We start from the raw sequence: 288,358 nt of genomic DNA, 5'->3' as shown, positions 1-288,358 counted from the left end.
GATCTTAAGACACTGAACAACTTGTGGTAGAGATTAAACCATGTGGTTCCCAATATATTTACCTTCTGCCTGCCACATGAAGAGAAGTGTCTGCATGGTCTGATGCATGCTTAGTTGTGTTGTTTCAGTTGTGAGCAGTTCAACCAAACAGTCATTCAAGGAAAGAAAATCTAGAAAGTCCAAATGTGAATACAAATGTATGTAGCTGAACTTTTTCTTCTTTCCTCTTCCATCAATCATCTCATGATCCCTCAGATTGACCTGTTGACCCTTGTGAGAGGCCGAAACTCATGTTGAGAAACACTGGTGAATGGTTCTTACTCAAACCTTCATGTGTGGAGTTTGCATGTTCTCCCCGTGTCCTACGGGTCAGGTTGATCAGAGACTCTGCGATACACTGCGTCCTGTCCAGGGCTAATGTCAGCGGGTACATCCTCGACCCTCAGAGGATGAATGATAGATAATGCTATACAATAAAATATCAGTCACAGTAACCCCTTCACTGCACGGTGCATATTATTGTATGATATTTGAAGTGCATTTTGCTGAAATACCTCTTTTCTCTTACTTTTGCTTTTACTGGAGCAGTTTTTTTTACACAGATTTATTTTCAAGTATATCTTACCTCATCTAAACTGCAGTATTGTACAATCCCTTCTCTGGTATTTATAATGTTTTTATTTTAAATTTAAATTTTCTATATTTATACTTGCACAAAACACACCACAGCAAATTCCTTGTATGTGTAAACCTAGTTGGCAATAAACCCAGATTCTGATTCTGAAGTAAGGAAGCAGCCCTGGCCCATTGAGTACCACTCGTGACCAGAGGGGGGCAGTGACTCTATGACTGAGTTGAGGTTGATTCTCCAGCACTCACTCACCAGATGTCTTTCAAAGAACCAAACATCTGAAACTAAACCTGACAAGGAAGCCAAACTCTGACCCTTTGTCAGCAGCAGATCTGAGACTCTGCGGGATCTTTCTCTTTGCTCTGGTGTCATAGTTTCAGTGACAGGGAAGCCCTGCCCTGTAGGCAGACAGATACAGGGGGAGGAAGAGACATCACCCTTTGTCTAGCCCCTCCACTTGTCCTCAAGCCGAGCTCAAACATTCAGCTTTGTGTGAGTGTGGGTGTTAATGTACTCGGGGACAATGGTATCAGATGTGCGCTCCACGGGGACAAGTGTTCACAGATCTATATTTAACACTGTATATCCCTGAGTTGTGTTTCAGAGAGGGGGGGGGGGGGGGTGTAGAGTTTGCTGTATTGTTGTGTGTTACGGTTACATCCTCTCGGTGAAGTGAAACAGGTGCTGCAGGGACAGAGCTTCCCCGAGGACCAATCACACAGAGCCCTCGCTGTTCGGTGCAAGGTTGTGAGAACAGAAAGGAGAGAGGGAGGATGCTTCATGACAATATAGCGTAGCAGCAAAGAGTAGACAGAAAACCTGATGTGCTGTACGTGAACTCTGTGCTGAGGAGAAATCACACGTCTATATTGTTATAACATTGTTCAATCGTTCTTGCACACCATGGAGTAATATTGATGCACTGATGAAAGCAATGTGCACACGTTCTTACTACAATATTCCAATCGAATAATAGCACATCGTTATTTGGCTCTTTCATTTTCAAGCAAACATGAAAAAAAAAAAAGTACAAATCACTGCTTGTTAAATATGAGACTTTGCTGCTTTTCTCTGTTTTATATCACTGGAAACAAAATTTAAGTTTTGGACTGGGCAGCGGAAATGTGGTTAGAAGTGTTCATAGCTCGAATCCCGGTTCTGTGTGGGTTGGCTTCCTCCCACAGGCCAAAGACATGCAGACTGGGGTGAGGTTTAGTCGGCTCGGTAAATGATTTTTCACACTTCTTGTAAACCGCTGAACAATCAACGGAATAATGAAAATAACTAACCATATTACAAAACATGATGTTGAATATTTGAGTTTAATTTGTTTTGGTATATGGTCCTTTCTTAGCCACTCATCTATAAACATAAAACGAAGCTCGGGAACAAACGTAAGAATCAACACATCACGGATCATCTTTTCCTCCTGGACTCCCAGCGTTAATCATTCATTGTTTTCTGCTTGATGACTAATACGTCTGAACACTGACACAAAATCCTTTCAACAGGGATTTGATGGGTAACGAGCACTTGAATGATTTTTAATTTGAGCCCGACCGTTCATTTGGGAGAAAAGTTTGTTCTTATACTTCTGTATATGTTTCATTTTCAATTGTGAAAACCAATAAATAAAGTGAAAAAAAAGAGAGAGCTATTGAGCCCAATTCTCTATCGCTGTCTAAGTCCCTAATCTTTGTCTTCGGCCTTTATTATTATAAAACACGTGTAAATTCATCATGTTTGTGCGTTTTGATGCTAAAAAGCAAAACAAAACTGAGTTTGTGCTCATGTCAGCTCATCCAAGGTTTCATTTTTTCTTATTGATTTAATTGTTTGCAGGGAAATAGGGTAAAAAACATTTTGAAAAAAACGCTTCCATGTCCGAGAGGGAGAAGGTCCTTAAGGATCAGAAAGTTTCCGTTTTACAGTAACTCCTCTGACATTTTTCACAGAGGATCTGAGGTCATTTCCTGTTTGTTATTCCTGATGCGATCATCCTGAACGGCCCAGCCGTTGTTTTCCAACCATCCAGGAAGTCCACCCTTAATTTGTTATGCCCCCCATCACCTCCTCTCCTTTTTTTCTATCTCCCAGTTAAAACGGTGCACAAAGGGAGCGGGTACTTATCAGCCAGAGACTTTAAACATGTTTATTTACAGATCATCAGGCAGCTTGGGAAGAGGCCTGGAAGAAAAGCTGGCTGCTGGTCCTCAAACCCGGGGATTCGGTCCCCCGGCGCATTGTCGGAGGCCGTGCTCCTGTTGCCATGTTTGATGGGTGTCGACAGCCACTCGCAGGGCTTCAAAGAGAAATGTGGCGGCTGTAGATGTGTGACTGCTCACAGGGTCCTAATCTGTTCAGAGGAGGGGGGATCCAATCCGGATCTTTTTCATCCAGCCGCACAGAGACGGGGCTTTTTCCAAGAGGCCCGCTGTAATACTGTGCATTACTGAGATAAAGGCCTCTGCTCACAGCTGTCTCATGCTGACAGACTCTTGGAAAAACTGGCTCTGGGTGGATCTGGGAGGATCCCTTCCTTCTGCTGTATCTCTGCCACAGGTTTCTTCCTCTGCAGCCTCACACTTCCTTTCAAACCCTTGAGTTTGTCTTTTTTTCACCCACAAATCTCTGTTATCATTGTTTTGATAAGGTCTCATCACGGTTCTGGTTCATTGTGCTTCACTGCAAAGCCACAGCCATTTGTTTCCGTCACAGTTTTTCTGAGACACGTTTATTACTTAATGCTGCGAGACAAGAATCACATAATAAATACAGAGCACCTTGTTCTAAATGAGGGTGATTGGTTTGGCAGCCACAGTGTAAACCATCATACAGGAATTTGATGGAATGAACTAATCTTTCTCATTAATTAACAAATATTTAATAATTTTATGTATTTAATTCTCTCCTCTCATGTGAGCCATGAAGGTTAGAACCAAATTCCATCTCCGCCACCTTGAATTTATAATTTAAAAAAGTAGGAGCAGCGATTGTCTTTTTAAGTGGCTCAATATTTTTACATTAACAATGAGTCGACAAACATTTAAACTGCTGAGACACAGAGACGAGCTCTCTTCTGATTGGGTCATAAAAATGAGGTTTATATCGGCTGCTGTCCAATAAGAGTCAGCGATGTGTCTGTTTTTATTTATAAAAGTGATGGATTGTAGTCTTTCCTCCTCGCAGCAGATAAACCAGGACGTAGAGAAGAGGACGTCCAGCTACCAGGCCAGGGAGGAAGGGAGGCAGGAGTGGGAGGGAGGCTGCGGGCCCCAGACGTCACATCTGCTACCACTGCTCCCCAGGGGCCTCCAGGGCATGGGAACGTCGCTCACCTCCAACCAGGCCCCAGCCCCCCCAATGCTCTGACCGGCCTGAGACCTGAATTCATTTAAAAATAACGCAGGTTTATTTTAAGGTTTCACATTCAATTAATTACATATTAATCATCCTCAAGGGTCAGAGGGGCTTTAGGTCCTTCACTGTTCAGTTACTGAGGATGTGAAGACTTGAAAACACTCCCTCTCTTTAATAATTTCCTACAAATACACAGAAAAAACAAGAATATATTATTCTGCAAGTAAAAACTGCAATATGTTTTCCAGAAACTATAAAAGAATTAAAAAATCACAATGCCAAACATCATGTTTTTCAGCTTGAAATCTTTTTGCCTGTGTCCAGAAAGAACTTAGAAGTTAGAAAATGTCCACTTTGAGTTTCTTTAAATTGAACTATGCAGAAACAGGCGAACAACAAATACTTTGACCCGCTTGTTCATAGACATGTGCATTGTGTCATTGTCATGCATGTTGAATTATGCTTCCAATAACTTTTTCCAAAGACGGACATGGACACGGCTTCAGTCCAAGTCGACCCGAACTAAATTTATGTCACACTGTTGCATTTACTTTCCAGTTTTGACAGTTCATGTTACCATTGTCACATTATCTCCTCCCCCTTTGCGTGTCTGGGGTAATACAGCAGTTAAACCCCTGCCAGCTGTTAACAATGGCGAGCTGTGTGTGAGTGTGTGTGCACATGCATGTGCAGCAGCTGTCGGCAGCATGTAGGCCTCCACCTTCCAGTGGCCAAAACACAGCGGCCGGCTGCTCCCAGCACTCACAGCACGGCGGCCTTCACACGTTTATTGCTAACTGCCGCCGTCCTTTTGCACCGTGTCAGTGTTATTACAACACTTCACAACACTTGAACCAATAATGTCTTTGAGCCTAATGGGCCTGAATTAGCATTTTCAAACTATTTCGTCTTTAGTCACAGATGCAAGATGTTAAGTATTTTACTCACGCAAAGTTAGAACAAAATGGAATTCAAGGCGATCTGAAGCTATTTGGCTTAAATTCTGTCTTTAGTTCTGGATTTGAACGAAATATGTCAGTTTTGAATTTTAGATTGTTCGACAACAGTAAAGACACAGGCTGTACTCGCAGCTCAGCAGTGCTATGAGCTAAATGCTCATGTTATCAGGCTGTAAAGGGTAAAATGTTTACACTCTTCTTCTTCATTGCTAATTAGCACTAAACTCACAGTTCAGGCTGGAATGAGAAGCTGTGACGCTGTCCATCTATTTATACAGGCTATGGTATTTTCTTATCATTTTCTGAGGGCTGTTAATGTTGTAACCAAATCTTCCAATAGTTGTTGAGATATTAAAATCTGGACCAGAGTGGTGGATCTGACATTTCCATCCCGAGGAAATCTAAAAGAATCTTGACTAATGAAGAATAACATTGTAATTCTTGCTGTTTTTAAGCCGTGGATCTCGTGTCTGTTTTTTGTCTGAGTCGTGTAAACGAGCTAAGATTAAAAAAACACACAAACCCCCCCCTCCACTAGCTTAGCAGCGGTTGATTCTTCATAAAAGTATAATGTTTCATCTTGGACCCACAACAAATCAACATCAAACAGACGACACATTCTTTCCTCGGCTTAGGTTTCACAAAGCTCGTCTGTGTCGCAGTCGGGGGAATAAACAACCCGTGCTCCACATGCCAAAGTGTGGTTTGTCACAGTCCGTCAACACATGTGCTGCAGTCTCATATGTGACTAACTGCAGAAAATAAAACGGTTCTGACCTGCATGTAAACAGAACAGATTTGGCACAAGCTTGTTTCACCCAGGTGCAACGCTTCAGGCTTGTGTGCACTTTGCCCTGACAAACCAGTCACAGAGGTTTTCTTCCATAGTTTCCTGCAGAATGTCTCGTCTTCATCAACAATCTCTCTCTAAAAGCTATGTGGGAATCTTCATGCTCCCTGTTTGAGGGGTCTGGTCTGCAGAGAACGGCCTGTTCTTATAGATTCTTGCCTCCAGCTCTGTAGAAAAAGTTGGGAGTTGTTTGCGACCGTCTGAAAGGACACAGAGCACCAGAGGAAATGACATCATTTCTGAAGTGTGCCGCCGCACCAAAGACAGGAGCGGTGAGAATGACTGAAGCTTGATTCATGTAAAACAATTAGAATTGACTGGGGAGTGTTTATAGAGTTATACTCCTCTGGTTAAGACTAGATATTTAGGTGGAAAGCAAAAGCAGTGATGATTTTACAGATACATTCAACATGAATATTCCTCAGCAATACATTAAGGTAATATAAATACTTCAGCCCGAGCTGTTGGCCCTCAGTGTTATTTCTTTGTCATCCATTATTTTGCGGTGAAGTCAACTCTGGCTTCCTCCTGACAGACTGGAGCCGAATTCAGGGAACAAACTCTACACTTTCCGGAGATTCTTGCTCTCGAACACAATCAGGCCTGAATTTCACCTTATCACTGCAGGAGCAATGTTCTTGTTCGCGTCCTGGAACTAAAGTATAAGGAACTGGTCCAGAAATAATAAACTGGCACACACACACACACACACACACACACACACACACACACACACACACACACACACACACACACACACACACACACAAGCAAACCTATATTTATGTACTTATGAGGACATTCTGTTGACTTTGAAAACATTAAAACCAGTTGTGATACATATCCACATGACTGTTATCCTGAAGTTTGACCATGACAAAATAAATGGGGAACCTTGTCACTGTTTGTCTACATGAGGTGACAGTTTATTTTGTTAGTGACACTTGATAGAAAACATAGTTGCTGTTTTGAATTTGGTGGTAACATGTCATGATCTAGAATATTTCTGTACTTAGAAAACATTTATTATATACATTTCATTATGTAATGTATAATTCAGGAGGTATTTCTCTCAATATCTCTCTGTAGCCTACATGTAATTTGCAACAGGGTTAAATCGCAAGATACAAGAACCACAGATTTGCCTGTATGTGTGGGATTTGATAGACGTTCAGCACAAATGTAGAAGTTTCTGTGTTTCATTTGGTGTTGACAAATGAAACACAGAAGATACACAGATATGCATGACCGAAATTATAAAATAAAGAAATTAGCCACGGTTTTATTAGAAACAATCATAAAAGCATTTGTAAGCACAAAACTCTATTTCTATATGAAGTTCAGTAAAAGCGAGATGAAATAAGAAAGAAAGTTGAGGAAGGTTTTGTATTTACATGAGATAATTACATTGAGTAGACTGAGACATAAGACTCCAAACCTCCTTTAAACCCTGTTTGTCTCCATCTGTCACTTCACGTCCTCTGGGAATTTGTGGCGTTTACCAACTCGCCGCATAAACAGTAATAAACCTCTCATTGAAGAGTATCCAACACCTTGTTAAAATCTTCGATGCATTAATGGGCGACGCAGCAGCTGAACAACATTTCCCATGGTGCCCCTGCGACCACTGGGAGGTGAAAATTGACTAAATGCCCCTTTAAAGATGCGGCCTGCTTAATTGGCGTGGTGCCGCAGATGGACCTCCTGCTGATATCGGAGATGAGTGATGCAGGAGGCATCGTGCTCACATGTTCTCCTCTGCTCTCTGCCCACACACAGAAGCAGGAGTGATGCTTACTGATAAAAAAAGGGATGAAAAAACACAACAGGGGGCATCAGAGGCTGGAAAATCTAGTGGGACAGCGAAAAGGAAAAGAAAAAGAGTTTCTAAGAAAGACATACAAGGCAAAGAATATTTAAAAAAAAGTTTGGAAAGGCTAGAAAGGTAGAGAAAGCAAAATGTTGCACATTCTCCTCCTCAGTAATCCTCGTGTTGAGCAGCGGCGCCCGGGAGATTGGCAGCTCTTCAGTCCCTAATGAGCAACCGTCTCCCTGACCCTGCCTCGTCCCTCTCTACCTCCCTTCATCCTCTGTTCAATAAAACCCTCAGACCAAACCTCCAGCCTCTGCCTGCCTCGCTCCAGCCAGCTCTCCGCAATTAGGAAAAGGACCAAATATAATTGCAAAGAAAGGAAGGGAGCCTGTGTGGCCCACGTCGCCATCGGGCTCGACTGTGTCAGAGCCAGACGCCTCGCCGCTCTCAACGTTGTCCATGTGCACACAGTGAGCGCCTTTGTTCCCGGAGGAGAGCAGATAGAGAAAGGCGATGACCGGTGCACCCGGGCCAAGAGGAGGCCTGTCCTGCAGGACTCTGCACCGTTAATAAGACTTGTGTCTGAAACTGGGAACATGGAGTTCTTTATGAGAGCAGAACAGATGAAACACTGCTGAAGACTTGAGCTCAAACGGACAAAGCTCTCTGTCCGTGCTCTGCGTTCATTTCATAAATATTTGTGCACGTCTTCTCAAAGCTCATGGATGCAAGGGACACGACCATACGAGACAAAATTTCAGCAATGACAGAGACTTGCTGGAAATGCGATGCTACCAAGTGGACCAATCACAGCTCTGTGATACACGTAGTTACATTTTTGAGGTGGTGCACGTCGTCAGCGTAGCTTCAACGCAGAAGCATGAATTGCGCTTTAATGTAAATCTGACAAGTAGTGTCTAGTGTGTGTGTGGGTGTGTCTGTGTGTGGGTGTGTGTGTGTGTGTGTGTGTGTGTGTGTGTGTGTGTGTGTGTGTGTGTGTGTGTGTGTGTGTGTGTGTGTGTGTGTGTAGCTATACTAACATGAAATAACCAAAACATTGACACAGCTAGTTTGATGAAATTCTGTTATGCAAAACCTGTCACACAGTGAGTCTGTTGGCATTTTAGAGGATAAACATGTTTATGCAAAATGATTCCAGCCGCTCAGTGAACATCTCCTGTTTTTTTCTCACCACCATCAAACACAACCAGTCGTGAACCGCATCAAAACCGCGCGAGGTTTTTTTCAGTCCCTGCTCGAGTCACATCACCGCTAAATATCTTTTTTTTGTGTCATGCACGATATAAAAAAAAACTTGTGTGTTTGTTGCAGAGAGCAGTGAAACCTGAACCTCTTTCAGGTAGCAGACAAACCAGTGTGTGAACATTAATAGTAGTTCCTCAGTTTGTTCCCAGGCTCTGAAGGAATTTGGTTCCTGCCTGAAAAAAAAAATGATTGCAGCGCCAGAGAAAGAGATACAGGAGTTGGTTGGTAAACAATAGCCAGTAACCCTGAGGCTTTTTCCCTTTGTGATGCTGCAGGAATGGGGGGGGGGGCAAACCGGAGAGTGAGATGAAACAGGATGACAGGTGTCAGATGAACAAAATAAGAGTCAGATGGTCTCAGAGATACTAGATGGCAGCATGAGATATATATACCTACACTTTCAAAAAACTTGTGCGGCGTCAGCATTTACAAAACAATCCCAAACAGAGAGGGAACGTCATGAGCAGCGGACTCTGTGGGAAACTGATGAGAAGTTTGATTAGGAGTTTCTCACAATCGCCTTTTCTGGCACCTGGAAGTTGAGGCGTTTTAATAATTAGCAACATTATCATTCTTTAAGGACAATTTAAACAGCTTTTTGCACGTTTTTCTCACAGTACATTTAATTTGCCAATTTCTGATGCATATATCCTGAAAAATATGTGGTTTCTAGTTTGTGGAGCATTAAAAAAAAACAACAACAGGCCATTTCCTGTCGTGCAGCTTTGCTCCAGACGTATGATTTCCACATGCAGCCTCCTGCAGATGTTGGCCAGCGGTGTGAGCTGAACCAGAGGGGAATCGTGTTTATTCATGCCATCATAATTACAACCATTTCATAAAAACCAGCTGGTGCAGAAATTGAGCAAGATCTGCTTTCATCAAGAAAAAGAATAAGGACGCTGGTAGTTTAAGTGATTAATGGATTGTTTGAATCTCTCAGTAGCAACGCGGGACATATGTTTTCAGTCAATATCTAAGTTTTCTTTTCTTTTTTGGTCCCATGAGAACATTGTAAACCGGAGAAGACAATGACAGAATTTTTTTATTAATTCAATTAAATCAAAAAAATTACTAATAAAAACAACAGAGTTAACTGGAGCAACATGTGTCTCAGTCCGAGTGGTTCTTCTGGAATTCACAAAGTCCAAAATTCTCAGAGTGGGTTTATCTCTGGAAATGTAAATACAGAGCATAAGGGAAACAATCTGTCCAACTTCTCCAGCAGTCTACCATCAGAACATTTTTAATAAGTACAATATCATGTGTATAAAATGTCACTAAATTATTATTACTTCTAGTATTCCCACCAAGGAGGTTTTGATCTCATTGCTGTTTATCTGCCTGTGAGATGAGCTCCGAACATCAGAAAGTTCAAGAAGAGTTACATTCTTTAAAAAAAAATTATTTCTTGCGCCTCAAAGAGAAATCTGATGTTTCTGAGTATCTGCATCACATGACAGGGAAACAAGACAACAAACATCTCAAGGAACTGTACGACAGGGAGGTTATGTTCCCCCCCCCCAGTTTGTTTGTTGGTTTTATGTTTGAGCAAGATGACATAGTGAACTTCCACAAATCTCAGTGGAAGGATGCAGTGTGAGTCAGGGGAGAACAGAGTTAATCAGTGGATGGATCGATTGTTTTTCATTTTCTTTAATATTGCAAGATGTCGTGTATTTCAACCCAGGGAATATTTAAATCTACGGGCTCCAAACACCAGAGAGTCAAAGTTCAAGACTGAGTCGTACGTTTCTTTAAAACCTGCCTTTGCATTTTGTGCTATGACTTTAAAATCATATTTTTTTGCACCTGGAACTCTGGACTGAAATCTGAAATGTGAAATGACTGCATCACAGTCTGAAAACAAAGGAACAAACATGTCAGTGATTAATTCCTGCTGACGTGTCAGCTCAAATTCAAGAAGTTCAATCTGAACACCTGTCAGTCAAGTCTTTGAATGAGGCGTCGGGAAAACACTAAATCAATTGTTCTGTTTTTCACTTGTTTGTTTGGAAGTGAAAAGCATTTCACAGTTAATGGCGGTGAAAAGGTGCAATAAACCTTTTATTTCCCCAGAATTTTCTCACAGCTGCTTCTTAAGGATTAATACATTTCCCACCGTTGTGAGATTGTCTGGTCATGAGAGCCAGCCAGGGACAAACAGGTCTATAAATGCAGACTACTGTATTTGTCTGTGTGTAGACAGAGGGGATATTCAAGTACCCTGTGAACTGCGCTGGAGCTGGAGCCTCAAATAGCTGTTTTCTTTTAAGAGCAGGATTAAGTACATAAGCAAACAGTTACCGGCTCTATAATTCATGTAAGTTCTTGGAGATATTTGGAGGTGAAAGTGGAAATGGGAACAAAAGTCAGATCTTTACGTGGGACCTGGAAGAGAGAGGCTTTTTTTTTTTTTTTTTCAAACCAGAAGCTAAGGAGCTTAATTGCAGAAAACAAAACAGTGACTTCCTGTGAACTGTGTACGTGCTGCTGGGAAAAGCGGCGCAGTGGGTGATTCTGTCGGCTCGGTACCGCTGAGGAGGAAACATGCACTCCGTGTTCGTGCACGTTGTTGCTGCTTATCACCCATTTTGTCACTGGAGCCATTGTTGTGTTTTATGTTCTCATGCTGCGTCCAGGCTTCCATCAGTCCTCTGCGACCGCAGCACTCTGTCGGGAATGCTCTTTTAAACTATCTGTGTTGTGTGTGTTTTTTAATTGATTTGTATTTTATTTGTTTCAAATGGTTGTTGGTGCTTTTTGAAATACAAACCTGCAGAGCAAATTATGATTTTTCAGTTATTCCCATGGATTTCTGTGACATTTGAACAGTAAACAGCCTTTATCATTGTTTTTACAAACACCTATAATAAGTTGTATATAATCTAATCAAATTCATTCTGCACTGCCAAACTGTGCAAAGATCTCTTTATTTAAAATCTCCAAGTTTCAGGCTGAACTCAAAGGAAAAAAGACATTCAATAAAATTGTGCAGCCGTCTTGGGTTTGAGTTTTTGTAAATTTGTACAAAAGTAAACAAAGAATCGGGACCTGAGGACAGGCCAATACAGAACATGTATATGTTGGATATCTGATATTGGCTGACTGTGTGAAATTTTACAGAAACTATAATGAATTATCACCGGTCTCTGCAGCTCCCCTCAGTTCTCTGGAGCTCTATGGCGACTTTCAGTTCATTGTTTGCATGTCTTGTGTGGAGATGTCAAACTTACTCAAACACAGAAACTTGATCTTTAATCTAACCACACAGAAGTCAATAAATCAAAAAGATGGAAATAGTAAATTCTAATTCTAATTCAAAAGTAAAATGTCAATATCATAAATATCATGAATACCCTTAAACCTGTTTGTTTTTTCATCGAGATCCATTAACTCATCTTATCTGGATCCGCCACAAAATTTAAGAGGTTCTTCTCTGACTTATATCACATCCTGCACTAAGTGTCACGATAAGCCATTTGTAGATTTTAGGTAATTATAGTGTTGAAGTAAATATGAATGAATGTTTAATCACTTTTGAATGAATGAATCATGATTGGTTCAGACACATGTTAGATTTAAGGTTAAGTCATTAATGGGCCGCCTCTCGTACATATCAATTAAATGAGATCCAATATAATTATACGGTAAAATATGTTTTTACGACCCCCCACCTAACTGAGAAAGTCAATCTCATTGTGGCGAATAAACGAGATGTGTGTGAAATTCCTCTTTCCGTCACTTCCTCAGGCTGTAACCCTCAGGTGCTCCATTGTCCCACAATGCTCCTGGTTTCCTCGCTCTTTGTGTGGCACTGTGTCACAGGCTCCCACACTGTTCTCATTACACAGCAACACACAGAGGAGCGCTAATCCTCACCCTTCCTTCCCCTGCCCAAACGACAATTATGAGATTACTCTCACAAACAAACAGCACACACACACACACACTGAGGCTCGCAGTTATATTGTACAAACTCTGAGGACTTGAGGAGACATCAAATCTTAGAAAAATAAACCGGAGAGCATCAAAGTCTCAGGGTAAACAGTTATTTTCCAGCAAATATTTTTCTTCTAAAGATATTCAGTGGGAAAACGAGTCCAAGAAAGACGCTGAGGGTATTTGTGTATATTTTGCAGAGACCGAAAAAGAAGTAGGAGGGGAAATAGTTACACGAGAGACAAAGTCTCTAATGAGAGAGAGACAAAAAGTCCCTCTCGGTCCGAGCGGTGACCTTGCCCCGGTTAAATCCATATCAGTAACCTCCGTGCAATCACAGGCTTGACATGGAGCTATTTCATTCCCATGACTGGGCTGCAGATATTTACCCACAATCCCACATGGTCAGAGACTGTGTGTCCCGGCTTCACGGTGATGCTTCCCACATCTCCCTTATCAGTGCACCATCAGAGGAGAGCAGCTATCGGGGCACACATCTTTCAGTGAGTAGATGACAGGTGCAAACGTTCACCGTGGAGACAAGATGTTGAGATGCAGGGTGAAGAAAATATTTCATGAAACTATGGAAACTTTAGTTTAACTTAAATTCATTAAAGTTTGGGTTTTAATTTCAACCTTGTTCTGCCACAAGGGGTTCTCGAGAACGTGAGCACAATTCCTCTTCTGTGCACTTTCTATTGTTTCCCATCATGTCGACATGTGCAGCTGTGGTCCAGGAGCTAGAGTGGGTTGTCCACTGAGCAGATGGTCAGTGGTTTGAACCCTAGCTCCTCCAGTCTGTAAGAACCCTGTACGAAGATGGACGGGGCATCTCCACTTCTTCCCTTTGTACAAACATTTTGCTCAAATATACAGGTGTCGTCATCTTACTAACTTTTAAAATGAACACTTGAACAAACATCAAGCACAATCTCAAATGACAGAAACCATTTCTAAGAAAAATATGACGACGTGTTCTTTAACATTTTAGTTTGGTCCCATCTGCTAACATGGATGAGGCAAGATTTATGACCTGTAAAGCCGCCAGCCACCAGGAGGCAATAAAGATGTTTTGGCTTAGTTTTTGCTGAGCTGTCTTGTCTGAAGGTGCTCTGAAGAACTGTCACACCAAATGTTGATTTAATTTAGGTTTTTCCAGTTTACTGCACTTTGTATAAAGTTCATTAATCGATAAAAACTTTTCATGGCAGTATTTTCTTTCACAGTTCTGTCTCAGGATTTTTAAACCAAGGTTTTCACATTCAGTGCAGCCTCAAGTTACAGTAAAGAACCACACCCTCACTTTTCAAGCAGACAGGTTTCACTGGCAGCTCGACTTGTACTTTTACCTCTTTCCCCTCCATTTCCTGTCAAATGTCTAATGTCTCAGAAATGTGTACGAACGAGGGGCTGGGCTCTCAAACGACATTAAGAAGAATAGTAGGAATGCCAAAAGTGGAGCAAAATGGGCCGTGACGGGGGAAAAGGTGACGCACCTCGCCATAATGTGAGGTGGTGGCTCTCACTCCGCACATCGGAGAATATGGTGCCCTGTGGTGACATCATCGGGTGAAATTTGGCTTCAATGAATGAGTTTTTGTTTTGTTGGCAGATTTAGACGATTTTAGACTCTTTTGTTTTGGCGAACGATCAAAGCTACAACCACAGTGATTATCAAGATTATCTCATTAAGCACGGATGCATAAAGTCAATATATGACGAACACATTCCTGCTTTTGATTGAGATTTTTAAGCAACAAAACAAACCTTTAACGGCTTGTGAATTAAGCTTGTGAGTTATTTTTATGTTTCACTGCAAGTTCCAATTTAGGACTGTGGTGGAAAAAAAGGGGGAATTAAAGTTCCTTAAGTTGCCTCTGGGAATTAAACAAGCCCGGACCTCTGACACATGGCAGCACCACTGTGTGTGTGGGAGTGAAGCATTACTGTCTGGCAGCTGAAATGTAAGAAAGAGCAAACAGAGAGGGAAAGACTAATAAAAGAGGAGTGAATGGCATCATCAGGACGGTAGCGGCAGAAACAAAGAAAAAAGTGTATTGAAGTGAAATGAGAGCTGAAGTTTGAAAGATGGAGCCAGTGATGGACGGGTGAACAAGTGGAATCACAGAGTCTCTCGGGGAATCCCAATAAGGGAAAGGCCGCATGTTTCCCAAACTTACTGAAACCCAGAGTTTTTCCTGGCTGCACCTCCGGCAAACAGCCTCAACACTGGGAAGCTAACATTTAAAGTAATATGTAATCCCCTGGCATGCTCAAAACAGAGAAAACTTTTTCCATTAAACTACTTGTTTTTGTGGAACAAGTAGTTTCGGCGGAGACGGAGCACATGAAGGTAACATGTGGCGGTGTGCAGAGGGGGCGGGTGAGGAGGGGGGGCACTCTCTGTTGTAATTATCAGATATTTGAGGAACAAAGGAACGCGGTTCTCATGGGAACAGTGGCTCAGAGGTGTGTCCCACTACGTCCACAGCCACAACAAGCGGAATGCATTTCTCTGAGAGCTTCATAGTGTCATGTCATTATGTCACTGCAGGTTCTTAAGACATCTTTTTGTCATTCAGTGTAAAAAACTGTTTTATTTAACTCATCAAAGTCCATTCAGTGCACGTCTGAGAGCCTCTTGAGATTAGGTGAAGCAAACATCGTCATCAAGGTCAAAGCAACCACTCAGTTGAGACAATGCTCATTGTCGGGTTCAACAAAAAGTACTTTTTTAAGTTTGGGGAAATATTTTTTGTTAGTATATAACAAATATATAAATACAGTTTTCTATAAGTCAAAGTGAATATTTTTTTCGCAGATCACAATCTTTCCCTAAACTAAATGACCATATGTAAGTGTAATAATGGTGTTAGATGGTGTCAAAAATGTGATTGCTGAATGAGTTGGGGTTTATTTTAATTGTTAATTGATTAAATGAGATTGTATATTTACAGCTTTATCTGGACAATCTTAAGAGATAGAAAAAATAGAGTCAAAGAGCTAAAATCGATTTTTAAAAAGTGAAACAAAGTTCTTGCTACAGATCTTAAAAACATTAGTGACCACTAACTTCCCTTTTTATTGATTTGATCGTAGAAGGAAGAAAAAAAAGAAACGGCTAATTTTCAGATTCACTTTTTGTTTGAAACCAGGAGATGAAATGTGTCGATGAAACATCCTGAGAGAAGAACGAAACATCTTGAGAGAAGCTGCACTGATGCAGACTGAGAAACAGAAAGAGCTGGACTGACGGTGGCATTAACATTGCAACAGCTTTGTCTTTGGGAGTTTAATTCACCCCCCCCTGTAAACAAAAGGAGGAAGTGGCCCTGTGCGACTGGCTTGCAGGGACTTCCTGTTTGTGATTTTATGTCCAAAAACAGAACCAGGGTCTGTGGACCTCCCACGACACTGCTTCACTCAGAGCTGGAGAACCACTGACCTGCTGCGTCTGGCTGTCCGCACATTGTGCTTACGTAGCCGGGGCGCCACAATACTGGGAAGCAGCTGCAGCAGACATAAAAGTGACAAATGTATGTTGTTAATGGCGTGCAACACTCCAGCCATCATTAGTGTAATTATCTCAATAAGTAGTAGCACGGGAAACAGTCCCGATGATATTTGAACTCTCTGGGTCCATTTTTAAAGATGAACTTTGTTCCCATACAGGGGGGATGTTTGTGAGAGTGTGATTACATTTCTTCTTAATGGTGGCTGAATAAATTTGAGCCCCTTTTCTTACCCCAGTTGACTGATCATTTACTCTTACCGTTCCACGTGTTAAGTCATTTTTAGATGTGACCTGCGTGTAAAGTCTGGAGAATCGGGTCCGCAGATAATCCGGAGGCTCTCACTCGGACACTTGCGTTCACACATGCACCTCCTCCGAAGAAAGTGCGTCGATTCTCCAGAGTTCAGTGCACGTCTGAATGTAGCTTAAGTCTCTTCTTTGGAGCAAAGTTTTCCGAATCCCAAAGATTCTCAGCAGCCGGCTCCTTCCCTCGACCTTGCTCCTGCAGGAAAGCAGGAGCCAACGACCCTCGCCTTCACTTCCTCACTTGGGGCGACATAATCAATGATTCAACAATAAAGTGGTAAAGCCTCCTCTCTGATAAGAACAATACCGCAACACCAGGATACATTAATCTGTGCTTGAAACACTCAGGAAATAATACGACTGCAATACAATGGTCTATTTCCCTCCCCTCAGGTACGCTTTGTATGGCGGTGGACATCTTGCTTTTAAGAACCATGGCAGTGGCGCATGCGATACATAAATTGACAGTAAATTCAATGTCTGGTGTTAAAGGTAGGACCCTGAGGAAACCAGGTTTGTTTACAGGGAAAAGGAAACACAGACAAAAGAGCCGATAGATCTTTTGTTCAAGTCTTATAAAGTCCTCCTTCTTAGAAATTACAAACAGGAGGAAGAGAATGGATGAACTGATTCATCACTTCACACACTGTAGCCTCATGGGAAAATTAAAGATCCAGTAATTCACAGTTTAAGGTTTAAAGCAACACTACGTCGTTGTTATACCTTAAAATAACGGATTCAAAATAATTTTGGTGGTAAACAAACCTATGATTGGGAGAATGTCATGTCTGGCGTTGGCACAGCACAAACCTGAACGAGTGGAACTGCACTTAACTGCGTCTCAATTCAGGAGCTGCACCCTTCGGAGGGCACGGCCCAGCTGGCCGGAGAAGATCGCCTCCTTTGCGGGCTGCGCCGACTGCAAAGGCCAAACCGAAATCAGACACTCAACAGAGACTTTCCATGAGTGGTGTCACCAGCTCATTCCGCCCTTCATGCTGTTGCCAACAAAGTTGGACACGACGAGAAAGTTTAAATGCCCCTTGGCTTTTTCGACATGTTAACCGTTTGCCGTTCGGTTGAGTTGAAGCCATCTCGTCTCGCCAGCGCCATTACTTCTCTGAAGCGCAGTGAATTGAGACGCAGCTTATGTGACTCTGGTGGATTGAGCTGAAACTTTACGACCTGTTTCTACGGCATACATCACACACCAACCAGCTCGCCACTCTTAGTGTGGACATGTCGGAAGAGTCACCAAAGAAAACGAAGTGGACGTTGTCAGAGGAAAGGAAGCAGATGGAAGAAAGGGTGATCGAGTATGAAGCATATTTCATTTGTTAGCCAGAACTAAAAGAGGCCAAAGGATGCAGGACAGTTGCTTACCTAGCGCTGTTGTTATTGGACAAGTCATAACTTTAGCTTTGTCTTTGTCTTTGTGATGTTCCGCCTGATTGATGTTGGAATCTGCCCTATTTTTGTAAAATCTTTTCCTATAGGCCGTAGTTCTTTGCAATGGAACATTTAATCCTGCTGCTTTATCAGTAAAGGGAATTTAGAAAAATATTAAAAACTAATGAAAGAAGGATACGAAGGCAAAAATCTAAGAACGGAGACATAATAATAAGTAATCTGATTACATGATGCAGCCCACTCTGTTCCTTGTCTTTAAAGACCTTAAGCTCAACTGGACCTGAACGATCTTGTCTAAAACTAATGAGAGTCCCTCTGGGACGTGGGGGTCAGGGTTGATTCTTTCCACTCACACAGCTTGTTACAGGCCTGTGAATGTGTAAGTAGTAAACAACATGGTATAATTAGAAATGGTCTGGTTAAGGACATTTTATGGAAAGAAGCAAGACCACAGAGTGGAGAGAAGCTTCCGATGATATTGTTTGGAGCAGCTCTCATCCTTCAGGAGGGATATTTTGATTTGTGGGAGATTTTTATATTTCTAGACATCTGGGAGTCATCAATTTGAGGCCGTGACCACGTCATCATCTATATATTCAGATAACAAAACAAAAAAAGCAAAAAATCATTTAGGCCCAGCCAACAGTCCCAGAGAAGCGTGGTGACGATGAGGGAAGCTGTCATCACAACAGTTGCGGTGAAGTCGTCACCAGACTGAGGCCAAACACAGGAAGCTGGTGTGTTGATGGGTCATCGGATTAAAGGAGCTCAGTTTTCAGGGGTCATTTACTGTAAGTGTCACAACTTAACTTTCGAGATGAAGAGTTAAGATAACTACTTACTCTGTGTGACGAGTATGTCGGAAGTATGTCACTTGTAAACACATAAATAAACTTCCTAGGAGAATTAATTGTTTGTTATTCCTGTAAAAAACAGTTTATCATGTGTTAGGAAAGTTATTGTTTGTCAGCAGGATTTTTTTATTACTTTCTTTAGGGGCATTTTTTTTGACATTTTCAAATTATTTCCAAGGGGACTGATATGAGTTTGTGCAATCTGGTATGGGTCCAAATAAAAATCTGTATGAAGCAGATATGGTTTCATCGGGACACTGTTGGGCCTCGGTGGAGGTATGAGCCTCTACTGAGTGCCACTCTAGTTCTTCTTGGTTAAGTAAAAGTTATTCTGGGAGTTATTAAGTCAGTAGATGTTTTCAAAGATGAAAGACATTCAATAAACTGTCATACAATTCAAGTGGTTGTAGAAAATTCACAGCAACTCTTTCTGTTCTGGGAACTGTTTCAACAAATGCAAAGTCAATCCCACTGACAGAAAGACGCTATGCCAGAATTATATATATGTTCTAATTTATTATTACATGAAACATTACAAGCGGTTTGAGTTTCTACCTGAGGGAATATTTCAGTTTCCTTACAGCGGCAGATGCAAAGAAAGGAGCAAAACTGACTTGTAGTTTACATGACATCGAGCTCCATCAGCACGCCCTGACTTGTCCCCCATACACGCCACATCTGCCGCTCGGCGCCCACCCACACACTTTCTCAAAGGGCCAAACAGTGGATCTATTATGCAAAGTGATATTAACTTTGTATGTACTTGGCAGAAAACTGGTTCATGAAATAAAGTGAGTTGAACAAGGTTGTATTACGTCACAGAAGTAACAAGTGACAGCTGAACTAAAGTAAATACAAACATATATTAATACCAACATTGCACCTTGAACAGCTTAAATACAGATTTGACTAAGAACAGCTAACTATTATTTTCTCATTTAATTGATCAGATGTTTGGTTGATAAAATGTCAAAAAAATTCAGGACTACAACATATTCAGTTTGCAATGAAATAAAACACAACACCTTTGGCACTTGACTCCAACTATTAATTGATTTTTAAAAACGCTGTCCATTACTCCGTCAATCAGCGATTGATGGAGTAATCATTCGGATTCCGCAGCTCTCCGGAATTATTTGAAGGATGAATACACAAACAAAAATAATCATTGATGGTCACTTTTAAGATATTCATTGTCATAAAGATCTACAGAAAATAAGATTCCTTTAAAGATCCAATCAATTCATGTATTTGATACTGTAATTTAGAAATTAAAAATCTGTGAGCTCAACATTCATATATTGTGATCCGTCATCAGATGGCTGGAATTAAAAAATCAGGATCATACAATAATACCTTCTGAATAAACCTATATCCATGCATTGCTGGGGGCCACTGAAGCAAACAGATTGTGTCTCTCTGATTTGGTCCAGCTGTCTCTGGTTTATGAGGCTGATAAAGTAGAACAGGTCTCTCCATCTGTGCCGCACCAGTCGTGGGGACAGACCCAGACCACAACCCCCAGGTCAACACAATGAGAAGGAAATCAACACAAATCCTGTTTACTCTCCACCTCACAATGTCATGCAATAAACACATTTCACCATTGAGCAAAAGCACAATGGGGAGAGATTTCAATGACACGCAGCTTTTATAGGTAGATGTTTGGAAATATGCTGCAGGAGGGATGAAGAGTTGTTGACCACAGTGTGACACTGCTGTGAAATGGTCAATAAATGTAAAGCAACACAAAACGGAATAACCACGATCAAACTTTTGTATGTGTTTGATTTAATTGACCAGGACTCTGTGGGACCCTCCTGCTTAAAATAAAGGATACATTAACCATCGCATCCAAATTAATTGATTAATTGAATCTAATTTGGATTCTCATGTTTTCGGTTCACATGCAGATTCACTAAACAAAATCAGGTTATCTTTTAAGTGCTTAGATTAATTGAATGATTGAGCTTAAATCTCGGTGGGTTAATAACCAAACACGTGATTATGAGCTTAACGTGGTGAAGATAACCAGACTGAAACATTTGCATGACAATACCCATATAGTAGTATTGCTTTAATCTGATTACCGTGATGAAAATGTGGGTTACGCACAGTTAGACCAGCTTCTCCTCGTGCCCTCTTTGTTTTTATTTGATTCTGTCTGCCCTCAGGGTTACAACTGTCTCCGTCTGCCTGATGTTTTTTTTGGCAGCTGTGTTACCTGTAACCTCCAGACAAAGTCTCTGTGTGTCTCTGTGGTTTCTTAAACAAATGAGGGCCCGACGGTGTTGACGCTGACAGTTACCAGCTCCTAACAGTCCTGGGTGATTGCGTCAGAAAGGTTTGTCTGTTTGTCTGATCCACCTCCACTGGGTTCGCATCAACGAGAATATTTCTGGAACTTCTGGAAGTATGCACGAGGCAGGACGTTATGTCTCCTGCTGCACAAATCATGTGGTTTTGTTTACAGGTCCATTTCTCCCAGTTTCTCTCTCATGTGCTTCGTGTTGTCTCAGTAGAATGGTCAAGTTAGCATTATTATTTCTTCGTTATTCCCAAGTCGAGGGGAGGGGGGCCACTTCTGACAGTAAAATGACACAAGCTCAGTGAGTCCTGTCGACCAGCAGCCGTTACCTGTGTGAAACTTCTCAGACTCCGTTCACAAACTCACTCTATGGGAATCTACCTCTGCTTCTGCTGAGTCTGCAGTCGGGCTCAGTGAAAATTAATGGTAGTCGCTGTCAGCAGTTATTTATCAGTGTGGAAGATCCTAACTGCTAACAGGCCGGTTCCCATGCTGTGTCAGGTTGTGTTGCCCTGATGCAGGAACGATGTGGGCTTCAGACACAAGCTGTCAGACTTTTGAGATTTTCTTTGTGGAACTGTGATTGTTTTCACGCAAAAAAAAACGTCAACTAACAGCAATTAAATGTCTGGGTTTTCAAAAATAAAAAAAAGGTTATCTTCAAGTAGTTGCTGCTCATCTGAGTGATTTTACAGAAAGGTCAAACAGGTGGATATTAGTTACATGATAGAGCCATGAAATCAAAAAGCTGAGTCTATTGACTGATAGGCCTCTGGTTAGAGTTTAATTGATCAATTAAAAATGCAATAATGGGGATTCAAATAAGAAGAAATTGAAGCAGTCAGAGTGGGATCCATTACAAAGTGATGTATTTATATATATTTACTCAGATATTATGGGAATGATAGGAACTTACAGTTCTGATTTCTTGCTTACTTCAAAAATGCTTAATTTTCTTTTCAAACACCCACTTCCTCATTATCTCTTCACCAGTTTGTTCAGTCTGTGTCTGACTGTGCAAGTGTGTGTGTGTGTGTGTGTGTGTGTGTGTGTGTGTGTGTGTGTGTGTGTGCGCGTGTGTGTTTGTGCATGAGAGAAGAAGAACGCCCCTCGGCGCCGCGCACGGAGAGGCGCGAGTCCCTCCAGTCATTCCCAGCTCGGGAACTGAAGTGACAACATCTCGTGCGTCACAGAGACGCTTCACTTCCCTCTCTCTCTGCGGATCCAGCGGAGGATGAACTGAAACTTCACCGACTCCTTGTTATTATTTTTTTACCGGAGCTGGGAGACACTCTATCGGATCTATGAAAAAACCCACGTGGATTAGTGAAACCGTTTTAAACCAGAAGGAATGTATATGTTCTTGGTCAAACTAACTCTCCTGCTGTCGCTGATCGGACAAACACGAGGTGAGTGTGTGTCTCTGCGTTCATGCAACTTTTCATTAGTTTCAAACAGGAGAAAATGTAACTCTGTGAAGTTTTAGTAACTACATGCAACTTTTCTTTGTAAACTTATGCGCTGAAACTCACTTTACCCACATTTCTATTACTTATCCTGCACGTTTTCTTCACTTTACTCATAGTTCCAGCTCAACAACTAACTCTTAACTTCTACTACATACAAGTTTTAATACTTTTCTTTACTTCTAACACACTCAGACTTAATGTACTTGTATCTGCAGCGTGGTTTGGTAGATAACATGAGTTTCTTACAAGATCTCATGCACCTGTTTGCATCCCAAACATCATGTTTTCTCCAGACCTCTTCTTCTTCTTCTTCCTCCTGCATCTCTTCTCACCTCCAACACCCAACTTCTTCTCAGCAGTATGTAAACGCATGCCTTTGCATTTTGCATACAGAGCATCTATTTATTATTGCAAAGCTGTGTTACTCCCACAAATGGTTCATTCTCTGTTGGGGCAGCTGCAGGGAGAAGCACTCTGCTGCCAAACCAGAGTCGAAACTCCTGTTCACCGCAAAAAACTGCACTTCCCAGGTGGCAAGAGTCACACCTACGCTTCACTTTTATGGAGTCATACCTGTGCCACTTATCTGCCCTCTGGGAGAAACAGAAACTTGGATGTTCTTCGCTGCACCACCTTCACGTGTTGCAATAACTGCCAACTGTAAATAAGTAGTGATTTCAGATGTTTAAGGAAATTGCAGGTGTATTAAAACTGTCCCTCCGCAGGCCTGAGATGCTCCACGCTCACAGAGCCGTGTTTGAACCAGGGGAAATGTGAAACAACTCCAGATGGGAACGGAGAGTGCAAGTAAGTCTAACATCTGCATTTTTAAAATGTAAAACCAATGACTCAAGGAGGGGGGAGGGGGCACATGAGATTTTGAAATGTGGGATTTGTGGAATCAGAGATGACTCAGATTTTTGGTCGACATGTGAGGGCTCTAAAGGTGGAGTTCTCATACCAGTGCTGCTATTTCTGGGAGGCAAATGGTCAGAGAGCACAGACAGAGATGAGTGGACATTGATGAGGACTGGGGTCACTGTGTGTGTGTGTTTCTGTGTGTGTGTGTGTGTGTGTGACTGCCACCACACTCTCCCCTCTGCAGCCAAAACTCTCGCAGCCCTAAATCTTGTTTTTCTTTTCTTTCACGGAGCGACAGCTGGGGTTGCCAGAAGCTCGGCGACCATTGTTCTCCGCTGCGATTAATTCTGTGTGACTAATCTGGGTGAGGCTTCCCAGAGAGACCCTCAGACCCTGTCCTCCTACCCTCCGTCTCCGCCGCCCCCCCTCCCTCCCCGCTCTCTCCTGGGATTTTGTCCCCTTCCTCAATGGCCTTCAGTGCTCGGTCTCTCCCTCTCTCCCTCTCATTCCTCTGGACAGATGGCAGATGTTAGATGTTTTCTAACCTGAGACAAGTTCTTCACTTTGTCTCTTGAGGTTGGTTTTCATTTGGATTGATGTTTTGAGTTCACATGTAAACCTGATCTGCCCTGGACTCTTTATTTTTCGGACATCTTTGTGTTCTGTGCTGTGGTTGTGTGTCTGACTTGGCGTGAGCAGCATCAGCCAGAGTCCAGTGTCGTCTCACTGTCGCTGACCGCCGGACGATTGGGCCGAGTCGGGGTCACGCACAGCTTCAGGGCCTCGTGAACCAGGCAGCTCTCTTGCCCCCCCCCATCGCCACGTCTTAATTTGGTCTGGTGGTGTTATTCACTCGTCAATTACACCCCCCCACCACCCACTCACCCTCACCCTCACCTCCTCACTGTGCCACAAAGCCAGCATTGTGCTGCTGCACTGTCCTCCTCCTCAGACTTCTCCAATTAAACATGGAGATGGGCATCATTGTAAAGAAGGAAAAAGAGGTTTGTGTGTGTGTGTGTGTGTGTGTGTGCGCGTGTGTGTGTGTGTGTGTGTGTGTGTGTGTGTGTGTGTGTGTGTGTGTGTGTGTGTGTGTGTAATACATTAAATTCTTATTGTTAGTTGTCATTATGCAACCAGAGAAACTCCTGAGAAAAAAGTTTAGGGTCATTAAGTTCACGCAGGGAAACTTTCGCTGCAGAAACTTGCAGATATGATTTACTGGAACATTTAAAAATGTGTCTTGCTTCACTTTTCCGTAGTATTGTAATCTGATTACCTTTCGGATTGTACATTTTGGATTTGACTAGACTTGACTTGTCGCCCTGGGGTGTGTGATGGGTATTTATTTTTTTTGGCCACTGTTTTATATTTTACAGATTAGGTGAGTAATTGATTAACCAGAAGAATAAGTGTTGATTGATTAACAGTAAAAACAGATATTCAGCATCATTTGAATGATTTTTGGCTCAGCTGAACTGTTACATGTTTCATTGTCTGTTTTCCTTTCGTGTTGCTGCAAACCGTCTGTGTGCATGAACCCAAAACATACAGACAACATACCCCAAATAAAACAGTTACTGTTCCTCCTCACTCATTTTGAACCTGATCTCTATGTCTCCAGTCAAATTATCCCAGATATGAATGATGCCATCTTGTGAATTTGTAGCCAGAGTCTGTTCCGACCTACAACGAATCTTTGGCCGATACCCCATCTGTTAACATGGAGGAGGCGAGGTTTATGTCTTATGCTGTTGCTAGCCACCAGGGGGCGATCAAGACTCTTTGGCTTCACTTTTGGGGGCTGTCATGTTGTTCATCTTTATATAAAGTTGTGATATGACACATTCAATCATTATTTAGTTGCTGTGAGGTCAGCCTCAATTTTAGCAGTTGCAGATGGATTTTAGGATTAAACGACCAAAGGCTCAATTTAGTATCACTCTTGCTTAAAGTTGTGGAATTGGAAATAGACAGATACAAAAAAGAGAGAGATAGATCCAGGAGAGGCTGAGATACCCTGGCTAGTTCCCAGTATTAGCTAAGCTGAATCACTGGTCTCAAACCTAAGCCAAGCTAACCCTGATGACAGTCAGAGTCATTTTCTCACACTGGACAAAGCTCCGTCCTCCAGAGCCATAAAATACATTATACAACAGTTTTACAGAGTCGAACTCAAACACGATGATTCACCTGTAAACTGAGCTGCGAAGTGGTCCTCACTTCTTTTCCGTGAACGGGATCCGACCCAGGAAATGTGTTTTCCACTTTCTTTAATTGTGTGTTCATGTGGTTTTATGATGTTTCACGTGAACTTCATCTCAAGTCACAAAAACAACAACTCAGGGTTGCTGACGTCATCATAAACCAATAAGGATAATTTTATAATCAGCTCGAAATAGTAGCTTAAGATGCCACTTTACTTAATGTCCTTTTTCTGTTTGTTGTCATGCAAATATTGGAGCGATGTTTCAAGGTGTTGTTTCGAATGCTCTAAACACATAAATACATTTCGTCTACAGCGTCCTTCATCCGGTTTTTTACATTGTCAGCAATTTTATCAAATCATTATTGGATCTTGGTGATTTAGGGAACTGATGCATGAGTTGTGTGCAGTTTGGTGCAGCTCCAAATGGAAATCTGAACTTAAATGTGGTTTCGTAAGGGCACTGTTGGGCCTTGGCTGCAAAATGAGTGTCATTCCAGTTCATTCACCTCTTTGCGATTTCCTGTTTGATCTTGTGATGGAAAAAGTGTTTTTGTGTTTCCGAAAAGCTTAATTTTATTTGTTCTGCCGCCTCACTCCATTCACGACAGAATTATGAGCTGCTTCTGCCTCCATCTAAAACCACTCAAGTGTTATTTGGAGGTCAAGTAAGTGGTGTTTCAGTTTTATTTCGCCTGACAGAGTTGCCTCCTCAACATGCCATAACATAAATACCATCCACTCCCTGTATCTGGCCCAGCGAGATCCCGACTGACTGAAGTTTATCTCCACAAGAGCTTTGAGGAGGCCTCTCATTCACTGCAGAGGCTTGGCAGCAGCGAGAGCCGAGAGCAGCGACGGGGCTGAGCCAATCCAGATCGGGGGAAAATAACTCTCCAGAAATTCCAGCGGCACGATGGTCCAGAGTGGAACCCGCTGTAGGCTGAGATTCTCTCCACCGGCGGGGATGAGAGATGTGAGATGGGCCGGTTCAGGAGCGAGGACGGACGCCGCGGAGAGATCACATGCACTCACCATCAGTTAATCAGGACGATGAATGAGTACAACAGGTTTCTGACAGACGTTGATAGTAGAGTCACATGATTCGACGAGAAGTGCACAACAGATAAACACAGAGTGAAAGTTTAGTTCTGAGCTGCTGTTCAAATCTGGACACTGTAGCTCTGATGAATTCAATAGAAATAAAACAATCCTGTCTTTCTCTCTGGAGCTTTCAGTTACATCTCATGGGCTTCAGCAGCAAACTTGATCACTTGTTGCGGAGCTACATCTGTATGTTAGCAGAGTTGGGGTTTGATGTTTTTGAAAACTGCTAAAGCCAATGTCAAGAATTAAGTTTCATCGAAGAATTCCTGCAAGTGCAAGGAATAAAATCACAAGAGCTACGGGAGCAGATCCAATAACTTTTCAAATTTGAAACCTTTCCTTCTCTTCTGACGTTTTGACATATTCTGGGAGCACTTAGGTGAAAGTGCTTCAGGTTTCAGCGGGACTGACAAACACTTAGGGTTTGAAAATGTGAGAAGTTAAATCCTGTTGTCAGTGTCTGTGTTTGAGTGAGAGCAGCCTCAGGTAACGAGCAGTCGATAATTCCTCGCTGGTATGTGCAGCGACGGCTACAGTATACATCCACTACGCTGAAAGTGAGCCCTTGTCTCTCCGGTTCTTGGGATTCTTCAATGGCACCTCTGTTTTCTCTGGTCAGATGAGTCCATCGTAACCCCCACCACCACCACTCCCACTTCACCCAAGATCCCCCCCTTACATCTCCATTCAGAGTCAGGAAACGGCCTCGGAGCGGCCCGGGGGGGAAGAAAAGGTGCTGTATCTGATCATATCATCACACAACGAGAAACACACAGCGCTCTGCTTTTATATGGCCGCTGCCGCCCGTGTCGGGTTCCCTTTGGCATGAGTCCTGCCTGGTGAGAGGGCCGATCGGCACAGAGTTCTGGGCATATGAAGCGACTCAGAGGTGGGGAACCTCATAGCGCCGGGGAAACGGTGATACTTGAGCTGCTCGGGTTGTTATGTATATGCCAAGACAAATCACGTATACTTTGATCGGATTGAAAAACTGTGTGTGTGTGTGTGTGTGTGTGTGTGTGTGTGTTTAATACATTGCTTTCTTTTCTTTTTCTTCCTCCAGTCAGACCTCCTGTCTTTGGGTTTTTAGTGTAACAGCGAAACAGGGACGTGCACACAGAGTGCTTCATAATACCCATGATTACTTGTGGTTTCTGCCCATTCAGCTCCGCACTGCAAAGCATCGACTCTGTCTGCCAGGTGTGCTCTCAGCCTTTAGTCACTCTCGCTGCCCGACAGTCACTCACATATTAAGGAGAATGGAGCGTGATGCCTCCGCAGTGAAATGGAGCAGCTTGTTCAGGATATCTGTTACACAGGGAGGAAGAAATGACCTTTAAGGATCATAAAGTCTTATCCACACATGACAACTTACTGTGTTTTGAGCCAAAGGTCAAAAGGAACCATTTATACTTTTCCACTTTGACACATCCAGAGATTCAGGTGAGAAAAAGATGCTGTGTGAGAAAACTGAGTCAAATTGAAAGACATGGCTGTAACACATAAATATTTATATTTAAGACTCGTTGATGCTCAATGTATGATTTGTATTCGTGGTGTCTTCTTAAGGCTTATTGATGAAACAAACAGAAAAGAGCGGTACGCTAGGAAATTGGGGGGGGGGGCACGAGGAAGAAATTCAAACAATGGTGGAGAGTCTTAAAGAGTTGGTAAGAAACAACAGGAATTTGCCAGAGCGAAGGGACAAACATCCACTTTCCCCTTTTTTCTAAGAGGAACATTATCACAACCTCCTCCGCTGTCACCATGTTTGCTGTCGTCAGACTCCTGGGGAAGTATTGCTGAACAGCCATGCTAACATACATGATTCATGGGAGTATGCAGGCAGCGTCGGTTACATCGTTGGAAACAGACGGGTCTCTTTCTATACATAAAGGCGGCATAAGTGAGACTTATCAGGGATACAAATCCATCCATAAATCAGCTCATAAACCAAAGAAAGTAGATGCTTCTGTATCTACAAATCATATCAAATCTAAAACTAGCCTGATCCCGGTCTTGATTTATGGACGACCAGGCGCATGCAGGATGAGGTGACGGGACAGTTTTTGCCTCGCTCTGGCTCAAGCCCTGAAGTTTTTTTGCATACATGAACAACCCGAGGGTCCGGCTGCACTGTCAGCTCCACCTTCAGACACCCGTAAAGCGTTTAAATGGTTCCCAGCCTCGTAAAGCAGGCAGTGACTCTCAGGACACACACTCACACGCACAAACCCACTCTCTTGAGTGTTGATCCCTGGGGGAGCTGGCTCTTTCCCATGGGCTGTGTCCATAATACACCCAAATATACAGGGTCTCTAATGAAGGCTGCCAGATGTGGGCTGGCCAGGTCAGCTCTCCTGTGCTATTAGAGAGGAAGGAAAAGAGGGATGGCTGTAAGAAGAGAGAAAGAGGGGCAGAGCTTCCCCTGTAATTTCTGCGGCCAGTGAGGATTTGGTGGTAACTTTGGTTTCGGTTCCACAACAAACAACAGCCCTGTTTTTGTGCCAGCTTTGGTTTTAACCAAAGAGCTATTTTTATTCCAGCGGAGTCACTCTGTGTGATGTGCAGCTGAATCCCAGCGCGCATTTATAACTTTGACTTTTCTGCACAAGTGGTGGAGTTGTCAGTGTCCATATGCTGCTGAGAGGAAAACACAGGGAGGACAAAAGGAAGAGAGGGAAGTGCAGAGGGAAGGAGATGAGAGAGCCCCCCTGGGCAATGCTTGTAAAACAGATCAGACGAGACTAAAGGGGACTTAGCGAACCAAACAGCCAGGAAATGAGAATAGGTTGTGGGGAGACAGGAGGCACGAGGGGAGGGTGAGAAATATGCTCCGCTAAAACAGTTTGACTCCTGGTTAAAGGTCTTCATCACTGATGAAGACACCACGAGAGAGACATAGTAAAAACACTTTATTCAGTCATAGTCTTCAGGAATAATTGTCTTTTATTGCTTTTTAATTTTTCTCTCTGAGATCTGGGAGCTTGGTAACATTAAGACAAAAAGTTGTTTTCAAACATGAACTCTGGAAAATGTCTGGGAAATGAGGTCCCGACCTTTCCCCCCCGAGTTTGCCTACAGTTCACGATTGTCCAGGTTAGATCCGTTCATAACAACAGGAAAAGAGTCCAGGCGTATAAATACACTGCAGAAAATCCTGTGTTGTTGACATCTTCGCCTGTGTCTTCTTTGTGCATGCCACCTTTTTTTTTTCATCCTGAGATATTTTTATGCCTTTTGTTTTTGCGGTTTTGCATCCATCACAGAAACGTCATGGACAAGCCCACTCGCCCGCCATGAGAAGAATTTTTCCTGTTGTATTCTCACAGGGGCTCATGGACATTTTACGAGGTGGCTGAGAATAGAAAAATTAAGGCATGACTCTGAAAGCAGCTAAAGTAGCCAAACTATCAGACAAGTTTTTAAGCAAAACTCCAGGTTAGTCAAACTTCCATTAAACTGGAATTATCCTTTAACTCGCAGATTAAACATGGGTCGTCTTCTGCGATGTTTTTCTGCAGCTAAAAAAATTGTAAACAAAGTATTATCCTAAAATATTCCTAATTATGTCACGTACAGAAATGAAACCTGACACTGATTCTGTCTCCCACACAGCTTTATCTGGCTGAACAATTGAATAAATGCACAATCTAATTCAATAAGCTTCTTAAACACGGAGTGAAGCCTGTGCAGCTCCGAGTCGAGGTTTTTATTTGTATACAGTGCACGTGTAGCCCACATATTACGTTCAAAGCCTCTGTCCCCATCTGTGAGTGACCTCAGAGAGATGGCAGATGGCAGATTGGCCCGACACTGAGGAAAGCCCCTTTTTAGAGTGACGCCTGGCTCAGGGTCAGATGTCACCACAACATCTGCTGGAGGCTCGAGCCGCCGCCCCGGCCCTGTTATGCATCCCATCAGTGTTGCAGACCTGTTGCCACGGGCTACTGTGGCAGCAATCGAAGAAGAGACGGGGCACAGAAGTGAGCGTGGAGGGGAACAATGAGGGCTTTTGGTGCAGGGATGACGGAGGAGATAATAACAGTATCGGCCTTACCGCGGATATAATTCCGCTGCTGTCCTGCAGTTATATGACACCTTCCAAACACCTGATATTTGCTCAGCTTCTGATTTGTGCCCATCTTTTCATGTCTTCTTTATTTACCTTTCCAGCAGCTCAGTTCACCTGCTGCTGTCGAGATTATCCCGCTCGCTGGGCCGGCAGATTTCTCTTGTTGAAGCAGCTGCGTTGCTCTGTTTGTTTTGAACACAAGCAAGACTCCATAAAAGAGTCGTTGAGCATCTTTTGTCTCATCGCTCCCTTATTTTGTACGATCGAGCTCCCATTCAGGCAGTTGAGCCTGGCGCCTGTAAAAAAACACTTTGTGCTGAGCGTGTATTTGACGTGCTCTCGCCAAGTTAAAGAGCAAACTGTTAGCATTCTTTGCCTAGCATGTGCTACAGTCGACTTGCCGCCTGCACCTCAGCCAGGGCGTGTTTGAATAGTGCGTCCACGTGCACCGAGGTAGGGTCGAGAGGGCTGTTTGTCTTTCAGGTCTCGGTGTGAGACGCTGGGCTGTTTTTTTTGCGGGGGAAGGTGCCGGTTTCAAAGCCGGTGTGAGTTTTTTCAGGGAGCCATAAAGTGAGGCTGCCAGCAAGCCTCTATTGAGGCTTCTCGGGTTAGGAATCAGGACAGGAGACTCTTTAGAGTAAACACCAAGATTCCTTACGAGCTGGCAGCCCCTGTCCTTCTCCCCCTCGAAAAAACCCAACCAAACCAGTTCCCTTTCTTCCAGACTCCTTTGTTTGCCCCACCACTTGTGTGTGTTTTGGATTTTAAGCTTTTCTTTTGCCGTACGCTTTTTTGGCTCCAAACTTTGCAGACCACTTAACAGTTGCAGAGCAGCTTGGAGGAAAGTTTTTTTTTTTTTTTTTGGGAGGGGGAGTGAGCGGTAGTCAGTTGAGACTTGTAAATCCTAATGTCTTGCAAATGAAAAGAAGTTGGAGAATTTTTTTTGGATTGAGAGAAGGTGCGCGGAGCGGACGGATGCCAGCGACCATGCGGCTTTGAACGGAGGAAGTGAAACCAATAATGAAGGGGGGGGGGGGGGGGGGGAATTCAGGGATGAGCCACATGTAATGAAAGGAGATTTAGAGAAAGATTTTTTTGGGATATGGATAGAGGAAGAGAGAAAAGGGAGGGGAAGGAGAGGAAAGAGGAGGTGTAACAGCTGAATACACCCGGCCTATGGTCAGCTCTGAATGGGGAGGAGAAACAATGGGCCCACTCATCCTTCGCTCTCTCTCTCTCTCTCTCTCTCTCTCTCTCTCTCCCTGGCTTTTCTGTTCCTGCCTCGCTCCTCATTTCTTTGCCATCAGAGGAAGCAGCCATTCACATGCCAATGCTGGAAGAAATGAACAACTCATTTAAGTATTTTAAAGTGAAAAGATATAACTTTTTTCTTATCACATTTTAATCAACTTCAATTTTAAGCAGGGGAAAAATATTTTTTCTGCTCTTTTTTCATTCAGACTTTTAAATCTTTTCTCCACCACTGTCGACTCAATGTCTCAAAATAAAATAACCACTATGACTAATTCTCATCCAGTCCTTAATTAAAAAGCGTATTTTGGGGAGTATGTAGGTTTTCGGACAGTAGCAGGATGGGGTGCCATGGAGAGGAAGGAGGCAGAATGGTGGGATAGGGGATGAAGGAGGAGGGGAGGGGGGGGTGAATGGCTGGAGCAGCAGCTGCCGTCTCCTCATTAACATGCACACCTGCTCCCTGCGACCTTTTTCCAGCGAGTTCGTGTGGCGCCTCACGACCTCAGCACCCGCCACTGCTGGGGCTTAACTGGACTGGCCTTCTAGCAGCCAGAGGCCCCCCCCCCCCCCCAACACACACACACACACACACACACACACGCCTCTAATGTCCTCCAAGGGTCTGGATGCAGATTGTGGTGCATTACAAGTTTTAATTTAAAGTGACGTGAACGCGTAACAGAGATGATGTCCGTCGCCCCATGTTTAAAAAAACATGTCGAAGAATCTGAATTCAAGTAGAAATCGAATCCTCTGCAATTTGTTCAAATTAATTTAAATGCTGACTTTTCCCCCTCTGGCTGGAATGAATGTGTGACAGCTCTACTTTACATCCACAGGAAGAGTTGGATCAGATCATAGATTTCATTCTTTAATTCATGGACACCAATAGAACACAATTTCAGTACCTCAGCTTGTGGTACATATATATATATATATATATATATTTATACATGGGTATAATAGTGATTGATGTGATAAATCATAATCAAAGCATGTTACAACTTGTTTCATACAATTCAAAGGCCTTTATTTCTTTGTAGGTTTCCTCTTAGAGCATTTACTGTATTAATAACTCCTGCAGCTGTCTTTTGTGATGGAGAGATTACATGTTGAACATTTGTGATCTTACAATTCATTTTGGATGCAACTGATTGGACTTTGCCTGTTTGTGCCTCAGTGACACCGACTCTCTGGTCTGGACGTGGTGACATGCCACCACCACTCACTACTACTGTTTATGCAGCGGGCAGCCTAGCATGTGATGTTTTCTTTTCGTTGCCACAGTCCCAAGGCCGTCTAATCCCCTGAGAGGGCGACCCTGTCTAAACACACGCCTGTCCCTACAGAGGGGCCACGGCTTGGCCCCCACTCACTCACACACACACACACACACTGGCTGGCACCCCTGGGAATGTTTGGGGACAGGGTCCTGCCAGCCCCTCAGGCCTAACAGACTTGTTGGCTCTGCTCAGGTATTTGAGAGCGACGGCTTGTTTTTATGTCGTGGGAATCCCGCTTTGATGTCGGCAGAATGTTTTATGCACAATATTGTTTCTGCATGAGAGTAAAAGCACAACAATATTCAAACAGAGCAGTTCATCAATTGGAGAAAAAAAAGAAGACGTTTGGATATCGAGACATTCAGAGGTTGTTCCCCCGGTCTCTTCTGTTTCATCTCCTTCCCATCTCTTGTCCGATGCTGCAGAAAATCCTCTCTGGGGGAGGGAAGAATAACAAGCATTGAGGCTGTGGCATGGTGCTTCATAAGTTGCCATAATGTTGGCTTGCAGCTCAAACGCTGTGGTATAGATGGGGCCTTGTCCTCAGGATGAATGAGTGCTGACAAAAGAGTTGAAGCGAGCACATTTCTGCTGAGAGCTGCTGCCGTGATGGCTGCTTTTCTCGTGTCTCTACTTTTACCGAGAGCAGATTAGGAAGAAGGATTCCAAATACCAGAGATATTTTGTGTTCTCGTCTCCAGTGGTGTTGAGAAGATTCTTTGTTTTTGTAATGCCCGTGCCTGCTTGGCCACCCGGCAGTACTGGATCTCTGAAGGTGATGAAAACAGGAATGTGGTGGTAGAGAGGGTTGACCTCAATGTATTTATGGTAGTGCCCCAAAATTATATTTATACAAAAAAATGTGAAATAAGCATTTCTAATGTTTGGTTAGATTGTCAATTCATTTAACAATTAATGTTTTTATCAGCGTCTGTTAGTTTGTTCGTCTGTTGGTGGGTGATCAGTATTTCATTTTCACTATTTTCATCACCGTCATGAACCTAGAGGAAAAATGTAGGGGAGGGGGGGATAATGAAATGATATATTGCTTAATCGTGTGTGTGTGTAAAAAAAACTGCACACTGTAGGTATATGTGTATGCGTGCTGTGTGTGTGGCCCCTTTGGTGAGCCGTGCGTATCCTCGGGGGACGCTCTTCAGCTCCTCTCATTGTAATTGTAAATGTGCGACTGTGTCCCTGTGATCTGCAGCCGCTGTGTGTGTGTGTGTGTGTGTGTGCGTGTGTGTGTGTCTCTGGGAACTTGTCCAGTGGACGTTTATGACACACACAACCTGTGAGAAACCTCTCAGTAGTTTGAGCCCCCTCCTCCCTCTGTCTCAGACCACCGTTTTACAGCCTCACACACATTGTTCGTGGGGGGGGGGGGTCAGCGTAGGAAGATGAATGTCTCGTTCAGAGCATATTTTCTCGTGTCCATGTTGCCGTGTTGTAAAAACAGCAGGGCAGAGCAGGGCCGTCTTTTAAAGGGAAACAGATAGTTAGTCCTATTGGTCAAAGCTATTACCCAGGCAGCTGATTTATGAGGACAGTAAGTGGACAAAGGGACTGAAGTGTTGTCTTAACCCCTCTGAACTCTGCTGTCACTGCCGAGCTGAGAAAGGTTGTTAAAATACAGGACTTGACTATTTGTAATGCTAATTCCAAATGAGAAAAATAAATCAAAGACGGACGTGTATTATTCAACCGATATATATTTTTTGCAGAAGATATGTTTTTTTTATGAACTTGTAAAATGTTCCTGTTTGTGATAAAATGGTGGTTGTTTGTCGTTTTTTGTTTGAAGATTAAGTTTTCAAAGGCGTAACGAGATTTTCTGAGAATTCAAATATGTCTAGACCCCAGAATAGTGCTGGACAATAAATTGAGTTTAGCAGATTACAGACAATGTGATTGTCCTTCTGATCTCAGTTTACTTCCATCAAAACATATGATCAACACAGAATCCAGTGCACGAGTCCGGTACTTTTAAACAGTTATTCTGAAATGAATCTGGTGAAAATAGGTAAAAGGAAATGTCATGTACTGGAGTATTTGGAAAATATACAGTTTAAAAGAAATTTTCTTTTGCTGAGTAAAGTTTTTACAGATATGTAACTGTGTATGTCATCACTAAAAGTATCAAGGTATTGAGTAAGTGACTCGAATATGGCTGCACAGTATTTCTTTCTCTTTTTTCACTGTTAAACTTCTCAAAAACATTTTCTGAATACTTCAAATCACAGATATACAACTATACATTAGTAAATGAAGGTGAGATGGAGACTTCAGACTTATCTTCTTCAAGATCAACCAAAAACATTCCTGACTCACCGTGTTTGTCTTTTCCCAGGTGCTGGGATGGATACGTAGGAAGCCATTGCCAGTTTCGTGACCCGTGCACCTCCTCGCCATGCATGAACAGTGGCGCGTGTCATGCCGTCACCAGGGGGAACACGGTGGACTTCAGCTGCACCTGCAAACTGGGCTACATCGACCGTCACTGCCAGACACCCGTCAGCGATGTCTGCATCAGCTCGCCGTGTCGCAACGGAGGGACCTGCGAGCTCGAGACCCTCCAGACGTACAAGTGTCGCTGCCCACCTGGATGGTCAGGTAACTGGCTGATGTTCGAGGGGTCTCTACAATCGACATGGATCTATTTGACTTTTTATCACATTTACATCTCGGCACATCGTTTGAATCCTGCAGAGATTTAACCAAAATCCAAAAAGTTAACAACTTTGATAAACTTAAGATTTGTTTTGTGATTAACGACAATATTAACCTCGACAAAGAAGTACTTGAGTTGTGTAGAATTTAAAGCCTGAGATTTTAGCGTAACATAATTCCTCTGTGTCCTCAGGTAAACTGTGCACACAAGCCGACCCCTGCGCCTCGAACCCCTGTGCCAACAACGGCCAGTGCTCTGCCATCGAGTCCCACTACATCTGCACCTGCACGTCGTTCTTCTCCGGAAAGATCTGCAATCAGGACGTCAACGAGTGCGATGCAACCCCATCGCCCTGCAAGAACGGCGGCCTGTGCGTCAATGAGGTCGGCGGCTACAGATGCCAGTGTCCGCAGGAGTACATGGGCAAGCACTGCGAGAGCCGCTACCTGCCGTGCAGCCCGTCGCCCTGCCACAACGGAGGCACCTGCATCCAGAAGGGAGAGACCAGCTACGAATGCTCCTGCGTGCCAGGTAGAGATATCGTCTAAATTCATGCTGTGGGGAGCCGAATGAAAGGAGAAGTCTCTAATCCTGCACACACGACCTCTTAGATTTGTTTTTGAACAACCACGTGATCCTCTGGAGTTAACGTGAGGTCGTTCAGCTCTGAGTATTCTGACGTCTCTGGAGTTGAATTTAAATGTCAGTGTCTAGTAATTGCTGGTTTAAGAGATGATGTCATCGAAGGCTGGGCTGTTCCGGCTCGTGTTGCGTCCTGTGCTTCTGTGTGTGTACGCGTACGTTTGTGAACAAGGCAGAGCAGGAAGGCATCTGGGTTTATCATAAGGAAATGGACAGCATCCTTTTCACATAGTGGAGTGAAGCAAACTTCTCTGGAGCTTTAGCTCTGCTCATTTTGCTTTATGTAATGTGTCTTAGTTTCCATCCCATCTCACCAATAAACCCCACGATTAAACAATTGGCCGATGGTTTTATACGGTTGCAGTCATGGATGTAAACAATAATTTCATTTGAGGCCTATTAGCACATATAGTTAAGCTGGTCATCAAGAAGGCTTTCTTAATTGTTCCAGAATAGTTATAAATTGTTATTGACAGTAATCATTTTGCTTATTTACCTATAATGTAAATTTAAGACAAAGAAAGCTTAATTTGGGGATGCACATAAATGCAACCTTCTTTTCCATGTCACCCTATATCTACATCATGATACTGGCCTTTTAAGAGCATTACATGGTTTAAAATACATGGATAAAAACAAATACTGTCGGTGAAGCAATAATAATGGAGAATTATTGCATTAATTCAAAGCTACAAGTGCAGTTTATATATTTTATCTTTAAATTCACTTGAAATATGTGCAACACTTACATTTGCAATGTTGGTTAGCTTTATTAGCTGCTCTATCTTGAAGCCTTGAATCTTGAAGTAAACAAGCAATTATTGAGAAAAACACCATTAATCTCCGCATTAAGTCTCCTGGCAGCATGTTTTATATTTCCCAACAGGCCACTCGTGCAGTCCAGTGGTTTCCTCTTGTGTAGCTGTATAACACAGTGGATGTTATTACACGGCACGGTTGCCACAGACCTCAAGAGGGTACAGCTGCCTTCTGTCTGCTGGCAGGAACAAGACAGTTGACCACATTTAACTGTAGAGAAGTTTCACTCCCTTTGTTGCGATGGGACAATGTAGTTTTCAGGGCAGGAGAGACGAATAACTGAACATCTGCAGCTCCCGCTAGTAGAGGTTACTCAGGGAAAGTGAAGAAAATACGTTGCAATAAATTAAATGGAGTCTTTTATTTGTTTAATTCAGGTTTTACTGGGAAAAACTGCAACTACAACATCGACGACTGTCCCAATCACAGGTGCGACAATGGAGGGACGTGTGTGGACGGAGTCAACACCTACAACTGCCAGTGTAAACCAGAATTTACAGGTTTGTATAGAGGAGTTTCAGTACCACACTGGATTCTTACATATGGACATTTGTCAGGAAACAAGTGGCATCATGGGACATTAATCAACTGTAATCCTCTGACCCGCGGTTCCACCTCAGGTCAGCTCTGCGCAGACGACGTTGACGAGTGCCAACTCATGCCCAACGCCTGCCAAAATGGTGGCACGTGCCACAACATCCACGGCAGCTACCAGTGTGTGTGTGTAAACGGCTGGACCGGGGACGACTGCAGCGAGAACATCGACGACTGTGCCAGCGCCGCATGCTACAGCGGCTCCACCTGTCACGACCGCGTGGCGTCTTTCTACTGCGAATGCCCCCATGGCCGCACAGGTACATCAGGGTTTATTCACCTCTGAGTGTCTTGCACAAGCTTGAATTTGCTCTCGTTCACTAGAGGATATTTTAATTATGCCGTGTGAAGGACGAGGAAGTCACAAATTGAAACAAGCTCAAATTAAAGGCTGTAAAGTCGACACCAGAGAAAGTGACATTCATAAATGCTGATCTTTGGTTTCTCCTGTGGTTTCAGAGTCTTAAACTAAACTAAACTCCTGTTGGTTGACATGAGTGTGTTTTCTGCAGTCTGCAGATGTATAATTTCTTCACTCACTCACACTAATTTGATGACATCCATTATTTAGTTTGACTTGACGTCTTTAAATCTTTGACATGAGTTTGCCTTAAGCACCAGCTGTCGGTCATTAAAACATTTCAGATCACTTTCCTTCTGTCACAGCAGCTTCTTTGTTTGCAGCCTTACAGCCCTGTGGTTGTAATCGTTAACCAGAGGACTAGTTAGAGTCGTCGGACGTCTGGATCTTAAGTTATCAGAGAAACAAGCTGAGCAAACAGCCTCTCCTGACGTCCTGTGTCCACAGAAAAGCTTTGCAGATGATGATGATGTATATACACTGCTGATAAACAGGAGGGCTTAAAGTAACATTGTCAGCTTACCTGAGCTGTCACACCTACCTTGTTTGGTCTGGACCAAAATAGCAGATGTGAAAGGAGCCTAGGACCCTGGTTTGACGGCATTGAACAAGAGACGTAGTTAATCCTCGCCCCTGATGATAGTGAATTAATGTTTATATAATCACATAACAGTGGCTACAACGTTAAAGAAACAAACAGTTCTCTAATTTTCTCTATTCAAATGAAAAGACAACTTTTTCTCTGCATGCTCTAAAATGCCCGAAGCTGTGTTGGACTCGCGTCAGATTTTCCGTGAGTGGAAAAAAAGAAATTTAAAAGTGACTGAGTCACTGATTCATGGGATTCGGGATAATTGCAGTTCATAAAACAGGGAATCATGGGCTGACAGTCATGGGTTCAGTGGAATAAAAATAAAATCTACCGTATGTACCAGGTCTGCTGTGCCAGCTGGACGACGCCTGCATCAGTAACCCATGTCAGAAGGGCTCCAACTGTGACACCAACCCTGTCACTGGAAATCATTTCTGTACCTGCCCCTCGGGATACTACGGTGCTTCCTGTGACCAGGATGACGATGAGTGTGCACTGGGTGAGACTCACACTCCTTCCCCTGCCACATGTCTGCCTGTTTCAACTGTACTGATGAGACACTAAACCACCCATATCATCTTATTTTCATAATCTCAAATTCTAATAGTTTTTGCGACGAGCTGTTACAGTGAAAGTTTGAATTTCTCTTGAACCAGGCTCCAACCCGTGTGAGCACGCAGGGAAGTGCATCAACACCAAGGGCTCGTTCGAGTGCAAGTGCCAGCACGGTTACACGGGGCCACGGTGCGAGCTGGACATCAACGAGTGCATGTCCAACCCGTGCATGAATGAGGCCACATGCCTGGACCAGATAGGAGACTTCCACTGCATCTGCATGCCAGGTGAGATACTCATGAGGTTTGGTTCGACCGGAAAAAGTTTAATATTCAGCTGTGGAACCAGGCAAATCTGTGATTTCTGGCCAAAGTATTATTAATTCAGATTTAGTTTCCATGTCACCAAATTGCAGAGGATCAGAAAAAACACGTCTTATAGATCAAAAGCAGTTTTCAAAGACTCCTTCTAGGTGAATCTGTTCATTTTCAGTCTTTGAGGCTTCAGCGAGGTTCTCTATACTTTCCCTGTAATTTACGTTTGGGTTATATACTCTGACCACATGGCACCACACATGACGCTGTAGACATGAACCTCGTCCCTTTTAGGTCATTTACAATTTAGTCAATATTTCATGAATCTCTAAGTTAAGTTAAATTGCTTGTTCTTGTTGTTCCCTCCAAGTTTTTAAGGATGTTGCTTCTTCTCTTTGTCATGTGTGATTGTAAACTGATGATCTTTTAGATTTTTAAGGAATTTGTTCATGTAGATAAGTTGATTAACTAAGAGAATAATTGGTAATTGCAGTAATATAATTTAAATCCAGTGCAGCGGTATGTTACAGTGTGAAAATGCCTCTTACTGTGTATCTCTGTCTCACCGATCCATCTCCCCCCTGGTCCTCCCTTGCTAATTGGCCAGGCTACGAGGGGGGCTTCTGCGAGATCGATTCAGACGAGTGCGCCAGCGGCCCCTGCCTGAACAACGGCAAGTGTATCGACAAGATCAACTCTTTCCACTGCCAGTGCCCCACAGGTGAGGCTGCCGTACGGCTGCAGAGGAGGGAGGAGGGGGAGAAGACTTTCTCTCTCTCTCTCTCTCTCTCTCTCTCTCTCTCTCTCTCTCTCTCTCTCACTCAAACACACACACACTTTACACAAACACACAAACACCTCTCTGGACGGGCACTAATCCCAGCCCTGAGGCAGGCTTACGCAGGCCCGGGTAGCCCAGAACCAACGCAGCAGTCGAGGTGGAGAGAAAAAAAGAAGCGATCTATAGGGAAAGACGTGAGGAAGTCTGAACTTTTTAAACAAGTTTCTCATCCCTGTTTCCAAACTCTGATGACTGAGCAGAAACTTGTGGTTTCAAACGAGACTAAAATTAGCAGGCAGAGCTGCTGCAAGGCTTCATTAAATAACGTTTTCTGTGTCGTGGTGGTGAGCGAGGTTGTCGTTTGGTTTATTTTGAGGGGAGGAAGTTGTTTTCGGCGTTACAGTATTTGGACAAGTTGGACTCGTGTTTTGTTCTGGGGTGAAGGAATGCAACTATTGAGAGCAAAAAGAAAAGGAAGAAAAGAAAGGAACGTTCTTCACATGTTTTTTTTTTGTTGTTTTGAATTCTTTCAGTGGAATCATTGACGTGGAAGTACATTTTTTTTTTTTCGTTCTTTCTTTTCTGGGAGGAAAATAGCAAAGCTCTGAGTCGGGTGGATCAAAGACGGCCTGGGTGGAAAGAGGCAGGATTCCTCCTGTTGAGAGAGAAAGAGAGGAAAGAGGAAAAATGGAAAGAAAGAAAGAAAGAAAGAAAGACATCCCAACGAGGAAGCTTTAGAATTAATAGAGAGAAGGGGGGTACAAGAGTGAACACAAGAGCTTAACGCCTACGAGAACCCTGTGTGACATTGTGAGAGGGTTATGTGAGGAAGCAGCACTAAGTGGTGGCGGTGAAAGTGTTTTTTTGGGTGGGGGGGGGGGTTGAGACTCACGGACCGTTATGCCGAAGCAGGAAGGGGGTGGCTAAAGGAAGGGGGAGGGTCTTTAACTGCTCTGCTTGAGATGTAAATTTGTCCCCGAGGCGAAAAGGGTCCCCTCTTTTCATTTCTGTACATGGAATAGCCATGGAAACCACAGAGAGCCATTGAAATGTCTGATTCCAACAGTCTGCGGAAAAAATCCCTCTTTGGCTGCTGAGGTGCACGATGCATGTGCGCGCCCCCTCTGTGCACGGTCACATTTCTGCAACAACTTTTGTATGTTTATGCGTATGTGTGCATCTGGGTAAGAAGTCCCACCCTAGAGCTTCTTTTGATTTCAGCTGGGGGGATTGCGTTTTGGTGCATTCCAACATAACTGTGAAGAAACGTATTATTTGCATCACGTTGCTTGGTCCTGTCCCCTGATCCGGATCTGCACCAAAGTTTAATGGCTCCACCCCTCCGCAAAATGTTATAAAAATTGGTTGTGTAGTTTTGGCGTAATCCAAAACCATGCTGAAGGCAGTTATTTATTAAAGGTTGAGAATCCTTTCTGAGCCATTAATCGATTTGTCATGAGCAGGCAATCAAAAGATGTCCTCATTAAACATGATCTTAAAGCATTATTAAATTATCTATCAATCTATAATAAAGCAGGTGGTCATGACATTTAAACACTTCAGCATTCTTTAATGAACTTTTTAAATTTTTCGGAGCCCTTGATATTTTCTTCAGTCCTCGCGTCAGACTGTTTCTTGCAAAGTCCACTGGGAAAAATCAGCTCGCCGCCAGCCACACAAATACTTCCTCGCTGGATTAGCCGCTGTCTGTCTTTTTTTTTTTTTAAGTGTAAACCACCTGCGTCTTCCTGCCGGAGGGCCAGTGGAACTTTATTGCTTCATCAGGCGACAACATCCTGCTCGTCTCTTGGACTGTACCATCGTTTGAAAATATCCGAGATGAGCTCCAAAAAAACCAGAGAGGAGAAAGCCTGCTCGTGGATTTTGAATGACGAGGAGCTTGAATAGTGGAGGGTCACAGGTCAAGCTGGCTCTTTGTAGAGACGGGCTGTGAGTGGAGGGGGTAGACGAGTGGGGCTGAAAGTAAGACGGGAGAATGCACATTGTGATGGAAAAGTTTTCGAGGACAAAGGCAACAGGCTCAGTTTGGCTCAGATGAGGCGTTGGGCGCACAGGCCCGCCTTTGTCTCTCACCCCTCGGTCAGGAGGCCTCGCAACTTTCATTCTTTCCTTATTTCTCCCCCCCTTTCTCCCGCTCTAAACGAGCCCCCCCCCCCCCCAACTTCTCTTTCTGGAGTCGCGCTGAAAAGAAGCGACGTGGAAAATAGAGAGTGTATAGTTTTTTGCTTTCGTTAATTAACATGCAGATTTCTGATTCGTCGAGAGCTCTTAAGCATGGGCTCTGGATTATGAGCGGGACTGGTTTGAAGTGCTGAGAACACAGTAGCCATGTCTGTACACACACACACACACACACACACACACACATTGGCACAATAAAACACTCTTGTGGTTTTTCCAGGCTTCACCGGGATCCTCTGCCAAATCAACATCGATGAGTGTGCCAGCACTCCGTGCAAAAATGGCGCCAAATGCACAGACGGGGCCAACAAGTACACCTGCGAGTGCACTGAAGGTACACGAGTTTTAACAAAAGGTTTAAAGGTTTAACAAATCCTGGAGTTACAGAGTAAAAAACTTTTAGGAGTGGAAAAGTGTAAAGTTTTGGCACAGGAGGTCAAGATTCAAGCCTGTGAAATATACAGAATTTCAATTAGAACCTCCTCTTTTGTCAGGTTACTCGGGGAGACACTGTGAGACGGACATCGACGAGTGTTACTCTAACCCCTGCCACCACGGCACCTGCGTCGACGGCCTGGCCTCCTTCAGCTGCAACTGCAAACCTGGATACACGGGCCGGCTGTGTGAAACCAACATCAACGAGTGCCTGAGCCAGCCGTGCAGGAACGGGGGAACCTGCCAGGACCAGGAGAACGCCTACATATGCAGCTGCCACAAGGGAACCACAGGTAAACGCCACACAAACACACACACATGGAAAATAAAAGAAACTCAAGTGTGACTTCTCTCTAAAAATCTGAGGTAACCGAGAGCAATTTTCTCCCAGGAATCAACTGTGAAATGAACATAGACGACTGCAAGAGTAACCCCTGTGACTACGGGACCTGCATCGACAAGATCAATGGCTACGAGTGTGCATGTGAACCGGGCTACACCGGTAAGCAACTCCAACACGCACGATTACATCACAGGCATTAAACATGACGGAGGATTTAGCTCAACACTTTCGGCAAAAGCTAATATCACAACAATAGAAATGAAGATTAAATTTAAAGAATTAGATGGGAGCATGTTCCTGCGACACTGTAATCCAGGTTAAACACGGCTCCTGTCTCAGATGACCGATGGACACAAAGAGCGTTTAAGGTGCAGGGATTGGAGGAGATCGGAGGTATGGACGGAGGAGTGCGGTCCTGATGGGGTGGGAGGGTGACAGATGGCGAGCGAGTGAGCACGCTCCTCTGAGGCTCGACCGGTGTCGCCTTCCCGCTCCACCCTGTCCCCGACCTGCTGCTGTTAGGACACGCAAGATGCACACAAAGCGCGGACACTCACACACACACTGTGGCGAACACAGTCACCGGAGATCTGAGCCGGAGAAAAGATTGCCTGAAAGATTCCTGAAAGTTGAGCTTTTAAAAGCTTGGAAGCCGGGCCCCTGCTTTAAAGCCAAATGGGCCGCCTTTATGTAATGCGTGGCACCGGGTTGAATGGCGTCAGTGCCTCAAGTGGCCGACAAAGAGGGGCTTAAAACCCCTCATGTTTCTGGAAATCGATACATTACCTGCCCTGGGATATAGACTTCATTGTGTGGCGACTTTGTCTGTTGTGTTGTGTATTTAAAAAAAGGTATCACCATAATTTCAAAGCCACTTCACAGTCTTCACAGCAATAAAGTGAGAATGTCAAGCACCGTCCTCTCGTTTCCTTCAGGCACCATGTGTAGCATCAACATCGACGAGTGCGCCACCAACCCCTGCCACAACGGCGGCACCTGCAACGACGGCATCAACGGCTTCACCTGCAAGTGTCCAGAGGGTTACACTGACGCCACCTGCTTCTCCCAGGTCAACGAGTGTCTCAGCAACCCCTGCATCCACGGTCACTGTGATGATAAGATCAACGGGTGAGGACGTCTATGAGCTGGTGCACTGAACGGGTCGAGTGTTTAGGCTACTCTCTACCGAGAAATAATGAAGCTGCTGCCGGCAGCTGGTTTTCATAGTTGTCTTCAGATGTGGGACACTGGGTGAATCAGACACTTTATTTATTGGTGGCTGTCAGGACATGAAGAGTATTTAAGCAAATAAGATAAAGTGTGTTTCACAAACAAATGACCAACTTTACCTTTAAGGGCTTGTGCCAGAAATCTTACTTTGGAGGTAATTAAAAAGTTTGTAGCAGCATAAACTGGAGTGTGGACATTTCTGGTTTTTAATGGTATCGATCTTCAACAAGCAAATATCCCTAAAGAACAATTCTACTTTGACAGTCTCATATGTTAAAATCAGTTTGAACGTAAATCAATTTCCGACCTTTTCTCCCCGTCAGCTACAAATGTCTGTGTGATTCTGGCTGGAGCGGCAAAAACTGTGACATCAACAACAACGAGTGTGAATCCAACCCGTGCATGAATGGAGGCACCTGCAAGGACATGACCAGCGGATACGTGTGCACCTGTCGTATGGGCTTCACCGGTCAGTGTGTGTGTGTGTGTGTGTGTCTGTGTCGGAGTTTTGGCCTGTGTCATATGTTCATCATTCAAACCACACTTCCCTCCGCCACACCACTTGACTGTTGACCTTCATCTTAAATTGAAGTGTGTGTAATAAATTCTCTCCCGGCTCCGACCACAGGACCAAACTGCCAGACCAACATCAACGAATGTGCCTCCAACCCCTGCCTCAACCAGGGGATGTGCATCGACGACGTTGCAGGCTACAAGTGCATCTGTGTCCTGCCTTACACGGGTATGAAAATATTATTGCAAATTGTTGATATACTTATGTGCTGACCTGGAGTTCAGGCATTTCCTCACGGGGCGGCGGGGGCAGTTTCCACAGCATGTGTACTTTAAGTTAAAGAGCAGAAGCAGGAGTTGGAGTAAATAACTGTCGAGTAAAGTTCAGTGGCAAGACTTCCTCGGGGCTCGGACTCCAAACCTCTGTGGTGCACGAGCATCCTCGATGAGTGATCTGGAAAATATTTTCATGTCATCTCATTTGAAAAAACAGATAATAATGGAAAGGATCAGGGCAAAAAATTTCTTGTATTTGTTGAGTCGTCTTTTCGGAAAAAATCTGCAGGCCCTTGCTTGTGCCGGGGTGGGAACGGGGTGCTTGACACATTTCCTGTTTGCCTGCTTCCTGTCTCACAGAAAAGCAAATGGCTTCACAATGGGCGGAAACTGGAGCCGGCTTCCTGTACGAGCCGTGTGTTGTGGAAACAGATAGGGAAACGTCTCCGCAGGCCTCTAATACTAACAGAACCTGGCTAAAATCTTCTGATAGCACTGACTGAAAGATGATTCTGTGTCCATTTGGGTTGGGTTATCTCCAAGTTCATGACTCCTACATGATATCACACAGTGGACGTTAAGTTGGTTATTTATTTCAAATCAGGCTCTGCTGTAATATGAGTGGTTTTCTGTGGCTGTGTTGCAGGAGATAACTGTGAAACCCTGATGGCCCCCTGCAGCTCCAAACCCTGCAAACATGGAGGAATGTGTCAGGAGTCTGAGGACTATCAGAGCTTCTCTTGTGTCTGTCCTGAAGGATGGCAAGGTAAACATTACTGCTGGCGTACCTGTCAGTAAATATCAGTCCCCGAACAAACCAGTGATTAGCTTCACACCAAAACTGAACTTTAATATCCTGTTATCTCCACAAATCTTGTGATCTGAACATGCTATCGTTCCTTCTCCTGCGTTCCTCTCCTCTCAGGACAAACCTGTGAGGTGGACATCAAGGAGTGTGTGAAGAATCCCTGTCTCAATGGAGCGACCTGCCAGAACACTCTGGGCAGTTACCGCTGTGGCTGCAAACCGGGCTTCACCGGACGCAACTGTGAAACCAACATTGACGACTGCCAGCCCAGTGAGTTTTACAATTCTTCCTCCTTCATTGAACCCCTGAACTCCCCCTCGTGCTAAGTCAAACCCTCCTCCTCCTCCTCCACAGACCCCTGCAGCAATGGAGGCTTCTGCAAGGACGAGGTGAACGGCTTCCTGTGCACCTGCCTGCCCGGCTTCAGGGGCACAAAGTGCGACGAGGACATCAACGAGTGCGAGAGCAACCCGTGCAAGAATGGAGCCAACTGCACCGACTGCGTGAACAGCTACACGTGCACCTGCCCGGCCGGCTTCAGCGGGATCCACTGTGAAAATAACACTCCGGACTGCACGGAGAGGTACGACGCTCACAGAGAACAAAGAGCAGGGGAACAGTGGTGGTTTTATTTTAATTTACACAGACTTGTGGGTCAGGTTCAGATCAACAGGTTCATTTTCCTCCTGATAAAGTAGAGCCCATTTTCTTGTCCACTACTGCCCTCTCTGGTGGAGCTTTGAATAACTCATCATCTCCTGCAGCTGTCCCACAGAGCAACATCATAAGAACATAAGTTTTCTGTGCATTAAATTAGTGTCTGACTGTAGAGTTGGTGCTAAAATGATTAAAAGTTTAAATATAAAAGAATAAAAAAAGGACTTTGTGGATGAATCAGATCTGAATTAGCTTGTTAATGTGAGTTTTACTCAGCTCTCCTCCTTCTCTCTCTTCTTACTAAAAAGCTGCAGAATAATCTACATCTCATTTTGGTCTATTTCAACCATCCATTCCTCTTTTTTTATCCTGCAGCTCCTGCTTCAACGGCGGCACCTGCATGGACGGCATCAACACCTTCACATGTTTGTGCCCGCCCGGCTTCACCGGGAGTTACTGCCAGCACGACATCAACGAGTGCGACTCCAAACCCTGTCTGAACGGAGGCACCTGCCATGACAGCTACGGCACCTACAAGTGCACCTGCCCTCACGGTTACACCGGACTCAACTGTCAGGTAGGAGTTCTTGTATCATTGTGTGTTTTTGAGATGTGGTGGAGACTTTTTACTGTAAAGCTGTTGTTTCTGTAGACTCATATTCCATTTTAGGATTCACTTTCAAACTCTTACACATCGCTTTCTCAGAAAATCACCAAATCAGAGCTTAATTTAATCGTTAAAAATGCGTGAACCAGTATCAGTGGTTTAATATCAAATGTTTCTCCTGCCCCTTTCAGAACTTGGTTCGTTGGTGTGACTCTTCGCCCTGTAAGAACAGAGGAACCTGCTGGCAGCGGGGAACCACCTACAGCTGTGAGTGTGAGACCGGCTGGACGGGTCTTTACTGTGACGTCCCCAGTGTCTCCTGCGAGGTGGCAGCCAAACAGAGAGGTACGCAGGTTATAAACATGTGTGCACAGGTGTTTTACCTGTTAAAGTCATTCAAATCCTGAAACATAACCTCTATCTCATCCTCTTTACGTAGGAGTCGATGTCGCCCATCTGTGTCGTAACTCGGGCAAGTGTCTGGACGCAGGAAACGTTCACTACTGCCACTGTCAGGTCGGATATACCGGGAGCTACTGTGAGGAGCAGGTGGATGAGTGCACCCCGAACCCCTGCCAGAACGGAGCCGTCTGCACCGACTTTTTGGGCGGATACACCTGCAAGGTAACAAACCCAAAGAAACCTGAACCCCAGTGGTTTGAATTTACATGAAAACTGAGAAATCGAATCCAGTTTGATGTGTTCATTTACCCTTTGTGACTGTTTCTTACTGGTTTACAGTGTTCTGGAAGAAATCAGTCTAATCTTGCCAATGTTTATTCTGATTTAAAGCTAATTTTAATTGCAAATTGAGTCGTAAATGCATTTCAAAGGCCTTCTTAACCTTATTTTATGAGATTTGATTAGTTAATTTGTTAAAGTACAATAGACGTGTGTGTCTTTTCTGCTGCAGCAACACTGTGCAGTCTTAATGAAGAGGCCTGTTTATAAATAGGAGGCTTTGTGTATGTTAATCTCCCCTGGAATAAAGGATCTGCTGGCCTTGGCAGGATGGAGGCCAGAAACAGCCAGGTAAACAAAAACCATCTTTGTTTCATGTCAGACATTGATTAAACTTTCCCCTCTCTTCTCCCACTTCCTTTTCTTCTTCTCCTTCTTCTCTCCATCTCTCAGTGCATGCCAGGCTACGTGGGGACCAACTGCTCCGACGAGATCAATGAGTGCTTCTCCCAGCCGTGCCAGAACGGGGGCACCTGCATTGACCTGATCAATACCTACAAATGCTCCTGTCCCCGCGGAACCCAAGGTCAGCAGACCCCACGCACACGCCTCCGCACCTCTCCGTCCTCTCCTCCTCGTCTCCACGCTTCATTAATTAGGGCTTAGCGGGGGCCCAGAGCGAGTCTGCAAACTCCTCCTCCCTGTCTTGCCTCCATCCCTCCCTCCACTCGTCAAATACGCAATCGATTTTTCTCGCAGACATGAAGGGAGTGAGTGTTGTAGGTCAGACTAAAGTGCGTTGTGAAGAGTTGGGTGGATCCCAAAAACGCCAACATGTTTTTATTTAATCAAGACTCTAAACTATGTCTGAGCCTTTGACATAAAATTCACCATTAAATTGTTCTTTTTCTTCTTTTATTTTAAAATTTATTTTAAAAACACATCTGAACTTTTCAACCCTAATACCATGTAATCCCCCTCCTCTCTTATCCTTCTTTTTTAACGCTAAAGCGTGTTGCACTACAGAAGCAGGGCACACAATATTCAGTTTCATTTTATTTTGTATTTCTGTGTTTTACAATTCAGCCTTTCCATCCTCTTCAAACTTTATCTAACAAGCAATTCAATACAGTGGATGTGTTGTTGATCAAAACACATGAATTTTAATTAAAATATACATATTTTGACAGTTTAAACAAACATTTCACAGAGAAACTGAAAAAATATAGATAAACCTTTGATTCCTTTAATTTAATTATGCAGCGTTTTTACCGCAAATTACGCTTTTTTTCGGCAGGATTATTGTTTTATAGGTTAATTAAAATCATACATACAATTATGTTATTTTTAAAATTAAGAACAAAAATAATCTAATGAAAAAATAAAAGCCTGCAGTAAAACGGACAAATTTATCGCAGAGGCAAATGTATGAATGTAGAATTAAAAATAAATCTACTTTAACTTGGGCTTCTGATTGTCGATCATGTAGGAAATGATTTAGTGAAGCAGGTCAAGAGAAAATGTTTATTTATTTACGGTAAAACCTTTGAACCAACTAAAGAAACGTCCCTTCTCCTTCTTCCTGTCGTTCCACCTCAGGGGTGCACTGTGAGAACAACATGGACGACTGCAACCCGTTCACCGACCCCGTCACCAAGGAGCCCAAGTGCTTCAACAAAGGCAAGTGTGTGGATCGGGTCGGAGGCTACCACTGCATCTGCCCCTTGGGGTACGTAGGGGAGCGCTGCGAGGGGGACGTCAACGAGTGCCTGTCCAACCCGTGCGACCCGCGGGGCACGCACAGCTGCATCCAGCTCACCAACAACTACCGCTGCGACTGTCGCACCGGATACACGGGTAAGACGGAGGTCAGAGGAGGAGGACGTATGTGAACATGTGCTCCACCTGAACTTTCAGTCCATTTTAACAGCTCATATTTAACAGTATCATATAGTAAAGTATCTAAAAGACATTTTATGTGCTTTTAAAATCAGGTAAATATGAATTGTTATTAATAACAGGAAATATGAAGATGATTTTTAGATCTTAGAAACATTTTCTTTTTGCATGTGTGACTCCTCTGTAGGTCAGCGCTGCGACACGGTGTTCGATGGCTGTAAGGGGAAACCTTGTCGTAACGGAGGGACCTGTGCTGTCGCCAGTAACACGCCACACGGCTTCATCTGCAAATGTCCTCCTGTGAGCAAACACACACACACACACACACACACAGATCTTTGTCACTTGTTAAGACATTGTAGGGTCTTATCCAAACTAGTGTGAGCAGATTTGAGCTGCGATACTTGTATCCTTCAATTTTCACTTATTTATATTTATATTATGATTAAAACTGAGGCTCAAATTGGAGACAGATGACTTATTATTGTTGTTAGATTTTTTTTATTAAGGAGCCCTGAACGGTTTTTGTGAAATTAATCCTAATTCAAATGTGTTTTTCTTTTTTTTCCCTGTCAGGGCTTCACTGGCTCCACATGTGAGTACGACGCCCAGGCCTGCGGCAGCCTTCACTGTCGCAATGGAGGCACCTGCATCTCTGGCCAGAAGAGCCCCAAGTGTCTGTGCACCCCATCGTTCACCGGGCCCGAGTGCCAGTATCCCACCGACAGCCCCTGTAACTCAAACCCCTGCTACAACGGTGGCACGTGCGAGTACACCTCCGAGGCGCCGTACTACAACTGCGTCTGCCCCAAGAACTTCAACGGCCTCCGCTGCCACATCCTGGATCACAGCTTCGAGGGAGGGTTCGGCCACGACATCCCGCCGCCGTCGGAGGTGGAGGTCACCTGCGGGATCCCGAAGTGCAAGGAGCACAACAATTTGTGCGACATGGTCTGCAACAACCACGAGTGCGGCTGGGACAACGGCGATTGTTCGCTCAACTTCAACGACCCGTGGAAGAACTGCTCGGCCTCGCTGCAGTGCTGGCGGTACTTCAACAACGGGAAGTGCGACTCGCAGTGTGATAACGCCGGATGCCTCTACGACGGGTTTGACTGCCAGAATCTGGAAGGTCAATGCAAGTAAGTAATTTAAGGTTCACTTTCATTGAATTTCTTGAAATGTATTGATGTTGTGTTTTAAGCTGCTGTAGCAGATAATAGCCGATCTTAAAAACCTCTTTTGTTTCATTTGGCAGATTTAGGTTCTAACCTCTTGGCACATTTTTCTCAAAATTTCAGGATTGCATTTTCTTAATTAAGGGTTTTAGAACTAACTAATACATTTCAGTTTTTCGGACAATTCTTTTGTCTCTGCGCCCGTCCGCCCGTCCCATACTAGTAAACACAGTATCTCAAGAACACATTGAGGGACTAACATTCAGTTGGACTAGGAGATGGACTGATACGATTTGTGTGGTCAAAGATTAAAGCTCAAAGTCTGGCTGTGGGGAATTTCTTCACATTTTGACCAAAGATGAAGTGATTAGATTTTAAAAGGTCAAAGGTCTCAGTGAAAAATAATGTGTGTAGACTAAACCTGCACTGACGGCGAACGCTGACGATTACAAAAGCAGTTGTAATTGAGTTTTTCTGACATTGAATGTGTATTTTTATGTCTATTTCCATCTCACATAATGATCCTCATGTCCTCATTACAGCGCCGCTAACCTGTGCTTTTTTCCGCCAGTCCTCTGTATGACCAGTACTGTAAGGACCACTATGCCGACGGCCACTGTGACCAGGGCTGCAACAACGCTGAGTGTGAGTGGGACGGCCTGGACTGCGCCAACAACATGCCGGAGAAGCTAGCGGTGGGCCAGCTGGTCGTGGTGGTCCACATCACGCCCGAGCAGCTCCTCAGCAACTCCTCTGCCTTCCTACGCGAACTGAGCCGCGTGCTCCGGACCAACGTGGTACTCAGGAGGGACAGCAAGGGCGAGACGATGGTATATCCGTACTACGGGAACGAACACGAGCTGAGGAAGTACAACGTGAAGCGCTCGGTGGACTCGTGGTCGGAGGTTCCTGCCAAGGTGCTGGACGTGGTGAAGAGGAGCCTGTCCGATGCTGCAGGAGGGAGCGGGAGGATGAGGAGGGAGCTGGATCACTTACAGATTAAAGGGTGAGGAAGAGTATTCAACATGTTCCCTTCACTGACATATTTTGATTATTTTCCTCGGTTGTTGGCTTAATATGACGCGCCGTCTCTTTGCTGCACTTTAGTTCAGTCGTGCATTTGGAGGTGGATAACCGTCAGTGCTTCCAGCAGTCCACCGAGTGTTTCCAGAGCACCAACGATGCTGCAGCCTTCCTCGGGGCTCTGGCCTCCAGCGGCAAACTGGACGTTCCCTACACCATCAAAGCTGTTTTCAGTGAGTGTACTTTATAAAATGATTTAAAGAAAAACTCTTTTCAATTCCGCAGAACTGTTTTTTTCTGCTCATCTCTGAAAGTCAATCAACGGACTCCTGAAACTTGCTTCGGTTCATTCATTACATGCTAACGGAGTGCAGACTTTTTTTAAATTAATTTGCACTCAAGTCTGATGAACCTTCTTCCATTGTGCAGTTGACTGTTCAGTCAATTTAAAGTGCACTTGTTTGTCAGAATTCTGGTTTTATTCCCGCAGCATAAAATCTGAAGGATCAGGTCATCAGCATGTCCGTGTGATTAAGTTAATCAGGAAGTGAAGTCTTTTGATATTTTGCGTTTCATGAGAGAAACATCACGAGGGTAACCGAGGACACCAATTTTGGTTTTGCGGCTGTCGCAGGAATATGTCCTCACCTTTTTAAAACTAAATCCTGTTTTCAAGGATAAAGTCTTCAGTGGTGCCACAGACAAGGAAGTGATGTCACACACACGTTTGAGAGATGGATTAAAAAATAAATGTATTGTTGGTTTTGACCAGAACAAAAGCAGAGAACATCACTATCCCCATCCTTTAAACAGCATTTGCACAACCAAAATAATTTCAACCTTAATGCACATTTGATGTTCGCAACTCAAACTAGTTCAAAGAGTCTGGTCATTGATTTTCATTTGAGAATAAACCAAAGGCGTCTTGTGTTGGTAGGAGAAAAAAAACAAAACTGAATGTTTTGCAGTCTGATTAGTTGTGATGTAAAATACATGTGATTTTCTATGCACGGTTCTTTAAAGGCCTGGTTTTCATGGTGACACGTAAATGCTCAGACACGAGTGGATAAGACACGTGCTCTTTTCACGCTCGAACTCAAAGAATCAGCTGCGCCCTCTGGTCGGGTCCTAACCCTGCTGCTCTTTGATTGTGTATTTGTTATGCAGCAGTGAACAAATGCAATTGTGAATCTCATGGCCTAAACAATCAATCCTTCCCTGGTTGTGTAAATCCACTGGCTTCGGGCTCCAAAATGGTTAATTGCTGCAAATCAACTCCACCAATCCCCTCCTCACACAGAATAACGCTCTATCTCCGTCTTTCTCAGACATGTACACGTTTACGTCCACAGATAACACACTCATGCACATGCACACGCTCGCACACTTCATCCCACAGTGTGAGGGGCTGCTGCAACCTTCACCTCGCTGAATGTAATACCAGGACTTAATGCATCTCTGAGGGTTTAGGTTGGGGGAGTTTATCATTTCAAAATCGTTAGTGGAATAAAAAAAAGAGAAAGGGAAAAATTGATCGGGAGTGTGCTAGAAGTTGGGAGTCTTTGTTATCTCGAAAATCCTAATAAATCCTTCGTCTTTACAGCTTAAAGCGCGTGCAGTAATTTGAAGTTCATTAATCCCCCTCCTTTTTTTCTCTTAAAGAAGAAATGGTAAAGTTGTCTCCTGGTACCCTAGGTTGAAAAGGGAGAGAGGAGGTGGTGGTGGTGGTGTTCTCCTTTTCCCCTTTTTCTTTTTTTTATCACGCCCCATCCCTGTTTTTTTTTTTTTTTTTCTGAAAAGTGGTTAGCAATTCTGATTATTACTGAATAGGTAGTGGAAGCTAGCTTTACAAACGGTGAGGATCACCAGTCAGTTTGTGGAGCTTGCTGTCGGTTGCGGTGTGTTTTTGGGAGCGGGAGCCGTCGGGCGAAGAAGAGCCGGACTCGCTCTGCTCCGGCACTCGGGCTGATCCTGGGCATCCGCGTCTTTTCCCTCGTGACCATGTTGTCCCTGTTCCTTCCAGGCGATGTGGACCCAAAGATTTCAACGAACCTCTACCCGATCTACCTGGTCCTGGGCGGCGTCGGGATACTGGCCTTCCTCGGAGTCGGGATGGTGGCTGCCCGAAAGCGGCGCCATGAGCACGGGCGCCTCTGGCTCCCCGAGGGCTTCAAGACCACAGAGACCAGCAAGAAGAAGAGACGTGAGCCTGTCGGAGAGGATTCAGTGGGATTAAAGTAAGTTTCGGTTTATTCAACAGCGGGTTCCTGTTTCTGTGCGGGTCGGGTGAAGGGCTGGTTCTGAAGGACAAGATGGGTCCAACTGGTGGTCCGTCAAATTTGGAAAAGGAGGCTTTTGCCTGGATCATTAATGATAATGATATAGCAGGTTCTCATTAATTGACCTGTTGGGGCAGAGGGGTGGGGTGTGGATTCAATCAATGCTTTTGTTTTTCGGCACTGCTGCACCAGTAGCGGTGAGGGGCTCGGATGAGATGGAGTACGAGGATTTTTACTGGGTTTGCTGCTTCTTCACAGGCCACTGAAAAACACTTCGGACATTTCACTCATGGATGACGCCCAGACTGATTGGGGCGAGGACGAGCCTTCGGATGCAAAACGCTTCAGGGTGAGGAAACAGAAACTGAGATTTTAAAGATTTATTTATACTTCATTATAATTTTATGCAACTTAAAACTTATTCCTTAAAAAAAATACTACCCAGGAAATGTTTGAATTTCCTATATGGGATTTAAATTTTTTTTTTGAATTTTCCAGATTTTTTTATAACATCATCAAACTAAATTGAATTATACTATTTGATTTTTGAGATTTTTGAGATGTCTAACCTCTTGCTGTCCCTGTTCCAGCAGTTTGATGAGCAGGCGATACTGGAGGTGGACGACCAGACGGACCACCGCCAGTGGACCCAGCAGCACCTGGACGCCGCTGACCTGCGCATCCCCTCCATCGCTCCCACACCCCCTCAGGGCGAGATTGAGAATGACTGCATGGACGTCAATGTCCGGGGACCAGGTGGGATGAACTGTTAACACATATTAAGGAAATTAAAGGGAGTTCTGTGCTTCTGTGCTGTGAATCTAATTTAGATCAAATGTTCCTATTTTTTACAAATAACAATATCATTTCCACACAAACATAATTGTGTTGGAAAATATGTAAATAAATCAGACATAAAATGAGCTTTATTTTTTTTCTTTCTTGCTTGTTTTGTAAAACATTCAATTATTTCTTCTCTTCAAACCTCTAAAAACAATTCAGCTGAAATGATGTGAAAAGTTAAACTCACTCGTTAGTGGAACTTGTGATATTGATCAAGGGGTGAAGTTTTTCGGTAAACATTTCTAGTTTTGTGAGTGTGTGTGTGTGTAGATTGATTCACACCTTTTTCTAAGCCTTGTTTCTTGTGTGTGCGTGCGTGCGTGCGTGCATGTGTGTGTGCGTGCGTGCATGTGTGTGTGTGTGTGTGTGTGTAACCGCGCATGTAGGAGTTGCTAAAGCCCCATGTCCTCAGGGTAAAGGATCTTCTTCAAAGCAGCCGAGTGGAAGCCAGGCGCCTGAGGGAAAACACTCATTCCTGATCAGATTAATCATTTGACCATTAATGGGCCTCTGTTTTTTTTTCTGTTCCACATTACAAAACCCAATGAAGGCATCAAATGCAAAAACCTAATTTTGTAGTAAGTGCCAAATTCCCTGAGCAAAAGCTACGAACAATCAAAGTAACAGGGTTAAGAACTTGAGAGCACACTTTTTCCCCCCGCCGGGGATCGATGCACTTGAATCGACCAAATCTGTGAGATCTGGGGCTTGCGATCCTTTTGAAGAGGAGAAAACCTATCCAAGGCGACTGACAGTTCTGCCTCTCACAGTTAGATATGAATGTTTGGGTTTTGCGGCAGCCTAGCTTTAACAAGCCCCGGCCTCTATCCCCCCAGCTTCGCTTTCCCTCAGAAGCTTCTCCTGTGCTGAGGCCTTGATCAGAATCCATTATCGAAAAGAAAGCTGTGATGATTCAACCCAGGCAAAAGTGTCAAATCCGCATTCGATTTGTTTGTTGCCTTGTTTTGATCTGGCGGATGCTTTGAAGTGCAGGCTCTTCTCTCTCTGCTCGCTGGCTCTGTGCTGACCACGCAGTCCGTTACCTGCAAAGCGCCTCTTCTCATATCCCTCTCCTCCCTCTCCCCTCCTCGTCCAGATGGATTCACGCCCCTGATGATTGCGTCCTGCAGCGGGGGAGGTGTAGAAACCGGCAACAGCGAGGAAGAGGAGGACGCCTCCGCCAACGTGATCAACGACTTCATCTACCAAGGTGCTAACCTCCACAATCAGACGGACCGTACGGGTGAAACCGCTCTTCACCTGGCTGCCCGCTACGCTCGGTCTGACGCCGCGAAGCGCCTGCTGGAGGCCAGCGCTGACGCCAACATCCAGGACAACATGGGCAGGACGCCTCTGCACGCTGCTGTGGCAGCTGATGCCCAGGGGGTTTTCCAGGTGAGCTCTCATGTGCCACATTATTCACATACATTATTTATCCTCTAATTCTGTGGCATGTTAACTTTTCCATTTCTATACAGAATTGTTTTCCTCTCCTCAGGCTTCCTTCAGATAACTGTTTGATTTATAATTTCATACATAAACAGACAACTCTTTATCATCCATATTCTCAGATGTGATGATTTGCCAATGAATTTGTTTTCTGTTTCTGTTAATTGTGTTTAAGATTGTTTGTTAGAGTAGAGATTTCTGAAGTTGTGATTCTCGTGTTTTTAATATTTTCTTTGTGGGCTAAACAGTAAATTTGTTAATCCACAGGAAGTTGGTAGTTAAATCCCCAATAAAGGTTAAACTTAATTCAAATGAATCTCAGTGTACATTGTTTATTTAATATTTCAATGGAATGATATTAAGATTAAATCTAATTATTGTGTGTCTATAGATTCTGATAAGGAACCGCGCCACAGACTTGGATTCCCGCATGCATGACGGCACTACGCCCCTAATCTTGGCTGCCAGGCTGGCAGTGGAGGGGATGGTGGAGGAGCTCATCAACTGTCACGCTGACGTCAATGCAATCGATGATTTCGGTACAGGACCTAAAACTTCTTAGAAAACGTCTTAGTCCTGAAAAAAGCCTCAAATGAAGATTCGATAACCTTGTTTTTTTTTTTGTTCTTCTCAGGTAAATCAGCTCTACATTGGGCTGCAGCTGTAAATAATGTGGAGGCTGCTATTGTGCTTCTAAAAAACGGTGCCAACAAGGACATGCAAAACAACAAGGTATGAAAACAATCAGTTTCTTCTTCCTCTTTGTTCTGTAAAACGACAGAGAAACATTTTTCTGAATCTACCTTGTGCATGTGAGAATCCTTTAACATTTGATTCCTCTCTCTCTCTGCCTCAGGAGGAAACACCTCTGTTCTTGGCTGCCAGGGAGGGAAGCTACGAGACCGCCAAGGTCTTACTGGACCACTTTGCCAACAGAGAAATAACTGACCACATGGACCGGCTGCCCAGAGACATTGCACAGGAGAGAATGCATCACGACATCGTGCGTCTGATGGACGAGTACAACCTGGTACGAAGTCCTCCCATGCATGTAGGGTCTCTCAGCACAACGTTGTCGCCCCCTCTTTGCTCGCCCAACGGTTACCTGGGCAGCATGAAGCAGCCACAGGGTCAAGGCCAGGGCAAGAAGTCACGCAAGCCCAGCACCAAGGGCATCGGCTGCAAGGACGGCAAAGACATGAAGGTGAAGAAGAAGATTTCCCAGGATGGGAAGTCTGGGAACCTCCTGGACAGCTCGTCTGTTCTGTCACCCGTTGACTCGTTGGAGTCTCCTCACGGCTATGTTTCTGACGTGGCCTCGCCGCCCATGATGACCTCACCTTTCCAGCAGTCGCCATCTGTATCCCTGAACCATCTGCAGGGTATGTCTGACCCACACCACATGGTGATGCCAAACAAGCAGGAGCTGGCTCGCATGCAGTTTGACCCTCTTCCTCCCCGTCTCACCCATCTGCCTGTGTCTGGCTCCGGTGGCCAGGGCGCCATGAATGGCCAGTGTGATTGGCTGTCCAGGATGCACGGCAACATGAGCCAGCCAGGCCAGTTCAACCCTATGAGGGGAGGTCCTGGCGGTCAGGGAGCTCTGCACCAGGGAGGCCAACATGGGATGATGACCGCCCTCCACAACGGCCACCCCAACACCAGCCTATCTCAGATGATGACCTACCAGGGGATCCAGGGCACCAGACTGGCTCCGCAGCCCCTCATTATGCAGCAGCAGGCTCAACAGATGCAGCAGATGCAGAACCTGCAGCAGCTCCAGCAGCAGCAGCAACAGCAGCAGAGCATCCAGCTGCAGCATCAAAACTCAAACAGCGCCAACAGCCAGAGCTTCATCAGTGGTGAGCTGAGTTCTCCGGAGCTCCAGCAGGGCACAGGCAGCTCCAGCATGCCCATCCACACCATCCTGCCACAGGAAACCCAGATCATGCCCTCCGCCATCAACCAGTCAATGGCCACCACCCAGTTCCTCACCCCACCCTCCCAACACAGTTATTCAGGCCCCATGGACAACACCCCAAACCATCAGGTCCAGGTGCCTGACCACCCCTTTCTAACGCCCTCCCCCGGCTCCCCCGATCAGTGGTCCAGTTCATCACCTCATTCCAACCTGTCCGACTGGTCAGAGGGCATCTCGAGTCCACCGACGAGCATGCAGTCTCAGATTGGACATATACCTGAACAGTTCAAATGAAGTGCATGCGTCTTTCTGCCCAGATGAGCTGCTCTCTATTTTTTATACAAAAAAGGCACTCTGTGAAAAAATTTAGAAAAAAGGGCAAAGTTGTAAACAAGATTTAATAGGACTTTTTTTTATATTCTTTCATACTAACAGCAACACCTGCTTTTTATCCATTCTTTTTATTTATTAATGTCTTATTTTATTTATACACATTGCCTGCTTACAGAAATTTCGGGGATCCATGGTGTTGGGTTTGTACGCAGGAGAGAGACGGTCTTTTAGAGACTCTTTTCTTTTAGAGCTTTTTTTCTGCAGTGAAGTCGCAGCATACACACTGGGTATTTATTTCCTCAAGGACTTTAAGTCTTTGCCTTTTTTTCATATGATTTCTCAGTCTTTGTTTATATTGATATTTTTTTGTATAATCTTGTTTATAAGGAAAATTGTGATTAAGGGGCATTTTATAGAGCACATTTCATGTTTCAGTGTTATTTCAACTTGTTGTTAAATGTGGGAAATCTTCTAGTCAGCAAGTGAAGAAAGTTAGCGGAGGATATGTCCTGTGTTTCATGCACAAGTCCTTTTCCCCTTTTAAATACTTTGTGATTCTTAGTTACACTGTAGAGTTGTGTACATTTGCTGAATCGTTGGAACAGCGTTATGTTGTGCCTCTAGATTTGATTGCATTCATACGTAGAGATGTGGTGGAGACGTGATAAGGTGTACAGTATGCAGCCATCTTGGAGATTGGCGGTTAAGACAGGCTTGAGTATCTGCTGGTCCTGTGGTGTTTGAGAATTGGCCGGTCGGCCACAGTGTATGTTGTTGTCCAGAGGGAGAAGGAAACTTCATTTTCCCCCGTTCCCTCCTATTCGTTTGAGCCTATGGCTGTGTTCATCCTTTTGTAAATATGTTCCCGTGTAAGCAAGATTTTGTTTAAGAAATCTGATGTCTTAAGCATGCAATTTTGATCGGTCTAGCACCAGTCAACAGCCTCTAAAATATCAAACAGAACAGAATATATATATTTTGTATTTTACTGTCCCTTATGCATAAATAAATTTGAACTATATACAAATAGATACAATATATTGGTAGACGACATTTTTCTCAAAAAAAAAGAAAAAACATAATAAATATTGAGGTTTTATAAATTGATATTTATTTACTGTTCTGTAACACAAAAATCCACTGAGGCATCCATCTGTGTATGTTATGAAATGTTTTTGTTACAGTTCAGTAAAATTGGGAAAAGATGTCTTCATGTCCACATCAGTGATTTGTAAGAAGCTCTCCAGTATGATTTGGAAATTTTTCTGATTTAAAAAAAAACAACATATGGTTGTAGTGAAATTGTAATATCTGCAATATGTTTCCTTCCTCTCAAAGTTATGATTTGCAAGAAATGTATTTTATCTTTTCATTTTCTATCTGTAAAAATGTTCCTTGTTATAATAAAGGGCACATGTGTGTCTTAAACGCAAGATAACTGTCTTTTTTTTTCTTTAAATTATGATAAAAGATCTGTAAAGAGTAATATCTTATGTTTAATTGTTTTATATTTGAAGAAAACTAAGGATTACTAACACAATCATGGATCCGGTGCAATAGTCACGGTATTATCTTCTGTTATACTTTCTCCTCAAAATACAGTAGCCCTCATTATGGGCAGACTATCATTTTACTGAGTGTGCCTCCATCTAGTGGTGCAAATACCCAGCTGCAACATCTTTACAAAATGTGGTCTCAACTATTTTACCTTTTATAGGGGGAAAATAATGCACCACATCCAAGTTACTGTTTTCAACGGGTAAAATCTTTCTATGATTATGTTTGAACACCATCTGGCCCCAAGTTAGTTGTGCCATCATTTAAATACACATTTTACAACCTGGGACAAGATTGAGACTATTCCTTGTATGTTTGAAGGTCTACTGCACTTATTAGGATGCCAACCACCAGTTGAAGTTCGCACATGTTAGCGACCACCAGCAGGTGTTTGGGACAAATCTAAAGTCAGGTGATAAAGTAGAACCCACCTTAAATCACTTATTCTGCCAGTTTTCCTCAATAATCCAAATAATATTCACCATCATTTGCTTTTCTCTTTTTTATATAATTTTAAACTGAATATTTGTTGGTCTTGAATTGTTCATCGGACCAAACAAGACATTTATCTTGCCTTGTGCTTCATGACATTATGACTTACAAAAAAAGAATGTAACTCATTCATTAAATTATGTGATCATTTATCCCACATGTCAATGTCTCATGCAATCAAAACCTCAAAATACTGAGTTTGCCAATGTAAGTAAGAAAAATAGAAAATGTCAGAGGAATAAGAAAATGGGACATTCTTTTGGTATTTTTGGTTTAGAAATCGCTCCAATTCACATTATTCAATTATGTAAATTAATTTTCTCAGCACTGCAGCTGTAGTTTCAAACTAAAAAGTTTTTAACACAAAATCTTATACATGGCTTTTGAAAAAACTGGTATTTACATACTTACAACTGTACATACAACACAATAGAAAACAATAGGTTTCCAATGAAAAGGTTAAAAGAATGAGGTGTAGAATCAGTTTTTATGTATAATTGTACTATTGATTGTGTATTTTGGATTTTATTTCATAAACTAATATATATTTCCTCACGACTGTGTGCTGTTGTAATATTTTGTGGAATAATTACTGATTACATTTTAATGTTGACAGCAACAACAACAACAAAGACTCCAACTCCCATGATGCACCGGTGTAAGTTGAAGTTCAAAGTTCAGACGCTACAGTGGAAACAGGCTGCTCGCTGGCTGCCCGCTTGTGTGTCAACACCGGGGAATAAACTCACTTGCCGGGCCAGAGGACACAGCAATCGGCGGCCACCGCACCGAAGCCCCGCAGAGGAGCCCGGACATGCCCCCCCGCTGACCGGCGGCCGCTCTCGCTCTGTTGTCGGCGGACCGACACAACGACGGGCTAGCTAGCTGGGTGCTAACGCTAGCACGCTAGCTTGCCAGGACGAGCACATAGCAACTGCTGCCCGCTAACGTCACCGCCGCCGGACCGGGTCGGTGTTCGCCGCCGCTATGTTCGTCCAGGAGGAGAAGATATTCGCCGGGAAGGTGCTGAAAATTCACATCTGCACCATGGACGGCACGGAGTGGCTGGAGGAGGTGACGGAGGACACCACCGTGGACAAACTGAAGGAGAAGTGCTTGAAACATGTAGGTGCATCAGGGTTGTTTGTGTCCCCCCCCCACCCCCTCTTCGGCAGCCCATCGTAGCCTCTGTGTACACTGCCAGTGTCAGTGGGTTTGTATTTATAGTAACTGGGTAGACTCTGCTATTTATAATTTAGCAGGTTGGCCGCCACCTCTCAGGCTAGCTGCAGCTAACACTGCACACTTTACCCCCTTTACTGTCCAGAGAGCCTGTCTATTATTACACAGCCCGTCTCTCCTCTCCTTCTATGGCCTAAAGCATCATCTCCGAGTGCTGCTCTCATGTGTTTCGCATGACAACATGGGGACAACACACAGATCCAATAACACGTTGTGTGACACCGACACATGTGGATGTAAGTCAAAGATGAAGATCAGATTCCAGACTTTTGTTAACAGAGTGTAACTCAAACAACTTGCTGGTTAATTGGCTTTTGACTGTAACGCAGGGCGAATAACACGATATCTATTGTTATCGTGATGTCATTTTTCGTCCATAGCAATATATCGCAAGTTATGTCGCTTTTTCTGCTTTCCTTTTATTAAAGTATTTTTTTATTCTCTCGTCTGCCTCATGAAAACCACAACCTTCACGCGGGAGCAGGACATTTCAAAAAGAAATCATAATGTGACATTTATCTTGATAATTATCGATATTGGCTCATATGAATATTTTTTATCTTGATAATACATTTGGCCACATCGCCCAGTCAAATTGGAAAGTTCTTTAATATTCTTTAAATAATTTTACAAAACATCAGATAACAATAAATACTACTTATCTAAATTCCCCAGGGTCTCAGATGAAGCATCCGACTGTATTGTCTTTTCATATAAAATGTCACCTTGTCGTGCAATGAGTTTTCAATTAACTGATGAATAATCATTCAATCAATCATCACGTGGAATATCAAAATAAAAAAACATGTGTAACTTGTAGATTTATTTTATTTACAATTATATAACTAAGAGAAAAGGATCAAATTCTCACTTTGGGATACTTTTTTTATGTGACTAAAAGATTGAATGATTATCAAAATTCTTACAGATTAAATGTCTAAGCTGATTTATGTTGTGCTTGTTTTGTAGTATGTACATGGAAGTCTAGAAGACCCCAAAACACTTACCCACCACAAACTTATTCATGCTGCTACAGAGAGAGTTCTCACAGACACAAAAACAGTCGCTGATGAAAATCTCAAAGATAAAGGTATGTAAATCCCAGTTTGATAAATTCTGCAATTATGTCGTCAGAATCCTACACTGATTCCTATGAACTGAGCATGTTAAACATTTATTTTTCAGACGTTTTGCTGCTCATAAAGAAAAGACCACCACCGACTGCTCCAAAGATGGCAGAAGTTAGTTCAGATGAAAAGGTACGCTTATTCAACTTTCTATGAAGAAGATACAAAGCGTTTCATCATCATGTTTCAAATTCTGCAAAGCCGCCATCAGAAAAGAGGACTCTTATTTAACCTGTTTCTTATCAACTCTTTTTTTCACAGAAGAAACAAGATAACAAAGCTCCAGACAAAGATGCTATTCTTAAAGCCACCGGCAACCTCTCCACACGCCACACTGACCGCACTGTTACCCAGCACAATATCAGAGATGTGAGAAGCTCAATATCATTCATTTATCAATTTAAAAAAGTGAAGTTAATGTAATTCTCTGAATGAAACTTTTACTTACAGTTTAAAATTGGCAGATGATATTGATTTCTGACGTGTTTGTGTTTTTGTATTGTTCCAGTTTCAGACAGAGCTCAGAAAAATCTTGGTTTCTCTTATTGAAGTTGCCCAGAAGCTTCTTGCCTTGAACCCTGATGCTGTTGAACTCTTCAAAAAGGCCAATGGTAAGCCACACAATCCCATAAATCTATTTCAAGGCTTATGTGTTTTTGTACTTTTTAAAATATTAAACATAAAGGAAAGTGCAGGTAAGCTCATATAGAGTGTTTTTCCAGATCCCGATAGTTCACATGTATTTCTCAGCATGAGTAGCTGTCCTCTAATGTGTCTGTGTTTGTGTGACTTGTAGCGATGTTGGATGAAGATGAAGAGGATCGCGTGGATGAAACGGCACTTCAGCAGCTCACAGAGATGGGCTTCCCTGAGAGCAGGGCCATCAAAGCTCTCAGACTAAATCAGTAAGGCTGTACTTGTTTACTTAATCTACATACATACAGCCATGTTCTAGTTTTAAAATGCATCACTGTCATCGACACTACTCTGGAGTTTTCCATGTTTTGAAACGCTGTTCCATTTCAATTTGAAAACGCTGCAACTACATTGTAGTATGCACGGGCAAAATGGAAAAAACGATGCAGTCACCTGCATTTGCTTCCGTCTTGGTTCTTATCAGTCACTCGGCTGGCGTGAAGACAAAACACTGTGAATAACAGCTCCACCTCGTAATTACAAAAGTACAAGAAAAGAAATCCCTCGTCTTACTTTTCACCAATCTTAGTATTTTCTGTAAGTAAGCAACCGGCTGCAGAATAGACAAATCTGCACCCTGTTTACACAGGCACACGTCCATTGTACGTGAATGATCACTAATAATCACTTTATGATCAGTAACGCTTGTGTGGACGGAAATTGTTTTATTTTAAAACAAAAACATATTAGTATGGATCTAGCTTAAATCCTCACAACTCAAAACACACAGTCATACTGGACTCTCACTAAAAAGTACCTACTTACTCCAGTCATCTGTCCTGGAGACATTTAAATTTTACATGTTTTTTTTCCTCTTACCTCAATCTTGCAGCATGTCAGTGACCCAGGCCATGGAGTGGCTTATTGAACATGTGGACGACCCCTCTGTAGACACGCCTCTACCAGGCCACGACTCTTCTGGATCAGCAGGAGCCTCGGCAGCTGCCACACCAGGCCCTTCTGCCTCTGCCTCCGCCTCCGCCTCCGCCTCTGCCTCAGCCTCTGCCTCTGCCTCTGCCTCTGCCTCTGCCTCCGCCTCCGCCTCTGCCTCTGCCTCTGCCTCTGCCTCTGCTTCCGCTTCCGCCTCAGCCTCTGGTCCCAACCTTCTCCGCAGCCTCTCCAGCCAGTCGAGCACAGAGGAGAGTGGCAGGCAGGATGAGCTCACTGAGATCTTCAAGAGGATCCGCAGGAAACGGGAGTTCAGACCGGACTCAAGAGTGAGTGGCTCTATCCAGTCAGAGCTTTCAGACAGCAATTTGATTATGACTTACTTTTCTAAAACTTATCTCAGCACTCAGACTTGCTATGTTGAAGACAGGGTTATATTCACACACATTATACAGACTGTTTGCCTGATGTGGCGTAAAAACAGTTTTTCTTTCCTTCACTCTTTATTATGTAGGGACATGATATTTATCTTTACAAATCAAGTGTGATGACATTATATTCAAACCTGCATTGATCAGTATTAAATGTTGGTGATTCCAAAGTTTTCATATATAACTTTGTGTGTGTTCATAGTCTTCTCTCTATAATTTATAGTTTCCCCAGGAACGCAGCTACAGATAATCTCCAAAAATAGAAAAGGGATTAAAACCCCATCTTCCACAGTGGTTGATTTATCTTACAGAGTTGCTATCTGCAAGGTTGTAACTCTTCTTTGGATTCTTCTTCTGTGCACAAATAAGCTTTTTGTACCCAAGACACATGCTGGGCTCCATAGGACTTTGACTTTGTTTGTTAATTAGATGGAACATTCAAACCTTTTATTTGTTTCTGCAGGCTGTCATTGCATTGATGGAGATGGGCTTTGATGAGAAGGAGGTGGTTGATGCTCTGAGAGTCAATAACAACCAACAGGATGCCGCGGTATGTTCACCCATTCCCGACTGTAGTCTTTTAATGCAAAATAGAATTGACTTGATTTCACATTTCACATTCTCCTGTTTATTTAATAAGCTCTAATGCTTGCTTACTGTGGTTATTTTAACAGTAACGAATGAACTGCCATGTTATGCTATTAAAATAAAAACTAAAGATATCATTGTATTTTCAAAAACAGACAGATAATTTGGCTTCTTGCTGTTTTCCGTCCTGCAGTGTGAATGGCTACTGGGAGACAGGAAACCTTCTCCAGAAGATCTAGACAAAGGCATCGACACCAACAGCCCGCTGTTCCAAGCCATCCTGGAGAATCCAGTGGTCCAGTTGGGTCTAACCAACCCCAAGACTCTGCTAGGTACAGTCGAATTTAACTTAAAGGTTCAGTGTGTAGAATTTAGTGACATCTACTGGTGAAGTTACATGTTGCAGCTGAATACCCCTCACATCACCCTCCCCTTCCAAACATGAAACAACCTGTGGAAACCTTCAGTTGTCATTAAAACTCGTGTAAACATGAAATCATGGACTGACAATTAAGTTTAGTGGCTGTTTTCATTCAGGCTGTCATGGACTCGCGTAAGACTTTAGAGGTTTGCTACGTGTACTTTCACAGGCTGCTGGTATTTGAGAAATATATTTGTCACTAATGTGTCTTGCGTGTGTGTGCAGCGTTTGAAGACATGCTGGAGAATCCTCTCAACAGCACCCAGTGGATGAACGACCCTGAGACTGGTCCCGTCATGCTCCAAATATCCAGAATCTTCCAGACACTCAATCGCACATAGAGCCTGCTGGTGACCCCCTTGTATGACTGTGGCAGCTTGTGTGTGTGTTTGACCATATTGGGATATATATGTGTGTGTGTCTGTGTGTGTGTGGAAGTGCGTGTATCTCACTAGAGACACATGTATTGTTTTTGCCTTGATAAACACAAAGCTGGAGGAGTAAGAGTATGAATAAAAATGTTATATATATATATATAAATATAACTATTTATAACAGTACAGTAAAAACGTACACAAAACAAATGTTAACATAAACATAATTATTACTGTAATAATAAAAGAATTGAGATTTACTATGTTGTTTTTACATTTTAATGAGAACAATTTATAGTTGAGACAGACATGATTTATTTTATATAATTTCTCCTTGTGCAAAATGACATCAGAAATCAATTTGTTTACAGTTCAAAGAAAACTGTTTTTTTGTATGTTCTGCAATATTTAAATATCAACTACAGTTTTGTCTGTCAGTTTAAATTGTTATGTTTCATCAGACGTGAATGTTTGGAACAATTCTGTCATGTTTAGTTTTTTCCTCCCCCTCTATTTTGTCTTGTTCTCATCAAAAGAACTGCTTCTAGTAGAGAAGCTGATTGTCAGAGTTGCAGCGTTGCCTCGCTCCGTTCACGCCTGCGAGGTCACTGTAAGTCGACTGTGGAGAGAACATCTGTCCCGGAGCTTCTTTTGAATATTTATTTGACTTTCTTGCCTTTTAGAGGAAAGCTGTTCACTAAACTGTTTGTGTCTTAGTCATGTTTTTACAAGAAAACAATATATATAATAGGCTTGTGTGTTTTATTGTCAATGTGCTCTTGAATGTCATGTTATCATGTTGCGTTCACTTAGCACCTGTTGACGTCTGTGAATATCGCTCACTACAGCACTGAGAAGTTACAGAAGCATTTTTTTTGTGTTATGTCTCAAAAGGCTGTAGTTGGATGTTGAATGAAACTAAACCTTATCAAAGGGGGTTTGTCTTTATAATCTTTAACCCGAATTTCGAAGATGCACGCTCACACTGGAGACGCAAGCGTCTTCATACAAGCAACCAATGTCGGTCTCATGGTTTACTGGTTTTTTTGTTGTTTTTTTTTTCTCTTTTGAGAGCAATGAACATTTATGCTGTCAAACCAAACCGTCACTATGTAACCTGCCTTGGCATTATTAGATGTATCCTTTGAAAATACCCTAATATTTCTGTGCAATAGCGAGGACTTCTGTTGACCTGTAAAGAAATATATTTGATTTGAAGAGTGTGCACTGCAATGGGCCGTGTGTTATACAATATTAGCCTTTGCATTGAGCACTTAAAAATCTCCAGCGACATCAAGGTGAACTTGGCTTCTCCTCGCTGTACAGGGGAGTTAAAAACAAAATGGACGTGTGTTTTGCCAAGGTTCTGTTTTTATTCTATATTTAAAATGTGGTGTTGATGTGACTTTCTGCTCAGGGAGGCTGAGATTGTTTTTCTAAACCTGTCATTACAGCTAACCTCTGCTCACCCCCCTTCTAGTTTGACATCTGACAATGGCTTTAACTAATCCGCCTAGAACTTGCTTATGAATGAGAGCACCACAAGAGACGGTTTTGTAAATGCAATATTTGAAAACTATTTAAATGTTTTAGAGAGAAGTGTTTGTTCGAACTATGTATTATTACATTGTTTATATCAGAGCCAAACTAGTGACTTGTTTTTGTGTTTATTTATAATATTTTTAGCAAAACCTTGAAGCAAATCTACAAATGTGAACAAATTAAATGATTCAAATGTTGTTTTTACAAAACATTATAAAACGTACTTATAGACTCACAGGTCACAGTGTGATTTCAAGTTGTGCAGCGTGTTTGAATGGAGGGTGATGTCCACACAAGTCTCTGGAGTGGACCTCTTATCTAGTCCACAGTGATAAACTGTCACCACCTCCATTCTTATCACTGGAATGCATTCAAATAATAATGGAGGGTTTTTTTTTTACCCACTGACGAGCGCAGTCTTTCAGTCTTAGAGCAAAAACCATGGCACATTCAGATTTTGTGATACTTTCAATCCAAACCCTGGGCTTGCACTCAAATAGCCCCTAGCTGCTTGTGCTTAGATTTGCTTTTGTTCCGCCCTTGTGTTTGGTGTGTTAGCATTACTACTTTCAAAGTCCCGTACAGGGCGTTTATATAACTGCAACAAGGGTGGGATTATTTCAAGTGCAGGAAATCCATCAAAGCCAAAAAATATCTGAGTGCAAGCACAGCAAATCTAGGCCCAAGCAGGGGTTATTTGAGTGAACAAGAAATCAATTAGTCCAGCTCTCAAACTGAAAGACCACGCTCTTGAATAAAGGGGATAAAAACCCCATAATAATGTCTCTCTTGAAATAAACACTGGGAGATTGCACGAGTTAGGAACAATGCAGGCGTCAACAGGAACGGGAAAGAACAAAATTGATTGAAATGCTTATTGGATCAGTGAAGAAGAGTCAGGTTATTGTTTTCACTCAGCTTTCATGCAGGACTGTCCCAGATCAACAACCTATGCAATATACTCTCACAGTCTGTTTTCATTCAAACAGCCTCGTGGCTACTGGCGTCCGAAACACTTATCGCATTAAAGTTATTTTTTGTGGCTGTATTATTTGGATTCTGTGTTTTTTTTTTGTTGACAAAGGCTCAGTTTGTGGCAAGATAACCACAGTTATACTGGTTACAGATGAGAGTTTAATTCAACTGATATTTTATTTGTTTGTGAGGTGGTAAGTCCACACACACACACACATATATATATTTTTATATATATATATATTATCCAACAGTCCAGTACAGAAGAGTATCCAACCACTCTTCAATCTACATTTTTTTTTTTTTTTAATTCTATTCCAATGACCAACAATTTGTGTTTTGGCTGCGTACAAATTAAAACCTCACTATTTAAGTTTTTTAAAACAGGACACACTCAACCATTGAAATGTTGTACCACGTTTCACCACTAGATGGACGCATTGGTCAAAGTCACAAGTACAACTCTTTAATCAACTTCACAAACAAAACTATAAAAAAGAATCTGCTTTATCTTTGAAAATATGAGTGAGTGTCATCTGGTATATTATTAAAAACTGTTTCAGGACTTTAGTTCATGATATGACATGAGATAGTTTGTGTGTGTGTGTGTGTGCACTTGTTTTCTTTATGTGATCCTAAATGATCAGAAACGTGTTTTATTCATTCATAAGTTTACATCGTTCATCGACCAAAACAATTTAAATGCAAACACAGAAATCTCAGATCTTGAATGAAAAGGAGCAGAAAGAAGAAAACATCTCGTCTGTGAACATTTTAATCAACTACTCGAGCAAACAATCTACTGTGTAATAATAATAATGATAATAATAATGATATTATCCTGTTTGTGTCGAACAGACGCGGTGAGTTCATCTCTGACAGTCAGGACCAGTCTTACTTGTAATAGTCTGGAAGCTCATCACGCATGCGCAGTCGCAGCGGAGACTGGGATGATAATTGCGGGCAGAGCGCGAACACACCGCCGCCTCCCTGGTCCCCGTGTGCGTCTCTTCTCCGAACATGAGGCTTCTCGTGCACATTTCTACCCGGAGGAGCCGCTGAACGTCGCTGGGAAGCCCGCCCGTCTCGTCTCGCCCCCCTCTCTCTCTCTCCTTCCTTCCTTCCTTCCCTCCCCGCGGAGGTGTCGCCGTGGAGCGGTCGCCACGCAGGCCGCGGATCGGGGTCTCATCGCTGGGTGGAGACCGCTCTGACTCCCGGTTAGCACCGTTAGCTCGCTACGATGCGCCGCTGTTGCCGCCGCTGCCGCTGCCGCTGCTACTGCGGGCGTCTCCCCTGCACAGCGAGGCGGGTCCTTTGTTAGTGGTTCACCCCGACTGATCTGAAGGGGGACACGGGAATCTACGCCGCACCTTTCGAGGTAATGTCTCGCCTGCTAGCCAACGTCTTCCACGGGGGAGGGAGGGGGGACGATGAACGAAGCGCTGCTTTGAGCTAACAGTTAGCTAGCCAGTTAGCTAGCTGCTTCACATTTGCATGTACGGCCACTGGAGCTAACGTCACCGCTAAGCAAATGTGTGTGAACCAGGTGACCGCAAAAAAACCAAGTCCCCCACGTTGAACCGGGTGATAATCTGTTGAATTAGCCGTTTTCTACCTTGTCCAACAAGCTAACATTGGGCCGTCAATGGCAACACACGGGCAAGGTGGCGTTGAGTTAATGCTACAGGTAACACAACACATGCTAACCACAACACATGCTAACTTTTCAGGTAAACTGTACGTAACACGCCACGGGACCCTCGTGTGTGTGTGTGTGTGTGTGTTCACGTCTTCATCCCATCGTTGTTAATGTCGTTACTGATTATGATCCGGACGTGTTACTATCATTCATACGCACCAAACAAAGCCAAGGGTGCAGCAGTGTTCAAGAAAGTACAAGTACTCTTGAGTTACATGTAGGTACTGAGAAGAAACACAGGTCTGCCTGACACACTGCAGTTTTTTTTTTTCAAACATTAGATTTAGTTATTTAAGGATTCATGTCAACAATTCACTTGACAGTAAGAAGTAAAACCAATAAAATGAAGGTCGACTTACATTAGAGAGAAAGCAGAGATCTACCGTTCCATGTTTTGTTGTTGAGTCTGAACTGGAACACCACCATCACAGTTTCATAGAGATTATCTACCAGATGATGCTCAGAGTTATCAGCAACCAGAAACTTTCCCCAGACCTGAGTGGCTCCAAGTACAACACAAATTGTTTGTTCTCCAGTTGTACACCAACACAGTACATGATGTGTTTGGCCGGAACATTTCCTCCTTGTGTTTTGGGCGACTCTGCTCTCCCTACCACTCTGTTTGCCATAATGAATGTGATCTTGCCTGTCAGGGTGCTACTTTAGAACTAGTGTCTCACCCACTAAGTGCTAGTCCTAATTGACCAATGTAAAGAGGAATAAGAGCAGACCCCAAATCAGTAGTTTCCTCAATAATCAACAAACACCGGAAGATAGATTTGATTTAATTATTAATTAAAAAATACTCTTAATGGAACATCCAGCCACTCAGAGTCATATTATGAATAGCTGTTATGTGGCTGTGCAGTGTAACTGTAATGTGACTGTAACTGTAGTGTCTTTTTTATTTCTTTTAAGATGGATGTTGATTATTGTGCTGGCGGGGACAGTACCAGGAGAAAAGTGGATCTGACTGTTGCAGAAGGCACAATGGATGTTACACCACTGGAAATGTATGACTCCGCCAGAGCAAAAATAGCTGCCAACCTCCGGTGGCTGTTTGCAAAAGCCTATGGCATTGGTAAGTAATGTAAATTTATGTTTAACCTTCGCTAATGCTAAGACGTATGTTGTAATTTTTAGATTTACAGTCATCTGTATGTCTTGTTTAGAAAAAATATCTATCACTATTCACCCAAAAAATGTACTTCCCAAAAATTCAGAGCGTATTTTCCTCCAGTGTGTTTATTCTTCTCAAAATACTGATGGTCAGCAGATTGTTTGGATCTTCTGTGCTGAAACATTGACAGCAAGAGCCCAAGAGAAAGAAATATTTGTGTATGTGTGCACTCAAGCCAACACTAATTCCCTCATGACACTTGGCAACAGAATCCTCCCTCACTGACTCACAACATCCTTCCATTCTTTCAGAGTGGCCAGTGAGATTGAACCCAAATCAGGCAGAGTGACAGACACTGAGGTATCAGGCTATATTTGTTAGACTGCACTCAGAGCATGGAAAATACTGATCTGCACTGTCAGCCACTCACACTCTATGTTAAGATGATATCAGCATTAGCAACGGGGCCTCTAGGGCAGATATAGGTTTTCTGTCGATGTAACTGGTGAGAATTGAATAAATATCAGTGATGAGTTGCCTTTTATGGATGTGTTTTGTGGCTGGATGACGAGCACCCTTAAAAGCTCCATACTCCACGCACACATGCAGCACTGGACGTCAAATTTCTTTTTAACATCCCCGGCTGGTAAAACTTAGCATATTAGTTTCTGCTTTATCCGTGTGTGTTCCTGTGATGGGCATGCAGTTGAGTGGGAAGGCCCTGTCTGTGCACCTGTCATCCGAGTGCATATGGTTCTGATTCTGTGCGAAACGCTGTGTACGTAAAAGAAAATGTGTGATGGTGTTGGTATCACTTTCCTTTTGAGAACCTTCACCCACATTTTTCATTTCAACCTCTGGACTCAGACTTGGCATCAGAAAACATCTTCACTCTTTGGCAAGAGTTAAAGCATCCATGCTTGAAAATGTTGCAGGGTCATGAATTGATGACCATGAATTTTGGTTGGAGATGATGTTGAGTTACAATAGAACAAATACAGTAGCTGCAAAGCGTTGGTGGCCCAGAGGGCGGCAACATTATATCCCTCTCATGGGAACTGAATATATTAGGCCCATTTGATTTTCTCCCCATGGCTCATGTGGTTTCTGTTGTGATGCTAATGCTGCACAGTTGTTGACTTTGCTTGTGCAACGACGCAGACAGTGACGTAGTTACATTATAGATAATTGCAGCAGGCTCGTAATGTGGGGGTTGTCAGGGATTCAGGTGCATCTGGTGAGTACTCATTACCCTGTTAAGTCTTTGAACCAGCATGTGTATGTTTGTGTACATGCTCTCCAGTCCTGCTGCCCTTTGCATGTGTCACAGCTGCTGCCAGCTCAGTGACAGACAGCCAGACACATCACCAGTGAGAGTGACCGCCTGTCATGGTTGCAGGAACATTGCTCGTCGTTGCCCTGCGCTCTCCCCGGTTTGTGCTGATGATGATGATGTTGTCGTGCTGATCACGGATGGCTGACCGTGCTGTAGCACATCCTGGCTCTTGTTGCCAGACCCCATCCTCCACCCCATCCCAGTCAGTACAGCTTTCAGCCTTGCACTTGGTGGCAGGAGGGTGGGGGGGACAGCTGCCAGATGAAATCAGTGTCTGTGGAATGAATTCAAACGTGAAGACTCGCCCCAGCTAGACCCCTTTGTTTTCATACACAAATAGTCCCACTGTTCTAATATGTTTATAAACTCAGACTCAGCTCTCCAGGAATGACCCACACCACTCTGTGTTATACCTAATGAGCTAATAACGTTGTACGACAGCATCCTTATTTGTAGTTGCCTTCCTGTTGTTGTGAGCAGGAGATTGCTGATGAGTAGCTCTCTTGATCCTGTCAGTCAGAGCAGATGCTAAGAACACATCACGTACACACACACACACACAGAGAGCTCATACTGTGTTGCTGGCACTAGAGTTCAGAACCAGGTTATTTCCATCAACTAAAAATTTAGTAGGGAAGTGTGATTTTTGGACTGGTTTTGTGCTTAGACCCATTTTACCTTGCAGAGTAAATTTATGTTGTGTGCGTGCCTCAAGTCCAGTGCTCCTTCATCTCATGCCCTTAAATGGCTGGTTTTGAGAATGACTTCACGTCTAAAGCAACAACTTCAGTATTGTTAAGTTAACCCTAGCCAAACTCACCATGTCCCCTGAGAAGCTTGCTTTCACTGCACACTTGGCTGAGTAAGGATCTGTTTCCTAATGTACTCCTGAAGCAACAAGCTGTGACTTACACTTACAAATGGCCATGTTTGCCCAAAGCAAACTGACGCTGGCATAGAGCAAATAGGAGACAGAAAGCACTTTGCTTTGTGACATTCCTGTAGTCTGTTGACGTTGTAGGAGTTAGATAGATGCAGGGCGATAAAATGTGTTTACCTTCATTTTCCTGCTTCATCATATAATATCTTACTATACTGTTGTCTCGCCAGCAATCCCGTTTATCTTGTCTTCAATGTAGGTCACGGTTTGAAAGCTAAACTGCAAATACTACATTAGGAACCAGTCCTATAACCATTCTCTCCATTGCAGACCATATTCCAGAGGACTTAAGGGACCCATTCTACACAGATCAATATGACCAGGAACATATAAAGCCGCCTGTCATCCACCTACTCCTGTCCTGTGAGCTCTACTGCCGGGTCTGCACCCTCATCCTCAAGACGGAGCAGGCAGCGTCTCTTCAATCCCACATGTCCGTCATCCAGGCCCTGTCCAGAAAAGGGATTTATGTCGTGGAGAGTGATGATACGCCCGTCACAGATGGGGACCTGGCCTGTGTGCCCATCAAAATGGTGAGTAGATGCACTGAACAAATAAACAAACAAGCAGGCGTCCTCATCAATGCCTGAGCTGTAAATCATAATAACTTACAATGAGAATAACATTGGTTAATCCCTAAAAAAAAAAAAAAAACTTGGACATTGGTACCATTTGAGCAGGTATTCTCTGCTGTGGGTCTCACAACAGACTGTGCACCAGACTCACACCACAGCATGTGGACATGTTGTGATTTCTGAATAAGAAAAGCTGTCTGCTGAGGACTGGGTTGCCTGGCCTGTTAATGAGGGTTGATTATTGTGGTTGCTCACTGAACGTGTACACAGTTTACCCTCATGCGCATCGAAGTGAAGTGCATGTCCATCAAATTATGCCAACGTCTGCCTGTCTAAGATGCTAAAGACTTGGAAGTATGGATGTTTTTAACAGTTCACTGGGCCTCTGGAGTGACTAATGACTGAATTCTCATTTTCTACTGTTGACGTTGCTGTTTGCACATATGTAAAAATAAACCCTACTTTTCACTGTATTTTCTAATGCGTCAGTCGTCCATGATATAACATTTTAATCTCATCAGTTAATAGTTACTAATCGCTAAACAAGCGTCAGTTATTGTTGGTGGAAACCCCTGTGAAAGTAGTCAGTGCTTTTATATTCACTCAGCAGTACAATCAGCCTCAGGCACAGTTTTTAACACACTTCTTTAAAACCTCATTTGCAATTGTTTCACATTATACGCTGCGTATAGATGAGTGTCGGACATGTTTGGCTGTTTGAAGTAGAGGAACAGTGTGTGGGTGATTTGGATGCGCCCTTATCATTTTCATTCAAACTAGTTGAAGGAGGATATCCTGATAGAATTGCTGAGATTTAGATAAAGAGGTATGTGCCATGGCAGTATATTTTGCACCTTAAATTGAATCCATTAAACACATTGATACTCTACCTTGAGCGAACGGTTCAGATTTAAAGAAAGCGTCTCACTGATGCAGCAGTGTTTCTGCATTTAGCACAAAGTTTGGGTGGAGTACAATTCTTAATTACTTATAATTACATTTCATTTAGGGCTGCAGACAATGAGCTCATCTGCAGTGTGATTAAAAAGCCAAGTTGACTCAGTGTTTTAAAGTCAAAACCACAAAGAGATTTCGTTTACAGACGTAGACGACAATAACCCAGAATATACATTGATGTCAATTTTGCCCGTGACATACAGCTGTATTATTCTGGTTCAAAAAGATCTAGGTTTTAATCAGAATACATTGGTTCAATACGCTGCTGTTTTCTTCATATTGAAGTAAATGATACTTTATCACTTTCTATCTTGCTCATGAGAACAAAATCTACAAATCCTCATAAAAACAAAGCCTGTTCCCTCTTAAAACAGGAACAGTAATCAGGACCATAAGAGGGTTACTCTTTCGATAATACCTCTAAGAATGGATTTTATTGTCTGTGATATTTTTCTACATTTTTTTCAGTCTGTTAAGAGCATTTGCTGAATGTTGGCACTTGAAACTTTGAAAACCCTCCAGGGAATGCTTCTCGCACAACTGTGCTCCACGTCTTGTTTTATTAGGTCGATTTAGGAGAAAATATGAATCTATGCACAGAGAGGTCATATGTTTTTATAATCTGGTGGTTTGACTCTCCTGACCCTTTCTGTAGTCGTCATCATCATAACATGTTCACAGATCAGGTCGTAAACAGGTTTAATGTTCTTGGTGTGTGTGTGTGTGTGTGTCGATCATCACCTGAAACAACAGCACAGTGGCAATGAGATCTGATGTCCTGCGATTTCAACAAGAGCACTTCACGCGGGATACAATGAACACCAACCAGCTCGCTTGATCTCAGCCATCTTCTTACCCTTTGGTTACCATGGAAACCTGCTTGGGTGCCCCTCTGCAGGCTGACTAGTCTGGGATGTGGTGTCTGCGTTTCCTGCGAGCGGCCTGACGAAATAATCCACACAGGCCTGTGTGTAAGCATCCAGACACAAAGCCTGGTGAGGGGATGGAAAATCCTGAGCAGGACACAGCTTATCTCTAATAGACTGTTGGAACCCCCCCCCCCCCCCTCCCAGTTTGCTGACTTGACAAGAGGTTTCCATAGCAACCTGCATATTCCTAGAGGGAATGTCAGTGAGAGAGAATGAAAGATCCCATACTTGCAGACGGTTCCTCTGCATCTTGTTTGAGGCTAAAATAGAGATTTTTAGTTGCTAGCCCTGTTTTTGTTTGAAAACTCTTTGGTTGTGTTTTAGTCTGGATGGACAGAAACTGAGACTTTTTGAAACGGTTCACACCCCTCTGTCTGTCTGTCTGTCTGTTTGTTTGTCTGTTTGTTGGTTGGAATGTTTGTTTGTTTGTAGATTACACAAAAACAACTGAGTGGATTTCAATTAAACTTGCCTGAACTCATTACGTCTTGGTGCAGATCTGGGTCAGAGAATACATGATGGATCTTGATGGGGGGAAAAAACCAGGCATGTTTAGAGAACTGATATCTATGGGTGTGAGAAACTTGATTGATTTGAAGTGGCCTGTATGTGCTCGTCTGAATGGACAAATGTTTGAATGTAGCATCACTTTTGTTGGGGCAACAGCAAGTCATACTCTTGAATCCACTTTGGTGTATTTATGTGCGTGTGCCTGCATGTTTCCCGTCTCTCAGCGTGCACAACCACAGCTCGGGGCAAAAGCAGCCCTCGCCTCCTCAAGGGGATTTCACTGCACAGATGAAGGGCGGAATGAGAACAAAAGATACGAACAGCACATCATGCTGTCAGATTTGCTCTTTTGTGTATTTGTTGAGCACCACTTGTTAACACTTGTTGGGGTGTTAAATGCAGTTCATCTTTTTTCTAATGCTGATTCGTTTCATTAGGATGTTACTGCTTTCATTGGTTGTGATAATACTGTACTCGGAAGTTTCTAAGATCTGTGAATGTTGCAACATCACTGGATTGTCAGGACAGCACAAAAACATAAGCAGTCAGATGAGGACACAGGTTTTACACACACCTCCACTAGAGAAGAGAAAGTGCTATGTGTGCTATGCAGTATTGTCAGCCATTATTGGTAATTTAGCTTCTCACTGTCATCTTGATTGTCTTACCGAACAGGTTTTTTTGACCTTATAGGATAAACAGTGTCAGTGTGTTCAAACGTGAACTTTGGAGAGTTCATCATAACTGATGGGAAAGAGTCTTAGTAAGATCAATGTTTCAATAAACCATAGTTATCTGTTAAATGACGGCATATAAACAGTGGTAGTGAACAATGGTCCGGCAGTCTAAAAGCAACAAACACTGGCCTGACGTGGCTTTAATGCTTAATTTGTCTTTGAAAACAGACCAGTTGAACGGACTATTTCTTCATGTATAAGCTGTCCCCGGTCTTCTGCATTATAACCCGAGGTTTGTCTGGAAGTAGATTTTCACTGTTGTTCTCTGTGTCCATGGAACTTGTGCTGTGGAGAAAGCTCATTAAAGCTCTCATTCGTTACGTCAACCATCATAATCTCTGTGCACTGCCATCACCAATTGGATTATGCTCGCAGCCTGTTAAACAAAGCACTGACTGAAACAATGGCATGTACTGTAAATATTTGTTCTGTAATGGGCTGGCTGTGATGTTGTGGACTAAAATCCTTAGTAACAGACTTTTACACAGAATTAGGTTAAGATACCAAGGTGAGGCTTTGCCAGCTGAGAAATAAGTATTTTGTCCGTGTGAATTCCCACTGTGGTTATCAAGGGATCAATATTTGAACTGGTTGGCACCAGGTGTTAAGACACTTGCAGTAAGGACGCTCCTGCTGCTCCTCTTCATTGCATTAGGATGTAGAGAGCGGTGTCGGACACCCATTGTGCGAGAGAGAAGATTTTAACTTTGATTAAGCCATGTTGATTATTTAAAGCTCCCCAATTTGTTGAGGGACCTCAGAATTGTCCCCCTGGGGTTCTGAATTAGATAATACCATTATCCCTTAATCTCATCCATTTATCCACACCCCATAGTGGCTGTGAAGTCCCAGTATCCACTGGGATCAGGACAGGACCTTCAAAGATGGACAATGAGTAATGGCCATGAAAATATCAAACAAACTACTGGTTTGTTTACTGGTTTCCACTGGTGACACTGATTTATACATGAAACTGCTCAATAAAGGGAACACACAGAAAATGATAAAATAATTGAAGCATTGTCTAATGAGCTCAGTGTTATGTTGTTTTTGTACATCTGCATTAGACTTGGATGTAATTTTGTGGAAAGCTGGAGATAACCTAAATGTAATCTAATGAAATTGTATTGTCCTCTGTTTCTCTTTCTCTCTCTCCCAGAGTGCTCACATGCCCATGATCGATGCCCTGATGATGGCCTACACAGTGGAGATGATAAGCATCGAGAAAGTGGTTGCTTCCGTCAAGCGCTTCTCTACCTTCAGTGCCTCCAAGGAGCTGCCCTTTGACCTGGAGGACGCAATGGTCTTCTGGATCAACAAGGTTAGGACACACGGACAAAACAGCATCCCATACATCTTTCACTGACTTTTAATTCTCTCATATCTCACTGGTCCTCGTCATAGGCTCCTTCTCGTTTATCCCCTAGCACCGTGTTGGATGAATAATCTTTTTCCTATTAACATCATAAGTGACAGTGGTTCACTTGTGCTCTTGAGGCCTGTTTGTCACTGGTGAGCAGAGACGGGCCAGCAGATAGCAACGCACACAAAAGAGGCTCAGTCTCATGTTGCAGTCATATTTCAAAGTGTTAACGGCCTGAGGCAGCGAAAACCATGACGTAGTGCTTCCATGAATCATCATAATGTTCCACACCATTATTGTCTGGGAAAAGGAAAGTGTCAGTTCTTAATGGATGGTTTAAAATCCCATTTATTGAAATTTTTCCTGGTTAATATGTCGATAAATTGATAGTTAATAATCATGTTGATTAATATATGAATTATTTAGCCTGCTAAATGTCAGAAAACATTTTTGAGAGCCCAATGGTAATTTTTTGCTTGATAAATGATTTAGATAAATCAAATAGCTCCATTGTTTTGTAAACTTTCTGTCACTAATCAAAAAAGAAAAGATAAAAGTTTAACTGGATCATTAGAGAGGAAATAAATCTCTACAAAGGTCATTTCTTAAATGTCTTGTTCAGGAGATTAGAGTAGGAGATTAAACCTGGATTTCCCCTGGGCTCTCTCTGTCTTGTACGTAACTGGATTTTTTTATTAACTTTATATGTGAAGAAAAACCAGATTAGTTAATCAAATATTATCAATAATTATCCCAATATAACAGAGTTGTAAGCACAGTGAAAAGGTACAACACAACATTGATCAATGTTTTGCTGTTAAATAATTTTCATTCTGTTTATTAAAAAGGGTTTGAAACCACAATCTTTACTCTGGAGCAAAAATCAATCTGTAAATTTAAAAATAATCAATCTGCAAATCTAGAAAACGTGAGTCTTGTGTATAAATAAGAGTGTAGCAGTGAAATCTGATACCAGAGCAGCTGAATATGTGAACAGATTTATAGTAACCACGATACTGCTAAACATGTAAATGCATTGTTTGATTATCTGCGTAACCTGGTTTCCCTGTGTAAACGTGTTACTTCATCACATGTGAATGCACTGAACATGTCACGACTTCCTCTGCAGGTGAACATGAAGATGAGAGAAATATCGGAAAGGGAACACAAAGTCAAGCAGCACCATTTGGAGTCCCCCAGCCACCAAAAGGTAAAATAAAACTCTAAAAACCTAAAACACAAGAATCAAAATCGCCAACAAGTTTGACTTAATTTGAACAAATGGTTTCAAGAACCGACTCTTTTTCCAAACATTTTCCTTGCTAAGTCTTTATCCAGGTGGATATCTGAAAGACAACAGCATGATCTCTAGTTTTCATAAGAAATGTTTCTCCTCAAGGGCAGTTTTTCTGACCCGGCTCCTTTTCTCTGTTTTAACCGGAAGCACAACCAATCCTTTTTGTCTCTGACCTGTTAATCTTTCTGCTCCTGTTCCTCATCTGTACCTCCCTCCCCTCTTTTATCCCTGCAAACTGGATAGTCTCCCTCCAAATGGTATTGGAAGCTAGTCCCTGTAAGTTGGATGCCAGCCCCCCCCTCCCATAACCCCATTATCTCCCCTCTCTCCCCCTCGCACTCATAATTCTGTGCTGATGTGCACACGCAGTCCACCACGGCTCATTCAAGCTCTTTCTGTGCTGCTTATAGCCAGTGTGTCTGCAAGGGGGAGAAAGCTGACGGTTATTTTCTTTTTTTTTTTTCTCCTTCTGATAAATATGTCACACAGGTGTAAGGCTGTTCTGACCTTTTGTCAAAATATTATTTTGGCTGTGCAATGCTTGCTATCTCATTTCAAGCTCAAGTAGGCCATGTGGATTTGCTATGCGTGTGTGTTGTGTGTCTGTGTCTGTGTGTGTACTTGTTAGGCTATATATTTTGAGGACAGATGTGACTTTTGGGACCATTGGAGTGAGGACATTTTATTAAAGTGAGGCAATTTTGACAAGCTGCAACTCTAAAATTAGCCGATATGAGCCTTTAACAGACAGGTGTTTGTTTGCCAATACAACAAATATGTATTAAGGATAATTATTAAAATGTACATAGGAAGGTTTTGATTTTCTGTTCTATTTGAATTAAAGTTTATGGTTTAACTGTAAAACATTAAGCCTCATTACATTTCTTTGTCATAAGAGTTTCGTGATGACATTTGAGGAGTAATTTTTATGAATGGCTGTTTGAGGATTAGGACGTAGGTTTAGGCATCTGATTAAATTTAGCTAAGGGTAAAGAAGCTGGGCAATGCATTATTTCCTCACAGAGATACAAGTAATGATGTTTGTGTGTGTGGGTTTATTTTCTTTCCCAGTGAGAATAAGAGCAAATCCATGGCTACACTACTCCTTTGCTTTGCAGTCCCATCCCCGGCCACCTCCTCTCACTGATCTGCTTTGTCACTTCTCCTCCAGTCTCCCTGTTCTGCTCTCACAAACTGTTTCCAGTGTGCCCACTGTCTCCTCTGACTATCTCTGCTCTGTGTATATTTATGTGTGTGTGTGTTACTCTGATGTCGTGCACAAGCTGGCCCACTGCATGCTGGAGCCAAAGGATCTCACTGAAGCGGTACAGTGTTCCCTTTCAGTCAGGAGGGGATTCCCTCATGCTCGTGTTGTAATAGAACCTCTGGTTGGGTTAGTTTCACCTGTGACATGTGACCACACCTGCATCTCTTCAGTTGGTGTAGTTTTGTAGAATAGCCTTTACTGAAGTAAATATTAAATAATGTGATGTTTTTAGATCAATGTATTCTTGCTGTTAGGGCATTGGTGCCGCACATAGTCTGTTTAAATAGTGAATATTTAGCACTTGTTTTATTTGCTGCATTACAAGGTACACAAATAAGATCTGATGTCCAGTGCGACAACTTTGCCACATGTTCTACCTTCGACAAAAAGAAACTACAACAGTTAGTAGGTTAAGTTGATACCTCTCAATCCAAATTAAACACAATTATTTCCGTAAAGGGAGAATTTATTGCTTAACTGCTGAATTGGATTATTCCGGATTTTACTGGTGTACCTAATAAAGTAGCCAGTAGTTGCATGTTGATCTCTTGATTTAGTTGTGACGTGTGAGTAAGTATAAGGTAAATATTTGTAAGTCATGCAGAAGGGTTTGCCTTCACAAGCAGGAGTACCAGTCAGTACAGACTCTGGCATCCTGTACGATCTATATTTGTGTTGCTCCAAATCATATGTATGTTTGAAAATGTTTTTTATTTGACCCATACAGGTGTAGGTGCTGTGTGTAACAATTATTGATCTTTGTTATTTGAGTCTGTTAAACAAATTTGTGCTTCTCATTCTCAACTTGATTTATCAATGGTGGGGAAAAAAGTAGAGCATACCTTAAATGCTGCACAGAGCTTGTGTCCAAAATACATCTGCTGTGAATGAGTTTCTGTAACAACCACACACTCATATCCCATAAGTGGGCCAGCGATTACCCCAGTTTCTGTCCCAGTCAGCTGCCACACGCTGCCTGGGCTCCACCACTGGCTGACTTCTTATTGAAGCCATAGGAAGGCCGACCATCAACTGTTTTGTTTTCTGTCACTACTCTTACACCTTCACCTCCATCCTCTCACTGGTCCTCAGGGTTCTCCCTTGAACTGGTCGACCACGGGGCCACTTAAACCTCATTTATTACATCACACCTGCTCTTGGATCAGTTCAGGAGGAGTTTTGAATACCTTTAACTTTGAAATTCCTGAGGAGAACCTTGAACTGATGCTTATAGTATTTGGCTATAGCATGACCGGTCATACCATGGTGGGGTGTGTTGTTGCTGTGGTTTTTATTCCTCTCAATAAACTGTGATACCCTCCCCCTGGTGGTTAGGTGCGGTATCGTCGAGAGCATGCTTCAGGCCGACAGCCGGCCTTCTTCCCACTCCTGGAGGAACTGATGAGGGATGTTTGTGACGGAGCTGCACTGCTCACTGTGGTTCACTACTACTGCCCGGACCTCATGAAGCTAGACGGTATGCTGTGTTTTCATGCTTGTGCTATCTCACACACACACACACACACACACACACACACACACACACACACACACACACACACTTCAGCTTCATCACATTAATTATAAGTTGCTCTCGAAGCAGCTACAGATCATCAATCTTTCTTTGCAGGCACTAATTTAATATCCAGCCTCTCTATCCATGTGTGATACTGTTCTGGTAACTTCACACGGCCTGTTGGCCCGATGTCACCATGTGACATTTATAGACCTCAGGTCAATGAGCTGTGTCCTAATCTGAACTGCTCTCTGCCTTGTCTGATCAGATATTTGCCTGAAGGAAGTGCCCTCCATCGCTGATAGCCTGTACAACATCCAGCTGCTCAGAGAGTTTGCCAACGAGTATCTGAATAAAAGTTTCTATCTGACAACGGAGGACATGCTCTACTCGCCACCTGTGCTCAAGGTAACTGACATGAAATGTTTTCATAAACATTTACATCAAAAAATGAACCAGCTAATAAAAGTCAAGAGTCAGTATTCAAGTCTTTCCTTGTGCTCTCCATGCAGCACAATGTGATGGTGTTCATCGCTGAGCTCTACTGGTGGTTTGAAACTGTCAAACCAGAGTTTGTCCAGCCCAGAGATCTCCAAGAGTTTAAAGATGGTAAGCATCACAGTGTGACTTCTACACATACGAGATGAAAATGTCACATGGGTGACAGACTGACTGGCTTTTTAAAGGTTACGCAGGTTCAAGTAATGAAAGCGTCACTGTAGTTTAACATTTATAAAGTTAAACCTGTTATTTTAATCAAGAAATTAAACTTCATATAAGTACAAAAGTACATATGTGTTTATTTAACAGCCTCCACGTAATCACAGCATAGCCGACATGTTTGTGGCCTTATTGTCTTTATTAAGCATCTCATTAATTAAGAAGTTGCTATATTTTCTTCCTGGTTTTCCCCAAATACTTTCATAATCAATTTGTCCGTTCTCAAACAACAAAACCAAACATTCTGTTATTCAGCTTCTCTAAAATTTAAGGATCAACTTCATTGTCTTCCTTTCCTCAGCTCGAGCCATAGCTCAGCCCAAGAGTGCCCGTCCATCAGTGCCCATTTCCAACGCCACCAAGCGCAGCTTCCTGGCCAGTCCCGGTGTGGCTGATAACCAGAGCACCCCTGAAGTCTGTAACAGGTACTTCCTGCACCCTGAAGACTCTGACCCCCTGTAAGTCTTCTCTTGCTTTCCTTCACATTCCCCCCGTCATGATCCCGTCTGCTAACCAGTTACAGTAACCCTACGAGGTAGTTATGCAGTGTCTGACCATCATTTGCACATGTCCTTCACCTCAAACCCTTTGTCTTGACCTGCTCTAAACTGAATAATAACATGCACGAAGTAAAGCTGGTATCTGTGTCGTCTGTGCCAATGTGTTCTTATCAGTGCCCGTGTGGGAGCTGTGTTAAATGATCACGTTGAATCATCAGTTTAGATTTTTGTCATGTCTGTTGGTTTGGTCAGGGTTTTACTGTAGCTGTGCGCTTTGTGGAATATTTGTCTCACTAATCTTCTTGTTTTTGGTGTGATCTGTGTACTGGGCTGTTCCATAGACTATATATAGTGATGGATGATATATGACTGCTGCCCAATAGAGAAGCCAGAGTGTCCTGACCGCCACCTGGTGGCTGGCTGCAGTTTAGGTCATACACCTCCTGCCTCCTGTTAGTTAAAACTGATATATGTTCATGTGGACTTTTTCTGGTAATTTTGGTTTTAAATCGTTACCTGAAGATATAAAACAGTGTGGCACTTGGCATGTGCACTGGCTAGGACCTACAGCAGCTCCATCCCACAATCGCTACTGCACAGACTGTGCAAGATTTTAGCTCTAGCTTCTTTTCTGGATAGTGGCAGGAAGTGGAGACACATCGTCCATCTTTATATGAAGCCACATGAAGTCCATCTTAATATGGTTTTGGCAAATCTCTTTCTGCTAATGTGACCCTGAGGACAATGCATAACTGAACAAAGTTTTGATTTCTGTTGTTTTTGGTTTTTAGTAAAGGGGGTCCAACCTTCAGTCCTTCCCACCCACTACTGCCCCTGCGACAGAGACAGCAGAAGCAGCAGGGAGAGGATGGAGCAGGTAAGACGGTGGATAGTGGAGCTGCCTAAGTTTGATCAGGGTTAATATTTAAATTGTCATGTTTTGTGGCCTTGAAGAGCTTGTTTTATACATTTACATAATTTTGCTTTTTGTTAGGTCTGAGAAACCGCTCAAATTCTCTGACTCAGATGGACGGACAACCCAGAGGCTCAGTTGCTGCATGGCCAGACAAGAGGCAAAGGTAACGCAAAGCAGAAAAAAATGTCACAAATGCATTTTTAAATCTAAAAGAAATGTGCTCATCCGACCAAAACCCTTATTTTACATGTGCAGTTATCAGTATGAACATGTCAAAAAGTTATTAAAACCTTTTATTTTTTTTTCATCCTCTCTGCAGACCACTGTCCACTTTGAGCCCCTACATGTTGCATTCAGCCACAGACAGTGATGCAGATATTGCCTCTGGTGACAGCGTGAGTCTGGCTCGCTCAATAAGTAAAGACAGCCTGGCGTCCAACGTCATCAATGTCACACCCAAACACCAGACTTTTGTCCACCAGCCCTCACAGGGTGCAATGCGCAGAGTCAACGGCCACAGTCTGCTGGCCAAAGTCAACATTGAAGATGACGACGAAACTCTCGTGGCAGTCGCACGGACTGATTCTCCCGCCATCCCCAAACAGGCTGATGGGACACAAGCGACTGCCACGGTGTTGTCTAAACCTTCCACTGAGTCCAAACCTGCACCAGATAGCTTTTACCTAGAACCACTGATGCCTGCTGTTCTCAAAACGGCTAAAGAAAAGTCTGTATGCCTAAACAAGGAGGAGGAGAGTGGTGAGGTGCCCCGCTCCTCAGGGCGGGGTTCTTTACACAGAGGAGATGGACCTGCATCAGCAGTTCGTAGGAAAACATCCTGCAACCTAAACCAAACTTTTCCCCCTCCAAGTGAGGCGGCGGACTTGTCAGAGGAGCCATGCCAGAGTCAGTCAGGTTTCAGGCTCACTGCCACAAGCAGTGTGGACCCCTCGACCAGAGAGCCAGCTGGGGGTTTCTACCTGCATTCAGATGCTGAAGAACCAAAGTCTGGCCCGGGCCTGGATGCTGAGCTTGAAGACCTGGATGAGGAAGAAGAGGATTTGGATGAAGCTATTACCACTAAAGACCCCAATTGGCCCAGGAAAGCTTTCAATGAGGACTATGAAGAAGAAGAATCAGCCAAACTTCAAGAGGATATGAATGTGAAAGAGCATGATGACAAAGACATGAACGGAGGCAGCGGTCGTTCCAGCCCCTGCCTCAGCGCTCACTCCCAGGCCAGCAGCATCGCCAGTGGCAGTGTTCGTATGACCTCCTTCGCAGAGCGCAAAGCTCAGCAGCAGCGTTTCGGCAGCAACCACGACCTCCGCTCCAGTGCCTCCAGCTCCCAAAGGACCACCCCAGATGGGTCAGAGAGCAGCGGGCCCCTGTCATCCTCCTGGAGGCTTAAAAGAGACCAGAGCCCCTCCTCGCCCATGGGAGGATACTCTCGTACCGGGGATGGTAGCGGTGGTGTCCTGGCTTCTGAACTTGTCCAGCTACGTATGCAGCTGGAGGAGAAGCGACGTGCCATTGAGCACCAGAAGAAGAAGATGGAAGTGCTGTCGTCGAGACAGAGACAGAAGCTGGGAAAGGCAGCTTTCCTGCACATCGTAAAGAAAGGTGGAGGCAAGAGTGACACTTTACCCAACCCGCTGAAGGCCGACATCTCTAAAGAAGAGCTCAATGGAGAAAAAGGACCATCAAATAAAGATGGCTTATGTGTAGATGCCCTGAGGGGGGACAAAGAGGTGGTGGGAACCACCCCCCCTGGTGCCTTAGAAGCAGATAAGAAGGGAAGCAGCGGCAGCTTTTATCTTGAAGAAGAGTTGGACCTAAACGAGTGCAGCCGCTCCATTGAGCTGCTGAACGAAGCCATCGGCAGCATCCAGCAGCAGATGATGCAGATGTCGCTGCAGCAGGAGATGTTGATGAAACAGAATGTACAGTCGCCCCCTGCTGGAGCAGCTCTGTCTCCTCCTCCTCCCCCTCACACAAGTGACAAAAACAGTGACTCCAAGTCTGGGGCCAGCTTTCATTATGTGGAGCACATCTCTGGCAGTAACACCGCCCCCACGAGGAAACCCCCCAAGCTGAGCTCAGGCCGGAGCTCCAGGTCCAAACCATCAGAGCTAAAAATATCCAAGGAGCAAGCCCGGCAGGCGTCCAGGACCCTCACCCCCACCCAGAGTGGGTCAGAGACATTACCACATCTGAGGCATTTAGCCGGGGGCAGGTCCCCCAGGGCCGAGCTGCCCGACAGCCCCAGAAACCCCACAGCAGCAGAGACAATCGACAGGCCAGGCTCTGGACACATCCGGAGCGCCAACTTCAGGCTTCACGACGAGGCGAACATACGTCTGCCAACCCGAGTGGACCTAACGGCAGTGACGGCCTCGGAAGTGTCCTTTGACGACTGCCTGTCCAGCACCTTGAGAGAGTCTGAGCTCAATTCTTCAGACGGTTCGGGGAAAGAGAACATACCATCAGAGGAGCGCAGCAAGTCCCACCTGATCGAGGTCGATCTGTCTGAGCTGAAACATCCCGAGGAAGAGGAGGATTCAACAACAGAAGGAGGGAGTGGAGAGCAGAAGTCGGTCATGGGCTTCTTCTTCAAGGTAATAAAAATTTCAATATTTGTTTATTCGTTTATATGTTTTTTTGTAATTCACTAAGTCTTAATTTCAATAATTGGTACTTCATGGCTGATTCCATTTCAGTTTGCCAGTGTCTGAAACATAAAATCACAAAATACAAACTGTTGTCTACTTCACAACAAAATAAAAGGTTGATCATAACTTTTCAAACGATAAAGAATTGTTCTTCGCCTCACGTTGTAGGACGAGCAGAAGGCAGAGGATGAGCTTGCAAAGAAAAGAGCAGCGTTCTTGCTGAAGCAGCAGAAAAAAGCTGAGGAGGCTCGACTCCGTAAACAACAGCTAGAAGCAGAATCTGAGCTGAAACGAGATGAAGCAAGGTAACTCGTTCTCACCGGCATTCACATCAGGATTCAAATGTTGCTCCACCAAAAAAGCTAACCAGCAGATGTTTGATTTCTACACCAGACGGAAGGCCGAGGAGGATCGCCTGCGTAAAGAAGAGGAGAAGACGAGGCGGGAGCTGATAAAGCAGGAGTATCTGCAGAGGAAGCAGCAGGAGATGTTTGAGGAGCAGGGACTTCTGAAGCCAAAAACACCGAAACCGAAGCAGAAACATCGACACAAGCCGGTGCTCAGAGAGGAATCCTCCAGCGAAAACTTCTCCAAGTGCTCTTCCACACGTAAGACACGACACATCATCAGTTTGACTTTCAGCTGAAGCTCCATTGTTCTGTGGGAAACATTGACCGACTCGGCTGCAATGATTTTCTATTTTACTACAAGAATTCATATATTAAATAATTGCTTCAGACATTAAGTTGTAGTGAAGGTTGTTGAGGATGTTCAGGGTTTTCTGAAGTGTTTTATATAGTGAAAGTTGTTGTTGTCGCCTGGTTACAACATTACAATTAAATTGCCTCTTCTGTTCGTTACAGCTGACAACCTGAGCTCTGCCCAATCAGGATCCAGTCTGTCTCTGGCCTCCGGCGCGACCAACGAGGCCGACAGCGTCAACTCTGGAGGAGCCGGCTCGCAGCGGTGAGCTGCTGCTCACAGAGGATTTTTTATTCACTTGTGCTGAAAAATACTCTGTGTTGTTTGCTTTTTACAGTTTCTTGTGTTTAATTGGATTTCTGTTTTCAATAAATCTCAAAATGTCTTTGTGATTGTTCTTTTCATTTCAGCTGTGACTCCGTGGAGTCGTTTCCAGGAAGTCGTAACAGTCGGACTGCAGAACGAGACTGGGACAACGGCTCCACCGCGTCCTCCATCACTTCCATGGCTGAATACACTGGTCAGTGCACTGTTAACAGCAGTAACCTGACCGGTCGTGTGATGTTGCAGTTAATTTATAATCAGAAACTATTCTGACTGATTATTTTCTCTCTGGTTACGTGTTCGTGTTCCTCCTCCAGGTCCCAAACTGTTCAAGGAGCCCAGCGCCAAGTCAAACAAGCCAATCATCCACAACGCAATCTCTCACTGCTGCCTGGCCGGCAAAGTCAACGAGCCCCAGAAGAACCAGATCCTAGAGGTACTGACCTACTTATGTTCATTTCATGAATTACGAGGAGATTTTTTGGACGACACTGATTTTACATGAACCGGTAAAATAAACATCTTTGAAAACGTATAAACTCAGCAGCTTTATGAACTTGATACGAGAAGGTAGAGCTGAGAAATGCTTCAGTCGATTAGTCCGTCAGAAAAAAGTAGTGCTGGATAAAACAACATTAAAATGTGATAAAAATGTAAATAAAGAAAATGAATTTCAAGTTAATCAATCAATGATCAAAGCTTCCTTGTTTGGAAAATGTAAGTTATATTATTAAAGTTACAGCAACTTTTCTAGATGAAGTTGATGTCGCTCAGGATTTCTTTGCAGAAGCTTTGACAACATACAAAATAAATCTACTTTGTGGTCAAGTTGATGTCAAGTCTAAAAAAGACGTGTGTGTTTGTCTGCCAAGTTATCAACTCTCAGGAGAAGGTCTTGTTTTCTGGCCAGGAACTTTATTTCTTGTCCACTTTTAAGATTTTACTCTAAACTCCTGCTCTTAAAAAAATATTTCATTGTGTTTCATTGAATTTCTGTGTCACAACAATAACTGTCTTCTTTCTCCTCGTTTACCAGGAGCTGGAGAAGTGCGAGTCCAACCACCTGATGATCCTGTTTCGCGACGGCGGCTGTCAGTTCAGGGCGCTGTACTCGTACTTCCCCGACACCGAGGAGATCCAGAAGTTGACCGGCACGGGACCGAAGTGCATCAGCAAGAAGATGATCGACAAGCTGTACAAGTACAGCTCCGACCGCAAGCAGTTCACTGTCATTCCTGCCAAGACTGTGTCAGTGAGCGTGGACGCCCTGACCATCCACAACCACCTGTGGCAGGCCAAGAGAGGGGCTGTGCCAAAGAAAAGTGTAAAATAGCAGGAGGCTGGACTCGGAACCCTCTATCTTACAAATCATCATTTCCCTCATCTCGCTCGTGTCCTGAATCGACTGCATCGACGCTCACAGCCAAGCTCGCCGCAACGCTCGGTCTCGAAGCCTCCTCAGGAGAGGCCACAGCCGTGAACAAGGGAAAGGGAATACGTGCTCGTGTGTGTGTGTGTGTGTTACAGTTGGTCTGAGGGACTGGTGCTTGCAACATAAAGAGGAATGATGCTGAATCTGCTTCTCCTGCCTGTGATCTCAGTGCGATCTGTTCAGGTTCCGTTTTTTTTTTTTTTTTTTCTACGACGACCACAACTCTCAAGCATGTGGCATTATTTTTCCTCTGTCTCTCTCATGTGTGGTGGATGTCCGTTTTTACATCAAGTATTTATTAGTTCAGCACTGTCATGATGGAGCTCAGCTGCAGCACTCAAATCCTTCCTTCCCTCCGAGACGACTCTCCTTTGGACTCTTTTGGACACAAGGAGAGGACATCGGGGGGGATTTCTGTCACAAAAGGGACCTTTGTACGACCCCTTCAGGTCTGTGGGACTCCTCCGCGGTCCCATCAGAAACACTTTCTTCCCTCGTGGACTTTCGAATCTGTCGAATCAGGCTGGCATTGCCGATTTTTGCCTCACCAGGGATCTCCATAAAACCTGCTGCTCTGAACTGTCTTCTCTTTTTTTTGTTGTTGTTGTCACGGGGGGGAGAGCTCCTCAGGTCTCCCTCAGACATCTGTCGGCCTTTCACGCATCGTGGTACTATCGTCTCTTTAACTCAACCGCTTTTTAAACTAGACGCTGATCGTGTAGCACTGGATATGTGTATAGCAAGAAAAAAAAAAACTAACAGGATATGGTGATGACGGTCATTTTAAAAACCTTTTATTTGAAACATCCTTTTTTCACGAGGGTGTCAGAAGACGGCCGATCATGGGCTTTGTTACAGAAATTATGCTGGTTTTTGTTTTAGCGTTTTCGTTTTATTTGAATGAATTCCTCTTGAAGCGATGTGGTTCTAACGTGATGTTTATGCATTTTCATCATGACAGGAATTCTCTGTTGTTTAGGGCTTTAGTCGTGTTTTCTCTCCACTGGGCACTCTTGGATTGTCCTGTATAAAAGGTGCACTCATGAACACTCGTCAACGGCTTCTTTCATACAGTGTAACTCCCCCACTCCTCCCCCACGTGTCTCCCTGTCCCACCACGACAGAAACACACACACACACACACTCCCGTTGTGAAGCGTGTGTGTGCTGCTGCCGTGTCACCAGTTCGACTGTGGTTCAGTTCTGTACCGACATTAAAGAACATTCCTCCAAGGTTTTGACGAACACTGCCACGTCGTCTCTTCTCCTCCTTCTTCTCCTCCTTTAAAAAAAAAACAAAACAAAAACACAATCAAAGTGCTTCTTTGCAAACCGTTCGTTGGCCTCGAGATCAACCACAAGTGTCGCACACGCACTTTACTTTCCGTTTGTCGTTGGGGGAATTTTTACGTTACCTGTTTAAAAATGGGCATAAAAGCGAAAGAACTAATTAAAAACACTGCGCTCCGAAAAGAGTGGAAACCAAACGCTAAGATTGAATTCTGATGTGAAGCTGATATGATACTACTGCTGTCTGAGAACAACAGAATACTTGATTTCTCATCTGCTGCATTGTGGTGTTTTGGGGGGCGGGGGGGTGGTACATCTTTAATAGTATGTGAGTGTATTTTTATGTTAAAACTAAAAGATTGTATTGGCATTTGGTCACCATTTTTGTTACACCAGTGTATTTTTTCATCCCTGTTGATTTTAATCGTTGGTCCCATGCCATCTATTTATTTTAAAATGGAAGCACTGAAACGGAATAAATTTTCAAGTGATTAAAAGTCACATTTTTGTTCTTTCCTCATGACTTGATTTGTTTTTCTTTCTTATTCATTTGTGAAACTCACTCTTTTCTTTTCTCTGCTAGTTTTTAGGCACCGCACAGATTTTAACATTTAACACATTCACTATTTCCGTCCTCTCACTGAAACTTTTATTTTCATCCATCAGTAAAAACTAATCTCACTGGGTTGTGTAAGTCTTAAAGCAAAGAAGAAAACTATCAGTGTTTCTGCTGCATCTTAAAACGTCTCAGATTCACTCATTGGCCTTAAATATGTTAAAATCTTATCTTACAAAATATTAATGTGTTTATAAGATTAATTAATCCAGACGTTAGCTCACTAATAAAACTACAAACAAGAACACTCAGTGTCTCTGTTTGTAGTTTGAGAGGTAACTTTTCTCTACTTCACCTTCTCTTCAGTTATGAGTAAATAATTCTCAGACTCTTCCTTCTTATCTTTCATATGTGACATGAAGATTTAAATTTATTAAAGTCTTAAATTGATATTGTTGACAATGTTAACCAAATATATTCACGAGATTGAAAGATATTGAAATCGCACCGTTCAGTGAAATGACTCCTGAGAGGTCGAGGACACATTTCTCTTGACTTTATTCACGAATGATCAGATTTATTTTCCCCAACAATTCTTTTTTAACACAACACAAGAATAATAAGAACTCGTGATAAAAGTATGTTTCCATTGCTCTTATAATAATAATAATAGCCCAGTATTTAACAGGTTAATTACATATTTTTAAAGTTCCCAGTAAATTCGTGTCTCACTCTTATTCTCTCGTCATGGCTTGATTTCATTTTTTCATCCGTGAAGCTCATGTTTTATAAACACCACACTGATGTTGGTATTTTTTACACATCGCTTTATCCTGAGGTTTATTTTCTTCTTTGTTGTCTGAATCTTCTTTAAGCAGAAAAAAAGAAAAATATATTTAAAGTTAAATGTGTGAAACTGTCCCGTGGTCTCCTCTGGCCCCTCTCACTCCATCGACCAACTGGAACAGCGTCTCCTCTAACACATCAACGCCGGTGCTCGTAACCGTGGCGATCTGCGGTCTGTCATAGCGACGGTGTTCCTCTGTCACACCTGGTGAGCTCAGGTCATCACAAGACCACCAGTCAGAGATCTGTCCCTGCAGGAAGACACAGACCTTCATCTCCATCCTGCACTGAAGAGACCGATCACCATGACAGGTGAGAGTTTCTGATTTCATCCTCATGAACAGAACAGAACACGTTGACGTCCACACTCATTGTGATCTCTCTCCTCAGCTCTCGTTGTTCTGCTTTTGTTGCTGCTGAACGTGGAGTTCAGCTTCTCGTGTGACGCAGAAGGACGAGTTCTGATCTGCAGGAACGTCCCTGCACGTGAGGGAACTTTAACTCGAGCACTTTACTTTTAGAGAAACTTAAATATCGGTGTTTCAACTGAATGTTGGATTTTTAGATTCCTTCCTTAAAACACTTTTAAAATGTTGACACTCCAGTTTCAGTGTGAGTGAGAGCTGGAGCATGAATCCTCTAAAAACATTAAACATCGATCAAAGTAACAGACACAAGACGAATTAGAAATTAGGCTTTTTTTTTTTTTTACATTTTTCTCATTTTCATGATATTAGTGTTAAACTAAGTGTTGGACCTTGATATGATTTGATTGCGTGTAGTGTGACACTGAACATCCTTACCACTAGATGGCATCAAAAGCATGTTTTTTTTAATTTTTATTGTCTGCTCCAAATACGGACCTCAACCTTTGGCAGGAAACTGTGAATCTTCCTAAGCTAAAGAAAGTTTGTCCAGATCCAACAGTTTCTTTCTTTGCTCATGTTCCATCTTTCCACCAAGTTTAGTCTCAGTCTGTTCAGTAATGGAGGTGATAAACGTGTAAATGGTAAATAAATAAAGAGTAAAAACTGAACTTGTAGTTTATTTCAATAAAAACGTGTTCATCATCAGACCACGCTGCTGCAACAGAGAAATCATTGTTTCCTTGTTGAATCTCTCAGATTTCAGTCCGGGTTATTCGACCCTGGCGATGTACGTGAGTGACGTTGGGGAGATCAACTCCACCGTGTTCCACAGTGACAACCTGACCTCTGTAACCAGGCTCAGGATGGACAACGCCGGCGTCACAGCCGTCGCTGAAGGGGCCTTCGGTTCCTTCCTGAACCTGACGAGCGTCAGTCTGACGAGGAACATGTTGACCCATGTGACCTGGAGGTGGTTCGGCCGCCCTGATGTCCTCACAGAGCTCAGCCTGACAGAAAACCACATCCGAGCCCTGAACGAGTCCCAGCTGAGCGGCCTCGTCAGCCTCACGGAGCTCAGACTGAACAAGAACAGAATCACAACCCTGGGTCCGAACAGTTTCCTCTCGCAGGTCGACCTGACGGAGTTGGACCTGTCGGAGAACAGGATGACTCGGCTCTCGCCGCAGCTGCTCAGGTCGCTCAGGTCCACCAGGGTCGGCCTGGACAGGAACCCCTGGGACTGTTCCTGTGGAGCTGAGGACTTTGTGGTTCTCCTCAAAGGTTTGAGAAATATAAAGACAAACAACAACGAGACCTTGTGTGTTTCAAAGTAGAATAAATGTGTTTCTGTTGTCAGATCTTCAGAGCAGATCTCAGCTGGACAGACACATGGAGGTCACCTGCCAGACGCCTCCCGCCCTGAGGGGTCAGCCGGTGTGGAACGTGACGGTGTGCATGACGTCACCGGAGCCAGGATCAACGTCAGAGTCACAATCTGTTCACACAAAACCCACTGACGGGCCGACATCCTCAAAACCCACTGACGGGCCGACTTCCTCAAAACCCACTGACGGGCCGACATCCTCCGGTACATCTGCTTCTCCAGAGATGATGATGAAACAAACACTTTCTCCAATTCCATAATGATGAGAACTAAAAGTTTTGCAGGCATTTGTCAGAAATATCACTTATAAGGAAATTACTACTAACCCTAAATCTTTATTGCGAAATTATCATCAGTCTCTTGTTTTGTTCCCTCAAGCAAAACCTTTGACAACTGCATCACAGTCAACATCAGAGACGGAGACGTCCACTGATGCCTCCGCTTTGAAAACGTCTCAGTCTGGTACACGAGCTTCTTCATGTTTCAGATTTCAGAGTCGAGTTATATTCAGTTTGTGTTCAGACTCTTTTAATGTCTTCGTCAGTAAAATAACAGGAGCAATATACTTTTTGAAGAATTATGAATTCATTCATCAAAAATATCAATTAAAAAAGACACACGCACCTTCTCTCACCCTTAATTGTTTATGGTTTTTCACCAACAGATGGCGCCACAGCTGCGTGATAAATATGATCTATAACTCTGTCATGAGTCTGTCAAAAAACATTTTGTGTTTTGATACAGATTCAAATATTCAAATTTTAAATATCACATTCAGACGACTGCATGGACTTACGTGTGTGTCTCTAGTTAAGCGTCTCTGTTCCCACAGCAACACATGTGACGTCACCATCATCAGAGACGGAGACGTCTGTCACGTCACACTCTGGAGGAACTGGTGAGTTTGTGTCTTTCTTCAGACATCGCTCATCCATTGCAGGAATAATTCATGTTTCATGTTTCTGTGGTTTCTTCTAGAAAAATGTGCGACTTCAGAATCATCATCCAACACAAATACAGTGTGTTCGCTCATCTTTGTGATAGGTAAGTATTTTTAAGATTTGACATCTTTGCCTGTTTATTAAAAAACTAAACAACTTTCTTTCTGCTGACTCTCCTCTGCAGCGTTCCTGTGTGTGCCGCTGTGTGTGCTGTGTTTCCTGACGGTGCAGCTCCGGAGGAAACGCAGCAACAAAGCTGTGACGCCCGATCGTCCGAGAGAAGAGAGAAGCGAGTTGGAAGCAGAGAGAAGATCGAGTCACAATGGATCTGCAGGACGCTCTGAGAACACAGACCCAGAGGAGGCCTGGAGGAGGCCGCGCACTGGAGTCAGAGCTAAGTCGGCTAATGCTATTCTCTTCATCGCTCCTTTTGGTGTGTGCGGGAAAAATCAAGTGACTGCACAAAATGACTCGGAGGCTCAGTCACAAGACGCAAAGAAGAAAGTGGAAAATGAAGCGGAAGCAACGAGAGGAAATCAGGCAGAAAACACAAGTGAGAAAAATGAGAAACAACCTGATGACGGCAACGAGATGGAGGAAAACTCTCAGTGTGTTTCTGTCGGCGCTGACGCTCTTCCTTATCTGAGCATCAGCACCGATCAGAACCAAGCCAGTCCTGAGAATCTCAACCAAAGGTCCACCGACAGGTCAGGTCAAAGGTCACAGATGGGAAAAGTGATGGGGAGGGTTTCCACCTGGCCTCCGACTGCAGTTCAGTGGCAGGAAAGATGTCAAATGAAGGAGGAGGGAAATGAGACTGAGACGTTCCCTGGTGAAGTAAAGAAGACTGGAAACAAAGTGGAGCATCCCTCTATTTCTGACAAGAAGGAAGAAGAAATGGAGCAAAATGAAATGAAAGATTTTAGAACTCAGGTCCACACGGACTTCAAGAGAGAGGACCCGGCCTCAGCGAGACGGACGAGTCATAAAACCCCAAGTCAAGACGCTAAATCTGCAGGAAATCCTGCGCTCAAGGTCTCCAGCCAATCAGAGCAGAGGAAAGAATCAAAACAAGCTGCGGGGGCGGAAAACAGAAGCACCGGCTCAAAGGCTCCCCCTGGTGGAGCCTCGCCAGATGACGAAACGCTGCTGCATGGCAACGAGTACGCCTTCATGGACCTGCTGCACGAGGTCGCCCAGAACAACGGCCGCTGGACGCGAGAGAGGTGGAGACAGATACATGTCAACAAGCAGCGGCGTTAGAAAAGAGTTTTTTTGTGAATTATATAGTTTTGGAGTTTTAACCCCAGAATTCTTTAAATGAAATGAAATTAATCAGCACTGAAATTCAGTCATTCACTTTCTTGGTAAGAATTGAATGAACACATGAATATGATTTTAATGAGAGTCCATTAAATCCACAGATTAACAACAGATCAAATGAATATTTACCATCGACTTCAGATAAATTCAAGTTACAAGAATAATAATTAAACAAAACAGTAGAATCTGACTGATACTGGATTTTAGCCCGATACTGATGTTGATATGAGCTCAAACTAATCGATAACGACATATTTCACAATTATTAGGTTTAATTCTCAACAGTATTTCTGTTAAGTTTGTTGAATTGCTGTGTGTGTGTTGGGCCACACTCGTGTCTGTAAACTACACAAGAGCCGACAGCCAGGAGACTGTAAGCTTAGCTTAGAAGGAAAACAGCTAGCTTGATTTCAGAATCTTCCGACCAGCACTGATTAAAGTTTATTTTCCCTGAGTTCTGTAATTATAATGAAGTAGATATAGATCAGTCTTTATGTGAATCCTAATAAAGGTAAATTCAAAAACAACAAATGAACATGTTATGTGTTGTTTGGTCGACACAAGACACACGAGGAAAATGTCAAAAACGAGAATTAAATGCTGATTATAGTCGTAAACAACTAACATTACTTGCTAGCTGTTTACGACTATAATCAGCATTTAATTCCCTCTGCTACATTAGCATAAGCTAAGCTACCGTCCTGCTCCTCTAGTTTTATATTTAGCATGAAGATATGAGAGTACGTCAAGCTACTAATATAATTCTTTAAATTATACTTTAAACATTATTCTCCCCAACTTTGGTCACGAACGTAATGAGCAGGATATTTTACAGCTGGCAAATAAGATGACAGCTTCAAATAACAAATATGAAACCACCTGGTTCTTAAGTTTTACTTCCTCTTCTTCTTTGTTGGGTTTATTGTTGGGTAGTTCACCGAAAAATGAAAATTCAAGACCCTAAATCTGCAGGAAGTCCTGCGCTTGAGGCCTCCAGCCAATCAGAGCAGAGGAATGAATCAAAGCAGACAAGATTATTAGATCCAATAAAGACACCGTGTTGTTGGTTGGGTCTGGCTGCATGCAGCATTTATTCGTTCATGTTGTACATGTGGAGAAGTGCACTCGCTTCTCATAAGAAATAGTACAAAATGGATCAAACTCCTCTTTTCACGACGACTCGAAATCATAAACTGGAGGTAACACCGAGACGACATGCACGTTCCATCCATATAAATACACAGTATCAAATAATGGCTCCAACTTGCAAGCAGTTGACTCGATTATGGGTTTCTCTAGCAACGGGACCTCACGTGAAGTGTCCTGCTAAATGTACAAAACGTTTCATTCTTGGCAAGCTCGTATATCAAAACATGCTTTTTAATGTTTACATGCCCCTTGTGGTTGTTTGCGAGTATGACAGCAGGAGGTCTGAAGTGATTTCTTTGTGGAGTGAGGACCCGGGGAAGACGCTAAATGATTTGTACGCTGATCGTATATATCTTCCATCGCTGGTTGCTCACGCTTCCACTCCTCAGCTCTCCTGCCCTGTAAACCGACTCTCCTGGAGGGGGGGCTACCGAGCAAAGAGTTCATTTTAACTGGAATCTTCGCAAAATACATCGTAAAAACATGAAAATAGCTTAAGCCCATCCCAGATTACTTCACCGTGACCATCGCTCGATATTTCTTGGACATACAAAAAATAAAAATGGCACATAACACAGCACGTTTGCAAAGAATTGCAAGATAATTAAAATCGACAGGAGTCCATGGTCTTAGCCTCACTGGAATGGTTGAATACTGTCGGCTGTGTTGTACAGATTCAGATTAAAGGGTCATGCTCTTATGCTCTTGACTCCTCCGCAGAGCTTAGTGCAAAAATAGTTCAAGTCCTGTTTCACTTTTTAATCACAGAATCACAGAAGCGATGAAAGTATAAAGTTACTATTTACCAGTGATCGAAGTAAACCCGCAGCTGATAAATGATAAAGGAAAAATAAATACTGCACAGAGAGTGTGACCTGAACAATCTGGAAAAGGAGAGCACTTCATTTTCAGCTCGAGTACGTTCCAAATACATTTCTGGAAATAGAGTGGGTCAAGTGGAGTCAGACTTCTGGACCTGTCTGTAGATTACAAGATAAAAATAGACGTTAACTGTGCCGGTGTCAGTATTTGTGCAAAGCTGTTCCACTACCGCTCCAACATGATGAGAGTTATGAGCCCGAAAGATCAAAAGGATATTTACCATCGACTTCGAAGGAATTCAAGTTACAAGAATAATATTTCAACAAAACACTAGAACCTGACAGATACTGGATTTTAGCCCGATACTGACGTCGATATGAGCTCAAACTAATCGATGACGACATATTTCACCATTGATGAAAATGTCCCATTGCAGTTGACGTATGTTGGAACTCTCAGATGTACGACACTGATCGCATGTGTACGATCTCATTACGATCAATAATCCGCGATGTACGATCATTTGATCATTTCTGGACAGTAAATATCGATCACGTGTGTATTTACGTGATGATTAAAGTGACCGTGACTCGCAATATTAACACGATTCCTTCCTGTCTGAGGTTTCAAAATAAGAGCCTAGGCCCTATGAGAATATGTCAAACTGCTTAAAAAAAAAGAGCAAGAAAGAAAATTACAAAACACTGATCACTTCTTTAAGTTTGGATATTTAAGGGGTTTGTAATGTTACGATCAAGACATTTTACAGCTGAAAAAAAAAAATAAAAAAAAATAAAAAGCTTAAATAACAAATATTAACAACCTAATTTCTAAGAAAATAAGACTCATGTATATATGAAAGCGGCTTTTAACACTTCAGAGCTACAATAACCGGTGCTGAACTATGATAAACAGTAAATTCAATATTTTTAGATATAATTATTTCTTATTTACTGAAATTATTTTGGGATTTCTCTCCTGCAGATGCATGTATCATGTATCGGTCAGACTCCAAAATAAACACTGACATCACAAAATAGATGCACAGTGGCACATACTGGTAATGTGCAATTTCTTTTAAATACATAATATAAAAAATACGAGAAATAAAGTGAACAAAAATGGCACATACAGTAGAGTAGATATGATTCAAATAAATAGTAAAATAAATGAACAATAATCACTTTTCAACAATTACAACAAGAAAAAGTTCAGTTTCCAAAAACACAGCAGAGAAGGATGACGCAGTGGGTTGATCAAAGTGTGAATGTAGCGTAAATAATTATAGATGATCATTACGACAATGAAAGTCCCGTCAGATAAAGAGAATAAAAACTAAATTAAAGTTCACGTGTGCTATAATTTCATGGTGAATGTATGAATGGATGATGTTTCTCTTCATAAAACATGACTGACGACGGACAGGGATTAAAGCAAAAAGGAAAAAAGGGAATAAAAAGAAACGAAACAGCTGATTTACTGTCATTTAACCGTAAACCTTGAATTTTACGTTCCTGTGTAAATGTCATGTTCTGTTTTTTCACTTGATCATATTTTATCTTCAATGCTCAGGAAACTAATTGTCAGAAGTAAAAAAGAGTGGCATGAGTGAAGTGAGAAGAAGAAAAATAACAGAAAACCGTTGACACCTCTCACAACAGCGATCACATCCCTCAGACTTTTGGTTTGGGAGTCGTTAGCAGTGCCTGCTTCTCAGGTTGTTTGGCGAGGGCGACGTGTGCTCGTTCCGTGGGCGTGTGAGGGGGAGTAGGGGGCGATGACGAGGCACTCTTCATGCATCCTTCTGTAGCAGCTCAGTGGGAAACAGCAGGTCTCTCAGCACAGTCCCTTCATATATTCATTGCTTCTGGTCTGAGGCTGAGAGACAACTAATGCACATTCACTGTGGACGCTTGTTCTTGGCCCCGGGACAAACCTTCATCATTGTGAGACAAACAAGCTCTGAGCTGAGAGGGTTAAGGGTCAGAGTGTGAAGCACTGGGGGGGTTTCAGAGGTGGGTCTCGTCTCTCGTCTCTGTGCCAAACTCCTGTTGATTCCTGGTGCCTCGAGCCTGCCCCACCTGCGAGTCCTCCGGCATGTGAGCCAGCGGGTCGGACCGGATAATGTACCTGAAGACATGAAAATCAACATTATCTGGCAGCACGGAGCAGGAACTGTGCACCAGGGTGAAGATTTACTCCAAAGTTGGATAAAACTTGAGCTGCAAAATAAACCGAAAAGTTAGAATTCACAGTCCAGACTGGGGAAGAGTGAGAAGCCGTGAGACGCGATAATTAACAGGACCACATTTACAGTGTACTTGTTTGTACACAACACAAATGATGCAAGTAAATGTGTAAAAAATGAAACAGAAAACTTAAGGGAGAAGTTCAAGTCTTTTTTTCTTTCTCAGCATCACACTCCTGGCCATCCTGACGTCAGTTTTTGAAAAAAGTTACAGACATTTTTCTAACGCAGACTGACACATTTAAATCTAAAGTTTACTGGATGAATGGAAGCAAAGCGAGAGCAGTGAAACACAAGCTGTGAGTCTTACACAATGTCGTTGAGCTCCAGCATGGTGTCGGGAGGAGGATTGATGAGGACGTACGACAGCGTGTTCTGGTGGTCGTTCATCTCGTCTGTAAAAGAGACAGAAAAGACCGTCAGAGGCGCTCCCTCCCCCTCCTCCATGTCACACTACATCAGCCAGGAAATGAGCCCTCCAACCCTCTTTCAACCTTCCACTGGGGACAAAGGCAGAGAAACCCACCGTCAACTGTTTGAGGCCGAGTGGGAGGAAATTTACAGGGAAAGAGTTTTGGGGATGTTCTTTCCCTCAACTCACTAACGATATCGGAGCTTTAAATATCAGTTAACTGTCAGAGCAAATTAATTTACGAATCAAATTGACAAATACGGTTTCAAAGGGAAAATAAGCAGCAGGTTTTTTTTTTTAGTAATGTAATGAAATAAAGTGATAAACTGTTTCACTATTCACAAAACAAAATATTCAGATGAATTAAATTGGCCATGCAAATTGTTTCTGTATTAAATATTTATTAAACCTTAAAATTAATTTACAGTTGTAACTTTCTTTTTTAACTTTTATGTCACTAAACCAACCATGGAATCCATTTTAAAATTTTTAAAATTACTGTTTTTTATAGTTGATAGAATAAGAGGAAACCTTTAGCACTGATTCTTCAGATGAGTCATATTACTGTGTGTGTGTGTGTGTGTGTGTGATTTGTGTCTGTATGTATGAGTGTTGATTGCTCTCTGGCAGCGGCTCCTACTGGTGTTGCGTGATGGACAGAGGAAGGGAGAGGAGAGCACGTATGTCTCCATGGCAACCCACCTGCGTGTGGCCCTTTATAAAGCCAGGCGGGGTGGAAGAGAGAGAAGGGCTAACCGTTACTGACGGGGCACGTTGTGGAGGAAGAGGAGGCCCATGCTGCCCGCTGACTCAAACAGGACCCCATGCGCAGCTTCAGAACGGAGCCAACATGCAGACAGCGTCCGCGGCTACGCAACATATTGATCTCCATCGCATTCCACCAACAGGCGGCAGGCTGCCATGCCAACGGACGACACTCGGCCCGACCCCACACAACCCGCCCCGGGTGACACACCCACAGACACAGAGGACATGCTCCAGCATCCGTCAGACTGGACCAAACGCAGCGTGACTCAAACCAAACGCAGAGTGAAGCAGAACACATTGGGAGTGTGAGAGTGGAAGAGGTCAACCTGCCGGAGGTTACTTTTGTTCAGGAGCGATGAGGAAGTGGAGAGAAATGGCGCAGGCAGGATTTGTGAGTGATGGTGGACTGACAGCAGCTTTCCTCGCTAATCCACACTTGACTACTCTGCATTAAATATGGATTATACCATGGCCACAGGAAACACTCATTTTCAATTAGTCGGTAGAAGTCTGGTGCAATTAGAGGAAGAAAAAGAAACCTCACAAATATATCTGATAAGTGTTGAGTGCATGATTTCACTGGGGCTCTGTTATCCAGGACATTAGATTAACGGTTTACTTGAATATCACTGCAGGTAGTGAATGTACTCCTGGATTCTCAATGAACTGTGCTGTTGTTTGGAGACGGCAGAACGACCGGAGAAAGTTTTGAAGGAGGCCTGAGTTAATATTGTCTGTCTCAGTCAGAGGCTCCACTGAAGGAGCTGCACAGGCACAGGCAGACATTTTGAACTGTGAATCATGCAAAGAGACTTTAGTGGAGTCCCAGAATAAAAATAAAGAGCTGGAAATGAGCAGCACAGGTCCCCTTTAACCCAGCAGAGAAACTCACACCAGACATCCTAAAAATATGTCTGAGCTGGAGCAGCTGTGTGGGAGGAACAGTCCAAAATTTCATCCTCAACATTGTGGAGGTCTGATCTGCAGCTGCCGGAAGAGGCTCTACTTTTTAAATCCGGACCAAAGACTGAATATAAAGATGGACAACAAGTCTTCGCTTCCTCCAGGTGTCCAACAATGAAGCTGAAATAGAAGCCTAGAGTCTGTGCAGCAGTGATCGTGGTGCGGAGCTGTGGAATCGAGGTTCGGTCGATTCGTGCACTTGACCGATCGTGAGTCAGTCTCAGCTGTCGAGTGGCCATCGTATATATAAAATGATAAAAAGTTGCGATATAACAAAATAACGAGGTGAAGAACTCTCCTCTCCTCCTCTCGGTTCTTTAACTTCGACATCAGAACATGTCTGATTCACATACTTCTCTATATTTACACATCTAACCTTCCATCCACAGACATAATGTGTTCCGCTCCACTCTGTAAGCCATACTCTTATGCCCTGCCGTACTCTTTTTGCCATTTGGGACGTCACCTCACAGGAACACAATGCAGAGAGAAGACCACATAGAGAGACAGATAGTAGAGCGAGATAGATTGGCTGCTGAGCTACCGCTAACTCTGGCAGGACACACACGCGCACACACGCAGACACACACACACGCGCAGACACACACTCATACTGCACACACACACACACACACACACTCATGCAGTAAAAGTTGCAGAAACTGTGATCAACGAGCTAACCTGACGGCCTGGTCCCCTCTGTATACGGGTGCTCTGAAATGTCCTGCAACTCTAAGCAACGGCATTCACTGTTAATTTCCTGATCGGTTGATTAATAATTTAATGTAAATAATCTGTAACAAAACAAGGAGAAGTGAGAAGAAGACAAACATCTTCTAATTCGGAGGATAAATTCCGTGCAATAGTCTTTAATGGATGCTGGTGAAAGGAAAGAAACTCTTTCTCCCCAGGACGGGAACGTAACCACCACACATGTTGTAGATAAGAGTTATAAACAGCACATAAATTACCTTGCAAATATCCTAGATTTACTCGATTCATGACATCGCTCGCAGTGAGATTAGAAACATCCTCTACAAGCCGAAAGGAGGGAAGATAGAAGAGTCAGAGAGAGAAAGGAGGGAGAGGAACAGAGAAAGGGAAGGGACAACAAGAAAAAAAAACAAAATAAAAGATCAGGCAGGCAGCGAATGCATTTGCAGTTTCATAACAAAAAGAACTCCTGGAGAAGGTGAGAGCGATGCAAAGAAGCCATGCGTTAGAGTGTGTGCGCACAGAATCACTTCCAAATTATTCATCTGTCACACGTTGCAATAATCCTCACTGACATTCATGGTTGTTAAGAAGATCTTGAGCTTTTGAGGTTCTTCCTGAAACGTATTCAATTGACACGTTACATAATATTTGGCAAGTGCAACACATCTGGAGCATGATTCTGCCTTTTCTTTTTTGAAAGCATGAAGCTGGGAGGACAGAAAATGAAGAAGAACAAAAAAAAAAAAGTGAGCAGCTGAGAATGCAGGCAATTGCAGTCTGTGATGAAAATGCAATTGAGAAAAGGTTTAGTGCTCCTGCATCTTCATGCATGATGTGCTCACATGATGTTCGTATGATCATGAGCACGTGGCGGTGTGTGTGTGTGTGTGTGTGTGTGTGTGGTGTGTGTGTGTGTGTGTGTGTGGAACATGGAGCAGGAGTTTGATGTGAAAATGATGTTTTCTGATGGTTAATGATAATGAAGTGTGATGTTAATGATCTGCTCAATTAAGATCCGCAGCACCGCATCTTAATTCTGAAGATGAGATAAAATGACTGGAGCACAGATTGGAGTTTTAAGTGCGTTTCTCGAACACAGCGATGATCTTGTGGCAGAAATAATCTAATTGGCCGAGAGAAGTGGGTGGAGCAAGAGAATCAGCTTTTTCTATCACATTAAAAAAGACAGTTCAGTTTTTTCGGTGAGTAGTTATGACTCTTATATTCTGCTTATCCTAAGAGATCTTTTATTTTCTTTCCTTTTAATTTATCCTTCTTGGTGAAGCACATTTAATGGATATTATATAATGTACATAATGTGTGTCTGTGTGTCATTAATAAAAGTGTATTTGTTAAAGACTTAACAAACCTTGCTGCTAAATGACAGAACGGTCACAGTAAGGTGCAAAGGTTAGCAAATGAAATGTGTGAAGTGTATAAACTGAGATTCTTTGTCGTTAACCACTGAAGTTAAACTCAACCAATGATATTATTTCTTCCACCAGAGCTGATGTGACCTTAATGAAATATTCACACTCCAATCTGCAGCACACATTATAATTATTATTACTATTAATTTGCAGGCATATAACGATTAATCATAACTGAAAAACAAATGATATTATTATCGTTAATTATTACCTATACGATATTTAATCTTATTTGTTTGTAATATATTGTAAATACTACAAATTACCTTTCATTCGTCAGTTTATGAAACACTTTGACATCTACTGACCGTATCCGACGGTGGGCAGGCCCAGGTGCTTCATGCGATTCTTGACCAGCTCGGACAGCTCCTGCCGCTCAGAGCGTCTGTACAGGTTGAGTCTCTGCTGCGAGATGCGCTCTGCTCGACTTGATGGCTTAGCGTTCTTCCTGCTCAGACGCCGCGCCCACTGCATGCTCTTCTTCCTGAGCAGCGGGTGTTCCGATTGGTCGCTGGTGGTGGAGTTTCTGTGGGCCACCTTCTCCTTCCAGGTATCTCTGCGCTCTCGATGCTCATCACCATGCTCCACGTTGACGGACACCTGAGACTGAGGGAGGACAGCGTTCATGCTAAATACAACCTCTCTGTATGACATTAAAATCAAATCAACATCTTCAAGAAATCTCTATTTCGAACTTTTGATATCGATAAATACCAGAAAAATTCCATTAAGGTATTTTTCATCTTTGCGTACTTTAAGCAGAAGATGTTGAAAGTGAAATCAAAAACAAGCGTGTTTGCCTCTTACCTGTGCATAACTGTCCTTGCACTGAAACAAGAGAGGGACAAACAGACAGCCAAACAAAAAGAGATGCAATGAAAGATGGGGGCATCCAAAGCAAACGGAATAATTTAAGGCCTCAAAATTCAGCACATGAAATAGTTAATATGGTGGATTAACTATTTTATCACCAGTTAACAGTGGGAAATTAACACCAGCCAGTAGGTATATTTCTGTTTGTCTATATATCTCTTATAGAAGCTACTTACCTAACCTGCCAAATTAGTTAATCATTTAGTGGATGGTTTCTATTTCAAAAACAAACTACCAAAACTGTGGTGTCCAAAAATGTTAATTTCCTTCCCTGTTGTCTTGAGAAAAATGAAAACAAACCTGGAGAACACAAAGAAAAATGGAGACAAAAAGAAAGAGAGGCATAAAGAATGGACACTTAAACTTAATAAAGGCAAAAATGAAAAAATAATTAAAGGAAAACAGAAAGAAAGAAAGAAAACAAAAGAAAGAGAAGAGAATAACAGAAATAAAGAAAGGAAATGACATGGCAGTAAAAATGGAGGTAAATGGCTTCAGGTAAGAGTAAAAATAAAAGAGAAGATATAAAGGGAGGAAATAAGAAAGATAAAAAAGGCGAGGTAAAAGCCAAAGGTGCAACAGGGACAAGGCCAAACCAGAAGCCACAGCAGAGGCCAAAGAGAGGTTTCTGGAATGAAGCATCTGAAACTGAGCTTGCCTCTGAGGTCGAGAACATGTGCGACTCTGTGCGGTAAATCCCGATGGGGATCTCGGCGCTGGAGGAGCAGAGTTTCTGAAAGAGTCGGCCGTAAGTCCTGATCCACAGATCCTCCTCTGTGATCTTCATCTGAGGAGAGAGAACAACGATCCAGTGGATTCACATCCCGCTCTCATCTGTACGAGTCACATGATTAGACACATGAGCTCTTCTATACTTACTACACACAGGTACCCAGAGCCAGGCGTGGTGTCCAGACCGAGCAGAAGCCTCGCGATGGCGATCATGTAGTCCTTAACAAATGACTGTCAGAACAGAGAGAATGACTCTGATGTAAGAAGCAAAAGGAGCCCAGTTGCAAACAACCTGGACAGACAACTACATATTTTATTTTCATAAAATAATATATAATAATATCTTTATAACACTTTTCAAAGCATAAAATGCAGCGGAAAGTGCTTTATATGATAAAAAGTAGTTCATGGAGTAACAGAAATAAAACCTTGAAAGGGTTTGAACATTTCAACGTATATATGCCTGAGCAAATCAGGTCTATTCAATTATTTCAAAAGCAAATCACATGATCCCACATGTTTTCATCTGGAATCAGTGACAATCATTTTTATTTTATTTGTAAAAATGTCTAGAAAATACCGACAAACCTTTCAGCCCTTTGCTTAACTTGCTTTGTGCTACTTTAGTGTAGCTGCTCAACATTCAAAGACTCGACATTCAGTCAGACATGAATTCTTCCATGCTACCTGGTAAAGCAGCGTGTCCAACATGCTGATACTGAAAACCCTGCCTGCAGCAAACGGCAGCCGGAACATGAAGGCCAGGTTGGAGCCCTTATCTCGCTCTATCTGGAAATCAAAAAACAGATAAATACATTTGAGAAACAGAGCAACAAGATGTTAAAATCTCACTTTATCATTTTTGCATGCTGAGCTTTTGCTCTTGTGCTACATCTTCTGAGAGGCTGATGCAGGAAAATGAAAAGGCCTGTTTTGTGAGGCTTGTGAAAGTTGAAGCTACAACTGTAGAATTTACTGTGATGAAACTTTGATTAAGACTCAGGAGAACTTAAGGAAATCTTTCTTTATATACTGTCACTTTCTGGACTTCTTCCTTAAATCCAAGTACAACTGATCATCTTCATCGGTTCATGGAGTTTTATTCTCTTCATTTACAGAACTGAAAATCACAGACACAACTTCTACGTCTTGATTTTTGGGGAAAGTGAAAGAAATGCAGCTCAGTTTTTGCTGGAACAGATTCAATATGATTACTTCTAAAAAATACCAAATATAATAATCAATATTTAACAAGAGTGTTTTTGAGAAATAACAAAAAAATGAACAGGAGTGAGGATGAAAAATATTCCATCAATGTGCACAGAAGCACCTGGTGAACACAAATCATAAGAGTTATACGAGCGCTCCCTCCTAGAAGCACCAACCTTCTCCAGTTTGGAGAGAGCGAGCGAGTAGCAGTCCTTGGCTCTGAACTGCATGAACCTCATGTTGGACGGGTGTGTGAGCTCGGTGATGATGCTGAGGCTGGGGAACAACCTGAGAGTGGTGGAGACAAAGAGGGAGGGAGAGATGTCACTGGAGAGATGAGATGCTTTGTGCTAAGGGCAGAGCTGGTGGTGTGGCAGTGATTCATGTTTTTAATTCTGAGCTGTTAAATAATAGAGTAGCTTCAGAACTTTGGAAAAGAGACAAACTCATTCTCTGTTTTAGCAAAGTTCAGAAAAACAAACATTTACTCTGAGACGTCTCTGAGAAAAGTCTATTAAATGGAATCTGGTGCATATTTGATCCAAAACATCATAATTCCAGCTCGTGCACAAACATCCACAGAAAGGATTAATGTTCATGGAGCGTTTCTATCCTGCACATCTGTCTCTCTGTACCTGAACATAGTCTGGACGTTGACAATGGTCTTGGCGTCGGCCATGTAGTCCTCCTCAGCGCTCATGGTGCTCTCTTTATCCACAACCACCAAGTTGTCAGCGTAGATGATCCCACACTGCAGCAGGTTGTCCAGGCTAAACACAGTGAGCATTAATTCATGACACGTCACGAAACACAGCGTCTCCTCTTGGTAACAACGGTACAACATCAATCTGTAATGGTCAACACATTCTGGCAGGTTAAACTGTCACGGAGAACTGACGACACTATTATTTAATAACAATGTATGACCTCATTCTTGATTTTCACTGGAAAGATTTAAAAACAGTAGAAAACAGAAAATACTCCAGTTAATAAAACATTGTTCTAATCCTGATTGATTAATTCACCAAACAACATCAGAAGGTTTTTGCATAATCTGGATAACTGCGGATACATTTATTGCTGAAGAGAAATCAACAATCTTCTGCAGCTGCATTAAAAATTCAGAAACTACTGAGATAGATATCATTAAATTATTTTATCAAATGAGCAGGTTTTTATAGTCCACATACTTATCGATGGTGCCAGCCATGAAGTAAACCATCGGAAAGCAGCAAATGGCCTCTAAGAAATGGTTGTCAGGCCTGCGGGAAACAGGAAACATCATGAAGGAGCAGCACAGACTAATTAGCTTTGTGAGACACCCAGTGAAAGATTATGACATTGTTTTTGTAATTTCCTGAAAGCTTTCCTGGCTCTCTGCAGAGCTCGTGAGTTAATGAAGCCCACAGTGATTTAGAAGAAACAAAGGTGCGGACACATACGTGGACTTTCTTCTGCACAGAGAACTTTTGCTCATGAATAATGCAAAAAAAAAAAAAAACCGTCTTCATCTTAAAAGCAAAGTTTCTAATAAAAGCAATTTGGTAGTTTTACCACTGCAGCTTTTTCTAATCAATTTCAAAACCACAAGGAACCAATACATTTTTTTTTACTCTTACACAAAATCACACACACAGATTCCCTTTTCCACTGCTACTAATAATAATGGGAAATCGTCAATCATTTAGGAGTCATCATTTCATGAATCTTTGTACTCAGTCTGTGGTTGTAAGGGAGGTTCAACAGTCTTACGGGTAATCCAGCAGCAGCACTATGGGGTTGAGCTCCTTCCTGGGCCGATAGTACGCACGCAGGGGGACAATGAAGTTGTAGAGGCCGTTTCCCGCCGTCTCAGCAGACACTATAATCAGCTTGTTCTTGAAGCCGTACGCTTTAGCGTCCTCAAAGCTGCTATGTGTGCAGCCCTGGATGGACAGAGACAATTCAACCAGGTCAGTCAGATTTTAACTGGACAAGATCTTAGCAGACACATCAAATTTCACAGTTTTAATAAAAACTACAGTCCAACTAATATAAAATAATGTATATTGTGAATTTGAATAAAAGGTATTAAGTGTATGTTGTCAAGGTTACTGTTTGAATTCTTGAGTTAGTCAGATTTCCAGGAAATATTAGTCATTCATTTCTGGGATGTTTCAAAGAGAGGTATAATTAATCTATCTGACATTTGTGCTGCATCTTTACTTGTAGTTTTCAGCCGCATTTGGAAAATGACTTAGACTCTGTCATGCTGTAAAATATCTCCTACTCAGCAGTTTATGCTTTAATAAACACAAGACGTGTCTACCTCACTTTCACAGATGAGAAAATAATGGAATAATAATAATGATGATTAAAAAACTCCAGGTGGGATAATTTTCAATCTAATCATGAAATAAGAAACTCAGTTGGATACTAACATCTGTTCATGTAATGAAGTATTTTTCACCTCCAGTATATAATTTGTTTTTGTTCAAAACTCAGCTATAATCAGTGAGTACCTAAATCTGCAGCTTTTTCATTTTATTTGTACCAACATCAGTGTTTCTTATAACGTATGACTCAGAGCTAAACACCAGCCAATGTTCAGGGAATTATTATGAGACAGTTTAAATATGGGACTCATTTTACTGTGTTTTTAGTGATATTAGTGTTTTCCTGCAGGTGGACTCACCTTGTCGAGGCGAAGGCAGCAGAACGGAGCCTTCTGCGGCAGGAGGTGGCACAGAGTTGGAGAGCTGCCGATGTAGGGCGAGTTAGGAGGGTAGCCCTTCACAAAACTGATGGAAAGAATCAAACATTTGTCAATGAGAAGTGTGATTGCAGATATTGTAATTTTACTGGTTGTTATCAAACAATAAAACTATCTTCCCTCTAAATGAGTTTCCAAGCTCTTGCGATTTAAGAAAAAGTACAGATACATAGTGATAGAAGTGTTTACACATCATAAAAAAATCCCTGAGCCCCTTATTTTATCAAACCATTGAACACCACAAACGACTGCCATTACACTGTTTCTACTTTTCAGTTCCTGTTTAAAATTCTGAAGGACTCCTTCCCGTTCAATACCGACTACCTCAACTATTACAATGTTTTTTTGCAGTGTTTACTTTTTTGATTGTGACTTATGTTGAGTCTTAATTGGGTCGTATGTCCCCTGATTTGTTATATGTCGCTGTAATTACCCTCATCAGTTTCATGCTTCCCTCTATAGTTTGTGAATAAAAGCGATTGTGAGTTTGTTTAGAGAAAAGTCATCCCCATCACCACATGGTGGCACTGTTGGACTTTGCGTTTTATTTGATTTCCGTCCACAGCTTCTGAAAACTCCTAAAAACTACTCAAGCTCAATGGATCGCAGCAATAAGAGGCTGAGAGGTGGGGAGGATTGGTTCTGTCTTTTAGTTTATGAGACCCAGAGATGTCTTGGTTCAACAAACGCAGACTCCGTCCTGAACTTCTTATATAGTCTGATGAAAACCACATAAAGAGGCAGAGGATGGGAACAATCTGCTGAGATAAAGTGATTCCTTGGACTCGCTGGACTCTCGTGGTGACAATATGTCTGGCAGGCTGACAGCCGAGAGTTGAAGGATCAGGATTTATGCAAGGACGCAACATAAGCCTCACTCAGGAGGAAAGTGAGGACAACCCAGTCATGACTTGCACATTCATCACTCTGCACCTCACAGCATCATGACACACAGATTACACACTTATTCACAAACACCTCTTACCGCCACCGAGGCAGCGAGAGGACGACGGGACGAGTGGAGATCAATCAAACGCACTGAGGACATTTCACTTTTTTACTGCTGCAATACAAGATATACTGTTCTCGACAAAGCCACCAAATCTCTTCTGCTCCGAGCCCCCTTTTGTGTGACACCCTCACCACATCACTTACTCTGACCCCACAGAACCCTCTTCGTCCGACTGGTTGGTCTCATCCTCCGATTGGTCGCTGAGGAGGTCGCAGGGCAGAATGGCGGAGGAGTCGGCGATCTCGAGGACCGGTGCGATGCTCGGCCTGCGGCTTCCGTTCTCCGTAGGCAAGGTCAGTTTAGTGCTTTCCTCGGGCGGATCGGGGTTCTGGAGATCTATGGCTACGGTTCCTGAAAGTCACATGACACGCTATTACGGTGTTTACCACTGAGCATGAAATGACAAGGCTATTAAAAAACAGCATGTGCAGCACTTTCACTGCCAAGTGCTGTGAAGTCAACGGTGAATGTTTGCACATGATGACACCATGACCATTTTATCTCAGCCAACATTCCCCTGCTGGAAAAAGCCCTTTTCATATTGGATATAATAGAGCTCAGCTGCTTGACCTTGTGGAGAAGATGTATTGCTTTCTGAATCACGTCCTTGTACTTGACGAATGGCATGCAAACAGCGCTGATATTTTGTTTTTCAAAAGTTACGCCACTAGCCTACATCATATTATTGTAATAGAGCCAGAACAATATGGATTTTTGGAGGAAGACGCTGATATTAGAGGAGTTCAAATAGATATAACGAATACCTAAGATGTTGTTATCAAACCTTTATGACAAAGAAATGTAACTGAGGCTGGAAAATTTTACGATCTGGCATTAATTACGAATAACTATAAATTTGGAACTTGAATTTAGGAATTCAAAATAATTCTTGCATGCAAAATGTAAACAGACATATTTTCTGAATTGTTTATTCTTTTAACAACTATTTTCTTATCAGAGCATTTCCAGCAAACAAAAAATGATAACGATACGTCTGTGAAAGGTTCATATCATCCGATGGGGCTCTAGTTTGTAATATGATGCGTATGGTCCAAACATATATCATGAATATTAGATAAAAGATAAAAACTGAAAACAAATTAGTTGAACAAGTGTTAGTTTGAACAAAGATGAAAACATAAAAACCCTATGCTACAACAATAAACTATAAATTGTGAGAATTTAAAAAGTAGTAAATAAGAGAAAGTGATGCGTCATGCACAAACTTACCATATGAAGTGGCCTGATCAACTTTCACAGGTCAAAGAAAAAGCACAACACAGTATTTTCAGCCAACAAAGTAAAAAAGCATGTACGGAAAAGATTCATGCATAACAGTCAGTGAGAGCAACGACATCACCCAGGCAGCCACCGTTCAGAAGCGTTCGCTGTGAGTGCGGCTTTGAGTAAATAAACAACAAAGCATCCATTTTCTCCTCTTACACGAAAACCCTCTCAGCCAATCAAACACAAGCATCTGCCACCTGAGTCATTTCTTGTGACACTATAAACACGATCTTCCATCTTCCAGTCTGCTTTCGTCCTCACTAGCTCATCTACTAAAATCGTATATTGTTTCTGCGTCCGGGTTTTCACTCTCACCCATGCTGGCGATGATGCTGTGCACAGGCAGCCTGGAGGGGGCGTCGTAGAGGCCGGAGACGGACAGACCTTTGCTGTGCTTCTCCTCCTGTTTGAAGATGAAGGCCGAGTTCTCCTCCTTGGTGATGTTGATGTAGTAGCATGTGTCAGTGGCAGACATGATGTGGCGGGGGCCGGGGTTGAGGAGGATGCTCTTGTTGTCCTCCCTCTTTGCTCCGATCAAACATACACCGTACCTGGGAAGTTTTTACTTTAAAATACAGCAACTTCTGGAATAAGATAAATTATTATGAGAGTGTGAGAGTTTTACTAACTTCTTATGTGCATGGAAGGAGGCGTAGGTGAAGCTTTTTCCATCATACTCCCCAAAGAACTTGCTGTCACACAAACGGATGTGGTAGACCTCGTTTCCCGAGCAGCGTCCGTACATCTTCTGCCAATGCTCAGGTGACAGCTGCCCCTCCCTGGAAAAGCATTATCAGAATATGTATGTATGTATGACTTGAATTAAAGGACCATGAGTCGTTTCCAGTATTAAAAAAGCAACTTTACATTGAATTAGACTTCATTTAAAACTCAGAATGTCACATCTCCCGATGAAACTATGAACATGACCTTTCCTGACCTTGTACTCCTGAGCTTCCTCCATTTTACTCACAATGACTCTTCACAGCAAGTCTTATTTTAACCCAATGAAGACAATGGTCTGAATGAGACACTGCCTGATAACTTTGACCCTGATAAGGTCATACTCCGAATTATCAAATTAAGATGTGGAGTATTCAGACCTTAGTAGTATAATGTAGATGTGTACATGTCGGGTATAAAAGCTTTCGCAGCATGTGCAGCAGTTACAACGTGCTTGACGACAAATGCTCTGGGTTTGAGTGTAAACAAGAGGCTCTAAGAAGAAATCACTTTACTGGTGTGAGTTCCAAACCATGTGTTTTATGAAGTTTCTGGATGGACGCAAACATCGCAATGGGGATATTCTCTAAAATAGAATATTCTAAAAAATATTCTATGTAGATGTGACACACAATCAAACTATGCTGTGACACATGTAAACAGGAATTGTAATCTTTTAGCAACACATATAAGCATCATAATTGAAATAATGTCTTCTTCAGGATAAGGTCAATAGCCAGATTGTTGGTGTCGATGAAGACAGTCACAATATTTAACTAAAGCAATGAAAAAACTATAAGGTCATTTTATTGTGGCCGTATATCCTCATGCTTTTAATCATTTCAAAATAAAATTGTGCCACAGAGCCACCTATTAACATTCCTGTCACATTCACAGCCACAAGGCAGAACAGGTTCCCATAATGGAAGTTAAAATGGATGTTTTTTGTCTCTGCTGTGGAGAGCGGTGAAGAAACAATGGTCCCTCTGCAGAGAAAGTGAAAGGCACAATGTAATGTTTACAGACTTGACAGAGACAAGTTTCTGCAGCTGTGTGGGGACAAACTGTAAACCATCTAAACTAAACTGCAGGAGTATCAGTCATTTTACTCTGATATCATGAATCAACTGGAACTGAATCTGTCCACATGACTAACAGCACAGAAGGATATTACGCATTCACACTGCTGTCAGAGCTGTGTTGATATCAGCATGTAAGAGGGTTTGAGCAGCTCTGGAGGCAGAAATGATATCAATAAGTTATGTCAGGGTGAGATCCACTGAATTCTTTAGTTAAATTTCAAAAACATATCAGAGAAAAGTTTTTCTGGGGTCAGTTCGTAACAGCACTCTATGGTAGATTTAGGTGGTGCTGCTTGTTTCCAGCAACAAAGCACTCTCTGTAGCTCTTAACGAGACCTCGATGCTTCTCAGCTAGTAGTTAGTTTAATACTTTCTCACCTGTGAAAGTAATTGAAGACAATAGTCTGCTTGAAATATCCCCACGTGTTTATCACCACTTCTATCGGGTACAAATCATTTTCTCCTGACCATAAGATCTTTGTAGAATAAGCAAGAATTCAGCTCTTTGTGTGGCTTCTTTGTTTTCTTTCTGTGTGCAAATCGAAGGTGTGCAGGTATGCATGACAAAAGAGCTTTTCAAAAAGAAAGGAGCATTGTTTCAGTGAGCTGGAAGCAAACAGGCAAATTGTGGATGTACATGAATATGATTTAGTGCGAAAGAGGAGGACAACTCACAAGGTAATAAAATGGGCAGCATTATATTCTCTAATCTTCATGAGCACTCAAAGTGATTCACATCACAGATCACAAACACATTCATACAGCGCTCACTATAGTATGAAGCACATTGCACATCAATCAGAAAATCTCAGTGTCTTGCCCAAGGACACTTCAACATGCAGACTGGAGGAGGCAGGAATCAAAAGACAGATTGGCTGCTCTAGCTCAGCTCTACCAAACGGATGCTTCTGGATGTCCTGAGATCTAGACTCGAAAACAGAGGTGACCAGGTCTTTGCAGTGGCTCTAATCACTAGACCAGCTTACTTATTCATATCAGAACTGCTTAGACCTTTGAATCATTGCTATAGACCCACTTTTTCTCACTGGCTTTCAATTTAAGTTGAGTTTTGAGATTTCATCGGTTATTGTGGAATATCTTAAAGGTTCAGTGTGTACAATTTAGTGACATCTAGTGGTGTGAATGATTGTTGCAGCTGAATACCCCTGCCCTCACCCTCCCCTTCCCAACATGAAAGAGAACCTGTGGTAGCTTCGGTTTTCATCAAAAACTCAAAAAGGTTTCTAGTTTGTCCAGTTTGGGCTTCTGTAATAAAACATGGCAGCCTCCGTAGAGAGGACCCACTCCTGATGTAATGTAAAGGGCCTAAACAACAATTTGTACAAAGTAGATGATCACACACTATAAAAACAACTAGGATTATTTTATATTCAATTTCTGCTAATAAATCACTTTGACCTAAATCTTACACACAATTCTCAAAGTATATTAATATTGAGTATAAAAGTAAATCAAAGTACATACTGACAGTAAATAAATACATCAAATAAATATAATCATTGTAAAGAAATACTCACTGTCCTCTGGAGGTGTGAACCAAGAGAGTGACTAAGGTGGACGTGGCTGGACACACACAGTTGAGCGCCAACATTGCATATTTGAACTCCTCTTCACAGACTACATGATCTGAATGACATAGATACATTTGAATGATAAGTCGGTTTAGGAAATCTAATAGACGGACACAATGACTGTATTTGAGAAGTTATGTGATCTCCCTGCACCTACCAGCAAACTTGACATGAAATTTATTTTCTGGTTTGAGAATCTGGACGTAGAGGGGACAGTTTGGAGCAAAGTCCTTTGCAGCCCAGGCCCTCAAAATAGTCTGGTGATCCTGTGGGATGAGAAAAGGATCTATTTTACTCATCCAGAGACTCGATACTATGAAGTTTGCCTCAGAGACTCAGTGTGCTCTCAATACTTAGAAGAATCGCAATGAGAATCTCTAACGTTTAAAGAGGTTTTATGCTGGATATGAAAACAGAGTTTACAACTGCTTCGACAAATTCCCGTGGATGTGACTCACGGCAGCCGTTCGGTCGACTTCGTTCCTGCTGCTCAGGATGAAGCAGGCCTCAGCATCATCCATCCTGAGGATCGACAGAGAGAGTGATAAGAAAAAAGGGACAGAAAACTCATTATTTAAAGAGATCAATGCTTTAAAGAAAAACAAGCCAAGGTCTCATGATAATGAAAGAAAAGTTTAACAGACCAAGTCCTGTATGACAACTTAGCTGTTGGTTGAAATGAGACTGCAGAACACGCAATCACTCATTTGTGACAGAAAACTCAATGGGATCCAGAGTATGAGATGATGAAACTCAAATCTTTCAGAAAAGCAACAGTGATTTGTCTATTAAGCTCACCTGGCTGGGTGATTACGTATTATTGCGAGAAATTGCAATAGCATGTAATCCCCCTGCTGCAAAACAGCATCTGCCAATAAGCTGAACGATCCCCCAAAGCAAACCATAAATCAGGGAACAGCATGCCGGTGATGCTGTAGCAACAATATGCGGCATTAACTGAGCCAGAGCTGGAAGATCAAACATGTCTCATTGAGTACTATCACAGTTTGTATTGTGGTGTGTGAATGTGGCCTGGGATGAGAGCAGATGATAAACGCAGGATGAAATCCTATTACGCTGATGTGTAAACAGAGGTCAACCAAATAGACTTCACAATCTAACTACGCTCTAGACGGCTCTGCGAAGGTGGAGGGTTTATACTTCATATTACCTCTGCCAAGGAGGTTATGTTTTCATTGCTGTTTGTTTTGCTTTTAGCAGGATTACGCAAACACTACAGAACAGATTTTATCAAAACTGGGGAATGGTGGGGTATGGGCCAAAGACACACATTAACTCAAAGTGCCCTTCTAGCTATATAAAAAATATCCTTATAGAGAGATTCTAACACAGACTATAAATTGCCCTAGAATAACCTCACAACATTTTACGTCAATATGTGTCCAGACTATAGACTGTTTCATTTCATCCTCTGGTCCAAACTGACGTGTGAGCCTAATTTAAAACAGTTCCCGGAAGGCGTTAGTGACAGCCAGTGTTCGTGAGAATGGAACGGATATACAGACAGACAGATGCATGTATGGACAATGCTATACAGTGCATCCACAGTTGCGTAATGTTACTGATGCATAATGAGCTAAACAGAAACCCAAACCTTTAAAGAATAAGATGTGAATGTTTAAGAACTTGGTATTAATACCTAGTAGATATCGATCAATGACAAACAGATAATTATACTGAATTAGTCAGAGAGGTCAGTGGCACTCACAACTGCTAAAAACATATAGGACATAACTACATAGGTTATTCAATCTGTTTTTCATATGTGCTTGTGTTTGCTTAAATGTGAGAATCCATGCCACTGATTTCACTCACTTGGCCCTCATCAGGTCCTGGTCTTTGAGGGCAGACCCCTGCAGGTAGATGACCCTCTGGGACCACAGAGGGATTTGGAGGATGCGGCGAACCTGAATGTCTATCTCTGTCGGACAGAGAATCACCACGTAATAGTCCTGCACAACAAAGAGACACGGGTGCTTTTATTTCAAATCCCCGAGGAATATTAAATATGCCTGGCTGAATACGCAGCACTCAAAAGTTACAGTTTGGCTGAGAGATGCCCGCTTCAAAAACCAGAGAGACGAGATCAGACAAACCTGCTCAAACTGAAATGTCTCTGATGGCACAAAACCAAAGTGTTTCTAACTTTGGCAGAAAACTGTGTGGAATGGACTCGTGTGGGAGCTGATCCATCAGCATAAAAAGTAGCCTGAGAAAATTGATACAGAGCCTTTAAACTGCCTTTTTTCTGCAGTTACTTTATATATTAAATATTTCCTTATATAATCTTAATGGAACAGCGTTATACTCGCGGAAGCTCAGACATGTCTCTGCCTTCCCTGTATGACGTGGTCACCAGACACATTCACGGTCTGATCAATACCAATGTAAGTGACATTAGTTTTATCACATCGTTGGCATCCCTTCATGCACAGGAGTGCTCTGGATCACATACAGTGACAGCGTTTAGGTTACATGTTTGTCTTTTTTAAATGTGAGATCATCAGTTATCGATATCCTCTACAAGAAGCAGGTAATTACCACTTATTGGTAGTGGTTGAAAATGTCTATATCGTGCATTCTTATTATTATAACTTATACAAATGCATTTTCTTAATGTAAAATATTTAACTGCAGGATTCTTGCAGAAAGTAAATCATATTATTAAATTGAACCAAATTGGTACATTGAAACCTATAATCTGTCACTTATCTTATCACAACCATTTCAAAGCTGATGGTTGAAACAAGAAGTAAAAAGTGGGAGGTCACGATCCCAGTTAAAGAAACATGGCCATTTCTTATTTCCACTATACCTGTAGTCTGGGATGAGCGTAGAACTCGTTAAGGAAATCCATCAGCAGGTCGATCTTCAGCGAGCTGACACACAACACCACATGCTTCTCCGTCTGCGCCCGGTGGCGGCTGTAGTTCCCTCCTAACTTCTGTTTCTCCATCCACAGGTATGCTAGTTCTTCAAACTGACACAATGACAACAGCATTGCTGTGATGTCAACAGCAGCAAGAATTGACAAAGTAATAGAAGAAAGACAGATTTGCAGCCTGAACACAGATGGTGAAGCACTGGAGGATAAAACTGGTGACGCATTCATCTGCCAGCAGCAGTAGTTAATTTTGGTTTCTCACCCAATTAAACACTTCAGATTCTTCTTTTCAAATGAATAACACAGTGAGCAGACGGTTTTGGAAAGTGTGACCCAGGATGACTTGGCCAGAATTTTGAGTGAGATTTGTAAACTTCTTCAGCAAACTATAAATTATCAGAAGTAAGAACCTTAGTAAATTTTGTGTTTGCTCTCAGTGAGTAAGAGACAGTAACAACTTTCTTCACGAGCTAGTGATGTCGTCCATAAATGCAGCAACGGAGCAGAGCATCAAGTTACAGATTTCTTGTGTAAACATTTTTTGGTTCATGAAGCTGTGGTGGGACAAAGCAGAAAATGGCGAGCCACCACAGTCTAGATAACCAATGGGAAACACTGCTGTGATATGAAGAGATAAGACATTAGCCTTGGTAGAGGCATGTGTTCTAAGAGCACCCTTGTAGCTGATTTTGGTTTATACCTGCAGTGGGAGGACCACCAGGGCAACACAGATGAGAATTACCACCAGCAGCTTGGACGGCAAGATCTGTGGCGTGACGTCCCCGTAGCCCACAGTGGAGAAGGTGACGATGCAGAAATAGAACGAGTCAAACAAGGTCAGTTTCTTCCCAGCTCTCTCGAGGTGCTGGATACCACAAGCTCTGCAGGAAAACCGATTGGATCAGCAACATCATCAGATACGTCTCCCACAGGTAAAGACAATTAAAATAAAACACATGCAGATTTATTTTAATAAGGAAATGTGCTTTGGTTTTACGATTTTGTCTGGTGGGCTGGGTATCAGAATTCAATCTGCCCAAGACCAAAGTTCACGAAAAGTCAATACAGCCTCCTCCTCTGTATTTCTCAGTCTTTTATATAGACACCACTGATTGCTCTGGCAGTTCCACTTCACTGCTTGTGCTTATTTATTGATAAGAAAACCATGAGGGGGGAGGGAGAGTGAGAATGTCTAACTGGGTGGTTGCCAATGCTCGTAAGGTTGACAAAGAGATAAGGTCCAGGAAGTGGCAGCTTTTAATAAGATAAACTGGTGTTGTTAGAGTGGAAAGCACCTACATCAGAAAAGAAGGGATTAACAATGGCTATTTATGCCGAAATCCTTTACACAGTTTATTCACTTAACACTTTTTTTCTTGTTCTCTTGTACTCATTACCTGCATTTTAGAGCATCTGCTAAATGACCAAGTGTTCCTTCAATTTCCGTTGCTGATCGTCACAAACTAGTTTCTAGAAAGTTTTATATTTTACAATTTGCTTTTGCCAGTAACTATTGCTACATTACTTAAAAATATAAAAACTCCTACTTTTAACAATTGCCGCTCTTCATTTTGCTTCAAGCTGTTCACATCTGACTCCACCACTGAGCTGAGAGCAGACCATGCCTGCTTTCAAGTGCCAACATTTCAATCTCTAATTTAGATTCAATTTGCTACCAACTGTTCATTTTTGATTTCTGGCAAACTACACATTTAAACAACAAAGCAATTCAAAGCTTTTAATGCAGAAGGTTGAGGGACTAGATTTTGTACTGATGCGTTTCACCATGTTCACTCACCCTGTGAAAACCAGACACATCAAGGTGCAGACGAGGATGATCACCTGGTTGAACACGGCAGAGTGGGTCCTCTGGATGGCTCGATGGAAATCATTCTGGACAGATGAACACAGACAGGTTTTAAAGTCATATACAGTGATTCAAAAATATTTTTTGTATTTTCTGGATTTGAAATAATAACATCTTTCAGGTCTCAAAAACCACATCAAGAATATTTATAAAATGCCGCTAGAAATTCACTCGATGTGCTCTTATTTATTCAAGTTTCAGTGTGCAGCATTTAGTGTCATCTAGTGGAGGAGTTGCAATTTGCAATTAAATGAAAATCCCTGCCCTTCACCCTCCGCGTCCAAAGAGAACCTACGAAGTCCACCTCTCGAGTAGAAGTTATTGAGGAATACCTTGATCTCCAATGTGTATTCATCCCTAACCCTAATCACAACCCAAAAACCAAACACTAATCACAACCCTAACCCTACCCCTTCAAAAAGTTGTAGAAGCTCGGGGGTGGTACCAATGGATCGGGCATACCCACATTAGTGGAGATGGAACCAACTTCCAAGTCTCTATGACCTTCAGAAAAAAAGTTATTGAAGAATATCTTGATCTCCAATGTGTATTCATCCCTAACCCTAATCACAACCCTAACCCTAACCCTAATCACAACCCTAACCCTAATTGCAACCCTAACCCATATTCACCATAGGGTGAATAACTCCGCGCTGCTTGCTCGAAACGTGCTGAAATTCGGAGTGGTTGCGTGGCAGGCTACCCTTTATTAATCATGAAATGCCCAAGTCTCTATGACTTTCAGAAAAAAAGTTATTCAAAAATATCTTGTACTTTTTTTTTTAGATTTGGTGGTTTCACCATTTCTGGAGGTCGTAGAAGCTCGGGGGTGGTTTCAATGGATCGGGAATAGTCATATTAGTGGAGATGGAACCAACTTCCAAGTCTCTATGACCTTCAGAAAAGAAGTTATTGAAGAATATCTTGATCTCCAATGTGTATTCATTCCTAACCCTAACCCTAATCACAACCCAAAAACCAAACACTAATCACAACCCTAACCCTACCCCTTCCAAAAGTCGTAGAAGCTCGGGGGAGGTAACAATGGATCGGGCACACCCACATTAGTGGAGATGGAACAAACTTCCAAGTCTCTATGACCTTCAGAAAAAAAGTTATTGAAGAATATCTTGATCTCCAATGGGTTTTCATTCGTAACCCTAACCCTAAACAGAACCCAAAAATGAAACACTGATCACAACCCTAACCCTTCCAAAGGTTGTAGGAGCTCGGGGGTGGTACCAATGGATCGGGCATAACCACATTAGTGGAGATGGAACCAACTTCCAAGTCTCTATGACCTTCAGAAAGAAAGTTATTGAAGAATATCTTGATCTCCAGTGGGCATTCATCCCTAACCCTAATCACAACCCTAACCCTAACCCTAACCCTAATCACAACCCTAACCCTAACCCTAACCACAACCCTAACCCTCATTGCAAGCCTAACCCTTATTCACCCTAGGGTGAATAACTTCGCGCTGCTTGCTCGAAACGTGCTGAAATTCGGTGTGGTCGCGTGGCAGGCTACCCTTCATTAATGCCGAAATGCCCAAGTCTCTATGACTTTCAGAAAAAAAGTTATTTACAAATATCTCATATTTTTTTGGGGAGATTTGGTGGTTTCACCATTTCTGAAGGTCGTAGAAGCTCGGGGGTGGTACCAATGGATCGGGCATAGGCACATTAGTGGAGATGGAACAAACTTCCAAGTCTCTATGACCTTCAGAAAACAAGTTATTGAAGAATATCTTGATCTCCAATGGGTTTTTATTCCTAACCCTAACCCTAAACAGAACCCAAAAATGAAACACTGATCACAACCCTAACCCTAACCCTTCCAAAGGTCGTAGGAGCTCGGGGGTGGTACCAATGGATCGGGCATACCCACATTAGTGGAGATGGAAATAACTTCCAAGTCTCTATGACCTTCAGAAAGAAAGTTATTGAAGAATATCTTGATCTCCAGTGGGCATTCATCCCTAACCCTAATCACAACCCTAACCCTAACCCTAACCCTAACCCTAACCACAACCCTAACCCTCATTGCAAGCCTAACCCTTATTCACCAAAGGGTGAATAACTTCGCGCTGCTTGCTCGAAACGTGCTGAAATTCGGTGTGGTCGCGTGGCAGGCTACCCTTCATTAATGCCGAAATGCCCAAGTCTCTATGACTTTCAGAAAAAAAGTTATTGAAGAATATCTTGATCTCCAGTGGGCATTCATCCCTAACCCTAATCACAACCCTAACCCTAACCCTAACCACAACCCTAACCCTAACCCTCATTGCAAGCCTAACCCTTATTCACCATAGGGTGAATAACTTCGCGCTGCTTGCTCGAAACGTGCTGAAATTCGGTGTGGTCGCGTGGCAGGCTACCCTTCATTAATGCCGAAATGCCCAAGTCTCTATGACTTTCAGAAAAAAAGTTATTTACAAATATCTCGTACTTTTTTGGGGAGATTTGGTGGTTTCACCATTTCTGAAGGTCGTAGAAGCTCGGGGATGGTCCCAATGGATCGGGCATAGGCACATTAGTGGAGATGGAACCAACTTCCAAGTCTCTATGACCTTCAGAAAAAAAGTTATTGAAGAATATCTTGATCTCCAATGGGTTTTCATTCCTAACCCTAACCCTAAACAGAACCCAAAAATGAAACACTGATCACAACCCTAACCCTAACCCTTCCAAAGGTCGTAGGAGCTCGGGGGTGGTACCAATGGATCGGGCATACCCACATTAGTGGAGATGGAAATAACTTCCAAGTCTCTATGACCTTCAGAAAGAAAGTTATTGAAGAATATCTTGATCTCCAGTGGGCATTCATCCCTAACCCTAATCACAACCCTAACCACAACCCTAACCCTAACCCTCATTGCAAGCCTAACCCTTATTCACCATAGGGTGAATAACTTCGCGCTGCTTGCTCGAAACGTGCTGAAATTCGGTGTGGTCGCGTGGCAGGCTACCCTTCATTAATGCCGAAATGCCCAAGTCTCTATGACTTTCAGAAAAAAAGTTATTTACAAATATCTCGTACTTTTTTGGGGAGATTTGGTGGTTTCACCATTTCTGAAGGTCGTAGAAGCTCGGGGGTGGTCCCAATGGATCGGGCATAGGCACATTAGTGGAGATGGAACCAACTTCCAAGTCTCTATGACCTTCAGAAAAAAAGTTATTGAAGAATATCTTGATCTCCAATGGGTTTTCATTCCTAACCCTAACCCTAAACAGAACCCAAAAATGAAACACTGATCACAACCCTAACCCTAACCCTTCCAAAGGTCGTAGGAGCTCGGGGGTGGTACCAATGGATCGGGCATACCCACATTAGTGGAGATGGAAATAACTTCCAAGTCTCTATGACCTTCAGAAAGAAAGTTATTGAAGAATATCTTGATCTCCAGTGGGCATTCATCCCTAACCCTAATCACAACCCTAACCCTAACCCTAACCCTAACCACAACCCTAACCCTCATTGCAAGCCTAACCCTTATTCACCATAGGGTGAATAACTTTGCGCTGCTTGCTCGAAACGTGCTGAAATTCGGTGTGGTCGCGTGGCAGGCTACCCTTCATTAATGCCGAAATGCCCAAGTCTCTATGACTTTCAGAAAAAAAGTTATTTACAAATATCTCGTACTTTTTTGGGGAGATTTGGTGGTTTCACCATTTCTGAAGGTCGTAGAAGCTCAGGGATGGTCCCAATGGATCGGGCATAGGCACATTAGTGGAGATGGAACAAACTTCCAAGTCTCTATGACCTTCAGAAAAAAAGTTATTGAAGAATATCTTGATCTCCAATGGGTTTTCATTCCTAACCCTAACCCTAAACAGAACCCAAAAATGAAACACTGATCACAACCCTAACCCTAACCCTTCCAAAGGTCGTAGGAGCTCGGGGGTGGTACCAATGGATCGGGCATACCCACATTAGTGGAGATGGAAATAACTTCCAAGTCTCTATGACCTTCAGAAAGAAAGTTATTGAAGAATATCTTGATCTCCAGTGGGCATTCATCCCTAACCCTAATCACAACCCTAACCCTAACCCTAACCACAACCCTAACCCTAACCCTCATTGCAAGCCTAACCCTTATTCACCATAGGGTGAATAACTTCGCGCTGCTTGCTCGAAACGTGCTGAAATTCGGTGTGGTCGCGTGGCAGGCTACCCTTCATTAATGCCGAAATGCCCAAGTCTCTATGACTTTCAGAAAAAAAGTTATTTACAAATATCTCGTACTTTTTTGGGGAGATTTGGTGGTTTCACCATTTCTGAAGGTCGTAGAAGCTCGGGGATGGTCCCAATGGATCGGGCATAGGCACATTAGTGGAGATGGAACCAACTTCCAAGTCTCTATGACCTTCAGAAAAAAAGTTATTGAAGAATATCTTGATCTCCAATGGGTTTTCATTCCTAACCCTAACCCTAAACAGAACCCAAAAATGAAACACTGATCACAACCCTAACCCTAACCCTTCCAAAGGTCGTAGGAGCTCGGGGGTGGTACCAATGGATCGGGCATACCCACATTAGTGGAGATGGAAATAACTTCCAAGTCTCTATGACCTTCAGAAAGAAAGTTATTGAAGAATATCTTGATCTCCAGTGGGCATTCATCCCTAACCCTAATCACAACCCTAACCCTAACCCTAACCACAACCCTAACCCTCATTGCAAGCCTAACCCTTATTCACCATAGGGTGAATAACTTCGCGCTGCTTGCTCGAAACGTGCTGAAATTCGGTGTGGTCGCGTGGCAGGCTACCCTTCATTAATGCCGAAATGCCCAAGTCTCTATGACTTTCAGAAAAAAAGTTATTTACAAATATCTCGTACTTTTTTGGGGAGATTTGGTGGTTTCACCATTTCTGAAGGTCGTAGAAGCTCGGGGATGGTCCCAATGGATCGGGCATAGGCACATTAGTAGAGATGGAAATAACTTCCAAGTCTCTATGACCTTCAGAAAGAAAGTTATTGAAGAATATCTTGATCTCCAGTGGGCATTCATCCCTAACCCTAATCACAACCCTAACCCTAACCCTAACCACAACCCTAACCCTAACCCTCATTGCAAGCCTAACCCTTATTCACCATAGGGTGAATAACTTCGCGCTGCTTGCTCGAAACGTGCTGAAATTCGGTGTGGTCGCGTGGCAGGCTACCCTTCATTAATGCTGAAATGCCCAAGTCTCTATGACTTTCAGAAAAAAAGTTATTTACAAATATCTCGTACTTTTTTGGGGAGATTTGGTGGTTTCACCATTTCTGAAGGTCGTAGAAGCTCGGGGATGGTCCCAATGTATCGGGCATAGGCACATTAGTAGAGATGGAACCAACTTCCAAGTCTCTATGACCTTCAGAAAAAAAGTTATTGAAGAATATCTTGATCTCCAATGGGTTTTCATTCCTAACCCTAACCCTAAACAGAACCCAAAAATGAAACACTGATCACAACCCTAACCCTAACCCTTCCAAAGGTCGTAGGAGCTCGGGGGTGGTACCAATGGATCGGGCATACCCACATTAGTGGAGATGGAAATAACTTCCAAGTCTCTATGACCTTCAGAAAGAAAGTTATTGAAGAATATCTTGATCTCCAGTGGGCATTCATCCCTAACCCTAATCACAACCCTAACCCTAACCCTAACCCTAACCACAACCCTAACCCTCATTGCAAGCCTAACCCTTATTCACCATAGGGTGAATAACTTCGCGCTGCTTGCTCGAAACGTGCTGAAATTCGGTGTGGTCGCGTGGCAGGCTACCCTTCATTAATGCCGAAATGCCCAAGTCTCTATGACTTTCAGAAAAAAAGTTATTTACAAATATCTCGTACTTTTTTGGGGAGATTTGGTGGTTTCACCATTTCTGAAGGTCGTAGAAGCTCGGGGATGGTCCCAATGGATCGGGCATAGGCACATTAGTAGAGATGGAAATAACTTCCAAGTCTCTATGACCTTCAGAAAGAAAGTTATTGAAGAATATCTTGATCTCCAGTGGGCATTCATCCCTAACCCTAATCACAACCCTAACCCTAACCCTAACCCTAACCACAACCCTAACCCTAACCCTCATTGCAAGCCTAACCCTTATTCACCATAGGGTGAATAACTTCGTGCTGCTTGCTCGAAACGTGCTGAAATTCGGTGTGGTCGCGTGGCAGGCTACCCTTCATTAATGCCGAAATGCCCAAGTCTCTATGACTTTCAGAAAAAAAGTTATTTACAAATATCTCGTACTTTTTTGGGGAGATTTGGTGGTTTCACCATTTCTGAAGGTCGTAGAAGCTCGGGGATGGTCCCAATGTATCGGGCATAGGCACATTAGTAGAGATGGAACCAACTTCCAAGTCTCTATGACCTTCAGAAAAAAAGTTATTGAAGAATATCTTGATCTCCAATGGGTTTTCATTCCTAACCCTAACCCTAAACAGAACCCAAAAATGAAACACTGATCACAACCCTAACCCTAACCCTTCCAAAGGTCGTAGGAGCTCGGGGGTGGTACCAATGGATCGGGCATACCCACATTAGTGGAGATGGAAATAACTTCCAAGTCTCTATGACCTTCAGAAAGAAAGTTATTGAAGAATATCTTGATCTCCAGTGGGCATTCATCCCTAACCCTAATCACAACCCTAACCCTAACCCTAACCACAACCCTAACCCTCATTGCAAGCCTAACCCTTATTCACCATAGGGTGAATAACTTCGCGCTGCTTGCTCGAAACGTGCTGAAATTCGGTGTGGTCGCGTGGCAGGCTACCCTTCATTAATGCCGAAATGCCCAAGTCTCTATGACTTTCAGAAAAAAAGTTATTTACAAATATCTCGTACTTTTTTGGGGAGATTTGGTGGTTTCACCATTTCTGAAGGTCGTAGAAGCTCGGGGATGGTCCCAATGGATCGGGCATAGGCACATTAGTAGAGATGGAAATAACTTCCAAGTCTCTATGACCTTCAGAAAGAAAGTTATTGAAGAATATCTTGATCTCCAGTGGGCATTCATCCCTAACCCTAATCACAACCCTAACCCTAACCCTAACCCTAACCACAACCCTAACCCTAACCTTCATTGCAAGCCTAACCCTTATTCACCATAGGGTGAATAACTTCGCGCTGCTTGCTCGAAACGTGCTGAAATTCGGTGTGGTCGCGTGGCAGGCTACCCTTCATTAATGCCGAAATGCCCAAGTCTCTATGACTTTCAGAAAAAAAGTTATTTACAAATATCTCGTACTTTTTTGGGGAGATTTGGTGGTTTCACCATTTCTGAAGGTCGTAGAAGCTCGGGGATGGTCCCAATGTATCGGGCATAGGCACATTAGTAGAGATGGAACCAACTTCCAAGTCTCTATGACCTTCAGAAAAAAAGTTATTGAAGAATATCTTGATCTCCAATGGGTTTTCATTCCTAACCCTAACCCTAAACAGAACCCAAAAATGAAACACTGATCACAACCCTAACCCTAACCCTTCCAAAGGTCGTAGGAGCTCGGGGGTGGTACCAATGGATCGGGCATACCCACATTAGTGGAGATGGAAATAACTTCCAAGTCTCTATGACCTTCAGAAAGAAAGTTATTGAAGAATATCTTGATCTCCAGTGGGCATTCATCCCTAACCCTAATCACAACCCTAACCCTAACCCTAACCACAACCCTAACCCTAACCCTCATTGCAAGCCTAACCCTTATTCACCATAGGGTGAATAACTTCGCGCTGCTTGCTCGAAACGTGCTGAAATTCGGTGTGGTCGCGTGGCAGGCTACCCTTCATTAATGCTGAAATGCCCAAGTCTCTATGACTTTCAGAAAAAAAGTTATTTACAAATATCTCGTACTTTTTTGGGGAGATTTGGTGGTTTCACCATTTCTGAAGGTCGTAGAAGCTCGGGGATGGTCCCAATGGATCGGGCATAGGCACATTAGTGGAGATGGAACCAACTTCCAAGTCTCTATGACCTTCAGAAAAAAAGTTATTGAAGAATATCTTGATCTCCAATGGGTTTTCATTCCTAACCCTAACCCTAAACAGAACCCAAAAATGAAACACTGATCACAACCCTAACCCTAACCCTTCCAAAGGTCGTAGGAGCTCGGGGGTGGTACCAATGGATCGGGCATACCCACATTAGTGGAGATGGAAATAACTTCCAAGTCTCTATGACCTTCAGAAAGAAAGTTATTGAAGAATATCTTGATCTCCAGTGGGCATTCATCCCTAACCCTAATCACAACCCTAACCCTAACCCTAACCACAACCCTAACCCTAACCCTCATTGCAAGCCTAACCCTTATTCACCATAGGGTGAATAACTTCGCGCTGCTTGCTCGAAACGTGCTGAAATTCGGTGTGGTCGCGTGGCAGGCTACCCTTCATTAATGCCGAAATGCCCAAGTCTCTATGACTTTCAGAAAAAAAGTTATTTACAAATATCTCGTACTTTTTTGGGGAGATTTGGTGGTTTCACCATTTCTGAAGGTCGTAGAAGCTCGGGGATGGTCCCAATGGATCGGGCATAGGCACATTAGTGGAGATGGAACCAACTTCCAAGTCTCTATGACCTTCAGAAAAAAAGTTATTGAAGAATATCTTGATCTCCAATGGGTTTTCATTCCTAACCCTAACCCTAAACAGAACCCAAAAATGAAACACTGATCACAACCCTAACCCTAACCCTTCCAAAGGTCGTAGGAGCTCGGGGGTGGTACCAATGGATCGGGCATACCCACATTAGTGGAGATGGAAATAACTTCCAAGTCTCTATGACCTTCAGAAAGAAAGTTATTGAAGAATATCTTGATCTCCAGTGGGCATTCATCCCTAACCCTAATCACAACCCTAACCCTAACCCTAACCACAACCCTAACCCTAACCCTCATTGCAAGCCTAACCCTTATTCACCATAGGGTGAATAACTTTGCGCTGCTTGCTCGAAACGTGCTGAAATTCGGTGTGGTCGCGTGGCAGGCTACCCTTCATTAATGCTGAAATGCCCAAGTCTCTATGACTTTCAGAAAAAAAGTTATTTACAAATATCTCGTACTTTTTTGGGGAGATTTGGTGGTTTCACCATTTCTGAAGGTCGTAGAAGCTCGGGGATGGTCCCAATGGATCGGGCATAGGCACATTAGTGGAGATGGAACCAACTTCCAAGTCTCTATGACCTTCAGAAAAAAAGTTATTGAAGAATATCTTGATCTCCAATGGGTTTTCATTCCTAACCCTAACCCTAAACAGAACCCAAAAATGAAACACTGATCACAACCCTAACCCTAACCCTTCCAAAGGTCGTAGGAGCTCGGGGGTGGTACCAATGGATCGGGCATACCCACATTAGTGGAGATGGAAATAACTTCCAAGTCTCTATGACCTTCAGAAAGAAAGTTATTGAAGAATATCTTGATCTCCAGTGGGCATTCATCCCTAACCCTAATCACAACCCTAACCCTAACCCTAACCACAACCCTAACCCTCATTGCAAGCCTAACCCTTATTCACCATAGGGTGAATAACTTCGCGCTGCTTGCTCGAAACGTGCTGAAATTCGGTGTGGTCGCGTGGCAGGCTACCCTTCATTAATGCCGAAATGCCCAAGTCTCTATGACTTTCAGAAAAAAAGTTATTTACAAATATCTCGTACTTTTTTGGGGAGATTTGGTGGTTTCACCATTTCTGAAGGTCGTAGAAGCTCGGGGATGGTCCCAATGGATCGGGCATAGGCACATTAGTAGAGATGGAAATAACTTCCAAGTCTCTATGACCTTCAGAAAGAAAGTTATTGAAGAATATCTTGATCTCCAGTGGGCATTCATCCCTAACCCTAATCACAACCCTAACCCTAACCCTAACCCTAACCACAACCCTAACCCTAACCCTCATTGCAAGCCTAACCCTTATTCACCATAGGGTGAATAACTTCGCGCTGCTTGCTCGAAACGTGCTGAAATTCGGTGTGGTCGCGTGGCAGGCTACCCTTCATTAATGCCGAAATGCCCAAGTCTCTATGACTTTCAGAAAAAAAGTTATTTACAAATATCTCGTACTTTTTTGGGGAGATTTGGTGGTTTCACCATTTCTGAAGGTCGTAGAAGCTCGGGGATGGTCCCAATGTATCGGGCATAGGCACATTAGTAGAGATGGAACCAACTTCCAAGTCTCTATGACCTTCAGAAAAAAAGTTATTGAAGAATATCTTGATCTCCAATGGGTTTTCATTCCTAACCCTAACCCTAAACAGAACCCAAAAATGAAACACTGATCACAACCCTAACCCTAACCCTTCCAAAGGTCGTAGGAGCTCGGGGGTGGTACCAATGGATCGGGCATACCCACATTAGTGGAGATGGAAATAACTTCCAAGTCTCTATGACCTTCAGAAAGAAAGTTATTGAAGAATATCTTGATCTCCAGTGGGCATTCATCCCTAACCCTAATCACAACCCTAACCCTAACCCTAACCACAACCCTAACCCTAACCCTCATTGCAAGCCTAACCCTTATTCACCATAGGGTGAATAACTTCGCGCTGCTTGCTCGAAACGTGCTGAAATTCGGTGTGGTCGCGTGGCAGGCTACCCTTCATTAATGCTGAAATGCCCAAGTCTCTATGACTTTCAGAAAAAAAGTTATTTACAAATATCTCGTACTTTTTTGGGGAGATTTGGTGGTTTCACCATTTCTGAAGGTCGTAGAAGCTCGGGGATGGTCCCAATGGATCGGGCATAGGCACATTAGTGGAGATGGAACCAACTTCCAAGTCTCTATGACCTTCAGAAAAAAAGTTATTGAAGAATATCTTGATCTCCAATGGGTTTTCATTCCTAACCCTAACCCTAAACAGAACCCAAAAATGAAACACTGATCACAACCCTAACCCTAACCCTTCCAAAGGTCGTAGGAGCTCGGGGGTGGTACCAATGGATCGGGCATACCCACATTAGTGGAGATGGAAATAACTTCCAAGTCTCTATGACCTTCAGAAAGAAAGTTATTGAAGAATATCTTGATCTCCAGTGGGCATTCATCCCTAACCCTAATCACAACCCTAACCCTAACCCTAACCACAACCCTAACCCTAACCCTCATTGCAAGCCTAACCCTTATTCACCATAGGGTGAATAACTTCGCGCTGCTTGCTCGAAACGTGCTGAAATTCGGTGTGGTCGCGTGGCAGGCTACCCTTCATTAATGCCGAAATGCCCAAGTCTCTATGACTTTCAGAAAAAAAGTTATTTACAAATATCTCGTACTTTTTTGGGGAGATTTGGTGGTTTCACCATTTCTGAAGGTCGTAGAAGCTCGGGGATGGTCCCAATGTATCGGGCATAGGCACATTAGTAGAGATGGAACCAACTTCCAAGTCTCTATGACCTTCAGAAAAAAAGTTATTGAAGAATATCTTGATCTCCAATGGGTTTTCATTCCTAACCCTAACCCTAAACAGAACCCAAAAATGAAACACTGATCACAACCCTAACCCTAACCCTTCCAAAGGTCGTAGGAGCTCGGGGGTGGTACCAATGGATCGGGCATACCCACATTAGTGGAGATGGAAATAACTTCCAAGTCTCTATGACCTTCAGAAAGAAAGTTATTGAAGAATATCTTGATCTCCAGTGGGCATTCATCCCTAACCCTAATCACAACCCTAACCCTAACCCTAACCCTAACCACAACCCTAACCCTAACCCTCATTGCAAGCCTAACCCTTATTCACCATAGGGTGAATAACTTCGCGCTGCTTGCTCGAAACGTGCTGAAATTCGGTGTGGTCGCGTGGCAGGCTACCCTTCATTAATGCTGAAATGCCCAAGTCTCTATGACTTTCAGAAAAAAAGTTATTTACAAATATCTCGTACTTTTTTGGGGAGATTTGGTGGTTTCACCATTTCTGAAGGTCGTAGAAGCTCGGGGATGGTCCCAATGGATCGGGCATAGGCACATTAGTGGAGATGGAACCAACTTCCAAGTCTCTATGACCTTCAGAAAAAAAGTTATTGAAGAATATCTTGATCTCCAATGGGTTTTCATTCCTAACCCTAACCCTAAACAGAACCCAAAAATGAAACACTGATCACAACCCTAACCCTAACCCTTCCAAAGGTCGTAGGAGCTCGGGGGTGGTACCAATGGATCGGGCATACCCACATTAGTGGAGATGGAAATAACTTCCAAGTCTCTATGACCTTCAGAAAGAAAGTTATTGAAGAATATCTTGATCTCCAGTGGGCATTCATCCCTAACCCTAATCACAACCCTAACCCTAACCCTAACCACAACCCTAACCCTAACCCTCATTGCAAGCCTAACCCTTATTCACCATAGGGTGAATAACTTCGCGCTGCTTGCTCGAAACGTGCTGAAATTCGGTGTGGTCGCGTGGCAGGCTACCCTTCATTAATGCCGAAATGCCCAAGTCTCTATGACTTTCAGAAAAAAAGTTATTTACAAATATCTCGTACTTTTTTGGGGAGATTTGGTGGTTTCACCATTTCTGAAGGTCGTAGAAGCTCGGGGATGGTCCCAATGTATCGGGCATAGGCACATTAGTAGAGATGGAACCAACTTCCAAGTCTCTATGACCTTCAGAAAAAAAGTTATTGAAGAATATCTTGATCTCCAATGGGTTTTCATTCCTAACCCTAACCCTAAACAGAACCCAAAAATGAAACACTGATCACAACCCTAACCCTAACCCTTCCAAAGGTCGTAGGAGCTCGGGGGTGGTACCAATGGATCGGGCATACCCACATTAGTGGAGATGGAAATAACTTCCAAGTCTCTATGACCTTCAGAAAGAAAGTTATTGAAGAATATCTTGATCTCCAGTGGGCATTCATCCCTAACCCTAATCACAACCCTAACCCTAACCCTAACCACAACCCTAACCCTAACCCTCATTGCAAGCCTAACCCTTATTCACCATAGGGTGAATAACTTCGCGCTGCTTGCTCGAAACGTGCTGAAATTCGGTGTGGTCGCGTGGCAGGCTACCCTTCATTAATGCCGAAATGCCCAAGTCTCTATGACTTTCAGAAAAAAAGTTATTTACAAATATCTCGTACTTTTTTGGGGAGATTTGGTGGTTTCACCATTTCTGAAGGTCGTAGAAGCTCGGGGATGGTCCCAATGTATCGGGCATAGGCACATTAGTAGAGATGGAACCAACTTCCAAGTCTCTATGACCTTCAGAAAAAAAGTTATTGAAGAATATCTTGATCTCCAATGGGTTTTCATTCCTAACCCTAACCCTAAACAGAACCCAAAAATGAAACACTGATCACAACCCTAACCCTAACCCTTCCAAAGGTCGTAGGAGCTCGGGGGTGGTACCAATGGATCGGGCATACCCACATTAGTGGAGATGGAAATAACTTCCAAGTCTCTATGACCTTCAGAAAGAAAGTTATTGAAGAATATCTTGATCTCCAGTGGGCATTCATCCCTAACCCTAATCACAACCCTAACCCTAACCCTAACCACAACCCTAACCCTAACCCTCATTGCAAGCCTAACCCTTATTCACCATAGGGTGAATAACTTCGCGCTGCTTGCTCGAAACGTGCTGAAATTCGGTGTGGTCGCGTGGCAGGCTACCCTTCATTAATCCCGAAATGCCCAAGTCTCTATGACTTTCAGAAAAAAAGTTATTTACAAATATCTCGTACTTTTTTGGGGAGATTTGGTGGTTTCACCATTTCTGAAGGTCGTAGAAGCTCGGGGATGGTCCCAATGGATCGGGCATAGGCACATTAGTAGAGATGGAACCAACTTCCAAGTCTCTATGACCTTCAGAAAAAAAGTTATTGAAGAATATCTTGATCTCCAATGGGTTTTCATTCCTAACCCTAACCCTAAACAGAACCCAAAAATGAAACACTGATCACAACCCTAACCCTAACCCTTCCAAAGGTCGTAGGAGCTCGGGGGTGGTACCAATGGATCGGTCATACCCACATTAGTGGAAATGGAAATAACTTCCAAGTCTCTATGACCTTCAGAAAGAAAGTTATTGAAGAATATCTTGATCTCCAGTGGGCATCATCCCTAACCCTAATCACAACCCTAACCCTAACCCTAACCACAACCCTAACCCTAACCCTCATTGCAAGCCTAACCCTTATTCACCATAGGGTGAATAACTTTGCGCTGCTTGCTCGAAACGTGCTGAAATTCGGTGTGGTCGCGTGGCAGGCTACCCTTCATTAATGCCGAAATGCCCAAGTCTCTATGACTTTCAGAAAAAAAGTTATTTACAAATATCTCGTACTTTTTTGGGGAGATTTGGTGGTTTCACCATTTCTGAAGGTCGTAGAAGCTCGGGGATGGTCCCAATGGATCGGGCATAGGCACATTAGTGGAGATGGAACCAACTTCCAAGTCTCTATGACCTTCAGAAAAAAAGTTATTGAAGAATATCTTGATCTCCAATGGGTTTTCATTCCTAACCCTAACCCTAAACAGAACCCAAAAATGAAACACTGATCACAACCCTAACCCTAACCCTTCCAAAGGTCGTAGGAGCTCGGGGGTGGTACCAATGGATCGGGCATAGCCACATTAGTGGAGATGGAAATAACTTCCAAGTCTCTATGACCTTCAGAAAGAAAGTTATTGAAGAATATCTTGATCTCCAGTGGGCATCATCCCTAACCCTAATCACAACCCTAACCCTAACCCTAACCCTCATTGCAAGCCTAACCCTTATTCACCATAGGGTGAATAACTTCGCGCTGCTTGCTCGAAACGTGCTGAAATTCGGTGTGGTCGCGTGGCAGGCTACCCTTCATTAATGCCGAAATGCCCAAGTCTCTATGACTTTCAGAAAAAAAGTTATTTACAAATATCTCGTACTTTTTTGGGGAGATTTGGTGGTTTCACCATTTCTGAAGGTCGTAGAAGCTCGGGGATGGTCCCAATGGATCGGGCATAGGCACATTAGTGGAGATGGAACCAACTTCCAAGTCTCTATGACCTTCAGAAAAAAAGTTATTGAAGAATATCTTGATCTCCAATGGGTTTTCATTCCTAACCCTAACCCTAAACAGAACCCAAAAATGAAACACTGATCACAACCCTAACCCTAACCCTTCCAAAGGTCGTAGGAGCTCGGGGGTGGTACCAATGGATCGGGCATAGCCACATTAGTGGAGATGGAAATAACTTCCAAGTCTCTATGACCTTCAGAAAGAAAGTTATTGAAGAATATCTTGATCTCCAGTGGGCATCATCCCTAACCCTAATCACAACCCTAACCCTAACCCTAACCCTAACCACAACCCTAACCCTCATTGCAAGCCTAACCCTTATTCACCATAGGGTGAATAACTTTGCGCTGCTTGCTCGAAACGTGCTGAAATTCGGTGTGGTCGCGTGGCAGGCTACCCTTCATTAATGCTGAAATGCCCAAGTCTCTATGACTTTCAGAAAAAAAGTTATTTACAAATATCTCGTACTTTTTTGGGGAGATTTGGTGGTTTCACCATTTCTGAAGGTCGTAGAAGCTCGGGGATGGTCCCAATGTATCGGGCATAGGCACATTAGTAGAGATGGAACCAACTTCCAAGTCTCTATGACCTTCAGAAAAAAAGTTATTGAAGAATATCTTGATCTCCAATGGGTTTTCATTCCTAACCCTAACCCTAAACAGAACCCAAAAATGAAACACTGATCACAACCCTAACCCTAACCCTTCCAAAGGTCGTAGGAGCTCGGGGGTGGTACCAATGGATCGGGCATACCCACATTAGTGGAGATGGAAATAACTTCCAAGTCTCTATGACCTTCAGAAAGAAAGTTATTGAAGAATATCTTGATCTCCAGTGGGCATTCATCCCTAACCCTAATCACAACCCTAACCCTAACCCTAACCACAACCCTAACCCTAACCCTCATTGCAAGCCTAACCCTTATTCACCATAGGGTGAATAACTTCGCGCTGCTTGCTCGAAACGTGCTGAAATTCGGTGTGGTCGCGTGGCAGGCTACCCTTCATTAATCCCGAAATGCCCAAGTCTCTATGACTTTCAGAAAAAAAGTTATTTACAAATATCTCGTACTTTTTTGGGGAGATTTGGTGGTTTCACCATTTCTGAAGGTCGTAGAAGCTCGGGGATGGTCCCAATGGATCGGGCATAGGCACATTAGTAGAGATGGAACCAACTTCCAAGTCTCTATGACCTTCAGAAAAAAAGTTATTGAAGAATATCTTGATCTCCAATGGGTTTTCATTCCTAACCCTAACCCTAAACAGAACCCAAAAATGAAACACTGATCACAACCCTAACCCTAACCCTTCCAAAGGTCGTAGGAGCTCGGGGGTGGTACCAATGGATCGGTCATACCCACATTAGTGGAAATGGAAATAACTTCCAAGTCTCTATGACCTTCAGAAAGAAAGTTATTGAAGAATATCTTGATCTCCAGTGGGCATCATCCCTAACCCTAATCACAACCCTAACCCTAACCCTAACCCTAACCACAACCCTAACCCTAACCCTCATTGCAAGCCTAACCCTTATTCACCATAGGGTGAATAACTTTGCGCTGCTTGCTCGAAACGTGCTGAAATTCGGTGTGGTCGCGTGGCAGGCTACCCTTCATTAATGCCGAAATGCCCAAGTCTCTATGACTTTCAGAAAAAAAGTTATTTACAAATATCTCGTACTTTTTTGGGGAGATTTGGTGGTTTCACCATTTCTGAAGGTCGTAGAAGCTCGGGGATGGTCCCAATGGATCGGGCATAGGCACATTAGTGGAGATGGAACCAACTTCCAAGTCTCTATGACCTTCAGAAAAAAAGTTATTGAAGAATATCTTGATCTCCAATGGGTTTTCATTCCTAACCCTAACCCTAAACAGAACCCAAAAATGAAACACTGATCACAACCCTAACCCTAACCCTTCCAAAGGTCGTAGGAGCTCGGGGGTGGTACCAATGGATCGGGCATAGCCACATTAGTGGAGATGGAAATAACTTCCAAGTCTCTATGACCTTCAGAAAGAAAGTTATTGAAGAATATCTTGATCTCCAGTGGGCATCATCCCTAACCCTAATCACAACCCTAACCCTAACCCTAACCCTCATTGCAAGCCTAACCCTTATTCACCATAGGGTGAATAACTTCGCGCTGCTTGCTCGAAACGTGCTGAAATTCGGTGTGGTCGCGTGGCAGGCTACCCTTCATTAATGCCGAAATGCCCAAGTCTCTATGACTTTCAGAAAAAAAGTTATTTACAAATATCTCGTACTTTTTTGGGGAGATTTGGTGGTTTCACCATTTCTGAAGGTCGTAGAAGCTCGGGGATGGTCCCAATGGATCGGGCATAGGCACATTAGTGGAGATGGAACCAACTTCCAAGTCTCTATGACCTTCAGAAAAAAAGTTATTGAAGAATATCTTGATCTCCAATGGGTTTTCATTCCTAACCCTAACCCTAAACAGAACCCAAAAATGAAACACTGATCACAACCCTAACCCTAACCCTTCCAAAGGTCGTAGGAGCTCGGGGGTGGTACCAATGGATCGGGCATAGCCACATTAGTGGAGATGGAAATAACTTCCAAGTCTCTATGACCTTCAGAAAGAAAGTTATTGAAGAATATCTTGATCTCCAGTGGGCATCATCCCTAACCCTAATCACAACCCTAACCCTAACCCTAACCCTAACCACAACCCTAACCCTCATTGCAAGCCTAACCCTTATTCACCATAGGGTGAATAACTTTGCGCTGCTTGCTCGAAACGTGCTGAAATTCGGTGTGGTCGCGTGGCAGGCTACCCTTCATTAATGCTGAAATGCCCAAGTCTCTATGACTTTCAGAAAAAAAGTTATTTACAAATATCTCGTACTTTTTTGGGGAGATTTGGTGGTTTCACCATTTCTGAAGGTCGTAGAAGCTCGGGGATGGTCCCAATGGATCGGGCATAGGCACATTAGTGGAGATGGAACCAACTTCCAAGTCTCTATGACCTTCAGAAAAAAAGTTATTGAAGAATATCTTGATCTCCAATGGGTTTTCATTCCTAACCCTAACCCTAAACAGAACCCAAAAATGAAACACTGATCACAACCCTAACCCTAACCCTTCCAAAGGTCGTAGGAGCTCGGGGGTGGTACCAATGGATCGGGCATACCCACATTAGTGGAGATGGAAATAACTTCCAAGTCTCTATGACCTTCAGAAAGAAAGTTATTGAAGAATATCTTGATCTCCAGTGGGCATTCATCCCTAACCCTAATCACAACCCTAACCCTAACCCTAACCACAACCCTAACCCTCATTGCAAGCCTAACCCTTATTCACCATAGGGTGAATAACTTCGCGCTGCTTGCTCGAAACGTGCTGAAATTCGGTGTGGTCGCGTGGCAGGCTACCCTTCATTAATGCCGAAATGCCCAAGTCTCTATGACTTTCAGAAAAAAAGTTATTTACAAATATCTCGTACTTTTTTGGGGAGATTTGGTGGTTTCACCATTTCTGAAGGTCGTAGAAGCTCGGGGATGGTCCCAATGTATCGGGCATAGGCACATTAGTAGAGATGGAACCAACTTCCAAGTCTCTATGACCTTCAGAAAAAAAGTTATTGAAGAATATCTTGATCTCCAATGGGTTTTCATTCCTAACCCTAACCCTAAACAGAACCCAAAAATGAAACACTGATCACAACCCTAACCCTAACCCTTCCAAAGGTCGTAGGAGCTCGGGGGTGGTACCAATGGATCGGGCATACCCACATTAGTGGAGATGGAAATAACTTCCAAGTCTCTATGACCTTCAGAAAGAAAGTTATTGAAGAATATCTTGATCTCCAGTGGGCATTCATCCCTAACCCTAATCACAACCCTAACCCTAACCTTAACCACAACCCTAACCCTAACCCTCATTGCAAGCCTAACCCTTATTCACCATAGGGTGAATAACTTCGCGCTGCTTGCTCGAAACGTGCTGAAATTCGGTGTGGTCGCGTGGCAGGCTACCCTTCATTAATGCTGAAATGCCCAAGTCTCTATGACTTTCAGAAAAAAAGTTATTTACAAATATCTCGTACTTTTTTGGGGAGATTTGGTGGTTTCACCATTTCTGAAGGTCGTAGAAGCTCGGGGATGGTCCCAATGGATCGGGCATAGGCACATTAGTGGAGATGGAACCAACTTCCAAGTCTCTATGACCTTCAGAAAAAAAGTTATTGAAGAATATCTTGATCTCCAATGGGTTTTCATTCCTAACCCTAACCCTAAACAGAACCCAAAAATGAAACACTGATCACAACCCTAACCCTAACCCTTCCAAAGGTCGTAGGAGCTCGGGGGTGGTACCAATGGATCGGGCATACCCACATTAGTGGAGATGGAAATAACTTCCAAGTCTCTATGACCTTCAGAAAGAAAGTTATTGAAGAATATCTTGATCTCCAGTGGGCATTCATCCCTAACCCTAATCACAACCCTAACCCTAACCCTAACCACAACCCTAACCCTAACCCTCATTGCAAGCCTAACCCTTATTCACCATAGGGTGAATAACTTCGCGCTGCTTGCTCGAAACGTGCTGAAATTCGGTGTGGTCGCGTGGCAGGCTACCCTTCATTAATGCCGAAATGCCCAAGTCTCTATGACTTTCAGAAAAAAAGTTATTTACAAATATCTCGTACTTTTTTGGGGAGATTTGGTGGTTTCACCATTTCTGAAGGTCGTAGAAGCTCGGGGATGGTCCCAATGTATCGGGCATAGGCACATTAGTAGAGATGGAACCAACTTCCAAGTCTCTATGACCTTCAGAAAAAAAGTTATTGAAGAATATCTTGATCTCCAATGGGTTTTCATTCCTAACCCTAACCCTAAACAGAACCCAAAAATGAAACACTGATCACAACCCTAACCCTAACCCTTCCAAAGGTCGTAGGAGCTCGGGGGTGGTACCAATGGATCGGGCATACCCACATTAGTGGAGATGGAAATAACTTCCAAGTCTCTATGACCTTCAGAAAGAAAGTTATTGAAGAATATCTTGATCTCCAGTGGGCATTCATCCCTAACCCTAATCACAACCCTAACCCTAACCTTAACCACAACCCTAACCCTAACCCTCATTGCAAGCCTAACCCTTATTCACCATAGGGTGAATAACTTCGCGCTGCTTGCTCGAAACGTGCTGAAATTCGGTGTGGTCGCGTGGCAGGCTACCCTTCATTAATGCTGAAATGCCCAAGTCTCTATGACTTTCAGAAAAAAAGTTATTTACAAATATCTCGTACTTTTTTGGGGAGATTTGGTGGTTTCACCATTTCTGAAGGTCGTAGAAGCTCGGGGATGGTCCCAATGGATCGGGCATAGGCACATTAGTGGAGATGGAACCAACTTCCAAGTCTCTATGACCTTCAGAAAAAAAGTTATTGAAGAATATCTTGATCTCCAATGGGTTTTCATTCCTAACCCTAACCCTAAACAGAACCCAAAAATGAAACACTGATCACAACCCTAACCCTAACCCTTCCAAAGGTCGTAGGAGCTCGGGGGTGGTACCAATGGATCGGGCATACCCACATTAGTGGAGATGGAAATAACTTCCAAGTCTCTATGACCTTCAGAAAGAAAGTTATTGAAGAATATCTTGATCTCCAGTGGGCATTCATCCCTAACCCTAATCACAACCCTAACCCTAACCCTAACCACAACCCTAACCCTAACCCTCATTGCAAGCCTAACCCTTATTCACCATAGGGTGAATAACTTCGCGCTGCTTGCTCGAAACGTGCTGAAATTCGGTGTGGTCGCGTGGCAGGCTACCCTTCATTAATGCCGAAATGCCCAAGTCTCTATGACTTTCAGAAAAAAAGTTATTTACAAATATCTCGTACTTTTTTGGGGAGATTTGGTGGTTTCACCATTTCTGAAGGTCGTAGAAGCTCGGGGATGGTCCCAATGTATCGGGCATAGGCACATTAGTAGAGATGGAACCAACTTCCAAGTCTCTATGACCTTCAGAAAAAAAGTTATTGAAGAATATCTTGATCTCCAATGGGTTTTCATTCCTAACCCTAACCCTAAACAGAACCCAAAAATGAAACACTGATCACAACCCTAACCCTAACCCTTCCAAAGGTCGTAGGAGCTCGGGGGTGGTACCAATGGATCGGGCATACCCACATTAGTGGAGATGGAAATAACTTCCAAGTCTCTATGACCTTCAGAAAGAAAGTTATTGAAGAATATCTTGATCTCCAGTGGGCATTCATCCCTAACCCTAATCACAACCCTAACCCTAACCCTAACCACAACCCTAACCCTAACCCTCATTGCAAGCCTAACCCTTATTCACCATAGGGTGAATAACTTCGCGCTGCTTGCTCGAAACGTGCTGAAATTCGGTGTGGTCGCGTGGCAGGCTACCCTTCATTAATGCTGAAATGCCCAAGTCTCTATGACTTTCAGAAAAAAAGTTATTTACAAATATCTCGTACTTTTTTGGGGAGATTTGGTGGTTTCACCATTTCTGAAGGTCGTAGAAGCTCGGGGATGGTCCCAATGGATCGGGCATAGGCACATTAGTGGAGATGGAACCAACTTCCAAGTCTCTATGACCTTCAGAAAAAAAGTTATTGAAGAATATCTTGATCTCCAATGGGTTTTCATTCCTAACCCTAACCCTAAACAGAACCCAAAAATGAAACACTGATCACAACCCTAACCCTAACCCTTCCAAAGGTCGTAGGAGCTCGGGGGTGGTACCAATGGATCGGGCATACCCACATTAGTGGAGATGGAAATAACTTCCAAGTCTCTATGACCTTCAGAAAGAAAGTTATTGAAGAATATCTTGATCTCCAGTGGGCATTCATCCCTAACCCTAATCACAACCCTAACCCTAACCCTAACCACAACCCTAACCCTCATTGCAAGCCTAACCCTTATTCACCATAGGGTGAATAACTTCGCGCTGCTTGCTCGAAACGTGCTGAAATTCGGTGTGGTCGCGTGGCAGGCTACCCTTCATTAATGCCGAAATGCCCAAGTCTCTATGACTTTCAGAAAAAAAGTTATTTACAAATATCTCGTACTTTTTTGGGGAGATTTGGTGGTTTCACCATTTCTGAAGGTCGTAGAAGCTCGGGGATGGTCCCAATGGATCGGGCATAGGCACATTAGTAGAGATGGAAATAACTTCCAAGTCTCTATGACCTTCAGAAAGAAAGTTATTGAAGAATATCTTGATCTCCAGTGGGCATTCATCCCTAACCCTAATCACAACCCTAACCCTAACCCTAACCCTAACCACAACCCTAACCCTAACCCTCATTGCAAGCCTAACCCTTATTCACCATAGGGTGAATAACTTCGCGCTGCTTGCTCGAAACGTGCTGAAATTCGGTGTGGTCGCGTGGCAGGCTACCCTTCATTAATGCCGAAATGCCCAAGTCTCTATGACTTTCAGAAAAAAAGTTATTTACAAATATCTCGTACTTTTTTGGGGAGATTTGGTGGTTTCACCATTTCTGAAGGTCGTAGAAGCTCGGGGATGGTCCCAATGTATCGGGCATAGGCACATTAGTAGAGATGGAACCAACTTCCAAGTCTCTATGACCTTCAGAAAAAAAGTTATTGAAGAATATCTTGATCTCCAATGGGTTTTCATTCCTAACCCTAACCCTAAACAGAACCCAAAAATGAAACACTGATCACAACCCTAACCCTAACCCTTCCAAAGGTCGTAGGAGCTCGGGGGTGGTACCAATGGATCGGGCATACCCACATTAGTGGAGATGGAAATAACTTCCAAGTCTCTATGACCTTCAGAAAGAAAGTTATTGAAGAATATCTTGATCTCCAGTGGGCATTCATCCCTAACCCTAATCACAACCCTAACCCTAACCCTAACCACAACCCTAACCCTAACCCTCATTGCAAGCCTAACCCTTATTCACCATAGGGTGAATAACTTCGCGCTGCTTGCTCGAAACGTGCTGAAATTCGGTGTGGTCGCGTGGCAGGCTACCCTTCATTAATGCTGAAATGCCCAAGTCTCTATGACTTTCAGAAAAAAAGTTATTTACAAATATCTCGTACTTTTTTGGGGAGATTTGGTGGTTTCACCATTTCTGAAGGTCGTAGAAGCTCGGGGATGGTCCCAATGGATCGGGCATAGGCACATTAGTGGAGATGGAACCAACTTCCAAGTCTCTATGACCTTCAGAAAAAAAGTTATTGAAGAATATCTTGATCTCCAATGGGTTTTCATTCCTAACCCTAACCCTAAACAGAACCCAAAAATGAAACACTGATCACAACCCTAACCCTAACCCTTCCAAAGGTCGTAGGAGCTCGGGGGTGGTACCAATGGATCGGGCATACCCACATTAGTGGAGATGGAAATAACTTCCAAGTCTCTATGACCTTCAGAAAGAAAGTTATTGAAGAATATCTTGATCTCCAGTGGGCATTCATCCCTAACCCTAATCACAACCCTAACCCTAACCCTAACCACAACCCTAACCCTAACCCTCATTGCAAGCCTAACCCTTATTCACCATAGGGTGAATAACTTCGCGCTGCTTGCTCGAAACGTGCTGAAATTCGGTGTGGTCGCGTGGCAGGCTACCCTTCATTAATGCCGAAATGCCCAAGTCTCTATGACTTTCAGAAAAAAAGTTATTTACAAATATCTCGTACTTTTTTGGGGAGATTTGGTGGTTTCACCATTTCTGAAGGTCGTAGAAGCTCGGGGATGGTCCCAATGTATCGGGCATAGGCACATTAGTAGAGATGGAACCAACTTCCAAGTCTCTATGACCTTCAGAAAAAAAGTTATTGAAGAATATCTTGATCTCCAATGGGTTTTCATTCCTAACCCTAACCAGAACCCAAAAATGAAACACTGATCACAACCCTAACCCTAACCCTTCCAAAGGTCGTAGGAGCTCGGGGGTGGTACCAATGGATCGGGCATACCCACATTAGTGGAGATGGAAATAACTTCCAAGTCTCTATGACCTTCAGAAAGAAAGTTATTGAAGAATATCTTGATCTCCAGTGGGCATTCATCCCTAACCCTAATCACAACCCTAACCCTAACCCTAACCACAACCCTAACCCTCATTGCAAGCCTAACCCTTATTCACCATAGGGTGAATAACTTCGCGCTGCTTGCTCGAAACGTGCTGAAATTCGGTGTGGTCGCGTGGCAGGCTACCCTTCATTAATGCCGAAATGCCCAAGTCTCTATGACTTTCAGAAAAAAAGTTATTTACAAATATCTCGTACTTTTTTGGGGAGATTTGGTGGTTTCACCATTTCTGAAGGTCGTAGAAGCTCGGGGATGGTCCCAATGGATCGGGCATAGGCACATTAGTGGAGATGGAACCAACTTCCAAGTCTCTATGACCTTCAGAAAAAAAGTTATTGAAGAATATCTTGATCTCCAATGGGTTTTCATTCCTAACCCTAACCCTAAACAGAACCCAAAAATGAAACACTGATCACAACCCTAACCCTAACCCTTCCAAAGGTCGTAGGAGCTCGGGGGTGGTACCAATGGATCGGGCATACCCACATTAGTGGAGATGGAAATAACTTCCAAGTCTCTATGACCTTCAGAAAGAAAGTTATTGAAGAATATCTTGATCTCCAGTGGGCATTCATCCCTAACCCTAATCACAACCCTAACCCTAACCCTAACCACAACCCTAACCCTAACCCTCATTGCAAGCCTAACCCTTATTCACCATAGGGTGAATAACTTCGCGCTGCTTGCTCGAAACGTGCTGAAATTCGGTGTGGTCGCGTGGCAGGCTACCCTTCATTAATGCCGAAATGCCCAAGTCTCTATGACTTTCAGAAAAAAAGTTATTTACAAATATCTCGTACTTTTTTGGGGAGATTTGGTGGTTTCACCATTTCTGAAGGTCGTAGAAGCTCGGGGATGGTCCCAATGTATCGGGCATAGGCACATTAGTAGAGATGGAACCAACTTCCAAGTCTCTATGACCTTCAGAAAAAAAGTTATTGAAGAATATCTTGATCTCCAATGGGTTTTCATTCCTAACCCTAACCCTAAACAGAACCCAAAAATGAAACACTGATCACAACCCTAACCCTAACCCTTCCAAAGGTCGTAGGAGCTCGGGGGTGGTACCAATGGATCGGGCATACCCACATTAGTGGAGATGGAAATAACTTCCAAGTCTCTATGACCTTCAGAAAGAAAGTTATTGAAGAATATCTTGATCTCCAGTGGGCATTCATCCCTAACCCTAATCACAACCCTAACCCTAACCACAACCCTAACCCTAACCCTCATTGCAAGCCTAACCCTTATTCACCATAGGGTGAATAACTTCGCGCTGCTTGCTCGAAACGTGCTGAAATTCGGTGTGGTCGCGTGGCAGGCTACCCTTCATTAATGCCGAAATGCCCAAGTCTCTATGACTTTCAGAAAAAAAGTTATTTACAAATATCTCGTACTTTTTTGGGGAGATTTGGTGGTTTCACCATTTCTGAAGGTCGTAGAAGCTCTGGGATGGTCCCAATGTATCGGGCATAGGCACATTAGTAGAGATGGAACCAACTTCCAAGTCTCTATGACCTTCAGAAAAAAAGTTATTGAAGAATATCTTGATCTCCAATGGGTTTTCATTCCTAACCCTAACCCTAAACAGAACCCAAAAATGAAACACTGATCACAACCCTAACCCTAACCCTTCCAAAGGTCGTAGGAGCTCGGGGGTGGTACCAATGGATCGGGCATACCCACATTAGTGGAGATGGAAATAACTTCCAAGTCTCTATGACCTTCAGAAAGAAAGTTATTGAAGAATATCTTGATCTCCAGTGGGCATTCATCCCTAACCCTAATCACAACCCTAACCCTAACCCTAACCACAACCCTAACCCTAACCCTCATTGCAAGCCTAACCCTTATTCACCATAGGGTGAATAACTTCGCGCTGCTTGCTCGAAACGTGCTGAAATTCGGTGTGGTCGCGTGGCAGGCTACCCTTCATTAATGCTGAAATGCCCAAGTCTCTATGACTTTCAGAAAAAAAGTTATTTACAAATATCTCGTACTTTTTTGGGGAGATTTGGTGGTTTCACCATTTCTGAAGGTCGTAGAAGCTCGGGGATGGTCCCAATGTATCGGGCATAGGCACATTAGTAGAGATGGAACCAACTTCCAAGTCTCTATGACCTTCAGAAAAAAAGTTATTGAAGAATAGCTTGATCTCCAATGGGTTTTCATTCCTAACCCTAACCAGAACCCAAAAATGAAACACTGATCACAACCCTAACCCTAACCCTTCCAAAGGTCGTAGGAGCTCGGGGGTGGTACCAATGGATCGGGCATACCCACATTAGTGGAGATGGAAATAACTTCCAAGTCTCTATGACCTTCAGAAAGAAAGTTATTGAAGAATATCTTGATCTCCAGTGGGCATTCATCCCTAACCCTAATCACAACCCTAACCCTAACCCTAACCACAACCCTAACCCTCATTGCAAGCCTAACCCTTATTCACCATAGGGTGAATAACTTCGCGCTGCTTGCTCGAAACGTGCTGAAATTCGGTGTGGTCGCGTGGCAGGCTACCCTTCATTAATGCCGAAATGCCCAAGTCTCTATGACTTTCAGAAAAAAAGTTATTTACAAATATCTCGTACTTTTTTGGGGAGATTTGGTGGTTTCACCATTTCTGAAGGTCGTAGAAGCTCGGGGATGGTCCCAATGGATCGGGCATAGGCACATTAGTGGAGATGGAACCAACTTCCAAGTCTCTATGACCTTCAGAAAAAAAGTTATTGAAGAATATCTTGATCTCCAATGGGTTTTCATTCCTAACCCTAACCCTAAACAGAACCCAAAAATGAAACACTGATCACAACCCTAACCCTAACCCTTCCAAAGGTCGTAGGAGCTCGGGGGTGGTACCAATGGATCGGGCATACCCACATTAGTGGAGATGGAAATAACTTCCAAGTCTCTATGACCTTCAGAAAGAAAGTTATTGAAGAATATCTTGATCTCCAGTGGGCATTCATCCCTAACCCTAATCACAACCCTAACCCTAACCCTAACCACAACCCTAACCCTCATTGCAAGCCTAACCCTTATTCACCATAGGGTGAATAACTTCGCGCTGCTTGCTCGAAACGTGCTGAAATTCGGTGTGGTCGCGTGGCAGGCTACCCTTCATTAATGCCGAAATGCCCAAGTCTCTATGACTTTCAGAAAAAAAGTTATTTACAAATATCTCGTACTTTTATGGGGAGATTTGGTGGTTTCACCATTTCTGAAGGTCGTAGAAGCTCAGGGATGGTCCCAATGGATCGGGCATAGGCACATTAGTGGAGATGGAACCAACTTCCAAGTCTCTATGACCTTCAGAAAAAAAGTTATTGAAGAATATCTTGATCTCCAATGGGTTTTCATTCCTAACCCTAACCAGAACCCAAAAATGAAACACTGATCACAACCCTAACCCTAACCCTTCCAAAGGTCGTAGGAGCTCGGGGGTGGTACCAATGGATCGGGCATACCCACATTAGTGGAGATGGAAATAACTTCCAAGTCTCTATGACCTTCAGAAAGAAAGTTATTGAAGAATATCTTGATCTCCAGTGGGCATTCATCCCTAACCCTAATCACAACCCTAACCCTAACCCTAACCACAACCCTAACCCTAACCCTCATTGCAAGCCTAACCCTTATTCACCATAGGGTGAATAACTTCGCGCTGCTTGCTCGAAACGTGCTGAAATTCGGTGTGGTCGCGTGGCAGGCTACCCTTCATTAATGCCGAAATGCCCAAGTCTCTATGACTTTCAGAAAAAAAGTTATTTACAAATATCTCGTACTTTTTTGGGGAGATTTGGTGGTTTCACCATTTCTGAAGGTCGTAGAAGCTCGGGGATGGTCCCAATGGATCGGGCATAGGCACATTAGTGGAGATGGAACCAACTTCCAAGTCTCTATGACCTTCAGAAAAAAAGTTATTGAAGAATATCTTGATCTCCAATGGGTTTTCATTCCTAACCCTAACCCTAAACAGAACCCAAAAATGAAACACTGATCACAACCCTAACCCTTCCAAAGGTCGTAGGAGCTCGGGGGTGGTACCAATGGATCGGGCATACCCACATTAGTGGAGATGGAAATAACTTCCAAGTCTCTATGACCTTCAGAAAGAAAGTTATTGAAGAATATCTTGATCTCCAGTGGGCATTCATCCCTAACCCTAATCACAACCCTAACCCTAACCCTAACCACAACCCTAACCCTCATTGCAAGCCTAACCCTTATTCACCATAGGGTGAATAACTTCGCGCTGCTTGCTCGAAACGTGCTGAAATTCGGTGTGGTCGCGTGGCAGGCTACCCTTCATTAATGCCGAAATGCCCAAGTCTCTATGACTTTCAGAAAAAAAGTTATTTACAAATATCTCGTACTTTTTTGGGGAGATTTGGTGGTTTCACCATTTCTGAAGGTCGTAGAAGCTCGGGGATGGTCCCAATGGATCGGGCATAGGCACATTAGTGGAGATGGAACCAACTTCCAATTCTCTATGACCTTCAGAAAAAAAGTTATTGAAGAATATCTTGATCTCCAATGGGTTTTCATTCCTAACCCTAACCCTAAACAGAACCCAAAAATGAAACACTGATCACAACCCTAACCCTTCCAAAGGTCGTAGGAGCTCGGGGGTGGTACCAATGGATCGGGCATACCCACATTAGTGGAGATGGAAATAACTTCCAAGTCTCTATGACCTTCAGAAAGAAAGTTATTGAAGAATATCTTGATCTCCAGTGGGCATTCATCCCTAACCCTAATCACAACCCTAACCCTAACCCTAACCACAACCCTAACCCTAACCCTCATTGCAAGCCTAACCCTTATTCACCATAGGGTGAATAACTTCGCGCTGCTTGCTCGAAACGTGCTGAAATTCGGTGTGGTCGCGTGGCAGGCTACCCTTCATTAATGCCGAAATGCCCAAGTCTCTATGACTTTCAGAAAAAAAGTTATTTACAAATATCTCGTACTTTTTTGGGGAGATTTGGTGGTTTCACCATTTCTGAAGGTCGTAGAAGCTCGGGGATGGTCCCAATGGATCGGGCATAGGCACATTAGTAGAGATGGAACCAACTTCCAAGTCTCTATGACCTTCAGAAAAAAGTTATTGAAGAATATCTTGATCTCCAATGGGTTTTCATTCCTAACCCTAACCCTAAACAGAACCCAAAAATGAAACACTGATCACAACCCTAACCCTAACCCTTCCAAAGGTCGTAGGAGCTCGGGGGTGGTACCAATGGATCGGGCATAGCCACATTAGTGGAGATGGAAATAACTTCCAAGTCTCTATGACCTTCAGAAAGAAAGTTATTGAAGAATATCTTGATCTCCAGTGGGCATCATCCCTAACCCTAATCACAACCCTAACCCTAACCCTAACCACAACCCTAACCCTAACCCTCATTGCAAGCCTAACCCTTATTCACCATAGGGTGAATAACTTTGCGCTGCTTGCTCGAAACGTGCTGAAATTCGGTGTGGTCGCGTGGCAGGCTACCCTTCATTAATGCCGAAATGCCCAAGTCTCTATGACTTTCAGAAAAAAAGTTATTTACAAATATCTCGTACTTTTTTGGGGAGATTTGGTGGTTTCACCATTTCTGAAGGTCGTAGAAGCTCGGGGATGGTCCCAATAGATCGGGCATAGGCACATTAGTGGAGATGGAACCAACTTCCAAGTCTCTATGACCTTCAGAAAAAAAGTTATTGAAGAATATCTTGATCTCCAATGGGTTTTCATTCCTAACCCTAACCCTAAACAGAACCCAAAAATGAAACACTGATCACAACCCTAACCCTAACCCTTCCAAAGGTCGTAGGAGCTCGGGGGTGGTACCAATGGATCGGGCATAGCCACATTAGTGGAGATGGAAATAACTTCCAAGTCTCTATGACCTTCAGAAAGAAAGTTATTGAAGAATATCTTGATCTCCAGTGGGCATCATCCCTAACCCTAATCACAACCCTAACCCTAACCCTAACCCTAACCACAACCCTAACCCTAACCCTCATTGCAAGCCTTACCCTTATTCACCATAGGGTGAATAACTTCGCGCTGCTTGCTCGAAACGTGCTGAAATTCGGTGTGGTCGCGTGGCAGGCTACCCTTCATTAATGCCGAAATGCCCAAGTCTCTATGACTTTCAGAAAAAAAGTTATTTACAAATATCTCGTACTTTTTTGGGGAGATTTGGTGGTTTCACCATTTCTGAAGGTCGTAGAAGCTCGGGGATGGTCCCAATGGATCGGGCATAGGCACATTAGTGGAGATGGAAATAACTTCCAAGTCTCTATGACCTTCAGAAAGAAAGTTATTGAAGAATATCTTGATCTCCAGTGGGCATTCATCCCTAACCCTAATCACAACCCTAACCCTAACCCTAACCACAACCCTAACCCTCATTGCAAGCCTAACCCTTATTCACCATAGGGTGAATAACTTCGCGCTGCTTGCTCGAAACGTGCTGAAATTCGGTGTGGTCGCGTGGCAGGCTACCCTTCATTAATGCCGAAATGCCCAAGTCTCTATGACTTTCAGAAAAAAAGTTATTTACAAATATCTCGTACTTTTTTGGGGAGATTTGGTGGTTTCACCATTTCTGAAGGTCGTAGAAGCTCGGGGATGGTCCCAATGGATCGGGCATAGGCACATTAGTGGAGATGGAAATAACTTCCAAGTCTCTATGACCTTCAGAAAAAAAGTTATTGAAGAATATCTTGATCTCCAATGGGTTTTCATTCCTAACCCTAACCCTAAACAGAACCCAAAAATGAAACACTGATCACAACCCTAACCCTAACCGCTCCAAAGGTCGTAGGAGCTCGGGGGTGGTACCAATGGATCGGGCATACCCACATTAGTGGAGATGGAAATAACTTCCAAGTCTCTATGACCTTCAGAAAGAAAGTTATTGAAGAATATCTTGATCTCCAGTGGGCATTCATCCCTAACCCTAATCACAACCCTAACCCTAACCCTAACCACAACCCTAACCCTAACCCTCATTGCAAGCCTAACCCTTATTCACCATAGGGTGAATAACTTCGCGCTGCTTGCTCGAAACGTGCTGAAATTCGGTGTGGTCGCGTGGCAGGCTACCCTTCATTAATGCCGAAATGCCCAAGTCTCTATGACTTTCAGAAAAAAAGTTATTTACAAATATCTCGTACTTTTTTGGGGAGATTTGGTGGTTTCACCATTTCTGAAGGTCGTAGAAGCTCGGGGATGGTCCCAATGGATCGGGCATAGGCACATTAGTGGAGATGGAACCAACTTCCAAGTCTCTATGACCTTCAGAAAAAAAGTTATTGAAGAATATCTTGATCTCCAATGGGTTTTCATTCCTAACCCTAACCCTAAACAGAACTCAAAAATGAAACACTGATCACAACCCTAACCCTAACCCTTCCAAAGGTCGTAGGAGCTCGGGGGTGGTACCAATGGATCGGGCATACCCACATTAGTGGAGATGGAAATAACTTCCAAGTCTCTATGACCTTCAGAAAGAAAGTTATTGAAGAATATCTTGATCTCCAGTGGGCATTCATCCCTAACCCTAATCACAACCCTAACCCTAACCCTAACCACAACCCTAACCCTAACCCTCATTGCAAGCCTAACCCTTATTCACCATAGGGTGAATAACTTCGCGCTGCTTGCTCGAAACGTGCTGAAATTCGGTGTGGTCGCGTGGCAGGCTACCCTTCATTAATGCCGAAATGCCCAAGTCTCTATGACTTTCAGAAAAAAAGTTATTTACAAATATCTCGTACTTTTTTGGGGAGATTTGGTGGTTTCACCATTTCTGAAGGTCGTAGAAGCTCGGGGATGGTCCCAATGTATCGGGCATAGGCACATTAGTAGAGATGGAACCAACTTCCAAGTCTCTATGACCTTCAGAAAAAAAGTTATTGAAGAATATCTTGATCTCCAATGGGTTTTCATTCCTAACCCTAACCCTAAACAGAACCCAAAAATGAAACACTGATCACAACCCTAACCCTAACCCTTCCAAAGGTCGTAGGAGCTCGGGGGTGGTACCAATGGATCGGGCATACCCACATTAGTGGAGATGGAAATAACTTCCAAGTCTCTATGACCTTCAGAAAGAAAGTTATTGAAGAATATCTTGATCTCCAGTGGGCATTCATCCCTAACCCTAATCACAACCCTAACCCTAACCCTAACCACAACCCTAACCCTAACCCTCATTGCAAGCCTAACCCTTATTCACCATAGGGTGAATAACTTCGCGCTGCTTGCTCGAAACGTGCTGAAATTCGGTGTGGTCGCGTGGCAGGCTACCCTTCATTAATGCTGAAATGCCCAAGTCTCTATGACTTTCAGAAAAAAAGTTATTTACAAATATCTCGTACTTTTTTGGGGAGATTTGGTGGTTTCACCATTTCTGAAGGTCGTAGAAGCTCGGGGATGGTCCCAATGGATCGGGCATAGGCACATTAGTGGAGATGGAACCAACTTCCAAGTCTCTATGACCTTCAGAAAAAAAGTTATTGAAGAATATCTTGATCTCCAATGGGTTTTCATTCCTAACCCTAACCCTAAACAGAACCCAAAAATGAAACACTGATCACAACCCTAACCCTAACCCTTCCAAAGGTCGTAGGAGCTCGGGGGTGGTACCAATGGATCGGGCATACCCACATTAGTGGAGATGGAAATAACTTCCAAGTCTCTATGACCTTCAGAAAGAAAGTTATTGAAGAATATCTTGATCTCCAGTGGGCATTCATCCCTAACCCTAATCACAACCCTAACCCTAACCCTAACCACAACCCTAACCCTCATTGCAAGCCTAACCCTTATTCACCATAGGGTGAATAACTTCGCGCTGCTTGCTCGAAACGTGCTGAAATTCGGTGTGGTCGCGTGGCAGGCTACCCTTCATTAATGCCGAAATGCCCAAGTCTCTATGACTTTCAGAAAAAAAGTTATTTACAAATATCTCGTACTTTTTTGGGGAGATTTGGTGGTTTCACCATTTCTGAAGGTCGTAGAAGCTCGGGGATGGTCCCAATGGATCGGGCATAGGCACATTAGTAGAGATGGAAATAACTTCCAAGTCTCTATGACCTTCAGAAAGAAAGTTATTGAAGAATATCTTGATCTCCAGTGGGCATTCATCCCTAACCCTAATCACAACCCTAACCCTAACCCTAACCCTAACCACAACCCTAACCCTAACCCTCATTGCAAGCCTAACCCTTATTCACCATAGGGTGAATAACTTCGCGCTGCTTGCTCGAAACGTGCTGAAATTCGGTGTGGTCGCGTGGCAGGCTACCCTTCATTAATGCCGAAATGCCCAAGTCTCTATGACTTTCAGAAAAAAAGTTATTTACAAATATCTCGTACTTTTTTGGGGAGATTTGGTGGTTTCACCATTTCTGAAGGTCGTAGAAGCTCGGGGATGGTCCCAATGTATCGGGCATAGGCACATTAGTAGAGATGGAACCAACTTCCAAGTCTCTATGACCTTCAGAAAAAAAGTTATTGAAGAATATCTTGATCTCCAATGGGTTTTCATTCCTAACCCTAACCCTAAACAGAACCCAAAAATGAAACACTGATCACAACCCTAACCCTAACCCTTCCAAAGGTCGTAGGAGCTCGGGGGTGGTACCAATGGATCGGGCATACCCACATTAGTGGAGATGGAAATAACTTCCAAGTCTCTATGACCTTCAGAAAGAAAGTTATTGAAGAATATCTTGATCTCCAGTGGGCATTCATCCCTAACCCTAATCACAACCCTAACCCTAACCCTAACCACAACCCTAACCCTAACCCTCATTGCAAGCCTAACCCTTATTCACCATAGGGTGAATAACTTCGCGCTGCTTGCTCGAAACGTGCTGAAATTCGGTGTGGTCGCGTGGCAGGCTACCCTTCATTAATGCTGAAATGCCCAAGTCTCTATGACTTTCAGAAAAAAAGTTATTTACAAATATCTCGTACTTTTTTGGGGAGATTTGGTGGTTTCACCATTTCTGAAGGTCGTAGAAGCTCGGGGATGGTCCCAATGGATCGGGCATAGGCACATTAGTGGAGATGGAACCAACTTCCAAGTCTCTATGACCTTCAGAAAAAAAGTTATTGAAGAATATCTTGATCTCCAATGGGTTTTCATTCCTAACCCTAACCCTAAACAGAACCCAAAAATGAAACACTGATCACAACCCTAACCCTAACCCTTCCAAAGGTCGTAGGAGCTCGGGGGTGGTACCAATGGATCGGGCATACCCACATTAGTGGAGATGGAAATAACTTCCAAGTCTCTATGACCTTCAGAAAGAAAGTTATTGAAGAATATCTTGATCTCCAGTGGGCATTCATCCCTAACCCTAATCACAACCCTAACCCTAACCCTAACCACAACCCTAACCCTAACCCTCATTGCAAGCCTAACCCTTATTCACCATAGGGTGAATAACTTCGCGCTGCTTGCTCGAAACGTGCTGAAATTCGGTGTGGTCGCGTGGCAGGCTACCCTTCATTAATGCCGAAATGCCCAAGTCTCTATGACTTTCAGAAAAAAAGTTATTTACAAATATCTCGTACTTTTTTGGGGAGATTTGGTGGTTTCACCATTTCTGAAGGTCGTAGAAGCTCGGGGATGGTCCCAATGTATCGGGCATAGGCACATTAGTAGAGATGGAACCAACTTCCAAGTCTCTATGACCTTCAGAAAAAAAGTTATTGAAGAATATCTTGATCTCCAATGGGTTTTCATTCCTAACCCTAACCAGAACCCAAAAATGAAACACTGATCACAACCCTAACCCTAACCCTTCCAAAGGTCGTAGGAGCTCGGGGGTGGTACCAATGGATCGGGCATACCCACATTAGTGGAGATGGAAATAACTTCCAAGTCTCTATGACCTTCAGAAAGAAAGTTATTGAAGAATATCTTGATCTCCAGTGGGCATTCATCCCTAACCCTAATCACAACCCTAACCCTAACCCTAACCACAACCCTAACCCTCATTGCAAGCCTAACCCTTATTCACCATAGGGTGAATAACTTCGCGCTGCTTGCTCGAAACGTGCTGAAATTCGGTGTGGTCGCGTGGCAGGCTACCCTTCATTAATGCCGAAATGCCCAAGTCTCTATGACTTTCAGAAAAAAAGTTATTTACAAATATCTCGTACTTTTTTGGGGAGATTTGGTGGTTTCACCATTTCTGAAGGTCGTAGAAGCTCGGGGATGGTCCCAATGGATCGGGCATAGGCACATTAGTGGAGATGGAACCAACTTCCAAGTCTCTATGACCTTCAGAAAAAAAGTTATTGAAGAATATCTTGATCTCCAATGGGTTTTCATTCCTAACCCTAACCCTAAACAGAACCCAAAAATGAAACACTGATCACAACCCTAACCCTAACCCTTCCAAAGGTCGTAGGAGCTCGGGGGTGGTACCAATGGATCGGGCATACCCACATTAGTGGAGATGGAAATAACTTCCAAGTCTCTATGACCTTCAGAAAGAAAGTTATTGAAGAATATCTTGATCTCCAGTGGGCATTCATCCCTAACCCTAATCACAACCCTAACCCTAACCCTAACCACAACCCTAACCCTAACCCTCATTGCAAGCCTAACCCTTATTCACCATAGGGTGAATAACTTCGCGCTGCTTGCTCGAAACGTGCTGAAATTCGGTGTGGTCGCGTGGCAGGCTACCCTTCATTAATGCCGAAATGCCCAAGTCTCTATGACTTTCAGAAAAAAAGTTATTTACAAATATCTCGTACTTTTTTGGGGAGATTTGGTGGTTTCACCATTTCTGAAGGTCGTAGAAGCTCGGGGATGGTCCCAATGTATCGGGCATAGGCACATTAGTAGAGATGGAACCAACTTCCAAGTCTCTATGACCTTCAGAAAAAAAGTTATTGAAGAATATCTTGATCTCCAATGGGTTTTCATTCCTAACCCTAACCCTAAACAGAACCCAAAAATGAAACACTGATCACAACCCTAACCCTAACCCTTCCAAAGGTCGTAGGAGCTCGGGGGTGGTACCAATGGATCGGGCATACCCACATTAGTGGAGATGGAAATAACTTCCAAGTCTCTATGACCTTCAGAAAGAAAGTTATTGAAGAATATCTTGATCTCCAGTGGGCATTCATCCCTAACCCTAATCACAACCCTAACCCTAACCACAACCCTAACCCTAACCCTCATTGCAAGCCTAACCCTTATTCACCATAGGGTGAATAACTTCGCGCTGCTTGCTCGAAACGTGCTGAAATTCGGTGTGGTCGCGTGGCAGGCTACCCTTCATTAATGCCGAAATGCCCAAGTCTCTATGACTTTCAGAAAAAAAGTTATTTACAAATATCTCGTACTTTTTTGGGGAGATTTGGTGGTTTCACCATTTCTGAAGGTCGTAGAAGCTCTGGGATGGTCCCAATGTATCGGGCATAGGCACATTAGTAGAGATGGAACCAACTTCCAAGTCTCTATGACCTTCAGAAAAAAAGTTATTGAAGAATATCTTGATCTCCAATGGGTTTTCATTCCTAACCCTAACCCTAAACAGAACCCAAAAATGAAACACTGATCACAACCCTAACCCTAACCCTTCCAAAGGTCGTAGGAGCTCGGGGGTGGTACCAATGGATCGGGCATACCCACATTAGTGGAGATGGAAATAACTTCCAAGTCTCTATGACCTTCAGAAAGAAAGTTATTGAAGAATATCTTGATCTCCAGTGGGCATTCATCCCTAACCCTAATCACAACCCTAACCCTAACCCTAACCACAACCCTAACCCTAACCCTCATTGCAAGCCTAACCCTTATTCACCATAGGGTGAATAACTTCGCGCTGCTTGCTCGAAACGTGCTGAAATTCGGTGTGGTCGCGTGGCAGGCTACCCTTCATTAATGCTGAAATGCCCAAGTCTCTATGACTTTCAGAAAAAAAGTTATTTACAAATATCTCGTACTTTTTTGGGGAGATTTGGTGGTTTCACCATTTCTGAAGGTCGTAGAAGCTCGGGGATGGTCCCAATGTATCGGGCATAGGCACATTAGTAGAGATGGAACCAACTTCCAAGTCTCTATGACCTTCAGAAAAAAAGTTATTGAAGAATAGCTTGATCTCCAATGGGTTTTCATTCCTAACCCTAACCAGAACCCAAAAATGAAACACTGATCACAACCCTAACCCTAACCCTTCCAAAGGTCGTAGGAGCTCGGGGGTGGTACCAATGGATCGGGCATACCCACATTAGTGGAGATGGAAATAACTTCCAAGTCTCTATGACCTTCAGAAAGAAAGTTATTGAAGAATATCTTGATCTCCAGTGGGCATTCATCCCTAACCCTAATCACAACCCTAACCCTAACCCTAACCACAACCCTAACCCTCATTGCAAGCCTAACCCTTATTCACCATAGGGTGAATAACTTCGCGCTGCTTGCTCGAAACGTGCTGAAATTCGGTGTGGTCGCGTGGCAGGCTACCCTTCATTAATGCCGAAATGCCCAAGTCTCTATGACTTTCAGAAAAAAAGTTATTTACAAATATCTCGTACTTTTTTGGGGAGATTTGGTGGTTTCACCATTTCTGAAGGTCGTAGAAGCTCGGGGATGGTCCCAATGGATCGGGCATAGGCACATTAGTGGAGATGGAACCAACTTCCAAGTCTCTATGACCTTCAGAAAAAAAGTTATTGAAGAATATCTTGATCTCCAATGGGTTTTCATTCCTAACCCTAACCCTAAACAGAACCCAAAAATGAAACACTGATCACAACCCTAACCCTAACCCTTCCAAAGGTCGTAGGAGCTCGGGGGTGGTACCAATGGATCGGGCATACCCACATTAGTGGAGATGGAAATAACTTCCAAGTCTCTATGACCTTCAGAAAGAAAGTTATTGAAGAATATCTTGATCTCCAGTGGGCATTCATCCCTAACCCTAATCACAACCCTAACCCTAACCCTAACCACAACCCTAACCCTCATTGCAAGCCTAACCCTTATTCACCATAGGGTGAATAACTTCGCGCTGCTTGCTCGAAACGTGCTGAAATTCGGTGTGGTCGCGTGGCAGGCTACCCTTCATTAATGCCGAAATGCCCAAGTCTCTATGACTTTCAGAAAAAAAGTTATTTACAAATATCTCGTACTTTTATGGGGAGATTTGGTGGTTTCACCATTTCTGAAGGTCGTAGAAGCTCAGGGATGGTCCCAATGGATCGGGCATAGGCACATTAGTGGAGATGGAACCAACTTCCAAGTCTCTATGACCTTCAGAAAAAAAGTTATTGAAGAATATCTTGATCTCCAATGGGTTTTCATTCCTAACCCTAACCAGAACCCAAAAATGAAACACTGATCACAACCCTAACCCTAACCCTTCCAAAGGTCGTAGGAGCTCGGGGGTGGTACCAATGGATCGGGCATACCCACATTAGTGGAGATGGAAATAACTTCCAAGTCTCTATGACCTTCAGAAAGAAAGTTATTGAAGAATATCTTGATCTCCAGTGGGCATTCATCCCTAACCCTAATCACAACCCTAACCCTAACCCTAACCACAACCCTAACCCTAACCCTCATTGCAAGCCTAACCCTTATTCACCATAGGGTGAATAACTTCGCGCTGCTTGCTCGAAACGTGCTGAAATTCGGTGTGGTCGCGTGGCAGGCTACCCTTCATTAATGCCGAAATGCCCAAGTCTCTATGACTTTCAGAAAAAAAGTTATTTACAAATATCTCGTACTTTTTTGGGGAGATTTGGTGGTTTCACCATTTCTGAAGGTCGTAGAAGCTCGGGGATGGTCCCAATGGATCGGGCATAGGCACATTAGTGGAGATGGAACCAACTTCCAAGTCTCTATGACCTTCAGAAAAAAAGTTATTGAAGAATATCTTGATCTCCAATGGGTTTTCATTCCTAACCCTAACCCTAAACAGAACCCAAAAATGAAACACTGATCACAACCCTAACCCTTCCAAAGGTCGTAGGAGCTCGGGGGTGGTACCAATGGATCGGGCATACCCACATTAGTGGAGATGGAAATAACTTCCAAGTCTCTATGACCTTCAGAAAGAAAGTTATTGAAGAATATCTTGATCTCCAGTGGGCATTCATCCCTAACCCTAATCACAACCCTAACCCTAACCCTAACCACAACCCTAACCCTCATTGCAAGCCTAACCCTTATTCACCATAGGGTGAATAACTTCGCGCTGCTTGCTCGAAACGTGCTGAAATTCGGTGTGGTCGCGTGGCAGGCTACCCTTCATTAATGCCGAAATGCCCAAGTCTCTATGACTTTCAGAAAAAAAGTTATTTACAAATATCTCGTACTTTTTTGGGGAGATTTGGTGGTTTCACCATTTCTGAAGGTCGTAGAAGCTCGGGGATGGTCCCAATGGATCGGGCATAGGCACATTAGTGGAGATGGAACCAACTTCCAATTCTCTATGACCTTCAGAAAAAAAGTTATTGAAGAATATCTTGATCTCCAATGGGTTTTCATTCCTAACCCTAACCCTAAACAGAACCCAAAAATGAAACACTGATCACAACCCTAACCCTTCCAAAGGTCGTAGGAGCTCGGGGGTGGTACCAATGGATCGGGCATACCCACATTAGTGGAGATGGAAATAACTTCCAAGTCTCTATGACCTTCAGAAAGAAAGTTATTGAAGAATATCTTGATCTCCAGTGGGCATTCATCCCTAACCCTAATCACAACCCTAACCCTAACCCTAACCACAACCCTAACCCTAACCCTCATTGCAAGCCTAACCCTTATTCACCATAGGGTGAATAACTTCGCGCTGCTTGCTCGAAACGTGCTGAAATTCGGTGTGGTCGCGTGGCAGGCTACCCTTCATTAATGCCGAAATGCCCAAGTCTCTATGACTTTCAGAAAAAAAGTTATTTACAAATATCTCGTACTTTTTTGGGGAGATTTGGTGGTTTCACCATTTCTGAAGGTCGTAGAAGCTCGGGGATGGTCCCAATGGATCGGGCATAGGCACATTAGTAGAGATGGAACCAACTTCCAAGTCTCTATGACCTTCAGAAAAAAGTTATTGAAGAATATCTTGATCTCCAATGGGTTTTCATTCCTAACCCTAACCCTAAACAGAACCCAAAAATGAAACACTGATCACAACCCTAACCCTAACCCTTCCAAAGGTCGTAGGAGCTCGGGGGTGGTACCAATGGATCGGGCATAGCCACATTAGTGGAGATGGAAATAACTTCCAAGTCTCTATGACCTTCAGAAAGAAAGTTATTGAAGAATATCTTGATCTCCAGTGGGCATCATCCCTAACCCTAATCACAACCCTAACCCTAACCCTAACCACAACCCTAACCCTAACCCTCATTGCAAGCCTAACCCTTATTCACCATAGGGTGAATAACTTTGCGCTGCTTGCTCGAAACGTGCTGAAATTCGGTGTGGTCGCGTGGCAGGCTACCCTTCATTAATGCCGAAATGCCCAAGTCTCTATGACTTTCAGAAAAAAAGTTATTTACAAATATCTCGTACTTTTTTGGGGAGATTTGGTGGTTTCACCATTTCTGAAGGTCGTAGAAGCTCGGGGATGGTCCCAATAGATCGGGCATAGGCACATTAGTGGAGATGGAACCAACTTCCAAGTCTCTATGACCTTCAGAAAAAAAGTTATTGAAGAATATCTTGATCTCCAATGGGTTTTCATTCCTAACCCTAACCCTAAACAGAACCCAAAAATGAAACACTGATCACAACCCTAACCCTAACCCTTCCAAAGGTCGTAGGAGCTCGGGGGTGGTACCAATGGATCGGGCATAGCCACATTAGTGGAGATGGAAATAACTTCCAAGTCTCTATGACCTTCAGAAAGAAAGTTATTGAAGAATATCTTGATCTCCAGTGGGCATCATCCCTAACCCTAATCACAACCCTAACCCTAACCCTAACCCTAACCACAACCCTAACCCTAACCCTCATTGCAAGCCTTACCCTTATTCACCATAGGGTGAATAACTTCGCGCTGCTTGCTCGAAACGTGCTGAAATTCGGTGTGGTCGCGTGGCAGGCTACCCTTCATTAATGCCGAAATGCCCAAGTCTCTATGACTTTCAGAAAAAAAGTTATTTACAAATATCTCGTACTTTTTTGGGGAGATTTGGTGGTTTCACCATTTCTGAAGGTCGTAGAAGCTCGGGGATGGTCCCAATGGATCGGGCATAGGCACATTAGTGGAGATGGAAATAACTTCCAAGTCTCTATGACCTTCAGAAAGAAAGTTATTGAAGAATATCTTGATCTCCAGTGGGCATTCATCCCTAACCCTAATCACAACCCTAACCCTAACCCTAACCACAACCCTAACCCTCATTGCAAGCCTAACCCTTATTCACCATAGGGTGAATAACTTCGCGCTGCTTGCTCGAAACGTGCTGAAATTCGGTGTGGTCGCGTGGCAGGCTACCCTTCATTAATGCCGAAATGCCCAAGTCTCTATGACTTTCAGAAAAAAAGTTATTTACAAATATCTCGTACTTTTTTGGGGAGATTTGGTGGTTTCACCATTTCTGAAGGTCGTAGAAGCTCGGGGATGGTCCCAATGGATCGGGCATAGGCACATTAGTGGAGATGGAAATAACTTCCAAGTCTCTATGACCTTCAGAAAAAAAGTTATTGAAGAATATCTTGATCTCCAATGGGTTTTCATTCCTAACCCTAACCCTAAACAGAACCCAAAAATGAAACACTGATCACAACCCTAACCCTAACCGCTCCAAAGGTCGTAGGAGCTCGGGGGTGGTACCAATGGATCGGGCATACCCACATTAGTGGAGATGGAAATAACTTCCAAGTCTCTATGACCTTCAGAAAGAAAGTTATTGAAGAATATCTTGATCTCCAGTGGGCATTCATCCCTAACCCTAATCACAACCCTAACCCTAACCCTAACCACAACCCTAACCCTAACCCTCATTGCAAGCCTAACCCTTATTCACCATAGGGTGAATAACTTCGCGCTGCTTGCTCGAAACGTGCTGAAATTCGGTGTGGTCGCGTGGCAGGCTACCCTTCATTAATGCCGAAATGCCCAAGTCTCTATGACTTTCAGAAAAAAAGTTATTTACAAATATCTCGTACTTTTTTGGGGAGATTTGGTGGTTTCACCATTTCTGAAGGTCGTAGAAGCTCGGGGATGGTCCCAATGGATCGGGCATAGGCACATTAGTGGAGATGGAACCAACTTCCAAGTCTCTATGACCTTCAGAAAAAAAGTTATTGAAGAATATCTTGATCTCCAATGGGTTTTCATTCCTAACCCTAACCCTAAACAGAACTCAAAAATGAAACACTGATCACAACCCTAACCCTAACCCTTCCAAAGGTCGTAGGAGCTCGGGGGTGGTACCAATGGATCGGGCATACCCACATTAGTGGAGATGGAAATAACTTCCAAGTCTCTATGACCTTCAGAAAGAAAGTTATTGAAGAATATCTTGATCTCCAGTGGGCATTCATCCCTAACCCTAATCACAACCCTAACCCTAACCCTAACCACAACCCTAACCCTCATTGCAAGCCTAACCCTTATTCACCATAGGGTGAATAACTTCGCGCTGCTTGCTCGAAACGTGCTGAAATTCGGTGTGGTCGCGTGGCAGGCTACCCTTCATTAATGCCGAAATGCCCAAGTCTCTATGACTTTCAGAAAAAAAGTTATTTACAAATATCTCGTACTTTTATGGGGAGATTTGGTGGTTTCACCATTTCTGAAGGTCGTAGAAGCTCAGGGATGGTCCCAATGGATCGGGCATAGGCACATTAGTGGAGATGGAACCAACTTCCAAGTCTCTATGACCTTCAGAAAAAAAGTTATTGAAGAATATCTTGATCTCCAATGGGTTTTCATTCCTAACCCTAACCCTAAACAGAACCCAAAAATGAAACACTGATCACAACCCTAACCCTAACCCTTCCAAAGGTCGTAGGAGCTCGGGGGTGGTACCAATGGATCGGGCATACCCACATTAGTGGAGATGGAAATAACTTCCAAGTCTCTATGACCTTCAGAAAGAAAGTTATTGAAGAATATCTTGATCTCCAGTGGGCATTCATCCCTAACCCTAATCACAACCCTAACCCTAACCCTAACCACAACCCTAACCCTAACCCTCATTGCAAGCCTAACCCTTATTCACCATAGGGTGAATAACTTCGCGCTGCTTGCTCGAAACGTGCTGAAATTCGGTGTGGTCGCGTGGCAGGCTACCCTTCATTAATGCCGAAATGCCCAAGTCTCTATGACTTTCAGAAAAAAAGTTATTTACAAATATCTCGTACTTTTTTGGGGAGATTTGGTGGTTTCACCATTTCTGAAGGTCGTAGAAGCTCGGGGATGGTCCCAATGGATCGGGCATAGGCACATTAGTGGAGATGGAACCAACTTCCAAGTCTCTATGACCTTCAGAAAAAAAGTTATTGAAGAATATCTTGATCTCCAATGGGTTTTCATTCCTAACCCTAACCCTAAACAGAACCCAAAAATGAAACACTGATCACAACCCTAACCCTAACCCTTCCAAAGGTCGTAGGAGCTCGGGGGTGGTACCAATGGATCGGGCATACCCACATTAGTGGAGATGGAAATAACTTCCAAGTCTCTATGACCTTCAGAAAGAAATTTATTGAAGAATATCTTGATCTCCAGTGGGCATTCATCCCTAACCCTAATCACAACCCTAACCCTAACCCTAACCACAACCCTAACCCTAACCCTCATTGCAAGCCTAACCCTTATTCACCATAGGGTGAATAACTTCGCGCTGCTTGCTCGAAACGTGCTGAAATTCGGTGTGGTCGCGTGGCAGGCTACCCTTCATTAATGCCGAAATGCCCAAGTCTCTATGACTTTCAGAAAAAAAGTTATTTACAAATATCTCGTACTTTTTTGGGGAGATTTGGTGGTTTCACCATTTCTGAAGGCCGTAGAAGCTCGGGGATGGTCCCAATGGATCGGGCATAGGCACATTAGTAGAGATGGAACCAACTTCCAAGTCTCTATGACCTTCAGAAAAAAGTTATTGAAGAATATCTTGATCTCCAATGGGTTTTCATTCCTAACCCTAACCCTAAACAGAACCCAAAAATGAAACACTGATCACAACCCTAACCCTAACCCTTCCAAAGGTCGTAGGAGCTCGGGGGTGGTACCAATGGATCGGGCATACCCACATTAGTGGAGATGGAAATAACTTCCAAGTCTCTATGACCTTCAGAAAGAAAGTTATTGAAGAATATCTTGATCTCCAGTGGGCATCATCCCTAACCCTAATCACAACCCTAACCCTAACCCTAACCCTAACCACAACCCTAACCCTAACCCTCATTGCAAGCCTAACCCTTATTCACCATAGGGTGAATAACTTCGCGCTGCTTGCTCGAAACGTGCTGAAATTCGGTGTGGTCGTGTGGCAGGCTACCCTTCATTAATCCCGAAATGCCCAAGTCTCTATGACTTTCAGAAAAAAAGTTATTTACAAATATCTCGTACTTTTTTGGGGAGATTTGGTGGTTTCACCATTTCTGAAGGTCGTAGAAGCTCGGGGATGGTCCCAATGGATCGGGCATAGGCACATTAGTGGAGATGGAACCAACTTCCAAGTCTCTATGACCTTCAGAAAAAAAGTTATTGAAGAATATCTTGATCTCCAATGGGTTTTCATTCCTAACCCTAACCCTAAACAGAACCCAAAAATGAAACACTGATCACAACCCTAACCCTAACCCTTCCAAAGGTCGTAGGAGCTCGGGGGTGGTACCAATGGATCGGGCATACCCACATTAGTGGAGATGGAAATAACTTCCAAGTCTCTATGACCTTCAGAAAGAAAGTTATTGAAGAATATCTTGATCTCCAGTGGGCATTCATCCCTAACCCTAATCACAACCCTAACCCTAACCCTAACCCTAACCACAACCCTAACCCTCATTGCAAGCCTAACCCTTATTCACCATAGGGTGAATAACTTTGCGCTGCTTGCTCGAAACGTGCTGAAATTCAGTGTGGTCGCGTGGCAGGCTACCCTTAATTAATGCCGAAATGCCCAAGTCTCTATGACTTTCAGAAAAAAAGTTATTGAAGAATATCTTGATCTCCAATGGGTTTTCATTCCTAACCCTAACCCTAAACAGAACCCAAAAATGAAACACTGATCACAACCCTAACCCTAACCCTTCCAAAGGTCGTAGGAGCTCGGGGGTGGTACCAATGGATCGGGCATAGCCACATTAGTGGAGATGGAAATAACTTCCAAGTCTCTATGACCTTCAGAAAAAAAGTTATTGAAGAATATCTTGATCTCCAGTGGGCATTCATCCCTAACCCTAATCACAACCCTAACCCTAACCCTAACCCTCATTGCAAGCCTAACCCTTATTCACCATAGGGTGAATAACTTCGCGCTGCTTGCTCGAAACGTGCTGAAATTCGGTGTGGTCGTGTGGCAGGCTACCCTTCATTAATCCCGAAATGCCCAAGTCTCTATGACTTTCAGAAAAAAAGTTATTGAAGAATATCTTGATCTCCAGTGGGCATTCATCCCTAACCCTAATCACAACCCTAACCCTAACCCTAACCACAACCCTAACCCTCATTGCAAGCCTAACCCTTATTCACCATAGGGTGAATAACTTCGCGCTGCTTGCTCGAAACGTGCTGAAATTCGGTGTGGTCGCGTGGCAGGCTACCCTTCATTAATGCCGAAATGCCCAAGTCTCTATGACTTTCAGAAAAAAAGTTATTTACAAATATCTCGTACTTTTTTGGGGAGATTTGGTGGTTTCACCATTTCTGAAGGTCGTAGAAGCTCGGGGATGGTCCCAATGGATCGGGCATAGGCACATTAGTGGAGATGGAACCAACTTCCAAGTCTCTATGACCTTCAGAAAAAAAGTTATTGAAGAATATCTTGATCTCCAATGGGTTTTCATTCCTAACCCTAACCCTAAACAGAACCCAAAAATGAAACACTGATCACAACCCTAACCCTAACCCTTCCAAAGGTCGTAGGAGCTCGGGGGTGGTACCAATGGATCGGGCATACCCACATTAGTGGAGATGGAAATAACTTCCAAGTCTCTATGACCTTCAGAAAGAAAGTTATTGAAGAATATCTTGATCTCCAGTGGGCATTCATCCCTAACCCTAATCACAACCCTAACCCTAACCCTAACCACAACCCTAACCCTCATTGCAAGCCTAACCCTTATTCACCATAGGGTGAATAACTTCGCGCTGCTTGCTCGAAACGTGCTGAAATTCGGTGTGGTCGCGTGGCAGGCTACCCTTCATTAATGCCGAAATGCCCAAGTCTCTATGACTTTCAGAAAAAAAGTTATTTACAAATATCTCGTACTTTTATGGGGAGATTTGGTGGTTTCACCATTTCTGAAGGTCGTAGAAGCTCAGGGATGGTCCCAATGGATCGGGCATAGGCACATTAGTGGAGATGGAACCAACTTCCAAGTCTCTATGACCTTCAGAAAAAAAGTTATTGAAGAATATCTTGATCTCCAATGGGTTTTCATTCCTAACCCTAACCAGAACCCAAAAATGAAACACTGATCACAACCCTAACCCTAACCCTTCCAAAGGTCGTAGGAGCTCGGGGGTGGTACCAATGGATCGGGCATACCCACATTAGTGGAGATGGAAATAACTTCCAAGTCTCTATGACCTTCAGAAAGAAAGTTATTGAAGAATATCTTGATCTCCAGTGGGCATTCATCCCTAACCCTAATCACAACCCTAACCCTAACCCTAACCACAACCCTAACCCTAACCCTCATTGCAAGCCTAACCCTTATTCACCATAGGGTGAATAACTTCGCGCTGCTTGCTCGAAACGTGCTGAAATTCGGTGTGGTCGCGTGGCAGGCTACCCTTCATTAATGCCGAAATGCCCAAGTCTCTATGACTTTCAGAAAAAAAGTTATTTACAAATATCTCGTACTTTTTTGGGGAGATTTGGTGGTTTCACCATTTCTGAAGGTCGTAGAAGCTCGGGGATGGTCCCAATGGATCGGGCATAGGCACATTAGTGGAGATGGAACCAACTTCCAAGTCTCTATGACCTTCAGAAAAAAAGTTATTGAAGAATATCTTGATCTCCAATGGGTTTTCATTCCTAACCCTAACCCTAAACAGAACCCAAAAATGAAACACTGATCACAACCCTAACCCTTCCAAAGGTCGTAGGAGCTCGGGGGTGGTACCAATGGATCGGGCATACCCACATTAGTGGAGATGGAAATAACTTCCAAGTCTCTATGACCTTCAGAAAGAAAGTTATTGAAGAATATCTTGATCTCCAGTGGGCATTCATCCCTAACCCTAATCACAACCCTAACCCTAACCCTAACCACAACCCTAACCCTCATTGCAAGCCTAACCCTTATTCACCATAGGGTGAATAACTTCGCGCTGCTTGCTCGAAACGTGCTGAAATTCGGTGTGGTCGCGTGGCAGGCTACCCTTCATTAATGCCGAAATGCCCAAGTCTCTATGACTTTCAGAAAAAAAGTTATTTACAAATATCTCGTACTTTTTTGGGGAGATTTGGTGGTTTCACCATTTCTGAAGGTCGTAGAAGCTCGGGGATGGTCCCAATGGATCGGGCATAGGCACATTAGTGGAGATGGAACCAACTTCCAAGTCTCTATGACCTTCAGAAAAAAAGTTATTGAAGAATATCTTGATCTCCAATGGGTTTTCATTCCTAACCCTAACCCTAAACAGAACCCAAAAATGAAACACTGATCACAACCCTAACCCTTCCAAAGGTCGTAGGAGCTCGGGGGTGGTACCAATGGATCGGGCATACCCACATTAGTGGAGATGGAAATAACTTCCAAGTCTCTATGACCTTCAGAAAGAAAGTTATTGAAGAATATCTTGATCTCCAGTGGGCATTCATCCCTAACCCTAATCACAACCCTAACCCTAACCCTAACCACAACCCTAACCCTAACCCTCATTGCAAGCCTAACCCTTATTCACCATAGGGTGAATAACTTCGCGCTGCTTGCTCGAAACGTGCTGAAATTCGGTGTGGTCGCGTGGCAGGCTACCCTTCATTAATGCCGAAATGCCCAAGTCTCTATGACTTTCAGAAAAAAAGTTATTTACAAATATCTCGTACTTTTTTGGGGAGATTTGGTGGTTTCACCATTTCTGAAGGTCGTAGAAGCTCGGGGATGGTCCCAATGGATCGGGCATAGGCACATTAGTAGAGATGGAACCAACTTCCAAGTCTCTATGACCTTCAGAAAAAAGTTATTGAAGAATATCTTGATCTCCAATGGGTTTTCATTCCTAACCCTAACCCTAAACAGAACCCAAAAATGAAACACTGATCACAACCCTAACCCTAACCCTTCCAAAGGTCGTAGGAGCTCGGGGGTGGTACCAATGGATCGGGCATAGCCACATTAGTGGAGATGGAAATAACTTCCAAGTCTCTATGACCTTCAGAAAGAAAGTTATTGAAGAATATCTTGATCTCCAGTGGGCATCATCCCTAACCCTAATCACAACCCTAACCCTAACCCTAACCACAACCCTAACCCTAACCCTCATTGCAAGCCTAACCCTTATTCACCATAGGGTGAATAACTTTGCGCTGCTTGCTCGAAACGTGCTGAAATTCGGTGTGGTCGCGTGGCAGGCTACCCTTCATTAATGCCGAAATGCCCAAGTCTCTATGACTTTCAGAAAAAAAGTTATTTACAAATATCTCGTACTTTTTTGGGGAGATTTGGTGGTTTCACCATTTCTGAAGGTCGTAGAAGCTCGGGGATGGTCCCAATGGATCGGGCATAGGCACATTAGTGGAGATGGAACCAACTTCCAAGTCTCTATGACCTTCAGAAAAAAAGTTATTGAAGAATATCTTGATCTCCAATGGGTTTTCATTCCTAACCCTAACCCTAAACAGAACCCAAAAATGAAACACTGATCACAACCCTAACCCTAACCCTTCCAAAGGTCGTAGGAGCTCGGGGGTGGTACCAATGGATCGGGCATAGCCACATTAGTGGAGATGGAAATAACTTCCAAGTCTCTATGACCTTCAGAAAGAAAGTTATTGAAGAATATCTTGATCTCCAGTGGGCATCATCCCTAACCCTAATCACAACCCTAACCCTAACCCTAACCCTAACCACAACCCTAACCCTAACCCTCATTGCAAGCCTTACCCTTATTCACCATAGGGTGAATAACTTCGCGCTGCTTGCTCGAAACGTGCTGAAATTCGGTGTGGTCGCGTGGCAGGCTACCCTTCATTAATGCCGAAATGCCCAAGTCTCTATGACTTTCAGAAAAAAAGTTATTTACAAATATCTCGTACTTTTTTGGGGAGATTTGGTGGTTTCACCATTTCTGAAGGTCGTAGAAGCTCGGGGATGGTCCCAATGGATCGGGCATAGGCACATTAGTGGAGATGGAAATAACTTCCAAGTCTCTATGACCTTCAGAAAGAAAGTTATTGAAGAATATCTTGATCTCCAGTGGGCATTCATCCCTAACCCTAATCACAACCCTAACCCTAACCCTAACCCTAACCCTAACCACAACCCTAACCCTCATTGCAAGCCTAACCCTTATTCACCATAGGGTGAATAACTTCGCGCTGCTTGCTCGAAACGTGCTGAAATTCGGTGTGGTCGCGTGGCAGGCTACCCTTCATTAATGCCGAAATGCCCAAGTCTCTATGACTTTCAGAAAAAAAGTTATTTACAAATATCTCGTACTTTTTTGGGGAGATTTGGTGGTTTCACCATTTCTGAAGGTCGTAGAAGCTCGGGGATGGTCCCAATGGATCGGGCATAGGCACATTAGTGGAGATGGAAATAACTTCCAAGTCTCTATGACCTTCAGAAAAAAAGTTATTGAAGAATATCTTGATCTCCAATGGGTTTTCATTCCTAACCCTAACCCTAAACAGAACCCAAAAATGAAACACTGATCACAACCCTAACCCTAACCGCTCCAAAGGTCGTAGGAGCTCGGGGGTGGTACCAATGGATCGGGCATACCCACATTAGTGGAGATGGAAATAACTTCCAAGTCTCTATGACCTTCAGAAAGAAAGTTATTGAAGAATATCTTGATCTCCAGTGGGCATTCATCCCTAACCCTAATCACAACCCTAACCCTAACCCTAACCACAACCCTAACCCTAACCCTCATTGCAAGCCTAACCCTTATTCACCATAGGGTGAATAACTTCGCGCTGCTTGCTCGAAACGTGCTGAAATTCGGTGTGGTCGCGTGGCAGGCTACCCTTCATTAATGCCGAAATGCCCAAGTCTCTATGACTTTCAGAAAAAAAGTTATTTACAAATATCTCGTACTTTTTTGGGGAGATTTGGTGGTTTCACCATTTCTGAAGGTCGTAGAAGCTCGGGGATGGTCCCAATGGATCGGGCATAGGCACATTAGTGGAGATGGAACCAACTTCCAAGTCTCTATGACCTTCAGAAAAAAAGTTATTGAAGAATATCTTGATCTCCAATGGGTTTTCATTCCTAACCCTAACCCTAAACAGAACTCAAAAATGAAACACTGATCACAACCCTAACCCTAACCCTTCCAAAGGTCGTAGGAGCTCGGGGGTGGTACCAATGGATCGGGCATACCCACATTAGTGGAGATGGAAATAACTTCCAAGTCTCTATGACCTTCAGAAAGAAAGTTATTGAAGAATATCTTGATCTCCAGTGGGCATTCATCCCTAACCCTAATCACAACCCTAACCCTAACCCTAACCACAACCCTAACCCTCATTGCAAGCCTAACCCTTATTCACCATAGGGTGAATAACTTCGCGCTGCTTGCTCGAAACGTGCTGAAATTCGGTGTGGTCGCGTGGCAGGCTACCCTTCATTAATGCCGAAATGCCCAAGTCTCTATGACTTTCAGAAAAAAAGTTATTTACAAATATCTCGTACTTTTATGGGGAGATTTGGTGGTTTCACCATTTCTGAAGGTCGTAGAAGCTCAGGGATGGTCCCAATGGATCGGGCATAGGCACATTAGTGGAGATGGAACCAACTTCCAAGTCTCTATGACCTTCAGAAAAAAAGTTATTGAAGAATATCTTGATCTCCAATGGGTTTTCATTCCTAACCCTAACCCTAAACAGAACCCAAAAATGAAACACTGATCACAACCCTAACCCTAACCCTTCCAAAGGTCGTAGGAGCTCGGGGGTGGTACCAATGGATCGGGCATACCCACATTAGTGGAGATGGAAATAACTTCCAAGTCTCTATGACCTTCAGAAAGAAAGTTATTGAAGAATATCTTGATCTCCAGTGGGCATTCATCCCTAACCCTAATCACAACCCTAACCCTAACCCTAACCACAACCCTAACCCTAACCCTCATTGCAAGCCTAACCCTTATTCACCATAGGGTGAATAACTTCGCGCTGCTTGCTCGAAACGTGCTGAAATTCGGTGTGGTCGCGTGGCAGGCTACCCTTCATTAATGCCGAAATGCCCAAGTCTCTATGACTTTCAGAAAAAAAGTTATTTACAAATATCTCGTACTTTTTTGGGGAGATTTGGTGGTTTCACCATTTCTGAAGGTCGTAGAAGCTCGGGGATGGTCCCAATGGATCGGGCATAGGCACATTAGTGGAGATGGAACCAACTTCCAAGTCTCTATGACCTTCAGAAAAAAAGTTATTGAAGAATATCTTGATCTCCAATGGGTTTTCATTCCTAACCCTAACCCTAAACAGAACCCAAAAATGAAACACTGATCACAACCCTAACCCTAACCCTTCCAAAGGTCGTAGGAGCTCGGGGGTGGTACCAATGGATCGGGCATACCCACATTAGTGGAGATGGAAATAACTTCCAAGTCTCTATGACCTTCAGAAAGAAATTTATTGAAGAATATCTTGATCTCCAGTGGGCATTCATCCCTAACCCTAATCACAACCCTAACCCTAACCCTAACCACAACCCTAACCCTAACCCTCATTGCAAGCCTAACCCTTATTCACCATAGGGTGAATAACTTCGCGCTGCTTGCTCGAAACGTGCTGAAATTCGGTGTGGTCGCGTGGCAGGCTACCCTTCATTAATGCCGAAATGCCCAAGTCTCTATGACTTTCAGAAAAAAAGTTATTTACAAATATCTCGTACTTTTTTGGGGAGATTTGGTGGTTTCACCATTTCTGAAGGCCGTAGAAGCTCGGGGATGGTCCCAATGGATCGGGCATAGGCACATTAGTAGAGATGGAACCAACTTCCAAGTCTCTATGACCTTCAGAAAAAAGTTATTGAAGAATATCTTGATCTCCAATGGGTTTTCATTCCTAACCCTAACCCTAAACAGAACCCAAAAATGAAACACTGATCACAACCCTAACCCTAACCCTTCCAAAGGTCGTAGGAGCTCGGGGGTGGTACCAATGGATCGGGCATACCCACATTAGTGGAGATGGAAATAACTTCCAAGTCTCTATGACCTTCAGAAAGAAAGTTATTGAAGAATATCTTGATCTCCAGTGGGCATTCATCCCTAACCCTAATCACAACCCTAACCCTAACCCTAACCACAACCCTAACCCTCATTGCAAGCCTAACCCTTATTCACCATAGGGTGAATAACTTCGCGCTGCTTGCTCGAAACGTGCTGAAATTCGGTGTGGTCGCGTGGCAGGCTACCCTTCATTAATGCCGAAATGCCCAAGTCTCTATGACTTTCAGAAAAAAAGTTATTTACAAATATCTCGTACTTTTATGGGGAGATTTGGTGGTTTCACCATTTCTGAAGGTCGTAGAAGCTCAGGGATGGTCCCAATGGATCGGGCATAGGCACATTAGTGGAGATGGAACCAACTTCCAAGTCTCTATGACCTTCAGAAAAAAAGTTATTGAAGAATATCTTGATCTCCAATGGGTTTTCATTCCTAACCCTAACCCTAAACAGAACCCAAAAATGAAACACTGATCACAACCCTAACCCTAACCCTTCCAAAGGTCGTAGGAGCTCGGGGGTGGTACCAATGGATCGGGCATACCCACATTAGTGGAGATGGAAATAACTTCCAAGTCTCTATGACCTTCAGAAAGAAAGTTATTGAAGAATATCTTGATCTCCAGTGGGCATTCATCCCTAACCCTAATCACAACCCTAACCCTAACCCTAACCACAACCCTAACCCTAACCCTCATTGCAAGCCTAACCCTTATTCACCATAGGGTGAATAACTTCGCGCTGCTTGCTCGAAACGTGCTGAAATTCGGTGTGGTCGCGTGGCAGGCTACCCTTCATTAATGCCGAAATGCCCAAGTCTCTATGACTTTCAGAAAAAAAGTTATTTACAAATATCTCGTACTTTTTTGGGGAGATTTGGTGGTTTCACCATTTCTGAAGGTCGTAGAAGCTCGGGGATGGTCCCAATGGATCGGGCATAGGCACATTAGTGGAGATGGAACCAACTTCCAAGTCTCTATGACCTTCAGAAAAAAAGTTATTGAAGAATATCTTGATCTCCAATGGGTTTTCATTCCTAACCCTAACCCTAAACAGAACCCAAAAATGAAACACTGATCACAACCCTAACCCTAACCCTTCCAAAGGTCGTAGGAGCTCGGGGGTGGTACCAATGGATCGGGCATACCCACATTAGTGGAGATGGAAATAACTTCCAAGTCTCTATGACCTTCAGAAAGAAATTTATTGAAGAATATCTTGATCTCCAGTGGGCATTCATCCCTAACCCTAATCACAACCCTAACCCTAACCCTAACCACAACCCTAACCCTAACCCTCATTGCAAGCCTAACCCTTATTCACCATAGGGTGAATAACTTCGCGCTGCTTGCTCGAAACGTGCTGAAATTCGGTGTGGTCGCGTGGCAGGCTACCCTTCATTAATGCCGAAATGCCCAAGTCTCTATGACTTTCAGAAAAAAAGTTATTTACAAATATCTCGTACTTTTTTGGGGAGATTTGGTGGTTTCACCATTTCTGAAGGCCGTAGAAGCTCGGGGATGGTCCCAATGGATCGGGCATAGGCACATTAGTAGAGATGGAACCAACTTCCAAGTCTCTATGACCTTCAGAAAAAAGTTATTGAAGAATATCTTGATCTCCAATGGGTTTTCATTCCTAACCCTAACCCTAAACAGAACCCAAAAATGAAACACTGATCACAACCCTAACCCTAACCCTTCCAAAGGTCGTAGGAGCTCGGGGGTGGTACCAATGGATCGGGCATACCCACATTAGTGGAGATGGAAATAACTTCCAAGTCTCTATGACCTTCAGAAAGAAAGTTATTGAAGAATATCTTGATCTCCAGTGGGCATCATCCCTAACCCTAATCACAACCCTAACCCTAACCCTAACCCTAACCACAACCCTAACCCTAACCCTCATTGCAAGCCTAACCCTTATTCACCATAGGGTGAATAACTTCGCGCTGCTTGCTCGAAACGTGCTGAAATTCGGTGTGGTCGTGTGGCAGGCTACCCTTCATTAATCCCGAAATGCCCAAGTCTCTATGACTTTCAGAAAAAAAGTTATTTACAAATATCTCGTACTTTTTTGGGGAGATTTGGTGGTTTCACCATTTCTGAAGGTCGTAGAAGCTCGGGGATGGTCCCAATGGATCGGGCATAGGCACATTAGTGGAGATGGAACCAACTTCCAAGTCTCTATGACCTTCAGAAAAAAAGTTATTGAAGAATATCTTGATCTCCAATGGGTTTTCATTCCTAACCCTAACCCTAAACAGAACCCAAAAATGAAACACTGATCACAACCCTAACCCTAACCCTTCCAAAGGTCGTAGGAGCTCGGGGGTGGTACCAATGGATCGGGCATACCCACATTAGTGGAGATGGAAATAACTTCCAAGTCTCTATGACCTTCAGAAAGAAAGTTATTGAAGAATATCTTGATCTCCAGTGGGCATTCATCCCTAACCCTAATCACAACCCTAACCCTAACCCTAACCCTAACCACAACCCTAACCCTCATTGCAAGCCTAACCCTTATTCACCATAGGGTGAATAACTTTGCGCTGCTTGCTCGAAACGTGCTGAAATTCAGTGTGGTCGCGTGGCAGGCTACCCTTAATTAATGCCGAAATGCCCAAGTCTCTATGACTTTCAGAAAAAAAGTTATTGAAGAATATCTTGATCTCCAATGGGTTTTCATTCCTAACCCTAACCCTAAACAGAACCCAAAAATGAAACACTGATCACAACCCTAACCCTAACCCTTCCAAAGGTCGTAGGAGCTCGGGGGTGGTACCAATGGATCGGGCATAGCCACATTAGTGGAGATGGAAATAACTTCCAAGTCTCTATGACCTTCAGAAAAAAAGTTATTGAAGAATATCTTGATCTCCAGTGGGCATTCATCCCTAACCCTAATCACAACCCTAACCCTAACCCTAACCCTCATTGCAAGCCTAACCCTTATTCACCATAGGGTGAATAACTTCGCGCTGCTTGCTCGAAACGTGCTGAAATTCGGTGTGGTCGTGTGGCAGGCTACCCTTCATTAATCCCGAAATGCCCAAGTCTCTATGACTTTCAGAAAAAAAGTTATTTACAAATATCTCGTACTTTTTTGGGGAGATTTGGTGGTTTCACCATTTCTGAAGGTCGTAGAAGCTCGGGGATGGTCCCAATGGATCGGGCATAGGCACATTAGTGGAGATGGAACCAACTTCCAAGTCTCTATGACCTTCAGAAAAAAAGTTATTGAAGAATATCTTGATCTCTAATGGGTTTTCATTCCTAACCCTAACCCTAAACAGAACCCAAAAATGAAACACTGATCACAACCCTAACCCTAACCCTTCCAAAGGTCGTAGGAGCTCGGGGGTGGTACCAATGGATCGGGCATACCCACATTAGTGGAGATGGAAATAACTTCCAAGTCTCTATGACCTTCAGAAAGAAAGTTATTGAAGAATATCTTGATCTCCAGTGGGCATCATCCCTAACCCTAATCACAACCCTAACCCTAACCCTAACCCTAACCACAACCCTAACCCTAACCCTCATTGCAAGCCTAACCCTTATTCACCATAGGGTGAATAACTTCGCGCTGCTTGCTCGAAACGTGCTGAAATTCGGTGTGGTTGCGTGGCAGGCTACCCTTCATTAATGCCGAAATGCCCAAGTCTCTATGACTTTCAGAAAAAAAGTTATTTACAAATATCTCGTACTTTTTTGGGGAGATTTGGTGGTTTCACCATTTCTGAAGGTCGTAGAAGCTCGGGGATGGTCCCAATGGATCGGGCATAGGCACATTAGTGGAGATGGAAATAACTTCCAAGTCTCTATGACCTTCAGAAAGAAAGTTATTGAAGAATATCTTGATCTCCAGTGGGCATCATCCCTAACCCTAACCACAACCCTAACCCTCATTGCAAGCCTAACCCTTATTCACCATAGGGTGAATAACTTCGCGCTGCTTGCTCGAAACGTGCTGAAATTCGGTGTGGTCGCGTGGCAGGCTACCCTTCATTAATGCCGAAATGCCCAAGTCTCTATGACTTTCAGAAAAAAAGTTATTTACAAATATCTTGTACTTTTTTGGGGAGATTTGGTGGTTTCACCATTTCTGAAGGTCGTAGAAGCTCGGGGATGGTCCCAATGGATCGGGCATAGGCACATTAGTGGAGATGGAACCAACTTCCAAGTCTCTATGACCTTCAGAAAAAAAGTTATTGAAGAATATCTTGATCTCCAGTGGGCATTCATCCCTAACCCTAATCACAACCCTAACCCTAACCCTAACCCTCATTGCAAGCCTAACCCTTATTCACCATAGGGTGAATAACTTCGCGCTGCTTGCTCGAAACGTGCTGAAATTCGGTGTGGTCGTGTGGCAGGCTACCCTTCATTAATCCCGAAATGCCCAAGTCTCTATGACTTTCAGAAAAAAAGTTATTTACAAATATCTCGTACTTTTTTGGGGAGATTTGGTGGTTTCACCATTTCTGAAGGTCGTAGAAGCTCGGGGATGGTCCCAATGGATCGGGCATAGGCACATTAGTGGAGATGGAACCAACTTCCAAGTCTCTATGACCTTCAGAAAAAAAGTTATTGAAGAATATCTTGATCTCTAATGGGTTTTCATTCCTAACCCTAAACAGAACCCAAAAATGAAACACTGATCACAACCCTAACCCTAACCCTTCCAAAGGTCGTAGGAGCTCGGGGGTGGTACCAATGGATCGGGCATACCCACATTAGTGGAGATGGAAATAACTTCCAAGTCTCTATGACCTTCAGAAAGAAAGTTATTGAAGAATATCTTGATCTCCAGTGGGCATTCATCCCTAACCCTAATCACAACCCTAACCCTAACCCTAACCCTAACCACAACCCTAACCCTCATTGCAAGCCTAACCCTTATTCACCATAGGGTGAATAACTTTGCGCTGCTTGCTCGAAACGTGCTGAAATTCGGTGTGGTTGCGTGGCAGGCTACCCTTCATTAATGCCGAAATGCCCAAGTCTCTATGACTTTCAGAAAAAAAGTTATTTACAAATATCTCGTACTTTTTTGGGGAGATTTGGTGGTTTCACCATTTCTGAAGGTCGTAGAAGCTCGGGGATGGTCCCAATGGATCGGGCATAGGCACATTAGTGGAGATGGAACCAACTTCCAAGTCTCTATGACCTTCAGAAAAAAGTTATTGAAGAATATCTTGATCTCCAATGGGTTTTCATTCCTAACCCTAACCCTAAACAGAACCCAAAAATGAAACACTGATCACAACCCTAACCCTAACCCTTCCAAAGGTCGTAGGAGCTCGGGGGTGGTACCAATGGATCGGGCATAGCCACATTAGTGGAGATGGAAATAACTTCCAAGTCTCTATGACCTTCAGAAAAAAAGTTATTGAAGAATATCTTGATCTCCAGTGGGCATTCATCCCTAACCCTAATCACAACCCTAACCCTAACCCTAACCCTCATTGCAAGCCTAACCCTTATTCACCATAGGGTGAATAACTTCGCGCTGCTTGCTCGAAACGTGCTGAAATTCGGTGTGGTCGTGTGGCAGGCTACCCTTCATTAATCCCGAAATGCCCAAGTCTCTATGACTTTCAGAAAAAAAGTTATTTACAAATATCTCGTACTTTTTTGGGGAGATTTGGTGGTTTCACCATTTCTGAAGGTCGTAGAAGCTCGGGGATGGTCCCAATGGATCGGGCATAGACACATTAGTAGAGATGGAACCAACTTCCAAGTCTCTATGACCTTCAGAAAAAAAGTTATTGAAGAATATCTTGATCTCTAATGGGTTTTCATTCCTAACCCTAACCCTAAACAGAACCCAAAAATGAAACACTGATCACAACCCTAACCCTAACCCTTCCAAAGGTCGTAGGAGCTCGGGGGTGGTACCAATGGATCGGGCATACCCACATTAGTGGAGATGGAAATAACTTCCAAGTCTCTATGACCTTCAGAAAGAAAGTTATTGAAGAATATCTTGATCTCCAGTGGGCATTCATCCCTAACCCTAATCACAACCCTAACCCTAACCCTAACCCTAACCACAACCCTAACCCTCATTGCAAGCCTAACCCTTATTCACCATAGGGTGAATAACTTTGCGCTGCTTGCTCGAAACGTGCTGAAATTCGGTGTGGTTGCGTGGCAGGCTACCCTTCATTAATGCCGAAATGCCCAAGTCTCTATGACTTTCAGAAAAAAAGTTATTTACAAATATCTCGTACTTTTTTGGGGAGATTTGGTGGTTTCACCATTTCTGAAGGTCGTAGAAGCTCGGGGATGGTCCCAATGGATCGGGCATAGGCACATTAGTGGAGATGGAACCAACTTCCAAGTCTCTATGACCTTCAGAAAAAAAGTTATTGAAGAATATCTTGATCTCCAATGGGTTTTCATTCCTAACCCTAACCCTAAACAGAACCCAAAAATGAAACACTGATCACAACCCTAACCCTAACCCTTCCAAAGGTCGTAGGAGCTCGGGGGTGGTACCAATGGATCGGGCATAGCCACATTAGTGGAGATGGAAATAACTTCCAAGTCTCTATGACCTTCAGAAAAAAAGTTATTGAAGAATATCTTGATCTCCAGTGGGCATTCATCCCTAACCCTAATCACAACCCTAACCCTAACCCTAACCCTCATTGCAAGCCTAACCCTTATTCACCATAGGGTGAATAACTTCGCGCTGCTTGCTCGAAACGTGCTGAAATTCGGTGTGGTCGTGTGGCAGGCTACCCTTCATTAATCCCTAAATGCCCAAGTCTCTATGACTTTCAGAAAAAAAGTTATTTACAAATATCTCGTACTTTTTTGGGGAGATTTGGTGGTTTCACCATTTCTGAAGGTCGTAGAAGCTCGGGGATGGTCCCAATGGATCGGGCATAGGCACATTAGTGGAGATGGAACCAACTTCCAAGTCTCTATGACCTTCAGAAAAAAAGTTATTGAAGAATATCTTGATCTCTAATGGGTTTTCATTCCTAACCCTAACCCTAAACAGAACCCAAAAATGAAACACTGATCACAACCCTAACCCTAACCCTTCCAAAGGTCGTAGGAGCTCGGGGGTGGTACCAATGGATCGGGCATACCCACATTAGTGGAGATGGAAATAACTTCCAAGTCTCTATGACCTTCAGAAAGAAAGTTATTGAAGAATATCTTGATCTCCAGTGGGCATTCATCCCTAACCCTAATCACAACCCTAACCCTAACCCTAACCCTAACCACAACCCTAACCCTCATTGCAAGCCTAACCCTTATTCACCATAGGGTGAATAACTTTGCGCTGCTTGCTCGAAACGTGCTGAAATTCGGTGTGGTTGCGTGGCAGGCTACCCTTCATTAATGCCGAAATGCCCAAGTCTCTATGACTTTCAGAAAAAAAGTTATTTACAAATATCTCGTACTTTTTTGGGGAGATTTGGTGGTTTCACCATTTCTGAAGGTCGTAGAAGCTCGGGGATGGTCCCAATGGATCGGGCATAGGCACATTAGTGGAGATGGAACCAACTTCCAAGTCTCTATGACCTTCAGAAAAAAAGTTATTGAAGAATATCTTGATCTCCAATGGGTTTTCATTCCTAACCCTAACCCTAAACAGAACCCAAAAATGAAACACTGATCACAACCCTAACCCTAACCCTTCCAAAGGTCGTAGGAGCTCGGGGGTGGTACCAATGGATCGGGCATACCCACATTAGTGGAGATGGAAATAACTTCCAAGTCTCTATGACCTTCAGAAAGAAAGTTATTGAAGAATATCTTGATCTCCAGTGGGCATTCATCCCTAACCCTAATCACAACCCTAACCCTAACCCTAACCACAACCCTAACCCTAACCCTCATTGCAAGCCTAACCCTTATTCACCATAGGGTGAATAACTTCGCGCTGCTTGCTCGAAACGTGCTGAAATTCGGTGTGGTCGCGTGGCAGGCTACCCTTCATTAATGCTGAAATGCCCAAGTCTCTATGACTTTCAGAAAAAAAGTTATTGAAGAATATCTTGATCTCCAATGGGTTTTCATTCCTAACCCTAACCCTAAACAGAACCCAAAAATGAAACACTGATCACAACCCTAACCCTAACCCTTCCAAAGGTCGTAGGAGCTCGGGGGTGGTACCAATGGATCGGGCATACCCACATTAGTGGAGATGGAAATAACTTCCAAGTCTCTATGACCTTCAGAAAGAAAGTTATTGAAGAATATCTTGATCTCCAGTGGGCATTCATCCCTAACCCTAATCACAACCCTAACCCTAACCCTAAACACAACCCTAACCCTAACCCTCATTGCAAGCCTAACCCTTATTCACCATAGGGTGAATAACTTCGCGCTGCTTGCTCAAAACGTGCTGAAATTCGGTGTGGTCGCGTGGCAGGCTACCCTTCATTAATGCCGAAATGCCCAAGTCTCTATGACTTTCAGAAAAAAAGTTATTTACAAATATCTCGTACTTTTTTGGGGAGATTTGGTGGTTTCACCATTTCTGAAGGTCGTAGAAGCTCGGGGGTGGTACCAATGGATCGGGCATACCCACATTAGTGGAGATGGAACCAACTTCCAAGTCTCTATGACCTTCAGAAAGAAAGTTATTGAAGAATATCTTGATCTCCAGTGGGCATTCATCCCTAACCCTAATCACAACCCTAACCCTAACCCTAACCCTAACCACAACCCTAACCCTCATTGCAAGCCTAACCCTTATTCACCATAGGGTGAATAACTTCGCGCTGCTTGCTCGAAACGTGCTGAAATTCGGTGTGGTCGTGTGGCAGGCTACCCTTCATTAATCCCGAAATGCCCAAGTCTCTATGACTTTCAGAAAAAAAGTTATTTACAAATATCTCGTACTTTTTTGGGGAGATTTGGTGGTTTCACCATTTCTGAAGGTCGTAGAAGCTCGGGGATGGTCCCAATGGATCGGGCATAGGCACATTAGTGGAGATGGAACCAACTTCCAAGTCTCTATGACCTTCAGAAAAAAAGTTATTGAAGAATATCTTGATCTCTAATGGGTTTTCATTCCTAACCCTAACCCTAAACAGAACCCAAAAATGAAACACTGATCACAACCCTAACCCTAACCCTTCCAAAGGTCGTAGGAGCTCGGGGGTGGTACCAATGGATCGGGCATACCCACATTAGTGGAGATGGAAATAACTTCCAAGTCTCTATGACCTTCAGAAAGAAAGTTATTGAAGAATATCTTGATCTCCAGTGGGCATTCATCCCTAACCCTAATCACAACCCTAACCCTAACCCTAACCCTAACCACAACCCTAACCCTCATTGCAAGCCTAACCCTTATTCACCATAGGGTGAATAACTTTGCGCTGCTTGCTCGAAACGTGCTGAAATTCGGTGTGGTTGCGTGGCAGGCTACCCTTCATTAATGCCGAAATGCCCAAGTCTCTATGACTTTCAGAAAAAAAGTTATTTACAAATATCTCGTACTTTTTTGGGGAGATTTGGTGGTTTCACCATTTCTGAAGGTCGTAGAAGCTCGGGGATGGTCCCAATGGATCGGGCATAGGCACATTAGTGGAGATGGAACCAACTTCCAAGTCTCTATGACCTTCAGAAAAAAAGTTATTGAAGAATATCTTGATCTCCAATGGGTTTTCATTCCTAACCCTAACCCTAAACAGAACCCAAAAATGAAACACTGATCACAACCCTAACCCTAACCCTTCCAAAGGTCGTAGGAGCTCGGGGGTGGTACCAATGGATCGGGCATAGCCACATTAGTGGAGATGGAAATAACTTCCAAGTCTCTATGACCTTCAGAAAAAAAGTTATTGAAGAATATCTTGATCTCCAGTGGGCATTCATCCCTAACCCTAATCACAACCCTAACCCTAACCCTAACCCTCATTGCAAGCCTAACCCTTATTCACCATAGGGTGAATAACTTCGCGCTGCTTGCTCGAAACGTGCTGAAATTCGGTGTGGTCGTGTGGCAGGCTACCCTTCATTAATCCCGAAATGCCCAAGTCTCTATGACTTTCAGAAAAAAAGTTATTTACAAATATCTCGTACTTTTTTGGGGAGATTTGGTGGTTTCACCATTTCTGAAGGTCGTAGAAGCTCGGGGATGGTCCCAATGGATCGGGCATAGGCACATTAGTGGAGATGGAACCAACTTCCAAGTCTCTATGACCTTCAGAAAAAAAGTTATTGAAGAATATCTTGATCTCTAATGGGTTTTCATTCCTAACCCTAACCCTAAACAGAACCCAAAAATGAAACACTGATCACAACCCTAACCCTAACCCTTCCAAAGGTCGTAGGAGCTCGGGGGTGGTACCAATGGATCGGGCATACCCACATTAGTGGAGATGGAAATAACTTCCAAGTCTCTATGACCTTCAGAAAGAAAGTTATTGAAGAATATCTTGATCTCCAGTGGGCATTCATCCCTAACCCTAATCACAACCCTAACCCTAACCCTAACCCTAACCACAACCCTAACCCTCATTGCAAGCCTAACCCTTATTCACCATAGGGTGAATAACTTTGCGCTGCTTGCTCGAAACGTGCTGAAATTCGGTGTGGTTGCGTGGCAGGCTACCCTTCATTAATGCCGAAATGCCCAAGTCTCTATGACTTTCAGAAAAAAAGTTATTTACAAATATCTCGTACTTTTTTGGGGAGATTTGGTGGTTTCACCATTTCTGAAGGTCGTAGAAGCTCGGGGATGGTCCCAATGGATCGGGCATAGGCACATTAGTGGAGATGGAACCAACTTCCAAGTCTCTATGACCTTCAGAAAAAAAGTTATTGAAGAATATCTTGATCTCCAATGGGTTTTCATTCCTAACCCTAACCCTAAACAGAACCCAAAAATGAAACACTGATCACAACCCTAACCCTAACCCTTCCAAAGGTCGTAGGAGCTCGGGGGTGGTACCAATGGATCGGGCATACCCACATTAGTGGAGATGGAAATAACTTCCAAGTCTCTATGGCCTTCAGAAAGAAAGTTATTGAAGAATATCTTGATCTCCAGTGGGCATTCATCCCTAACCCTAATCACAACCCTAACCCTAACCCTAACCACAACCCTAACCTTCATTGCAAGCCTAACCCTTATGCACCATAGGGTGAATAACTTCGCGCTGCTTGCTCGAAACGTGCTGAAATTCGGTGTGGTCGCGTGGCAGGCTACCCTTCATTAATGCCGAAATGCCCAAGTCTCTATGACTTTCAGAAAAAAAGTTATTTACAAATATCTCGTACTTTTTTGGGGAGATTTGGTGGTTTCACCATTTCTGAAGGTCGTAGAAGCTCGGGGATGGTCCCAATGGATCGGGCATAGGCACATTAGTAGAGATGGAACCAACTTCCAAGTCTCTATGACCTTCAGAAAAAAAGTTATTGAAGAATATCTTGATCTCCAATGGGTTTTCATTCCTAACCCTAACCCTAAACAGAACCCAAAAATGAAACACTGATCACAACCCTAACCCTAACCCTTCCAAAGGTCGTAGGAGCTCGGGGGTGGTACCAATGGATCGGGCATACCCACATTAGTGGAGATGGAAATAACTTCCAAGTCTCTATGACCTTCAGAAAGAAAGTTATTGAAGAATATCTTGATCTCCAGTGGGCATTCATCCCTAACCCTAATCACAACCCTAACCCTAACCCTAACCACAACCCTAACCCTAACCCTCATTGCAAGCCTAACCCTTATTCACCATAGGGTGAATAACTTCGCGCTGCTTGCTCGAAACGTGCTGAAATTCGGTGTGGTCGCGTGGCAGGCTACCCTTCATTAATGCTGAAATGCCCAAGTCTCTATGACTTTCAGAAAAAAAGTTATTTACAAATATCTCGTACTTTTTTGGGGAGATTTGGTGGTTTCACCATTTCTGAAGGTCGTAGAAGCTCGGGGATGGTCCCAATGTATCGGGCATAGGCACATTAGTAGAGATGGAACCAACTTCCAAGTCTCTATGACCTTCAGAAAAAAAGTTATTGAAGAATATCTTGATCTCCAATGGGTTTTCATTCCTAACCCTAACCCTAAACAGAACCCAAAAATGAAACACTGATCACAACCCTAACCCTAACCCTTCCAAAGGTCGTAGGAGCTCGGGGGTGGTACCAATGGATCGGGCATACCCACATTAGTGGAGATGGAAATAACTTCCAAGTCTCTATGACCTTCAGAAAGAAAGTTATTGAAGAATATCTTGATCTCCAGTGGGCATTCATCCCTAACCCTAATCACAACCCTAACCCTAACCCTAAACACAACCCTAACCCTAACCCTCATTGCAAGCCTAACCCTTATTCACCATAGGGTGAATAACTTCGCGCTGCTTGCTCAAAACGTGCTGAAATTCGGTGTGGTCGCGTGGCAGGCTACCCTTCATTAATGCCGAAATGCCCAAGTCTCTATGACTTTCAGAAAAAAAGTTATTTACAAATATCTCGTACTTTTTTGGGGAGATTTGGTGGTTTCACCATTTCTGAAGGTCGTAGAAGCTCGGGGGTGGTACCAATGGATCGGGCATACCCACATTAGTGGAGATGGAACCAACTTCCAAGTCTCTATGACCTTCAGAAAGAAAGTTATTGAAGAATATCTTGATCTCCAGTGGGCATTCATCCCTAACCCTAATCACAACCCTAACCCTAACCCTAACCACAACCCTAACCCTCATTGCAAGCCTAACCCTTATTCACCATAGGGTGAATAACTTCGCGCTGCTTGCTCGAAACGTGCTGAAATTCGGTGTGGTCGCGTGGCAGGCTACCCTTCATTAATGCCGAAATGCCCAAGTCTCTATGACTTTCAGAAAAAAAGTTATTTACAAATATCTCGTACTTTTATGGGGAGATTTGGTGGTTTCACCATTTCTGAAGGTCGTAGAAGCTCAGGGATGGTCCCAATGGATCGGGCATAGGCACATTAGTGGAGATGGAACCAACTTCCAAGTCTCTATGACCTTCAGAAAAAAAGTTATTGAAGAATATCTTGATCTCCAATGGGTTTTCATTCCTAACCCTAACCCTAAACAGAACCCAAAAATGAAACACTGATCACAACCCTAACCCTAACCCTTCCAAAGGTCGTAGGAGCTCGGGGGTGGTACCAATGGATCGGGCATACCCACATTAGTGGAGATGGAAATAACTTCCAAGTCTCTATGACCTTCAGAAAGAAAGTTATTGAAGAATATCTTGATCTCCAGTGGGCATTCATCCCTAACCCTAATCACAACCCTAACCCTAACCCTAACCACAACCCTAACCCTAACCCTCATTGCAAGCCTAACCCTTATTCACCATAGGGTGAATAACTTCGCGCTGCTTGCTCGAAACGTGCTGAAATTCGGTGTGGTCGCGTGGCAGGCTACCCTTCATTAATGCCGAAATGCCCAAGTCTCTATGACTTTCAGAAAAAAAGTTATTTACAAATATCTCGTACTTTTTTGGGGAGATTTGGTGGTTTCACCATTTCTGAAGGTCGTAGAAGCTCGGGGATGGTCCCAATGGATCGGGCATAGGCACATTAGTGGAGATGGAACCAACTTCCAAGTCTCTATGACCTTCAGAAAAAAAGTTATTGAAGAATATCTTGATCTCCAATGGGTTTTCATTCCTAACCCTAACCCTAAACAGAACCCAAAAATGAAACACTGATCACAACCCTAACCCTAACCCTTCCAAAGGTCGTAGGAGCTCGGGGGTGGTACCAATGGATCGGGCATACCCACATTAGTGGAGATGGAAATAACTTCCAAGTCTCTATGACCTTCAGAAAGAAAGTTATTGAAGAATATCTTGATCTCCAGTGGGCATTCATCCCTAACCCTAATCACAACCCTAACCCTAACCCTAACCACAACCCTAACCCTAACCCTCATTGCAAGCCTAACCCTTATTCACCATAGGGTGAATAACTTCGCGCTGCTTGCTCGAAACGTGCTGAAATTCGGTGTGGTCGCGTGGCAGGCTACCCTTCATTAATGCTGAAATGCCCAAGTCTCTATGACTTTCAGAAAAAAAGTTATTTACAAATATCTCGTACTTTTTTGGGGAGATTTGGTGGTTTCACCATTTCTGAAGGTCGTAGAAGCTCGGGGATGGTCCCAATGTATCGGGCATAGGCACATTAGTAGAGATGGAACCAACTTCCAAGTCTCTATGACCTTCAGAAAAAAAGTTATTGAAGAATATCTTGATCTCCAATGGGTTTTCATTCCTAACCCTAACCCTAAACAGAACCCAAAAATGAAACACTGATCACAACCCTAACCCTAACCCTTCCAAAGGTCGTAGGAGCTCGGGGGTGGTACCAATGGATCGGGCATACCCACATTAGTGGAGATGGAAATAACTTCCAAGTCTCTATGACCTTCAGAAAGAAAGTTATTGAAGAATATCTTGATCTCCAGTGGGCATTCATCCCTAACCCTAATCACAACCCTAACCCTAACCCTAAACACAACCCTAACCCTAACCCTCATTGCAAGCCTAACCCTTATTCACCATAGGGTGAATAACTTCGCGCTGCTTGCTCAAAACGTGCTGAAATTCGGTGTGGTCGCGTGGCAGGCTACCCTTCATTAATGCCGAAATGCCCAAGTCTCTATGACTTTCAGAAAAAAAGTTATTTACAAATATCTCGTACTTTTTTGGGGAGATTTGGTGGTTTCACCATTTCTGAAGGTCGTAGAAGCTCGGGGGTGGTACCAATGGATCGGGCATACCCACATTAGTGGAGATGGAACCAACTTCCAAGTCTCTATGACCTTCAGAAAGAAAGTTATTGAAGAATATCTTGATCTCCAGTGGGCATTCATCCCTAACCCTAATCACAACCCTAACCCTAACCCTAACCACAACCCTAACCCTCATTGCAAGCCTAACCCTTATTCACCATAGGGTGAATAACTTCGCGCTGCTTGCTCGAAACGTGCTGAAATTCGGTGTGGTCGCGTGGCAGGCTACCCTTCATTAATGCCGAAATGCCCAAGTCTCTATGACTTTCAGAAAAAAAGTTATTTACAAATATCTCGTACTTTTATGGGGAGATTTGGTGGTTTCACCATTTCTGAAGGTCGTAGAAGCTCAGGGATGGTCCCAATGGATCGGGCATAGGCACATTAGTGGAGATGGAACCAACTTCCAAGTCTCTATGACCTTCAGAAAAAAAGTTATTGAAGAATATCTTGATCTCCAATGGGTTTTCATTCCTAACCCTAACCCTAAACAGAACCCAAAAATGAAACACTGATCACAACCCTAACCCTAACCCTTCCAAAGGTCGTAGGAGCTCGGGGGTGGTACCAATGGATCGGGCATACCCACATTAGTGGAGATGGAAATAACTTCCAAGTCTCTATGACCTTCAGAAAGAAAGTTATTGAAGAATATCTTGATCTCCAGTGGGCATTCATCCCTAACCCTAATCACAACCCTAACCCTAACCCTAACCACAACCCTAACCCTAACCCTCATTGCAAGCCTAACCCTTATTCACCATAGGGTGAATAACTTCGCGCTGCTTGCTCGAAACGTGCTGAAATTCGGTGTGGTCGCGTGGCAGGCTACCCTTCATTAATGCCGAAATGCCCAAGTCTCTATGACTTTCAGAAAAAAAGTTATTTACAAATATCTCGTACTTTTTTGGGGAGATTTGGTGGTTTCACCATTTCTGAAGGTCGTAGAAGCTCGGGGATGGTCCCAATGGATCGGGCATAGGCACATTAGTGGAGATGGAACCAACTTCCAAGTCTCTATGACCTTCAGAAAAAAAGTTATTGAAGAATATCTTGATCTCCAATGGGTTTTCATTCCTAACCCTAACCCTAAACAGAACCCAAAAATGAAACACTGATCACAACCCTAACCCTAACCCTTCCAAAGGTCGTAGGAGCTCGGGGGTGGTACCAATGGATCGGGCATACCCACATTAGTGGAGATGGAAATAACTTCCAAGTCTCTATGACCTTCAGAAAGAAATTTATTGAAGAATATCTTGATCTCCAGTGGGCATTCATCCCTAACCCTAATCACAACCCTAACCCTAACCCTAACCCTAACCACAACCCTAACCCTAACCCTCATTGCAAGCCTAACCCTTATTCACCATAGGGTGAATAACTTTGCGCTGCTTGCTCGAAACGTGCTGAAATTCGGTGTGGTCGCGTGGCAGGCTACCCTTCATTAATGCCGAAATGCCCAAGTCTCTATGACTTTCAGAAAAAAAGTTATTTACAAATATCTCGTACTTTTTTGGGGAGATTTGGTGGTTTCACCATTTCTGAAGGTCGTAGAAGCTCGGGGATGGTCCCAATGGATCGGGCATAGGCACATTAGTGGAGATGGAACCAACTTCCAAGTCTCTATGACCTTCAGAAAAAAAGTTATTGAAGAATATCTTGATCTCCAATGGGTTTTCATTCCTAACCCTAACCCTAAACAGAACCCAAAAATGAAACACTGATCACAACCCTAACCCTAACCCTTCCAAAGGTCGTAGGAGCTCGGGGGTGGTACCAATGGATCGGGCATAGCCACATTAGTGGAGATGGAAATAACTTCCAAGTCTCTATGACCTTCAGAAAGAAAGTTATTGAAGAATATCTTGATCTCCAGTGGGCATCATCCCTAACCCTAATCACAACCCTAACCCTAACCCTAACCCTAACCACAACCCTAACCCTAACCCTCATTGCAAGCCTAACCCTTATTCACCATAGGGTGAATAACTTCGCGCTGCTTGCTCGAAACGTGCTGAAATTCGGTGTGGTCGTGTGGCAGGCTACCCTTCATTAATCCCGAAATGCCCAAGTCTCTATGACTTTCAGAAAAAAAGTTATTTACAAATATCTCGTACTTTTTTGGGGAGATTTGGTGGTTTCACCATTTCTGAAGGTCGTAGAAGCTCGGGGATGGTCCCAATGGATCGGGCATAGGCACATTAGTGGAGATGGAACCAACTTCCAAGTCTCTATGACCTTCAGAAAAAAAGTTATTGAAGAATATCTTGATCTCTAATGGGTTTTCATTCCTAACCCTAACCCTAAACAGAACCCAAAAATGAAACACTGATCACAACCCTAACCCTAACCCTTCCAAAGGTCGTAGGAGCTCGGGGGTGGTACCAATGGATCGGGCATACCCACATTAGTGGAGATGGAAATAACTTCCAAGTCTCTATGACCTTCAGAAAGAAAGTTATTGAAGAATATCTTGATCTCCAGTGGGCATTCATCCCTAACCCTAATCACAACCCTAACCCTAACCCTAACCCTAACCACAACCCTAACCCTCATTGCAAGCCTAACCCTTATTCACCATAGGGTGAATAACTTTGCGCTGCTTGCTCGAAACGTGCTGAAATTCGGTGTGGTTGCGTGGCAGGCTACCCTTCATTAATGCCGAAATGCCCAAGTCTCTATGACTTTCAGAAAAAAAGTTATTTACAAATATCTCGTACTTTTTTGGGGAGATTTGGTGGTTTCACCATTTCTGAAGGTCGTAGAAGCTCGGGGATGGTCCCAATGGATCGGGCATAGGCACATTAGTGGAGATGGAACCAACTTCCAAGTCTCTATGACCTTCAGAAAAAAAGTTATTGAAGAATATCTTGATCTCCAATGGGTTTTCATTCCTAACCCTAACCCTAAACAGAACCCAAAAATGAAACACTGATCACAACCCTAACCCTAACCCTTCCAAAGGTCGTAGGAGCTCGGGGGTGGTACCAATGGATCGGGCATAGCCACATTAGTGGAGATGGAAATAACTTCCAAGTCTCTATGACCTTCAGAAAAAAAGTTATTGAAGAATATCTTGATCTCCAGTGGGCATTCATCCCTAACCCTAATCACAACCCTAACCCTAACCCTAACCCTCATTGCAAGCCTAACCCTTATTCACCATAGGGTGAATAACTTCGCGCTGCTTGCTCGAAACGTGCTGAAATTCGGTGTGGTCGTGTGGCAGGCTACCCTTCATTAATCCCGAAATGCCCAAGTCTCTATGACTTTCAGAAAAAAAGTTATTTACAAATATCTCGTACTTTTTTGGGGAGATTTGGTGGTTTCACCATTTCTGAAGGTCGTAGAAGCTCGGGGATGGTCCCAATGGATCGGGCATAGGCACATTAGTGGAGATGGAACCAACTTCCAAGTCTCTATGACCTTCAGAAAAAAAGTTATTGAAGAATATCTTGATCTCTAATGGGTTTTCATTCCTAACCCTAACCCTAAACAGAACCCAAAAATGAAACACTGATCACAACCCTAACCCTAACCCTTCCAAAGGTCGTAGGAGCTCGGGGGTGGTACCAATGGATCGGGCATACCCACATTAGTGGAGATGGAAATAACTTCCAAGTCTCTATGACCTTCAGAAAGAAAGTTATTGAAGAATATCTTGATCTCCAGTGGGCATTCATCCCTAACCCTAATCACAACCCTAACCCTAACCCTAACCCTAACCACAACCCTAACCCTCATTGCAAGCCTAACCCTTATTCACCATAGGGTGAATAACTTTGCGCTGCTTGCTCGAAACGTGCTGAAATTCGGTGTGGTTGCGTGGCAGGCTACCCTTCATTAATGCCGAAATGCCCAAGTCTCTATGACTTTCAGAAAAAAAGTTATTTACAAATATCTCGTACTTTTTTGGGGAGATTTGGTGGTTTCACCATTTCTGAAGGTCGTAGAAGCTCGGGGATGGTCCCAATGGATCGGGCATAGGCACATTAGTGGAGATGGAACCAACTTCCAAGTCTCTATGACCTTCAGAAAAAAAGTTATTGAAGAATATCTTGATCTCCAATGGGTTTTCATTCCTAACCCTAACCCTAAACAGAACCCAAAAATGAAACACTGATCACAACCCTAACCCTAACCCTTCCAAAGGTCGTAGGAGCTCGGGGGTGGTACCAATGGATCGGGCATACCCACATTAGTGGAGATGGAAATAACTTCCAAGTCTCTATGGCCTTCAGAAAGAAAGTTATTGAAGAATATCTTGATCTCCAGTGGGCATTCATCCCTAACCCTAATCACAACCCTAACCCTAACCCTAACCACAACCCTAACCTTCATTGCAAGCCTAACCCTTATGCACCATAGGGTGAATAACTTCGCGCTGCTTGCTCGAAACGTGCTGAAATTCGGTGTGGTCGCGTGGCAGGCTACCCTTCATTAATGCCGAAATGCCCAAGTCTCTATGACTTTCAGAAAAAAAGTTATTTACAAATATCTCGTACTTTTTTGGGGAGATTTGGTGGTTTCACCATTTCTGAAGGTCGTAGAAGCTCGGGGATGGTCCCAATGGATCGGGCATAGGCACATTAGTAGAGATGGAACCAACTTCCAAGTCTCTATGACCTTCAGAAAAAAAGTTATTGAAGAATATCTTGATCTCCAATGGGTTTTCATTCCTAACCCTAACCCTAAACAGAACCCAAAAATGAAACACTGATCACAACCCTAACCCTAACCCTTCCAAAGGTCGTAGGAGCTCGGGGGTGGTACCAATGGATCGGGCATACCCACATTAGTGGAGATGGAAATAACTTCCAAGTCTCTATGACCTTCAGAAAGAAAGTTATTGAAGAATATCTTGATCTCCAGTGGGCATTCATCCCTAACCCTAATCACAACCCTAACCCTAACCCTAACCACAACCCTAACCCTAACCCTCATTGCAAGCCTAACCCTTATTCACCATAGGGTGAATAACTTCGCGCTGCTTGCTCGAAACGTGCTGAAATTCGGTGTGGTCGCGTGGCAGGCTACCCTTCATTAATGCTGAAATGCCCAAGTCTCTATGACTTTCAGAAAAAAAGTTATTTACAAATATCTCGTACTTTTTTGGGGAGATTTGGTGGTTTCACCATTTCTGAAGGTCGTAGAAGCTCGGGGATGGTCCCAATGTATCGGGCATAGGCACATTAGTAGAGATGGAACCAACTTCCAAGTCTCTATGACCTTCAGAAAAAAAGTTATTGAAGAATATCTTGATCTCCAATGGGTTTTCATTCCTAACCCTAACCCTAAACAGAACCCAAAAATGAAACACTGATCACAACCCTAACCCTAACCCTTCCAAAGGTCGTAGGAGCTCGGGGGTGGTACCAATGGATCGGGCATACCCACATTAGTGGAGATGGAAATAACTTCCAAGTCTCTATGACCTTCAGAAAGAAAGTTATTGAAGAATATCTTGATCTCCAGTGGGCATTCATCCCTAACCCTAATCACAACCCTAACCCTAACCCTAAACACAACCCTAACCCTAACCCTCATTGCAAGCCTAACCCTTATTCACCATAGGGTGAATAACTTCGCGCTGCTTGCTCAAAACGTGCTGAAATTCGGTGTGGTCGCGTGGCAGGCTACCCTTCATTAATGCCGAAATGCCCAAGTCTCTATGACTTTCAGAAAAAAAGTTATTTACAAATATCTCGTACTTTTTTGGGGAGATTTGGTGGTTTCACCATTTCTGAAGGTCGTAGAAGCTCGGGGGTGGTACCAATGGATCGGGCATACCCACATTAGTGGAGATGGAACCAACTTCCAAGTCTCTATGACCTTCAGAAAGAAAGTTATTGAAGAATATCTTGATCTCCAGTGGGCATTCATCCCTAACCCTAATCACAACCCTAACCCTAACCCTAACCACAACCCTAACCCTCATTGCAAGCCTAACCCTTATTCACCATAGGGTGAATAACTTCGCGCTGCTTGCTCGAAACGTGCTGAAATTCGGTGTGGTCGCGTGGCAGGCTACCCTTCATTAATGCCGAAATGCCCAAGTCTCTATGACTTTCAGAAAAAAAGTTATTTACAAATATCTCGTACTTTTATGGGGAGATTTGGTGGTTTCACCATTTCTGAAGGTCGTAGAAGCTCAGGGATGGTCCCAATGGATCGGGCATAGGCACATTAGTGGAGATGGAACCAACTTCCAAGTCTCTATGACCTTCAGAAAAAAAGTTATTGAAGAATATCTTGATCTCCAATGGGTTTTCATTCCTAACCCTAACCCTAAACAGAACCCAAAAATGAAACACTGATCACAACCCTAACCCTAACCCTTCCAAAGGTCGTAGGAGCTCGGGGGTGGTACCAATGGATCGGGCATACCCACATTAGTGGAGATGGAAATAACTTCCAAGTCTCTATGACCTTCAGAAAGAAAGTTATTGAAGAATATCTTGATCTCCAGTGGGCATTCATCCCTAACCCTAATCACAACCCTAACCCTAACCCTAACCACAACCCTAACCCTAACCCTCATTGCAAGCCTAACCCTTATTCACCATAGGGTGAATAACTTCGCGCTGCTTGCTCGAAACGTGCTGAAATTCGGTGTGGTCGCGTGGCAGGCTACCCTTCATTAATGCCGAAATGCCCAAGTCTCTATGACTTTCAGAAAAAAAGTTATTTACAAATATCTCGTACTTTTTTGGGGAGATTTGGTGGTTTCACCATTTCTGAAGGTCGTAGAAGCTCGGGGATGGTCCCAATGGATCGGGCATAGGCACATTAGTGGAGATGGAACCAACTTCCAAGTCTCTATGACCTTCAGAAAAAAAGTTATTGAAGAATATCTTGATCTCCAATGGGTTTTCATTCCTAACCCTAACCCTAAACAGAACCCAAAAATGAAACACTGATCACAACCCTAACCCTAACCCTTCCAAAGGTCGTAGGAGCTCGGGGGTGGTACCAATGGATCGGGCATACCCACATTAGTGGAGATGGAAATAACTTCCAAGTCTCTATGACCTTCAGAAAGAAATTTATTGAAGAATATCTTGATCTCCAGTGGGCATTCATCCCTAACCCTAATCACAACCCTAACCCTAACCCTAACCCTAACCACAACCCTAACCCTAACCCTCATTGCAAGCCTAACCCTTATTCACCATAGGGTGAATAACTTTGCGCTGCTTGCTCGAAACGTGCTGAAATTCGGTGTGGTCGCGTGGCAGGCTACCCTTCATTAATGCCGAAATGCCCAAGTCTCTATGACTTTCAGAAAAAAAGTTATTTACAAATATCTCGTACTTTTTTGGGGAGATTTGGTGGTTTCACCATTTCTGAAGGTCGTAGAAGCTCGGGGATGGTCCCAATGGATCGGGCATAGGCACATTAGTGGAGATGGAACCAACTTCCAAGTCTCTATGACCTTCAGAAAAAAAGTTATTGAAGAATATCTTGATCTCCAATGGGTTTTCATTCCTAACCCTAACCCTAAACAGAACCCAAAAATGAAACACTGATCACAACCCTAACCCTAACCCTTCCAAAGGTCGTAGGAGCTCGGGGGTGGTACCAATGGATCGGGCATAGCCACATTAGTGGAGATGGAAATAACTTCCAAGTCTCTATGACCTTCAGAAAGAAAGTTATTGAAGAATATCTTGATCTCCAGTGGGCATCATCCCTAACCCTAATCACAACCCTAACCCTAACCCTAACCCTAACCACAACCCTAACCCTAACCCTCATTGCAAGCCTAACCCTTATTCACCATAGGGTGAATAACTTCGCGCTGCTTGCTCGAAACGTGCTGAAATTCGGTGTGGTCGCGTGGCAGGCTACCCTTCATTAATGCCGAAATGCCCAAGTCTCTATGACTTTCAGAAAAAAAGTTATTTACAAATATCTCGTACTTTTTTGGGGAGATTTGGTGGTTTCACCATTTCTGAAGGTCGTAGAAGCTCGGGGATGGTCCCAATGGATCGGGCATAGGCACATTAGTGGAGATGGAACCAACTTCCAAGTCTCTATGACCTTCAGAAAAAAAGTTATTGAAGAATATCTTGATCTCCAATGGGTTTTCATTCCTAACCCTAACCCTAAACAGAACCCAAAAATGAAACACTGATCACAACCCTAACCCTAACCCTTCCAAAGGTCGTAGGAGCTCGGGGGTGGTACCAATGGATCGGGCATACCCACATTAGTGGAGATGGAAATAACTTCCAAGTCTCTATGACCTTCAGAAAGAAAGTTATTGAAGAATATCTTGATCTCCAGTGGGCATTCATCCCTAACCCTAATCACAACCCTAACCCTAACCCTAACCACAACCCTAACCCTCATTGCAAGCCTAACCCTTATTCACCATAGGGTGAATAACTTCGCGCTGCTTGCTCGAAACGTGCTGAAATTCGGTGTGGTCGCGTGGCAGGCTACCCTTCATTAATGCCGAAATGCCCAAGTCTCTATGACTTTCAGAAAAAAAGTTATTTACAAATATCTCGTACTTTTTTGGGGAGATTTGGTGGTTTCACCATTTCTGAAGGTCGTAGAAGCTCGGGGATGGTCCCAATGGATCGGGCATAGGCACATTAGTGGAGATGGAAATAACTTCCAAGTCTCTATGACCTTCAGAAAAAAAGTTATTGAAGAATATCTTGATCTCCAATGGGTTTTCATTCCTAACCCTAACCCTAAACAGAACCCAAAAATGAAACACTGATCACAACCCTAACCCTAACCCTTCCAAAGGTCGTAGGAGCTCGGGGGTGGTACCAATGGATCGGGCATACCCACATTAGTGGAGATGGAAATAACTTCCAAGTCTCTATGACCTTCAGAAAGAAAGTTATTGAAGAATATCTTGATCTCCAGTGGGCATTCATCCCTAACCCTAATCACAACCCTAACCCTAACCCTAACCCTAACCACAACCCTAACCTTCATTGCAAGCCTAACCCTTATGCACCATAGGGTGAATAACTTCGCGCTGCTTGCTCGAAACGTGCTGAAATTCGGTGTGGTCGCGTGGCAGGCTACCCTTCATTAATGCCGAAATGCCCAAGTCTCTATGACTTTCAGAAAAAAAGTTATTTACAAATATCTCGTACTTTTTTGGGGAGATTTGGTGGTTTCACCATTTCTGAAGGTCGTAGAAGCTCGGGGATGGTCCCAATGGATCGGGCATAGGCACATTAGTAGAGATGGAACCAACTTCCAAGTCTCTATGACCTTCAGAAAAAAAGTTATTGAAGAATATCTTGATCTCCAATGGGTTTTCATTCCTAACCCTAACCCTAAACAGAACCCAAAAATGAAACACTGATCACAACCCTAACCCTAACCCTTCCAAAGGTCGTAGGAGCTCGGGGGTGGTACCAATGGATCGGGCATACCCACATTAGTGGAGATGGAAATAACTTCCAAGTCTCTATGACCTTCAGAAAGAAAGTTATTGAAGAATATCTTGATCTCCAGTGGGCATTCATCCCTAACCCTAATCACAACCCTAACCCTAACCCTAACCACAACCCTAACCCTAACCCTCATTGCAAGCCTAACCCTTATTCACCATAGGGTGAATAACTTCGCGCTGCTTGCTCGAAACGTGCTGAAATTCGGTGTGGTCGCGTGGCAGGCTACCCTTCATTAATGCTGAAATGCCCAAGTCTCTATGACTTTCAGAAAAAAAGTTATTTACAAATATCTCGTACTTTTTTGGGGAGATTTGGTGGTTTCACCATTTCTGAAGGTCGTAGAAGCTCGGGGATGGTCCCAATGTATCGGGCATAGGCACATTAGTAGAGATGGAACCAACTTCCAAGTCTCTATGACCTTCAGAAAAAAAGTTATTGAAGAATATCTTGATCTCCAATGGGTTTTCATTCCTAACCCTAACCCTAAACAGAACCCAAAAATGAAACACTGATCACAACCCTAACCCTAACCCTTCCAAAGGTCGTAGGAGCTCGGGGGTGGTACCAATGGATCGGGCATACCCACATTAGTGGAGATGGAAATAACTTCCAAGTCTCTATGACCTTCAGAAAGAAAGTTATTGAAGAATATCTTGATCTCCAGTGGGCATTCATCCCTAACCCTAATCACAACCCTAACCCTAACCCTAAACACAACCCTAACCCTAACCCTCATTGCAAGCCTAACCCTTATTCACCATAGGGTGAATAACTTCGCGCTGCTTGCTCAAAACGTGCTGAAATTCGGTGTGGTCGCGTGGCAGGCTACCCTTCATTAATGCCGAAATGCCCAAGTCTCTATGACTTTCAGAAAAAAAGTTATTTACAAATATCTCGTACTTTTTTGGGGAGATTTGGTGGTTTCACCATTTCTGAAGGTCGTAGAAGCTCGGGGGTGGTACCAATGGATCGGGCATACCCACATTAGTGGAGATGGAACCAACTTCCAAGTCTCTATGACCTTCAGAAAGAAAGTTATTGAAGAATATCTTGATCTCCAGTGGGCATTCATCCCTAACCCTAATCACAACCCTAACCCTAACCCTAACCACAACCCTAACCCTCATTGCAAGCCTAACCCTTATTCACCATAGGGTGAATAACTTCGCGCTGCTTGCTCGAAACGTGCTGAAATTCGGTGTGGTCGCGTGGCAGGCTACCCTTCATTAATGCCGAAATGCCCAAGTCTCTATGACTTTCAGAAAAAAAGTTATTTACAAATATCTCGTACTTTTATGGGGAGATTTGGTGGTTTCACCATTTCTGAAGGTCGTAGAAGCTCAGGGATGGTCCCAATGGATCGGGCATAGGCACATTAGTGGAGATGGAACCAACTTCCAAGTCTCTATGACCTTCAGAAAAAAAGTTATTGAAGAATATCTTGATCTCCAATGGGTTTTCATTCCTAACCCTAACCCTAAACAGAACCCAAAAATGAAACACTGATCACAACCCTAACCCTAACCCTTCCAAAGGTCGTAGGAGCTCGGGGGTGGTACCAATGGATCGGGCATACCCACATTAGTGGAGATGGAAATAACTTCCAAGTCTCTATGACCTTCAGAAAGAAAGTTATTGAAGAATATCTTGATCTCCAGTGGGCATTCATCCCTAACCCTAATCACAACCCTAACCCTAACCCTAACCACAACCCTAACCCTAACCCTCATTGCAAGCCTAACCCTTATTCACCATAGGGTGAATAACTTCGCGCTGCTTGCTCGAAACGTGCTGAAATTCGGTGTGGTCGCGTGGCAGGCTACCCTTCATTAATGCCGAAATGCCCAAGTCTCTATGACTTTCAGAAAAAAAGTTATTTACAAATATCTCGTACTTTTTTGGGGAGATTTGGTGGTTTCACCATTTCTGAAGGTCGTAGAAGCTCGGGGATGGTCCCAATGGATCGGGCATAGGCACATTAGTGGAGATGGAACCAACTTCCAAGTCTCTATGACCTTCAGAAAAAAAGTTATTGAAGAATATCTTGATCTCCAATGGGTTTTCATTCCTAACCCTAACCCTAAACAGAACCCAAAAATGAAACACTGATCACAACCCTAACCCTAACCCTTCCAAAGGTCGTAGGAGCTCGGGGGTGGTACCAATGGATCGGGCATACCCACATTAGTGGAGATGGAAATAACTTCCAAGTCTCTATGACCTTCAGAAAGAAATTTATTGAAGAATATCTTGATCTCCAGTGGGCATTCATCCCTAACCCTAATCACAACCCTAACCCTAACCCTAACCCTAACCACAACCCTAACCCTAACCCTCATTGCAAGCCTAACCCTTATTCACCATAGGGTGAATAACTTTGCGCTGCTTGCTCGAAACGTGCTGAAATTCGGTGTGGTCGCGTGGCAGGCTACCCTTCATTAATGCCGAAATGCCCAAGTCTCTATGACTTTCAGAAAAAAAGTTATTTACAAATATCTCGTACTTTTTTGGGGAGATTTGGTGGTTTCACCATTTCTGAAGGTCGTAGAAGCTCGGGGATGGTCCCAATGGATCGGGCATAGGCACATTAGTGGAGATGGAACCAACTTCCAAGTCTCTATGACCTTCAGAAAAAAAGTTATTGAAGAATATCTTGATCTCCAATGGGTTTTCATTCCTAACCCTAACCCTAAACAGAACCCAAAAATGAAACACTGATCACAACCCTAACCCTAACCCTTCCAAAGGTCGTAGGAGCTCGGGGGTGGTACCAATGGATCGGGCATAGCCACATTAGTGGAGATGGAAATAACTTCCAAGTCTCTATGACCTTCAGAAAGAAAGTTATTGAAGAATATCTTGATCTCCAGTGGGCATCATCCCTAACCCTAATCACAACCCTAACCCTAACCCTAACCCTAACCACAACCCTAACCCTAACCCTCATTGCAAGCCTAACCCTTATTCACCATAGGGTGAATAACTTCGCGCTGCTTGCTCGAAACGTGCTGAAATTCGGTGTGGTCGCGTGGCAGGCTACCCTTCATTAATGCCGAAATGCCCAAGTCTCTATGACTTTCAGAAAAAAAGTTATTTACAAATATCTCGTACTTTTTTGGGGAGATTTGGTGGTTTCACCATTTCTGAAGGTCGTAGAAGCTCGGGGATGGTCCCAATGGATCGGGCATAGGCACATTAGTGGAGATGGAACCAACTTCCAAGTCTCTATGACCTTCAGAAAAAAAGTTATTGAAGAATATCTTGATCTCCAATGGGTTTTCATTCCTAACCCTAACCCTAAACAGAACCCAAAAATGAAACACTGATCACAACCCTAACCCTAACCCTTCCAAAGGTCGTAGGAGCTCGGGGGTGGTACCAATGGATCGGGCATACCCACATTAGTGGAGATGGAAATAACTTCCAAGTCTCTATGACCTTCAGAAAGAAAGTTATTGAAGAATATCTTGATCTCCAGTGGGCATTCATCCCTAACCCTAATCACAACCCTAACCCTAACCCTAACCACAACCCTAACCCTCATTGCAAGCCTAACCCTTATTCACCATAGGGTGAATAACTTCGCGCTGCTTGCTCGAAACGTGCTGAAATTCGGTGTGGTCGCGTGGCAGGCTACCCTTCATTAATGCCGAAATGCCCAAGTCTCTATGACTTTCAGAAAAAAAGTTATTTACAAATATCTCGTACTTTTTTGGGGAGATTTGGTGGTTTCACCATTTCTGAAGGTCGTAGAAGCTCGGGGATGGTCCCAATGGATCGGGCATAGGCACATTAGTGGAGATGGAAATAACTTCCAAGTCTCTATGACCTTCAGAAAAAAAGTTATTGAAGAATATCTTGATCTCCAATGGGTTTTCATTCCTAACCCTAACCCTAAACAGAACCCAAAAATGAAACACTGATCACAACCCTAACCCTAACCCTTCCAAAGGTCGTAGGAGCTCGGGGGTGGTACCAATGGATCGGGCATACCCACATTAGTGGAGATGGAAATAACTTCCAAGTCTCTATGACCTTCAGAAAGAAAGTTATTGAAGAATATCTTGATCTCCAGTGGGCATTCATCCCTAACCCTAATCACAACCCTAACCCTAACCCTAACCACAACCCTAACCCTCATTGCAAGCCTAACCCTTATTCACCATAGGGTGAATAACTTCGCGCTGCTTGCTCGAAACGTGCTGAAATTCGGTGTGGTCGCGTGGCAGGCTACCCTTCATTAATGCCGAAATGCCCAAGTCTCTATGACTTTCAGAAAAAAAGTTATTTACAAATATCTCGTACTTTTATGGGGAGATTTGGTGGTTTCACCATTTCTGAAGGTCGTAGAAGCTCAGGGATGGTCCCAATGGATCGGGCATAGGCACATTAGTGGAGATGGAACCAACTTCCAAGTCTCTATGACCTTCAGAAAAAAAGTTATTGAAGAATATCTTGATCTCCAATGGGTTTTCATTCCTAACCCTAACCCTAAACAGAACCCAAAAATGAAACACTGATCACAACCCTAACCCTAACCCTTCCAAAGGTCGTAGGAGCTCGGGGGTGGTACCAATGGATCGGGCATACCCACATTAGTGGAGATGGAAATAACTTCCAAGTCTCTATGACCTTCAGAAAGAAAGTTATTGAAGAATATCTTGATCTCCAGTGGGCATTCATCCCTAACCCTAATCACAACCCTAACCCTAACCCTAACCCTAACCACAACCCTAACCCTCATTGCAAGCCTAACCCTTATTCACCATAGGGTGAATAACTTCGCGCTGCTTGCTCGAAACGTGCTGAAATTCGGTGTGGTCACGTGGCAGGCTACCCTTCATTAATGCCGAAATGCCCAAGTCTCTATGACTTTCAGAAAAAAAGTTATTTACAAATATCTCATACTTTTTTGGGGAGATTTGGTGGTTTCACCATTTCTGAAGGTCGTAGAAGCTCGGGGATGGTCCCAATGGATCGGGCATAGGCACATTAGTGGAGATGGAAATAACTTCCAAGTCTCTATGACCTTCAGAAAAAAAGTTATTGAAGAATATCTTGATCTCCAATGGGTTTTCATTCCTAACCCTAACCCTAAACAGAACCCAAAAATGAAACACTGATCACAACCCTAACCCTAACCCTTCCAAAGGTCGTAGGAGCTCGGGGGTGGTACCAATGGATCGGGCATACCCACATTAGTGGAGATGGAAATAACTTCCAAGTCTCTATGACCTTCAGAAAGAAAGTTATTGAAGAATATCTTGATCTCCAGTGGGCATTCATCCCTAACCCTAATCACAACCCTAACCCTAACCCTAACCACAACCCTAACCCTCATTGCAAGCCTAACCCTTATTCACCATAGGGTGAATAACTTCGCGCTGCTTGCTCGAAACGTGCTGAAATTCGGTGTGGTCGCGTGGCAGGCTACCCTTCATTAATGCCGAAATGCCCAAGTCTCTATGACTTTCAGAAAAAAAGTTATTTACAAATATCTCGTACTTTTATGGGGAGATTTGGTGGTTTCACCATTTCTGAAGGTCGTAGAAGCTCAGGGATGGTCCCAATGGATCGGGCATAGGCACATTAGTGGAGATGGAACCAACTTCCAAGTCTCTATGACCTTCAGAAAAAAAGTTATTGAAGAATATCTTGATCTCCAATGGGTTTTCATTCCTAACCCTAACCCTAAACAGAACCCAAAAATGAAACACTGATCACAACCCTAACCCTAACCCTTCCAAAGGTCGTAGGAGCTCGGGGGTGGTACCAATGGATCGGGCATACCCACATTAGTGGAGATGGAAATAACTTCCAAGTCTCTATGACCTTCAGAAAGAAAGTTATTGAAGAATATCTTGATCTCCAGTGGGCATTCATCCCTAACCCTAATCACAACCCTAACCCTAACCCTAACCACAACCCTAACCCTCATTGCAAGCCTAACCCTTATTCACCATAGGGTGAATAACTTCGCGCTGCTTGCTCGAAACGTGCTGAAATTCGGTGTGGTCACGTGGCAGGCTACCCTTCATTAATGCCGAAATGCCCAAGTCTCTATGACTTTCAGAAAAAAAGTTATTTACAAATATCTCGTACTTTTTTGGGGAGATTTGGTGGTTTCACCATTTCTGAAGGTCGTAGAAGCTCGGGGATGGTCCCAATGGATCGGGCATAGGCACATTAGTGGAGATGGAAATAACTTCCAAGTCTCTATGACCTTCAGAAAAAAAGTTATTGAAGAATATCTTGATCTCCAATGGGTTTTCATTCCTAACCCTAACCCTAAACAGAACCCAAAAATGAAACACTGATCACAACCCTAACCCTAACCCTTCCAAAGGTCGTAGAAGCTCGGGGGTGGTACCAATGGATCGGGCATACCCACATTAGTGGAGATGGAACCAACTTCCAAGTCTCTATGACCTTCAGAAAGAAAGTTATTGAAGAATATCTTGATCTCCAGTGGGCATTCATCCCTAACCCTAATCACAACCCTAACCCTAACCCTAACCACAACCCTAACCCTCATTGCAAGCCTAACCCTTATTCACCATAGGGTGAATAACTTCGCGCTGCTTGCTCGAAACGTGCTGAAATTCGGTGTGGTCGCGTGGCAGGCTACCCTTCATTAATGCCGAAATGCCCAAGTCTCTATGACTTTCAGAAAAAAAGTTATTTACAAATATCTCGTACTTTTATGGGGAGATTTGGTGGTTTCACCATTTCTGAAGGTCGTAGAAGCTCAGGGATGGTCCCAATGGATCGGGCATAGGCACATTAGTGGAGATGGAACCAACTTCCAAGTCTCTATGACCTTCAGAAAAAAAGTTATTGAAGAATATCTTGATCTCCAATGGGTTTTCATTCCTAACCCTAACCCTAAACAGAACCCAAAAATGAAACACTGATCACAACCCTAACCCTAACCCTTCCAAAGGTCGTAGGAGCTCGGGGGTGGTACCAATGGATCGGGCATACCCACATTAGTGGAGATGGAAATAACTTCCAAGTCTCTATGACCTTCAGAAAGAAAGTTATTGAAGAATATCTTGATCTCCAGTGGGCATTCATCCCTAACCCTAATCACAACCCTAACCCTAACCCTAACCACAACCCTAACCCTAACCCTCATTGCAAGCCTAACCCTTATTCACCATAGGGTGAATAACTTCGCGCTGCTTGCTCGAAACGTGCTGAAATTCGGTGTGGTCGCGTGGCAGGCTACCCTTCATTAATGCCGAAATGCCCAAGTCTCTATGACTTTCAGAAAAAAAGTTATTTACAAATATCTCGTACTTTTTTGGGGAGATTTGGTGGTTTCACCATTTCTGAAGGTCGTAGAAGCTCGGGGATGGTCCCAATGGATCGGGCATAGGCACATTAGTGGAGATGGAACCAACTTCCAAGTCTCTATGACCTTCAGAAAAAAAGTTATTGAAGAATATCTTGATCTCCAATGGGTTTTCATTCCTAACCCTAACCCTAAACAGAACCCAAAAATGAAACACTGATCACAACCCTAACCCTAACCCTTCCAAAGGTCGTAGGAGCTCGGGGGTGGTACCAATGGATCGGGCATACCCACATTAGTGGAGATGGAAATAACTTCCAAGTCTCTATGACCTTCAGAAAGAAATTTATTGAAGAATATCTTGATCTCCAGTGGGCATTCATCCCTAACCCTAATCACAACCCTAACCCTAACCCTAACCCTAACCACAACCCTAACCCTAACCCTCATTGCAAGCCTAACCCTTATTCACCATAGGGTGAATAACTTTGCGCTGCTTGCTCGAAACGTGCTGAAATTCGGTGTGGTCGCGTGGCAGGCTACCCTTCATTAATGCCGAAATGCCCAAGTCTCTATGACTTTCAGAAAAAAAGTTATTTACAAATATCTCGTACTTTTTTGGGGAGATTTGGTGGTTTCACCATTTCTGAAGGTCGTAGAAGCTCGGGGATGGTCCCAATGGATCGGGCATAGGCACATTAGTGGAGATGGAACCAACTTCCAAGTCTCTATGACCTTCAGAAAAAAAGTTATTGAAGAATATCTTGATCTCCAATGGGTTTTCATTCCTAACCCTAACCCTAAACAGAACCCAAAAATGAAACACTGATCACAACCCTAACCCTAACCCTTCCAAAGGTCGTAGGAGCTCGGGGGTGGTACCAATGGATCGGGCATAGCCACATTAGTGGAGATGGAAATAACTTCCAAGTCTCTATGACCTTCAGAAAGAAAGTTATTGAAGAATATCTTGATCTCCAGTGGGCATCATCCCTAACCCTAATCACAACCCTAACCCTAACCCTAACCCTAACCACAACCCTAACCCTAACCCTCATTGCAAGCCTAACCCTTATTCACCATAGGGTGAATAACTTCGCGCTGCTTGCTCGAAACGTGCTGAAATTCGGTGTGGTCGCGTGGCAGGCTACCCTTCATTAATGCCGAAATGCCCAAGTCTCTATGACTTTCAGAAAAAAAGTTATTTACAAATATCTCGTACTTTTTTGGGGAGATTTGGTGGTTTCACCATTTCTGAAGGTCGTAGAAGCTCGGGGATGGTCCCAATGGATCGGGCATAGGCACATTAGTGGAGATGGAACCAACTTCCAAGTCTCTATGACCTTCAGAAAAAAAGTTATTGAAGAATATCTTGATCTCCAATGGGTTTTCATTCCTAACCCTAACCCTAAACAGAACCCAAAAATGAAACACTGATCACAACCCTAACCCTAACCCTTCCAAAGGTCGTAGGAGCTCGGGGGTGGTACCAATGGATCGGGCATACCCACATTAGTGGAGATGGAAATAACTTCCAAGTCTCTATGACCTTCAGAAAGAAAGTTATTGAAGAATATCTTGATCTCCAGTGGGCATTCATCCCTAACCCTAATCACAACCCTAACCCTAACCCTAACCACAACCCTAACCCTCATTGCAAGCCTAACCCTTATTCACCATAGGGTGAATAACTTCGCGCTGCTTGCTCGAAACGTGCTGAAATTCGGTGTGGTCGCGTGGCAGGCTACCCTTCATTAATGCCGAAATGCCCAAGTCTCTATGACTTTCAGAAAAAAAGTTATTTACAAATATCTCGTACTTTTTTGGGGAGATTTGGTGGTTTCACCATTTCTGAAGGTCGTAGAAGCTCGGGGATGGTCCCAATGGATCGGGCATAGGCACATTAGTGGAGATGGAAATAACTTCCAAGTCTCTATGACCTTCAGAAAAAAAGTTATTGAAGAATATCTTGATCTCCAATGGGTTTTCATTCCTAACCCTAACCCTAAACAGAACCCAAAAATGAAACACTGATCACAACCCTAACCCTAACCCTTCCAAAGGTCGTAGGAGCTCGGGGGTGGTACCAATGGATCGGGCATACCCACATTAGTGGAGATGGAAATAACTTCCAAGTCTCTATGACCTTCAGAAAGAAAGTTATTGAAGAATATCTTGATCTCCAGTGGGCATTCATCCCTAACCCTAATCACAACCCTAACCCTAACCCTAACCACAACCCTAACCCTCATTGCAAGCCTAACCCTTATTCACCATAGGGTGAATAACTTCGCGCTGCTTGCTCGAAACGTGCTGAAATTCGGTGTGGTCGCGTGGCAGGCTACCCTTCATTAATGCCGAAATGCCCAAGTCTCTATGACTTTCAGAAAAAAAGTTATTTACAAATATCTCGTACTTTTATGGGGAGATTTGGTGGTTTCACCATTTCTGAAGGTCGTAGAAGCTCAGGGATGGTCCCAATGGATCGGGCATAGGCACATTAGTGGAGATGGAACCAACTTCCAAGTCTCTATGACCTTCAGAAAAAAAGTTATTGAAGAATATCTTGATCTCCAATGGGTTTTCATTCCTAACCCTAACCCTAAACAGAACCCAAAAATGAAACACTGATCACAACCCTAACCCTAACCCTTCCAAAGGTCGTAGGAGCTCGGGGGTGGTACCAATGGATCGGGCATACCCACATTAGTGGAGATGGAAATAACTTCCAAGTCTCTATGACCTTCAGAAAGAAAGTTATTGAAGAATATCTTGATCTCCAGTGGGCATTCATCCCTAACCCTAATCACAACCCTAACCCTAACCCTAACCCTAACCACAACCCTAACCCTCATTGCAAGCCTAACCCTTATTCACCATAGGGTGAATAACTTCGCGCTGCTTGCTCGAAACGTGCTGAAATTCGGTGTGGTCACGTGGCAGGCTACCCTTCATTAATGCCGAAATGCCCAAGTCTCTATGACTTTCAGAAAAAAAGTTATTTACAAATATCTCATACTTTTTTGGGGAGATTTGGTGGTTTCACCATTTCTGAAGGTCGTAGAAGCTCGGGGATGGTCCCAATGGATCGGGCATAGGCACATTAGTGGAGATGGAAATAACTTCCAAGTCTCTATGACCTTCAGAAAAAAAGTTATTGAAGAATATCTTGATCTCCAATGGGTTTTCATTCCTAACCCTAACCCTAAACAGAACCCAAAAATGAAACACTGATCACAACCCTAACCCTAACCCTTCCAAAGGTCGTAGGAGCTCGGGGGTGGTACCAATGGATCGGGCATACCCACATTAGTGGAGATGGAAATAACTTCCAAGTCTCTATGACCTTCAGAAAGAAAGTTATTGAAGAATATCTTGATCTCCAGTGGGCATTCATCCCTAACCCTAATCACAACCCTAACCCTAACCCTAACCACAACCCTAACCCTCATTGCAAGCCTAACCCTTATTCACCATAGGGTGAATAACTTCGCGCTGCTTGCTCGAAACGTGCTGAAATTCGGTGTGGTCGCGTGGCAGGCTACCCTTCATTAATGCCGAAATGCCCAAGTCTCTATGACTTTCAGAAAAAAAGTTATTTACAAATATCTCGTACTTTTATGGGGAGATTTGGTGGTTTCACCATTTCTGAAGGTCGTAGAAGCTCAGGGATGGTCCCAATGGATCGGGCATAGGCACATTAGTGGAGATGGAACCAACTTCCAAGTCTCTATGACCTTCAGAAAAAAAGTTATTGAAGAATATCTTGATCTCCAATGGGTTTTCATTCCTAACCCTAACCCTAAACAGAACCCAAAAATGAAACACTGATCACAACCCTAACCCTAACCCTTCCAAAGGTCGTAGGAGCTCGGGGGTGGTACCAATGGATCGGGCATACCCACATTAGTGGAGATGGAAATAACTTCCAAGTCTCTATGACCTTCAGAAAGAAAGTTATTGAAGAATATCTTGATCTCCAGTGGGCATTCATCCCTAACCCTAATCACAACCCTAACCCTAACCCTAACCACAACCCTAACCCTCATTGCAAGCCTAACCCTTATTCACCATAGGGTGAATAACTTCGCGCTGCTTGCTCGAAACGTGCTGAAATTCGGTGTGGTCACGTGGCAGGCTACCCTTCATTAATGCCGAAATGCCCAAGTCTCTATGACTTTCAGAAAAAAAGTTATTTACAAATATCTCGTACTTTTTTGGGGAGATTTGGTGGTTTCACCATTTCTGAAGGTCGTAGAAGCTCGGGGATGGTCCCAATGGATCGGGCATAGGCACATTAGTGGAGATGGAAATAACTTCCAAGTCTCTATGACCTTCAGAAAAAAAGTTATTGAAGAATATCTTGATCTCCAATGGGTTTTCATTCCTAACCCTAACCCTAAACAGAACCCAAAAATGAAACACTGATCACAACCCTAACCCTAACCCTTCCAAAGGTCGTAGGAGCTCGGGGGTGGTACCAATGGATCGGGCATACCCACATTAGTGGAGATGGAAATAACTTCCAAGTCTCTATGACCTTCAGAAAGAAAGTTATTGAAGAATATCTTGATCTCCAGTGGGCATTCATCCCTAACCCTAATCACAACCCTAACCCTAACCCTAACCACAACCCTAACCCTCATTGCAAGCCTAACCCTTATTCACCATAGGGTGAATAACTTCGCGCTGCTTGCTCGAAACGTGCTGAAATTCGGTGTGGTCGCGTGGCAGGCTACCCTTCATTAATGCCGAAATGCCCAAGTCTCTATGACTTTCAGAAAAAAAGTTATTTACAAATATCTCGTACTTTTTTGGGGAGATTTGGTGGTTTCACCATTTCTGAAGGTCGTAGAAGCTCGGGGATGGTCCCAATGGATCGGGCATAGGCACATTAGTGGAGATGGAAATAACTTCCAAGTCTCTATGACCTTCAGAAAAAAAGTTATTGAAGAATATCTTGATCTCCAATGGGTTTTCATTCCTAACCCTAACCCTAAACAGAACCCAAAAATGAAACACTGATCACAACCCTAACCCTAACCCTTCCAAAGGTCGTAGGAGCTCGGGGGTGGTACCAATGGATCGGGCATACCCACATTAGTGGAGATGGAAATAACTTCCAAGTCTCTATGACCTTCAGAAAGAAAGTTATTGAAGAATATCTTGATCTCCAGTGGGCATTCATCCCTAACCCTAATCACAACCCTAACCCTAACCCTAACCACAACCCTAACCCTCATTGCAAGCCTAACCCTTATTCACCATAGGGTGAATAACTTCGCGCTGCTTGCTCGAAACGTGCTGAAATTCGGTGTGGTCGCGTGGCAGGCTACCCTTCATTAATGCCGAAATGCCCAAGTCTCTATGACTTTCAGAAAAAAAGTTATTTACAAATATCTCGTACTTTTATGGGGAGATTTGGTGGTTTCACCATTTCTGAAGGTCGTAGAAGCTCAGGGATGGTCCCAATGGATCGGGCATAGGCACATTAGTGGAGATGGAACCAACTTCCAAGTCTCTATGACCTTCAGAAAAAAAGTTATTGAAGAATATCTTGATCTCCAATGGGTTTTCATTCCTAACCCTAACCCTAAACAGAACCCAAAAATGAAACACTGATCACAACCCTAACCCTAACCCTTCCAAAGGTCGTAGGAGCTCGGGGGTGGTACCAATGGATCGGGCATACCCACATTAGTGGAGATGGAAATAACTTCCAAGTCTCTATGACCTTCAGAAAGAAAGTTATTGAAGAATATCTTGATCTCCAGTGGGCATTCATCCCTAACCCTAATCACAACCCTAACCCTAACCCTAACCCTAACCACAACCCTAACCCTAACCCTCATTGCAAGCCTAACCCTTATTCACCATAGGGTGAATAACTTCGCGCTGCTTGCTCGAAACGTGCTGAAATTCGGTGTGGTCACGTGGCAGGCTACCCTTCATTAATGCCGAAATGCCCAAGTCTCTATGACTTTCAGAAAAAAAGTTATTTACAAATATCTCGTACTTTTTTGGGGAGATTTGGTGGTTTCACCATTTCTGAAGGTCGTAGAAGCTCGGGGATGGTCCCAATGGATCGGGCATAGGCACATTAGTGGAGATGGAAATAACTTCCAAGTCTCTATGACCTTCAGAAAAAAAGTTATTGAAGAATATCTTGATCTCCAATGGGTTTTCATTCCTAACCCTAACCCTAAACAGAACCCAAAAATGAAACACTGATCACAACCCTAACCCTAACCCTTCCAAAGGTCGTAGGAGCTCGGGGGTGGTACCAATGGATCGGGCATACCCACATTAGTGGAGATGGAAATAACTTCCAAGTCTCTATGACCTTCAGAAAGAAAGTTATTGAAGAATATCTTGATCTCCAGTGGGCATTCATCCCTAACCCTAATCACAACCCTAACCCTAACCCTAACCACAACCCTAACCCTCATTGCAAGCCTAACCCTTATTCACCATAGGGTGAATAACTTCGCGCTGCTTGCTCGAAACGTGCTGAAATTCGGTGTGGTCGCGTGGCAGGCTACCCTTCATTAATGCCGAAATGCCCAAGTCTCTATGACTTTCAGAAAAAAAGTTATTTACAAATATCTCGTACTTTTATGGGGAGATTTGGTGGTTTCACCATTTCTGAAGGTCGTAGAAGCTCAGGGATGGTCCCAATGGATCGGGCATAGGCACATTAGTGGAGATGGAACCAACTTCCAAGTCTCTATGACCTTCAGAAAAAAAGTTATTGAAGAATATCTTGATCTCCAATGGGTTTTCATTCCTAACCCTAACCCTAAACAGAACCCAAAAATGAAACACTGATCACAACCCTAACCCTAACCCTTCCAAAGGTCGTAGGAGCTCGGGGGTGGTACCAATGGATCGGGCATACCCACATTAGTGGAGATGGAAATAACTTCCAAGTCTCTATGACCTTCAGAAAGAAAGTTATTGAAGAATATCTTGATCTCCAGTGGGCATTCATCCCTAACCCTAATCACAACCCTAACCCTAACCCTAACCCTAACCACAACCCTAACCCTAACCCTCATTGCAAGCCTAACCCTTATTCACCATAGGGTGAATAACTTCGCGCTGCTTGCTCGAAACGTGCTGAAATTCGGTGTGGTCACGTGGCAGGCTACCCTTCATTAATGCCGAAATGCCCAAGTCTCTATGACTTTCAGAAAAAAAGTTATTTACAAATATCTCGTACTTTTTTGGGGAGATTTGGTGGTTTCACCATTTCTGAAGGTCGTAGAAGCTCGGGGATGGTCCCAATGGATCGGGCATAGGCACATTAGTGGAGATGGAAATAACTTCCAAGTCTCTATGACCTTCAGAAAAAAAGTTATTGAAGAATATCTTGATCTCCAATGGGTTTTCATTCCTAACCCTAACCCTAAACAGAACCCAAAAATGAAACACTGATCACAACCCTAACCCTAACCCTTCCAAAGGTCGTAGGAGCTCGGGGGTGGTACCAATGGATCGGGCATACCCACATTAGTGGAGATGGAAATAACTTCCAAGTCTCTATGACCTTCAGAAAGAAAGTTATTGAAGAATATCTTGATCTCCAGTGGGCATTCATCCCTAACCCTAATCACAACCCTAACCCTAACCCTAACCACAACCCTAACCCTCATTGCAAGCCTAACCCTTATTCACCATAGGGTGAATAACTTCGCGCTGCTTGCTCGAAACGTGCTGAAATTCGGTGTGGTCGCGTGGCAGGCTACCCTTCATTAATGCCGAAATGCCCAAGTCTCTATGACTTTCAGAAAAAAAGTTATTTACAAATATCTCGTACTTTTATGGGGAGATTTGGTGGTTTCACCATTTCTGAAGGTCGTAGAAGCTCAGGGATGGTCCCAATGGATCGGGCATAGGCACATTAGTGGAGATGGAACCAACTTCCAAGTCTCTATGACCTTCAGAAAAAAAGTTATTGAAGAATATCTTGATCTCCAATGGGTTTTCATTCCTAACCCTAACCCTAAACAGAACCCAAAAATGAAACACTGATCACAACCCTAACCCTAACCCTTCCAAAGGTCGTAGGAGCTCGGGGGTGGTACCAATGGATCGGGCATACCCACATTAGTGGAGATGGAAATAACTTCCAAGTCTCTATGACCTTCAGAAAGAAAGTTATTGAAGAATATCTTGATCTCCAGTGGGCATTCATCCCTAACCCTAATCACAACCCTAACCCTAACCCTAACCCTAACCACAACCCTAACCCTCATTGCAAGCCTAACCCTTATTCACCATAGGGTGAATAACTTCGCGCTGCTTGCTCGAAACGTGCTGAAATTCGGTGTGGTCACGTGGCAGGCTACCCTTCATTAATGCCGAAATGCCCAAGTCTCTATGACTTTCAGAAAAAAAGTTATTTACAAATATCTCGTACTTTTTTGGGGAGATTTGGTGGTTTCACCATTTCTGAAGGTCGTAGAAGCTCGGGGATGGTCCCAATGGATCGGGCATAGGCACATTAGTGGAGATGGAAATAACTTCCAAGTCTCTATGACCTTCAGAAAAAAAGTTATTGAAGAATATCTTGATCTCCAATGGGTTTTCATTCCTAACCCTAACCCTAAACAGAACCCAAAAATGAAACACTGATCACAACCCTAACCCTAACCCTTCCAAAGGTCGTAGGAGCTCGGGGGTGGTACCAATGGATCGGGCATACCCACATTAGTGGAGATGGAAATAACTTCCAAGTCTCTATGACCTTCAGAAAGAAAGTTATTGAAGAATATCTTGATCTCCAGTGGGCATTCATCCCTAACCCTAATCACAACCCTAACCCTAACCCTAACCACAACCCTAACCCTCATTGCAAGCCTAACCCTTATTCACCATAGGGTGAATAACTTCGCGCTGCTTGCTCGAAACGTGCTGAAATTCGGTGTGGTCGCGTGGCAGGCTACCCTTCATTAATGCCGAAATGCCCAAGTCTCTATGACTTTCAGAAAAAAAGTTATTTACAAATATCTCGTACTTTTATGGGGAGATTTGGTGGTTTCACCATTTCTGAAGGTCGTAGAAGCTCAGGGATGGTCCCAATGGATCGGGCATAGGCACATTAGTGGAGATGGAACCAACTTCCAAGTCTCTATGACCTTCAGAAAAAAAGTTATTGAAGAATATCTTGATCTCCAATGGGTTTTCATTCCTAACCCTAACCCTAAACAGAACCCAAAAATGAAACACTGATCACAACCCTAACCCTAACCCTTCCAAAGGTCGTAGGAGCTCGGGGGTGGTACCAATGGATCGGGCATACCCACATTAGTGGAGATGGAAATAACTTCCAAGTCTCTATGACCTTCAGAAAGAAAGTTATTGAAGAATATCTTGATCTCCAGTGGGCATTCATCCCTAACCCTAATCACAACCCTAACCCTAACCCTAACCACAACCCTAACCCTCATTGCAAGCCTAACCCTTATTCACCATAGGGTGAATAACTTCGCGCTGCTTGCTCGAAACGTGCTGAAATTCGGTGTGGTCGCGTGGCAGGCTACCCTTCATTAATGCCGAAATGCCCAAGTCTCTATGACTTTCAGAAAAAAAGTTATTTACAAATATCTCGTACTTTTATGGGGAGATTTGGTGGTTTCACCATTTCTGAAGGTCGTAGAAGCTCAGGGATGGTCCCAATGGATCGGGCATAGGCACATTAGTGGAGATGGAACCAACTTCCAAGTCTCTATGACCTTCAGAAAAAAAGTTATTGAAGAATATCTTGATCTCCAATGGGTTTTCATTCCTAACCCTAACCCTAAACAGAACCCAAAAATGAAACACTGATCACAACCCTAACCCTAACCCTTCCAAAGGTCGTAGGAGCTCGGGGGTGGTACCAATGGATCGGGCATACCCACATTAGTGGAGATGGAAATAACTTCCAAGTCTCTATGACCTTCAGAAAGAAAGTTATTGAAGAATATCTTGATCTCCAGTGGGCATTCATCCCTAACCCTAATCACAACCCTAACCCTAACCCTAACCCTAACCACAACCCTAACCCTCATTGCAAGCCTAACCCTTATTCACCATAGGGTGAATAACTTCGCGCTGCTTGCTCGAAACGTGCTGAAATTCGGTGTGGTCACGTGGCAGGCTACCCTTCATTAATGCCGAAATGCCCAAGTCTCTATGACTTTCAGAAAAAAAGTTATTTACAAATATCTCGTACTTTTTTGGGGAGATTTGGTGGTTTCACCATTTCTGAAGGTCGTAGAAGCTCGGGGATGGTCCCAATGGATCGGGCATAGGCACATTAGTGGAGATGGAAATAACTTCCAAGTCTCTATGACCTTCAGAAAAAAAGTTATTGAAGAATATCTTGATCTCCAATGGGTTTTCATTCCTAACCCTAACCCTAAACAGAACCCAAAAATGAAACACTGATCACAACCCTAACCCTAACCCTTCCAAAGGTCGTAGGAGCTCGGGGGTGGTACCAATGGATCGGGCATACCCACATTAGTGGAGATGGAAATAACTTCCAAGTCTCTATGACCTTCAGAAAGAAAGTTATTGAAGAATATCTTGATCTCCAGTGGGCATTCATCCCTAACCCTAATCACAACCCTAACCCTAACCCTAACCACAACCCTAACCCTCATTGCAAGCCTAACCCTTATTCACCATAGGGTGAATAACTTCGCGCTGCTTGCTCGAAACGTGCTGAAATTCGGTGTGGTCGCGTGGCAGGCTACCCTTCATTAATGCCGAAATGCCCAAGTCTCTATGACTTTCAGAAAAAAAGTTATTTACAAATATCTCGTACTTTTATGGGGAGATTTGGTGGTTTCACCATTTCTGAAGGTCGTAGAAGCTCAGGGATGGTCCCAATGGATCGGGCATAGGCACATTAGTGGAGATGGAACCAACTTCCAAGTCTCTATGACCTTCAGAAAAAAAGTTATTGAAGAATATCTTGATCTCCAATGGGTTTTCATTCCTAACCCTAACCCTAAACAGAACCCAAAAATGAAACACTGATCACAACCCTAACCCTAACCCTTCCAAAGGTCGTAGGAGCTCGGGGGTGGTACCAATGGATCGGGCATACCCACATTAGTGGAGATGGAAATAACTTCCAAGTCTCTATGACCTTCAGAAAGAAAGTTATTGAAGAATATCTTGATCTCCAGTGGGCATTCATCCCTAACCCTAATCACAACCCTAACCCTAACCCTAACCACAACCCTAACCCTCATTGCAAGCCTAACCCTTATTCACCATAGGGTGAATAACTTCGCGCTGCTTGCTCGAAACGTGCTGAAATTCGGTGTGGTCACGTGGCAGGCTACCCTTCATTAATGCCGAAATGCCCAAGTCTCTATGACTTTCAGAAAAAAAGTTATTTACAAATATCTCGTACTTTTTTGGGGAGATTTGGTGGTTTCACCATTTCTGAAGGTCGTAGAAGCTCGGGGATGGTCCCAATGGATCGGGCATAGGCACATTAGTGGAGATGGAAATAACTTCCAAGTCTCTATGACCTTCAGAAAAAAAGTTATTGAAGAATATCTTGATCTCCAATGGGTTTTCATTCCTAACCCTAACCCTAAACAGAACCCAAAAATGAAACACTGATCACAACCCTAACCCTAACCCTTCCAAAGGTCGTAGGAGCTCGGGGGTGGTACCAATGGATCGGGCATACCCACATTAGTGGAGATGGAAATAACTTCCAAGTCTCTATGACCTTCAGAAAGAAAGTTATTGAAGAATATCTTGATCTCCAGTGGGCATTCATCCCTAACCCTAATCACAACCCTAACCCTAACCCTAACCACAACCCTAACCCTCATTGCAAGCCTAACCCTTATTCACCATAGGGTGAATAACTTCGCGCTGCTTGCTCGAAACGTGCTGAAATTCGGTGTGGTCGCGTGGCAGGCTACCCTTCATTAATGCCGAAATGCCCAAGTCTCTATGACTTTCAGAAAAAAAGTTATTTACAAATATCTCGTACTTTTATGGGGAGATTTGGTGGTTTCACCATTTCTGAAGGTCGTAGAAGCTCAGGGATGGTCCCAATGGATCGGGCATAGGCACATTAGTGGAGATGGAACCAACTTCCAAGTCTCTATGACCTTCAGAAAAAAAGTTATTGAAGAATATCTTGATCTCCAATGGGTTTTCATTCCTAACCCTAACCCTAAACAGAACCCAAAAATGAAACACTGATCACAACCCTAACCCTAACCCTTCCAAAGGTCGTAGGAGCTCGGGGGTGGTACCAATGGATCGGGCATACCCACATTAGTGGAGATGGAAATAACTTCCAAGTCTCTATGACCTTCAGAAAGAAAGTTATTGAAGAATATCTTGATCTCCAGTGGGCATTCATCCCTAACCCTAATCACAACCCTAACCCTAACCCTAACCACAACCCTAACCCTAACCCTCATTGCAAGCCTAACCCTTATTCACCATAGGGTGAATAACTTCGCGCTGCTTGCTCGAAACGTGCTGAAATTCGGTGTGGTCGCGTGGCAGGCTACCCTTCATTAATGCCGAAATGCCCAAGTCTCTATGACTTTCAGAAAAAAAGTTATCTACAAATATCTCGTACTTTTTTGGGGAGATTTGGTGGTTTCACCATTTCTGAAGGTTGTAGAAGCTCGGGGATGGTCCCAATGGATCGGGCATAGGCACATTAGTGGAGATGGAACCAACTTCCAAGTCTCTATGACCTTCAGAAAAAAAGTTATTGAAGAATATCTTGATCTCCAATGGGTTTTCATTCCTAACCCTAACCCTAAACAGAACCCAAAAATGAAACACTGATCACAACCCTAACCCTAACCCTTCCAAAGGTCGTAGGAGCTCGGGGGTGGTACCAATGGATCGGGCATACCCACATTAGTGGAGATGGAAATAACTTCCAAGTCTCTATGACCTTCAGAAAGAAATTTATTGAAGAATATCTTGATCTCCAGTGGGCATTCATCCCTAACCCTAATCACAACCCTAACCCTAACCCTAACCACAACCCTAACCCTAACCCTCATTGCAAGCCTAACCCTTATTCACCATAGGGTGAATAACTTCGCGCTGCTTGCTCGAAACGTGCTGAAATTCGGTGTGGTCGCGTGGCAGGCTACCCTTCATTAATGCCGAAATGCCCAAGTCTCTATGACTTTCAGAAAAAAAGTTATTTACAAATATCTCGTACTTTTTTGGGGAGATTTGGTGGTTTCACCATTTCTGAAGGCCGTAGAAGCTCGGGGATGGTCCCAATGGATCGGGCATAGGCACATTAGTAGAGATGGAACCAACTTCCAAGTCTCTATGACCTTCAGAAAAAAGTTATTGAAGAATATCTTGATCTCCAATGGGTTTTCATTCCTAACCCTAACCCTAAACAGAACCCAAAAATGAAACACTGATCACAACCCTAACCCTAACCCTTCCAAAGGTCGTAGGAGCTCGGGGGTGGTACCAATGGATCGGGCATACCCACATTAGTGGAGATGGAAATAACTTCCAAGTCTCTATGACCTTCAGAAAGAAAGTTATTGAAGAATATCTTGATCTCCAGTGGGCATCATCCCTAACCCTAATCACAACCCTAACCCTAACCCTAACCCTAACCACAACCCTAACCCTAACCCTCATTGCAAGCCTAACCCTTATTCACCATAGGGTGAATAACTTCGCGCTGCTTGCTCGAAACGTGCTGAAATTCGGTGTGGTCGCGTGGCAGGCTACCCTTCATTAATCCCGAAATGCCCAAGTCTCTATGACTTTCAGAAAAAAAGTTATTTACAAATATCTCGTACTTTTTTGGGGAGATTTGGTGGTTTCACCATTTCTGAAGGTCGTAGAAGCTCGGGGATGGTCCCAATGGATCGGGCATAGGCACATTAGTAGAGATGGAACCAACTTCCAAGTCTCTATGACCTTCAGAAAAAAAGTTATTGAAGAATATCTTGATCTCCAATGGGTTTTTATTCCTAACCCTAACCCTAAACAGAACCCAAAAATGAAACACTGATCACAACCCTAACCCTAACCCTTCCAAAGGTCGTAGGAGCTCGGGGGTGGTACCAATGGATCGGGCATACCCACATTAGTGGAGATGGAAATAACTTCCAAGTCTCTATGACCTTCAGAAAGAAAGTTATTGAAGAATATCTTGATCTCCAGTGGGCATTCATCCCTAACCCTAATCACAACCCTAACCCTAACCACAACCCTAACCCTAACCCTCATTGCAAGCCTAACCCTTATTCACCATAGGGTGAATAACTTCGCGCTGCTTGCTCAAAACGTGCTGAAATTCGGTGTGGTCGCGTGGCAGGCTACCCTTCATTAATGCCGAAATGCCCAAGTCTCTATGACTTTCAGAAAAAAAGTTATTTACAAATATCTCGTACTTTTTTGGGGAGATTTGGTGGTTTCACCATTTCTGAAGGTCGTAGAAGCTCGGGGATGGTCCCAATGTATCGGGCATAGGCACATTAGTAGAGATGGAACCAACTTCCAAGTCTCTATGACCTTCAGAAAAAAAGTTATTGAAGAATATCTTGATCTCCAATGGGTTTTCATTCCTAACCCTAACCCTAAACAGAACCCAAAAATGAAACACTGATCACAACCCTAACCCTAACCCTTCCAAAGGTCGTAGGAGCTCGGGGGTGGTACCAATGGATCGGGCATACCCACATTAGTGGAGATGGAAATAACTTCCAAGTCTCTAAGACCTTCAGAAAGAAAGTTATTGAAGAATATCTTGATCTCCAGTGGGCATTCATCCCTAACCCTAATCACAACCCTAACCCTAACCCTAACCCTAACCACAACCCTTACCCTCATTGCAAGCCTAACCCTTATTCACCATAGGGTGAATAACTTCGCGCTGCTTGCTCGAAACGTGCTGAAATTCGGTGTGGTCGCGTGGCAGGCTACCCTTCATTAATGCCGAAATGCCCAAGTCTCTATGACTTTCAGAAAAAAAGTTATTTACAAATATCTCATACTTTTTGGGGGAGATTTGGTGGTTTCACCATTTCTGAAGGTCGTAGAAGCTCGGGGATGGTCCCAATGGATCGGGCATAGGCACATTAGTGGAGATGGAACCAACTTCCAAGTCTCTATGACCTTCAGAAAAAAAGTTATTGAAGAATATCTTGATCTCCAATGGGTTTTCATTCCTAACCCTAACCCTAAACAGAACCCAAAAATGAAACACTGATCACAACCCTAACCCTAACCCTTCCAAAGGTCGTAGGAGCTCGGGGGTGGTACCAATGGATCGGGCATAACCACATTAGTGGAGATGGAAATAACTTCCAAGTCTCTATGACCTTCAGAAAGAAAGTTATTGAAGAATATCTTGATCTCCAGTGGGCATTCATCCCTAACCCTAATCACAACCCTAACCACAACCCTAACCCTAACCCTCATTGCAAGCCTAACCCTTATTCACCATTTCCGAAGGTCGTAGAAGCTCGGGAGTGGTTTCAATGGATCGGGCATACCCACATTAGGGGAGATGGAACCAACTTCCAAGTCTCTATGACCTTCAGAAAAAAAGTTATTGAAGAATATCTTGATCTCCAATGTGTATTCATCCCTAACCCTAACCCTAATTGCAACCCTAACCCATATTCACCATAGGGTGAATAACTCCGCGCTGCTTGCTCGAAACATGCTGAAATTCGGCGTGGTTGCGTGGTAGGCTACCCTTTATTAATCATGAAATGCCCAAGTCTCTATGACTTTCAGAAAAAAAGTTATTCAAAAATATCTTGTAACTAATCTGTGCTTTTTTTTAACACATCACATTTTCTTTTTTAACACCTCACATCACCACAATCGTGCCTGAAGGAGGCAAAAAAACATGATTTTTAGGTGATTATTCACTGATGAAACATAAATGAAACCTCAACATTGGTCCTTTAAGATTTCCTTTACCTGACCAGATTGTTTAAATGTATAACTGGGATGGTCTGAGAACAGTGTCACCTCTCTTCAATCACTCATTTTTTGACCACGTCCACTTTGTGCTTTCTGAACTGCCTCTCTAAACTGCCACTGCTTTCTCTCTATGAACTGGTCTACTTGGCCTCAGATTCTACCATCTGCCCAACTACTGTCATGGTGTGAGGCTCCTACGCTGCAGTGATCTGATTCACAGTGAGAGAACACGCTACGCCGGTTGGATGCCATCTAATTGCTTTGAATTCCATGAACTTTGCACCTGTAGGGTAAAACTTGCTAAATAGTGGAATATATAATTGAAGCTATTTTGTCTATGTTGCATTGCAGCATTGTCTTGAGTTTTGCATGAAATGACCTTGTTTTGTTCCTGCTTGCATTAATGTTGGTCCAGGTTTTGTTTAAAAATGTGCTGTGGTGCCTTAGTAAATATAATTCATTACTTCACGATACATCACTAGAGGTCTCCAGTGTATTAGGTTTTTGCACATGTTGCTGCTGCACCACTAAACACCAGCAGCTGCAGCTGGTGGGATAATGCAGATCAATTGAATAAATTTGAGCAATGTTCAGTTCTCTAGGAAACCATCCAAATAAAACACTGCGTATATACCTGAGAGAGATGGCTGTAATATTTCTAACATAAACAGACTGAAATTTTAGGTCATTATAGAAACATGAATTTATCCGCAGCCTATTCTATCATTTTAATTAAAAGGGAACTTTGTTGATTTTCAACCCATTTTGAATCATTACAGATCTTTTGTTGTCTAAAGTTTTCCTGCCAGCTCCCTGGCTGTTGCTACAACTTCAACATACACTTCTGCATTTTTTGGGTGCCCACCAGTTTGAATTTAAACCAACGCCAGTGGGGAGAAATGGACTTTGGAAGCTCAAAAGCAACAGTGCTTTGTTACTTACAGCAAAGCCACATTGTGAAAATATACACATTTCTATATTCCCCAATCAAGACTAGCTTTGCACATACACTGCCCATTGGTTACCCAGCATGTAAGAGTTTAGCTTATAAGTGCGACAAGACTTTAGCCGAAAGTTATTATCTCTGACTGGCTCTTTGTTGAAGTAGCACAGGTGATAGAAAGGAACACCACAGTGTTCTCTGGGTCCTGTTGCACCAAATTTGATTATTTTTCCACCTTTCTTACTGCATAGATACTCAAGTGTTATTAGAAGGTCATTCTCCCAACATTTAATTATTCCTTTAACTTGAATGCATGGCTGGTGTTTGCGAGCCAACTAAGCCAGTAGACTGATTTATCAAAGCAACCAGGAATAATACTAACAATGTCTCACAAACTAATGTACCCAATAACATCAGCTTAAAAAAGACGGCATTGACTTGTGCAGAATTCAGATTTGTGATCCTGACGGTGTCAGCTTAAGAGTAGGAGAGAAAATTCACCTACTCAATCGGACAAATTGGAAATCGTATAATACCACTCAGGCTCTTACAGACAGTGTTACTCATGGAGCTGGAGCTTCAGGAGACCTCAAGACTGGCTGCAACAGGATGGATAATGTTCCTTCAAAGCACTACAAAACCCATGCACCTCTGTGCTCGCTCTTTTTTACAACGCATCCAGAATTTGTACATAACTTTCTACTTACGATCATGTTCTCCAGGGCACCTTTGGCAAGCCAGCAATTAAGAAATACAGGGACGAATATGTCTCTCAATGGAGGCCAGAAAATCTTGAATAAGACAGGAAGGAATGAAACAAGAGAAATGAAAACTTATCGGTGAAACAAAATCAGTTAAAAAACATGGCATACAATAGGAAATCTTTAAGTTCGATACAGATAATTCTTTTAATTAGCTGTATGGCAAAAAGATCTGGTCTGAAATATGGTACAAAATGCATCAGAGCTTTAACCTTATTAAATTGTTCTCAAAGAATCCAATCAGAAAATAATCTGGAGCCTAAAAGAAATGAACTTGTCCTGCGGTTAATACTTACGGTGATTATGAATGGCACTGTATTGATCATCTCCAATATGAAGCATATCTGGAAGATCTGCTCCCAAATGTTCCCCTGGAAATGAAAGTGATGGAAAGCAATTCAGTGAATTGATGTAATTGCAGTAAAGATGACAGATGGAGGTGATCAGCTCCGAAACAACAGCAGATTCAAATGGTGTGAACTGTGATGGATATTAAAACTTCATGGCTGAGCAAAATAAACATCATACAATCTATATTTCCAGTTATTGATGCTTCAAGCTTCAATGGAGAGGTGATTAGGGTTAGGTAAAAAAACAACACTCCTCTGTAAGCTGTTGCGTTTGTTTGAGGAGTATATTAGCTACTGTAGTTATCTCTCTAAAGCACACCTGCCTTCTTCCTGGTTTTATGAGTTTTTGAAACCATTACCTGCTCAAGCTTTAAAAGGTCTTATATAAAAAAAATTCATTAGTATCCACAGGCATGCTTATTATTAATTTAATATTAGCCTGGGAAAGAGGGAAAGCAATTTTCAAACAGATTAAATTTACTTTAAAATTGTCCGTATACTTTGTGGCCACCGGCAAAACATAGATTATATCAATGATATTCTATTATCTGGCCCTTTGGGGATAAACAGTGAAGCTAATTCCACATTCACTGAGATCTAACTGCAAATTGAAACCGCAGCTGAAATGACAAGGTGGCCTTAAGACTGGGACTCTCCATCTAAGATAGAAATTTAAAAAAACCTCTGAGGAAAAGAAAAAAAAACATATCCGGACATAACAAGATGAACAATATTTTGTATTTAATCAAAACCTTACTATATTTTAAAAGATTGGCAACGATGAAGGAGCTGTAATCTGAAGAGTAACAAGAGACATCTAACATTTATTGTTATTGGTTCTATCTGCACTGCATTTCTATGTATCTTAACTTGTAGGCCAATAATTTATAGTCCATCTGGTAAAACTGTGTATTTCCCATATAAAGGGGCAAAGATCACTGTCAGAGGAGAAATGTCACAGTGTAACTGACCCTTGCTATTTGTGTGAACTTTCAATACTCATCATTAACATGATTCACCCTTTAACTTCATATAAACTCCACACAGAGGATGATGAAACACAGACTTCATCTCCAGCTATATGATCCTCTTTAAAAAAACAAGTGTCTGTGACACACAAAATTACAGCAGACACTCTTGGCCGAATGCTTTTGATCGGTCCTTGGCACCGGCACTTGGACTGGACATTGAAAGCTGTCAGCTCACGAGAGAGCATAAAACAGGACATTGATCAGAGAGCTGCAAGACATCAGCATGGATTAAAGAGGGAAACTGCACCGTGAGCCTGTTTCTTACCTTGTAGCTGAGATATGTGATAAGCATGGTCTCCAAGAAACCGATTAAGGCCACTGTCACCTGGAGCAGAGAGGGGGGACATGGAGATAAATGAGCTGAGCAAATGCAAACTCATCTCTTCTTGCTTCTAAACCTTCACACAGGAACTCATGTGCTCTGCAATTCTTTTTATCTAATAAATGGGTTCTGGTGTGAATTCTTCATTGAAATTCAGTTGCTGCACAGTGAATTTTGATTTATGTTCACTTTAACTGGCGCGTTATTATTCTCACCTGTATCGCCCAAACAGAATCACGTCTGTCCACCCAGAAAATCAGATTCCTGTCAAAAACCACGAGGGAAAAAAAGGATTTTGTCACAGTTCAGTACTCTCCATTTAATTGCATCATAGAAAATATTAAAACACTTCACGTTACAAATAAATGCAGTTTTAACTGAAACGTACCAATCGATTTCTTGTGACTCTGTTGTATTTGTCAAACTGCTGTTGCGACACATTGCATTGCTGAAAAAAGCAACAAAGGGAAAAACACAAGGAGCATGAGCTGGTAGGCTGCCATCAAGAACAAACCTCAATGTGTTTCTGAAAGCTGCTGGCAGTAAACACAACACTGACAGTCTACAACTTCAACATGACTGCACAGAAGGAGCCACTTCACGTGTTTTTACTCACTGTATATGTTTTAGATGCAGAAAATAAATACAAGAGAAAATATAATTCCTAAACATTGTTTATATTTATATATAGGGTTGAGTTTTAGACATATTTCTCAGTGAGATTACCCTGAATCTAAAAATCCAAACTATTTCCATATAAATACATTTTTCTCTCCACTGCTGATATCTTTCATATTGGCCATTTTATCTGCATGTCAATGAGTTTTTTTCCCCAGAAAGATCCTCTGGCATAAACCAGGTTATCTGGTTGGTTTGGATTTTCAGTCTATTTTAATTTTTATCTCAAATGCATTGAGGCAGAGACCTCATTTACAATATGGCCCAAAAAATAAACAAAACATTCTAAGACACAAAGAAAACACAAATATGAAACTTGGCAAATAGCAAAAACAAGAACAAAGGTAAAAACCCTTGGGGATAATTATAGCACCTAAATGTAATTGAAAGCAAATGGATAAATTAAAACAAATGAATCAACCAATACAAGAACAGCTGGAGGTAAAACAAGGTCAGAATTAATGAAATAATAGCATAAGAAAATAAACATGCATTAAAAATTATAAGATGACAGCAAAAAGAACCGTTTCTAAACAGCATCTCTCACCATGGGTTACCGTTGGCATTGAGGTCATCCAGGGTCACTCTCACTATGTACAGGACACAGGTGAGAATCTTCAGAGAGAAGTTGAACAGGCGAATTCTCAGGCCTACGGATCAACAACAGCAGCAGCAGCAACTTACAAACTGGAAAACGACAATCACATGGATTTGGGTTTGTTTAAATCGCTGATATTGGTTCTGCACGTACTGTCACAAACTTTTTCGGTAATGCGTTCCCTTACATACGTGACTGTAAGTCTGCCTTATCATTCCTCATTGGAAGGTGATGCTGCCTGAACTGTTGTTTCGGTGCATTAAAACCTCCTAAAGTGACTATATCTGTCAGAGCTGTGGAGCATGACTAACACAGCTCTGTGCTGCTCTGGCACCCTGTCACAACTGATTTCCCCTGACGCTCAGCTTTCAAATCCTCGGAGAATAACACAAAATAACACCAGCACTTTTGCAGGCTTGTAAACTCAAAAATGACGACAGAGCAGGATGAATGACAGGTGGAAATTTCATTACACAAATATAACAGTGATTGAGGAATCTTCTGTTTAAGTAATTGCAGCAAAATGCTGATAAGCACACAACCAAATATGCAGAGAAAAAACTTGGCTACAAACATGCTCACTAGCCAGAGGGTGGTGCAAGCTGTATTTCCAATCTGCCTCAGCAGCTACATAATCTCTTGTGGCGTGACCTCTTCTGAGGAAGCCAGCGTTAATGTTAAAATGATTTGAAACGGGATAAACACAAACAATGGAGTAGAGCAACAGAGGCTTGCAGCCACGAGTGACATTTCATTAGAGTCTGTTGCTCTGTGTTACAGACTGTTCCCCCGTTAGTGACTTTGACAAGCAGAGCCAGTCACATCAGCTCAGTGTCGAGGATATGTCGACGAAATGTTTTTGTCAAGAGACTCAAAGTTACCAAAAAGGACATTTTCACAAGTACGTGCAAAAAGAGAAGGCTTCCCCATACAAGGCACCAAACTGCAGAGCTGCAGAGCTGCACCAGTGTCGCCTTCTAAAATGTGGCATTGCCAGTCTTATCTCCTAAAGAGAAAAACACTGCAGCCCGGCTGCTTCTCTCAACAAATGAGCCGTTTTCTTCAGTCCGTGCTGGGCCACAGTGTGCACACCCAAGTATTCATTTACAATGAAGCATATAATGTAATAATGAAAACACCAACTGAGACAGAAATTGAATATATATGACTACCTGCAATTTCCTACCTACATTATGCTTTTATGTCTTTATCAATCTCTAAACACATCGCTGGCAGCACGAGAGGAGGAGGATGGTGTGATGGCCCGTCAGCTGTACTTACTTGACCTTTGGTTTTTGATGAAGAAAAGCTTCAGCCTCTCCTTGAAGGTGTTTTCATTCACATAGAACTCCACCTGCACCCTGTGGGGGAACAGTGACACAATGTGAACAGATGGTTGTGCAGTAACACTCATTCAGGGGCCCCGGCCACAACTCATTCAAACACTGCACTGCAAATATACTGTAAGACAAAGTAGTCTGTTTGCAATATTAATATTTGATATTTAAGCGTGTGTGCAAACAGAGCATGGTGTGACTAGGACTCATGTCCTGTCACCTCTTCACACTCGAACCCAGGTTAGGTCAAACAGTTGGCAACTGATGTGTGTCGACGCCGCAAAGCGCTGTGTACTTGTCCTCATGATGCAAATAAGGTCAACACATTCTATGCGTCTTAAAGGTACAGTTTGTAGAATTTAGTGATATCTAGTGTTGAAGTTGCATGTTGCAGCTGAACACCCCTCACCTCACCCTCTGCTTCCAAACATGAAAAAGAACCTCAGTTGTTATAAAAACTCAAAAGGTGTTTAGTTTGTCCAGTCTGGGCTACTATAAAAAATCATGGCGGCCTCGGTAGAGAGGGTCCCTTCAATGTAAATATAAAGTATTTAAATATAAAGGGCCTTTTCTGGGGTAAAGAAAACTACAATTTATACAATTTAGATGAAACGAACTAGTGAAAACATCATGAGGATTATCCTACATTAAATTTCTGCCAATAGATCCCTTTCACCTAAATCTTACACACTGGACCTTTACTACCTGACAGTGTCTGACTTTTGTCTTAATCTGGGTATCATTTGAAATCCTGATATCGGAGTACTGACGTCACAGTCAGTACAGTATTGAGGACACACTCTTGCTTCGTGTTTCTGTAAATCTATTCCTCCTATATCCTGCTGACAAAAAAACTTGTCGGAAATGTTAACTGTGCATTTGTCATAATTGTGTTTGCTGAGGGTTCCTAGTCTGCTTAAAGGAAAAGTAGCTCAGGAAACAGCTCTGTAAGTCTTTCTTCTAACTAATCCTGTTACCCTCCATTTACCGTCAGTCACAATGCAACGGTCTCAGCCTCAAATGCATGAGCTCGATGTGCAGCGCTGGTACTTGTTCAATTATGCAGAATATTACATAAATCTAGACCTACTTTTTCCACACACTCACATTCATTTAGTGTTGCACTAGGGGTGATGATAAAAGACATGATATAATGACTTTAAGACGGGTTAAGGGGTTTTTTAATTGCTCTACTAGGAAATGAATCCAAATTGGTAAATCTGGGCATAACACAGCCAAAGGGAGGGGGCTGATAATTTCAAATTGAATCATTTATGTGCACATTACGTCTGAACCTCATGATCTGACATGCTATATAAATACAAGCCACAATGTATTCCATAGAAATAAGGGAGAACATGCACTTACACACAACTGTCCATTTATAATTGATGATTGTCAATTAAAAACTACAGTACTTCAAATGTAACTAGCGATGCCTTTTCACCAGTGACACACACACTGTGACAAATCCAAGGCTATCAAACTTTAGAGCAGTCATAATGGACTTTAATAGCCTTGGAGGGCTGACCTGGCGATCACTGTAAGTACAAATGAATGATGTAGCTACTGTAAGTGTGCTAGACAAATACAGGTGGCGAGAGGGGCCTATTAATGGCTTCTGTACTGTAGAGCCTCTTGCTAATGACCATGGAGGAAAAGTAATGTCCTCACAGTTGGAGGAGGGACCCTCTGCGTTCTCTTTGTCTGACAAGATGAATATAGGGTGAAAGGGGAGGAGAGAGCAGGAAGGCAATTACAGCGGCCGTCTCCTAAGGGATGTATGTATATATGTGGATGTGTGGGTAAAGTGTGTAGGTGGAACAAAGAACACGAAACAGACATCATCTGCCAACCGTTCTCCTCTCCCCCTATTCCGGCTTTATCACCACGGAGACAGCTTCAGAGGCAGGAAATGTTCAGTCACGTGTTTCTGTGTTATGTGTTTCCAGAATAACATGATGTTCTTCTCCATAGGAACCAATCACACACTCCCAGCCCTGTGACACCAACCTAACCAAACACACATGGCTAAATGACAAACACATAAACCAAGTGTAATTGCCTGCTCGATCATTCGAGAAGCAGCAATACGCCGCTTTCAAAATAATGACGGTGAATCAAAAGATCACTAATGCACATTCATATTCACTGACAGAGCTGTAAACTGAAGTTACAGATGTGTGTACTTAATAAAGGAAACTTTATTAAGTACACACACAGCAAAAGCTAAATTGTGAATCAAATAATTGATAGCTATGATGTAAAACAGTGAGTGAGCCATGTGTGTTTCATGTCTTATAATATTTTGATGACAGACGTTCCCGGCTTATCTGAATGTGAGATGAAGCACATGCAGTGAAGTCTGAAGTATATTAAGTGACAGAGAGACATTTCTTGTGATGTTGGCTCTGCGCTCCGTCACAATTTATTTAAGTGAAAAAATGCCACCGTTGTTGCAAATTGAACCCGTTTCTCAAAATACAGTTTACAAGACACAATTTATTGTCATCAAGCAACTTTTCTGAAAGTACTGTAGTGATGCTGACGTCTCTCCACCACTTTGTCTCCCTGAACTGTCCTCGTAACTACTGGATATATTGCTGTGAAATCTGTTAGAGACACTGATGTACCAGAGAGGATCAATCCTGAAGACTTTTGTGCCACCCGGCTTTTCTGTTTACTATTAATAAAAAAACTTTCCAATGGTTCACTATTATGGTTCCGAGTGAAATGTTTCAACATCTGGTGAAATAAAAAGTTGGATCAATTCATCAATTGTTATAACTTTGGTTTAACAAGCTAATAAGAAAGGGCTTAGAGTTACTATCATGAACGCTATGATATGATATGAATGAAATAATCTATTTTGGGGCCAGAAAACTGATCCACACATGAAAAAAAAGATCACAAACTCTGCTTCACTCGTTCTTCCCTCATCAGTAGATTACACCAAACTGCAATATGGACAAGGTCAGAGTGAATCTCTTTTCAGAATAATAATTTCTTGTAAGAACAGTTGGCAATTCAAATACATCTCGAACACTACAAGACTGTTATCTTGTAAGTCAAGTGAACAAAGATCCTTGTGAGTTATAAAAAATAATCCAGATATCTTCATAATCAACCTCAATAATACAAATTAAGAGGTTAGATAAAGTGACCATATATAGTATTTGATTTCTGATTCTCGAACGCCCTGAAAGTTGCAAACAAATGCAATAGTTCCACAGCAATTAAATTTCAAATGTTGAGTACAGAGCAAAAAAAAAAGTTAATGTTCTCTAACGGACAATATTGTAGGCAAATAAAGTCACTGATGCACGATTATTATTTTGTAAGTTAATTAATAAGTACAAGAGGGTGAGGGATGGCATGAATCTCTATCAGGTACTGTGCTACCAACTAAGACTAGAAAAAAAACTTTTCCACACTTGACTTCCAGTGAATGCAGCCCAACAACAATACCTTATAAGTGCTCACGCTCTTTTCTCAGTCATCTCCATAGTCTGCAAACCCTCACCACCAAGCTATGTACATGAACTAAAATATAAACACAGGCAGTTTAAATAACAATGAGCCAGACAGAGTCTACACCAGCCTGGTACTTTAAAGAAGTGTCTCTTCCTTACGTTCACAGATTGTAGGTAGTAGTACACATAATACATGCATCAAATAACCTTATGCCTTCAGCTAACAAGTGTACATGGTATGAAGAGCCTTGTATGTAGCAGCCATTCAGAACATGTAAAGTGAAAGTAACAGAAAAGTGCAACCCAAGAGAAAGACTGGGTGTGAGGGACCCGTGATGAAGCGTTCAGTAGAGGTACTGAGCAATGACAACTGCTTTGTAGACTCAGTAAATAATTATCAAAGAGCTTTGTGACCTCGGGACAATCTGACAGAGCAGAGTCTGCGTTCATTCTTGTGCTGGAAAAAAAATTATATTGTGAAACAGCCAGCAGATGCTCTGTGCCATATGGGCTACTTGTTGCAGGGATGAACAGCAGTATGAGATGCTCGTTGAAGCTGTGGGAGGAAACTACAGCTACTGTCCATTTCTAAGTCTTCAACAAATGCAGAGACAAAAAAAAAAAGCGTCCTTACCGATAAAGGATCTAACGGGTGGATCCCTCTCGGGCCAACCTAACCCACGATCACTTGTGTGCCGGTAATCAGGCTAACGAACTAAACGCAGTTAGCCTGGATGTTCAATGATGCTAACTATGGAACTGTAACTGTAACTGCAGGACAAATTCTGTGTGGACCAAACCATCTCATTTTAGTTGTTTGTGGTTTATAGAAGTAGCCTCTGAATACCTGGATCACAGCACTGTGACATTTGCGAAGCGACAAAGTGGAAATTATCAACCCAACTGTCTTTGATTTAGGCTGCATGAGCTAAACATGTTGCATCATGATTTTTAATAAGGTCTTAGGGGCGCTCAAAACAGCACAGAGCAACAATACCACATGTCTAATAAACAGTTTCACAGCAGTCTTTGAAATTGAGAGCCTAACTACAGTTTTTATTATTGTTTTCTGATCTCACATTCATGCTCCCCTCTGACCAAGCAAACGGTTGAAAATAGAAACTTTCCTTTGCACCAACCTCAGACGTGTGCCTGATATAAAAGCTGCAGGGATTCTAAAAATATTACACTTGCACATGAATATTCAAGAGCTGTGGCAGATTTTTTTCCCCTGCTTCTGTTTCACTCTGCTTTTCCCATAGCGAAGGTCCTCCTCGTCCAATAAAGTCATTACATTAGAGAAATAGTCAAATGGGCTTCAATCATGACACGGGCAGTGGTCAAAGTGATTTGTCAAATGAATAGTGAAGCCAGAAACCTCAAGAGGGAACTGGAAGAGTTTGTATTACAATGAGCTGAGGGGAACATAACCATCTTAATGGAAGAGAGGTGGCCAGTAGGCAACAGGATCCTGGTCTCGCTCCAGGTCCTGTGAGAAAACACCAACGGAGAGTGAAAGTGCACTCCAGAATATTTTATAGTTTTTGCTTTGAATCAGCATTTGAAAGATGCTATTTTTAAAGCAAATGTCACAAGGTCTGTCAAGATGTCCAGACGATAGCCTGTATACAAAGATAGATGATGCATCCCACTTCCTCCCACTATCCAGAGATGAAGCTAAAATATCCCAGATTTGAACATCGCCATCTCAAAAACTGAACAAAAATAGATTTCCATGATACATGGATCAAGAAAAAACACATTAAATATTAGCACTGATCTGGATAAAGGGACAAATCCTGTATTTACTATTTCATTGTGAGAAATATATTTAGGGGACTTTACTGAGTGCTATTCTAGTTGAATCTGTGATTCAATAATAAACAGAACAACAAAACTGGAAAATTGGAATAATCTTTTTTAATACAACCTGCAACCTACCTAGTGCAGCTACTCAGGGATTTGTCATCATCAAGCTCCTCCATATTGAGTGGATCCAGTCAAGATGCTGAACATGCAAATGTTGCTTGATCTGATCTTTCATTTCACAAATTTTTGATGGTTTCCTGCATGTGCAACGAGCAACTTTGTGTTTGTGGAACTGAAACCTGATATTTCCTTTGATGCTTCCTGATAGCGCTAACTTAACCGCAACCTAGAGATGATGACTATGAAGCAACACAGAATTCGATGTCTTCCTCTAAATGTATGGACTTTCCTGCACTTGAAGACGCGTGGGTTTAAAAAACTCAATAGCCCAGAGTTCTCCAAATCTGCTCTTAATCAATCCAAGACCCTTTGGGAAATTAATAAACGTATGTTTCCTGGAGCATGTTGTTTTCTTTAACAAATGAGGTATTTTAGCAAAGTAAAACATCTCGTTGAAAAGAAAGCAAAAAGAAATGTTATACCAAGTGAGCACATTACAAAAATAAAACAACTATTTCTAGATGTTATGATGAAATCCCTTTTATCACTACATCCCAGCAGCGTCGGTATCCCTGAAGAGTCTCAAATTCCCTTAAGTGATCGCATTAAAAGCCTGATACTCCCAACTCTTACACCAGCTTAGTCGTGGTATTAACATTAACCATCAGTGACTCATCAGCGTGCAAAGTAACACAACAAAACAAATGGTGTTTTCACTAATATTAGCTTTAAAAAATCAGTTTCTCTGGAGATTTCTTCACATGTGCTCATGAGATCCATGTTTCAATCACAGGCGGACAGAGTGAAGACTGGTGTACACGAAACAAACCAGAGGTAAGTTCATAAAAGACACATACAAGCTGCCTTTTCACCATTTATTGTGTTTGTGGTTGAATGTGAATATTTTCTTTGATTCTTTGCCACAACAACTGTTGAAAAGGTAGCCACAAATGAATGGAGTATTCCCAGCGTTCCGATCATTACCACAACAATTATTTCCCATTTTGACGGTAAATAACCCCTTGTAGGCAAGGCATGACATCTGTGACCACATATAGTGCTATGGTGCTCGCAGAAATGTCCCCAGTCATCCTGTGTACAGTTACCATTGCAGACACAATCCATGCCATGCTGCAAGCATGATACTGCCAAGGACTTACTGGGCATTGGTCGAGTCCATACTGTACTCCTCCTGATACCTGGATGCAGCACACATGGACACAGATAGGCACAGATTAGGAGAGAGTGAAGTCGACAAAAGAGGAGAGGGAAGGAAAGGTTGAACAAGTAAATGATGCCACCGCAGTTTATCTGCATTCACTTGCATCAGGAGTCAATGCCAGCATTTTATAACATTGAGGAAGCAAACGAGCACAGTTTCTGCTGCGAGAAGGTGCAAGATGGGATCTCAAAGTATGCTAGCTATAGTTCATATTCATTTGGAATATAAAAAAGAAGAACATGAAACAACATATTGAGCACAACGGTTGATCCATAGACAGTAACTGAGATGGACGAACAAGTCTCTTTGTGTTGCTGCACACCACATAACTAATTCAAACCAAACTTTAGAAAACTTTGTCTACATTGACTTTTTGGTTTGGTCCACGTCCCAGGAGGCAATGTTAATGACATTTCCTGCAGCAAGCCACCAGGGGGACTATCAAGATGATTTGGCTTCACGTATTGGCAGCTGTCGTCCACCTTTATATACAGTCTATAGATCAAACCCATTGTGATTGGAAATTAGGTATTTCAAGTCTTTACCACTAAAACTCTATATGCATGTTAATACAAACATGTACAATGGAAATTAATACATAATGTATTTTAAATGTTTTTATTTATTCACATGCAGGCACATGCAGTACCTACACATTGAGTTTATTAAAAAAATAAGCTCCAGTTAATGGAAAAACAAATGAGACCCATAATGCAAACCACAGGGGATCAGTGGACACGCCCTTTAGGTCAATCTCATAGGGTGCTTTATAAAGATGACCACGGAGGAGAGGGGGATGTGAACCACTGAGGGACATTGACAGACAGAGAGACATACTCAGATATTGATTTTAATGGCTAGGGGATCAGAGGTTAAACACGCAGCTCTGATGTGATGCACAACTAAATGACTTGTGCACATATGGCTACGACTTCCTTTGACAACCATTTACTGAGGATGGACTTCAGAGATTTTACAGAGCATGCAGAATGTTATTCAGCTGCTTTACTGTGGATTGTGGACACTTTCATTCTATTTTTGTCCTGTATCAAAGTAAAACCACCAAACATTCATTCAGATTAATTTCATGAATGAACCTTTTTTAATCTTGATCCAACAAACCTGTATATATGCAGTACCATAATCACATCTCTACCACACTTACTGTACCCACAGTTACTGTAAAGCCATTTAGTTTTGATTGTTGGGACTCATTTTGTCCATTTGTCCATTGAAGCGTACCATTATAGCTTTGTAAATTGAGCCTCTAGTCTTTCAAGGTCAAGCGCAATATTGCTGCTGAAAATATTTCAAGCTGAAATATCAAAAAAATGTTGTATTATGTAGTTTAATTGGTTTTATTCTTGTAATTCAGAAATATTGTGTTGGTATACTATTAATATGATGAGTAAGATGCCTTCATGGTCCAAAGCACAGCTAAAAATACAAATTTCAGAAAAAGTGGATGGATAAAAATATAATTTAGGTTGATGTCTCTTTGAAGCGTGCGGATGATTAAAGCCTGTCTGTTGGTCAAAAGCGTTAAATAAGAAATGGTAAAGACGGTCCTTTAAAAAGGTCATTATTTGAAAGGTACAACTGCAAACTTTATGACAAAAGAAACAACATGATCCCATTAATGCCTTTGAAAACCTACTAATGGAGTGTTCATTGCATCCAGGAAGCAGCTAGGTCACAAAAGTGGACTTCCACCTCCAGTAATTAATTAAGAACCTTTTGCCATTTCAACAGCAGTGCACAGTCAATTATTAAAGTCCCCGGGAATCAATGAAACCATCACCTGTGGGATTCCACCAGTCAAAGGGCTTTTAGTGACGCTTTCAGAATGTTTATTCAGCTGTAACTTTCTAATAATGCTGCCATTAAAACAGTACGATCTACAGAACTTTGTCCTTCTTAAGGGGTTCTTGTCTCTAAAGCTGCTTTCAGATATTCACTGAACGTATATGAGTTACTCCATATTAGAATACAAGAGGAAAATTTGGAAAATTCACAATGAGCGGTTAAGTGTTTCTAACGTGACGGATTCAAAACTGAAAAATAAACGCAACCATCACATGAAAAATGGTCACACACGTAGAATACGATGAAGGTGTCAACCTGGAAAGACGCAGAGATTCAACAGCTTTTGGTGATAAGCAGATCACGCAGATGTGCTGCAAACAAAAAACACATGATTTCGACGTGAATGCGACGTATGTGACCTTGAATGAAGTTTTTAATCGTTATTTACACTGCATGAAAAAGCTGCTTTCCTTTTCGCAACAGACTGATGCACTGCATGTAGCAGAGTAACACTTCTGATAGCACTTAGCTCTAACACTACCAGTGTGAATCGTTGCCAACAACCCTTAATATAAGTAAGTTCACAAGTGAAACAAAGTATTAAATGATTTGTCTTCTCACCAGAGATGCTGCGCAAAATAAAAACAAGATCAACTCTTCTGCTGTGGTCTCACTGTTCGTTTGGTAGGTACACAAACACTTTAATGAGCAATAAAGATGCTATCTGGCTGCTAAGAGCTCTCTTTGCCTCCATTAGCCTCCAGCTGATACTAAAGGCTTTAGATTGTCTCATCCTCAGTCTTTCGAATATAAATCATGGAAAAACAAACCTCAAAAATTAGGAACACAGTTAGCACCACAATGTCCTTGAAGTGAATACGTTATTAGGGTACATAACAAGAAAGGAGTATATTGATCCTCACCTCTGTAGCAGATGTGGAATTCCGAGCCGAGCTACTAACACAGCAAGTGCAAAATCACCAGCACTTCCAAAGTATGCTCTGAATTACATTCACTGAGAGCTGCCTCCAGCACTGACTGATGGCAAGTGGGAGGGCGTCCCACACACACACACACACACACGCACACACACACACGCACACACACACACACACACACACACACACACACACACACACACACACAATCTCTGCACCAATTTCAAGGACAAATGGGATTTGTAGTTTCTAGGCCGTTCTGGAAGCTTGCCAACATTTTCGTGTAAACTACACATCCCAAACTGTCCCTCACACGTCACAGAGACAGCTCGGGTTCTCCCATCCAAAAATATGACAAGTCCTAACGCAGTAACTTAACACCTGGTTAAAAAGGATCACTGAGGGCAGCATTTCCAAAAACATACAACAAGAGTGAAAAAACAAGTCATGATCACAGAAAATACCTGTTTCTGACTGACTGGCAATTAAATCTTGTAATAGATCACACCTCCAGGAACAGTACCTCTGCTTCGTGCCACATTACCAGTTACAAGAACTTGAGAAAAAGTTATAACCAGCTGTTATATGACTGAAAGCAACCTGTAAATCTGGAGGAGGGAAAATATAATTGGAAACATAAGGATTTTTCAGTCTAACTGTGGTATAAGATAGAAAACAATGGATATTGCTGATTCTGCGTCATCCATTATTTTAACGCATCAGGACAGAGATGCTCTCTGACGATAACAAAAGGCAACTGCTGCCGAACAAATCCTGCTGCAAAGTCACTCTCTTAATGACAACACTGGAGTCCACACATATAACATGTCTATTGACACTGTACGTAGGAGCTGACATGAGCTTCTTTTCTAATTATCTCACATTCTCATGTTCGTGAAGCCTCCTAATAGATTTTCTGCTGGTGTTGACTAATGATTTCAAGCAGTTGGAGAAGGCAACATGAGAAGATGATCAATGATCCGACCTCCGCCACATGATGTACATCACACATCCAAACACACAAAGCAGCTCAGTTCATTAAAAAGGCCACTTGCATGTAATTAGATTGAAAATTTGAGTTTCACCTCTCAAGTTGACAATTTTATCCTCCTGGTTTAACGAACACTAATCATCAACATGTACCTGGGGTGTACATGAATGAAAGCGTAATTGTTCTTTGAAAAGCGTTGTGCTATAGATAAACTCAAATAAACTCAGATAAAACAAATGGGAGGACAAATGCTGCAGCAACAGTCATTTAAAACGATTGTACTTCAGCAGCAATGGGTTTTTAAAGGATCTAAATAAGTAAAACCGAACATTGTGAGGAAATATATCTTAATGAGGAACAAATTATTCTGTGAGTCACTGTGAGAAAGTAGTAACGATAAAACTCTGCATAAAAATTCCAACAAACTAAGAGAGAATATAAAATAGTTGAGACTATAAACAACAGACAGGAGGTTTGCAAAATAACACATCCTGTTGGTTCACATGAGATGCTTCTCTCATCAACACTGATCTTCGTATTTATTGAAACGGTGTAAATATCCTCAACCTTCCTGTTACAGCCCAACTGATCACTACCTACACCAGAAGTAATTCTCCTTTAGCTGCAGCAGATTAATGAAGATTTAATTCTCAAGGCGTGCTTCTGCTTTCATATCCTGAGGTGAAGCTCGACAATACAGATCGTACCTGGGCTCAGACAACAGCCAATTTAACCATTATTCTGCCCGCTGGAAAATCGGAGGACATCTGGTTGGGAGCCTTGGTCGTTACCAATGTTTCGCCCAGATTATCAGATAGTAAGAGGGGTTATTGACCCATTATTAAACTTTCTTACAGCCCGCACGGGGCGGCATCAATGATTATCAAACATGTTTAAAATTCAGTATTTAAAATCGAGATGATTACATCAGTTCTCTTACCATCGTGTTATCCAGACTTGTTTATCTGTCTGCTTTTGTTATCAGTATATAGAGCAAGTTGTCGCTCCATGCCACTTTCCATTTGTTTACATCTGCGTCCCCATGAGGTCTAATGAGAGACGTGGGTTCGTGCATGGCTGCCTTTGGAGCCATAATCTCAATAAAACCCTGTAGCATCTGATGTGCATATATTTTCTAATCTTGTTATGCGGGTGTGTTTGAGAATATCTGAAGACTCTCATGTGCATGATGCAACCTATTTCAAAATGGGTTCGCTTTGTAAAACTCCTGTGAGCCCATCTTCAAACTCGACAGATTATTTATAGTTAATAGTTTACCCTTGAATACGAGGGGTAGGACATTTCTGAAACTGAGACTGAAATTGCAATACAAACACCCACAATCCATCACACCAGCTGTCATTGCTGCATCTATATTCATTACATACATATTGAATACATTACAGCAAAAGACGAATAATAGCTGGGCCAAAAGTGTCTGCGTTGGGATAAGAAAAACAGTAAAGAACAGGGAGCATACAAATGATTAGTGTTGACTTTTGCACACAGATGAATTCACACTTAAATCAATAAAACCAATTATATGAACCAGATTTTTTATGATCTTCATATGTCCAGTTTCAAAGCAGATTTTCCCTGAAGGTGTTGGCAACAGCAGAAGAAAGCCATAATAAATCTGAGTGAGTTTCTTTGGATCATTTCCTGGGTTTAACAGATGATCAATCTCTCTGTTCTTAAAGATCCTCCAAGTCTCATTTACTGCCAACAGTATTTACATGTCAATACTATATAGAGTTTTCTATATACACAAACCTAAAGGGGATTCCACGGTGCTGTAAATTATGCAGAATACATAAATTCAGTGTGGTACGATATAGGAGCAGATTATTGATTCTCTCACTCCTCCCTCCACGTCCTCTCATTTCTCCAGCCAGCTCGACACAAATCCCACGGTGATCGCATTTCAGAAAGTAGAGAGCTCTCCGATTCCTGACAACATCCTGTCGGCCTCGGGGGGAAATTCAAGGGACTATGTAGACTTTGCAAATAAAATAAAAGTTTCGTCATTTCTGAAAGGCAGTAATGTGACAGGGGGACAATCCTCGGCAAACATCTATTCAATTATTTTAGATGTAAGAACTTCTGCCAACCTCTCCATACTGGCGGACAGTGGTCTTAATCTGGTTACCCAGGGCAACTGGCCAATTGATCCATTAGGTTTTACAGCCCACCGATTTTTGCGGATATTGTGTATTAGATTCCCACACAAACAGTCTGGCAGCACATTATATATCCTTTAATTTCTCACAACTGATCAGCAGTCAATATGCTCGTCTCCAGACCAGCTGTCAGTTGACTCACTGGCTTAAAGATCTTCATCACTCCAACAGATCTGCAGTCATCACTGCCACCAGCGAGGGAACACCACCAACACCGTGAGCCTCAGCATCGCCTTCATGGCACATGTCATAGTTCATACTTATTCACCGTCAGTATGTTTAATTAGGTAATCACAGCTGCAGGTCACATGTCTGTTTCATCATCATGAATATCAGTATTATTCCCACTTTTATCAGCACTATTCACGTAACTTCAAATACAGTACTACTATTCCAATTCCTGATACCGAGCTATACCGCAGCTATGGTTCAAAATGAAAGAAACTATCCTTTATCCGTATTTATTCAAGCAAAAGTGCACCAATCACCCAGATGCATTTTCTACCCAAGGTAAGTTTAAAGCAAATATGAAAAAAACTGTAAAGATGCCTCCAGTGTGCAAAGTCTCCCTGATGTATCTTTAAGATGATTTATGAGATAACGCTTCCAGCTCTATGACACAACATGGCATCCTCCTGGGTCTGTTACATACGATAGAGCAGCTAAGCTACAGACATTTTCCTTTGCAGAAGTGCTTGTGTTCAGCTTTTTAAACAGTGGTTTTAGTTGCCTAAGAAATTCAGTGCTTGTGGTGGACTTACATCACTGAAGGGTTCTCAGTGTGTCTTTATTATTGATGGGAGTTTATATAATTTTCAGAGAAGGAGGGAGAGCTACATTTTTTTTAAAGGTCCCATAAACTTGCGATTTCCATGTCTTAGCTTAGACCCATGACACCATGTAAGAAACTTCAACAATGATAATTTTCTTCTGCTTGAGCATTTCTGTTTAATTTTGTGGATCTATTTGGCTGATTTCAAACCTGACACACAATCACCACCATGTATGTTTTACCATGGAACCTGAGGTGGGTCTGGCTCAGCATCACTGACACAAACAGTCAGAGAGGCTCAGACACTGCGACAAAATTCATGTTCTTATCATTTGCTGATGTAAAATGGTTCCTGTACAGGTCACAGATTCATCTTCTGATGAAATATCAAATAAAACACTGGGATTGTATTAAATATGGGGTCTTTAATATTTACAGACTTCACACAGAAGAGCCTCAGGGTTAAGACTCAAGTGATGATCGAAAACACTTTTGTCATTATTTAATTACATATTTTGATTTAAATATATTGATCTGACATTGATAATGTCAAATAGATGCGTTTAAATGTTTTCCCCATGCCACTGTTGCGGCCGTTCCGTATTACACAAATGCTACAGCAAGTGTTCCACATTTCTGATCACAAAAATATCAACGCCCTCAAATACATTTTAACCAGGAGGAATATGTGCTGTAAACACTGAGAGATAACACACTGCACCACCAGCACATTGGCTGTGCAGTGGTGTTTGACACGCTGCCAAACAAGCACACCTAACCCGTGGATAAGAGAGTCTACCTGCAGCTCCCAAGTTGTTTTGTCTCTCTTTAAAAAAAGGAAAAGAAATCATGGCTCCCTCAGTCGTTACAGGCTCATCCCATTTTGCACAAACCACAATCTAATTTGTCTAGCAAATGATAGGAGAGTGTCCTCACAGTCGAAGTCTGCAAGCAGATGCGTTGGAGTGGTGCAGCCATGTGCTGAAATATAGGTTTATTAGAATAATGAAGGCACGTGAACACAATCACCCGTAGTTTGCTTCTTTTTTTTTTTCTTCAATCAATCTGGTTACAGCACAACTTCACCTCTTGCATGAAGCAGTGTGGAGAATTTCTCTCTCTCTCTCTCTATGGGATTCATAAAAATGTAATGTAAACGCAGCATTCATTGAATTATGTAATCACTATACACTGCAGCCATTAAAAGGATCCCAGCCATGCTGGAAGAGAAAGTGATTGACAGGAGAATCGTTGCAATCATTCATCCTCAGTATCTGTCATGAGAGGACTCATAAACAGGATGCGTTAACCCCACAGGGCAGAATATATCCTGTACCATTCGGTGCGTAACGATTATGTCATTCAAATTCCTTTGAATTTCCTTGGGATACACCAATTTATCGGTGACTAGATTTAATGATGATGAAATATCGATCAAGGCGCAACTTTCACGTCAGGATAATTTCATGCTAAGTTATTAAAAAAGACTTCATGCACCATGCGCTCGCAGCATCATGACATTTCGCGGATGCTGCATGTGTGCAAGCGGCTGCATCCACAAACATGCCACCCCGGTGCGGATCTGCGGCAGCTACCTTTGGCCGGCATCGCTTCCGAAAGAGCCCGTGGTCCGGAGAGGGCTGGAGGGGTTGACCCAGGTGGGCTCCGGGGTTTTCTGCACCTCGGTCTTGACGTCTGGGTCGATCTCCGAGGGCGAGGGCGTCAGCTTCGCGCCCGCCATGGTTCCGAGTGATACCTCCAGCAGAGACCCAGTATGTTCCTTCCTCCTCCTCCTCCTGGTGTCGGCGCACAGGCTCAGTCAGTCAGTCAGCGACCGACGGCGCCGGAAAACCGCATCCCCCGGATCACTGGTGCTGCACGAAGGCGGAGGGAGAGCGTCTCCCTCTCTGCCGCATCACGGGCTCCTCGCACGCACTGAGCGGAGCATCGGGGTGTCTCCTGGTCGTGGAGCGCTCATCCATCCCTGGTGAAGATGTCAGGTCCCCGTGCGTCTTCAACAATCACACGTCGTCACGATGTAACGTCAACCGCACGGCCGACCCAGCGGGCTCCACGGCGGGTTACATAACACAGATGGTCCGATTTAACGATCCGCGATCCCTCCCGATCACAACCAATCCTTCAAGATGAACATTTCCCGAGCAATCGCATGTTCCTCTTTTTTATTGATCTTGATTACAGGGGTGCTGAAGGTGCTATTGAAATTGTGTCAATCAATCAGTCACAACATCAATAAATCCTCATTATTCAGCTGCTGTTGATTTGTTTTGACTGCGGACAAAGAGGCAGAGAATAAAGACAAACCACAGACCCAGGAGCAGGTGGCCTAGATAAACACTCCGCTGCATGATCATACCAGTGTGCATGTAAAAACACATGCTACACCTGCAGCACATTAGTGTGTCAGCTGATCTCAGACCGCATGTTGATTTTTATTCATAGGGCTGGGGAATACACCAATGTCACTAATATATAGCAAATATTTTATCTTTCCAAATAAGCTTGTGATGTAAACACTGAGAAATGAAATGTTGCATCAATCAGCTCCATGAGCTTTCAAAGCTCCTTAACTGAAGAGGTGCACATTTCTAAACCAAAGGGAAAACGTGCAAGAAATCAACAGATAATTGTATTAATTAGATTCTACATGTTTTTAGCAGATTCAGCAGATACCCACTCAGCAACACAAAGGACCGAAGGGTTTAATCGATTCTTTGTCATGAAGGGAGTTTATATACCACAACATGCATTAATATCCGTCTGACTCTAACAACAAAAGTAAACATGCAGCACCATTTAAAATGCCTCCCTATGTGAGGTGACAGTGAGTCATTAAAGGGCTTTAAGGTAAATCCTGACTCTGACTTGTAACCTGAGCTGGGGGCAGGGTTTGGCTTTGGTTGTACAACAGGGGCATGTAGTGCAAAGCAGGATTAGCAGTAATCAATGTAAATTCAGGTGTTAACTCTGAGTTTTCTGTCCTTCAAAGTCCTCCTTCACCTCTAAATCACCGTGGCAGCTTAACCACACTGACAACTAACCTTTTTCTACGATCACCCCAACCGGTCGACACAGATTGCCGCCAACACTGAGTCTACAAGGCAGGATGAATGGAAGATAATGAAGTGTGAAAAAAAAAAAATGGCTAAGACTTTACATAATGTCCCAATTTTTAAACATGATTCAAATTTATTTCTCGTTTTCAAGAGATTAGCTCGCACATGTATTAGATCCCAGCTCACACACCTTCGTGCCATGAATTCAGAAAAGCTCTTCAAGATCAGGTTGATATTTCTCCTCTCTATTTCGTTATCATGATCGTAGAGGCCTATTTAACAAATTACGTGTTTATAGGATGCAGAGCAGCCAGAGGAGAGCAGAGGCCTCATTAGTGATGCATTTAGGAAATAACATAATGCAGGCCACATTGATTTTCACATGGCATTTTGGGTTCAGCGTTCGGGAAACACATTCAATTATCTGCTGATGGTTAACTTGGGATTTGCAAAATGGACCTGTGTATAGAGGGCTGGTTTTTTGTGTGTAAGATTTAGGTGAAAGGAAACTATCGATAGAAATTTAATGTAGAATAATCCTCATGATGTTTTCACTAGTTCGTTTAAACTAAACTGTATGAATTGTAGTTTTCTTTACCAGAAAAGGCCCTTTATATTTTAATACTTTATATTTACATGGAGGGGGGCCCTCTCTACGGAGGCCGCCATGTTTTTTTACAGTACTCCAGACTGGACAAACTAAACAACTTTTGAGTTTTTATGACAAGTGAAGGCTTCCACAGGTTCTTTTTCATGTTTGGAAGGGGGTGTTCAGCTGCAACATGCAACTTCAACAGTAGATATCACTAAATTCTACACACTGTACCTTTAATCTCTGAGAAAGAATGAAAATAGAAAAAAAAAAAGTTTAAAAAGCAAGCTACAACCTGATCTGAGATGCAACTGTGTGTGACTAAAGCATTGGTAATGATGTTACCAAGTTTCTCTGTAAAAATAATGGTTAGGGTGTTCTCCATCTCTTCTCCCAATAGCCAACCGACATTATCCAGGAGTAATAGCTGTGATGATTTATGAAAATACACTGATCAGAAAACGCTGTTTATTTAATCATGTGAACAAACAAATGTGCTGTGGAGGAAACTGTGTCTGTGCCCTAAGTGCTGGCGGGTGTGTGGTCTGATCTCAGTTGATTACACTGAAACTGAGAAAGACAGAGTGAGGGAGGCAGACAGCTTCATCAGTGGTAGGTGGACGGATTTGAGCACGGAGACACTATGTGGTGAAGCGGTGAACTGCAGAGTGTGAGTCATCTACCAATTACATATAGTATGTGATAGAAAAACAAACAAGAAGCAGGCATAAGCCACAGCTGGCTTAATCCATTTTACATCTATTGACACAGATAGCAGCGTAGCTCGGGGTTTGATCTCTCGTGAGATCGTACTCGTGCAGTATCCTTGAACCGGCTGCTCAAATCCTTTTACCTGCTTTAGGTACAACACAGAAGCTGCGTGATAGAACCTGCAACTCCAGCAGAGGGAAACATGACATGATTCTGAAATGAAGCACAAAATAAGCGTAGGGAACCAAATATAATACAGATGCAGCAGAGAGAGAAAGTGATTAGCCCACTTACAGAAGTGGCTATGTTCTCACTGAATATCCATATTTTCATATTCAGAGAGCCTATTAGCATACTGAGTGTAGCTGGTAAAGCATCCCACTGTGAAGTAGTTGGAACATAAACTTAAGCAAATTCCAGATTGTGCAAGATGAGTAACTTCCAGCCACTAAGAAAAAATGAAGCATGCAGCATCGTGATGTTAATAAGAGGCTGCGGCTGCCATGGTCGAGAAGTGGATAGGTTTGAAAACTACATTAAAAAAATTATACATTTCCTTAATTAACAGTGAGAACTTTACCAAAGGTGACGATGGACTAGATAATGTAGAGAAAGTCAACCAGACCTCTCCTCCAAAGCTGTGAAATCATTTTGGCTTGCCTCTGCTCCGTGAAGCAAATGGCCACAGAGAGCTGTGATAATACTTCCTCTGTCAAAACATATTAAGGCAATGAGCTTGTGCTGCTGTGGGCGAGCGGTCTGCCTGTCCACAGCATGAGAGGAGGAAGGAGTCTAGCCAATGCCATTGGCAGGTTTACACACACGCACACGCACGCACGCACACACGCAACTCAGGCACATCATTCACTTTTGCTCGCTGACTGCAGTGTTTGCCGAAGGCTGTTCTGTGCAAAAAATGTTAGCTAAACCCATTTACTGGTCATAACCTTATGTTCTCTTCCAAAAATGAGGATGTCTGAGGAAATGTTCACTCGTGGAAAGACAGTTTTCCAGAGACAGTGGTTCATTTAAAATGAAAATAAAAAAAACTATAGTCTGTGGGTCCATTAAATCGTGTCTTTATCTAACCTGAAATAAACTGTTGAAGTGTAAACAAATGCTATTTCAGCTTCTGCATTTACTAATACTCTATTCCTCCAAATGAGCTCATATGACTGTAACCTCTCTGAGTATATACAGGCGCTTTTATTAGGCCACAATACTGACAAACAGACCATGTCCCACACTTTCATGAATAAAATATTTGCTCTCAGCATGATGCTGCGCAAAGAACCGGCGGTGTTCATTTAAATAAAATGGGACAATCAGTTTTCCAGCCACCGAATAAAGAGCTTTTTTCTCGACCAGGTGAAAATCTGCAACATTTAAGAATTGTTTTCTTCTTTTTTTAATAACTCAACAGTCAAGTCTGTACTGATCCTTGTAAAGGAAACTGTTTGAATAGCGGCCTCTTAATATTTCAGGGATACACACTTTTTTTTTTTAGCTAAAAACATTTTCCTGATTATCTAACACAACACCACTGATTCAATCCCCTCAGGACTTTTACACAAACCCATGTAAGAGACCTAATGAGTGACAAAAGTAAAATCTGTGCAAATGATCAAACAGCTTGCAAAACCACGCACATACTGTAATGCCGCTTCGGTATTTAGGACTCACTTATTTGATTGAATCTCTTTGAAGTAGTGGAAGTAATTACACTCTGTGATTCCTCAATAATCCTCTATGTGACGCTGTCTCACACACACACCTACAACACTGGAAACCCCTCTAAAGCTCTGTCTCAGCCAAGCAGCTCCATTATCACAGCTGCTTAAAGTCTGACAAGCAAACTTTACCGATGCTAATTAAGCTGGCAAGACAAAGCACGGAGGCGAAACACCAAATGCAGTGGAGACTTCCAGGCGCCAGGATGGAGAGGCCCATGGGGAGGAACAAATTCTGAGGGGCGAAAGAAATCGTATTCATCTCTGAGCACCGATACCTGTTCCTCTGCAGCCTACCTTAAAATGTCTGTCCCACCTGAGATACTCCTCTGAGAGCGTGCACTCAGACGCTGTAATGTTGCAAATGATTTCAGATGAGAACCAATAAAAATGCCTTTTAAAGAGCGACACGGTTAAGCATGTTGTACCACCTCTACTAATACTTTCACTTCACTTTGTTCAGGGAAAATGAAAGTGAGAAAAAGCTGCTCAAATGGAACCCGGTCCAAATTGAGCTTTTCAGGAACGCAATGCTTCAGCTCCCTCTCTCATTTTCACTGTTTACTCGTTCACATTCCACTTCCCTTGTCGCTGGCTGCACAAATCCTTTGAGTAACTTGCCCTCGGAGAATGTGTCAACATAGACAGAACGTGGACAACATGTCCGGGGCCTCTGATTCATTGTGACACTAACAGTAATCCTTAAACTGACAGAACTGCTGCTGCTGATGAGAGCAAGTCTTGCAGCCCTGAAGTGTCGCCCTCCCACTCTGCTGATGGTGCTGGTGACTAATGCCACCTATGGTCTTAATTGCGACCTCGGGTTGCCAAGCGGAGCCGGTACCAACACTCAGCCTTTCAAACACATCAGACTTTTTAGGTGAGATGAAGCTGGTAAACTTTGCAGTCACATCTTGGGGTGTAAAAGGTCTCATGCTGTCCAAGTTTCCTGCCATGTTAAAAAAGTTAAAAAGCCCAAAGCGTGTGGTAAACGGAGTTTCACTCAACCAAAGAAAACACTGAAGCTCCTGAAACATTTCGGAAACCTTTTCAAGTAATAACAGCAAATATCCAGTCATAGCTTAGCAACCACAACAATAGCAGGCCTGGCTAACTACTAGGAACACATCATTATAGATTACATTAATTAAACCGTGGACCCTGTCTTGCTCTTTGTAGCATTTGAGGACATTTATATTTAAGAAACACCGGCCAATGTTGCCCGAGATAAAATTTTATATAAACTCGCTAATTAGTCCTCATCCAAAAAGCCTTGTAAAAGTGATATTACCTAAAGTATGTAAGAACCGAATTACTCTCATCTTACACTACATGGATAATCAGCTTTTTGCCTGGAACGTGTCCCTTTAGCTTTGTCTCACAGCTGTTCCTGACTTCCTGTTGTTGCCAAGGAACATTACAGAAACACTCCAATCTGAAATAAAACATTTCAGATTTGCTTTATTTGATGTTGTTAATGGTTTTAATTAGCTGGTCCATCTGTTTTGGAGAGTAGGGGTCCTCTGCGGATAATTCAGCTCCTGGTAAAAGCCTCCTGAATGAGGGGATCCTCACCGAAAAAACAAGCCGTGCAGCGAGAAACAAAGCTTAGCCAACTATTGCAGCAGCTCAGCTAACAGCCCTCAGATCCTCCTGATGGCCTCATGTCTGCTGAAAAGCATCTGAAAAACACTGACTTAATATGAATGATTTTATTTCAGGATTTTTTACTGCTTTTAATTATCCCATCCATTTATTTTGGAGATAAAACTTTAGCTCCTGGTAAAAAACATATGTGAACAATGAGGAAATCCTATAAAACAGTAATGACTTCACAATGACGACAACAACGCATGTGAATTTTTACAATTAAATGTAATAAATTGATGTAATGCAGTAAATCACCATATATATGTAACTCACAAGCGTGTCACGACATCTTTAGTTTACGCTGTGGACCAGCATCACCCCCCGTGCCTACTGTTCAAAAGCTATAACCTTCATTCACCTCCCCTGTGTCTTTGTCATCGATGTTATCAGATGGAAATCATCCAGGCATCACATCCCAGCAGTCACTGCTGCCACAGAGTCAGTGCAAACAGCTGCTGTCAGTATCAGTGCACTATTGTAGTCTCAGGACAATTTATTCCACAAGAGAGCTTGGTTCTGTACTTTTCTATCTGCAAAGAATAGAATCACCGAGACATGCAACTCCTCCGCTCACAGGAAAACATGGGATTTTAGTGATTATATAGTTATCTGTTGATTCACAAAGTTCAACATCAACAAAAATCAACTTAGGAATAGATGATTGCATCAAGCTGTCACAGCGCCACCATTCCACTCATGAAGAGGTGCTCCGAGTTGATTTGTTGACCAATTAACAATGCTCACTCTGTCGATATTACTCCCATCAGCATCCTCCGCTGATTAGAGGAGAATAAAAAAAACCCAAGAAACAAGATTAGACATGCAGAGGAAAGATGGATGAAACCAATTTTCTCCCTGCTGCTTGTTCTGTTTTCTGACTGATCGCATGAAAGTGTTTGGTGGCTCATTTCTATTTCTGACATTGACTGACGCCCCCCCCCCCCTCTGCTGGCTAACAGACCGTGAAATAGATGCACACACTCAAATGTATAATCATACACTCAGAGATGCACAACCACAGGTGTGTCCACAGCATGAGCACACACACAACTTCAACGTGATTGCTCCTCTTGAGCGCCCACACAGCCGAGCCATCGTTACAGCCCTCTGACACCAAACCCTGGATATAATGACAGCCCAGGAGGAAGACCCCCTCCCCCTCCCTTCCACCACTCGAGTCCTGCACTCCCCATATCGGCACTGTACGCCCACCTCCTCACGACAGACAAAGAGATGAAGGGAAACACATACTCACACACTCACACATACTGCAACAGCACAGAAGGGATTAATGCCTTAATACTGCATTTGTCCACAGACACACTGATAAGCGCTCCTTCAGATTCAATGAGTGGATTTATTTTTTACATTGTAGTAAAGGAAACTTCTGCTCTTTCAAGAGATTCAATTTTTGGCTTCAACGTAGTCAAGCAGGGCGAAGTAACAAGACTGATCCGACAGTTTACTAAATAGAGCCAGATGCCGATGTCATCTCCATATATCATATACCAATACTGATATATACAGTAAGTCCGACTCAAAAACAACCCTCCAGTATCATCTGAACCAGAATAGGATACTAAAATGTGGTTATTTAATCAAATAATTTAAACAGCATCTCGATTCTTTCTTTCACAACAGTGCAATATAATCAATATTCCTCACTGAATTCATATAGCAATAATAAAAAGATATCAGGCTGCAACAAAGGTATGTTTTTCACTGATTCATATTTGAGGATGTCTTCATTTTAAAACCATAATCTGATTTTGACAACAAGGTAGAACTTGAGATATACAAGTGCTCTTGGAGTCGTGACTCCATGCTAACAATGTTATGATGTTAAGTGGGTTATCAGTGCCTGAGTCCTTCAACCCCCAGCCTTTTTCTCTCATAGCCCACTATGACAGAGACAAGGAAACGGATGCAAAAAGCCATAAGTGCAGTGAAGGGATGGGAAGAGATTCTGGCACTCCCTCGAGGGGTTAATTTGTTTTGAGGCTTTACACTCGACAAGGCATCATTACAGGAAATAATCAGCATCATAAACCATAAGCATGCAGAAGATCATCAATAGAGCGTCCCCAACGCCCAGCGACATGGTCCGCTTCCATTTCCACTCCAGAGCTCAGACCCAATTAGTGTGCAAAAGCAGAAAACACTATCCTGATGTTTTCTTCTTTATTTCACTTCCTGACAAACACGCGCAGCAGAAGTATGTGTGAAAATCTGCCTTTTAAAGCTGCTGTGTTTTTTCATGGCAGGGTCTATGAACTGTATAACTCAGTGTGAAGACCTAGCATACACACATGGATGCAGACACGGACACACAGATTCAGAGACACACACGCAGAGGCATACATGTACTGGTAGCCTGGCAACAAGCACTAATTACCCTTTGCAATTGAATAGTGATCAGAAAAAACAATTCGCTGGAGATCGAGTGGATGAAACACACAATCAATAGACACACTCACACGCGCACATAAGACTATACTTGCAAAATCAAGCAGCTCGACTGCCACTGTAGCATGTCAAGGTCTTCATGACACAGCATGTATGTGGTACCTAATTCCGCTGTGCTTCGAATGAATTTACATAGTAATATGTAGGGTAATCAATAGCATGAATACATCTTTTATGTCCATACACTGACAGAACTTGCATTTAGCTTCATAAAATAAGTATCTGTTGTTGAATACCGGCAAATCACTGCCTCCCTTTGGAAGGGAAACGAAATCACTGCTCTAAATGTGGACGTGTGGACAAAAAGACCTCGGGCTGACATAAAACATACCACTGCTCAGGGTTTACAGCACAGAGCCCCAGAGAAGGAAGGGGGGGGAACAGGAACAGAGAGGCTGAGCCAAAATTAAATATTTATAATCAAAACATTGTGGCTCAAAATACAATTCCAATGTCGAAACTCATTTTCCGTTCATTTGAGATATGGATCAATGAGCTCAAACACAAAAGGGGTCCACAGCTCTTTGGCGGCTGCTGGCGACAGCCTGGTGTTGAGAGATAACATACACATGGTGCTGTCAGTGAGATTCACCACAATTATAATCACTTGCACTCATTCAAATATACACAACAAGCCTTTAACCCCCCCCCCCCTGGTAATGGTGTAGATTAGTTAAGAGTTAAGAGTTAAGATTTACAGGTTGATAAAATGAGGAGGCTAAACAAAGCACAGGCTCCGATAATCAAACAGTATCCACGTGTCTGCATGGCAAGATAAAACCAGGGGTGTTGTCTACTGTGCGTCTGAAATGAACCCTCCAGTTTTCCTTGTCCGTTTTTCTTTTGAACAGCTTGCTAACCTTGCTCCTCTAGGCAGCCGTCTTCCCTGATTATAAATCAACCATGTTTGATATGTCAGCTACCCTCTGGCTGAAGGCGGGAACCAATATTAATGGACATGAACAGTTTATGGCATTGTCTCAGTAAAGGGCATATCCCTGCCAAGTCATTTCTCCGCCAAAGCTTTTAAAACTATATTTAAGTTCTCCGAATTGCACAAAGTCAAATATGTCTTTCCCTAAAACATGTCTGATTCTTGTCATAAATTATCCTCTGTCAAAACAACGGAAAAATACAAAAACGACTCCGACTCATACCACATCCTTCCACCAAGTTTTGTGGCAATCCGTCCAGTAGTTTTCATTTAATGGTGCTGACGCAGATGAAAATATATCTTCCTCAGAGGAGACAATAAAGATCCTTCAATAATGTGTGAAACAACGAGTCTCATGTTAACTTTAAATCTAAAGTCAGCAAGAGGAAGACTATTAAGCAGAACTATACATGTGCTATCTGCGCCTGGTGTTTCAGTGAAATGGCTTTATTTCAGCACCGTGGAGAGCTCCACAGTGCTCAGCTGTGGCCCGGGCTCAGACAGTTCCTCTCCTCTCGGGCAACAAACAGCATCTGTCAGACCGCTTCTCCAGCCGCAGCAGTAATTGACCTCTTTGGAGACTCCTGAACACTCAAGCATTCCAGTGACTGAATCGCCAGTGAAGGGCCAAGGGAGAAGTAATTTCATGCTCAGTTCAGCGCAAGAAGAAATGAAGTCTCAAATGAACGATCAAACATTTTTAATAAAGCCTCCAGATCACAGCAACGCTACTTATTTGATTTGTTTTGTATTTCTGACCTCATTTCTGTGGATCCCTATCCAACCACAGAATCTGTATTGATGTCAGACAATTAAGCAGGAGTCCCAATTTCCCAGGTGACAGTAGTCCGAATAGTTCACAGTACAACACATCGGTACAGTCCTAGCAACAGTGTCTCTTCTTTTAACTACCAAACCTCTCACTCCACTGTTTCAATTTTCATTGCTGTATCAACCTACACATCAAACCAACAGCGAAATACAAGTCCTGCCACATTCTCTTGGGAGCTTTTGTGGGAAATCACTCTGGAACATTGAGAAACACATCAACTTCTACTCAAACTCCCAACACTCACATACACACATAAATGCAATTTCTGGAATGTGCGGACAACCATTACCTGCTGTATAAAGCATCCAGGGAGATTCAAACATGAAGTACATGTATGCATGCAAACATACACACAAACAAAAAATGCCCTGCAGGAAAATCCCAGGACAGCCACTGAGAGTAAACAGCAACAGTGTTTTTCATGCTACCTGTCATCATTCGGAAATGTTTGGTCTCCCAGAAGCAAGTCCCTGAAGCGGTAGCGCGGTGGAAGTGGAGGCACCTCTGAATCCACCTCCGCCATCTTGAGAGCCGAGATGTCCAGAATAACACCAGAGTTGCTGCTGTTGTTCCTCTGCAGGGTCTCAGTGGAGGGCCTGTGGGACGAGAAGAGGAGCAGCATCTGTGCGTCAACAGGGCATCTTTTATACTGTTCTGCCAAGGGAGCCTGTTACAATACAGCAGCCACATCTAACTTCCAAGTTAACAGATAATTAACAACAGTAATAGGCATGAGATCATTTTTGATAAGATGATGAAGTCCATTACTGAGGAGAGGATTGAATGCTATTAGAGATCTAAATGCAGCTGTGCTTAACTCTCCTCTGAGGGTCTAAGGACTTCAGAGACCAAACACAATCTTCCAATTACGTTTGCTTCAGGAATGAGAAGGGTGTTGTCCAAAAGCTATTGTAATTGTTGAGTTAATGAATCAGATTTTTCTGTTTTTGTTGACAAGCCAGTGGGTTAAAAAAGGTTCGCTGGTACACTCATCGATTAGGATGTCATGAACTGGACAGAGGACAGAAGCCCCTGTAGCCGTGTGCATTTGTTTAGAATGTGGCAGGTGAGTTAAACAATCAAATATGATTTATAGTGGGTAGGATCAAAAGTAAATAGCCGTAGGCCTTTCCAAAGGCTTGTGGCCTACATCACAGGGTTTATTCTTTTTTGCCTCCAGGGGGTTAAACTACCTTGAAGATCAGCAACTCCAGTGAATCAGTCAGAAACACAGGTCAGAATTTAAAATGATGGCTTTAATAACATAACGTAAGTTGGGTATTCTGCATTCACAGTGATATTGCGAAACGGTATAAAAGTGTTTTAGCAAGATAGTTTGCGGCAGGTTGGTTGTTGCAAGAGATGAAGAAGAAGCTGCCAGACAGCATGCAATTAACGTTTTATATTATAAAGTATAACATTCAAAACTTTGAGTTGTTTCATGACAAACCCACTCAACAAAAAACATATTCAAAGAATGGACAGATTTCTATAAGATTTCACATACACTTTAAAGAGCTGCCACCATTTCACCATCTTGCTGGTTAAACCAGGACACACCTTAAATATAAATGATTTTCTTTGTTAAAGAAGAGCTGAACGGGGGGACCTGATTTCCCGAGTCCAAGCTAGTCATGTATGAAAGTCTGAACTAGATAATTTCATGTAACTGTCCTCTTTCACGTGTATCATGTATAATTAAACAATATATACGTGTGTCTACTGCATACCTCATAGGCTACATATTGCTGTGAGTGTGTGAATGTGTCACATGTATGGCAATGGAGTGCTTCGGGAAATTACCTGACATCATGGGAACTTGATGATTGGCGTGGCAGGCTCATTGCTGCCTCTTGTGGGGGAGTCAAGGGACAAATGAAGGAGGGAGACAGAGAGGGGAAAAGAAGGAGAGGAAGAGTTTTAACACTTATTAAAAATTCACCTCTTTCAGACTTAGTAAGGATGTGATATGATTACATTCGCTGCCTGTGTCGCAGCTTAACTTAGAGTTCAGCTAACACTCTGAAATGTGTCGCTCTTTAAACAAAGAGAGATTACACAGGCATGCTTTAATGCTGTGGTGCAGTTTAATATTAATACATTCCCTGTCTCACACATACCAAATATATGGTGCTTTATTATTTATAGTATATATACTCCACTGAAAAGGAAAGCAGCATTTCAGGTAGATCGATCATCTAATATTTACCTGCCGCATGAGTTTACCAAAGACAGCCAAGAGGTGAGGTTTTTAATTTGTGCAGCCATAGAGAGGAAGAATCCACATAATCAGTGAGGTGTTAAATCCATTTTCTGTGTATGAATCAAAACCGGGAAAAGATAATCAATTCAAAAACAGGACACAGACATCTCTACTGCACTTAAATGCCTGAATGTGTATGGATATGTGTTTTTACTTGGGTGAGTCCTAGTTGAGGTTATTTTTTCTATTTAGTTTTGCATTTTCAACTGCATCATTTCCCTTTGTACAGTGTTGAGACTGCATTGAATTCCCTCTAGTATCTACTGAGGGAACAAAAGGGGATATTGCAGGGCCATATAATTGTATGTGGTCATCATAGTACAGTGTGGGCAGCCTTGAGTGCACTAATAGCACCCAGAGACCCATTACCCCCCGAATAACAGTGGGAGCACAGAGCCTCAGCAGCGCAGGAAAGCATTTGGGGAGTTGATGAGTGTGCTGGAGAGGAGAAGAGTAAAAAAACAACCTGTCCTCAATGTTTCCTTTACTTAAAAGTAGAGGGGTGAAGGAACTCGGGGTGACAAGATTAATAGGAAAATGTCCTCTTCCGAGCGAGTAAAATAAGCCTCATCACCTAAATAAAAAAATCCAGAGTCTGCAACCTTCAGGATATGATAAATGGATGAGGCAATGTGACCACAATAACAGGGGAGAGAGGTGCTCTGTCGCTGTGGACTGTCTCCATTTAATGGATAAAATACCACAGCGAGGACAAATGCAGACAGGTCAGAGACAAAATACAACTCTGAGTGACTAAGAGAACCCGATGTGATTAGATAATGAATAGAAACAAAGCAGAATAACAATGTCTGTGAATCAGCATTCTTCTTCAAATTTATGCATTCATTTAAAAAACTGCCTGAGGCCGATGTTACCTTTGAAATACTTGGTACCACAACGGGGAGTACAAAATCTGAAATATTATGATCTGTGTTCTAAAATCAAAACATGTCCTCTGAGCACTGACGGGGTCTTGGAAGGTAAAAGTGTCTTCTGGACAAGTATTCATCTCTGGAGCACTTCATCTTGTTCAAATAAAACTTTGATTAAGAGACAAAGGCTGCAGGAAGGATTCAGATGTATAACACAGGCTGCAGAGTCATTGTCTCTTCAGATCTGAGAGTTTCTTCATCACTCATTAACCCCCCTCCAAAACATCTGCAATTAAAAGTGAATCTACAAAGGGGGCACCACACCAATAAATAAAAGTAAAAGCATGCAAGTGGACTGGAAGGTTGCAATTAAATCCCATTTCCACTGTGAAGCCGAGCACTGGCGTTCAGGTATTTAAGTGAGTAAACATTGAAGTAAGTTCGCTTCAGAGCAACACAAACATTCATTCCCTCCAGTTTGAACCGCAGCTATCTCCCAGAAGATCCTCCATGCACAGGCTGAAGCAGCTGAACTTTAAACCCGGAGTAAAGTGCTCCCTCCCTCCCTCGCTCCCCCGAGGACTCCTTGGTTACCTGGCTGTGCTCCCGCCTGCGACCGGGGTCCCATCATCGTAAGCACGGGCTCGGCTCCGAGGAGCTCCGGACTCTGTTCACGCAGCTCCGCCTCTGAGCCGGAGGACGTCTCCCACCGGCACCACCACCATCATCAACAACACCGAGTCCCCGCGACAGCAGCGCCTTCATTACCGGGGGGGAGGAGGGGGGAGGAGGAGGAGCGGTCCTCTGGCGAACAGCTAGCTTGTTAGCATGTTAGCATGTTTAGGTCTATGAGGGGAGAAGAAGCTAGTCCCGTCCTCGGCTCTGATTGGCTGACACGCCCTCCGCGCGGTTGTAACTTATCGCACACCTGACACTTAATTTGAATATCAATGCGCGACGCCTTGACTTCACTGTCGCCTAGCAACAACTTTGTTTCCGCACCGCCGGCGGACTACATTGCGCCGCGGAGGAAGGAGAAACTCTCCAGCTTTTAGGCCACTTGGCTCCGCATCTGTCCCCAGATGTTCTCCCGTCACACTCCGCATCAGAGTCTCCGTTAGTGCCGCTTCTTGTGCCCATGTTTTTTTTCCCCTCCCTGTGTTGCCATTTAACCAGGCTACAGTGAGGACTGGTTACTCCTCTGTCAGCATCAGCATCTTCATCCTCCAGGGGAGCAGGAGGAGGAGGAGGAGGAGGAGCAGGAGGAGGAGGACGGCGTCCATTCTTTAACCTGAAGTCACCTATACAGGGAGCTTCACATCTACCGGACAACCTCGAAATGAAGCCTGATCATATGTAAAACTAATAATAATAATTATTATTATAATAAACTACATTTGTATTGCACCTTTCATACAATAATTACAGATTTACCTGTAGCCTTAGCGTACCTTCACACCAGAGGACGCTACGGTACAACTGAACATTATTATTTCATTATAACAACCAGTCTGTTCCTGGTCTCTCTCTCTCTCTCTCTCTTCTCTCTTCTCTTTGCCACCAACATCTGCTCTCGTCTCCATTTTTCTGCGCTCACCCCAACCGGTCGAGGCAAATGGCCGCCCCCACACTGATTTCCTCCACAGTCGCCAAAGTGCTGCTCATTGTGGGAACTGTTGGTTTCTCTATATGAACGTTAAACCTCACTCACGAGCTCTCGCAGGAGCTGCAGCAGTAACTAGGAGGACATCAGAGGACATTTAGGTTAAAAACACAATTTAAATGTCGCTGTTTCCAGTTGAATTTGAATGTCGGGGGATTCCGGACACTTGGATCACACCACAGGAGCTGTATGGAGGTTTTTATCTGTAGTTTTTTTTTGACATTTGAAGAAATTAACCTCAATTTGATTTGGATTTGGCTGCAACGCTGTTTACCCAGAAACTCCAAAAGTGTTTTGTGGACTCAAACACTTCACCCACCCCTCCACCGGCATAGTGGTGAGTAGACAATGAAGCTGCAATCACTCTAATTTTGCTTCGAGCCATAGAATCAGTATAAAATCATAGCACAGTAAACACCGGCAGATCAGACAGAGTAAAACAAGCAGTCACCATCAAGCAACTGTTGAGAAAGCTCAAAGTGTATACCAATAAAAACATTGCATCAGGAGAATACAGTGCATTAAAAAGTGCAGTAGAGAGCAAGTCTAGCTATGTAAAGGTTCGGGTGTCGAGATTTGTCTTCAGCTTTCTTTGGAAAATATCTCGTGAGCTGGCTTTTTCTATATCTATCTGTAATGTGTTCCTATGGGAATGGCATAATTGACAAAGGCTGCATCACCGATCGTCTATCCTTATACAGATCTTTCCAAATAACATTAAAATCTATCAAGCTGGACAGGAAACCTCTCACATACATAGATATGTTATGATCCTGCCTCTGGGATTTCTACATTGCAAGACAGTGGTTTTATGAAATGAATGAAACGCAGACTCCTTGTGTTTCATCAGCAAAGTCTCAGGGTGAAATGCCAGTCATGTGCCTGTGTCCTCATCAGATGTAGAAAGAGTAACTTTGCTTTCCTGCTGCATGTTCGTAACAATGAAGGAATATATTCCTGTCACACTCTAATACCAGTCACTAAAAACATGCGTCTGTCACATACAGGCTTTTGAATAGCCTACAACCCCTTAAATCATAAGTTATTTATTTAATTCTTACCATAATTCCCTAAAATCCAACATCAGGAGTGTGGGTACATATATCATGCAAAGTCTTGACAACTTCTATACATTCACAATATCTCACTGGACAACACACATTTTTGTTGTTTCTGTTCAAACGTACCTGGAACAGCTCTGTCCTCTGCTACTTGCCTCACAACTGTCCCTCTCAAATTGAAAAAAATATTCATGCTGTGATGTGCACACAGAGGCACGGTTGCAGAAGACACCGTCGGCTCGTGTGTGTGCATCCACAGGAAAATAAAGCTCTGCGTTGCTCTGCGTTGCTCAGCGATGCTCAGCGTTGCTCTGTGTGTGTGTGTGTGTGTGTGTTCCTTGCGCTCAGCCTCCCCACATTTCAGACCATGACTCTCCAGGGGGAAGAGCTCTGAGCGTCATCGTTTTAAAGCCCACACAAGCTACTTATATGTTTTCCCATGCCAGCAGTCGCATCTCACTCACCGGCTCATCTTATCTCGCTCAGGATCTTTATTCCCACCGATTTTTTGTCTTTCTATTTTTCCACACATCAGTCCAGATGATTTTGATATTTGAAAACCCATTTTGTGTATGTTTATTCAAGATGAATGATTTGTATTATAGTCCCAGTCAAGGGTTATTTCCTGTATGATGACAGGAAGTCACAGAAACTGATGCACACGCAAAACTTGTCATATGGTTGGCATTTACATTTCTAAGACAAAAAAAATAAATAAAAGGTTCAAACTTACTGGAGCAAATTCACATAAAACACATATTTTCCATATATCCCTGTGTACTTTAAAACACCCAGTACTCTGTTTGCCTCCCAAGTCGTCCACCTTCAATACGTCCTTGTACAATATACCAAGGTTAAGTCTCTACTTTCTTATAGTGATCAGTCTGACATCCAAATCTTGAACTTTCTTTCACCAAAAACCTGCATTCAATCCATCTCTACCCTTCAGTTCATCTCTTTACATCACTACACAACAGTACGAACAATCGTGTATCGAATAACATAAAATAAAAAATATACAAGTGGCACACATCTAAGTCGTGGCTCTCTCAGGGCAAGTTTCCAGATTTAAAATTATAATATAATTTGTGTATTCTGTGTTGACATGGAAATATTTTCAATACATGTCTAATATATTTCATTCACATTAATATCTTGCATTTCTCTCCCATTGATCTGTCACATAACTGAGTAAAAATGTAAAAGAACATTGTCTATATTGCATTAATCCACTGGATATACATTAGGGGGTCCCTGGAATATATTCAGTCATGGAGGGGGTAAATGAGAACCTCTGTCTTTAAACACCAGGATCACTTTTCTTAATTTCACACTGTGATTATCTTTGTCTAATAAAATGTTTCTGTTTCAAGGCATTCAATCCCAAATTTGCTCTGTTCTCATGGGGAAATGCAGCTGAAATGTATTTTCCTCTGGTTCATCTCTATAAAAGAAGCCTGTCGTATAAGCTAGAGACATAACAAAGAAAATGTTAGCCTATAATAAGCTTCACCTCAGTGCCCACAGTCATTTTCTGAGCAGCAGCTGCAGCTCTCCGACTAATGCAGGGATGTCTCATTTTGGACTGAACTCTTTAATTATTCAGTCATTATGCTGCTTTATTCTTGAACCGTTTCACAATGTGTCCTGGAGACCGGCGGAGTATATGTGTCCATTAGACTCTTTCTCTGCAACACCTCTGTCCTGTTGACGTAACACGAGCGTTGTGGAGTATCAGCACAGAACAGCCACTCTGCCTCCTGGATGCTTGCTCTTCATGCTTCCAAAGTGTCTAAAAACAGATGGAGACAGCGAGACTCAGTGAAGCACTCAGATTTAGCAAGCAGCCCGAAGGCATATATAATATATAGAATACATGCAGTACATACAGCTCGGTGCGTGAATCACAAAGTGACTGTGTATTTGTCTGGATGTAAGCAGACGACTGTCTTTACACAAATCAGGCTTTTCTGTTGCAAAGCTTGAAATCTGTTCGACAGCTGAATCACATCGAAAATATATACGTACGGCATTAATTACACAAAGTGTCACATTTTAATTTTAATGAGCAGGAGCAATTACATTGGATGACACTTTTTTTTTAAAGAAAATGCTTTTTGAGTCAGCACTTTTCAGCCCCACACTGCATCCCATGTGATTTCACACTAATATGTAAATAATTTAAATACTTGTGAATAATTCAAACTTTTTACTCCCCGATAAATGTTCACAATCCAAGTAGACATAAACAATTATTTATGATTGAACTCACCCTTACTCAGTTAACTCTGTTATTGGATCCTGTTGCTAAAATACTAAATGGAGTTTAATGAATCCTGGTTAAAAGCTCTGGAAGACTTTCTCCAGTTGTTACTGAAAATCATATGGTGTCCTATTGTTTCTGAATTCAAGCACAGAAATAAAAAATGATCAAGATTTGATTTTATGGGATTAATGGAATCCAGTTAAATCAAACTTTTGGACTCAGTCGAACACACTTTTTTCTTCCTACATTGGAAATTAAACATTGATTTTAAAGTTCATCACTGTTGCAGAAATCTTAAAGCGGCTTCATGGGGTTTCAGTTTGGAGACTGTGCTGCTCCTCCGTCATGTGGAGTCTCCATCTGTTCCTTTTCCTCCGATGTTTCGGGTCATTATCTCGCTGTAGGAGGAACCCCTGACCTGTCGGTTTCCCTCATCACTTTCTGACAGCAATTTACAGCACTACTTCCTGCGATACAGAATTTTTCTAATAGTGCATCGGAGGCTGTAGAGACACAGTTTGTTCCAACACTGTCCTCGTGCAGACAGATGGAATCAACTACAGTTGGGACATGTGTAGAAAATGGACATTTATTTCTACTGAGGCAGGAAATCTGTACATTTTCTTAAAAATGAATCCCTGAAAAGCCTGTGTAATAAAATGTACCACTTATCTTTGTACCATTTACTCCATGGACTTGAACAGATGGACTTTCAATAAGAAATGAGGATGTTCTAAAACATTTGACCAGTAGTGCTGATACTTGTATGGTTCATGCTACTGTGCAACTTGTTGCGTCAATATTTACATTAAAAACTGTTTTCTTATCAATACGTTTCCTATGTCGTGGCTATACTGCTAATTCATTATACACAACATTGATTTAATCCATAGTCTTTTTTAAAGCATAACTCCAACCTGTTTTATGTTATTTGATTGATGACTGATGTTTGGTTTTACCTCCACATGTTGGTTTCATGGCTGTAAACTTCTATTGTTTTCAGATTGGTGACACCATCAGAGCCTCCCACAGCCAGCAGGGAACCGTTGAACACGACCAGAGACATCTGAAGCACAAAACACAGGAACAATACAAGTAAAAACTATCAACAGATTAGTTCAAATCATACAATATGTGGTTTGAATTAAATATATATATATTAAGTTTTGATTGCGTTAACTATTGCAAACCATTCCTGGGGTTTCCTTATCAAGTGAAACTAACGTCAGCATGGATCAGTGTGGTTGGAAATGTTGATTCACTGTTCTGGTCCCGACTGAAAGAGCTTAAGATACTGCTGATATTCACATAGTGGCTTGGTGAGTTTGGTGATAGCGCCACCAGCAGAGCAAAAGTTTCCCTTTAACTTATCCAGGATGATGCCTAAAAAAGATTCTCCTCTTGCATCACTATGAGTAAATAAGTGATGAATGGTTTGTCATGAAATGTTTGGTAGTACACACCCTCATGTGCCCCTCAGGATGAATGAATAAACAATAACTTTGTCCAAACTCACCAGGTCAAACTTTTCAATTATTCAAAATGTACCAACAAAAAAACAACTTGACTGTGGCGTCCAAAGAGAGTAATGGCGTGAAACCTTAAATATCTGCAAAAGAAAACAACATCCTCGCCTCAGTCACTTCTCCTCTCTCTTTCCTGTTTTCTTCATTTGCATACACCCTAGGTATTAGATCAGTGTGGAGCCCTGACTTCTGATCTCAGCCATTACTCACGTTGTCCCTCTTGCTCCTCATGCATTTCACCGGGGACCACCTCATGGTGTCGGGGTCGAGCCTCTCAGCAGCGCACAGCTCCAGGCTGAGTTCATCTTTGCCCCCGGACACGTAGATGTGTCCCAGGTACACGGTGCACCCGGCGTTCTCCCTGGGACTCCGCATGTGGGCGCATATCGACCAGGTACCGTCTACAGGATTGTACCGCTCCACTGGGGAACATTTAGAGCATAGCAGAACCCAGATGAGGCCATATATACCATGAAATACACAACTATGCACACTGTATGAGTAACAGTACCTCACAGACAACCCGTGCTTATATTTATATACAAATCCATACAGGATTTATTGATCTAATGCAACTTTAGGTGTACTTAGAAAGTTAGAGACGTCTGTCTGAAAGCAGATGATATAGATATCAATATCTATTTACTTTCTTTAATTAAACGCTCCACAAATACTGTAATTCTAAACCATTTTTAGGAGCGTTTGAACAAAAAAAAAGATTGTGGGAAATTAACTGACCTTCTTTTCTCACAGACTGAAATAGTCAGTGACAAGCGGTGGCACAACATAACCCCTGTTTATCTTTAGCAAGGTCAAGGGGACAAGAATGTATGTGTGTGTGTGTGTTGGGGGGGCAGGGGGACGACACACTGGCAGAATAAAAAAGGTCAATCTTGTTGTGATGTGTGACTTGAGGCCTGGCGTGCCTCAAAAAGCTGTCAGTGAAAGCTGAGATTTTTTTTAAAGTAATGGTGGGAACAAGTCATTTCACAAAATAACCTATCCGGCGTTTTGTGAGCATGAATTCCAAAATTAATAAATGATAGTGGAAGGATGTGGTGCAGCCCAAACGTTGGTGTGGATCCAGATCGCTCAGATTTTTTGTCACCCTCTTTATAATTTGCTTTGTTTTTTTGGGACATTTTCACTGTTTTCCCAGTGAATAATTCAAGGATCTTGATTAGAAACTTCAGGCACATTTAGGAAACTGATATCTGAGTGTATAACATCTGGTGCCGCTCGATTGGATTTCAGGGAATTGTTTGTGGAGCAGTTCTGAAACATCTTTTGGTCCTTTTTCAAAATGTGCTTTGTATAATTTGTTCCACTTGTAACAAGTCACATCATCACATAAAAACTCAACAAGCACTGGCTGACTATTAAATTTAAGTGCATGTAATTAAACTTTATATCGTAACAATGGGGATTTTAGAGAAGAGCTGAAACTTTTAGTCAGACATTTGTTGATACCAGCTTCTGAAAAGATTATTTGGATTTTTCACGTTTTATAGCTCTGTAGTTTCAATAAATGTAGATTTTATGTTAATGCTCAGACAAAACAGCAATTTGTGATAGGTGTTTATTATATTTTCTTATATTCTATAGAACAAACAGTTGATTGATTAATAGGAAACTTGATCAAACCTTTAAATGGACTGTATTTATATCGTGCTTTTCTAGTTTTAACGACCACTCAAACTGTTTGGAACAACAAGCCACATTTAATCTTTCAAGGACAATTTGGGGTTTGTGTGGACTGGAAGATCCAGGGGATTGAACCACCGACCTTCTGGCCACAGCCGCTCAGTTGACACTTTTATATCTGTAATTTGACGTCTCTTACCTGAGCTCAGAGCCATGTCTCCATCATTCCCTCCGATCACATACAGGTGACCGTCCAGCGCAGTGGCAGCTGCTCTGGCTCGTCTGCTCAGCATCGGGGCCTGTTTGCTCCATGTGTTCATTTTGGGATCGTACCTGGAACAACGACACAAAGGTCAGACTGCTTTCAAAGTGATGTGAGGTGTTAACATTGAGATGTACAGAGCAGACACAGGCTGCTGGTTCCACTTTGTGGTTATGGGTATTTTTTAAAGGAGGTTTTTTGTCATGTTTGACACAAACAAGGACATTTCCTCAAATTAAACAAAGCTGAAAACAGAAGTAGATGGAATTGGAGAAATTCAGCTTCTGTTGTGAACACATTTCTTCTTTACAAAGAGAGAAACCTATTGACTGTGAGATTTGCATGGTCGTCCACTAACTAGATAGTTTTTGGTTCGATCCCCAGCTCCTCCAATCTGTGATCGAAAGGGTCTTACAACTGTGTCCACAATGTATAGATGGTGTGTGACAGATCCATTTTATGAGATGGTTAAAAGTCACATTCAGTCTAGATGAGAAGTCTTATTTGTTTCCAGTGATTACGAAGAGGAGCAGGTTCATTTTGTGAGATCTTCAGTAGGATTCTTACCTCTCAACAGTACTCATAGCCGTTATGCCATCATGTCCTCCAATAGCGAACAGGTATCCATCCATCGCCACCAGACACACGCCGCTGCGGGGGCTGCTCAACGGTGCTACATCTGTACTCCAGCTGTCTGTGTCCGGGCTGTACCTGTGGGGACGGAGGTCGAGGGGAGGGGATGTCAGAGTTCTGGTGATAACAAACAGAAAACACATATTTCTCAAGTGTTTTTCATCCTGGCTACTGTGTGCGTTCGGTGAACACACACAAACTGAGAGAAAGCATTTGACATCTGTAAACTTCTGGCAGATTGTTTCCTCGCAGCTTGAAGGTCAGTGTTTTCCTCTCAGCTCAAAGCAATTACAGGAAAAAAGGAAGAAGAAGAACAGCAACAACAGCAAAACCCATCTCTGTATATAATTGGTCGTTTTTCTGCCAGACAAGTCAAAAATTCCTCCTTGAATGTCCCAACAGCCCTGAAACCAGCCCTTAGAGAGTAGGTTCACTCCAGTAACCCAATGAGAGCGGACTGGTTCAGAACAGTTACAGGTCTGGAAATAGCCGGGGACGACCATTAAGGGGTGAACTGGCTGGAGAATGAGTGACTGTGGGAACTGGGGCCAGAGCCAGCTCCTCTGAGACGTCTGATAAAAGAGGGGAGAGGAAGAGGGAGAATGGGCAGCAGGAGTGTGTGTGTGTGTGTGTGTGTGTGTGTGTGTGTGTGTGTGTGTGTGTGTGTGTGTGTGCGTGTGCGTGTGTGTGTGTGTGTGTGTGTAGAAATCCTGTACAAAGAGTATTTAGTAGTTTGGGTATTCCTCATAAATAATATGATTTTGTTGTAATGTCAAAAAGTCTACATCTAATTTCTGTTTTAATGCTGACCTCTAGTGTCCAAAGATGTAAACTACAACAACAAATTAAAAAGTGACCTCTCTTTCCTCTTGTGGATTTGGTGCATATGACACACATTTTAAAGAGAACAAATAACAACAACAACAACAACAACAATAGTTATAATAATAGTAATATTTAAAAAGTGAAGATTCCTCAAATGCAAGGATGATTTTACAGTAACATACAACCACGAGAGTTTGCCTGCTCTCCCCTCGTCTGTGTGGGTTCTCCAGGTTCTCCAGGTTCTCCAGGTTCCTCCCGCAGAGCAAAGACAGGCAGATTGAGGTTAGGTCAATAGGAGACTCTTGTAGTGAATGTGTGTGTGAGTGGTTAATTGTCTCCTGGGTCCCAACTCTACAGATGATGGATGGATACACCTGCATCTTTTTGACTTTATAAGTGAACTCAGTCAAACACATCTCATTGATGCCACTTTCTGGTTTAAATGAATTTGTATAAACAGTAAAAGTAAAGAAAACTTTTACCTGACTTCATCCTCCACAGATGAATCCTAAACTCTTACGTAACTAATCAATAGCTGAGTGGTATTTAAAACCATCACCCAGTTTCAGTGTAGTTACTCACATATACCCATGACTGTGAAGAACAGTGTGAGGCAATGAAATGGTTAATTATGTAAGTTTAAATCAGCTTATACCAGGAAACAAACATGGACCAAAATAAACAATTTCCAATTACAACAACACAGAGACTCAGCAGTTTGATGTTTGAATTCAACTGGGACGTGAAATTCAAAACAGCACGTGACATAAAAAACAAAACAAGATGATGCAAGGTTCTTACGGCCTTGAAGAGCTTACAGTGATAAAAACATGAGAGGAAACGATTGTCCCGAGGAAGACACTCTGAGGTGAACTGTCTCTCACCTCTCCACGCTGCTGAAACATCTGACTTTATCCTCTCCACCCACAGCGTAGATCTGTCCATCCAGCGAGCACACAGCCACAGCTCCACGGTTGTTGACCATCCGAGCTGCTGATCTCCACTCGTTGTACTCGGGACAGAACTGCTCGACCAAACAGGACGGATCATCCTGGGTCCATCCCCCGACTACCAAAACAAATACAGGGCATCATGTTGATTATCAATGTCATCACATCCACTGGTGGCAAACACCAAAAGAAAGAATTTAAAGAGAACCTTCAAATTGTAAAAGGATATTTGCCAAATGTCAGAGAATTCTCTTCAGGCTTCTTTCGTCTGAATCATCTTATTTGCTGTGATTCTCTAAACTCATGAGAAACAGTTGAGGAGAACGAGGAGCGATGGAGGTGAACTCAAAATTATAAGAAACCTAATAAGAAGGCAAGTCTACTGAAAAGAAAACAGCATATTAAAGAAAAAACCCAAAACTGCATTGTTGCTTTCACGTTGTTAATTCTCCCTGTATACATTTATTAACTCTTTATTCTTTCATTCATTTTTAAAAGCCTCATTTTGTTTTGTAGTATTATTTTGCTTTTTCAAGTTTCCAACATAATGAACTCAGAGTTGCTTTGACGGCTGCGTCGCTAGTGTGTGAGTGAACGTGTGCTGCACATAGATGCACTGTATGAATGTGTGAATGGCAAAACTACTCTGTGAAGCGCTTTGTGAAGTCAAGACTGAAATTGCTCTATATAAACACAGACCATTCTTTGTAAATGACTTTGCTGTTCAAAATGAATTTGCCTTGTAGCTATAGACAGTTCCCTCCAACACGATAAACTGAATTCATCAATAGTGTTTAATCCCTTTAATTAAAGCTGGAAGCCTCTGCATGGAGGAGAGTATAATGGAGTAGAATCACTCATCATTTACATCGCTAAGAGTTTTACTTTTTTTAAATCGGAAACTCTTCACACAAACTGACCCATGAACATCACGTTATCCGAGGCGCCTGTGGTTTTGCCGGGGCGACTGTGGAGGGGGTTTGACCCGTGGCCACGGTGGGGGGACCCTCCCTTACTCTCTTTGATCAGCATGTGTTGGGACTCTGGGTCCTCGAGGGCCCCTCTGCAACACACACATTAAATAGACGTGAGCAAGCTGTGGACATATTGCAGTCATATCTTTCTTTAAAGCCAAAAATTATCATGTTCATTACAACCATATTTCATTTTAGATTGATTCACAAGCTACAATTTAAATATCTTATCCCGAATAAGGAATTACATTTTAAAAAGTTTGAATGAGTTCAATAAATTTGATTTAATCGATTTAAATGATGCAAAACAAGTCTCAAGTCAAGATTCCCACTGATTCTCTGATTTTAGGATGAATGTTCTTACCCTTGTTCATTGTACACTCCCATGTTTTATCTGCACTCGTCTCAGAGTCAAAGATTGATTCCTCCCTGTGAGTGAATCGAGTCTCACACTGCTGCTCTGGCACCAAATACTTGTCACAGCTTTCAGCTCTGAAGGACATCGTACTCCTCCCCTCAGCTGCACCGCCCCCCCCCCCCCTCCAACCTCCTCCAAACACTTTGTGATTCATCCCAACGTCTCCTCAGCCTGAAACCTAAGACTCCTCTGACACACCGAGCTTCCGTACCTTTGGAGGTGTGACTGTCTAGTTCAGGCTCAGACGAGAAGCTGCCAGTCTGAGTCACCGGTGTGAGTTTAGACCGAGGACGGGCCGCTGTGAGTCAAGCTGGGTCAAGAGGAGAAGGCCGTCCTTCTTCCCCCTGAAGGTTTTACACGTTTGGAAATGATCAGTACGTTTCACCTGCCACTCAAACTCTTGTGTCTTCATGTTGTGTTCATACACTGGGTTGTTGTATGAAAGTAGTTATTTTTATTTTTTAAAGTAAGGTTTCATTTTAAACTCCACGTGAAGAACTTTAACTTTATCTTAACGATTTGAAGCAAATCTTCACATGTTTCTCATCAGTCATTCTCCATGTGCTTTCGAGGTAAAGGGGTTTCCCTTCTGTTATACTGAGGAGGCATCATCGGTGCTGGCAGCATGTGTCTTCACCTTTTCACCACAAGGTCCAAGTTTCCATTTCTGTCTGACCTGACCCTCTCAGCCCCCTCCCCCGAAATCAGTCATCCATTCCATCCCTCCTTTCATTCCTTCATTCCTCTAATGTTTCCTCTGACATCATCTGCTTCAGAACGTCTGTATTTATATCTCTGACCAACAGACATAGTCCAATAGATAGATAGATGGATTGATAAATAGATAGATAGATAGATAGATAGTCCATCAAATAGATAGATAGATAGATAAATAGATAGTCCAACAAATAGATAGATAGATAGATAGATAGATAGATAGATAGATAGATAGATAGATAGATAGATAGATAGATAGACAGATAGATAGATAGATAGATGGATAGTCCAACAAATAGATAGATGTATAGATAGATAGATAGATAGATAGATAGATAGATAGATAGATAGATAGATAGATAGATAGATAGATAGATAGATAGATAGATAGATAGACAGACAGACAGATAGATAGATAGATAGATAGATAGATAGATAGATAGATAGATAGATAGATAGATAGATAGACCAGGTGGAGCAGAACAGGGCCTTCAGAGGAAATCCGACAGCTCGGAGGTGTTGCAGTATGAAGTCAGATGTAGTTGAGTTTCTCCCCGAGGCTCCACCGTGATGATTAAAGTTTGTAAGCATGAAATGTCCTCAACACACCCTCAGAGTCAGGATTTAGTGTGTGAGACCCAAACACTCGGCTGGCAGCTCTTATTTGGTCCCTTTGCGACCTTGGCATCTCGGCCGCAGCCGCCCGGGGCCACTTGAGCCATTTGGCTGTAAAATCACACATTTTCGGGAGGTCAAGGGTTTATTACAGAATGTGAGGATGGAAAAAAAACTGCAGGCTATCTTCTGGACCATGAACAGGTTATTCATGTAAAGAGTCTTCACAGTTGGAAGCAGTTGTCGTGATCTGTGGCGGATGCAACTGAACGATCCTTTTGTTTTAATAACTGTAATATAAAATACTACCACCGACTCAGAAACCAAAGTGATGGGGCCTGTCGGGAGTGGGCATTAAAAAACAAAGGGACTGTGCAGCGAGCGAAGTGAGAGTAAAGTAAAGTCAAATAGTTGTTCTAAAAGCAATACATCAAAAGTGACACTGTGTAGTGTGCACAGGAGCCAGTGGAGGAAAGTACCAGACATTTTTAGTTTAAGAGGGAATAAGTGTCATTTAAAGTCAGGAGGCAAAGATACAAACATTTAGCTTCAACCACCACTTTTCATTCATCGGTTAACAGCTTCATAATTCGCTTTTTATTTGCCTCTCATAAATATAACTTCTAGAAATAGAAGACGGTGATGATGTTACTTTAACGACTTCTGGAGCAGATGCATCAGATCTGTTTCTTGGCAAACTGCTGGTGAACACATTCTGAAATATACAGGGGACCGAAGTGGCAGAGCTTGACTGATATGGATTTATGGGGGAAGACGCCGGTACTGATATTAGGAAGTAAAAACTTTCTGATAACGACACAATAATACTAATCATTTCACAAAAGACGTCATTATCAAACTTAATATAGTTGATGAACACATATTGACTCTCCGTGTCTTCTTGCAGACATGAGTGATGTAGTTTACAGAACAGTGTGAGGGAGGAATTCATCCTCCATCATTCCACAGATCCTCTCAGAGCCGGCACATGACACATGAAGCCACCTGCAGCTGTCTCTGGAGACTTCCTGCCCGACACATGTCGTAACAATGAGGCGCACCCATGTAAGTGATCCTCATCACGTCATCCCCCTCACACAAGCAGAAGTTATACTCCTGGTACGCTAGCGGTGGAACGTGAAGGCTGGTTGGGTATTTGTGTTGCTGGGTAAGATTAAGCTGAAGCTGAAGAGAGGGTCAGACGAATGGATTCACCTTCTCAACTGAAGAAATCTGAAATGTAGAGTCTAAAAAGTTTGTAGCACAGCAACAAAAAGGTTTTGGGCAGGGAAGGACCCTTATGAAGGTTAGTTAACTACCTTCAGGCAATTGTTCTTCCTCTACCAAGCTTCAATTAATATTTTATATTATATTATGTATTGCATTTTGTAAGTAAGTGAAGTTTATTCAATAAAGCACCTTTCTTGGACCAAAGTCACAGAGGGCTGCAGTTGATGCAAAAACCCAGCTGAGGAGAAAGTGATATGGAGGTGAGGGAGGAGGAGACACTATAAAGTTAGCAGCTGTGAGGCTTCACTTGGTGACATGTTTGACAGATGATCTGGAGACTCGGAGGCTGGAGAGCAGAGAGAAAACTGCAGAAATGTGTCCTTGACTCACAGGATTCAAATGTTTGTCACAGGGCCAGATCGAAAATACACAAAAAAAAGGTCACGGACAAAAGGCAATAAAAACTGTAGTATTTGATTGTCGTGCAGAACTCTGATGAGAGCGCGTGTCATTTCTATTTATACGACTTTGATTGATAGCTGAGAATTGTCATTACTGATTTTACAAGGCCTCTCTGCTTGATAGACATTTAAAGATATATACTCGCTGCTACTCCTGAAACGCACGCAAATGACTGACTGAAGTGTCAGAGCTTGAGTTGCATTGTGGGCAGCCAATATTTTGGGGCATCCAGTGTTGACAATTCAATCTGGGCCAAGATCACGTCTTTGTTCGTCGACTAGTTTCTTTTATAATCGAATGTTTCTCAACACAAACGGCAACTTTTTTGGCTAATCTCTATTAACACCTGCATGTGGAGGCAGATACATAAAAAAGCCCACAGTCAGTGTATCTTGGTCAATGTGTTCCAACACTTTCATTCTCCACACGGACTGATTCCCTGTGGGCAACCAACGCCGGCTCAAATGTGATCGGTAGAAGAAGAAATCAGAAAACTTCAGGCCCCAAAACATATTCACATGAAGAATCTGTTAAATAGAGATTACAGTGTGGGTGAAGGAAGGAATACATATTTCTGCTGCTGCAACTTCCTCTTTATTAAACTGTCCATCATGTGTCATAGCAGTGCCATGTTAAATGAGTTCTCTCAGCTAGAACCAGCATGAACATTGGCCCAGTAACACCTGACAACAGGTTGCGTAGATGACTTTGGTTAAACATAGTAATAAAGTCTTGCACAGACCAACCATCATTTTTTAAATCCAAGTTCTGACTTGTTATGACAAACACCCTGGAGTCTGTCTCCTGCATTTACAAATGGATTTCTATTTTTCGACACTGAGGAATTATTAATACGTTTATAATCACATCGTAGCTAATCCATCAACAAGCAGCCGTCATCAAAACCCATAACAGAGTGTTCGCTGTCTGAGAGTGGGCAGATCTACAGCTGCAAACCAGACGCAGGCGTCCATTAGTGTGTTCCTGAAACACAGCGGCTTAGTAATCACATTCACATCATCACAGACTTCCCAGCCAGGTCTCAGAGGAGCCCTGCATCCAGCCCACACACATCCATGAAGCTGCAAGTGTTACCTTTACATTACTTTACACAGGGGAATAATGAGAGATGAGAAATAAATGCATCGCTCTGTTCTACTGTATATCTTCAAATTATGACTGTGCTCTCTATTCGCCTTTTCTGCATGTCACAAAAACTGACGTATGTGGGAAGCAGGAGATCATAGCTTCGTTTTTTCTTTCTGAGAAAAACCACAAACAACATTGCATCGTCTCCGTCTCAGAGTCGTATGTTGTTTTCTTTATGAGACGCTATAATGTTGATTTGTGGATTTTAAGGGAGTCACACTTGAGCTAAAAACTGAACCATGAAACTCACACTTGCTGTATTTAAATGACAAAAACCAGAGCTTGAGACGTGCACTTCACTGTCATTGGACGAGACCTACTTCAAATTAGATTTAAAATTATTCAAGTCTCATGTTTTGGCCACTTGGGGGCAGCAGATCTGAATTAAATATTTAATAATTACGCGGCGCTTGGCTTGGAACTTGCTCTGACAGATTTGAGAGTGAACCTGGAAGTGTTAGCCAACATGTCATAACACTGGACAAGTTGTTTGAATGAAGTGTTCATGAGATCAGCCACCATCAAGGAGAGAAGCAGTGGAAGTCAGCATCAGCTGAACGTGTCTCTGGTTGGACGATCAATCTCTCTTCCATTTTTTCTGTTATGTGATTATTTTCTAACAAAAACCATAATTGTCAGATAGATAATGATCTGAAAGCTGATTTAATCATTCTGTTCTATGTTTGCACATGAATTCTTATAATCAGACTTATTATCCCTCTGTTTAATATCTGCGTTAGGTTCACTGCTACCATGGTGTTTCGTCAGGTGTCTTTGAAACTAAGGTCAAACGCACAGGAACATAATCTCCTCTCTATTCTACCTGGACAAATAAGACATCAATCACAACAGTACTGTACAGTATTAAGTTACAAGCCCAGATCTAAAGTCAAATATTTATATTCAAACATAAGTCTATCAACCCTGCAGACAGGTTCCTGGATAATACTTAAAACATAAAAAAGAGAATAACAATTAAATGGAAAGATAAGTGATATAATGAAATCAATAGACCACAACATACAGTAAACTTATATAAATGTTGGACAGCTACAGGACTTTTAAGGAAAAAGTGTTTCCTTCTTCTTAACCATGATACACATCTGAATAATCTCCTGCAAACTGGGTGTCATATCTCCAGGACACAACAAAAACTCCTGAGTCCCAGATCATGACACACAAATTATCATAAAGCACACAAACACTATGATACCTGACCCACCCATGCAGGCCTAACACAAACAGATGCAGCTCTGCAGGAAACATGCAACATTCAACCTCACTATCGACTCAAAACCCTGAGCCCCCTCTGATCCCTGCATCGTCTCCAGCGTGCAGGAGGGATTGCTGATTAAAACTCAAGCAGTTAAAGCAGAAGCTCTGTTTCTGTGTAAAGCAAATACACAAAGATTGTGTGATCAGAGGCAGCGAGTGGGAACACAAACACCAGCGGGTGCTCTCGCACTTTTGTTCTGACACAGCAGCTTCACACACTGTGGACAGCAAGCTTCAGACTCCTGCTTCAAGCCATCACTCATGTGTAATGAACATAATGAACAGAATCATGGAGCTCAGACACAATGAAAGCTGCGTCTTTCTCTGTTTTTTTTTTTTTGCCAGGCCCTCACAAACCTGCTCTGTGTGGTGGAGAAGGAGCCAGATTAACACATGGCTCCTTGGTCTCCAGCTGGAGGCAGCTCCTGCTCTCCTGCTGCTCTGCACAGATGGGACCGGCCACTCACACCATTCACTGTGCATGGATGTTGTGTCACCTTCAAATGGAAAACATTTGCCACATTTATCGGACTGATATTCATGAGTGTGTGCAATTTGTTGCAGATACAAATAGTGAATTTAAATGTGGTTTCATAAAGTGACTGTTGGGCTTAGACAGAGATATACGCTCTACTCGGTGCTATTCTATAATACATATAGATTTCTGGTGTTGCTGTGTATTAGATTCCTGTTCTCAACATAGAAAGAAAGCAGCAGCAACATGAGTGAAGGTCATCCAACCAGCAAGTGATTGCTAATGTGAATTAAAATAAACCTGACACAGGGCACTTTGCATGTTAGGGTTAATTCCTCTTGTGTGAAATCAGTGCGGACTAAGCATCAGCCAGTTTTCTCTGTGCCATGCACTCCTACCAAAGTGCTGCGTCTCAGACGGGCAGAAGGGTTCTGTGCCGCAGGTTCACTATTCAGTGGAAACTCCACTTAATTAGAAGTTTGAATGGCCACAGTTTGTCTGACAGCAGGAACAGATGATGCAGCACTTCAGGAAGAGCGAGGTAATTAGCCACAGAGGAACAACATGAGCACTGGGAGAGTTTCAAGGCAAAGTACCAGACCACTCTGCTACATGCACTGAGGTAACGCGACAGAGCGGAGGAACGCTGGCCTGGTCTGCTTGCACCCTCAAGTGGTGAAGGGATCCTATTACAAGATGCAGGAGAACACATGGCAGCTGTGATTGGTTTGGCTCTGTCCTGCATTCACTGTACATTTTGGATTTTGTGATATTTCCATCACATGTAAGTCGCTGAAATCAACCTCTGTTCAAATAAATTGGATGTCAAACACCACACGGCACGAGAAGGAGAGAAACTTGAGATGTCTTCAAGATGAAGGACCTGAAGCTGCTCCGTAAACAGTCACTGAACGGTTTATTAATTATGATTAATAACTCACACAGAGGCCTGTGCGTCACCAGAAAATCATGATGGACGATAGAAGGACGTTTGGTTTATTGCTTCATCGTGCAACGTTAACCAGACACCACAACTTCATATCAGCCAAATCTAAAGAACTGCATATAGAATTTAAACAACCGATAAATAAAAGAATCTGTTAACTTTGACGATCAAACCCTCAGACCTTCAAATTTAAAAATCACAGACAGTTACTATTTAATTAAATATTCAGTCTAACAGCAAATCCCTTACCAAAACCACAGCAAACTTCAAAATAAAACTATTAATAGAAGGATACCGTAACTATGACCCAACAGTCCCTTTAAATCAAATCAAGCTGCACCGACTTTCATACACTGATAAATATCAGTTACCTCAAAATGCCTGATTGCTTTCATCAAGATCTCTGATTTATTTCCTGGAAAATTGGAGAAAATCAGTTTTTTTCCCGACACACCCTGTATCCTTCCACCAAGTTTACATGGTGGAGGTGATAAAATAATGTGAACCGTTCCAGTTTTCTTCCTTGTAACGCACTTTTCAACACTGATAAGAAAAGTGCTACATATAAATAAATAAATAAAGTGTGTTAGAGTTAAACTGGTCTTGTATATGCATATAAGTATTTTTTATTCAACTTTAATTAATTCCCAGTAGTTTGGAAGCTTCCCAGTGAAACCACTGGCCGCTGAGCAGCTCCACTAAGTTTATGTGGGGTTAACGTCCCGAGGGTCGGAGTAACGAGGCTGTGGAACATCAGCCTCTTTGACCTTAATCGGCCAAATTTGTCCTGAGAATAAACACACAACCCTGCTCTTCTAATCCTCAGAGCAAAGATCCCCAACTACAGGTTATCAACTTACTTCTGCAGCTATCAGGCTGTAGCTGCAAAGATTGTGTGTTTCAGCCAGGGTGTAGAAAAACTCCAAATACATTATATTAATGTCATTAACGTTAATAATTTGACATCCAGTGGTTTAAATGACATTTTGATGTGAAATAGTTTGATGAATGTTTGAAATGCTTCTTCCATTCAAAGTGATCACAAAGCCACAGCCGCTGTGTTTTCTTCTCTGACCAGTTGCGTAAATTCCATTAAGGTCGTCTCATCTATCGAAGGGACAGGAGGACAAAGGGAAACTCGACCACATTTGATTCGTTCATGACAGCTTTAAGCCCTGGCTGCTTTATATTGGTTACAAATCATACGATCGGAAGAATAGGAGGAAATTAAATGTACTCTGCCTCTTTGGTTCTTACAATGAGAAGCAGGATGAATGGTGGGTAATCTTAACTGTCCCCGAGAGCAGGATATTATATAAGCTGTCTATAAAACTCAGTAACATATGGCTCAGAAACAGCGTCTAAACGCCAACATCAACTATCAATTCCAAACATTCACTGCAACAACTTATATTTCCACTCTGATCATCAAAGACTTTTACAAATCTCAGCCCTGAAAAGATGCTGAGCAGAGGAAAATGACAAATCATCCCGCTCACATCATGCATCACATCATGGACGCCGGAGGGCGGAGGTGTGCGGCGAGCCTATAATAAACTGACACATTGGCTCAGCGGACATGGCAGGAAGCAAATGCTGCACTGCCAAGCCAAATACACTCAGACCCCCTATCAGTTCTTTGGATGTAATTGATCCAGTATGCAGACGGAGCCCGTTGGCCTGCAGCGGGACTCGGCAGGTCCGGCTCTGTGAGGGAGCTGAGGCGTGCACACAGAGCGACTATTCAGAGAGCTCACAGAGGAGAGATGAAGCGAGAACGAGGCGCTCTTTATGGGCCAACAGCAGGAAAATGCCTGTTATATAACAATAACATCATCTGCTGACAAGGCCTGTGCAGTCTGAGGGTAACTGATCAACTGAGTTAGTGTCTATTTATAGACCTTCAGCTGCCTTCAGTTAGTTTCTATTTGTTTAGCGGTGGAACTATGATGGCGACCTCGTCTACAGATCAGAGGACGACATGAGATGAAAGGTCACAAGGTTCAGCAGGAGAAAATGTGTGCAGCTGGAAAGAACCATTCCCCTCCCTCAACATACAAGGCTGGGATGCCCTTGAGCAAGGCACCAAATCCCCCAACTGTAGCTGCTGACTGCTCCAGATGTGTGTGTTCACTGCTCATGACCGGGCATTCTTCTTCTTCTCCTGCCCATATGAACCATAGAATGTATATAAAGATGGCCGACATCGCAGCTCACTAAAAAGTCACAAATAGTTTCTTTCATTTTAGGTCGTTTCTGATAAGTTGAGTTTTCAGGTGAAACATCGTGATTATGACTCTGCGGATATTTTGGCTTCCTTTCTGAGAGAGGCATCGTGCATCTTTGTATAAATTCTAAGCTTAATAAAAGTTTGGAGAAGAGCCTCAAAAGTGACGGTACATGTGGTCAGAGCGTATTGAGTGAAGGTCAGGGACAATTAAAGATGAATGAGGGACCAGTGTTGGGCAGGGGGGGGGTGCCAAAGGTGTCGGCTGCTCAGGTGTCACCGACATGTGTGGAGAGAGAGAGAGAGAGAGAGAGAGAGAGAGCAGAGAACAGGAGATCAACAGCTGAGGAGGTATCAGGTCACCGGGTGGAAACATTCAACTCCGTATCTGGACGAGTCTGCAGGTAAGATCTGTCCTTAGGCTCTGATGTGACAGAACATAATTAAGTTTAAACTTCTTATAATAGATCAGAAAGAATTACTGAGCCCAACTAAGTCAAATTTGATCTGAACAGTTCAGAAAGTTTGTCACTTTCTGTAACATAGGGGACTAATATTCAGGATTGTTTGCAGTTTGGTGCAGATCATATCTAGTGATTGTAAGTGTGGTTTCATACGGGGGCTGTTGGGCCTTGGTGGACGTGTGCGCTCTCTGGGTGACACTAGTTTAATAATAGGGTAACGATCTAGTGTGAAGGAGAAATATGCTTGTTTGTATACGTTTGATATTTTAAGCATCATTTTTAAAATGTATATAGGCTACAGGCTGTGAGCACATGATGCTGGATAACTTTCAAAGTTTTGAGATTATGATTTACAGCATCAGGATCTTATGTTACGATAAAAACTACAAATGTTTGTTCTCTTAAAACCTGTTGTCAACGCTTACAAATAAAAACAAACTGGGCCACTCACAATGACATCAAGAGAGTGGGCTGGACCGACAATACAGTAGCAAGACTCACATTTGTCCTATTTACCATCTGAGGCTGAGGTGCACTCATGCATGCTGTACACAGAGCAGTTAATCTCAGGAGATGGCTGCCTGCTGCCTCCTCACCGGCCCGGCAGATGACTGGGCTGCAGACGCAGCGATTAGGTTACAGATGCTGTAACAGGCTGAAACAATGGAGGCTTGTTATCGTGCAGAGGAAAAAGCAAAGATGGGTGTCATCTTAATTTACATTTCTCCTGTGCAGACAGTTTCTGTTGCAGCGTTGATCAAAGCTCCAACCGACGCGACTTTTTTTATGCTGTTCATTGAGCTGCAGAACCACAGGAGTCTGAACTAATCCAACATTTCATCCATGTTTTAACCAAATACTCTCATCTCAGGACTTTTTATCAAACTCAGCAGACTGAATGATGTCGCACATCCTCAAATCACACAGATGCAAAACTTCCACACGTGTTATGTCACCATGCAGCTGTTTACACTACAGCTCAGTAATAAAGCTTCAGTAGCTCCGATTTTGCTTCATCAGACTTAAATAATATCAGATGTACAAAAAGAAAAGGCTATTGCTTATATAGTCTGCACCTCTGACGTATTTTACAGACTGATGTTTGTTCATGTTGCTGTTTGTGTTTGTATTATTAATGGCTCAGTTGAGAATGGAGTCATATCAGAGGGAGTCAATGAGGAGAATCAGGAGAAACAGCAGCAGGACTCTTCTTCAGGATCTCTTGTATAAAGGAGGAGGAGGAGGAGACAGAGACACTCCCGTAAGAGTTTAATCATCACGTCTCGACTGTCGGCTGCACATTCTTTATTCATCGATGTCTAATTGCTTTTAGAAACACTCAACCGCTGTGGATATTATTATCTGCACAACTGAACGCTCTGATCTGATTCCTCTTTTTGAACAGATCCCAGCTCGGCCTGGTAGAGACGCTAAAATGATCCACTCCATAGCCAGTCTGATCAGAGGGAAGAGCAGACTCCTCCTGCTCGAGAACCCTGACACCGTGGAGATCTACAAAGTGAGTGAAGAGCATTTCATTTTCACTAGTATGAGAGACGCTCGCTGATCTGATGTAGTGTACTACTGATGTGGTGGCGATATTCAAATTGGACAGTGAAGCAGATTTTTATCAACCAGCTACATTGTGGCACCAATAATACATGAAGTCAAATACACTGTTTATTCAGAATCTTCTAATGCATGTGATTTTCCCCTCACATTTTGCAATTGATTAAATATTCATGACAGAAAATCTCTCACATTCAGAGTTGTTTTTATTAAAATGCAAATGAGAAGCAGAAGAGATAAATATTTGATAAGAGTTTTGTGTTTTCTGAACGACATAAAACACACAATGCAGACAACTTGCTGTATTCACACACATGCTAGCACACGGACCGGAATGGCACTCAGTAGAGACCATATCAAATTGAATGAAGCTGCACCAAATTACTACTCATAGAAATCAGTTCCCGAAATATGCCTGTTTTTTCAAGTATATGAATTCTTGCCTGAGAAATTCCCGTAAATATAAGACACAGAAAATTCCGCAGCTTTGTTCGGATCTGTGCTAAAATTGAATGGCTTCTTTCTTGGGCCGTATCCAATCATCCAATCCCTCCAGCAAGTTTCACGATAATCCGTTTTATGTTCTTTACATAATCCTGCTGACAAACAAACAAATCAACAGCGATCGGGACACTGTCCTGCCGTCCATCTTTATGTTCAGTCTATCTCTGAGCTGCGTTTAAGACGGTTTCCATCCTGTGATTGTAGCTGAATGAGTCAACGTCTCGCTCTACGAGAGCTGCTAAAGACGACATTTACCTGCCAGACATCACAACGAAGGCCTCAAATCTGAGCTCAATGAGAGGAGCTCTGAGTCAGTCCTGTCCCTACCTGTATGACAAGCGACGAGGATCCTTCTCTTCAGTTGCCTCCCAGAGAACAGGAGGTCTCCCTAAAAAACAGGTAATCTGACATTATAAACCAACGTACGTCAACGTGATCTCGGACGTGTTTTGAGATCCACGCCTTCCTGCTCTCTCCACATCAGAGTAACCTAAAGGCGCAAAGAGAGGCAAAGAAATCCAACGTCACCGTGATGATGATCTACCTGGGCCAAGGTCGCCAGGGGTCGGGGTTGAAGTCCACTCAGGATGAGCTGAAGGTGCTGCAGCAGGTCAACGGAGGGGAGAACATCTGTGTGTTCAAGGGCCTGGTGACTCCAGGAGGTAGGAGCTGTGAAATGTGAAGCTGACTCACTCGAATGGACGAAGGGGTGCACAAGAGAGCATTTGATGTACAGTTAACGGCGTATTCCTCCGTCAAGGCCCAACCGTCCCCTTAAATTCAACCGAGCTGAACAAGGTTGAACACACTCATAGATTTCAGGTCCCTGAATATTATTTTTTCCAACGAGATCCATGAACTGCTCCCTGAAATCTATGAACATGTCAAAAAACACACTTTCTCACAATGTTTTAAAGAAAGAGAAAAAATTCTGTTCCAAACTTTAATGGATTCTTTGCGTCCCACCCTTCCACCAACTTTCTGTCTTTAAACATCTTTGTTATCAGCATCATTTTCACACACAAAGAAAACCCCCTGTAGGAACATTTGCCCCCACATCAATCACAGTCAGAATAAAAGGTGAGAGAAATTAGTGGTGTTAAAAGCTTTTTCCCATTTTCCCAGATTTAATTTCTCGTCTTCCCTCAAAGCAACATTGTAAAAAAGAGGAGGATGATGATGATGATGTGCGGCCTCGGGCGGATTTGAGCCGAACATGAATACGAAGAAAATGTGTGACCTTAATCATTCTGAGAGTTTTGGTTTTATTCACAGACCTCACTGTGTTTTCACTGGAACATCACACGCCACAGGAAGCTGATGGTGCAGTTGTCATTGTGGGTTATGTTAGAAATAACTTTGACTGATTCTTGGTCAGAGCCGAATAAGTTTGGTTTAGGTTTGGATTTAGTTTCCTTTTCTAATGACCGAAACAGAACAATCAGAGATGTTCGATCCCTCTTTAACAATGAGCTCTCAGCTCATCAACACATGCAAACCAGACTTTCAGTACATGTATGAGTGACTCCCAGTAGATCACATATCTCCTCCCAACTGTCCCTTTACATTAAACCAAAAGCATCATTCACCCAAATGTTCCTGGTTTTTAAAATCTAGATCCATGAATTACTTTCTGGGAAGTTGTTGAAAATGTTGGACATTTTAACGTCTCCATTCTCCACCCCCTGATCGGGAGCTGCGAAAAATCATATGTTCTCTTAGCTGAAGCATCCTTCCACCGAGATTCATGGAAATCCATCCAGTAGTTTTTGTGTTAAACTTAATTTAAAGTCAAACAAAGTAACTGAGCAAAAAAAAACAAACCTCAGTCTGAACTGACTGAAGTCTTCTCTGTCTCTGACTGAACCAGTTTCTTTGTGCAGTTCTCTCCACCAGTGACTGTCTGAGCCACATGTGCACGTTAAAAAGTTTACAGTTTACGTAAAGCAACATTATGTAACTTTTAACTGAGCGATGGCGCCCTCTGCAGACACATGTGGTGATTAGGTCTATCGGTGGAAAAAAAAACAAAAAAAACACAGTTTATCAAATCAAAACTAAATGATGGCTATTACCCACAATCCCCGGCTTCCTGAACCAGAAGAGCTGCTGCTGTAACAGATCAAAACCCTGTATAGAATTATTCATATTTTTTAAGTTTCCTGCTGAATACTGAGGATAAACTCTGGTTTTTAAAGACGTCTTAGTCTTTTTAACCGATCTACAGTTCAGCTCGACTCTTCAACCTGCTGGACCTGATTCTGACAGTCGAGGCTGTGACTGAAGTTCCACACTTCTCACAGGAGATCGTAGATACCCACTCACCACAGTTCCATATAAGAACAGATGCTCCAGGTGAGGAGAGGAAATGAAAGAGGAAACATTCTCAGTAAAAAAAAGTTGCTCACTGTTGCTTTAAAAACAGAAAAAACACAAGAACAGGCTCAATGTGAGAGACTGACTATCAGAGCTGTTATTGACCTTGTGTTGCAGTGAACTGAAAGGAACAGCCTGAACCTACAGAAGAAATAACACAATGTCATGATTAGCTGAGCCAAGCAATTCAAGAAAAAACCCTCCACCTCAAATATCCCATCTTTATAGTATTTGTAACTTGTGACTATATAGGGTCTCAAACCAAAGACCGTAGTGCACCATTGCCGCGTGATATTTCCTCTGTCAGCTCGATGAGCACAGAACACATGGAAAACCATTCCTGGACCTGCAGTGAGATAACCACACGGAATCTATTAGAGAGATCAAACACAATCATCTCCAACCTTCCAGCGTTTCATAATTTTGTCTTTCAGAGCAGTTCCAGTTCCTCTCTCAGAGACACCGAGGTTTTCCCTTCAGCGCCACCTTGTACGTTAATGGCATCATGGTGGCGAGGATCAGCTCCTGCTGCGAGTACCGCTACGCTCCCGGCTTCCAGCAGGGCAGGAAGAGCTGCTTCAGACTGTCGTGGCTGGCGGGCGGGATCCCCTGCTACAGGTTAGATTTCATCCCCCTGAGAGACGGACAGCGTGACATCGGCAGAAAATTAGAAATTAGCAGCAGTCAAAACAGATCGCGTAAAGCCCTTGCTCTGCAGATATATAACGTATTAGGGGGTTGACAGAGGAGGAAAAGAGATGCATATTGCATGACATGAGGGAACAAAGTGGGGGGGGGTGCAGAGGTGGAAATAAGAGCCGTGATAAAAAAGCATTTTTCATCTTTTTCAGATGTACAAGTCTCAGAAACAAATACAGCTCCTGCCAGCAGCTGAACAACGACCCAGAGAAGAACTTAATTCTCCCTCTGGAGCAGAACCCTGGCAACGGTACAAAGCCTGGAAACCAGTTTCTCAGTTTCCAATACAGTTAATTTATATATATCTTTTTACTTCAGGCCCCAGTCCATGATTCTAGTGGACTAGTTTCTGACAAAATAAACTTTTCTTTTCTTTCTTTTTGTCTCGTCTGCACAATTCAGGCACAGTTGAGTCATGTCCGTCGTCGCCTCTTTTCATCCCGGCCAAACCGGAGACAAAATCGATGAGGAGGATGAGGAAGCACATCAGGGACAGTGGTGGAGCATCTACAGACAGCGAGGACCAGGCTGCGGCCAGGTTCGCAGAGATCTCCGAGAAGAAACGAAAGAAGAGTCAGACTCGAAAGAAAGACAAAGGCCAAGGAGGCAAGAGAGCAGGGAATGATGGAAGGGAGGAAGGACAGAAAGGCAGAGGAGCGGATGTGTCTCAGAGGTCAACTGTGACAGAAAAATGTGAAGAGCAAGCATCGTCTGCCGGGGAAGAGCAGAGAACAAGCAGGAGCGTCACAGCTCTGCAGACGGAGCAGCCGAGACCGAAGAAGACGAGCAAAACTGTGGGTGAGCAGCAAAAGTATCGAGAAGAAAATCTCTCAAGTGGAGATGTGGACGAACTTCAGTCCTTCTGCATGTGGTATTTCGATTTAATATTCTTTGTGGTGAAAAAAAAAAAAGCAAATGAGAAAGAACAAGAGTTTTTCTTTTCAAAGATTCATTGCAGGTTGAGGAAGCAACGACTCAGCAGACGAGAGTGAAACAGAAGGAGCAGGGATCAAATGGGAAAAACAGAGATGGGGAAAGACTGAGGGACTTCTATGAGGAATGTGTGGAAATGAGCAGCGCGTTGGAGCGCGGCCCAAACAAACACAACTGGTTCAAGGCAAACAGTGAGTAAAGAAACCGCAGCACAGTAGGAACGAGCTGGAATCCCCCCCGAGAGCTGTAACAGATTTACGAAATAGTCTTTAGCAGAGGAGGTTTGAGTTTGCAACAAAGCGATGCATTGAACAGCGTCTGTCTGGACGGCAGATGGATGACGAGCGGGAGAGGTTACACAGACATTGTTCACACAGACACACAATCACACACTTGCATTCATAAATCTCTCTGCAGCAGACCTCATTTCTCTATTAAGCAGTGTTTTATTTTCTCTCTCTGCATCCAAAGTCCTGGAGAGGTGCCGGCTCCAGAAGAGGCTCTCATCGGGCCCCGGAGCTCCGGGCTCAGACGCGGAGCTCAGTCCAGAGAGTGACACCGTCCCGCAGCTGCATGGAGAGCCAGAGGAAGAGGAGGACACGGGGAGCCGGAGACCTGATGAAGAAGAGCCTGATAAAGAACGAGAACTGCAGGAACAGGTGTGTTCAAGGTTTCTGCAGATTTCAACAAGTTCAATTTAAGATATTTTAAAACTATAATCTGATATGAAAAAAATATGAGTCTCACAAATACTTACACTTCCCCAACTAGAGTCGCCCTCCGCTGGCCATTAAAGAGAATACAGACTAAGGGTACCTTGGCATTGCCCTACTCTTCGATTTTTGTATACACTCCTAAAACCTAAAACATTATTTTTCAGAAATACACAAACGGTTGTTACAAATGGTCACTGAGGTTTATCTAGGACTCCGAGGGGGTTTGGCTTCATTGTATCCATCACGATTAAGAAGCTTCCGACCAAGCCTGAAAAATTCCTCAAGGTTCAGCAAAGTGGCCCAGTGGACGTGGCCACCGGCCAGACCGTATGTCTCTCTGGACTCTAACCTCACTCACCCACATCTCTGTGTTCAGAAAACCTCCAGCACCGGTCCCACTCTCATCTCAATCCCCTGCTCTCACACACAGACAGTAAATGCTTCACGCCGGCAACACTAGATTCCCAGGGCTGTGATTATTTCTGCAAGAGAGAAAAACATAATCTACGTTTGCTACAAAAAAGGATTTCTGTATTTTACAAATACTCCGGCGATGAAGGTGAACCAGAGGTTAGATGAGATAAAAGCAACTGTTTGCATTACTTTTTTTTCTAATTCTTGTATCCTCATGTAAGAGACCAATTCCCTCCAGGATTATAGGAGAGAAAACTGCTTTAGAAATAAAATAAATAAATATATTGGTTTTTTAGATGGATTGTTAAATATTTGCAGCCCCAAAAACCTTTTTTCAACGTTATATAACCCTTGGCCTTATCTTTCCAAAAGCCCTGTGGATAAACTCTAAAATAGATACCGAACATTTTATTATCAGTGAAAGGTTGACCTTTTGGAGAAAGTTTCTGCGGATGTCTTGCACTGAGCCAAATCCCAAAATAACAACCCAATTCAAACGCAGTACTTTTACAGCCTTGTCTTGTCTTGCGGCTGCAGCTCGACGCCATGATGACGGTCCTGAGCACATCCGATGAGGTGGAGCAGCTGGTCCTGAGGAACACGGACCTGACGGACGACCTCCTGCTGAGACTGGCCGAGGCCCTGAAGTCCAGCCGGTCTGAGGTCACGCTGCTCAACCTCAACCTCAACCTCATTGGCCCATATGGTTCTCACATCCTGCTGGACGTTCTCAGAGTGAAGCCTCAGGTCAAAGGCCTTCAGTGAGTCCCGGGCTCCGCTCATCCCATGTTACACCCAACATCTGAGAGAGAATAACAATTCAACTCAGAAAACACACAGAATAACAAGCAGATCCAGGAACAGAGAAGATACAGCAGAACCAACACTAGACTCATCACTGACACAATCCTTCTCTCTGGTGTGAACAAGAAACACCTCCACTGCCTCTCTGTGTTACTTCCTTTTCCCAACCTAACACAAAAGGTCACATGATAACTCATTAGTATTTAAGTGAATTGATGCAGATTAAAAGGGCTGAATATGAATTTCAGAGTTTCACTAAAATACACTAATAAATGCAAAACATAAAACAGGAAAGGGGCATTTTGTCTTTGTTTGAAACTTAGACTGTATTTAAAGTCATAAACCTGCCTCCTCCATGTTTGCACATGGGTCAAACTAAAAAGTCCAAGGATACGTCAAATAGATTTCTTTCCAAAGATGGGAACATTCGTGGGCTGAACATTGGTAAAAACATATTTTAACCTCTGGCAGAGAGTTTGGCAAGAAGATACTGTCTTATTGATCCGTCCATTAGATATATAAATTTAATGGAATAGCTGCCCAGCAACAAGCACAGACTCCAGGAAGTAACTGGTCTCAGCCATTTAACTTAACAAACCACATAACCTCCCCAGTAAAATGTGGAACAGTCGTTTCATGCTGAGGTTTCTGTAAGAATCACAGAAACTAGAAATGATATTCCAGTATTTAGAAATCAGTGAAGCAGCTGCTGGCTGTGGAATAATATGTAACAGACAGACATGATGGTATTGATCTTCTCATCAGAACTGTTTTTCCCAAACTGTCAAAGGGGTTCTTTCATGTGCACAGCAGATCCAGCGTGTTCATGTAATGGTTTCAAGTACTGACAAGATAAGGATGGAAATTCACATTTTAAATCTCAACTACACCCATGATGCACCAGTTCAAACACTTCCTTCCTCAGATCTACTGTACATTTATATAGAGACACCAAATATGTCTGAGTCAATGACGGGGAAAAATAAATCTTTTGACATACAAGAAGAATTTTCCCATTAGATGTAATGAAGCTGAAGATCAAGCAGTTTAAAAAAGCATATGTGCCTGTGAAAGTTTGTTATAGCTCATAACTGATAACGTGAGGGAGCACTTCATATCGAGCTGCTTCCTTTTAACGGAAGGGAAGGAAGGAGGAATGGTAACCACTTTCTTTTATCTCTCTTCAGCTTGTTTGGAAACAAACTGCGGGACCATGGCGTGATGACCCTGCTGAATGGAATCGCTGAGCTGCAGGAGCAAACAGCGAGAGCCGCGGCTGCCATCCAACAAGCAATGCTGTTCCCATCCGAACAAAATACGCTTCTGCAGCTGCCCACTGGGTGGCGCTCTTTCAGGGTTTTTGCACTTTTAGAACTTGATGTCGGGGGAAACGGCTTGGGCAGTGACGGGGTGAAGGTGTTAGCATCGTAT

General features: G+C 42.9%; 7 protein-coding genes across 29 annotated transcripts in view; 5 read left to right on the top strand and 2 right to left on the bottom strand.

Annotated features, from left to right (window-relative positions):
- Positions 1 to 22,352: 22,352 nt before the first annotated feature.
- On the top strand, positions 22,353 to 60,912 carry LOC109636989 (neurogenic locus notch homolog protein 1-like). Of its 2 annotated transcripts, none has more exons than XM_069523373.1 (34): positions 22,353 to 22,622; positions 23,408 to 23,489; positions 35,819 to 36,081; positions 36,332 to 36,670; positions 37,978 to 38,100; positions 38,221 to 38,454; positions 39,491 to 39,646; positions 39,804 to 39,989; positions 40,624 to 40,737; positions 43,220 to 43,333; positions 43,494 to 43,727; positions 43,826 to 43,936; positions 44,713 to 44,905; positions 45,331 to 45,476; positions 45,636 to 45,749; positions 46,443 to 46,562; positions 46,722 to 46,874; positions 46,959 to 47,187; positions 47,637 to 47,838; positions 48,060 to 48,213; positions 48,308 to 48,492; positions 49,003 to 49,135; positions 50,149 to 50,406; positions 50,636 to 50,748; positions 51,025 to 51,590; positions 52,198 to 52,632; positions 52,734 to 52,882; positions 54,673 to 54,886; positions 55,187 to 55,277; positions 55,522 to 55,684; positions 56,868 to 57,166; positions 57,612 to 57,759; positions 57,855 to 57,952; positions 58,077 to 60,912. In XM_069523373.1, exons 1-34 carry the CDS (start codon positions 22,565 to 22,567, stop codon positions 59,433 to 59,435), a joined length of 7,536 nt encoding a protein of 2,511 aa, XP_069379474.1. In that variant the 5' UTR covers positions 22,353 to 22,564; the 3' UTR covers positions 59,436 to 60,912. The 2 variants fall into 2 exon arrangements, with proteins under 2 accessions (XP_069379474.1, XP_069379473.1); XM_069523372.1 differs by having other exon boundaries at positions 55,519 to 55,684.
- A 1,271-nt stretch (positions 60,913 to 62,183) lies between these two features.
- On the top strand, positions 62,184 to 69,880 carry ubac1 (UBA domain containing 1). Its single transcript, XM_020109700.2, has 10 exons — positions 62,184 to 62,648; positions 63,735 to 63,855; positions 63,951 to 64,024; positions 64,154 to 64,261; positions 64,401 to 64,503; positions 64,689 to 64,797; positions 65,421 to 65,805; positions 66,371 to 66,457; positions 66,689 to 66,827; positions 67,142 to 69,880. The coding sequence occupies exons 1-10, from the start codon at positions 62,511 to 62,513 to the stop codon at positions 67,255 to 67,257; spliced, it is 1,380 nt and encodes a 459-aa protein (XP_019965259.2). The 5' UTR covers positions 62,184 to 62,510; the 3' UTR covers positions 67,258 to 69,880.
- A 662-nt stretch (positions 69,881 to 70,542) lies between these two features.
- camsap1b (calmodulin regulated spectrin-associated protein 1b) lies at positions 70,543 to 93,110 on the top strand. Of its 5 annotated transcripts, none has more exons than XM_069523377.1 (19): positions 70,543 to 71,185; positions 72,425 to 72,587; positions 75,173 to 75,435; positions 79,770 to 79,931; positions 81,103 to 81,183; positions 82,536 to 82,595; positions 83,873 to 84,014; positions 84,322 to 84,461; positions 84,566 to 84,662; positions 85,075 to 85,231; positions 86,065 to 86,150; positions 86,268 to 86,352; positions 86,509 to 88,807; positions 89,030 to 89,166; positions 89,255 to 89,469; positions 89,725 to 89,827; positions 89,974 to 90,083; positions 90,205 to 90,323; positions 90,924 to 93,110. In XM_069523377.1, exons 2-19 carry the CDS (start codon positions 72,425 to 72,427, stop codon positions 91,218 to 91,220), a joined length of 4,716 nt encoding a protein of 1,571 aa, XP_069379478.1. In that variant the 5' UTR covers positions 70,543 to 71,185; the 3' UTR covers positions 91,221 to 93,110. The 5 variants fall into 5 exon arrangements, with proteins under 5 accessions (XP_069379478.1, XP_069379477.1, XP_069379475.1 ...); XM_069523376.1 differs by lacking the exon at positions 82,536 to 82,595 and adding an exon at positions 81,514 to 81,546 and having other exon boundaries at positions 70,544 to 71,185; positions 85,075 to 85,198; XM_069523374.1 differs by lacking the exon at positions 82,536 to 82,595 and adding an exon at positions 81,514 to 81,546 and having other exon boundaries at positions 70,544 to 71,185.
- A 126-nt stretch (positions 93,111 to 93,236) lies between these two features.
- On the top strand, positions 93,237 to 98,925 carry LOC109637000 (uncharacterized). The gene is made up of 8 exons (XM_020099084.2): positions 93,237 to 94,323; positions 94,402 to 94,497; positions 95,136 to 95,660; positions 95,737 to 95,967; positions 96,142 to 96,225; positions 96,596 to 96,661; positions 96,742 to 96,807; positions 96,889 to 98,925. The coding sequence occupies exons 1-8, from the start codon at positions 94,317 to 94,319 to the stop codon at positions 97,965 to 97,967; spliced, it is 2,154 nt and encodes a 717-aa protein (XP_019954643.2). The 5' UTR covers positions 93,237 to 94,316; the 3' UTR covers positions 97,968 to 98,925.
- A 162-nt stretch (positions 98,926 to 99,087) lies between these two features.
- On the bottom strand, positions 99,088 to 260,298 carry LOC109636998 (potassium channel subfamily T member 1-like). 18 transcript variants are annotated; one of them, XM_069523389.1, is made up of 37 exons: positions 259,981 to 260,264; positions 256,205 to 256,308; positions 255,799 to 255,847; positions 254,424 to 254,591; positions 235,255 to 235,293; positions 228,637 to 228,716; positions 227,305 to 227,407; positions 226,468 to 226,527; positions 226,295 to 226,343; positions 226,023 to 226,082; positions 224,673 to 224,747; positions 224,323 to 224,406; positions 122,502 to 122,596; positions 121,404 to 121,584; positions 120,635 to 120,799; positions 119,635 to 119,771; positions 118,257 to 118,320; positions 117,956 to 118,064; positions 117,745 to 117,853; positions 115,031 to 115,180; positions 114,717 to 114,952; positions 114,345 to 114,365; positions 113,258 to 113,465; positions 112,025 to 112,130; positions 111,103 to 111,275; positions 110,541 to 110,612; positions 109,986 to 110,120; positions 109,527 to 109,638; positions 108,829 to 108,930; positions 108,289 to 108,372; positions 108,068 to 108,196; positions 107,344 to 107,364; positions 106,845 to 107,142; positions 105,361 to 105,423; positions 105,071 to 105,121; positions 102,557 to 102,641; positions 99,088 to 102,128 (listed from the first exon to the last, which is right to left on the bottom strand). In XM_069523389.1, the coding sequence occupies exons 3-37, from the start codon at positions 255,837 to 255,839 to the stop codon at positions 102,008 to 102,010; spliced, it is 3,786 nt and encodes a 1,261-aa protein (XP_069379490.1). In that variant the 5' UTR covers positions 255,840 to 255,847; positions 256,205 to 256,308; positions 259,981 to 260,264; the 3' UTR covers positions 99,088 to 102,007. The 18 variants fall into 18 exon arrangements, with proteins under 18 accessions (XP_069379490.1, XP_069379489.1, XP_069379479.1 ...); XM_069523388.1 differs by lacking the exon at positions 259,981 to 260,264 and adding an exon at positions 257,725 to 258,327; XM_069523378.1 differs by lacking the exon at positions 256,205 to 256,308 and having other exon boundaries at positions 259,981 to 260,298.
- A 100-nt stretch (positions 260,299 to 260,398) lies between these two features.
- Positions 260,399 to 269,459, bottom strand: LOC109637001 (kelch-like protein diablo). The gene is made up of 8 exons (XM_020099087.2): positions 269,299 to 269,459; positions 268,881 to 269,023; positions 267,895 to 268,078; positions 266,120 to 266,263; positions 265,490 to 265,623; positions 263,857 to 264,068; positions 263,080 to 263,186; positions 260,399 to 261,646 (listed from the first exon to the last, which is right to left on the bottom strand). The coding sequence occupies exons 1-8, from the start codon at positions 269,319 to 269,321 to the stop codon at positions 261,589 to 261,591; spliced, it is 1,005 nt and encodes a 334-aa protein (XP_019954646.2). The 5' UTR covers positions 269,322 to 269,459; the 3' UTR covers positions 260,399 to 261,588.
- Positions 269,460 to 278,806: 9,347 nt separating this feature from the next.
- The window catches only part of LOC109636990 (uncharacterized), a 10,084-nt gene continuing 532 nt past the window's right edge, over positions 278,807 to 288,358 (top strand). Inside the window, exons 1-11 of the mRNA XM_020099057.2 lie at positions 278,807 to 280,173; positions 280,318 to 280,431; positions 281,190 to 281,384; positions 281,470 to 281,647; positions 283,796 to 283,979; positions 284,213 to 284,310; positions 284,463 to 284,858; positions 285,008 to 285,184; positions 285,465 to 285,652; positions 286,661 to 286,884; positions 288,115 to 288,358. The exon at positions 288,115 to 288,358 is cut by the window's right edge and continues 532 nt beyond it. Coding sequence (XP_019954616.2) covers positions 280,021 to 280,173; positions 280,318 to 280,431; positions 281,190 to 281,384; positions 281,470 to 281,647; positions 283,796 to 283,979; positions 284,213 to 284,310; positions 284,463 to 284,858; positions 285,008 to 285,184; positions 285,465 to 285,652; positions 286,661 to 286,884; positions 288,115 to 288,358 — 2,151 coding nt within the window. The 5' untranslated portion in view covers positions 278,807 to 280,020. The remainder of the gene's footprint in view (positions 280,174 to 280,317; positions 280,432 to 281,189; positions 281,385 to 281,469; positions 281,648 to 283,795; positions 283,980 to 284,212; positions 284,311 to 284,462; positions 284,859 to 285,007; positions 285,185 to 285,464; positions 285,653 to 286,660; positions 286,885 to 288,114) is intronic.

This window comes from Paralichthys olivaceus, chromosome 4 (genome assembly GCF_024713975.1).
Source record: "Paralichthys olivaceus isolate ysfri-2021 chromosome 4, ASM2471397v2, whole genome shotgun sequence".
Lineage (NCBI taxonomy): Eukaryota > Metazoa > Chordata > Actinopteri > Pleuronectiformes > Paralichthyidae > Paralichthys > Paralichthys olivaceus.
The sequence above is the reverse complement of the archived record's forward strand: the minus strand, read 5'-3'. Positions and strand labels throughout refer to the sequence as shown.

Coding starts and splice junctions, on each gene's coding strand:
- LOC109637001 (XM_020099087.2), bottom strand. CDS start 269,321: ATGGGAGTGTACAATGAACAAGG. Junction 265,624..266,119: donor GCTATGAGTACTGTTGAGAG/GTAAGAATCCTA, acceptor TCGTTGTTCCAG/GTACGATCCCAAAATGAACA. Junction 261,647..263,079: donor CATGAAACCAACATGTGGAG/GTAAAACCAAAC, acceptor ATCTGTTTTTAG/ACACTTTGGAAGCATGAAGA.
- LOC109636989 (XM_069523372.1), top strand. CDS start 22,565: ATGTATATGTTCTTGGTCAAACTAACTCTCCTGCTGTCGCTGATCGGA. Junction 22,623..23,407: donor GCTGATCGGACAAACACGAG/GTGAGTGTGTGT, acceptor GTCCCTCCGCAG/GCCTGAGATGCTCCACGCTC. Junction 57,953..58,076: donor AGGACATGCAAAACAACAAG/GTATGAAAACAA, acceptor TCTCTGCCTCAG/GAGGAAACACCTCTGTTCTT.
- ubac1 (XM_020109700.2), top strand. CDS start 62,511: ATGTTCGTCCAGGAGGAGAAGATATTCGCCGGGAAGGTGCTGAAAATT. Junction 64,504..64,688: donor ACTCTTCAAAAAGGCCAATG/GTAAGCCACACA, acceptor TGTGACTTGTAG/CGATGTTGGATGAAGATGAA. Junction 65,806..66,370: donor AGTTCAGACCGGACTCAAGA/GTGAGTGGCTCT, acceptor TTGTTTCTGCAG/GCTGTCATTGCATTGATGGA.
- LOC109636998 (XM_069523378.1), bottom strand. CDS start 260,107: ATGCACACACACGAGCCGACGGTGTCTTCTGCAACCGTGCCTCTGTGT. Junction 228,717..235,254: donor ATGGACTCGACCAATGCCCA/GTAAGTCCTTGG, acceptor GTTCCCCCACAG/GGTGCAGGTGGAGTTCTATG. Junction 105,122..105,360: donor AAATCTAGGATATTTGCAAG/GTAATTTATGTG, acceptor GCCGTTGCTTAG/AGTTGCAGGACATTTCAGAG.
- LOC109637000 (XM_020099084.2), top strand. Junction 95,661..95,736: donor CTTTGTGGTTCTCCTCAAAG/GTTTGAGAAATA, acceptor TTCTGTTGTCAG/ATCTTCAGAGCAGATCTCAG. Junction 96,808..96,888: donor TTCGCTCATCTTTGTGATAG/GTAAGTATTTTT, acceptor TCTCCTCTGCAG/CGTTCCTGTGTGTGCCGCTG.
- camsap1b (XM_069523377.1), top strand. CDS start 72,425: ATGGATGTTGATTATTGTGCTGGCGGGGACAGTACCAGGAGAAAAGTG. Junction 84,015..84,321: donor GGACCTCATGAAGCTAGACG/GTATGCTGTGTT, acceptor TTGTCTGATCAG/ATATTTGCCTGAAGGAAGTG. Junction 86,353..86,508: donor TGGCCAGACAAGAGGCAAAG/GTAACGCAAAGC, acceptor TCCTCTCTGCAG/ACCACTGTCCACTTTGAGCC.